General features: G+C 42.4%; 8 protein-coding genes and 1 pseudogene across 31 annotated transcripts; 3 read left to right on the top strand and 6 right to left on the bottom strand.

Annotated features, from left to right (window-relative positions):
• Positions 1–14,064: 14,064 nt before the first annotated feature.
• trpv4 (transient receptor potential cation channel, subfamily V, member 4) lies at positions 14,065–35,794 on the bottom strand. Its single transcript, XM_020489548.2, has 16 exons — positions 35,704–35,794; positions 33,645–34,105; positions 31,614–31,798; positions 29,352–29,504; positions 27,938–28,078; positions 18,856–19,154; positions 18,487–18,666; positions 18,106–18,264; positions 17,834–17,926; positions 17,259–17,332; positions 16,638–16,803; positions 16,463–16,529; positions 16,045–16,355; positions 15,636–15,763; positions 15,406–15,536; positions 14,065–15,267 (listed from the first exon to the last, which is right to left on the bottom strand). The coding sequence occupies exons 1-16, from the start codon at positions 35,710–35,712 to the stop codon at positions 15,149–15,151; spliced, it is 2,676 nt and encodes an 891-aa protein (XP_020345137.1). The 5' UTR covers positions 35,713–35,794; the 3' UTR covers positions 14,065–15,148.
• A 5,560-nt stretch (positions 35,795–41,354) lies between these two features.
• gltpa (glycolipid transfer protein a) lies at positions 41,355–49,750 on the bottom strand. The gene is made up of 5 exons (XM_020489549.2): positions 49,511–49,750; positions 44,797–44,855; positions 44,562–44,695; positions 44,019–44,169; positions 41,355–43,730 (listed from the first exon to the last, which is right to left on the bottom strand). Exons 1-5 carry the CDS (start codon positions 49,611–49,613, stop codon positions 43,548–43,550), a joined length of 630 nt encoding a protein of 209 aa, XP_020345138.1. The 5' UTR covers positions 49,614–49,750; the 3' UTR covers positions 41,355–43,547.
• Positions 49,751–51,253: 1,503 nt separating this feature from the next.
• On the top strand, positions 51,254–57,459 carry LOC109895667 (trichoplein keratin filament-binding protein-like). The gene is made up of 6 exons (XM_020489552.2): positions 51,254–51,389; positions 55,939–56,091; positions 56,198–56,273; positions 56,397–56,555; positions 56,631–56,717; positions 57,116–57,459. The coding sequence occupies exons 4-6, from the start codon at positions 56,397–56,399 to the stop codon at positions 57,146–57,148; spliced, it is 279 nt and encodes a 92-aa protein (XP_020345141.1). The 5' UTR covers positions 51,254–51,389; positions 55,939–56,091; positions 56,198–56,273; the 3' UTR covers positions 57,149–57,459.
• LOC109895666 (ARF GTPase-activating protein GIT2) lies at positions 57,425–91,050 on the bottom strand. 15 transcript variants are annotated; one of them, XM_031830365.1, is made up of 21 exons: positions 90,687–91,050; positions 71,385–71,518; positions 71,153–71,259; positions 70,650–70,755; positions 70,458–70,544; positions 69,983–70,113; positions 69,738–69,832; positions 69,306–69,351; positions 68,509–68,514; positions 68,358–68,409; positions 68,149–68,221; positions 67,818–67,915; positions 67,519–67,630; positions 67,271–67,401; positions 66,985–67,134; positions 64,711–64,983; positions 60,927–61,009; positions 60,607–60,792; positions 60,103–60,228; positions 59,091–59,154; positions 57,425–58,923 (listed from the first exon to the last, which is right to left on the bottom strand). In XM_031830365.1, the coding sequence occupies exons 1-21, from the start codon at positions 90,736–90,738 to the stop codon at positions 58,711–58,713; spliced, it is 2,325 nt and encodes a 774-aa protein (XP_031686225.1). In that variant the 5' UTR covers positions 90,739–91,050; the 3' UTR covers positions 57,425–58,710. The 15 variants fall into 15 exon arrangements, 14 of the variants coding, with proteins under 14 accessions (XP_031686225.1, XP_031686227.1, XP_031686234.1 ...); XM_031830367.1 differs by having other exon boundaries at positions 60,607–60,789; XR_004210823.1 differs by having other exon boundaries at positions 58,909–58,923; positions 59,844–60,228.
• A 7,487-nt stretch (positions 91,051–98,537) lies between these two features.
• On the top strand, positions 98,538–108,850 carry LOC109895668 (ankyrin repeat domain-containing protein 13A-like). 6 transcript variants are annotated; one of them, XM_020489554.2, is made up of 15 exons: positions 98,538–99,016; positions 100,423–100,558; positions 101,087–101,211; positions 101,328–101,373; positions 101,465–101,608; positions 101,749–101,938; positions 102,059–102,125; positions 102,347–102,428; positions 102,721–102,782; positions 103,067–103,197; positions 103,636–103,793; positions 104,112–104,276; positions 104,509–104,678; positions 104,952–105,016; positions 105,132–108,850. In XM_020489554.2, the coding sequence occupies exons 1-15, from the start codon at positions 98,918–98,920 to the stop codon at positions 105,334–105,336; spliced, it is 1,845 nt and encodes a 614-aa protein (XP_020345143.1). In that variant the 5' UTR covers positions 98,538–98,917; the 3' UTR covers positions 105,337–108,850. The 6 variants fall into 6 exon arrangements, 5 of the variants coding, with proteins under 5 accessions (XP_020345143.1, XP_020345142.1, XP_031686223.1 ...); XM_020489553.2 differs by having other exon boundaries at positions 98,660–99,016; positions 104,952–105,025; XM_031830363.1 differs by lacking the exon at positions 98,538–99,016 and adding an exon at positions 99,023–100,133.
• A 19,370-nt stretch (positions 108,851–128,220) lies between these two features.
• slc6a4b (solute carrier family 6 member 4b) lies at positions 128,221–144,871 on the bottom strand. The gene is made up of 13 exons (XM_020488713.2): positions 144,620–144,871; positions 141,430–141,564; positions 140,868–141,087; positions 140,354–140,492; positions 139,893–140,027; positions 135,055–135,158; positions 133,878–134,005; positions 133,570–133,682; positions 133,289–133,420; positions 132,942–133,041; positions 132,610–132,710; positions 130,610–130,777; positions 128,221–130,401 (listed from the first exon to the last, which is right to left on the bottom strand). Exons 1-13 carry the CDS (start codon positions 144,840–144,842, stop codon positions 130,318–130,320), a joined length of 1,782 nt encoding a protein of 593 aa, XP_020344302.1. The 5' UTR covers positions 144,843–144,871; the 3' UTR covers positions 128,221–130,317.
• Positions 144,872–159,792: 14,921 nt separating this feature from the next.
• On the top strand, positions 159,793–242,970 carry sgsm1a (small G protein signaling modulator 1a). Of its 2 annotated transcripts, XM_020489556.2 has the most exons (26): positions 159,796–159,901; positions 160,013–160,056; positions 196,297–196,372; positions 203,374–203,536; positions 203,911–204,063; positions 204,181–204,248; positions 204,398–204,543; positions 206,421–206,558; positions 206,929–207,053; positions 208,747–208,814; positions 209,076–209,239; positions 215,747–215,876; positions 216,031–216,195; positions 218,885–219,011; positions 219,209–219,273; positions 219,477–219,622; positions 220,928–221,056; positions 221,140–221,331; positions 221,620–221,691; positions 231,223–232,749; positions 232,877–233,001; positions 233,166–233,248; positions 233,920–234,029; positions 235,673–235,769; positions 236,329–236,496; positions 238,880–242,970. In XM_020489556.2, exons 1-26 carry the CDS (start codon positions 159,868–159,870, stop codon positions 238,966–238,968), a joined length of 4,404 nt encoding a protein of 1,467 aa, XP_020345145.2. In that variant the 5' UTR covers positions 159,796–159,867; the 3' UTR covers positions 238,969–242,970. The 2 variants fall into 2 exon arrangements, with proteins under 2 accessions (XP_031686221.1, XP_020345145.2); XM_031830361.1 differs by lacking the exon at positions 216,031–216,195 and having other exon boundaries at positions 159,793–159,901; positions 238,880–239,725.
• On the bottom strand, positions 242,812–249,387 carry LOC109895063 (kinesin-like protein KIF27; annotated as a pseudogene).
• A 12,877-nt stretch (positions 249,388–262,264) lies between these two features.
• On the bottom strand, positions 262,265–279,533 carry LOC109895671 (heterogeneous nuclear ribonucleoprotein K-like). Of its 4 annotated transcripts, none has more exons than XM_020489558.2 (17): positions 279,426–279,533; positions 277,740–277,811; positions 277,474–277,627; positions 273,604–273,701; positions 273,330–273,386; positions 272,274–272,317; positions 270,889–270,961; positions 270,600–270,713; positions 270,233–270,361; positions 269,796–270,124; positions 269,576–269,629; positions 268,275–268,320; positions 267,243–267,258; positions 264,877–264,909; positions 264,671–264,738; positions 264,290–264,459; positions 262,265–263,674 (listed from the first exon to the last, which is right to left on the bottom strand). In XM_020489558.2, the coding sequence occupies exons 3-17, from the start codon at positions 277,532–277,534 to the stop codon at positions 263,644–263,646; spliced, it is 1,323 nt and encodes a 440-aa protein (XP_020345147.1). In that variant the 5' UTR covers positions 277,535–277,627; positions 277,740–277,811; positions 279,426–279,533; the 3' UTR covers positions 262,265–263,643. The 4 variants fall into 4 exon arrangements, with proteins under 4 accessions (XP_020345147.1, XP_020345148.1, XP_031686219.1 ...); XM_020489559.2 differs by having other exon boundaries at positions 277,740–277,808; XM_031830359.1 differs by having other exon boundaries at positions 268,275–268,317; positions 277,740–277,808.
• Between the last annotated feature and the right edge of the window lie 2,140 nt (positions 279,534–281,673).

Genomic DNA, 281,673 nt, shown 5'->3' with positions numbered 1-281,673 from the left:
TCTTCCTGAGGAGGTGTGTACAGGTGACCTAAGAATCTTATGGATGTTGCACATGATCTATACTGGGGGGGATTGAATTGCCCACAGATTTGGAGCAGAGTGCTTACAATGACTCCTCGTTGGCACAGGTGACACAGTTGACAGACGGACGTGTGAATACCATTGTGTTTGAATGTAAAGTACTGGTGATGTACTGTAGCGTCGTTATCTTTTTATTTTTATTAATACAACATCAGTAAAATAATCGAAACAGTTCATTTATAGCACAGATTCAAGATCAAAGAAGTGTAATCAGTGGGATGCCCCTGTCCCTGAGGAAAAGCTTAGAATCCCTTCTCTGTCAACAAAGTCCAGCTGGGTACAATTTCAGGTGCCTGTGATGTTGCATTTTCCTCAATGTTATAACTGTATGTAAGGGAGACTGGTGGCAATTTGAACACCTTGAATGGATCAAAACAGACACAAGCTAGAGTGATGAACCACCCACAGTGCATGCCCATTTAGGTTATCTTCCTGCTTGAAACGTTACAACCAAATATCTCACTATTTGTTTTTTGGGGGTGAAAGTAGTTTCCACCAGCTATATTTTTCCTAAACTTCCCTGAGCATTAATATCCAGCAATTCAAACGAGCAAAATTTTCATCACAATATGTTGGCTAAACATTGACATAAATGACGTGTCGCTACTGTTATCTCTTGCTGGGCACATGAGGTTCTGTCATGGCTGCTGGGTTGGGGACAATTGTAACACAGTGTTAAAATGACCCTGAGCCAAGCAGTTAAACGAGGAAAACCATTGATTTTAACTTTAATATTGTATGAATTATAACATAATATCTGTAACTAGCCTTGGGGACCTGTAGAGTGCCAAAGAAGTTGTGAACAGATATGATCTGGGCACCTCCATCACCATTGGGCTCCTGAGTGGCGCCAGTGGTCTAAGGCACTGCATCTCAGTGCTAGAAGCATCACTACAGACCCTGGTTCGATTCCAGGCTGTATCACAACTGGCTGGGATTGGGAGTCCCATAGGGCGGAGCACAATTGGCCCAGGGTCGTCTGGTTAAGGGTTTGGCCGTCATTGTAAATAAGAATTTGTTCTTATTAACTGATCAGACTATTCAGATGTTTTGAGAGGAAGCAAATGCCCATGCAAAAACATGAGTGTTACTGTAATTGCCGTAATTGCTGGACTATTAAGCGCACACTGAATTATAAAAAAATATGTATTTTGTACATAAATAAGCCGCACGTCTATAAACCGCAGGTGCCTACCGGTACATTGAAACAAATTAACTTTACACAGCCTTTAAACGAAACACGGCTTGTAACAAAAATAAATAGGCTTTAACGAAACACGGTTTGTAACAAAAATTAAAACAGTAGCCTACCAAGAAAGTCATTGATCACTATCTTCCTCCTCCTGTGCACTGAAACCACTGAAGTCATCTCCTTCGGTGTCGGAGTTGAATAGCCTCAGAATTGCTTCATCCGATGTTGGATCGTTTTCATTGTCGCTCTCGTCACTTTCATCCGGAGGCAAATACCCCGCTGAGCTCATGCTGCACCTTCAACACCCAGCAGTCCAGCCTTTCGAAACCCGTTGATGATAGTGGATTTTTTGACAATGCTCCACGCTGTCAGGACCCACTGGCAGACTTGACCATAAGATGCTCTTCGCCTGCGGCCCGTTTTAGTGAAGGATTTCTCCCCACTTGTCATCCAAGCCTCCCACTGAACAAGGAGCGCCACCTTAAATGCACGATTTACACTGATGTCGAGTGGCTGCAAATACTTTGGGCCATCTGCTTTTCTTCCCTCTGAAAGCTTTTGTTGTCTTTCTGCACTGAGTCAGTTCCTCACGCTGCTGTTTCCAACGTCTTATCATCGACTCATTAAGGCCAAGCTCCCATGCAGCAGCTCTATTTCCTTTTCCAACAGCCAGATTTATCGCCTTCAACTTGAAAGCTGCATCATATGCATTTCTCCGTGTCTTTGCCATGATGAGGGTGACAAAATTACTACCGTAATCAGAATGATGGGAAGTTTGAGCGCGCTCGATTTACGTCACATTATGTTCGGTGCTCAGTTTTTTGGCGGCATGAATCTTGTGAAAGCGGGAAAAATCCATAAATTAGCCGGGTCATTGTATAAACCGCGAGGTTCAAAGTGTGGGAATAAAGTAGCGGCTTATAGTCCGGAAATTACGGTATTTATTATGTACATATAAATGTTTAATTCAGAATCATTACATTTGTCTATGATAAAATGATCATTCATAAACATGAATGTTTTTAGGTGATACATTTGACCCCAGCCACTTTTACAATAGCAGGGGAGAAGTACAACGTCCTGACTTTTCGGATTAACATCAATATTTGGGCCGACATAAATTATATGAGTGATTAGGAGACATATGCAAGTTAATTATATATAAAAAATGACTGGCCTAGTTCAATACAATACAAAAACTGTTACAATTGCCCCCAGTCTCTCCTATTACAACACTAATTCTAGAAGGACCCCCAAATCTCTCATTTATTTCATGGGGTGTCAATATGGCTGTGTCCAATCTAAAAGTCTGGGGATTCTTTTGGTTTGTTTTAGTTTCTATTCATTGTTTGTTTGGCACACAGAATGTTCCTGTAGACAAACAGGACTGATTCTACAATGATCTCCAATGCGCCAATGCTGCCAAACGTATGAGGGTGCCGCAACCTTGAGAAAATAATATATATGGAAATAGGAAATCTATAAAGCATCTCTCTTATTGTTCTCCCTGCAGTGTTTGTATTTATGATTTTGCCTCCTCAGGATGAAAAATGTGTAAAGAATACCTTTTTCGTTTTTTTGTTCGTTTTTTGGAAACAGTAATAATATTTATTGATCTTGGATTTCAAACGGATGGTTCGGAATTCAAAAAAGTGAAAAAGCTGTAACATTTTTTAGCCTTGGGATTTTCTACGTTGGAGTGTGCCTACAGCCAAGCACACCTGTGATTGCTTACCCCCCTATATCCCAGCCCACCTCTACAATCTCCCCATAATCGCCCCGACGTCCCCCCTCACCTCCCCTTCCCACCCCACCTCTACCACATCCAATCTTTTGTGACTGCCGCTGTATGCCCTCTCCCTCACCCCTAATTCCAACCCCCTCCAGCCCCCTTCCTCCAGCCCAGGTACCATAGTGGATCATCTAATGTAACTGCTTTTTTTGGGGGTCAATCTCAGGACTGAAATGTCTTTATTATGATGTAGATGGTTCATTTATTCTCTCTGTTCTGTAATATTGTTTGACATGAAGTTAAATAAAGTGGGTGATGACTTCTATGTCCATGACTGGTCGTTTTCCCCCTTTGTTATGATATAATAATCTGATTTCGCTGCAATCAACTAATTTGAATGAGTTGCAATCTCTCCTTATCTGTCCTCTCGCTCTCTTTTTTTCTCTCTCTCTCGCACTCTCTCTCTCTCTCTCTCTCCTTGCTTAACCTATTGTGTAAAGGACTTTCCCATCAGGTCCTAACTGATTACGGTAACCAAGGTAAGTTCATTAGTGGGAGGCCGAAGCTCCGTGAACGACACTATGAGCACATACTGTAGTGCCATATGCTGCCCTCTGCAATCCGCTTTGGTCTTTTCATCTGTTGGTGTGCAACTACATCTGAGGGACAGAATGTTGCTCTGTTTACAGGCAGGCAGCCTTTGGGTGACTTTGGTACTCGCTACTGCTTCTCTTTCTGTTATGTCCATGGTTGACCTTTACTGTTGCATAATTAACCTTGGCGCCCCACATGAGGAGAAAAGCCTTGCAGTGCTTTAAGCTGAAAAGGGGGAAGCGAGAAAGTAGTAGTATTATATAATAGTACTGCAGCGATGGAAAAAGGTACCCAATTGTCATACTTGCGTAAAAGTAAAGATACCATAATATAAAATATTTGAAACCAAGTAAAAGTGAATGTCGCCCTGTAGAATCCTACTTGAGTGAAAGTCAAAGTATTTGGTTTTAAATATACTTAAGTATCAAAAGTAAATGTAATTGCTAAAATATACTTAAGTGTCAAAAGTAGAAGTAAAAGTATAAATCATTTCAAATTCCTTGTATTAAGCAAACCATGTGGCACCATTTTCTTATTTTTTAAAGAAGAAAATGCCATGCTAATGCAGTCTTTTGGTCTCTAGAGAACTCCATGGCCAGGACATGTGTTTGGTTACAGTGGGTTTCAATTATAAATCTATCCTAATATGACTTGGATTTAAAGGATAAGTCCCTAGACTGGTACAAGAAATATGGCGGAGGGAATCTCACCCAATGATGGGCAGCTCAGTGGCTGGTGATGGCCGATGCGCTGATTGTGCTCGTGCCAAAAGTCGACATCTATCTCTCTTGTTTTACTTTGTAAAACAATATGCACTCAATAGGCCTATTTGGATGTTGAGCAAATATTTTGGTCATCTACAGCAGAGAGATTAGTCGTCTCTTCTCAGCAGGAGCCATTTGCTTTCCAACCTGCGTTTTCCCGATTGTATTTGCAACACTCCTTGATAAATCTTTTTTATATTTTTTTATATCCCCCTATAATGCTACACACAATCCACAGCTAGACAATTTTTTAAAGAAGCTATTGATCCTTTGTGGCTAAAGTGTAGGCCTACTCATGGAGTAGTAAGTAGGCTATTCTGAATTATTACATTTCTTCTGAACAAACAGCAGTAATTCTATAACTTCTGGGAAATATATTTCAGTTCATCAGGTGTGCTGCAGCACCTCTGGCACGATCATTCTACAAGCAGACCGAATATTGATGATGATGTAAATCAAGTGTTATCAAGTGTTAATCAAATGTTATTCTGATGTGGTCGTACTGTCAATATTTAAACGAGGTAGCTTGTTACACACACTCGACAGTAACCAATACAGGGCGGGTGCAATCTCTGTACAGGGCGGACTGGGAAAAGGCACAACCGGGCACATGTGAGCTATGTAGGCTACAGGGCAGACTGGGAAAAGGCACAACCGGGCACATGTGAGCTATGTAGGCTACAGGGCAGACCAACAAATGGGGTAGGGGTAACGTAGCAGGGGTAAAAGAAACACATGAAACTAGACCCCCCCCCCCTACATACTGATCCAATAAACACAGCAAGTGGGATAGGGCAAAGAGGCAGCTGCTTGAGCACAGGTAGACCCTTATCTGTGCACGAGCAGGAGAGCAGCGCATTACACTTGACTTTATAGATGATGTACGCTTGAGCTGACGTGCAATGCTTACCGTGAAATACGATATCCGCAAATGTGGGGGAAAACGCCTTTAAAAGGCACATTGCGTTGTCAGCTGTCCAGTGCGCTGCTCTATAACACACCTTGGATTGAATCGCGGCCTCAAAATACAAGCACTCCGTTTAAATGTTTAATGACACTGTCACCTTTAACCCTAGAAAGTTGAGCTGTGGTTGTTGTTTTTTTCCATTCCATCCTCCCCACCACCACTACACTCCACTCCACCCACCTAAACCCTCTGATAAGCTCCCAGGCTGATGAGGCAGCCGCCTTCACCAGAGCCTGTGGATATGGGAGACTCACTGCACACTGATTTCATGCACAATGATTTCATGCACGCTCACTCACACAGTAAAGAGGGGATCTGTAAAGCAGAAATGCTTCTCTTATTAGCTAAACTCATCCGCCAGCACGCCACATTGAGTCCCTGGCAATTTCACAAGAAATCAGGAGGACAGGTGCCCATAGAATGGGCCTCCAGTGGGTTGCTGTAGCTCTGCTGCCACCATAACATCAACCTGCTATTTAGGCTGGGTTTACACAGGCAACCCAATTCTGATAGTTTTTCACTAATTGGTCTTTTGAACAATCAGATCAGCTCTGAAAAATATCTGATGTGATTGCACAAAAGGTCAATTCATGGAAAAAATATTAGAATTGGGCTGGCTGTGTAAACGCAGCCATAGACACTCAATTCTAGTTCAGGGCCCGGTTTCTCAAAAGCATCTTTAAGGCTAAGTTCATTGTTAAAATAGTGGAGCAGGTTCAGAGCTTCAAGTTCCTTGGTGTCCACATCACTAATTCCTTATATTAAGCTAATCAGACAGCACAATTTTCTAGTTTTTTATTTATTTACAGATAGCCAGGGGCACACCCCAACACTCAGGGGGACAGATGCCCTTCGCATGGGCCTTCAGTGGGTTGCTCAACTATTTTAACAACTTAGCCTTAAGATACTTTCGAGAAACCGGGCCCTGAACTAGAATTGAGTGTCTATGCCTGCGTTTACACAGGCAGACATAATTGACAAACTAAGCATTTGTGTTTAGTGAGTCCGTGAGATCAGAGGAAGTGGGGATGACAAGGGATGTTCTCTTGATAAGTGTGTGAATTGGACCATTTTCCTATCCTGCTAAGCATTCAAAATGTAACTAGTACTTTTGGGTGTCAGGGAAAATGTACGGAGTAAAAAGTACATTACTTTATTTTGGAATGTAGTCAAGTAAAGGTTTTCCAAAATATAAATAGTACAGATACCCCAAAAAACTACTTATGTAGTACTTTAAAGTATTCTTACTTAAGTACTTTACACCACTGGTAGTGAGCTGTTAGTAGCCCATATGCCTTTTAGTAGCCCATAGCCCATGTGCTGTCCCCAGTCCACCTGGCCATGCTGCTGTTCCAGTTTCAACTGACCTGAGCCCTAGGACCATGCCCCAGGACTACCTCACATGATGACTCCTTGCTGTCCCCAGTCCACCTGGCCATGCTGCTGCTCCAGTTTCAACTTCCACCGGACTGTGCTGCTGCTCCAGTTTCAAGTGTTCTGCCTTATTATTATTCGACCATGCTGGTCATTTATGAACATTTGAACATCTTGGCCATGTTCTGTTATAATCTCCACCTGGCACAGCCAGAAGAGGACTGGCCACCCCACATAGCCTGGTTCCTCTCTAGGTTTCTTCCTAGGTATTGGCCTTTCTAGGGAGTTTTTCCTAGCCACCGTGCTTCTACACCTGCATTGCTTGCTGTTTGGGGTTTTAGGCTGGGTTTCTGTACAGCACTTTGAGATATCAGCTGATGTACGAAGGGCTATATAAATAAATTTGATTTGATTTGATTAGTAGCCCAGGTCCCTTTTAGTAGCCCATAGCCCATGTGCTGTTAGTAGCCCATAGCCCATGTGCTGTTAGTAGCCCAGGTCCCTTTTAGTAGCCCATAGCCCATGTGCTGTTAGTAGCCCATAGCCCATGTGCAGTTAGTAGCCCATATGCCTTTTAGTAGCCCATAGCCCATGTGCTGTTAGTAGCCCATATGCCTTTTAGTATCCCATAGCCCATGTGCTGTTAGTACTCCATATGCCTTTTAGTAGCCCGTAGCCCATGTGCTGTTAGTAGCCCATATGCCTTTTAGTAGCCCATAGCCCATGTGCTGTTAGTAGCCCAGGTCCCTTTCCCCCTCATAACTTAGCTTACTGCTCTGACTTGGTGGTGCACATATAGCCTGTTTTAGAGAAATGTCATCATCAAATATTGTCAGAGCTTTCATTGTCTGCTTATATGCCCCCTGTGCTTATTGTACGGTTCTGACTTGGTGTACAGGGAGAATACTGTAAGAATGACCAATGTTCTGAATTCTGTTGCTGTACATTTCAAACGTGCTGAACAAATAGTTATACTGACTATGTCCGTCTTAGTTCGCTCATTAATGTCTCAATTGAAATTACGGATTGCCTCTTATCCGCTCATCGTTCCCTTATGCCATAGTTTGTACATCTCAATTGTCAGTAGAAACCATATTTGTTTAAGCAAGTCAGCCATATCAGCTATGTTTTTTTTAAAAGGCGGCAAATGAGGCTGAATTAACTATTTCGAGCACCACCAGGTGGTAAGGATTCACTCCATGGCGCTGAAAAGAAAGCTCTGCTGTTGGGACAGCTTTATGTAGGTCCTAACAGTTTGTGGGCACCATTTGTCGTAGTTATAGTGCAATTAATTTATTGTTTAGTATTGTGTAGTGGCTTTGCTGGCATGCATCTAAAACATTGTTATTTTTTTTCCCCCACCAAGATGTATATGCTGAAATCGCCACTGTTATTGGGTAAGCACAATACGCCTCCTCAATAGCCTATTTGCAGCCATAGGTTGTAACATGTCTCTTGTAGCTCATCCGTTGTCAGTATTGCAGGATATTTATAATGTTAAAGTAAGATTTGAATGGAGAAAGCTAATCCGAGAGCAGCGCTGCTTTTCTTCCGATCCTATGAGCATCGACACACGGTCTAATGACGCACTTTAGGGAACAACGTGCTTTAGGGAACGCTCTCTCTATGTGCTTGTTAGGGATATAATGCCGGGCATACACTACACGATTTTGCCACGAATCCGCCATGTTTTTGCCGTCCCAGATTACTTTTCATGTTCGGGATGAAATCCTATGAACTCGGTCTAGGATCAGTAGCCTATGTCGGGACTCACACCATATTATATTTGCGTCCTACCATGACAGAAACCAAAAAAATAATGTCATATTATCATTACTATTTCGTATTAAGTCTATATTCTGGGCCTGCATCTCTTTTTTGACCTTTCTACACATACTGTGCATTCTGAAGGTATTCAGACCCCTTGACTTTTCCCACATTTTGTTACATTACAGTCATATTACCAAAAAAATCCTCATCAATCTACACACAATACAATATAAAAATTGCAAGTTCTGTTGGGTTGGATGGGGAGCGTTGCTGCACAGCTATTTTCAGGTATCTCCAGAGGTGTTCGATCGGGTTCTAGTCCGGGCTATGGCTATGCCACTCAAGGACATTCAGAGACTAGTCCTGAAGCCACTCCTGCATTGTCTTGGCTGTTGGAAGGTGAACCTTCACCCCAGTCTGAGGTCCTGAGCACTCTGGAGCAGGTTTTCATCAGGGATCTCTCTGTACTTTGCCTCGATCCTGACTAATGCAGGGAAACTTAAATCAGTTTTACCTCATTTCTATCAGCATGTGCAACCAGAGGGGAACAAATAGACCACCTTTACTCCACACACTAAATTAACATGGTCCAAGCAAACCAAGACAGTGGTGAAGAGGGCACGACAAAACGTATTCCCCCTCAGGAGACTGAAAAGATATGGCATGGGTCCTCAGATCCTCAAAAGGTTTTACAGCTGCACCATCTTGAGCATCCTGGTTGCATCACTGCCGGGTATAGCAACCGATCGGCCTCTGACCGCAAGGCACTATACAGAGGGTAGTGCGTATGGTCCAGTACATCACCGGGGCCAAGCTTCCTGCCATCTCTGAACTCTATACAAGGCGGTGTCAGAGGAAGGCCCTAAAAAAGTGTCAGACTCCAGCCACCCTAGTCATAGACTGTTCTCTCTGCTACCGCACGGCAAGCAGTACCGGAACACCAAGTCTAGATCCAAGAGGCTTCTAAACAGTTTCTACCCCCAAGCCTCCTGAACATCTAATCAAATGGCTACCCATACTATTTACATTGCCCCCCTTCTATGCTGCTGCTAATCTCTGTAATATCTATGCATAGTCACATTAATAACTCTACCTACATGTACTTATTACCTCAATTACCTCGACACCGGTACCCCCTGTATTTAGCCTCGCTATTGTTATTTTACTGCTGTTCTTTAATTATTTGTTACTTTTGTCTCTTACTTTTTTAGGTATTTTCTTAAAACTGCATTGTTGGTTAAGGGCTTGTAAGTAAGCATTTCACTGTAAGATCCTGTTGTATTCCGCGCATGTGACAAATACAATTTGACTAGTTTCCCAGTCCCTGCCACTGAAAAACATCCCCACCACCATGCTTCACTGTGCCAGGTTTCCTCCAAGCGTGACATTTGGCATTCAGGCCAAAATGTTCAATCTTGGTTTCATCAGACCAGAGAATCTTCTTGCTCATGGTCTGAGAGTCTTTAGGTGCCTTTTGGCAAACTCCAAGCGGGCTGTCATGTGCCTTTTGCTGAGGAGTGGCTTCTGTCTGGCCACTCTACCATAAAGCCCTGATTGGTGGAGTTCTGCAGAAATGCTTGTCCTTCTGGATCTCCACAGAGGAATTCTAGAGCTCTGTCAGAGTGACCATCGGGTTCTTGGTCACCTCCCTGACCAAGGCCCTTCTCCCCCGATTGCTCAGTTTGGCCAAGCAGCCAGCTCTAGGAAGAGTCTTGGTGGTTCCAAACTTCCATTTAAGAATGATTGAGGCCACTGTGTTCTTGGGGACGTTCAATGCTGCAGAAATGTTTTTGCTACCCTTCGCCAGATCTGTGCCTCGACACAATCCTGTCTCGGAGCTCTACGGACAATTCCGCCAACCTCATGGCTTGGTGTTTGCTCTGACATGCACTGTCAACTGTGGGACCTTGTATCGACAGGTGTGTGACTTTCCAAATCATGTCCAATCAATTGAATTTACCACAGGTGGACTTCAATCAAGTTGTAGAAACATCTCAAGGGTGATCAATGGAAATAGGATGCACGTGAGCTCAATTTCTAGTCTCATAGGAAAGGGTCTGAATACTATTGTAAATAAGATATTTTTGATTTAAAACATTTTTAAATTTGCAAAAATGTCAAAAAACCTGTTTTCGCTATGTCCTTATTGGGTATTGTGTGTAGATTGCAAAAAAAAGTGATTCAATCCATTTTAGAATAAGTCTGTAACATAACAAAATATGGAAAAAGTTACAAGGTACTGTAATAATGTGCACACTAATTAAGCAGGTCACTGTTTTCCTGTCCTCATTTTTTTCCTATGACAACCAAGAAATGCTGGGCAGGAGCAACTAGGGAATAATTTGTAATATGAGCACCGAACATCCTGGGATTGAGGATGGACGGAATGAAAGCTTTGGGACAAGGAAATCAGGAAATGTGAGCACGTCCAAGTAGTTAAGATTTTACAAGTCATGTAGTGTATGCCCAGCACTAAAAAGTTGTCACATAGATAACAATGCATCTTATATGATCATCGTAATGCTTAAATTACATTTCAACTGGAAAACGAGGCCCTGGTCCCTATTCCCAACTCCCCCAATGGCTATATTCATTCAGAAATGTCCCACCCGGGTGAGGTATTTCACAGGTGCATATGAAAAGCTTTTTAGGGAATTACTTCAAAGGAAAGCCTAATTACGTTTGGCAGAATAAAATGTCTGAGGGGCAATGAGTGATTCTGAGATAAACATGTGTCAGCATGGCTCTTATTCTCCTTTCTGTACTCTATAATCTATCTTCCCACTGGGCAAAAACTGTTTGAATCAAAGTTGTTTCCACTAAATCAATGTGCAAAACTGATTGGATTTGCAAAAAGTCTTAAAGAAAATTGTATTTTTTTTCACCAAACCTTTAACCTAAATCCTATGACAAAGTGGAAATGTTGGTTGATTTCACACTGAATTCACTTTATTTGACAACTCAACCAAACGTAAATCAAAACTAGACATTTAACTGACGTCTGTGCCCAGTGGGCTTCAATGGTTTCTGGACTCTACCATCTATCATCTTTTAATGGTTATGAGGAATGTGGTAAATATGTTAGTTGTGGTTCCTTCCATTGATGAAAGACTTACAGTTCCCGTCACCGCCACATTCTGATCCATGATGATCAGTATCTGTGGATATGTTGTTTTAAAGCTGAGTTGGTTCATGCGTTTAAAGTACAGCCAGAATGTCGATATCTTTCATTTACCATTGAGTGTCTTTAATTTTTTATTTTTTTTTGTGAAAGTGTGGAAATATCTGACTCATATTCAATATTGTAAAAGTAATCAACAACCTTAGCAATCGGCTGTGCCAACCTGGTCTAAGAGGGTTTTGTATTATTCTGTACGTAAATCCGCACACTCCCTTTTGTATAATACGTTACATTTTGTATGGTATGTATTAATTAATAATGATATGTTACGAATTATAATTCTCGGGGATCCTGAGTTTCGCAGCGGTCTAAAGCACTGCATCTCAGTGCTAGAGGTGCCACTACAGACCTGGGTTTGATCCTGGGCTGTGTCACAACCGGCCATGATTGGGAGTCCCATAGGGCGGCGCACAACTTCTTAACTGACTTGCCTAGTTAAATAACATTTCATTTTATGAATTTGCAAAACATACAATATGTTACAAATTTTCAAAATGTATGATATGTCAAGAATTCTGTCCAGGCTAGGGGTTAAGGTTAGGGTTAAGTTTAGGAGTTAGGTTAAAGGGTTCAGGTTAGCTTTAGGGGAAGGGTTAGCTAAAAGGATTACGGTTAGGCTTAGAGGAACGGTTAGCTAACATGCTAAGTAGTTGCAAAGTAGCTCAAAAGTAGTAAGTAGTTGAAAAGTTGCTATTTTGCTAAAATGCTAATGTTGCCCGTGAAGAGAATCAAACTTGCTAGATGTTCATGTTATATGTTCACCCATCCACCCCAACCAACCACCCTACTTTCGTTTTTTTTTTACCCTTTAGTAACCATCTGCCTTACGTAACCATATCAAACAAAACATATTATACTAATTTGAGTGTCCCGGATTTACGTACAGAATAATACGAGATGCTCGAGACCAGGGTGACTGGGCAGGACACTTGATCCAAGTTGGATGCTGCCTATATCATAATGTAGACACACTGCAATTAAAGGAAAGCAGCAGTGAGTGAGAAAAGTAAGCATGAGTGGATTGAGCAAGACTGAAGTCCAAATATCATCAGACTCATCCGGCTCCACATCTAATGGCCTAATTGGCTGGGTGACAATATTTGGACAAGGTGTGCTGCCAAAGCTGCAGCTCAGGCTACCCATTTCTAATATATTTTCCCACCACTAATTGGTCTTTTGACCAATCACATCAGGTCTTTTCACATTAGATCTTAATTCAGATTGGTCATAAAAACTAATTAGTGGGGAAAAAAAGATTGAAATTGGGCTGCATGTGTAAACACAGCCTAAGAGGCTGCAGAGAGGAGGGCGGGCCAAGTTGTCAGGTGCTCACACTACTTCGATAAACCTGAAGGATTAGTGGCGTAGTTAAAGTTAGGGCAGAGAAGATTAGCCTTTCCTCTGTGATGTGGCAAGAGATTCCCGGTGTGCTTCAGTAAGGCTGGGAATGTAGGGAGGGAGGGGAGGAAGGTGGGGGAAGTGATGGGAAGGTGAGAGGTGAAACTCTGGGCCGTATTCACAAAGTGCTATAGTGTCAGATTTCCCTTTTAGACCATAATGAATACAATTATATATCAGCACTCTGAAACTCTTTGTGAATACAGGCCCGGGCATCATGGTTGGAGGGTCGTGCAGCACTTATTGCCTACAACGTATCTGAAACACATGACTGCAGGGGAAGACAAAGGAGTAGGTTTGCTGGATGAAGGGGAACATCTTGGAGGTGCTTTCGGAGGTAGTGGGGCTTTGACTGATGTATGAGAATGTGTTTAGATTTTGTAATTGGTCAGGATCGTAATTCCTTAGGGAAACACCGTAGCAAAACATTTCCAATGGAAAAAGAGGATTTCTTATTGGACAAGTTCAGGTCAGGTGGTCTTTTTTCTTCCTTTTGGTGCCTAATGAATACAACATTGGTGCTTTTGCGACGTGAGGGCACTGACTATATCATTGAGGAATTTAGACCTCTGCTTCCATCTGCTGGCCAACATAAGGATTGCAGTAGATTGCAGCTTCAGAACATAAATAAATAATTGACCGTAGCCCAGAGTGGGGGAAAATTGGTTACATTTGGTAAAAATTAGCATTTTATTTTTGATTGGACATAAAAGACTGTAAAAACACCAGGAAATCAGCTTCAAGTGATTTTAATTTTGGAAAACTGTTCCCAAGTATTCCCACGGATAATAGATCTTATACAAATGTAAGCAAGGCTTGAAATGATTATTTTAGTCAAATAATATATATGTTTGGGTAGTCTACAAATGATTTGTAATTATGTTCCGGCCACCCACTCAATAAAATAATCATCCCGCGGGTGAATCTATTTGATGATCCCTGCTGTAGCCTATACAATATAATAGTATATAATGTGATTTTTTTTCTCAGAAAAGGCAAAAAGACCAGGAGTTAACGTTGTCGCAAAATTTATTAGGAATTGTATCAAATAAAATAAAAACATTTTGAAACACATAGGAAGCTAATGTCCATTATGAATCAAAAGGCCTCAACAAAACATGATGGAAAAACAGCTTACATCTTCAAAACCATTCTCTGGGTGATTTTTGGATCAGTAGCAAATGTTTCAGTTTTAATTGAAGGCCTATTTTCATGTTGGTATAACACCCGAAGCTTTAAAAAAATCCACATAAATAATGTTAGGGAGAATATATCTTCCTCTCAACAAATCAATTCAGTGTTTGTTTGTTATGATCAAAGCAATCCTATCCAAGCATGAATAATAAAATTAGGACCCCGTGCGTCCGACTATCAACAGGACTAAACTGATGGAATTGAAAAACGGTGGGCCATATAAAGCTAGCTTTAGTTTTTTGTCATTTAGTACATAGCTACATACATACAGTACATATTGTGCTTGAACATCCCATCCCAAAATGGTTTGTTTGAACTTTAATCAGTTCCTCTCAGTTCTTTTTCCAGATGCTAAAAACAACAAGGATACGCGTAAGAATATAATAAATATTTTGGCCTTCTTGAACTCCCTGAGCAAGTTTTCCTAAATACAGAGGTACAATATGCATTCATCAGCAGTCTCCCAATAGATCACATCGACATACGTCTCATCTATGATCGACTCTTGAAAACACACATTTAGATATGTTGAAAGTTTAAGCCGGGGCATTCTGTCAGGTAACAGCATCCCGAGGGTCCTTCCTCCCGGGTTAAAACCACCAAGGTAGAGGATACTTATAATCAGGAGGTATGACCACCATTCACAACTAGTTGAATAAAAAAGCATTTGATAAACAAATGGATGGTTTCCTTTGACGATACACTACATTCCTATATTTTCTAAATCCTTTCTATTGTCTGATAATACTTTGTACAGATCTTTGGTTCTAATCTCATGCCGACAGAGTTTTGTGCAAAGTGGCAAACTTTGTGGCCCAACTCTTCTTTGTCAGTCTGAGTACCTCCGATCTGCAGGGTGCTCTTAAGGACCCGGGCTCCTGGAGGCCCCCAGAGCTGGGCTCTAACCCTCTGCACAGGGTCTGTGTCTGGGGGTCAGTGGCTCCATCTCCAGTACTAGGTCTCGTGGTCGTGGCCCTTTATTCTGCTCCACAACCCGTGGCACCACCGTGGACCAGCGATCTACATGGGTTGGGGAAAGAAAGTAAAATGTTGGCTGATGTAATTTGGCTTGCCCTTATAACGCGGTGTATTTGCCTTGGTGAACTGTACGTATGCATCAGTGCATTTTGTTTAGAGAACGCAGTCAAAGAGTCTCACCTCTCCTCAGGCCACGGACGGTTTGATGCACTGTACCAGGGCATTGCTGGGTCTCTGTTATGTTCTTGCCCGGGTCTTCGTTGATTATGGCCAGGTTCTGATTCCAGTGGCACCAGTTGACCTCATCCACCCTGAAATGACCACAGAAGATGTTTGACTTTGACTTACCAATCAGACACGTTTCTCTGACGCAGAGAGGGGTGAGAGTTCAGTGAAATTAGCATGTGTACCTGAAGCACCAGCGGCGGTCAGGGGTACCGTCCCAGTTCTTCCCCACTGTCACCATCTCCCCGGACCGGAAGGACTTCCGCAGACACACAGGGAAGGAGCGCTCGATGTCCAGGATTGTCGTAGCCCACTGTTGTTGAAGCATATCGTCAACCAACATGCAGTAATGTTTTTCATACCATACTAATGTGACCGTGAACTAGAGGATGCACTGTGCATAAGGCCATCACCAGGGGTTCCCAGGGTCATATTTACTAGGTACCAAACGTAAGAAAAATGACTGAAACAGGAGGGACTTCCAATAATAAATGTTTCTTTTTGTTTTCCGTGACATTTTCTGCGTTGTGCTTTAATGAGTAGTGTTTACTGCATAGGGAACCTAGCTGTCCATCAGCTGTTCTCCTCACTCACCTGCAGCTTCCAGATCTTCTTGCTCTCCTTGGACACCTGGCTCACTGTCTCTCCCATCAGAGCGATCAACATGTTGAGCAGCAGCACGAAGGTGAGGATGATGTAGGTGACCAGCAGGATGAGGAAGACAGCTGGGTACTGGGCGCTGCTGACCATGTCCAGATCACCCATTCCGATGGTCAGCTTGAACAGGTCCAGCAGGAAGTTGCTGAAGGTGTCCGTGTCCCGGCACTGGGGGTAGGTGGGGCAGCCGCCTTCCTCCAGACACACCTCGTCAGGCCCGGGGCACACTGCCAGGAGGGACACCAGAGCTGGGGGGTGACATGGGAAACAGGAGGAGATGATAAGGTAGCTTTCTCCTCTGTTTCAACTGGCCGACAGACTGCTGAGAAGAAGTGTGCAGTAGGGGACACTGTACCTGACGAGTATCCAATCATGAAGAGCACGTAGACCAGCAGAAACCGGAACAGGTCTTTGAAGAGAATCTGAGAGCCAAGGAAGAAGGATAAATTGTGATCAGGTGTCTAGTGTCCAATTAGTCCATTTGGATTTCAAATTCAATGTGATGGATGAAAGAGTGAAGGAGTCGATACCTTCTGTATCATGATGCTGTAGGTGCCGGTGAGCTTCAGGCCTCTAGTGAAGTATAAAGTGTTCATCCAGCCCAGGACCAGCGCAAACACCATCACAGACACATAGGCCTCGATACCCGACAGGTAGAGGGCTGCAGTCACTATCACCAGCAAAGAGTAGATGAAGCTAGAGATACAGGAGACTTGTCCAGTAAGAAACCCGTTTTCATTTTCCGATTCAAAATGTTTGGCAACAGTGTACCCTAATGGCCCTTGTGTTCAGATTCCAGGAAACGGCAATAATCCTTATCCTTTCCTACGTGTTAGACACAGAGAACCTTCCCAGGACACAGGAAGGCCATTTGGGATTTACCGGACACCATGTTGGCTCTCGCAGATGCAGCACTAATGATGCAAACAAAACACCCTTCGGAGCGGCGCTCAACATTCTCCGCTCTTTGTTGGGATCGTGAGTTTAATGAAAGAAGATGTAAACTAGAAAGCGTGCCAGGAAATGGGGGGCTTTAATGTGGAATTAAACCGAAGACTCAATTAAGAGAGGATGATAAATTAGCCTTCGGGTACAAGTCAGAGGGTGTTACAAAGGAGCTGAAGGTTAAGGAGGGGGAGCTGGAGTCTTACTAGAGCAGTTGAAAGGAGCCGTCGACAAATAGGGAGTTCACCCCGGGGCATTTCTTCAGGAAGAGGTCCTTAATCTACAAAGAGGGGGGGGGGGGGGGGGGGGGGGAGAGAGAGAGAGAGAGAGAGAGAGAGAGAGAGAGAGAGAGAGAGAGAGAGAGAGAGAGAGAGAGAGAGAGAGAGAGAGAGAGAGAGAGAGAGAGAGAGAGAGAGAGAGAGAGAGAGAGAGAGAGAGAGAGAGAGAGAGAGAGAGAGAGAGAGAGAGAGAGAGAGAGAGAGAGAGAGAGAGAGAGAGAGAGAGAGAGAGAGAGAGAGAGAGAGAGAGAGAGAGAGAGAGAGAGAGAGAGAGAGAGAGAGAGAGAGAGAGAGAGAGAGAGAGAGAGAGAGAGAGAGAGAGAGAGATATCAATTTACAGGGGAGGTCGAAGATCTCTTATAGTGAAAGTGTGTGTTTGTGTACACATCTTGAGGCCTCTTCAAAAACAAGTTGTTAATTGTAGAGTAAACATTCAAAGCTGTAACTCTGATTGGATGGTTCAACCGGAGAGAAGGTGTAGCGGCTGCAGGCTGCAGACTTACGTTGGTGAGAAAGAAGAAGACTCCGGAGCCCAAGGTGATAACCTCCCCTCCCAGACGCAGATAGTCTGTGGAGGTGGTGTAAGGGTACGGAGGCTGGGCAGGGACAAACAGAGTTAAAGCTTTGCTGATCATGGCACCCATACTGTTTGCACAATACACATAATAATAATAATAATAATAATGCACCTTGGCAAACACTTTCATCCAAACCGACATTGAATAAGTGCATATATTTGTTGCATTTGTATTTGAGTTGTTGGTCATGTACGTACCGTTCCCTGGGATGGGCGGTAGTAGGCCACCAGTGTGAAGATTATCATGGTCACCAGGTAGGAGACAACGCTGATGTAAAAGGTGACGGCAGCAAACTTCTGCCACTTGGCCCTCAACAGCTCGTTGATGGGCTCCACAGCCAGCATCTCATGGCGATTCTACGGAGAGTGCAGGAAAACTCACAATAATGATAGGAAGAGCATATGGTGTGAAAGAGAAATCATACTCCATCTTTCCTACCAAAGGAAAAAATCCACACTTGGCCTCTGTCTGCCCCGTCCCACCTCACAATCTCAGCCACACAACAAAAGACACTGTAGACTTGCGTTCGCTCCCAGAGCTTTAGAGTCAAGGCTTTATCGAAGCAGGCTTTCACGCACCTCGATGCGGCTGTTGTAGACCAGGATCTCCAGCACGGACACCTCCTCTCCACAGGTGTCCAGCGAGGAGAGGTCGTACAGGGAGGAGTACACGGGGCCGTACGCCCAGTCCTTGAACTTCCGTGAGAGGTGACGCGCTTCCTCGTCCTTGATCTCCCTGCGAATGATGTGCTGGAAAACCTGGGAGAAATAATAACAACAAAAGCTGAACTTTAGTGTCTGTTTTACAATGCATGCGATTGTATCTTCTGTCAATAATACGATTCATAATCCAACAAGGCACCACACGGTAGCATTTCCATGGGTTATACAAACTATCCCGTTAAGAGTATGATTCCTCATACACGTGACATACGAGTTCGTTCTCACCCCAATTTTTCCCAACTTCGCTGCCATCATAAGGGGTGACATGCCGTCGTTGTTGAGAATGTCCTCCAGGCTGCATTCTGGGTAGAGTTTGGCACACTTGGTCAGCAGCAGGTCGTACATCTTGGTGAGGAAACGGGTGTTGTCCCGGGTGTTGTCGGCGATGTGCACCAGGCCGTGTAGCACTGTGTTGCCGCGCGAGTCCTGCCGTCGAAGGTCAGCCTTCTTATGGGCGTTCTCGGTCAAGTAGTGCACCATGTTCGGCTGGTTGGTGCACGCTGCCAGCGACAGAGGCAGCTCGCCTGGCCAAAGAGATACAGTCAGATACACACAGCAACAAGCACATCAATCAAGGGGATCCCCTTTTTACAACGGAAGCAATAGAAAAAGACCCAAAAGTGCAAACCCTGCCCAACTGGCATTCAGGCAGTCTCTTTCCACTCTGGGAAGTGATGTAAATTCATATGGAACAGCAAACCACTTTCAACATGTCTTTGAAGGCTCTTTGCCTGGCTACCCAGACTCCTTACTCAGGCCAAACGCAGACAAAAATATGTAGCGAACAACAGAGCTGGCGGAAGAATTTAGTGTGAGTCATCAGGCTAAGCCTACCTATAAGTGGATCAAAAATTGGATTTAGAAACCTTGCAACGAAAAGGGCACAATTAGTACTACTTGTCTGAGGGAGGGGCCTGTGCATTGAAACCAGTGTGCCAAAAGCAACTACTGAAAACGAGCCGTTGCCACGGGTAACAGATTAGCCTGTCACCTCGCATGGGAAATGCTCTTCTTCATGGATTTGCACGGGTGCTTGCGGAGTGTTGGAGTAAGCGCTAAATCACATTAGCCGTCGCCTCTCTGCCAGGTTTCCTGGTTCCCTTAGCGCAAAGCTCCATAGTGAATGACTTGCACTGTGCCACAGACACGCCAGGAGTTTGGAATGATTTGGGAATGATAGTCGCACTTAGTGCCACTGGATATAATCCCTCGTGTGATGGAACATAACGCATTAATACAATAACAATGGCAGTAGTGAGTTTCTTGGGGGAAATAATTGCCTACTCAAATCTCCTGTCTTTTGCATGTATCTCCTTTATATCCCTTTCACATTCCTGAGCAGAGCTGTAGGTTTCTGCATTGGCCTGGTAAAGCATTCACCATAGTTGCAAACACAGTGCCAGAAAAGACCATGTCAAAATGAAATATCAGTCAGCACAGTCTAGTTCGGGTCAACAGGAAAGTGTGAAAAGGGTATTAGTTTGTTGAACTTGAGGCTGGAAGGGCTGTTGAGGTGAATGGGATGTAGGCTCGTCTACTCCGGAGGATCTTCATTTGTGCCAGTTTGCTACAACAGGAAAATAATCATGCAACAACAGAAAATGTGGATTGTTATGTGGATTATAATTAATGGCAATTTTTGTACGGGTTGATACATTTTTCGTAAAGGGAAAATCAAGTCAGAAATTTCAAAGTGGACATTTTTAAACGTCAAATACACTACAAGTTCTCCTGCAACAGAGTGATCAATTAAGATCCTACACCTGTAGTGGGATGTTGGGTTCAGGGATGAGAGTTGCAGGGATACTCTCCAATTAGCAGAGGGCAATATGGAGTGGCACGGTTCATTTGGAGGCTCTCTGTCAATGGACCAGCAACCTCGGCGAGGTCAGCAAAACAGAGGCAGCCCGCCCATTTGAATGGAAGTATGTATGTTGGGCTTTTTTCTGTAGCAAGACACAGACACCTTTCATTAAACTGTTTGGAAATACTTGTTGAACTTGTGACATAATTATTTTATTTTATTTTTTGGAGAAGCCTACTACTAATAATGACATTTCTGATGATGTGACTTCAGACTAGTTTTGGGTGGTTATACGAGTTTATCATTAGCCTGAGGAACTGTTCTGACTGTGTTTTCCCAAACCTGCCATGTACAAAGGGAAGGGTGGGCTCTAATGTCACTTAATTTTACCATCAGTGGTGTAAGGAACTTAAGTAAAAAATACTATAAAGTACTACTTAAGTCATTTTTGGGGGCATCTGTACATTACTATTTGTTTTATACATTTGCATGTACTTTTACTTTTGATACTTAAGTATATTTTAGCAATTACATTTACTTTTGATACTTAAGTATATTTAGAACCAAATACTTTTAGACTTTTACTCAAGTAGTATTTTAAATGGGTGACTAACTTTTACTTGACTAACTTTCAATTAAAAAAGGTATCTATACTTTTATTCAAGTATCACAATTGGGTCATTTTCCCACTGCTGCTTACCATGGCAACTGAGAGTATTTTCCAAAAGATGCTTAACACTACCTTAGTAGTGTAATAGTACTCCAAGTTATCCAACTGCGCAGCGATGCAGTCTCTGTAGCCCAAACCTCTGGGCATGTCAAATAAAAGGCACACTGAGGTAGCTAGAAAACCACTTTTCAAGTGCACTGCTTTTAGACACACTGACATGACCTCACAGTGTCGGGAACCCAGGCGCCTGTCATGGAAAACTACAGACGTGTCATTAAAAAACCAAGAGGAATAGAATATGACTTTAACAGTATCGAAATACTGCCAAAATTCAATAATACAATGCTAGGGCATGAATGTTACTATAAATCGAACATGTATGAAGTCTCATCATGTGCTTAACTCTTAAAATGTAACTACATGTAATCTAAAATGTAAACTACGTGATCCCGAAAGTAATTATTTATCATGAGAGGACCATAAACTGTCACGTTCGGACCTTTATTTCCTTTGTTTTGTCACTATTTAGTATGGTCAGGGCGTGAGTTGGGGTGGGCAGTCTATGTTTGTTTTTCTATGATTTGGGTATTTCTATGTTTCGGCCTAGTATGGTTCTCAATCAGAGGCAGGTGTCATTAGTTAGGTAGCCTGGGTTTCACTGTGTGTTTGTGGGTGATTGTTCCTGTCTGTGTTTGCACCAGATAGGGCTGTTTTGGGTTTTCATGTTTCTTGTTTTGTTAGTTTATTCATGTATAGTGTCTTTATTAAAGAACCATGAATAGAAACCACGCTGCATTTTGGTCCGCCTCTCCTTCAACTCAAGAAAACCGTTACATAAACAATAACTAGCAACACTGCATACTCCAAGAAAGGCTCAAATCTCACCTTTCTGGTTATAAAAAGTTAGAAATTGCTGAGGTGTAGTCACTTTTGAGGACACAAGCTCAAGTAAACAGTGCAAATATGAAAACATGAAATATTTCATATGACGTATTTTCTATTCAACAAAACTGTTTGAATAAGGCTTGAAATTATTTGATGCTTTCTAAATATAGTATCATCAAATTATAAAATCACTAACTATAAGATTTCACCTTATAACTGTAAAATACACTACCGGTCAAAAGTTTTAGAACACCTACTCATTCAAGGCTTTTCTTCATTTTTACTATTTTCTAAATTGTAGAATAATAGTGAAGACATTAAACTATGAAATAACATATATCGAATCATGTAGTAACCAAAAAAGTGTTAAACAAATCTAAATATATTTTATATATGAGATTCTGCAAATAGCCACCCTTTACAACCATTGAATCTATGTTTTGACCATGACAGTTTACAATCGAAGGTAACAGCAAGTAATATAGTCTCCTCAACTTGTTCAACAGCCACACCAATCATTATGTAACAAATACAATGCTCTTAGTTTTAGAGATGTTCATGACCAGTTTATTACAAGCCATCCATTCCAAAACTGACGACAACTCCTTGTTAAGGGTTTCAGTGACTTCATTAGCTGTGGTTGCTAACACGTATGTGGTTGAATCATCAGCATACATGGACACACTGGATTGTTTAATGCCAGTGGCATGTCATTGGTAAAAAAATAGAAAAAGTAGAGGGCCTAGAGAGCTTCCAGGTGGTGCACCACACCCTACATGTTTGACATTAGACAAGCTCCCATTAAAGAAACCCTCTGAGTTATCTTAGACAGATTGCTCTGAATCCACGATATGGCAGAGGTTGAAAAGCAATGAAATATTCACTACCGTTCAAAAGGTTGGGGTCATTTACAAATGTCCTTGTTTTTGAAAGCACATTTTGTCTGTTAAAATATAATCAAATTGATCAGAAATACAGTGTAGACATTGCTAATGTTGTAAATGACTACTGTAGCTGGAAACAGCTGATTTTTTAGGGAATATCTAGGCGTACCCATTATCAGCAACCATCACTCCTGTGTTCCAATGGCACGTTGTGTTAGCTAATCCAAGTTTAGCATTTTAAAAGGCTAATTGATCATTAGAAAACCCTTTTGCGATTATGTTAGCACAGCTGAAAACTGTTGTACTGATTAAAGAAGCAATAAAAAACTGGCCTTCTTTAGACTAGTTGAGTATCTGAGCATCAGCATTTGTGGGTTCAATTACATGCTCAAAATGGCCAGAAACAAAGACCTTTCTTCTGAAACTCGTCAGGTCAGGCTATTCTTGTTCTGAGTAATGAAGGCTATTCTAGGCGAGAAATTGCCAAGAAACTGAAGATCTCATACAAAGCTGTGTACTACTCCCTTCACAGAACAGCGCAAACTGGCTCTAACCAGAACAGAAATGGGAGTGGGAGGCCCCGGTGCACAACTAAGCAAGAGGACAAGTACATTACAGTGTCTAGTTTGAGAAACAGACGACTCACAAGTCCTCAACTGGCAGCTTCATTAAGTAATACCCGCAAAACACCAGTCTCAATGTCAACAGTGAAGAGGCGACTCCGGGATGCTGGACTTCTAGGCAGAGTCGCAAAGAAAAACGCATATCTCAGATTGGCCCAAAAAAAAGAAAAGATTAAGACGGGCAAAAGAACACAGACACTGGATAGAAGGCCAGCATCCCGTAGTCGCCTCTTCACTGTTGACATTGAGACTGGTGTTTTGCGGGTACCATTTAATGAAGGTGCCAGTCAGTTTGAAGCTGCCAGTCAGTTAAGAGGTGCATGTTTATCATCAATTAGAAAAATACATTTCATAAATTCCTCAAGTGCAGCGTCTGGATGCTCCTTGTTAATCAAATCCGACCAACAAATATTTTTTACATTAGTCACAGCAAAAGAAATTGCAAGATCTCTTATACACTATTCTTGGCCCTTCTTTTGGAACCTTGGTTCTCCAAGATATAGCCACTATATTGTGATCACTGCATCCAATGGGTACGGATACAGCTTTAGTTCAGAGTTGTACAGTATTAGTAAAAATGTGATCAAAACCTGAATGATCTTGTTCCTGTATTGTTAGTAAACACACTGGTAGGTTGATTAATAACCGGAACCAGATTACAGGCATTGTTACAGTGAGAAACTTCCTCGAGCGGAGAGCTTGATGAAAACCAGTCAATATTCAGGTCCCCAAGAAAGTAGACCTCTCTGTTAACATCATAAACCTTATCTAGAATTTCATGCATATTATTTAGATATGGACTGTTAGCACTTGTTGGCCAATAGCAACACCCCAAAATAATAAGCTTTAGATGACTGTAAAATAGATATACGTTCCCCTCAAGTTCTTGGCTTTTTCCAGAACCGCTACCTTGTCCTTGAACCTCAGGATGTCACACTCTGATCTGTTTCACCTGTCTTGTGCTTGTCTCCACCCCTCTACAGGTGTCTCCCATTTTTCCCATTATCCCCTGTGCTTTTATACCTGCGTTTCTGATTGTCTGTTGCCAGTTCGTCTTGTCCCACCAGCATGTTGCCGTGTTTCCTGTGCTCTAGTTTTTGTTTTTCCTACTCTTCCCCTGACCTTTCTGCCTGTCCTGACCCTGATCCTGCCTGCCGTCCTTTCCCTGTTTGACTCTGATTTGGAATACGACTCTTTGCCTGTGTCATGATGTTGGTACCATTAATGCGATGACGATTATTTTATCAAATGAATGAACTATGTTTAATTATTACGATGATTACATTCATCTTGTAACAATTAACTCACACGCAATCTTGAGGCACCACGGAAAAAGTTTGTTTAATGAGTTACCGTTTTCCAGAAGTAACTCAAGAATATCAGAGTATATCGTTATCATCTTAGCCATCCATTAATTATTATTACCTCATATCAGTCTCATTCTGAACGTCGCATAATCCGTTAAATCTGCACGAACCCTAGTCTAAATGATGACTCAGCGATACACAAATTGGCCTAATTATTTACTTACTAACTAAATAATCACACAGAATTACATAAACACACACACAGGATCGATTATACGTTGATTACTAACAATGCAATGAAAGGTCCCTGGTAGACTAACCCGATATAACGGCTTGGAAAGAGCGGGAGAAGGAGAGACAAAGGAATTCAACTATCGTACATACAGTTGAATAATACGCTCATCATAAATATGGATATTTAGCACCTAAACAACCGCTCATTTGGATTTAGAAACGCAATGTACATATTTATGCTTGTCTGTCTTTGTTGTCTCTCTCTGTTGAAATCACCCAATCAGTATGTGACGAATAGTTTGAAAGAAAATCTCTGGTTGTCCACCAGAGGTCACCATTCCCTTAGTAGTAGCTTTCTTTGCTGGAAGTGTTCGTTAGACTGGATACAACACGTTCTGATAAGGAAATGTTATTTTCTCATCTTTGGTTGAGTTACCTAGACTACATTACATGCAGAGCTGCATGTCTAGTCTTCGTCTTCGTTGAGTTACCCTTTTCTGGTCTGGTAGAGTCTAACCATTTTACCATCGAACCATAGCTCTACACTTTCTGGTCTAGTAGTTTTAAACCATTTGTGACGTCTGGCTTACCGTCCGTACAGTTGTACAACTGAAATGTGTCTTCTGCATTTAACCCAACCCCTCTGAATCAGGGAGGTGTGGCGGGCTGCCATAATCGACATCCATGTCTTCATTGCCCAGGGAACAGTGCCTTGCTCAGGCAGTTCGACAGATTTTTACCTTGTCAGCTTGGGGATTTGTTGCCCTACGCTCTAACCACTAGGCTACCTGCCACCCCTGGTCTGTATTTAAATTGAAACCATTTCCATGTGTAGCCACCACTCCACGTTTTCTGGTCTTATGTCAGTTTCATTAGGAGTCGTTTTATAAGCACTCTGGAATAAGGGGCGTTCCATCCTTTTGGCATAATGTCTGTGCTCACGTGGGCGTGGTTACTAACTGGGTAAAACTTTACATGAAAAACAATTATCTAATTTAGAAGGATAAAATCACATTTCATCTTCTCACAAATAGTTTCATATTTAATCATGAGTTTTACAACATTTAGACTACAACAACTCTGTACATTATGAAAGCTCTTAAAGTTACAATGTTTCTGTTACAACATCTTTAATGATACCACAAAATCACAAATGATACGACATCATCATTGTTTTTCATCCCCACCGACCATTTCCCACATTCTTTATGTTAGGAATATTGTTTCATTATCCCCTTTTGGATATTGAAGTTCTTTGGGCAAGAATCTCTTTATACCACTCAGACATTCCATTCATTGATACTGAGAGGCAGAGAGTTAGAAACCATTTACGACTGGTCGTTAAGTCATAAAACCGACCCCCCTCCTTCCTCTCTGGTGGGAGAGAAAGAGAGAGGGGGGGCTCTCTTTGATCCTCACCCAGGAGTGAAAGTCATGATACCATCCTTGACCTACCGATTGCCTGCCATCCTGTACCTGCCGGACTCGGATTTGGACTACCACCCTTTGCCTGCCTTGACTTACCTTTTGCCTGCCCCTTGTACTATAATAAACTCTGAGACTTGTACTATCCACCTTGACAACTATCAGCCTGGGCCTGTTACCTGGGCCGGTGTTGGGTTCTCCAGTCCTGTGGGCGCGTTCTAACTCAATCTTCATGTGGTCCGTCTTCAGTTTCTCCGAGATAATTTTCCTCACTATGTCCTCAAACTCCGTCCAGATCTCATGTGGAGATTCTGCAATTCCATCTACAACAACGTTGTTCCATTTTGATTGTCCCTCGAGATAATCTGATTTCTCTGGCATTGTTATCATGGATTCACATATAGAACGGATGTCCTCTCTCAATGATTTATAGATTTTTGCCATCTTGCCGTTTTCCTGTTTAAACTCATCTAGCTGACCCTGTGAGAACTGCAAACTGTTCTTCAGGTCCTGGACTTCTCTGCTCCATTATTCTATTAGTTGACTGCACCAGTATTTGAACACAATACTTGAAGCTATTTTCTTCTTGTTGTTGTTGTTGTAACAACTGCTTGTAGAACTCTTTTTGTTTGTTTAAAAGATCCTTCACCTGTGATCGAGAGACAACACTGTCCTCAACGGTACTCCCACCAGATTTGGTCTTTGTCATGGTAGCAACGTAGGCTATGCTGTTACTCCCTGCAATTCCAGGCAGGGCAGGTCACAGGGAAGATGGAAACAGCAACAAAATAGGGATCTAGACAACCACAAGACCAGGATAATCCACAGTCCCAGCCACAAGGGAAAACCACGTTGTGGGCTGCGTTCAAGTTCTCAAGGAAACCCCTCTAGCTTGATCGGCAGCTAACAGTGGCAGCTAGGTTAACTGCTACGCCAAGCAGCTCATCATCAGACCCTTGGTCGTCAGGATCCATGGACAGATAGCAGCGGTCCCAGCAACTGACGCCAATCGCGTCGCGGGATCCAAAATCAAAAAGGTACAGTAGCTAGCTAATAACCAAGCTTTTCCAATCAAACACTCTTTCAGCCACTGGCTTTGACGTGGGTTTCAGCCAGGAGTTGGCCAGTTGAAAGAGAGAATGAAATGGTAGGTGAGACATCCCAGCTTCAAATTGTTTTTGATTTCACATCCCAAGTCACACAGGCACAAAAAACATACTACTGTGTTCGTGGGATGATTTATATGCAAAGATGTTAGTCGGAAGCGGTACCAGCACCTCGCAGGTCCCCTAAACAGGGGACTTTAAATCTAAGAGGTTTTAAACTATACTCCTACACTTAATGTACTGCCACTTTAAGCCCCTGCTGACTGAAGACTTAACAATATTGAAAATATTGAATCTCGAATCTGAAGCTTGCGGTTTCTGTAGACAGAAGAATGGATCAGATCTGATCCTAACGTTATGGTGTCTTACCAAAGTAGAAGTAGCCCCCCTCGTCCCTGGGTTGGAAGAAGCGTCCGCGGGCCTGGGCGTGAACATCTGCCCCTTTCTCCACCAGAAGCTCCACGTACTGCTTACAGCGCCGCTCAATGGCGATGTGGAGCGCAGTCTGGCCTGTCAAACCACATAACAGTCAGTCAACATATTGGGTAAAGGGACAAGTGGTTAAATTGGGATTCTTAGATCATTCATATATTCTCTATTCCAGCCTTGCCTGAGAGGGACTGAACTCTACAGTCGATTTATTACATTGTTTGGAGTCTCACTGCCACCTTCAGCAGTGCGGAAAGGTGCATTGACTAGAGGTCTCGGACAAAGAGGCAAAAATGACTGGGTCGAAGGTCAACCACTTTCCTCTCCTATCCACATTTCAACAATGGTATTGTTGAAACTAAGGCGATACCACATTCACTAAGTCCCTGTATCTCATCAATAAATGTGTTTTTTTTCATGCTCAACAAAGGTGGCTTGGTTCTGCTGCAGTGTCAAATCTGTGAACAGTCATGGCACACAGGCACACAGACATAAACACATTCCTTCTGGCTTGTATGTTCATTAAAGGGGACCTGTACCAACAGTAAGTAGACCATATGGCTGCCATGGGCTCCTCAGCAATCACCATCTGTCTACTACTTCATTACTGTGTGGAGGTGGACTATGGTTGTGTCTGAAATGGCATCATATTCCCTATATAGTGCACTACCTTTGACCAGAGCCCTATGGAAAAAAAGTGCACTGCATAGGGAGTCATTTCAGACACACGGAATGTGAGATATCCTGGCAAAAGTGTGAAATCCCATTCTAACTGCAAATCTTGAAGTGGCTGAAATAGTGTGTGATGAGTGAAGTGTTTTTTAAACAAGGAGTTCATTGTGCTTAGACCTAAGACAGTGGATGGAAGAAATAGGTGTGCTGCACTGCGGTTTCCAAGCTCTAAAGGCAAATCTTGTAGGTGTAACAGCCACATCATCCAGCCTTCCTCTGGAAATAGAAGCCCCATAGAGCAGCCCTGTGTTGGCCCGGAGACTAGGATGTGTGGTCTCTTTGTGCAGAAGGGGCAGTGGAGGACTTGTTGTAGGTAAGTGCGTCTCTATTAAGCCTGCCTTCGTGGAAGTAGTACTGGGCTACGTGTGCATAGTTGGCACAACATTTCAGGTAGGTACTTTTATCTGTGATAATATCAAATTATTGACACAGTCCAAGTTTGAAACAATCTACTTCAATCCTAGTCAAATGACTGGTTAATACAGGGTTGTGTTCATTCAGGCACACAATTAATCATTATAAAGATTCACAGCAGAAACCAAAAGTGAGCATTTCAGTCAATGTGATACCTATTGAACAGGACCCTGGTGTTTTTAGGGGCTAAAATGTGAAGAGAGTTTACCTCTGTAGTAGACGTCTCTGAAGGGCGTGTTGATGAACTCATGGAGGTTGACTGTCTGCTCTGCGATGTCCATCAGCATAGGAATGGTGTCATTCTGACCACTGTACAGGTTCAGAAGGGCTTTGGGCAGACATGTCTTGCCTGTAGAAGGTTCTGGGAGAAAATAAAACCAAATTGATGAGGGGAGGGGTACTCAGAAACGACATGTATATGTATAGTTCTGGACATAAAAAAAATACTTTTAAAATATCCTTTGAGGCAGCAAGGTACATTGTTCATGTGACAAACGGTCTTGTAGCCACGGCGACACCAAGTGCCAAGTTCATAAGCAATCACCAAATAAACAATGTAATGAAATGCATTTCTGAAATATACCCTGCACCTCTCTGATTCAGAGGGGTGGGGTTAAACTGACTAGGTATCCCCCTTTCCCTAGACGGAGCAGGACCCTCCAAAATGAAGCAAATGCTTTTTCACTGTGCTGCAGTACAGGTGAACTTTATGATACACAGAACTGTGCTTAGAGAGGAACTTCCAACAAATCACCTGAAACACAGTTGCCAGCTGAGAGAAGAGAAAGAGGATAGGGACACAGAAAACATTTCTATGTTGGTTGAAAAAGTAAAAACGGGTGATAAATCGTTAGTGATCAAATAAGAAAGGAAAGGGAAGCAAGCAAGACATTTCACTAAACACGAAAATGCCTCAAAACCCGGAGAAACAACAGCCAAACTAAATGTGGTGGTCAAGTAAGTTGTCTATTTCTATTGTTTACTTTTAGTCTGAGTTTTACATGTAGTCTGTCAAGCCACTTGAGTCATTTTCTTCCCAGAAGGAGACAGTTTGCTGTGATTTCTCTCTGCTCTCTGTTATAAAGCACACACACACATACACACACAAACACACACACACTGGCAACAGGATGCTGTCCTTGGACCCACCTTTGACAGGACAAAATCTCTGACATCACAGTAGCTTCCTTCTCATTACTCTATGGCAGGGGTGTCAGTCATTCAATGGAGGGCCTAGTGTTTGCAGGTTTTGTGGTTTTCAATTAAGGCCTAGACAACCAGTTAAGAGGAGTTCTTTACTAATTAGTGACCTTAATTCATCAATCAAGTACAAGAAAGGAGTGAAATGAAATGAGTTTTGTGGAATGAGTTTGACACGTGCTCTATGGAGCCAAGAACAACGGGGAAGAGAGGACGGTGGAAAACTGAGAAGTCAGAAACAGATAACCAAGTCACAGGACATGCCAAAGAGTTGAATCCCTAAGGGCAGAAAAAGGTCTGTTTAGACATCGATACCTATTATCAATACATAAAGTCATGACAAAACTCCAGGATGGCACAATAACTGAAGGTGTTAGTAACAGGGCTAAGTGGACTAAAAAGTAAGGCTTCTCCTTTAGTAAGGCAACTGTAACAGATGTGAGATGTTTTGTTGTTTCATGACACCCAATTGGTAGTTACAGTCTTGTCCCATCGCTGCAACTTCCGTACGGACTCGGGAGGTGGCGAAGGTCGAGAGCCATGCGTCCTCCGAAAAACACAACCCTGCCAAGCCGCACTGCTTCTTGACACAGTGCTGGCTTAGCCCTGAAGCCAGCCGCACCAATGTGTTGGAGGAAACACTGTACAACTGGCGACCGAAGTCAGCGTGCATGCACCCAACCCACCACAAGGACTCGCTAGAGTGCGATGGAGGACATTCTGGCCAGCCAAACCCTCCCCTAACAACGCTGGGCCAATTGTGGGCCACTTCATAGGTCTCCCAGTCGCGGCTGGCTGCGACACAGCCTGGGATGGAACCCGGGTCTGTAGTGACGCCTCAAGCACTGCGATGCAGTGCCTTAAGACCTCTGTGCCACTCGGGAGGCCAGATTGTCGCATTTTTTAGATAAAGTTCTGATGCTATCTTAGTCGTACCCCTTAAGCCCCACCCCCTGGGGCGGCAGGTAGCCTAGTGGTTAGAGCGTTGGGCCAGTAACCGAAAGGTTGCTAGATCGAATCCCCGAGCTGACAAGGTAAAAATCTGTTGTTCTGCCCCTGAACAAGGCAGTTAACCCACTGTTCCTAGGCCGTCAATGTAAATAAAAGTTTGTTCTTAACTGAATTGCCTGGTTAAATACAATCTAATTCAACAAACACACACTTTCTCTCTTTTCCTCCGACCTTTCTGCGTTTGGCTGTGAAAGCTGAGACAAGAGATATTTGGCACCACAGGGCTCCACCCACCACACCACCAATGGGGTCGTCTCACCTTTGAACTCCTCGTCGGTGAGCCTCTTTTCGTGACCCTGTAGGTACTCCAGCAGGCCGGAGAGGGCCTCTGGGTCGGCCCGTGACACGCCATCGAAGAGCAGCACGCGGTTAAACACCTTCAACACCTTGGGTGGGTCCAAGCCCGGAGGGTCCAGACTTTCATTGCAGGACGTCTCAGTCTTACTATGTAGGGACCATTGACATACATATACTCACATACACTGAGTGTACATTAGGAACACCTGTCTTTCCATGACATAGACTAACCAGGTGAATACAGATGAAAGCTATGATGTCAATTGTTAAATCCACTTCAATCCGTATAGATAAAGGGGAGGAGACAGGTTAAAGAAGGATTTTTAAGCCTTGAGACAATTGAGACGTGGATCTCAGTTTCACTGAGTGTACAAAACAGTAGGCACATCTTTCTAATATTGAGTTGCTCTGCCTTTTGCCCTCAGAATTCGTTGGGCATGGACTCTACAGTACAAGGTGTTGAAAGCGTTCCACAGGGATGCTAGCCCACGTTGACAGTTGTGTCAAGTTGGCTGGACGTCCTTTGGGCGGTGGACCATTCTTGATAGAGTCCATGCCCCGACGAATTGAAGCTGTTCTGAGGGCAAAAGGAGGAGCGCCTCAGTATTAGGAAGGTGTTACTAATGTTTTGTACACTCAGTGTATAACACATACTCTAAGTGTTTATAGACATCATTGGTAGGGACACAGAAATCCCTCAGTGTTACATTACTGATCCGAAATGAAAGATGGCGGCTGTTTACTGGACGATTTTTTAAATGGTGATCTCTGGCGTCTATAGGCCTACAGGTGGTGGGACTAAACAGTGGGGGGCAAGAATGGCAGATGGGCCACCACTTTATTTAAAGCCAACAGTAAAATAATGCTTTATCACTTGTTATAAGCATATATGAGCCTTTTAAATATCTTATTATGAGGCTTATATGCTTTGTCTCTCTAGCAAATGTTCAATACACTCAAAATGGCTGGTATTTAGTCAGGATCATAATGTGATGATAAAAGTATATTATATGGGGGTCATATATGCTTATGACAAGTCTAACAATGCATTATAACTCCATCACAATTCATCATACCTGTGGACTATATAAAGCGTTACCAGTGGTTGTAGCCTAGAAAAAAAGTTGAAAGTTAAACCATATAAAGTGAACCGTTGTCCAAATTCTACTACTGAACTACTCAATAAATAGACCTCACTGTGAAACAGGTAGCCAGGAACAAGCTCTAGCCTAAATATTACCTCAACGGCTGCGAGGAGGGAAACAACAACACACTCTCTGTTAGATGCCTGAATGTCCCTCTGACTAGCCCTTCTGTTTACGAAGTTCCACATGAGAGGGACACACCTCTGTGACTAAACAGTGGCAGCTGAAGGAGTTTCTATATTTTTGCAATGAGCCATTTTTTCCAAGCCAAGCCTTTGATTAATAACAAAAACTGCAATGTATTGTAAAATAGAATATTAATACAACTCTCAGCTCAGAAACCAAGCCAATTTGTTCAACATTTTTAGGGGAAATCTCTTATATGGTAGAAATATATAGCCACAAAGGCAGTTTTTGTGTATCTATAAACCAGACCATCTCTTACAGGAATTTGTCCTTTATATTATATGGTGAGGCGTTAAACATGTCGAACAACCTTCGGTTCCAAGTACAAACCCTATGGTGTGGTCTGTGTAACAGAGATAGTTAGGTGAATCACAATTGTGTGATAAACAACCTTGCCTGACACCGGAAGACTTGCGTTCACTCTCCAAGCCGATGCCTAGGCTTTAAGCTCAGGGGGTTAACACAGTCTTGTGGCATGCAGGAGAAACCGAGTTCGAACCCAGTCGGTCACATTTACACCCCAGAAGTGATCGACTATGCTGCTTCTAACTCCACACGTTGTTCAACAATCTATGCCTCTGCATGCCTCTGCTCCTAGACTCCTGAAAGCCACCATAACGAATGAGTCACGTGTCTACTTCAAAACAGAGGGCCCTCCTCACCCTCGCGGGAGCTTCTTCCTGCGTGGCTTCTTGTTGTTGGTGTGCCTGTAGGTACCATAGTCAAAGAGAGAGTCCATGGGGGCTTTCTTGGGGCCGGGCGCCACGGGTGACTCGTAGATGGTCGACTCCAGCATGTCCATGGGGTTGGAGATGCCCTTCTTAAAGGCACCGTGGAACTTCATGCGGAGGTTTTGTCGGCCGTCCCCTGGCTGTAGCTGGCCTGGCCGGTCGACGTCCGGAGCCGGGTCCTGAGGTGACTGGGAGCCCTCCTCACTCTCAAACAGGTCGGCCAGTGCCGACAGATCAGGACAGGTACCATCGGCATCAGGCTGTCCCTCGCCACTTCCTCCTCCCTCCCCTGAGCCCGAGGACAGGGCAGCCTTGTTCGCAGCCGGGGGAGGCGTGTCCGTCTCTGTCATGGCGATGCGGCACCTTCTCAGTAGAGTGGCAGGGGAGCGGTTCTAAAAAACACCATAGCAAAATACACAGGTTATAACTCCATCTGGGTCATAGGTCAAAGGCACGGGAGAGAAACTTAGTAGTCCAATCATAAACCTTGTATTTGGTCTCACTCAACTGTGAATGACCTGGGTCGTGTTCATTTGGGCACACAAGCAGAAAATATTTTTGTCACAGAAAACGAATAAAAAGGTTCCTGTTTCAGTCTGTTTTCTGTGCTTAGTGAACAGGACCCTGAAAAAGTATCACTGATTGCACGACAAACAGTTATTTGAATAGAATGAGCCTTTGGGTGATTGGACTGTGTATTTCAAGAAACAGAAAATGTATGTCTAAAAGTGATTCTCCTGTATGTAGCCTTGATCCTGAAGTAGCCAGGGCTGAAATGGTACCCTATTTCCTTTCTAGTGCACTACGGGGGTAATACCCTATGGGCCCTGGTCAAATGTAGTGCACTGCAACCCAGATGTGTGTGGGCAGAGCTCTGGCATCCTGCTCATCTTGTGGGCCACGTTGATGGCACAGAATGTCCACCAGTCAGCCATTTGCAGCCGCTGGCAGCCTGGGAACGTCATCTGTAAATATTGAGCAATGCATTGCCTGACCATTACTGGCCCAAGATCAGTGCATGGTAGTGGTGCCCAGATTTTTCCATTTGGGGTCGGAGAACAGAGTGGGATGCCTCTGAATTTCCAACCAGTTTACTGACCAGACGGAGAACACAACAGAGGATGACTTCAAATACACTTTTCCCATGACTGAGTATTTTCTCTTCTTTCCAACAGACACTGGGAGACGAATTCACCTTTCAGCAGGACAATAACCTAAAAGGCCAAATCTACACTGGATTTGCTTACCGAGACCACAATATTTCTGAGTGGCCTAGTTTTGACTTAAATCATCTTGAAAATGTATGGCAAGACATGAAAATGTATTTTTTACATTTTTAGCAATGCTCAACAACCAACTTGACAGAGCTTGAAGAATTTAAATAAGAATAATGGGCAAATATTGTATAATCTAGGTGTGCAAATATCTCAAGAGACGTACCCAAAAAGACTCCCAGCTGTAATCGCTGCCAAAGGTGATTCTACCATGTATTGTCTCAGGGGGTTGAATACTTATCTCATCAAGATATATTAGTGTTGGTCGTTGCCGATCTACACAAGATGTTAAAAAACAAAATCTGGAAAAAGTAAAGCGGTGTGAATACTTCCTGAAGTCACTGTACACAAGTAACCCATTACTACATTATAGTAACGCTATGTAATATGTGTCTCCCTTTCTTTTGCCGATGCTAAACTGACTAAAACAGAGAGGGAACTACCTGGTTCAAGTAAGGGGAAAAAAACAATGTTGTGCTGCAAAACATGTATCTAATGGCCACGGCCCAGAAGCCTTTTCAAATGGGGAAACATGCAACCACCACCTGACAAATTCTGAATGGCTACACTGCTAAATTGTGCATTTCCTACTTGGGGATGACAGAAACAGAAAGCTGGTAAAGACCTATGACCCCTGCGAATGGAAAGGGCAAATCCCACGTGTGTTCTCCTGGGGTCCTGGGTTCTATTCAGATGGTCCCTTAATCCCTCCGTACCTCATTCATCCCTTATGTCACGCTGAGGTGCTTAGTTCTTCTTCAGGGGAAACTGGAAGTGACGCTGGAGCATGGGGGGGGGGGGGGGGTCCTGTTTAAGCAAAAAACAAAAAGTGTGGTATTTATTAACAGCATTAATACAGACTGGTTGACTGGCAGGAGAGCTTGATAAACTGATGAAAGAGAAGGGTGTCAGAGTAAGTAGAGGTTAGTCCACAGTCACTCCATGGGAAGCTCCATTTGTCACTATGGGCAAAATGTGTGTTCTGGTTGATCTTTTGGTTACTAAACATACACTACATGACCAAAGGTATGTGGACACCTGCTCGTCGAACATCTCATTCCAAAATCATGGGCATTAATTTGGAGTTGGTCCGCCCTTATTACAGCCTCCGCTGCTATTACAGCCTCCATTCTTCTGGGAAGGCTTTCCATTCGGTGATGCTGCGGGGACATGCTTCCATTCAGCCACAAGAGCATTAGTGAGGTTGGGCACTGATGTTGGAGCGATTAGGCCTGGCTTGCAGTCGGCGTTCCAATTCATCCCAAAGGTGTTCGATGGGGTTGAGATCAGGGCTTTGTGCAGGCCAGTCAAGTTCTTCCACACCGATCTCGACAAACCATTTCTGTATGGACCTCGCTTTGTGCACGAGGGCATTGTGATGTTGAAACAGGAAAGGGCCTTCCCTAAACTGTTGTCACAATGTTGGAAGCACAGAATCGCCTAGAATGCCGTTGTATGCTGTAGCGTTAAGATTTCCCTTCACAGGAACTAAGGGTCCTAGCCCGAACCATGAAAAACAGCTCCAGACCATTAATCCTCCTCCACCAAAGGTAAAGTTATCCTGGCATCCACCAAATGCAGACTGTCAGACTGTCAGATGGTGAAGTGTGATTTATCACTCCAGAGAATGCATTTCCACTGCTCCAGAGTCCAATGGAAACCCATTTCATGAAACTCCAGAAGACCAGTTCTTGTGCTGACGTTGCTTCCAGAGGCAGTTTGGAACTCGGTAGTGAGTGTTGCAACCGAGGACAAACTATTTTTATGCTATGTGCTTCAGCACTCGGTGATCCTGTTCTGTGAGCTTGTGTGGCCTACCACTTTGCGGCTGAGCCGTTGTTTTGCTCCTAGACGTTTCCACTTCACAATAACAGCACTCACAGTTGACCGGGGAAGCTCTAGCAGGACAAACATTTTACGAACTGACTTGTTGGAAAGGTGGTATCCTATGACCATGCCATGTTGAAAGTCACTGAGCTCTGGGTATGGGCATTCTACTGCCAATGTTTGTCTATGGAGATTGCATGGCGGTGTGCTTGATTTTATACACCTGTCAGCAAAGGGTGTGGCTGAAATAGCCGAATCCACTAATTTGAAGGGGTGTCCACATACTTTTGTATATATAGTGTTGCTTTGTACAAAACAAGCTGTATCCTGTTGGGGAATCATTGGAAACCCAAGTTAAGGTCTCCTGTCAGAATCAACCATACAGTTGCGGGCTGTGTCTGGCCTTTACTATGACAAATCCAGTAACATCTTTTTGTTTCAGAGATACATATGCATGCACTTGCACACACAGACGAGCACACACGCGCACACACAGACAGAGAGACAGCAATGCTGTGTTATCATTCTGGATTGCCCAGGATGTAGTCACCTTGTCTAGGCATTCCTTTAACAGTAAGTTATACAGTGCATCCTTGGTATCAACTACAAACATCATAAACTGTAGCATGTCCTTGGCTGTAGAATGTTCTCACTCTCTCTGACAGCACATGGGGTTGACATGTAAACTTCCTCCAAGAGCAGCAACACAAATAGAGAGACTGCAATCCAGTCAGGGAAAAGAGAGTGCCTCTAGTACACTCCAACAAATAGGATTATCAGACTTTACTGTGGAGGGTGAAAAGATGAAAGGATGAAGAGCGGCTTTCTTTGATAAACTCTCCAAACAGAGGGGTGACAAATTAATAAGTCATCCACCAGGCGTGTTTGAGACTACTCTGTTGAGTTCAAACAAAGAATGAGTCCAGAACCAGGAGCTAATACTATTGTGTGTTCACACCAGTGGAAGCTGGCTTCAATTTAATGGTTCAATGCAGCCGTTTTTATCTCAATATCAAAGCATTTCTGGGTAACAATGAAGTACCCTTAAGGTGATCGTTTTGAATTCAAATGGTTAAAAAAATAACAAAAATGGCTTCTTAGCAGCTTCTTCAAGCAAGAATTATGCTAGGACCGTCTGGGAGGGGTCTGAGTGGGGATGGGAAAACTAAAAGTGTGCTGTTATTGGCAAAGAAGTTTAACTCTCTTCTTATTGGTCTATTAACTAATTTACCGCATGGTGGTGTCACCATGGAAGGCTAAGACTCCATCCAACGAAAACAGGCTGAACCTTCAGGCAGTCTTTTCAAACAGCTCTTACACTAAAAGGGGATCATTATAAATTGCACATATTCATATTATTATTCCAACCTCATAGTATGGAAATGTATATAAAATATAGGCAAATCAAGTTTTTGACTGCACTGGGCCTTTAAATCAGAGGACAGGCTCATTAATGCAATGGAACTGTGTCAAATACAAAATGTGTACCGTTCCATTAATTCAATTCCAGCCACTACTATGAGCTGTCCTCCCTTCATCAGTCTCTACACACTCCTCCTCCAACATATTGGTAGTAGTAATGATTTATAATGACATGTCAGCTGGGTCAGACTGAGGATAACTATCCCCTTAGAGACACAGTGTGACTTCCTTAATCCTCCTCGTGGATTTAGTGGATATGATCCAGACCACTGGGGAATGTCTGGGTGCAAATATGGTCGTGGGAAAATGGGGGTTAGCAAAAAAAAAGTTCCACTATTGTTTCAACCACAGCCCCCAACTCTACAATAGGTTTCACATTCATGTGGATGCATGCCTGACAGCAGAGGATATGTTCATAACCCCAATGTCTTAAAGCTACAATATGTTACTTTTGGGGCAATCTGAGCAAATTCACATGGAAATGTGAGTTGCAGATCTTTCGTTCCCATTGAAAGCAAGTCTAAGAAGCGGTAGATCTGTTCTATGTGTGCAATTTCTATGCTTCCCATTCTGAAGTTTCGTTTTTGTGTCTTTTACTTTCGGTTTTGAACAGCAGCTTTAAACAGCTGAATATACAAAGATGTTTGGTTATGGAAATATATTTCACAGCGGGTTAGATGGTACAATGATTCTCTACACAATGACTGAAATTAGGCAAACTATTAGAATTTTAGCAACTAGGAAATGGCGGAGCGATTTCGGCATTTAATTGTATATTTTGGCCTTTTTACCCAAATCTGAATAGAAAAATTAAAATAAAAAGCAATTAAAGATGCACTATGCAGAAATTGCTCTGCCATTTCCTGGTTGTAAAAATTCTAATAATTCGCCAAATTTCAGTTTGTGACAAAACAAACAGTCATTGTGAAGAGAATCATTGTAGGCCTACCATCTAAACCACTATGACATATTTTTTCCATAACCAGAAATATTGTATATTCAGCTGTTTGAAGATGGTGTACAAATCCGATTTTAAAAGACACAAAAACTTCAGAACGGAAATAGCACACATAGAATGGGCACAATATGGTATATACCTTCATAAAGTGTTCTTCAAATGCAGTTCTAAAAATATGAAATACATAGTTCAACACAAAATACTCTGTTGAAAATAGGAACCCTTAATGGGGTAAAACGTGTTCGTGCTTACCTTGTCCTGTAATCAATAGACCTTTTGTGCAGCGCAGTTTTTCTTTCTTAACGATAGGAAAAGTTCTGAAAAGTTTGTGGACAAAACATTTGGATCGACTTCCTCCCGATTTTAGTACCTTAGTTAATTCTTTCTTCAACTATTTTGAAGAAATTAGTGATCTGATTTCGGGTGTAGCCTAGTCCAGTCATTATTCAGCTCTCCAGGCAGTGTTCCCAGTTAAATTTACACACTGTTACAGCGGCATACCTCAAGCCTTTGCTTTCCATGTTCACGCATCCAACTCACCGCCCACCTAAACAAGGGGCGCTTTATTAAAAGTGTTTGTGTGGGGACTAACGGTAGAGTGACTACTCTTAACGTCAGTCCCACAGGAGGGCTTTTTTGTTTGTAAAACTACAAAAATCTTTGTAGTGGAGTTTTTCCTAATTCCATTAATTGTCTATAATCACGCCGTCTAAATAAGATAGGATAGTGTAATAACTCAGTCTGAAAACCACCAGAAAGTAACCCTGTTTATTTTACCCATAAATGTATCTAACTGAACAAAAATATAAACGCAACATACAACAACTTCAAAGATTTCACTGAGTTACAGTCAATGTAATAAATCCATTTGCCAGCAGCATACTTCCCTGCATCCCACTTCCAGCTTGCTTTTGAAGCTAAACAGGGTTGGTCTCTGGATTGGAGACCAGAAACTGCTGGAGTGGTGTTGGAGGGCCAGTAGGAGGCACCCTTTCCTCTGGTCGAAAGAAAATATTGCAATGCCCTGTGTAGGGTGCTGTCTTTCGGATGGGATGTTAAACGGGTGTCCTGACTATCTGTGGTCTCTAAAGATCCCATGGCACTTTTTGTAAGAGTATGGGTGTTAACCCCGGTGTCCTGGCTAAAGTCAGAATCTGGCCCTCATACCATCATGGTCACCTAATCATCCCCAGTTTACAATTGGCTCATTCATCCCACCTCCTCTCCCTTGTAACTATTCCCCAGGTTGTTGCTTAAATGAGAACGTGTTCTCTGTCCTTACGTGGTAAGATAAGGGTTAAATAAATAGAAAATAGGACCTTATCTATTGATTTCACATGACAGCACAAGGGTGCAGCAATGGGAAGCCCACCCACTTGGAAGCCATGCCCACCCACTGGGGAGCCAGTCCCGGCCAATCAGAATATTTTTGCCCACAAAAGGGCTTTATTACAGACATAAATACTCCTCAACACCCCCCCCCCCCCCCCATTCCTACAGTCAGCATGCCAATTGCATGCTCCCTCAAAACATCGGCGGCATTTTGTCTCCAACACAAGGTGCACCTGTGTAATGATCATGTTGTTCAATCATATTTTTGATATGCCACACCTGTCAGGTGGATGGATTATCTTGGCAAAGGAGAAATGCTCCCTAACAGGGATGTAAACAAACTTGTGCACAACATTTGATAGAAATAAGCTTTTTGTGCATATGGAAAATTTCTGGGATCTTTTATTTCAGCTCATGAAAGCTGATGTTGCGCTTATAATATACTTTAAACCTAGGCTGCTGTAACTGAAGTGTGTGGCCATGCACCATTGAATTTCACAAAATTTCACACAAGGTGCACCTGTGTAATGATCATGTTGTTCAATCATATTTTTGATATGCCACACCTGTCAGGTGGATGGATTATCTTGGCAAAGGAGAAATGCTCCCTAACAGGGATGTAAACAAACTTGTGCACAACATTTGATAGAAAGCTTTTTGTGCATATGGAAAATTTCTGGGATCTTTTATTTCAGCTCATGAAAGCTCATGTTGCGCTTATAATATACTTTAAACCTAGGCTGCTGTAACTGAAGTGTGTGGCCATGCACCATTGAATTTCACAAAATACGCACACACATTCAGTCATAACAATTGCACGATTCAATATGAAATTACAATTGGTCATGGTTTATTGTGAAAATTAGTTTACAATATCAGTTGAAAATAATAAATGATCTTGCAGCATTAATGCACTGCAATTAAATGCTTTTCATCACACAAATGTTTTCAGAGATAAATACATTTTCATAGCCAGAAAAGGAAAAACAGTTCAAATAAGCAATCCATTTTCAGTGTATTTAATGGTTAATTGAAACTTGCTATAATTCCACAAGGTCTTATGACATTGTTTGATGTCCAGGCAACCACACTAATTCCTATTGCATAGGGCATGGAAAGGGAAACATCTCACCGAAACATTCTTCATTTTATAAGATTACAGAAGTTTCTTCAGCAATGACAGAGTATGTCAATGTACAAACAAACTTACACAAAGATTATCTTGAGGCACATGAGATGGTATTAGGAAGAAATTCAGAATTGAAACCGAGGCATCCCAAGCTAAGCTACATGACATGGCGCATGATGGAGCAAGACAAATTGTCTACAAGTGTTGTGTTCATTATAAACACACAGTAATAAAACATTTTGGAACCGTAATGGAAAACATGCATTTCTTCCGTTTGGTGCGTAATGAACATGACCCAACTCAAGAGGCAGCCATTCAGTAAACTTGCACTGTTGGATGAAGACAAAGACAGTGAGTTCACCATCTCCTCTGTGTCACTAGCAGAAGGCACAGTTAGGTTAACAATATTAGAGGGCAATAGTCTATGGCTTGAATCACCCACTCCAATTACAAAGCACTTCAAATAAACCTGGTTTACTATTCATATTGAACACGGCATCATGATTTTATTTCACAATTAAATCACATTTATTAAAACAGCCTAAAATTAAATGTTCCCATGGATTGATTTCAATGTCACTCGTCAAGTAATGGTTATACAATATTTCCTTTCTAACAAAATGGCTTTATTTTTACACAACACTTTAAAAGTCTCACTTATTTGAATCTTAAACTTATAAAACAAATCATCACTTTGACTTGACAGTGTTTACTTTAGCAGGTTTATTGACTATGAAAACCAGAGATTTAGTTGAGTTCAAAGATATGATTATATAAGACACTAATCAATAACACAATATATTTAATAACACACAATTCCATTGATGTACCAATGGAATCAGCTCTTAGGATGGAGAATTAACACAAAAAAAATGTATATTTGCTGTCCTAGTGATACAGAGTTGCATTATCAAAGTCAGAAAATCCTAACATGTAAACAAATAAGAAATAGATGACATTTTCAAGTAGATAGAATCAATAAATCACATACCAGCAGAGTTAAAAGGTTCATTAATATAAAATACAAATATTTGTATATAATTATTCAAATATCATGAGAAAATACATAATTATGAATTAAATATATTTTTGGTTTTGATATTCATTTACCACAATCCTCTAAACATTCTCAAAGTGCATAGGTTACTCATGTGATTGCAAACAATTCCCAAATAGCAATTAATAATACAATCATTTCCTCCATCTCTACGGTTAGTAGTTTTAAAAGAGTACTACGGAACTGCCCGCTATGCGGTTGTGTATAATAAAATGAAACGTACCTACACAAAGTAATAATACCCAAGTAACTTGTGTAAGATTAATTTATAATCACGGTAATAAAACATTAAAAATGTATTTCAGTGAAAATAAACTACAGTTGACTGAAACGTTTATCCATAAACTATACTTTCGACAGTCCAGATGCATCTGCAGTTTTGGTCTATGAAACTGGGTCATGTTCATTGGGGCAAGAAATGGCAAATGGTTTAAAACGGTTTGCAGTGGAAAACAAATATGATCATTTCTTATTGGACAAGTCCAGGTAGTTCCTCCCCATTTCAGTACGTTTTCTTTCATTTTGTGCCTAGTGAACCTGATAACGATCAAACACAAATCGCCACGTAAAGACTCGGGTCATATTGAAAGCTATTCCCTGTAAGAAAGCTTGAGGCTTTGAAAATAAGCCACAAAACAGTTGACAGAGAAATTAAGAGCAGCAAGCAAATGCACTCAAAGGAGATCTTAGAAAGAGCACAGACTGGATGTGTGACACAACACCGGATCTAACACACACAGACACCCACACACACAAACCTGTAGGAAAGCATAGCAACTCTCACTGCTTGTAATTGTCCAAATGGGAGGGGCAGATCATTGGTTAGCTTGCGTGGTCACACGGTGTACTCTAGCTCGGCATTCATCTTGGTGTACATCTCATAGATGGCATCATTAGCAGCAGTAAAGTTGACGAGAAACTGTCGGATTTTGTCCAGGCAGTCCTCTTCCTTGACCTTCCGCCCCTTGGACAGTGCCTTCAGGAAATCTGCCTTGTAGGGAGCTGCGAACACGGCTGCCTTCAGTGGAAGACATTCAAGTAAAGTCAGTTCAAAATGCAGACTCGTCAGAACAATAAACTAAGGTTGTCTTTTATATCTCAGTGAAGGTCACTTTAATAATGGCCACTACTAGCACAACTACCTACCAATCGATTTATTTAAAAAAATCTATTTATATAGATAAATAAATAAAATGTAAATAAATAAACAAACTATCAGCTACACTTGCACAGTTTAAAATGGCAATGGAGAAGCTGCGTAATCAAGCAGTAATCCAAAGCAATCATGCTATGGTGAGACGCTTACCTTGAAGAGCTTCTGCACCAGCCAGCCATGGTACTTCTTCAGGGCCAACTCATAAGCTTTGGTGCAATTTACACGGATGAGGTCGGGGTTGTTTTCATCCTTCTCCCCATCCACCAGACTCTGTAGCAGGACCTGGATGAATCGGAGTCCCCTGGTCAATGAAGAACAAGGAAACAAACAAATCACATAATCAGACAGACTATACAAAAACGTGGACCAACATACAGTACATTTAAGTAGACAGACTCAAGGGGAACAGAAATGTCAGGGAGAGCGCTTTATAATAAAGCAATTAGGTACATCCCTTTATTATTATGAGCAGATATGAGGCTTTATAATGTCTTATAATAAGGATGATATAAATATCCCTCAATTGAAGTTTACTGAATCAAAACGGCTGGCACTTATTAGAATCATTATGAGATGACGCAGAGATTGTACGCTCATGACAAGTCTTATAATGCATTATATCTGCATCATAATGCATTACAGCTGTAGGCATTAAGAACCGACTCAAGATCCAAAAGTAAAAGGTTGTCTGACCTCTTTAGCCACATAAGTGCCAGGGTGGCTCCCACTTTGGGCCAGTCTGCTCCATGCAGCTCCTTCTCTGCCTCCAGGATTTTTTGGAGGGTCTTGAACCTGCTAGGGTTGCTGTCAAAAACTGCTTTGATTGTCTAAACAGGGATAGTACAGTAATATAGTTTGTTTCCATATGGATCTAAGGTTACCAGTTTGAACTTTGACCGTAATTAAAATGTTGCTGTAGGCTACTTACCGTGATGTTCCCTACAATGTCTGCTTTAATTGGAGCAAAAACAGTAGAGCCAAGGCAGTCTGTCGAGAGATGTAAAAATACCATGTTTGCCCATACTGGAGAAATAACATCCTCCACAATTCACACGTCAGCTTTGTCTACATTCCCAAGAGCTAGGATAAGAACTAGGATAATACAGGAGAGAGGGATACAATTAGCATTACTGCAAAACTATTTTGCTGAAACTTCTTTGTAACTATGAGTAAGACATGAATCCATTTTTTTGGTCAAAAAGGCATCCATGGACATCCCACACCAATCCCAACAACAGGCTGCAGTATCTCCATGTCTGATGAGTAGTATGGAGCTGCGGCTCAAAGTATTGTTTCTTCATCCTATGTAATGTATTCAGTGATGGTCCCCCCCCCCCCCTACTGTTCAGAGAAATTAGTTATTGAAGTTGTTAGGTTCATGTCCCATCCTGCATCCTGATATTACCAGGTTCTGACAACTGCAAGTAACATCATGGAGTTAAACAATCAAATTTTTGGGCCTCCCGAGTGGCGCAGCAGTCTAAGGCGTTACTACAGACCCGGGTTCATTCCTGGGCTGTGGTACAACCGGCCGTGTCCGGGTGTCCCATAGGACGGCGCACAATTGGCCCAGCGTCGTCCGGGTTAGCGGAGGGTTTGGACTGTGGAGGAGGGCTTTACTTGGCTCATCGCGCTCTAGCGACTCCTTGTGGCAGGCCGGGTGTCTGCAGGCTGACCCTGGTCACCAGTTGAACAGTGTTTCCTCTGACACATTGGTGCTACTGGCTTCCGGGTTAAGCTGACGGTGTTAACCTCTCTGGGAAATGTGGGACGGTAGCGTCCCACCTCGCCAACAGCCCGTGAAAGTGCAGGGCGCCAAATTCAAAACAACAAAAATCTCATAATTAAAATTCCTCAAGCATACAAGTGCATATTTATATCCAAAAATCTCATTTTACATTGGCGTGTTATGTTCAGTAGTTCCAAAACATATGGTGATTTGCAGAGAGCCACATCAATTTACAGAAATACTCATAATAAACATTGATAAGAGATACAACTGTTATACATGGAACTTTAGATAAACTTCTCCTTAATGCAACCGCTGTGTCAGATTTTTTAAAAACTTTACGGAAAAAGCATACCATGCACTAATCTGAGTACAGCGCTTAGAGCCCAAACAAGCCATAAAGATATCTGCCATGTTGTGGAGTCAACATTAGTCAGAAATAACATTATAAATATTCACTTACCTTTGATGATCTTCATCAGAATGCACTCCCAGGAATCCCAGTTCCACAATAAATGTTTGATTTGTTCGATAAAGTTCATCAATTATGTTCAAACACCTCCTTTTGTTAGCGCGTTTGGTAAACAAATCCAAACTCATGACGCGCGTGCAAGTCCAGCGGAAAGGTCGGACAAAAAGTCAAAAAGTTACGTTACAGTCCGTAGAAACATGTCAAATGATGTATAGAATCAATCTTTAGGATGTTTTGGTCATAAATCTTCAGTAATGTTCCAACCGGAGAATTCCTTTGTCTGTAGAAAAGCAATGGAACGAGAGGTAACTCTAACATGAACGCGAGTCACGAGCCCATGGCACTCTGCCAGACACCTGGCTCAATCCCCTCTCATTCAGCCCCCCTTCACAGTAGAAGCCTGAAACAAGGTTCTAAAGACTGTTGACATCTAGTGGAAGCCTTAGGAAGTGCAAAATGACCCTACAGACACTGTATATTGGAATGACAATGAGTTGAAAAACTACAAACCTCAGATTTCCCACTTCCTGGTTGAAAATTCTCAGGTTTTCGTCTGCCATATGAGTAATGTTATACTCACAGACATCATTCAAACAGTTTTAGAAACTTCAGTGTTTTCTATCCAAATATACTAATTATATGCATCTTCTAGCTATTATGGCTGAGTAGCAGGCAGTTTACTCTGGGCACCTTATTCATCCAAGCTACTCAATACTGCCCCCCAGTCACCAAGAAGTTAAGGAGCGCGGTTGGTGAGTCATACTTCAGAGGATGCATGACTCCGCCTTCACCTCTCCTGAGCCCGTTGGGGAGTTGCAGCAATGAGACAAGATCAAAAATTGGGGAGAAAAAGGTGGGTGAAAATACAACAAAAAAATTATACAATTTAGGACACTTAAACATGGTGTGAAAATGCTAATATAGGTACAATTTATTTGCATTGGAATTGTGCCACAATTGCTTAGCAGTTGATACAGTGACCAACAAAACCAAAGCACGGGTGGCTGTCATACCTTGTCAATAGATTGAAGAAAACGAATGTAATTTGGGTGAACTATCCCTTTAACATTGAAGGGGGGGGGGGGGGGGGGGGGGGGCTTCAAACTTGGTAATATCAAGATGTTAGGCTCATGTTCCATCCTACAACTTCAATAACATTTCTCTGAAATATGGAAAATAAACTACCAAATTCACTGGGAATACATTACATAGGATGAAGGAACAAAGAATACCCTGAGGGGCAGCTCCATACTATATACTTGTTTTTGGGGTGGGATTGGTGTGGGGTGTGTGAGGGGTCCGTGGGTAGCTTTTGACCACTCCTCTGGATTCCTCGTGTCAAATTTTTTTACATTTAAGTTTGGTCCAATTGAGATGTTTGTTACTATATTTGAATATTATATGAATCCTATACATTAAAATTGTCAATTTGGATGCAATCATTTAGATCAAATTATATTTCAACAAAATGATCTTCTGTTTCTAATAACGTACATCATTTCAGAACAATCTGAGATGGTGGGTGTGCTTTTTGAGGTGGAACGAGAGCGAGAGAGAAAGAGAGACAGGACTACCTGTAGCCTCAATGGCTCACGTCCCTTGAAGATTAACAAAGCAGCCTAATAAACCCCTACGCGCTGTCAAATACTTTTGAGAGGCATACGTTGGAAAAACAAAGCCTTTTCATTAGAACTAGAAAAACACAGGGTTGAGACAAACAGAGAACAGGATTCTGAGCTGCATCCTGATCATGTACTTGAATGCTTTTGATACAAAACGGTAGGTCGACAGCAAACTCTTATTGAACTTGAAAATCAACAAAATGCTAAATAATTCACTCTGCTCAGAGCACCTGACAGATTTCTGAAAGCACCAGAGAGACTCATAAAACTTTAAGTAGGTCCTAGTATCGTGCCAAATCCAAATGGGTCTAATCCAATGCATCCCATCATTGGCCCTAGGCCTATCTATGCAACCGGAAAAGGAAATATATCCTCACATCATCGGTCTCTTTGAACCTTGGCGAGACCTTGAACAGGACCAACATTGGACCAACATTGACATAACTACATAAAAGGGGGCCTGGCTGTTCATTTGGGGTAGCCCAGTGGAAGACTTACATTCCGACAACACACGGCTTAAAGTGGAGTACAACTGACAACCGTTAGTTCCAGAAGGCTACCCATTGTGCAAGTGGTACAGGTATCTTCTCTAGTTACAGAGAAGCCCCACCTTTGTCCTTATCATTTAGAGAGACATGAATCCATCGATCCTGAATGTTATTCATTCATGACTACCACCAAAGATACCCATCTCTCATTTTCCACCCCATACAAACAAAACCCTTTTTCTCTCTCTCTCTCTCAAATTGCTTCCACATAATGCTTTTGTGCGGTTGCTTTGGGAGGTCCAGGCTACGTGATGAAAGCAGAGGTCATCAATTGTATTGTCGATGAATCCTAACACCAGGTGTAAACATACAACTGAGTTAAAGGTTGGTGGAAAAACAAAGAGAAGATCCTATCCTAGGCATATCCTCCAAAGAGATTTGAAATTCCAACATAGTCACAAATCAATGTAGCAGTTATGTATAATTGAGTTGTGACACAAAATTCATTACAGCATTTAAAAAAAAAGAAAGAACACGAAATAAACCATACAAACACTTATCCAGTTTCTTGAGTTGATCAAATGGAAAGTTGCCTAAGAAATTATTAGGTCAGTTGGATCACTGACAACGAAATTGAAAGATGTTAATATCAACACCAGACTTCGGTGTTTTCAGAGGTTTCACCTGCCGAATTCAATAGCGTATCTTTGGCATACAGGATGAAGCCACACAATGATGCCCGATGGGCTACACAGTCAGTGAATGGCCAAGGGGAACTCAACACCGTGCTAATCAATTTTAACAACTTCAAATCGAGGCCAGTGAATTAAATTATTAATGCAAAAGGTTTGTTGACTGCTTGATAAAGAGACATACGATCCCAAAAAAAGATTGTCCCTTATGGCATTTAATTGCTTGGGATTGACAGAGGTGTTTTGACAGATTGCTTCTCACATTCTGAAATCCCAAAAGCAAACTATCCAACAGGCAAATCAGACTATGAAGTTAATTTAAGTCCGTTTTCTACACATATGAATACTTCTCCTCACTCCTGGCATTGTCAGGTCAATCAAATGTTGATAACTCTACCCTTGCAGGCATACAACATATTCAGAGAAAAGCAATTTGCCTATGACAAGCTGATGGCTAGCCACAAGAGTATGATCATAAGATTGTCTTTATCCATAATGGGCTGTATTAAATAGTGTGGCTTAACGGACAATATGTTGTTTGTTGCAACAAAATAGCGAGCAATTTCGGTGGTAGTCTATGCACATACTGTGGCTAGAATTCATGTAGCAAGCTCAAATCATAGTTTGCAAGCTACTTACCAAAGAATGGCGGAAGATACGACACCGACTCCAAGAATGATCTAGTTTCCACTTGTTTATCGGCTGGAAGCTGTTTAAATTGGTGCTCCATAAGAAGAGCCATCGTGAACACTACACACAATATCTCTGACAATAACCGCGACCAGTGAAGTGATTTGTAAAACCCGGAACTGCCACCGAAGTGAGTTTGTGAGCCTCTCCAACAGTGCACGCCCCTTTCTGGTCTGAAAGCTGCCTGGAAAGAGCAGAAGCTGACTCAGAATGCTCATTTAAATAGATGGGAAGCAGTGCATCGATCAAGTGAAACATGAGGGTTAAAACCCTACATGGAATTTTGCATAGGTTTCTATCTGACAGCAGAACGGTCTCAACATGTAGGACATTGTGTAATAGTAGCCTATGCAACTTGTAAAAGCTGCCTTTTTAAATGCTGAATTGGTCAGGGAGCTGGGTACTTTTTAGTGAGGGACATCATTATACGGTCAAGTGGATTATATCCCGTGGTGTAATCATTAGCCAAACAGTTGCAACTAAAACAAGAGTTTCTATTGGACACATTCATATAGTTTCCTCTCAGTTTCGTTCCGTTTAAGAAACGTTTTGCATCAGAATCGGCGAAATGAATATGCCCCTGTTGTTTGCTGCTTTGGTGTCAGTAGATGGATGATGCTCACTCATGTGGTCATTGAAAAGGACTTGTGAAAGTGATGTAGGTATTCCTGCAACTGTCTAGTGATCAACAATACAATTAGAATAAAATGAGCATACTATATTCAAATTTAACTAATTGTGCACTGCTAGACATTTCGCAGAGAAATTAAGATAAAACCTTGTAATTCTGGTCTAATTCCTTGATATAGCAGATACAGATGACAAAGGCCTAGAATGATCTGTTCTCCATTAAATATTTAGCTATATATAAATAATTAATCAGACAATTATGTCTCCACTTTAGGCCTACTCCTAGTGTGCTTCTTTATGCAATGTGGAATCACAACTAGGTGACAGTGGGCCAAGAACGGATTTGCATACAATTACTGCAGGAAATGTACTCCCGCAAATTCTGAGGGTTACCTCTACCCAGGTCACTGCGACTGTCAGTCCAACACATTACCTGCTATGCAAAGACCTCTTGACAAGGTGTTGTACTAATAGGTGTATACACATAACCCCTGTCTTCAGAAAGCTCGTCCCGTCCCACATTTCACTCTAACAAGTCCCTTGATCTTGCTCCTACGTTGGGATATGCTGTCGAAGACTACCCATGTACGTTTCTCACACTGAGCGCTTAGAAGACATCGATGTCTGTTGGGTCATCCCTCTTCTAACACCAATGTAGCGAAGTCAGAGGGCACATTGAACCACATACATAATAGAACTGTCACCCAACTGTTAGCCGTTACGGAGAGATCTGAACACTCATGGTGAGGTCGCTAGGTGTTTGGTTAGAGTCGCTACAGTAGCATACAGTATGTTGCACTGGCCAATATGAAGGCATGCGCTGTTCCTTTCGCTGATTGTCCCAGTCAGGGAAACCACCTACCCATCACCAATCAATCAATCAGCAAATTCACTAGTTTCAGTTGCTGGCAAAATTCAATACTACCAGCTGGTCTAATGATAAAACGCTGAATTAAAATCATGGATTTGGGTTGAAGTGCTGCGTGTATACTTGGCATACATTAATCAATTGCCAATCATTTACAACGCTATTCTCGTTGCGCTGTTTGACCCTTGTGATGCGCCATAGTGTAACTAGGAAGATAATTGGTTACTAAGTGAAACGGGAAGAGAAAGAAATGCAAGGATGTTCACCAGTTGTCCAACATAGCTAGCTAATTTATATGAAAATAATTTTTGGGAGAAGGAACGTAGACCGGTAAGCAATGTTATTCAACAGTATCTCTGTAAATACAAATGCGAATTTTACGCTAGCTAACGTTTGCTACGACTTGATAATGTTTTGCTGGTGTCATGATACGTCATGATATTTTGAATCTACGTTAGCTAAATTAGCAAACCTAAAGCGTTAATAACCTAGCCAGTAACGGCTTTGTCCATTGCGATTGTCTTTAACAGCAGCAGTTTCTAAATAGCTAACTGAATAGGTGAGTTTTTCAATCTGGATCAATGGCTCTAGGCAGGTAGCCTAGTGTTTAGAGCATTGGACTAGTAACCGAAAGGTTGCAAGATCGAATCCCGGAGCTGACAATGTAAAACCCGTCGTTCTGCCCCTGAACAAGGTAGTTAACCCACTGTTCCTAGGCCGTCATTGAAAATAAGAATTTGATCTTAAATGACTTGCCTAGTTAAATAAAGAATATATATATATATATATATATATATACACACACACACAGTTGAAGTTTGCATACACCATAGAGACTTTTATCTCCCTCACCAACTTCAAACATCTGCTATCTGAGCAGCTAACCGATCGCTGCAGCTGTACATAGTCTATTGGTAAATAGCCCACCCATTTTCACCTACCTCATCCCCATACTGTTTCTATTTATTTACTTTTCTGCTCTTTTGCACACCAATATCTCTACCTGTACATGTCCATCTGATCATTTATCACTCCAGTGTTAATCTGCAAAATTGTAATTATTCGCCTACCTCCTCATGCCTTTTGCACACAATGTATATAGACTCCCCTCTTTTTTCTACTGTGTTATTGACTTGTTAATTGTTTACTCCATGTGTAACTCTGTGTTGTCTGTTCACACTGCTATGCTTTATCTTGGCCAGGTCGCAGTTGCAAATGAGAACTTGTTCTCAACTAGCCTACCTGGTTAAATAAAGGTGAAATAAAAATAAAATAAATAAATAGCCAAATACATTAACTCAGTTTTTCACAATTCCTGACATTTAATCCTAGTAGAAATTCCCTGTCTTATTTTAAGAATGTGAAATGTTAGAATAATAGAAGGAATGATTTATTTAAACATTTCTTTCTTTCATCACATTCCCAGTGGGTCAGAAGTTTACATACACTCAATTAGTATTTGGTAATATTGCCTTTAAATTGTTTAACTTGGGTGAAAGATTTTGGGTAGCCTTCCACAAGCCTCCCACAATTAGTTGGGTGAATTTTGGCCCATTCCTTCTGACAAAGTTGGTGTAACTGAGTCAGGTTTGTAGGCCTTCTTTCAGGCCTTCTTGCTCGCACATGCTTTTTCAGTTCTACCCACAAATTTTCTATAGGATTGAGGTCAGGGCTTTGTGATGGCCACTCCAATACCTTGACTTTGATGTCCTTAATCCATTTTGCCATAACTTTTGGAAGTATGCTTGGGGTCATTGTCCGTTTGGAAGACCCATTTGCAACCAAGCTTTAACTTCCTGACTGATGTCTTGAGATTTTGCTTCAATATATCCGCATAATTGTCCTCCCTCATGATGCCATCTATTTTGTGAAGTGCACCAGTCCCTCCTGCAGCAAAGCACCCCCACAACATGATGCTGCCACCCCTGTGCTTCACGGTTGGGATGGTGTTCTTCGGCTTGCAAGCATCACCCTTTTTCCTCCAACCATAACGATGGTCATTATGGCCAAACATTTTTTGTTTGTTTCATCAGACCAGATGACATTTCTCCAAAAAGTACAATCTTTGTCCCCATTTTGGTAGTTTGGCTTTTTTATGGTGGTTTTGGAGCAGTGGCTTCTTCCTTGCTGAGCAGCCTTTCAGGTAAATGTCGATACAGGACTCATTTTTACTGTGGATATAGATACTTTTGTACCTGTTTCCTCCAGCATCTTAACAAGGTCATTTGCTGTTCTGGGATTGATTTGCACTTTTCGCACCAAAGTACATTCATCTCTAGGAGACAAAATACATCTCCTTCCTGAGCGGTATGATGGCTGCGTGGTCCCATGGTGTTTATTCCTGCGTACTATTGATTGTACAGATGAACGTGGTACCCTCAGGCGTTTGGAAATTGCTCCCAAGGATGAACCAGACTTGTGGACGTCTACAATAGTTTTTTCTTAGGTCTTGACTGATATCTTTTGATTTTCCCATGATGTCAAGCAAAGAGGTAGGCCTTGAAATACATCCACAGGTACACCTCCAATTGACTCAAATGATGTCAATTAGCCTATCAGAAGCTTCTAAAGCCATCATCATTTTCTGGAATTTTCCAAGCTGTTTAAAGTCAACAAAGTCACTAAGTCAACTTAGTGAATGTACACTTCTGACCCACTGGAATTGTGATACAGTGGATAAGTGAAATAATGTCTGTAAACAATTGTTGGAAAAATTACTTGCGTCATGCACAAAGTAGATGTCCTAACCAAATATATATATATATATATATATATTACTGCTCAAAAAAATAAAGGGAACACTTAAACAACTGTCCACTTAGGAAGCAACACTGATTGACAATAAATTTCACATGCTGTTGTGCAAATGGAATAGACAACAGGTGGAAATGATAGGCAATTAGCAAGACACCCCCAATAAAGGAGTGGTTCTGCAGGTGGTGACCACAGACCCCTTCTTAGTTCCTATGCTTCCTGGCTGATGTTTTGGTCACTTTTGAATGCTGGCGGTGCTTTCACTCTAGTGGTAGCATGAGACTGAGTCTACAACCCACACAAGTGGCTCAGGTAGTGCAGCTCATCCAGGATGGCACATCAATGCGAGCTGTGGCAAGAAGGTTTGCTGTGTCTGTCAGCGTAGTCTCCAGAGCATGGAGGCGCTACCAGGAGACAGGCCAGTACATCAGGAGACGTGGAGAAGGCCGTAGGAGGGCAACAACCCAGCAGCAGGACCGCTACCTCCGCCTTTGTGCAAGGAGGAGCAGGAGGAGCACTGCCAGAGCCCTGCAAAAGGACCTCCAGCAGGCCACAAATGTGCATGTGTCTGCTCAAACGGTCAGAAACAGACTCCATGAGGGTGGTATGAGGGCCCGACGTCCACAGGTGGGGGTTGTGCTTACAGCCCAACACCGTGCAGGACGTTTGGCATTTGCCAGAGAACACCAAGATTGGCAAATTAGCCACTGGCGCCCTGTGCTCTTCACAGATGAAAGCAGGTTCACACTGAGCACATGTGACAGAGTCTGGAGACACCGTGGAGAATGTTCTGCTGCCTGCAACATCCTCCAGCATGACCGGTTTGGCGGTGGGTCAGTCATGGTGTGGGGTGGCATTTCTTTGGGGGGCCGTACAGCCCTCTATGTGCTCGCCAGAGGTAGCCTGACTGCCATTAGGTACCGAGATGAGATCCTCAGACCCCTTGTGAGACCATATGCTGGTGCGGTTGGCCCTGGGTTCCTCCTAATGCAAGACTATGCTAGACCTCATGTGGCTGGAGTGTGTCAGCAGTTCCTGCAAGAGGAAGGCATTGATGCTATGGACTGGCCCGCCCGTTCCCCAGACCTGAATCCAAGTGAGCACATCTGGGACATCATGTCTCGCTCCATCCACCAATGCCACGTTGCACCACAGACTGTCCAGGAGTTGGCAGATGCTTTAGTCCAGGTCTGGGAGGAGATCCCTCAGGAGACCATCCGCCACCTCATCAGGAGCATGCCCAGGCATTGTAGGGAGGTCATACAGGCATGTGGAGGCCACACACTACTGAGCCTCATTTTGACTTGTTTTAAGGACATTACATCAAAGTTGGATCAGCCTGTAGTGTGGTTTTCCACTTTAATTTTGAGTGTGACTCCAAGTCCAGACCTCCATGGGTTGATACATTTGATTTCCATTGATCAGTTTTGTGATTTTGTTGTCAGCACATTCAACTATGTAAAGAAAAGTATTTAATAGGAATATTTCATTCATTCAGATCTAGGATGTGTTATTTTAGTGTTCCCTTTATTCTTTTGAGCAGCGTGTGTGTGTGTGTATATATATATATTTTTACCTACCACAGTTGAAGTTGGAAGTTTACATACACCTTAGCCAAATACATTTAAACTCAGTTAAGAAGCGAAGGAGTCCACACTTTGGCAGCTATTTATTAAATAACTAACAAAGTATAACACTACAAAGGAAACTAACCTGTGATGTGTGAAAGTAGGCATGTGAGGGGTGTAATGGAGATATTACCTATATCTGTGTAAGTGTTGAAGGGTGCTCCTAATCCTTAAACAATCAACCAGATCACAAAACAAAATAGTGCTTATGGAGAGAGCCAGGACTGGGCACCAGGAACTTTTATATCCTCGATGAGCCCAAACTCATGTGCAACTTGTCACCTTAACGACCCAATCAGCTCCACCTGTCCCCAATCTGCGAAGAAGACGAGTCAAGTTACACAAGCCTCATTTGGGGCTATCGCACTGTCCAACTAAGAGAGCCCAGGAGGAGCTTGCATGTCCCCCTTTTTTTTAACTGCATGTGAATTGACACAATGGGATCATCCCCTTTCACCAAAGTGACCTCTGCTTGAAATGTCTGTGTTGTCCACCAGGAGGCGGACTGCCAGACCTGTTGTAGTAGGAGCAAGGGGGAGGGCGGAGGGCAGTGGCGGAGTGCGGTGGCGGACGCCGCCTGGAAGAAGCATATCATCGAGGGATAGCTGCAATTGGAGAGGTGGTGGGAGGCTGTTTGCTGTCCTGTACAGGTTAGTAGTATCACCACTTATGACTCCCACTGCCAGTCTAGGTCTTACTTGGGGGTGGAGATCTGCATTTGTGTTGCAAAGTTAATTGAATGTCTTGTCCTGTCAGGGAGAAGTCCCAGCGTGTTTGGGAGAAGTGGGAGGCAGAGTAGGAGAGGAGAGCCAGGGAGAGGCTCATTCAGGAGGTGAGTGGACTTGAGGGGAGGGCATGTGCAACACACCAAGGAGTGCCAAGCTTGTGTCTTTGTAGTGACAGCAGACGAGAGAATCCCAGCTCTCTCCCTTTGCTCCCTGAATGGCTCTTGCAGATGGAGCTCAAGATGCAGGAGAACCGTCAGGCTCAGGATGAGTCTCTGAGGAGGCGGGGGGGGGGGCTGATCCAGGAGCTGGCGAGGCAGACCAGACGCCGAGAGGGTGGAGGAAGAGGGCCAAAGGACGGCGAACAGGAACAGCCTGTGTTGACTGGGGTCAGTTGTTGGCCTGGGTTAGATTGAGTGGAGGGAGGCCCAATGATGTGGCTCATTGTTCTCTCTCCCCTGCAGGTGAAGGAGAGGGATGCCCAAAGGCTGCAGGAGGATGAGCAGAGGCTGGAGACTCATAGGATGGCCCAGCAGAGCTACCAGGACAAGGTACTGATCCAGGGTCCAGTTCATTAGGGCAAGCAAAGCCAACATTTTTACCTGGTAGCTAAACAGATGACAATCAATTTGGCAAATATACACACCCCTCCATATGTATTTGGAGATAAAAATGGCTAATTTCTAAATAGTAAATCAGATATGCATGAAAATACCTTAAAATAAAATGTGACATTCTGTACTGTTGTCTTATGACACATTTGATCTTAAATCCAAAATGCTGGAGTATAGAGCCACATCTAGCATCACTGTCCAAATGCATACAGAGTGGGATGTAAGCCTATTGCAGTTGATTTGCATTGCTATTTCTTACCATTTTTTTTGTTAATTGCTAAAGCAATTGATTAGTTTTGTCCCCTGTATATACTCTTGCCTTCCTCCACTCATAGATTTGTAGCAGACCTCGATCAGCCTGGACGTGAGGCCAAAAGACACTCCACAATCATGTTTTTATACAAATAATTATTCTTAATGGGTTTAAAATGTGTCAAGTATTCCTACACCATGCTTATATCAGCTGCTGCATGTGGTGGTTGTAAAGTGTTACGTATTTAGCAAACTGGTTTAAGGGTGTTGTAATCTTGGTGTGGGTTTTTGTTTGTAGGTTTTTCCATTAACTAAAATCATATTTTCCTTTCTTTGCACATCAATAGTCCATAAGTTGTACAGTACGTGGCCAAATACAACATGGCACAAGGTTACAATTATAAATTACGTTTATTTAAAAAAATAAGGCTATGATTACTGCACAACTGACACCTGTTTGAAGTCCATTCAGAACAAGAGTCAAGCACAGAGGGACATTTCCTTGATTACATTTCAAGTACAACACAGCTCTGAACCATCTGCTGACGGCAACCATGCACTTGCAGAATTGTAGTGGAGATATCTACAATCCTATCCAATTAGTTGCACATGTCAAAGCTAGCAGCATTACAGAACGGAGCACAAAAACACATGGAAGAGGGCAAATGATTATTTGCACTGCAAATCTATCCACTGTCACAGCACTAACACTGTTCTAGCACAAGACTGTGTCTAGCATCTTAGCTTATAAAACATTCACTAGAACTCAATACAAGTACAACATATTGCTGGTGAAGAGCATAATTTGCCCCCCTGAACAAGTGTTGAAATGCAATAATAGGCATAGATGGTTCTAGTAGATGCATTTTGAAATTAAAGCAATTACACTTGGATGGGGGAGACATGGACATTGCAGGGATACAAAAATGTGCACAGATGAGTGATGGTTCATCAGATCCAAATCGCCCAACATTCCTCCCTACGCTTGCTGGAATTGTATTAAATGGTACATTAGAATGCCATAGTTATTTATGTAGCTCCAAGGTGTGTAAAGTTTATACACTTATGGCTTATTCATAGCTTTCACAACATCCTTAACCATGTGGAATACTATGCTGGATGGCATTAAATCTGCTTACAGGATGCATTTGGCCTGGGGGCCGCCAGTTTGAGACCCCTGGTTCCGACAAGGAGCATCAAAGTGGATGAAAGGCCTTTCTAAGGAGGGTATAGGTGTTGGGGAGATAAAAAAAAATACCAAAAACATGGCTTCATTGGTGTGAGAAATACTGTGTCTGGAAGTATGTAGAACCACAAAACTAAGAAGTGCGGTTAGGAAACTGCATATTAGCGACAAAGGGTCTCCTGGGAACGCCCAATCATCTTGTCAGTATTTGGCTGTACTGTAGATTCCCGTTGTAGCTCACGACAAAAACAGCTTCTCCCTTCCAGTTAGTAGAGCTACGGATGATTTCCCATAGCTGCTCAGTCTTTTTGTCCCAATATTTATACTCTCATTTTGTACATTTTGTAAATAAATAAATTACATGCAAATATCAACACTGATTTAAAAAACGACCACAGTAAAACAATGCTTTTTTTCTAACCAGAAGTTAAAGGATGAACAATACATTAACAAAATGGAGACGTTACAGGGGATCTAAAAGCCCTGTCATGGTCAGTTGCTGTTCTCCTTGGTGGTGATGGTGACAAGCTGCTTGGCAGCTTTGGCAATGTCATAGGCACACTGGATAACCTGCTGGGTGACCAGCTGCATGTCGGGCCCTGGGCCTTCCTCGGGGGGTGCTGCCTTCCGACACTCACCCTGGAGCCGGAAGGAGCTAGACGTCAACAGGCGCAGGGGGCCTCTCACCATCTCCGAATGGGGTCTCTGGAAAGCACAAGGTAAGGTGAGATGAGGTTAAACACATCATGCGACTATGAGCTGGGTTGTGTTCATTAGGCATCAAACAGAAGAGAAAGTTACTTTACGTTGCAAAACATTTTTTTATATCTTTGCATGTGAGTGATGGAACCATGGAGCATTTGTAAGCTTACCTTGGGAAAGAGAGCAGCCATCTCGGTTACGGCCACATATATTCTTTCGGAGCTGGGTATAAAGCTGTAAAAGGCATCAGGAGAGTGGTTAATAAGACAGCCTCTTAACAGAATTATTTCATGGAGGAAATCCAAAACTTGGGATTAAAAAGTTACCTTTTTGCGATCCCAAAACAACACTATTCAAAACAAGTCACAAGTAAAGTTTTTAGTCTGGGTGAGGAGGGGAGGCAAAACACAACAACACTGGCAGAGCTACATGCTGGAAAACAAACCCGCAGTCCCAGGTTAGTGCTTGGTTAATCTATTTTACTATTCCAAATATTGCATTCTGACATAGTCAGACAGCAGCTACCATAATTAATGTAGCCTGGATGCCAATCTGTTTCTGCACTATGGAGTAGGCAAGAGAGCAGAGGTAGTGGCAACCAAGCTACTGTATAATTCACGGTTAAACGATGGGAGTGAGGGATTAGAGCTGATCATGTGATAAACTATCAGCTACACCAAAACAAGAAAAAAAAAGATTTTTTAATTGCTCATTTGGATATTAGACAACAGGGCACAATTCCTTAACCTAAACGCATACATAAATTATCTAGAATTGATAAGACTGCTTGCCTAAACGCATACATAAATTATCTTGAATTGATAAGACTGCTTGTAAATCATTATGCACTTGGTGATGGACTACTATGGATGCAACTAGCCCCAGCTCTACTCTAAAACACACGGAATACCACACGTGGGTACCTTGAATATCAAAAGCCCTTTGATGGGTTGTCTTGAGTTTAGTTGAGGTAGTGGTGTTTGCACCGATGTTTTGCAAAGGAAGAAATTAAGAGAGTAGGTGAGTGAGAGTTCATTAAGATCAGTCTTTCACTCTGCCTAGCAGACGACAACACCATAGCAAAGGAGGAAATCATCGGAATTGGGCAACAGAGCAGGGGCAGGAGAGAGAGAGAGAAAAGCCACTGTGCCTGGGAGGCAGGGACAGAGGCTAGTAGAGTACCGGGAGGCAGGATCGGGGGAGCACAGGCTGAGGGGCTGCACGGGAGAGGGGGCCTTCTCAGCCCAGGGCACCAGGGTGCTGAAACAGCCCAGACTGTGCCTGAGCCGGCGCACACCCTCACAAGGTCTGCTTACAGGAATGGGAAAGGCACGGGGAGACACCCTCACCCCGAAAGAACGAAATGCCAGCACGAGGAGGGGAGAACACAGAAAGTGAAAGGAAGATTATATATATATTTTAAACTGAACCGAGAAGAATGCAGAACTTTAATAAACAGTAACAGTGGGGGAACTCGAGAAGAATCTAGAAAGTGGAAGTACTTTGAATACAAAAAAGGGAAAAGGCGACACTGCAATAATGAATTTGGTTAAGCAAAAGGGGGGGTAGCTATCTAGAACTTTTCAGGAAACACAGAAAAAGCCTTGTTTTATCTCCATAGAACTAACTATCTCTGTTAAATTCGGCTTAATTGTTTGAGCTTGTGGCCTGTCACTTCTTCCTCACCTGTCGTGCTTGTTCTCCTGCGCGGCACGGAGCAGCTCCTGGATGTTCTTGGTGATCTGCTCCGTCTTACGGATGACATCCTCAGTGCTGGGGAGCGCTGGGTCCGGTTCTGCCCCCAGGTCATCCATCTCAGGGATGGAGCTGCCCTCCCCCAGCCAGACACTGCTCCTCAGCCTCCCACGTCTACTAGGGGGTAGACAGGATCATCCAGGATGTTACTACAATCTCTACACCCTACATCCAGCCCTAACTGTCCACCTGATGTGCAACACAGAAAGCAGTGGCAACTTCAAAGTGACAGTGTGTGTGTGTGTTCCTACCCAGAGTCCTTCATCTCATAGTCATTGGTTGTGTTGTCATAGTCACTGTCTGGCATGCTGCTCTGCTTGTCCAGCTTGGAGGCCTAACATGAGGGAGAGAAAACGAGAGTAACAAAAAATGTGTCACAGTGACAAATGCCAATGATAATGCAAGCAGAAAGAGGATTTAGAATTATGTAATGTATCATACTCACAACATACAAAATAGTTTCTAGCAGTGTAGCACAAACCATAGCATTATATTCTAGGCCTAAAAAGTAGCTGACAGAAATTTGACTTTGAAACAGTTTTACTAACAACTTACATCGTTGTATGGCAGTGGCAAATTAAACGAACTAAAACCATGGGAAAGCAACATGGAGAACGACAATGCATTAAACAAGTCAACAAACAAAAGCATGTAAGCACAACAAATCATTGTAAAGCCTTTTAAATTTCATTGCCAGGGTTAGTAAAAAGAGGTTAACCGGGGGTTCAAAACATGTTTGTTGTTTACCCTCACACAATTGGAAAAAATTGCAAGTTCAATGTCTATAAGCTATTGTGACAGAAACCACACTGGACAAATGGAATGGCTGATTGATTGATTGGTACCATGCCAAGTGGAGATGCTAGGCTGGTTCAATGTCTAAAAACCTTTGAACTCCTGCGTGTAAAAGATGGAGACTTATAGACGATATTAATTAAACCATGGCGATGAATCAAGGGCCAAAGGCATAGTCCAGGAAAAGCTTCAAACACTGCCGCGCTGGCTGCACCCCCTTTTTAAAAGGCATATGCCAAGACAGATGAGGTCAGGGATGTTTGAGGAGAGAGAAATCACTGGATAGCGATCACACAGAAAGAAACAACCGCTACGGAATTACATCAGAACCATGATCCATTCCAGATCTCTGATCCAAGACTTTAATTAAGAGTCATAATAACTTTCATGACATGGAATCAAGGTTCCGATGAATTCGGGTCAAAATTCAAGAGGGGGAAAAAAGCACTGTGACAATTGTGTGGCACAAATTGAACGTAAGTCATTGGCTAAGACGATGCTGATGGAGATACTGCTTAACAAAACATGTATTTGTCCATCTAAAGTTGGCTGTACTCAATACGCAATACTGTGTGGTGCTCCACCCAGCCTGTAAGCGTTTGTGCTGCGTCACGAGACTGGTGGACAATATCGCTTGAGCTGTACTCTAATATCAGATAGGAAGCTTTGGGTGCACAGCACTGACCCCGCACTGTCACATCTGCGCAGATCCCGCCGTCTTTCTGCACAGAAGAGAAACTATGTAGAGGAGGTGCGTTTGAAGAAAGGAGCAGAGACAAACACCAAGAGGGACACAGGCCACATACCGTACAGTTACATACCCTTTCCAGCCTAGCCCAAAAGACCCGCTCAAACAACATCCTCTTCCTGTCTGCAGGGCAAGATGCCAAGACCCACACAAACACACTACAGCAAACTGCCAAAAATGGGATTAGCTCATACAGGTGTTTTGTTGATTTCTCTCCCACTGGGCTTGCAGTTCTGCACATGTCAGTCAAAGGCCCAGTCCAGAAACAACCTCTAGCCCCTACCCCCTAGACACTTGTGGAGATTTGATAGGTTTGAGCAATATGGCGATAGCTCCACCTTACCCTCTGATAGGTTCGGTGGAATTGTTTTCATATTGCTTTAAATCTACTAAATCCTCTCAGATCTTCGAACAAGATCTCAGCAAGTGTCTAGTGGGTAGGGGCTGTTTGCTTCTGGAAAGGTCCACAGTCTCAGTGAGGAACAGACTCTTGGATAACCGGAGAGTTTGGGTGTTACTAGAAGGGAGGGAGGGAGTGCGTGCTAGATGAAGCTCACTGGGCGACAGCCGTGTGCTGATTAGAGATGGAGAAAAGAGGTCATCATTTTTTTTTAAATATAGCAAAATGTTGGCTCTGGAGGTGGAAGGAGCCCAAGGCTTTTTTGGGGGGTTAAAATTAACAGCATGAGGAATGTAAGAAAGAAAAATCTCAATAGGCTGAGCGCTTAACCTGGCAGCTGGTCTCAAAGAGGGTTGGCAAACCTTCACATTGAGATGGGTGTGTGATCTTGACACATAGTGCTGCTACATTGTAAACCTTCTAGCTGATTGTAACAGGCGCGAGGATGAGGACAGTGATGGTGATGAAGGGAAGGCAGCCCATGGGGTGGTGGTTTGGCTCATGCAGCAGGACAGGTAGGGAGGGAGGACAGGGGCTCCCCCCAGTAGATTTGCTGCTTCCCGAGAGGCACGGACCAAGCGAGGAGGTACTTAACCCGTAGAGCAATTTTGTCCCGAGACCAGGACAGGGTGGATGGGAAGGAGGGGAGGGATGAAGAGGTCACAAAAGCACCCCTTCCTGTCTAGAAAGGGGTTCAAATTATGTTTGTTTTTTAACTAGTTAGTGCTCTCAGGAACAAAGTCTTGTTTAAACCACATCATGCACTAAAATAAAAATAATTATTCAAGAAAACAAAACCATAGTAAGAATGAAGAACACCATAAATTGTGATTATGACAAGGAATTACACTTAAATAACTGCATTTTCAATTCCTTGCTGGATCTGAGCATACTGTACCTCAAATCCCATACCTTGAACATTATAAAACATCTAGACAATGAACATGTTTTATTATTTGATATCGCAGAGTACACGTTTGTTTCCTGGACATTGAAAGGGGCAATCCGGGATTCGAACAGCAACAAAGCGTCACCCGCCACCGGTTTTGGTGAACAGCTGAGGGAATGGGGCTGGAGAAATGCAAACCCTCAAATTCACAGAGCTTCAGATGAAAGGACAGACCATCCATGAGATTGCAGGGTAAAGCTAACTTTTCTTTTTTAAGCTATAGACTATTGTTTACAATGACATTGTTAACAAACAATGGCGTGAAACAATCTTGCACTTTGAGTTCTGACGGTGTAGAACAAATAGATGCGCCAATCCCGAATTGCTCCTCTTAAATACTGTACCAGAACTAAGAGATTCGTGACAATTAGAAAAACACTAAATTCCCATACATGTTTAATTAAAAGAGAAATGACAATGCACCTGATTAGAACCACAAATGATCTTGTTAGTCGGAGACAGAATCAAATAAACACTGAACAAATTTTGAATGGGATGTTTAATTCTTATTTGAAGTTACATGAAAACCTTCAAAATATTTCAGATTCAACCTTGAAATAAACAAAAATGGGATCATGACATCTTTCCTACTGTCTACCTGAGAAAATGTCTGAACAGAGTACCTTCGAATGCACCCAGACTTTTCTTTGAGGAAATCGCTGATCTAAACACAGCAACATTGGTGAAAGCAATAAGAGTGGAAATGTTCGCACACGTCCTTCCACTTAAAGATCAGTGGTTATCTCAAGGAAGAGAGAGGAAGGATGCGTGTTAAAAGGAATTAAAAACAGGGCCCAGGTAAACATTGTGGAAACCAACAGCCCTGAGAAGAATCCTATGAGCCTGCAGCCATTTAGAGCAGACACCGAGTTGAGAATGGCTATGTGTGACCTGTGCGCTTGGCATTGTATTGGCTGATTATCACCATCAGGTTCCAAATAACAGCTACAGGCAAACACTACCGGTACACCAAAGAACAACAGATTTGAGTAAAAGTAGAAAGGAAAGGGAACAATCTGAGAGAAAAAAAGGACTGCAGAAACAGACACAATGAGATAAAAAGGAGGAGGAAGAGGAGAAGATGCCTAAAAGATGGAAATGGGAGAGGAAATAGCAAAGGCTGGATGCGTGATTTTTACTTACATGAGGTGGGAAGACGGGTTGCAGGGTGGGGGCACCCTCCTCTAGGTAGGGGGTGTCCCCCTTAGGGAGGTAGGGCTTCAGACCTGAGCCAGTCTCATAAATAGACATGGACATGGGCCGGCTGGCCCGCGCCGACTGCCGGCGCTTCATGGCCGAGGTACTGGAGGAAGAAGGGTCAGTGTACTCTGACCCGCTGCTGATGGGGACCTGATAGATATGGGTGGTTGGGCCCTGCCGCCTGAGAGACGTGTTCTCGCTTTGCAGAGAATGCAGCTGGAAGAGACGAGTCAGCAAATAACACTAAGAGGACGCTTTTCTTATCAGCGAGCAGGGTGACTTGTTTCGGTCTAGCTTCAACGCATGCTTTATTCTCCACAGGGCGAAATCCTAACTTTCACCTAAGTTGAATTTCACTTGGTCATGAATTGACGTCAATAGGAGACGAAGTGAAAACGTAACTCAAGCGGATGTTAGGATTTGTCCCCATTTCCCTACCTCTAAATGTTCAGGTGTTGGGAACGGTCAGCATCCATCTGTACGAAGCGAAGGTCAACACTCATGTCTTTATAACGTCTTTATAAACAGTCTTGTTAAGCATTTCCCCGTTTGTGTTACTCATGCTAGGCATCCGAAAACTCCACTCAAAAAGCAAGGGGTAAGAGCAAGTAGAAAGTGTTGCAGGCAAGCCAAACAGTTCAGATAGATTAGACAGAGACAGGAGCTATCTGCCAGAGACCGGAGCTATCTGAACTAGATAGGACAGACGGGATAGATATCTAGGACAGATGGAAAGCCCTCAATGGCGCCCTCTAGCCAACCCTGTGGTCCTTGCTATTTATTCAAAGAGGGCAACAGGGAAGTTCTCTGACGGCTAAGACAATCGAATGTTTCATCAGTTCAGTAAATGCCAGCCCACACAGCCAAATCACATACTGTACACATCCACCACTGAGGAATGCCAGTTTGACTCCTGCTGTCTGTTCCATAGAATATTACTGAGAGAATTTAAAAAAATGCACGACCCAGGATAAAGAAGGGGTTCAAATGCACGATCCGGAGCCTACATGTCTGCAACAACAGCTGTTCAGCCCACGACAAGAGCATCTCACCACCTTGTAGAGTCATACCCTATATTTTTATGGTTACTCAATAGTTCTCGTAAAAGGCCGTTTGTCACCATTTATGCCTTTTAGGTTGAACAAAGGCTGTTGATTGGGGCAACGACAGTTTGGTCTATTGCCAAATCAAGTGATGGGCCTGCTGTCGGGCTGAAACACACACTCCGGATTGTGACTTTAAAATCATGAAGGATTTTGTATGATAAATCATAGGGGTCATATGGATAAGGAAGACTCCAATTTTAGAGTCAAACGATAGTGTAACACCGACTGTGGAGGAGAACTCTGAAAGTGACAGTACTCCTGGGCATTTAAGATCATTATGAATGGACACAGGGGCCCTGATCCTAGATCAGCACTCCTACTCTGAGACGCTTCAGAAATACAGCGTTGGTAGGAAACAATCAGATGTAAAGAGTCCTACTAAAACCACAGCAGAGGACCATTGGAATGTTTTTGAATGGCAAAGGCAAATGCTGCACCTGTGTAACAACAAGAGCTGTGTTATCCAACACCTTTGAGAGGAGTATTCTGATGAGCGAACATTAAGGTTAAGAAGAACATCCCGTATAATTGATGAGCTTGCTGAAATCACAATGCAGGGTCACACAGATAGAACACAAAATAACAACAATGCTATGCTTACTATGTTAAGTCACCAGAGAAACGACTAGAGGAGGGAAATTCACAGTGCGAGTGATGTCATGCTGTTTACTTGAGCATGCCTGTTAGTCGTACCATAAGAAAGAACACCACTTTTAGTGTATGATACACTGTATCCAGGGGGAGGGAGACAGTTTCCCACAATAGAGTGGAGCAAGAATACATCTCTTTAATACAAGTAAAAAAATAAAAATGCTAAGAATTTGTCAAGCTATAGAAGCCATTGTCTGAACATGGACTGGCCCAAATAGTGGAGCTAGATGGAGAGCAGTCTTGCCTTGCAGGAGAACCTTCCCAGCATCCTGGTGGTTACCGGTTAGCATCCTCACTCAAACCAGTGTGTGAAGGGAGGTTACCGTGAGGGGAGGGACCAGAGCTCGGCTGACCAACCGCTGTGCCCCCCTCAGTCCAGCCCTCTGTCTCATTGGTCGAGTGGCAGACGGACCGAACGGTGTTAGTGATCTGATTGGTGGATCTCTGCAGTGGGCGGTACCTTTTTCTGCATCAGCCGCAGCTCGTCGCTCAGGTTGCTGTTGACCTTCATCAGCTGCTGGATCTTGGCCTCCGAGGCCGACAGGGCGTTCTTCACCTCCAGGAACTCCTGCACCGTGACAGGCCCGTCTGACAGGTCTGAGTCCAGACTCTGTAGGGGGAAAAGTCAGAGAGGTTGGGCTTTAGGACTTGTCTGAGTCCAGACTCTGGGTGCTCATTTTCAGAATAAGTAAGTACTACTTGAAGCCCTTTACTTGGTTTGCATGCCAAGAGATCACATTAGTTACCTTGGTCCGGTCCTTGCCCGAGGGTGGCTCCTTATCCGTGTCCTCGTCAGAGGCCACGCTGTCGTAGTCCGGTTGGTCGTTGTCCAGACCCTCGCCACCACTCCGGCTTTTTAGGATAAGTTCAACTTTTTCTGTAACCACAAAGCAAGTGACCCCTTTCTCATTTCATAGAAAGACATGCAATTTTAATTATGACCATAAGCCATGTGTGTCTGAGATAGTAGGTTCATCATCTTCCAGTACTTTACCTTTGGGACTTATCATAGAGTTCCCCAGCTGTCGACGTTTCGAGTCACTTAATATGTCGATGACAAGAGTTGCAAATTCATGTGCGTTAAATCTCGCAAGCTTTTGCCGTCCCTGGAGAAAAAATAAAAAAGCCTAGCAAAATGCATCCTCTCCTACTGCATCTGTTGAAACTTCACTGAGGGAACCGAGAATCCGTCATATTTAAAGGGAGAGAGAAAACCAGCAAGGGGGAATGTATTTAACTAAAGCAATCAGTATCAAAGTGTTAACTAGGGAAGGAGTTGTGCAGCAAGCTTGCCTGGTTTCGTGTTGATGAGTACTCTGGGTTCACAGGAAGGAAAGGCACCACTGTGGTCTCTGTCACCAGGGTGCTGTGGTTCTGTGTCGCCAGCCATACTGTGCAGAACATAGGAGTGTTGCATCAGGGCCATATTCATTAGGAAACGCAAACGGAAAACAAAAATGTGTATTTCTTATTGAATAAGTCTAGGTAGCCCCTCCCTGTTTCCGTCCGTTTGGTGCCAAATGAACACCACCCAGATGTTTGACTGGACATGGTGGACTGAAGGCTTAAAAAACATGCACCGACCGTTACGCCACTACTGCGCATCACCGTCTGTCCGTCTTACCAGCATCGGTCTCCCTTCGGTCCACTTCGTCAAACACGTCCATCGCCAGCTCCTCAAATAAATGATTACTGAGCTGAAATGAAATGTGCGATTTGTGGAGAAAAAAAAATCAGCCCAGAACTAGTTGTATGAATATGTTTTGATCACATATGTCTCTAGATTGTAATATCATACATCTAATCCATTCGAATCTTAAAGTGAACACTTACAGACTGGAGTTTCTTCTTTGCTGCCTTTGCCAGTTCTGATAAATCTAAACTGCTATACATTGGGGGGGGGGGGGGGGGGGAGATAAATCTGCTTAGCCTCATGTTGAATGGGAGGGGAAATGGTCAAACCTCATTATAATATAATACTTACATGTTCCTTATCCATCAAGACAGCAATAAAAAAAAGACAACATGTTTTGTTTGAGTTCAAATATCAGAACTATGCTAAAATAAGTTAATAATATGCTATAATAAGACCAGCCCAACTGTAGCAATTTAGCTCAGATACGTATTATTATGGTGCAATAACAATACTGGGTACAGTCACACTATTCAGATTAATAAATAGTTTGACTAAAACGTTTACATGCTTTGCAAGAAGAACAATTTCCCTAATAATCCGGTTTACATGGACACATCTGAAACCAGACTACCTGAAGGGACAAATGCCAAAAATTGTCAATCAAAATAAATGTTCTACCACAGCGACCATGTTATTTTTTGGAAGCCATTTTGATTGAGTTCGGCCTACTGCCATAATCTAATTATTAGTGTGCATGTAAACGTACACAATGATTTAAGGGGAAGATTATGCTCTTGACAACATGTAACAATTGCTTCAGCCTGTTTCATCTCATGCCTGTTACAAAAAGCTACAAAATATGTCCTGGCAGGCTCTAGAGTTGGATTGCACTGTCAAACAGCTCACGTTTTCTTTGCCCTCCCCCAAAAAACACATTTAAAACTTCACCCACTTTACTTTTCCTAGAAAGAGCCCCCCCAAAGTGTTATTTCATTAGTCTGGTCCCAGAATGGTTTAAGCCGGCTCGCCAACTCCTACGGTCATTGTCATTTGGCAATGACAACGACGAAAGGGTTCGGCTATACAGCACAAAGTCTGGGACCAGGCTACTATTTTATACATTGAGCCACACAATGCTTCCTTACCTGTCAGCCATCTGTGGCACGATGAAGTGTTGGCCATTTTTATGATCTGAAAGCAAGCACAGATGGGTTGTGGCGATAATAAACCTCATGGGAGACACTGTATGCGATCAGTTGAGTAACCCCTGAAACTAGGCTGCAAGCGTTGCGTGTCTTGCCTGCTATACCAGAACCGTAGAGGCAAACATCTAAAACGCATGCCACTTCTGTGTGTGCTTCAGAGAGGCATATCTCTGCCCTAGACGTGAAGCGGAAAAAAATGACATTTTTAGCGACCAACGCTTTGCTTCACTGACGTGCTGCTTCTGTGGCTGGTGTAGCATTTCTCACTGATTACTGTGGGTTTGTTTCAGCTGTGGCTGATGGACGCTAGGATAAGCTGACACGCAACACTTGCAGTCTAATTTTAGGAGGTGAAACCCTCTTCTCACTTACTAGGCTTTCTCCCACAGAGATAGAATGCCAGTCTGTCAGTAAGTTCATACTGGATCTCTACCAGCCTATCAGCCAGGTCATGGTAGCCAGCTTGCCTGAGAAAGAGACACACAATAGAAATCAGTTATGCCTCTTTTCTTGCCCATAAAGCCTGCCTGGTCACACAGCTACTAAGACATGAAAAAAAAAGACATTGATAAAAATAAGTTTACATCCTAAATGTTAAACTATGAATGTTGCAGTACCTTGCATAGTTGATGGGGGTCTTGGCGTTGGAGTCGGGGGCGCCGGGGTCAGCCCCGTAGATGGTCAGCAGCTCTGCCTGAGACACCTGCCCTGCCTTGGCAGCCACATGCAGCGGCGTATTCCCTTTTTCCTGGAGAGAAGGTAAGACACCACCCATACGGGAACAATTAAAACTGGGGGGGAAAGTTTACTAAAATACATAGATAGGGTATAAGAAAGGGTCAAAGGTCGGTTCACACTGCTTGCGGACATTTAACTGGTTGTAGCGCAAGGTTGCAATTAATCCAATGAAAAGGTTTCCTTTTTGGCATAGTTTATTTTCCACAAGCAGTGTGAACGGTCCTTCCCTCTTTCCGTTAAGTTGCTCTCGTACCTGTGTGGCAAAGCAGTAGTTATGGAAGTAACACTGTTGTATTAACATGTTGTTAAGGATCTGTTTAGAAGCTGGATTGGGGGAGAAATGAGATCTCTTACTGGGTCAAAGAAATTGGCCTGGGCTCCAAGAGAGAGTAACCTCAGACACGTCTCCAAGTTACCAGTGCGGACGCTGGAGTGAAGTTGCTAAAATCAACATAAAATCAACATTTATTAGTAAAATATTGCTCATTCAAGCTTGATACACCTTCATCAGGGAGTTGTGTGGGCACAGAGTTGCAGATGTCTCACCTTGCTTAAGTCCTTGGCTGTGAAGCTGTCATCATCTCGACAAGGCATCCGGTGGACAAAAGCCAGCATTTGGTATTTGGCCTTTATGAACTCTGTCTTGTTTGGGCTTCGGGAATAACATAAAACAGAGGGGGGTAAACAGAACAGCAGAGCATTATAGGAAGATTTCAATTGAAGCACTTCCAATTTCAAGCAACAATCACTTTCAGGTTCAGGTGAATTGACCCGATCGATCATAAGTTTCTCCAGGAGGTTTCTCCAGCATTGTGTGTTCCTGCTGAAACCCATACACTTTTCATGCTATCATGCTGAACCAAACCAGTACTTTGGCGGATGTGTATCCAGGCCAGTGTAGTTCAGCCAGTTAATTTCTCATTTGGGTCTCGAGCTGAAAAAGCTTAAGAACCAATGTACTAGTGAAACTGGGCCAATTGCCTCTCCTTCACTAGTGATCAAACTGCACTCCTGGCTCACTCGGCAGCCATCAAAAATACATGACTCACTGCACTTTGTCCTGAGGGTTGGCCTTGCGTTTACCACTCATCATCGGGTCCAGTAGACAGTGCTCCCATATCGAATTTGCACCGTTGTTGTATAAAGTCTGAACCATCTGATTAAAAGACAAAGAGATATTATCCATTAAATGAAATATACAGACCCCCTATTCTATCACAAAAGCAGAAAAGGGGATACCTTTGACCAAGGTAAAGAATAGTGTGTGTGTGGAGATCTTACTTGTAGCTGTGTAGGAGCCCATGGTGTGTGAGTCAGGTGACGCACTTGGGAGCTGTGTCTGCCCAGACTCCGATGAACACCACAGCACTCGTCGCAGATCAGCACGCCCCTGTTCACAGAGGCCCAGCGAGGCTCTAAGCATAAAGGAAACAAATACGTGTACTAAATACACACAAAGACAATCATCTGAATATTTCATCACCTCAATTGCAAAGCCTTATTCAGCTTTAGTTCATTCATTTGTAATGCCACGTAGTAAATATACTGCAAAGGACACGTGGGAATAAATACACTGACACAGTGCTTGTAACCTATTCTTAAAAACCTATTGCTTAATAGTCACTCATTTTAATAACTGGGCAATTGCACAGTAACAGAATTGCAAAAATCGAAAAATATATTTCACAAAAAAAAACATTGATTTCAAAGTTTAACTCTATGCACAAGGAGTACTTTTAACCATTTACACTGAACATTTAACAGAAACACATTGACTGGAACAACTGTGCAGATGGTCGTGGCTGAATCAGAATTAGTTAGGTGACGTAGATAAATAATATGTTACATCTTATTTTTGTCATTAGAATGTCTTCTTTTGGACTATACTGTTGGCAGTTGCAGTTATCCCTTCTCAGCTAGGGCTCAGTCACTTGGGGCCCAGAGAGGGGAGAGGTCAGGCTTGTCTTCATATGTCAATGTATCTGTTAAACCATGTGATGCTATGAAAAATATCAGAAGGGGAGGAGGACAGAATGGAGGCTTGTCTTCTTATGGGAATGTGCCTGTAACTATTGTATGTCCCCTCTGAGGTTGCCCTTATCTTGACTGAGTATATGACCTAGAGGCTCACTACTCTCCTTGAGTTTATCCAGGAGGGGGGTACTTGAGATGTGAGTATCTAGAATTGACAATTCATATATGCCATTGGATGAGGTAATGTTTTGGTAATAGGAAGTACCAAGAACGAGAAGTAGAACAAAGAGAGCAAACTGAACGATAATTTATAGCTAATGCTATGGGATGCTCCTCTTTCAAGAGTCACAGGGCTATGGTGAAGCTCATATATTATAAAGTCCATCTTTAATTATATAACTCTGACTTGTGTGTGGTTTGCTCTCTCAATGTTTAGTAATACAGGAAATTACCACGACAAGATGCAAAGTTTGGTAACAGAATATCTGTATAATTTTTTTTATTTTTATGTGTAAACAACAAACTCAAATATCTTCTCTGAATTAAGATTCAAATATGTCTGCAGAAAGAATGGGGTGTCAGCTATGACTTGACATGCTTGACTTTGAAAAAGTTTTACACCAGGGGGTAACGGAATTGCAGTAACGGAATTTCATTATGGGTCCCTTATCTGTAAGACACAGATATGAAAACGTTCAGGTTTCAAAACAAGTATAGGCTATTTGTATGCTGTACGATTCTGATTAATAAGATACATAACTAATATACTGTAACGACCCTGGGTTTATATGCGCGGAAATCGACTCTGCCGTTCGAGCATGCTTTTGCGGGAAACAGTTTATAGCGCGCCGGACCTCGGGCTCGAATGTCGAGGGTTCGAGACCTGATCCCTGCTGTTTCATTACACTGGTGTCTGTACACACACACCAATTTAATGACACAAAATTATGAAAACTACCTATAGACGGATAAGCATGACCTGTCAAATGCATTTCCATCGACTGGTATTTCCATCAATGAATAAGTTAAAAAGCATTATTTCACAATGTACTTGGGATTTCTTTTTCTCCCAGACAGTTGGGCCAGTGCCTATTTATTTAAATCGGCTTTTCTATATATCCCTTTTAAAAAAATGTATTTTATAAATCGGACAAAAGCCGGCTATTACCGGCTAATGGAAACCCTGAGTAGAGTAGAGTTCAGTGCAGTATACTAGATTTCAGTACATTAGTGTACTCAACTCTAATGTGCTTTACTGTGTACTGTACTTAACTCTACAGTACTCTACTTTAAATTTACTGTTCTCTACTGTGCTATCCAAACTTGTGAACCGAACCGCAGTTTGCAGACCACTATGATTTCCCACCCACCCCCCCCCCCCCATTTTCAAACAGTCCATTTATATTTTCCAACTGACCTGTAGCTGCTGCTTATTCCGTTTGCTCGAAAATGGATAAATGGTTTTAAAAAAGTAAGGCCCGCGTCCTGCTACTACCAGCAGTACTACACCTGCACCTGTCGATGACACAAGTTGTTCTGCTTCCACGAGCACATCCAATGCTAGCATCAGTAATTCTATTCTACATGTATTGTTAGCCCAGCTAGCATGGACATTGACAGTTGTGAATCTGATGCAGCCGAAGAGCTACTGCCCCCTTACCCGGGAAAGCACTGAACCACAGACAGGGACATTGGATCATCGAAGAGGCGCAAATATGATGGGAACACATTGATTTGGGGTTCACTTATATTGGGAGTAGTGCCTTTCCTCAGGCACAGTGTGTTATATGTGCAAAAGTACTCTCAACTTGATGAAGCCTTCACTATTGCGCATACATTTAGAAACAAAACATGCCAATTTGAAAAATAAGCCACGGCAGTTTGAGTGAGAATTAAGATGACTTTTGAGTAGTTAGACATGTATAAAAGCAACAAATACCATTAATAAGAAGGGTCTCTAGAAGCTCTTATATGATGATTTACCGAGTGGCTAGGACAGGCAAGCCCCATACTATTATGGAGGACTTAATTATTCCTGCTGCTGAGGATATGCCTGGGACAATGCTGGGGGAAAAGGCAAAAAAAAACTATACAGACTAGAGGTCGACCGGTTAATCGGATTGGCCGATTGATTAGGGCCGATTTCAAGTTTTCCTAACAATCAGTAAATCGGTATTTTTGGACACCGTTTATGGCCGATTACATTGCACTCCATGAGACTGCATGGCAGGCTGACTACCTGTTACGCGAGTGCAGCAAGGAGCCAAGGTAAGTTTCTAGCTAGCATTAAACTTATCTTATAAAAACAATCAATCTTAACATAATCACTAGTTAACTACACATGGTTGATGATATTACTAGTTTATCTAGCCTGTCCTGCATTGCATATAATCGATGCATCGAATCACAGCCTACTTCGCCAAACGGGTGATTTAACAAGTGCATTCGCGAAAAAAGCACTGTCGTTGCACCAATGTGTACCTAACCATACACTTAAAATCAGTACACAAGTATATATTTTTAAACCTGCATATTTACCGTAGTTAAGATTGCCTGCTAACATGAATTGCTTTTAACTAGGGAAATTGTGTCACTTCTCTTGTGTTCCGTGCAAGCTGAGTCAGTGTATATGCAGCAGTTTGGGACACCTGGCTCGTTGCGAACTGTGTGAAGACCATTTCTTCCTGACAAAGACCGTAATGAATTTGCCAGAATTTTACATAATTATGACATAACATTGACGGTTGTGCAATGTAACAGCAATATTTAGACTTAGGGATGCCACTCGTTAGATAATACGGAACCGTTCCGTATTTCACTGAAAGAATAAACGTTTTGTTTTCAAAATGATAGTTTCCGGATTAGACCATATCAATGACCTAATGCTCGTATTTCTGTGTGTTATTATATTATAATTAAGTCCATGATTTGATATTTGATAGAGCAGCCAGACTGAGCAGTGGTAGGCAGCAGCATGCTCATAAGCATTCATTCAAACAGCACTTTACTGCGTTTGCCATCAGCTCTTCGCTGTGCTTCAAGTATTGCGCTGTTTAGGACTTCAAGCCTCTCAACACCCGAGATTAGGCTGGCAATACTATAGTGCTGATAAGAACATCCAATAGTCAAAGGTATATGAAATACAAATGGTCAGAGAGAAATAGTCCTACAATCCCTATAATAACTACAACCTAAAACCTCTTACCTGGGAATATTGAAGACTCATGTTAAAAGGAACCACCAGCTTTCATATGTTCTCATGTTCTGAGCAAGGAACTTAAACGTTAGCTTTTTTACATGGCACATATTGCACTTTTACTTTCTTCTCCAACACTTTGTTATTGCATTATTTAAACCAAATTCAACATGTTTCATGATTTGAGACTAAATAGATGATGTATTATATTAAGTTAAAATAAAGGTGTTCATTCAGTATTGTTGTAATCGTCATTATTACAAATATATATTTTTTTTAATCGGTTGACCTCTAATACAGACAATGCCTTCATCAAACAACACTGTTTCACGACACATCAGTGACATGGCAGGAGAAGTTTTGAAACAATTACTCCTTCGCATACAAGCTAGTGAACTCTGTGCGTTACAGCTGGATGAGTCAGACGTGGCGGGCCTGGCACAGCTCCTGGTATATGTCAGTTACATTTATGGTGGTCAATTAAGGAAGACATCCTCTTCTGGAAACCAGGACAACAGGAGAGGATATTTTTTAAGTACTGGACAGCTTTGTGACATCAAATGGACTTGGTGGTCAAGATGTGTTGGTGTCTGTACTGATGGCACAAAAGCCATGACATGAAGACATTGTATAGTGGTAACGAGCATACAAGCAGTTGCTCCCGACACCACTTGGGTACACTGCTGCAGCATCCACCGAGAGGCTCTTGCTGCCAAGGGAAAGCCTGACAGCTTGAAAGACGTTTTGGAAACTACAGCGAAAATGGTTAACTTTGTTAAAGCAAGGTCTTTGAACTCGTGTATTTTCTGCATTATGCAATGATATGAGCAGTGACCATGTAACACTTTTGCAACATACAGAAGTGCACTGGTTATCAAGGAGCAAAGTATTGACATGGTTTTTTAAATTGAGAGACGAGCTTAAAGTTCTTTACTGACCATCATTTTCACTTGTCTGACCGCTTGCATGATGACAAGTTTCTAACACCACTGGTCTATCTGGGTGAAGTTTTTTCTCACCTGAATGATCTGAATCTAGGATTACAGGGACTCTCCGCAGCTATATTCAATGTGTGGACCAGAATTGAGGCTATGATTAAGAATTTGGAGCTCTTCACCATATCTGCATTAACAAGGACAACACACAGGTCTTTCCATCATTGTATGAATTTTGTGTGCAAATGAACTCAAGCTTACAGACAATGTCAAATGTCATAAAGAGCAGCACCTGAGTGAGTTTGGTACGCAATTACGCAGGTACTTTCCCAAAACGGATGACACAAACAACTGGATTCGTTATCCTTTTCATGCCCTGCCTCCAGTCCACTTACCGATATCTGAACAAGAGAGTCTCATCGACATTACGACAAGCAGTTCTGTGAAAATGTCATTTAAATCAGAAGCTACTGCCAGATTTCTGGATTGGGCTGCGCTCAGAGTATCCTGCCTTGGCAAATCGCGCTGTTAAGACAGTGATGCCCTTTGCAACCACGTACCTATGTGAGAGTGGATTCTCGGCCCTCACTAGCATGTAAACTAAATACAGGCACAGACTGTGTGTGGAAAATGATTTAAGATGGAGACTCTCTCCAATACAACCCAACATTGCAGAGTTATGTGCATCCTTTCAAGCACACCCTTCTCATTAACCTGTGGTGAGTTATTCACAATTTTCAATGAAAAAAATAAATGTAAGATGGTTAAATAAAAAGAGCAAAATTATTGATTATTATTTGTTCCCTGGTCCTATAAGAGCTCTTTGTCACTTCCCACGAGCCTGGTTGTGACAAAAACTCACACTAATTTTTATGTTTAATAAATGTATCGTATAGTGTGTGTGTGTGTGTGTGTGTGTGTAGCAGGCTAACAATGATGGCAAAAAACAACATTTGAGATTGCGCTGACCCTGGTGCTAGAGGGGGTACGCAGCTGGAGGTTGAATGTTTGAAGGGATACAGGACTATAAAAAGTTTGGGAACCACTGCCTTAGACCTATCAATTAGTTAGTGTTTATCTTTACTTGTTACTTCTGTGAACTTTCATTATTCTCCCTCACGAGGGAGAGAAATTAGAAAATATCTTAGATGTGGGTTTTGGTAACAGAATTTCATGTTTCTTAAAACTAACAGAAGGCAGAAACATTTCTCCAAAAACAAATTCTTGATATTAATTGGCAGGGGTCTATTTACATCAACATTGTGTTTTGCTGTATTTGGAAAACTTTTAAAGACTTGGTAGTTGTTTACCAAGACTCCTTTTCCATCTATTTGACCAGAAATCTAAGCATTTGCTTACTCCAAATTTTTAGGATGGAAAATGGTTCTGAACTCATGGATACCATTTGCATGTCTCTGCGTGAAGTTTGAAAGAAGTTGCTAATCAGCGCTAGCGCCATTGCTAACTTGCGCTAGCACAATGACTGGAAGTCTATGGGTACCAGACACCAATAGACTTCCAGTCATTGTGCTAACGCTCAATAGCATTGGCTTACAAAACGACCTCTAATTTCATACTGGACACAAACATAGAAATGGTCTCCACAAGTTCCTCTGACTCTAGGGAAGTACAATTAGGGCCCCAGGGCCCCAAGTGTCCTTTTAAGTCCAGAGAAGTTTCTGAAATCCATCTTCAAGCTAACACTTAAGGCGTCCACATGCTTCCCAGCCGAAACAGTTTGGAAGTTTGTGCATATAGCATGACAACATTTTGTGGCGTTCTCATTTTTTTTTTTTTACTTCAGTAAGGGTTTTTCCCGGGGTTGTTCAGGCACAAAACATTTTTTGAGGCAAGCCGGAGTCGGTATCCGAAGTCTACACCCCTTTGTCAGTGATTGGTCAGCAGTAAGGATTCTTCAGTAAAGTCTTTGTCATTCAACGAGAGACGACTCGTTTTCATGCACGTTTTTTAATTGAGAAATACTGCACCAATCAAACATCTTAGATGTAAAATTGCATGACTAAGATCTCCTCAGCAAAAACGTTATAATTTGTGACAGATTTCTTGAATTATCTTAGATTATTTCTGACTATTTTGAGGAAGTGGATAATGTCTATGGCATCTCAAAATGAACAAACAGTGCAATTGACACGTAAAAATATATATATATAGTTTTTCAACAAAAGGTATTTTAAGAAAGTATCCAAGCACACTTGTTTGGTTCGCCTAGCCGCCATCGGCTAGCTGAACTGAAGCATGCTGATGTCTTTAAACAATCACAGTTTATCTTGGTTTCTTACACCTTCCTTATGACTGGGTTTTTCCACTGCTCCTCACATTCATTATTCAAATCTCTGGCATGCCACCTTTGGCCTCTAGGCCACTTCACGTCTCACTCAGCTGCGAACTCACTTTGGCCCCAGCCTCTCCATTCTTGTGGCATCCCAGTTAGGCTACATTGACGGGACAGCCGGTCCAGACACACCTTTGGAACCTATACGGTCGAACTGGTCCTGTTTAGATGCCTTTGTTGATTAAGGAAACCCTATTTAGGCTCATGTAACCTGGAGACAACCTCGGGGCACACTATTCTGATAGCCTATAAGAGTGAGGTATCTAGTCTGGTCAGTTAACTTATTGTGAGTTTTTTTCATAGCTGGCATATGCAGTGCATTCGGAAAGTATTACGACCCCTTGAATTTGTCCACATTTTGTTACATTACAGCCTTATTCTAAAATGCTTTTTTTTTTCAATTGTCATCAATCTACACACAATACCCCATAATGACAAAGAAAAGTTATATTTTTTATGCATTTGCACAAGATATATATATTTACTTAAGTATTCAGAGCCTTTGCTCAGGACTTTGTTGAAGCACCTTTGGCAATTACAGCCTCGTGTCGTCTTGGGTATGACGCTACAAGCTTGGCACACCTGTATTTGGGGAGTGTCTCCCATTCTTCTCTGCAGATCCTCTCATGCTCTGTCAGGTTGGATGGTGAGTGTCGCTGCACAGCTATTTTCAGGTCTCTCCAGAGTTGTTAGATCGGGTTCAAGCCCGGGCTCTGGCTGGGCCACTCAAGGATATTCAGAGACTTGCCCCAAAGCCAATCCCGCATTGTCTTGGCTGTGTGCTTAAGCTCATTGTCCTGTTGGAAGGTGAACCTTCACCCCAGTCTGAGGTCCTGAGCAGGTTTTCATCAAGGATCTCTATACTTTGCCCCGTTTATCTTTCTCTCAATCCTGACTAGTCTCCCAGTCCCTGTCGCTGAAAAACATCCCCACAGCATGATGCTGCCACCACCATGCTTCACCATAGATATGGTGCCAGGTTTCCTCCAGATGTGACGCTTGGCATTTAGTCCAGAGATCAATCTTGGTTTCATCAGACCAGAGAATCTTGTTTCTCATGGTCTGAGTCCTTTAGGTGCCTTTTGGCAAACTCCAAGCAGGCTGTCATGTGCCTTTTACTGAGGAATAGCTTCCATAACATAAAGGCCTAATTGGTGGTGTGCTGCAGAGATGGTTATCCTTCTTGAAGGTTCTCCCATCTCTACAGAGAAACTCTTGAGCTCTGTCAAAGTGACCATCGGGTCCTTGGTCAGCTCTAGGAAGAGTCTTGGTTGTTCCAAACTTCTCCCATTTAAGAATTATGTAAGCCACTGTGTTCTTGGGGACCTTCAATGCTGCAGAAATGTTTTGGTACCCTTCCCCAGATTTGTGTCTCGACACAATCCTGTCTTAGAGTGCTTCGATCCCATGGCTTGGTTTTTTGCTCTGACATGCACTGTCAACTGTGGGACCTTATATAGACAGGTGTGTGCCTTTCCAAACCAAGTCCAATCAATTGAATTTACCACAGGTAGATACATCAAGTATGATCAATGGAAACCAGATACACCTGAGCTCAATTTTGAGTCTCATAGCAAAGGGTCTGAATACTTATGTAAATAAGGCATCTGTTTTTAATTTTGTATAAATGAGCAAAAACATTTTTTAACTGTTTTCGCTTTGTCATTATTGGGTAGTGTGTAGATTGATAAGGAAAAACATTTATTGAATTCATTTTAGAATAAGGGTGTAACATAACAAAATGTGGAAAGGGGGAAGAGGTCTGAATACTATCCAAATGCACTGTAATTACAATGCTAGTAATAAGAAATAGCAAATAGCTCCCATATACACACAGTGTCCAGTTTATTAGGTATACCATCCCGTTCACAAAAATGGTTTGCTCCTACAGACAGTGAGTCACGTGGCAGTGGTTTGCTATATAAAGCAGCCATACAGGCATCCAGTTACTGTTCAATTGGCCGTTAGAATGGGCAAAAAGAGGCTGGTGGCAGTGGTGTAACTGTGTGTGGAATGTTTTCCTGGCACACGTTAAGTCCCTTTATACAACGTTTCCATGCCCCAGAGAATTCAGGCTGTTCTGGAGGCTAAGGGGGGTCTAACCCAGTACTAGATGGGTTGACCTAATAAACTGGCCATCGAGTGTAATTGGCCTATAGCGGTAGATAGATATCTATCTATAACCCTAAACTGTGCAACCCCCAGTTCACTACATTTAGGTAGTGACGTCATGCAGAATGCAAAGGAGAAGTTAAACCACACACTTCCATATATGGACAGTGTAAAAGAGACTGCACCAACATCTCGTCCTCTTATGTTTTGTAGCTGAGAGAGCAAAAAGAGACATTTCCTCTTTCACCTACTTCCGTACAACCAGCCACAAAATATATGCACTTCACAGGCATGTGCACTCCACTAACCAATACATGGGGATGGTAGTATCATTCTAGACTCATGATGTAATGCAGGGGTCTGAGTGGATATAATGACAAAAGGACTGTGCAAGAGACATTCAGCGTAGATCACACAGAGCTTCAAAGAGGATCGCTAACTGCAGAGAGAAATGAAACTTGTTTGAACTTGTGCATACCGTGCTGCTGGTAAAGTAACAGCAAACACACAGAGAGAGGGAGGGATAGGCCTTCTGAGACAGACACAGTCTCTACAAAATAAAATAAAAAGTCTGTATTAAAAGGCTTGCCATTAGATTTCTCTGACTTCCTACTTGAAGCAACAGTCATTCCCCTAATTTAATTTCTTTGAAGGTGTGGCGCAAAGGCATCCAAAACATGTTAATCTATTCTAATCTTTATTTGTCAATTGAAACCAATAGAAGGCAAGCTTCCTTTGAGGTAGGGGGGCAACAGAAGTAGCATGAGGACTGCCTCAACACCCCAGGCATGCATTCTCCTCATGTGACCCCATAAGCCCAAGGAGAGAAGTGATCAACAGATCTGCATCTCCATTTAGAGAACTCTCTGTATTCTCTACAACTGAGCCCTAGAGTCAAAACTAAATAGGGTAGACTGTGGTTTCCCTTCTACACCAGTTTATAAAAATACTGAACAAAAATATGAACGCAACATGTAAAGTGTTGGTCCCATGTTTCTTGAGCTGAAATAACAGATCCCAGAAATGTTCCTTACGCACAAAATGCGTATATCCACCTGACAGGTGTGGCATATCAAGAAGCTGCTTAAACGGCATTATCAATAAACGGCCACTCTAAAATGTGCAGTTTTGTCAAACACAACAATGCCACAGATGTCTCAAGTTGAGGGCTGACTGCAGGAATGTCCACCAGAGATGTTGCCGGAGAATTTAATGTTAATTTCTCTACCATAAGCCGCCTCTAAGATCGTTTTAGAGAATTTGGCAGTATGTACAACCGACCTCATAACCGCAGACCACGTGTAACCACACCAGCCCAGGAGTCTGGATCGCTGCATCCGGCTTCTTCGCCTGCAGGATCGTATGAGACCAGCCACCCGGACAGCCAAGGAAGGTGTGGGTTTGCACAACCAAATCATTTCTGCACAAACAAACTATCTGGGTGCTCATCATACTCTCCAAGGTCTTAAGCTGACTGCAGCTTGGCATTGTAACCGACTCCAGTGGGGAAATTCTCACCTTTGATGGCCACTGGCATGCTGGAGAAGTGTGCTCTTCACAAATGAATTCCGGTTTCAGATGTACCGGGCAGATGGCAGACAACGTGTATAGTGTTGTGTGGGCGAGGGGTTTGCTGATGTCAACGTTGTGAACAGAGTGCCCCATGACTGCGGTGGGGTTATGGTATGGGCAGGCATAAGCTATGGACAATGAACACAATTGCATTTTATCAATGGCAATTTGAATGAACACATATAACGTGACGAGTTTCTGAGTCCCATTATCGTACCATTCATCCGCCGCCATCACCTCATGTTTCAGCATGATAATCTACAGCCCCATGTCACAAAAATCGGTACACAATTCTTGGAAGCTGAAAATGTCCCAGTTCATCCATGGCCTGCATATTCTCCAGATATGTCACCCATTGAGCATGCTCTGGATTTATGTGTACGACAGCCGGTTCCTGTTCCCGCCAATATCCAGCAACTTCGCACAGCCATTGAAGAGGAGTGAGACAAGATTCCACAAGACACAATCAACAACTTGATGAAGTCTATGCGAAGGGGATGTGTCGTGCTGCATGAGGCAAATGGTGGTCACACCAGACACTGACTGGTTTACTGATCCACAACCATACTTTTTTTTTTAAAAAGGTATCAGTGACTAACAGACGCATTTCTGTATCCCAGTCATGTGAAATCCATAGATTAGGGCCTAATAAATGTATTTCAATTGACTGTTTTCTTTACATGAACTGTAACTCAGTAAAATCATTGAAATTGTTGCACGTTGTGTTTATATTTTTGTTCAGTGTATGTTTTGAGATTAGACGTTCACCTTCCTTCCCTGGGTGACTTGCTCTTTCACTTCCTTATGGTTCAATATAGACATGTAGAACCTTCAGTCAAGAATTTTGGCGCGTACTGCAATGAATATCTAAATATAATATTGGTGGCAGTGTGTTAGCTTAAAATATTGTTTATGTGGCATTCTATTGAGCTGAATGTTGCTAGCTCAAGTTACACTGACCAATTTATAGGCTATTGACATAATAGCAATCATAACATCTAAAATGACTGAGTTTCACTGACAAACTTACCAACATATACTGTTGGTTGGCTGCCAGATTGACCGATAAACTAACAAACAAAATAGCAACTCATAAACAGACAAGCAAAAATTGCAAATGAGTGGCAGTGGGGTTGTCACATCTCCCTGGCGACAGCTGAAGTGTGTGTTTAGGGGAGGGGAGAAGAGGGGGACATGGGCTGTGGACCAGGCTCTGACACCTGGTCCACCGTTATTTTTTTATTTAACTAGGCAAGTCAGTTAAGAACAAAATCTTATTTTTGTGATACAGCCCTGGATCAAACCAGGGTGTGTACTGACGCCTTAGACCACTGCGCCACTTGGGAGCCGGAGTTCTGTTTGTCTCTTCGTCTTCCTATCCAGTGAGAGATGGGTGTTATCAAGCCTAGTCAACAACTGGTAAAAGACTCACAGAGGGGCAGTCCAGGCCAACTGGTATTGGGAGGGACCTTGACAAATTCTTGTGATGGTCAGAGAATTGGATATTCGGGGCGGCAGGGTAGCCTAGTGGCTAGAGCGTTGGACTAGTAATCGAAAGGTTTCATGTTCAATAAACGGAAACACTGAAACACTGATGACTTTGATATAATTTAAAAGCTTACCAAAAGGGTATGCAAAATGGGTCAACTTCGAGCATTTTTATCTCCTTCATGGTTTTGCCATTCAGGTCCAAAAAGTAACTTTCTGAGCACTTTGGAGTTGTGGCTAAACAAAGACATGGATATTATACATCTAGCTGTTTTTTCCTATACATAGTCAAGACTGAACGGCAGCTTCGGGTAAGGTTAAGGGGAGGTGTGTGTGTGTCTCTTTGTTAACAACAGCTGGTGCGCAATCTCTAATGTTAAGGAAGACTAAAGGTTTTGCTTGCCTGTGTTAGAATACCTCGTGATAAGCTGCAAACCATACTATTTATTAAGAGAGTTTATCTATATTTTTCATAGTCGTCCATTTACCACCTCAAACTAATGCTGCCACTAAGACCACATCAACGAGTTAAGCAAACAAGAAAATGCACATCCAGAGGCGGCGCTCCTAGTGGCCGGTGATTTTAATGCAAGGAAACTGAACTCCATCTTACCTCATTTTTACCAGCATGTCACCTGTGCAACTAGAGTTGAAATAACTCTAGATCATCTTTACTTTACACACAGAAATGCATACAAATCTCTCCCTCTACCTCCATTTGGCAAAGCTGACCATAACGCTATCCTCCTGATTCCTGCTTACAAGAAAAACTCAAAATAGGAAGTACCAGTGACGTGCTCAATACGTAAGTGGTACGATGAAGAGGATGCTAAGCTACTGGACTGTTTTGCAAGCGCAGACAGGAGTATGTTCCGGGATTCATCCGATAACATTGAAGAATTTACCACATCAGTCACCGGCGTCATTATTAAAATGCATCAATGACGTCATCCCCACAGTGACCATACGTACATATCCCAACCAGAAGCCATGGATAACAGGCACCATCCTCACGGAGCTAAAGGTTAGAGCTTCCGCTTTCAAGGAGCGGGACACTAATCCGGACGCGTATCAGAAATCCCGCTATGACTAAGGTCAAATCCTACCACACCGCCTCTGACGTGCGTCAGATGTGGCAGGGATGGCAAACTATCATAGATTATAAAGGGAAACCAAGCAGAGAGCTGCCCAATGACGCATGCTTACCAGACAATCTAAATTTCTTCTATGCTCATTTCGAGGCAAGCAACACAACCATGTATGAGAGCACCAGCTGTTCCAGACAACAGTGCGATCTCACTCTCCATAGCTGATGTGAGTAAGACCTTTAAACTAGGGCGGAATTCCGGTATTGATGCACGGATTGGTTTGGGTTTTAAATTGGCCTTATATAACGGTATTTGAATTTTTGGTTTGTTAAATGTGAGATGCCATATGTAACATCCATTTTTACAGTTTACTCCACTACTTGAGTCATCTCTCTCCACGCCGCTTTCCACACAGACCTAGCCCCGAACCCTGCCCTTCCTCGACCATGAGACACTTGTGTTCAGTCTGCATGGTCAACGCAGCACATGCAACAATGTTGATGACAACGATGCTGTTTTCACTTTGCTTCTTAATATAAATCCACTAGCATTCTAAAATTACACTATTAGTTTTTTTCTACATCTGCAAACAGCTAGTTTGTCTTTTCTTAGCAAGTTGGGCCTAAATCGTGTCAGCAGCTAATGCTAATTAGCTAGCTAGCTAATAAATGTACTGAGTCAGAGAAAACATAACTAGCTATACAGCCTGATAACACCAGTGATACTGCAGACTAGAGGTCGACCGATTATGATTTTTCAACACAGATACCGATTATTGGAGGACCAAAAAAGCCGATACCGATTAATCAGGCGATTTTAAAAATATTTTTTTATGTATTTATAATAATGACAATTACAACAATACTGAATGAACACTTATTTTAACTTAATATAATACATCAATAAAATACATTTAGCCTCAAGTAAATAATGAAACATGTTCAATTTGGTTTAAATAATGCAAAAACAAAGTGTTGGAGAAGAAAGTAAAAGTGCAATATGTGCTATGTAAGAAAGCTACTGTTTCAGTTCCTTGCTCAGAACATGAGAACATATGAAAGCTGGTGGTTCCTTTTAACATGAGTCTTCAATATTCCCAGGTAAGAAGTTTTAGGTTGTAGTTATAGGAACTATAGGACTATTCCCATTTATACCATTTGTATTTAATTAACCGTTGACTATTGGATGTTCTTATAGTCACTTTAGTATTGCCAGTGTAACAGTATAGCTTCCGTCCCTCTCCTCGCTCCTCCCTGGGCTCGAACCAGCAACACAACGACAACAGCCACCACATCGAAGCTGCGTTACCCATGCAGAGCAAGGGAAACAACCACCCCAAGGCTCAGAGCGCGCGCTAACTAGCCAGCCATTTCACTTCGGTTACACCAGCCACATCTCGGGAGTTGATAGGCTTGAAGTCATAAACAGCGCAATGCTTGACGCACAACGAAGAGCTGCTGGCAAAACACACGAGGGTGCTGTTTGAATGAATGTTCATGCGCCTGCTTCTGCCTACCACCGCTCAGTCAGATACTTAGATACTTGTATGCTCAGTCAGATTATATGCAACGCAGGACACGCTAGATAATATCTAGTAATATCATTAACCATGTGTAGTTAACTAGTGATTATGATTGATTGTTTTTTATAAGATAAGCTAGCTAGCAACTTACCTTGGCTTACTGCATTTGCGTAACATGCAGTCTCCTTGTGGAGTGCAACGAGAGAGAGGCAGGTCGTTATTGTGTTGGACTCGTTAACTGTAAGGTTGCAAGATTGGATCCCCCAAGCTGACAAGGTGAAAATCTGTTGTTCTGCCCCTGAACGAGGCAGTTAACCCACCGTTTCTAGGCCGTCATTGAAAATAAGAATGTGTTCTTAACTGACTTTCCAAGTTAAATAAAGATTCAATAAAGGTGTAAAAAAAATAAAAAAAATCGGCGCCCAAAAATACCAATTTCCGATTGTTATGAACTTATGAACTTGAAATCAGCCCTAATTAATCGGCCATTCCGATTAATAGGTCGACACCTACACTGCAGACCTAAATCAACATGCTGTTTGTGCAACAGTATCTTCAAAATCAAAGAGGAATATGCAAAGCATGAATATGTTAGCCACATGAAGTAGCTAAGACAAAAAAATTGAATGTAGCCAAAGATTATAGTGCCCCCTAGGAAACATTCCTACCCTGTCACAATAACTCCTCCCTGGCAGTTCCATTCATTGTCATGTCAAACAACACTAAGTGCCCACTATTACATTCTAACTATTTCCATGATTTCTACAGTCCATCCAAGAGTTTGGCTCTTAAATCACTTTTTTTTTTTTAAGTCCTAAATTGTTTTCCCATATCGTGCATGGCAGTGTGGAAATGATCTCAAATGAGCGCAGGAAATGCAGAAATTGATAAATTATTTTTGGTTGATGTTGAATTGAACAGTATAAAACAATCAGAATGTAGAAAGACCCATCGAAATCACAGAATGTATGTGTTGCCACCCTAGGGTCACGTACTACTCATAGAAAATTGTTAACTTTTATTATTCAAAAACATAAATACAGTCATACCATCATTTTATTTTTAAATACCGGGATAGGATATTTTGGCCATGTCGCCCAGCCCTACTTTAAAACAGGTTAAGATTGCCAGATTACTAGGATGCGTACTCAGAGCAAGCACTGACCAGCTGGCAAGACCCTTCACTGACATTTTCAACCTCTCCCTGACCCCGTCTGTAACACCTACATGTTTCAAGCAGACCACCATCGTCCCTGTGTCCAAAAACACCAAGGTAACCTTCTAAATGACTATCACTCCATAGCACTCACATCTGTAGCCATGTAATGCTTTGAAAGGCTGGTCATTGCTCACAACAACACTATCAAAGACCCACTCTAATTCGCATACCGGCCCAACAGATAAAAATTATGCAATCTCTATTGCGCGCCACATTGCCCACTTCCACCTGGACAAGAGGAACACCTACGTGAGAATGCTGTTCATTGACTATAGCTCCGCATTCAAAACCATAATGCCCTCCAAGCTCATCACTAAGCTCAGGACCCTGGGACAGAATACCTCCTCTGCAACTGGATCCTGAACTTCCTGACGGGCCGCCCCCAGGTGGTGAGGGTAGGCAACAACACATTCGCCAACGCTGATCCTCAACACGGGGGCCCCTCAGGGGTGCGTGCTCAGTCCCCTCCTGTACTACCTGTTCACTCATGACTGCATGACCAGGCACGACTCCAACACCATCATTAAGTTTGCAGATGACACAACAGTGTATAGGGAGGAGGTCAGTGACCTGGTAGCATGGTGCCAAGACAACAACCTCTCACTCAACATCAGAAAGACAGGAGCTGATCGTGGACTACAGGAAATGGAGGGCCGGGCACACCCCAATCCACATTGAAGGGGCTGTAGTGGAGCAGATCAAGAGCTTCAAGTTCCTCGGTGTCCACATCACTAAGAAATTATCATGGTCCACACACACTTCCCCTCTAAAGGCTGAAAAGATTTGGCCACAAGGCGCTACAGAGAGTAGTGCGTACAGCCCAGTACATCACTCGGGCTGAGCTCCCTACCATCCAGGACCTCTATTTTTATTTAACTAGGCAAGATAGTTAAGAACAAATTCTTATTTACAATAATGGCCTACCCTGGCCAAACCCTAACCCGAATGACACTGGGCCAATTGTGCGCCGCCCTATGGGACTCCCAATCATGGCCGGTTGTGATACAGCCTGGAATCGAACCAGGGTCTGTAGTGATGCCTCTTGCACTGATATGCAGTGCTTTAGACCGCTGCGTCACTCAGGAGCTCTCTACCAGGTGGTGTCAGAAGAAGGCTCTAAGAATTGTCAAAGACTCCAGCTACCCAAGTCATAGACTGTTCTCTATACTACTGCATGGCAAGCGGTACCATTCTACCAAGTCTGGAACCAACAAGACCCTGAACAGCTTCTACCCCCAAGCCATAAGACTGTTAAATGGTTAACCAGACTATTTATATTTATCCTTTTTTTTTATCAAAATTGGTGCTGTCAAAAAGTGAATGAATTGAAGTGTGGGGAATTCCATTGGGAACAGGTTGGTATGGGCTAGCCTACTTCAAATTGACCCTAGGCTAATGTATACAGCTTAAACTTTTCCCCAGGTTCAATTGAGAGAGAACCAGCTATAAGACAAGAGTACATACAGCTAGGCCTACTTATTGTCACAATAATTAGGATAGGCCTATTTCCCAATAAGGATATCCAATATTCTAACCAAGCAGTGTTCCTCTTTTAACTAAGAACATCAACCACTGACAAATTACATCTAACCTCTATGTTTAAAAATAAAAAAATAGACAAATATTTTACAAAAAGGAAACGTGCAGATGCTTGTTCAATAGGCTTAAACTGATTTAAAACTCCCTATGATAGAAGAACCTACTGAGAGCCGTGGAAGAAAAGTACAAAAATAGGTGAGGCACATTTTATTCTAAGTCAAATACAATAGCCACAATTCTCACTGCATCCTCAGCATCCAGTCAATTCACTCAACATCCTGTTTTTCTTCCTGTGCTCATTGGACATCATGCCATTCCTGTACAAAATAGTCTAAACATTATGCAAAACAACCCTCATAACACTTACACAGCGAAGCAGGACGTGACATGATTTCTACACATTTTGGATGAGCTCTAAATTGTTTGGAAATGTTCATTATTCTATCAGATAAACAATGTATGGTATTTGTAGTGGATTTTGTTTACTAATCACTGATTAAGAGCCTCTTAGTGGAGTGACAACATCAAATTGGACAGCACACCATCATCATTCTTAAATCGCAGGTTGACAGTTGGTTCATTTCCCCAAAATGAACAGCAGTGTGAGGTTATAACTAGGGGACCCATCCAAAGTTCAGATGTGGAAGCAGTGTGTACCCGGTCAGCTGTTCTCCTACTCTTGTCAAAACTCATACCAGAAGGCAATTGAAAGGAAGCAACTCTAGGTAGTAGAATCTAAAACCATGACCACGGGGCAAATTCTTCTCCCCTCTGTCATGACTCTTCAGAAGCATGCAGCCAGACAGACACAGGAAGACAACCAACAACACTAAAGCGCCAACATTCAGGTGTGCAAAAGGGCAAACACACTGAACTACACCACATTGTAACCATCTTCTGATATTTTATAGCAGAAAGAGACTTGATTGTTGTCTGTGTCCCATGTCATACACATTTTACCTTGGCAGATGAGAAAGGAGATTTGCATGCCATAACTTAAACTGAGACTAAGAGACAATGGCCTGTCTGAAACTGAACATATTACTTCACTTGCCAACCCGATTAAATACATTGTGGCAGCCCTTTGACAGGAAATCGTATTTGAAATGGTTATTCCTGCAAAATCAACACTACATTGGAATAACCGCACCATGATCACATCACGCAAAGACTTGCATGACTCACGCAAGGACTCAGGAGATAGCTTGATTGTTTATTTTAAAACCAATGACCCAGCAGTAATTACATTTTACACTGTAGTTGATAATGTTGGCTTCATAGAGAGAAGACACCGCTTGTAAAACTGTCATAACTAGCTAGTTTAGTTAACCTAATCGCATGCTTACGTTTGAGCTCAGTGCTAGCTTCAAAAACCAACACATCAACTATTTTACTGATCAACGCTGGGTAGCTAGAAGCTAGCCAAACCATACAAATATATATATCAGCTATTACTTGCTAGCTAGCAAGTACGCAAACAAGTAATAGCTGATAGATAGATCTATTAGCCATGTTAATATAAGTATTCTGCCTGAATGATGTATGGCTTGGCTAGCTACCCACCTTTGATCAGTAAGTGACTTACCTGGGACACTGCAATCCGCGCAAACCTCACTATTCCTTAATCGTTTAGACATCCTTTGCAGAGGAAAAAAAAGGCCTTCCAAAAAAAAGTCAAGGGAATTGATGTGCTTCTTTTCTCATTTGATAACCGGGAAGAATTTATCTAAGCGAATTACATATGACCAGTTGTTTAAAAAAAAAAACAGTTGATTGGCGAGGAGCAAAATAGCTTCCTCTTCAATCTTAGTTTCTTGCCCCAACCAAGCTACCGCTAGCTAGCTTGCGCACAACAAACAGCTGCGATTGTCAGGAAGGAAACTCTTGCCGCAAGTGGTCTGTAGCCGGATTTTCACTAGTTACTCCAGCCACAGTCAAACCTCGTCTATTTCTCAAATATATCCTCTAAAACTCTGAAAAAAACATATATATATATATATATATATATATATACACACACACACTGCTAACCTTATACCCAACCCTAACCTCGATTGAAGACCCAAAAGCAAATGTTGTTTTCATGAATTTTTACGATATAGCCAATTTTGTTGGCTGTGGTAACTAGTTAAAACTATGTAGCCGAGTGGTTACGAATTATCCGTGGACAGCAGTAACACTACATAAAACATACTTTGTAGATTGTGGTCAATCGGCAGTCGCCCAATGTTAAACGACTAGTCAACTACTGACATTCGTTTAATTTAAAATAAATAGATGTAAACCGGTAGAGTGTGCCAAAGATTTGCGCAAACTAGTACCAGTTCACTCAGGCAGTTAACCATTGACAAAAATGGTCAATTCCGGGCTACTTAACTCGGGGTGTCCATATACACCAATGTAATAGCAACTGGGTCTAGTCTACTTAGTTCATTGACTTGCATCGAACCAGGAGAAGAAAAACAGCGAGTGGGGTGTCTCGCTTCCTCTTCCCTCTCTGCCAGTACTAGCTGTGGTACAAGTAGTCGGAAGAGGAAGCGAGACATCTTACTCCCTCATTTGTTTCAGTGGAAGCCAATGAACTAAATAGACCAGTCCCAGCTGCTATCACATTGGTGTCTTTGGGAGAGCCACCCCTTAAGTACCCTTTAAGTATGGTAAACGGCCGGAGTAAACTATTTTCATTTATCCACCATCTTTGCTATTAGCTAGTTGTTCAGTGGTCATGGCTAGAAGGCTTCCAACTTTTGTCAAATTCATTTCAGATTTGAGGTTATGTAGCAGGTTAGGATAATTAGGTTAAGGTTAGGAGAAAAAAAAACATATTTCTCAGAAATGTGCACAAATTTGTTTACATCCCTTGCCAAGATAATCCATCCACTGGACAGGTGTGGCATATCAATAAACTGATTACAGCATGATCATTACACACATGCACCTTTGGTTGGGGACAGTAAAAAATATATATTTAAAAAAATCTAAAATGTGCAGTTTTGTCACAGAACACAATGCCACACATCTCAACAAGTTCAGGGAGCATGCAATTGGCATTCTGACTTCAGGAATGTCCATCTGAGCTGTTGCCAGAGAATTGAATGTTAATTTCTCTACCATAAGCCAACATTGTTTTAGAGAATATGGCAGTACATCCAACTGGCTTTACAACCGAAGACCACTTGTAACCACACCAGCCAAGGAAATACACATCCAGTTTCTTCACCTCCTGGATAGTCTGAGACCAGCCACCCAGACAGTGATGAAAGTATTTGTCTGTAGTAAGCTGTGCTCTGGACACCATATGTGAACTGATTGCCCCCCCATCTATCTTCAGAGCTCGTGCTGCTAGGCAACCTAAACTGGAACATGCTTAACACCCCAGCCATCCTACAATCTAAGCTTGATGCCCTCAATCTCACACAAATTATCAATGAACCTACCAGGTACCTCCCCAAAGCCTTAAACACGGGCACCCTCATAGATATCATCCTAAACAACTTGCCCTCTAAATACACCTCTGCTGTCTTCAACCAAGATCTCAGCGATCACTGCCTCATTGCCTGCATCCGTAATGGGTCAGCGGTCAAACGACCTCCACTCATCACTGTCAAACGCTCCCTGAAACACTTCAGCGAGCAGGCCTTTCTAATCGACCTGGCCGGGGTATCCTGGAAGGATATTGATCTCATCCCGTCAGTAGAGGATGCCTGGATATTTTTTTAAATGCCTTCCTAACCATCTTAAATAAGCATGCCCCATTCAAGAAATGTTGAACCAGGAACAGATATAGCCCTTGGTTCTCCCCAGACCTGACTGCCCTTAACCAACACAAAAACATCCTATGGCGTTCTGCATAAGCATCGAACAGCCCCCGTGATATGCAGCTGTTCAGGGAAGCTAGAAACCATTATACACAGGCAGTTAGAAAAGCCAAGCCTTTTTCAAGCAGAAATTTGCTTCCTGCAACACTAACTCAAAAAAGTTCTGGGACACTGTAAAGTCCATGGAGAATAAGAACACCTCCTCCCGGCTGCCCACTGCACTGTAGATAGGAAACACTGTCACCACTGATAAATCCACCATAATTGAGAATGTCAATAAGCATTTTTCTACGGCTGGCCATGCTTTCCACCTGGCTACTCCTACCCCGGTCAACAGCACTGCACCCCCCACCGCAACTCGCCCAAGCCTTCCCCATTTCTCCTTCTCCCAAATCCAGTCAGCTGATGTTCTGAAAGAGCTGCAAAATCTGGACCCCTACAAATCAGCCGGGCTAGACAATCTGGACCCTTTCTTTCTAAAATTATCTGCCGAAATTGTTGCCACCCCTATTACTAGCCTGTTCAACCTCTCTTTCGTGTCATCTGAGATTCCCAAAGATTGGAAAGCAGCTGCGGTCATCGCCCTCTTCAAAGGGGGGGACACTCTTGACCCAAACTGCTACAGACCTATATCTATCCTACCCTGCCTTTCTAAGGTCTTCGAAAGCCAAGTCAACAAACAGATTACCGACCATTTCGAATCTCACCATACCTTCTCTGCTATGCAATCTGGTTTCAGAGCTGGTCATGCGTGCACCTCAGCCACACTCAATGTCCTAAACGATATCTTAACCGCCATCGATAAGAAACATTACTGTGCAGCCGTATTCATTGATCTGGCCAAGGCTTTCGACTCTGTCAATCACCACATCCTCATCGGCAGACTCGACAGCCTTGGTTTCTCAAATGATTGCCTAGCCTGGTTCACCAACTACTTCTCTGATAGAGTTCAGTGTGTCAAATCAGAGGGTCTGCTGTCCGGACCTCTGGCAGTCTCTATGGGGGTGCCACAGGGTTCAATTCTTGGACCGACTCTCTTCTCTATATACATCAATGATGTCGCTCTTGCTGCTGGTGAGTCTCTGATCCACCTCTACGCAGACGACACCATTCTGTATACTTCTGGCCCTACTTTGGACACTGTGTTAACAACCCTCCAGGCAAGCTTCAATGCCATACAACTCTCCTTCCGTGGCCTCCAATTGCTCTTAAATACAAGTAAAACTAAATGCATGCTCTTCAACCGATCGCTACCTGCACCTGCCCGCCTGTCCAACATCACTACTCTGGACGGCTCTGACTTAGAATACGTGGACAACTACAAATACTTAGGTGTCTGGTTAGACTGTAAACTCTCCTTCCAGACTCATATCAAACATCTCCAATCCAAAGTTAAATCTAGAATTGGCTTCCTATTTCGCAACAAAGCATCCTTCACTCATGCTGCCAAACATACCCTTGTAAAACTGACCATCCTACCAATCCTCGACTTCGGCGATGTCATTTACAAAATAGCCTCCAATACCCTACTCAACAAATTGGATGCAGTCTATCACAGTGCAATCCGTTTTGTCACCAAAGCCCCATATACTACCCACCATTGCGACCTGTACGCTCTTGTTGGCTGGCCCTCGCTTCATACTCATTGCCAAACCCACTGGCTCCATGTCATCTACAAGACCCTGCTAGGTAAAGTACCACCTTATCTCAGCTCGCTGGTCACCATAGCATCTCCCACCTGTAGCACACGCTCCAGCAGGTATATCTCTCTAGTCACCCCCAAAACCAATTATTTATTTGGCCTCCTCTCCTTCCAGTTCTCTGCTGCCAATGACTGGAACGAACTACAAAAATCTCTGAAACTGGAAACACTTATCTCCCTCTCTGTCACGCTCTGGTCGAAGTATTTTGTGTTTTTCTTCATGTATTGGGTCAGGCCAGGGTGTGGCATGGGGTTTTTGTATTATGGTGTGTTTTGTCTTGGGGTTTTGGTGTATATGTATTGGGATTGTAGCTAGTGGGGTTATCTAGCAAAGTCTATGGCTGTCTGGAGTGGTTCTCAATCAGAGGCAGGTGTTTATCGTTGTCTCTGATTGGGAACCATATTTAGGCAGCCATATTCTTTGAGTTTGTCGTGGGTGATTGTCCTATGTGTCGTTGTTCCTGTCGCAGTGTTAGTTTACACAAGTATAGGCTGTTTTCGTTAAGTTCTTTGTTTTGTAGTGTTTGTTATTGATTCGTGTTTTTCGTTCGTTCATTAAACATGGATCGCAATCTACACGTTGCATTTTGGTCCGATTCTCCTTCACACCTAGAAAACCGTAACAGAATCACCCACCACCAACGGACCAAGCAGCGTGTCAACAGGCAGGAGCAGCCCAAAGAGGAGATGCGCTATAAGGATTTCTGGACATGGGAGGAAATCCTAAATAGAGAAGGACCCTGGGCTCAGCCTGGAGAATATCGCCGCCCCAAAGAAGAACTGGAGGCGGTGAAAGCGGAGCGGCGCCGGTATGAGGCAGCACGGCGACTCGGAAGGAAGCCTGAGAATCAGCCCCAAAAATGTATTGGGGGGGGGGGGCTCAGGGAGAGTGTGGCAGAGTCAGGAGTCAGACCTGAGCCAACTCTCCCTGTTTATCGTGAGGAGCCAAGGAGGAGACCAGAGCCGGTGTTGGAGGTGAGCGAAGCAGAGACTGTGAAGGAGTTAATGGGGAAATTGGAGGAGAGAGAAATGAGGGAGTTGGTGCTTTTTGCATGGAATTCGCCCGACGGAACGTGTCGGGGGTTTGATGGCACCTGGGTTAGCGCTCCATACTCGTCCTGAGGTGCGTGTTAGTCGGCTAGTGAAGTTGGTGCCAGCCTCACGCACCAGGCCTCCTGTGCACATCCCTAGCCTTGCACGTCCTGTGCCAGCACTGCTCTCAAGATCTCCAGTACGCCTTCACGGTTTAGCCCATCCTGTGCCACCTCCACACTCCAGCCCTCCGGTAGCAGCTCCCCGCACCAGGCTTCCTGTGCGTGTTCTCGGTTCAGTACCACCAGTACCAGCACCACGCATCAGGCCTACAGTGTGCCTCGCCTCTCCAGCGCTGCCGGAGCCTTTCTCCTCTCCTGCGCTGCCGGAGTCTCCCGTCTGTTCAGTGCAGCCAGAGCCTTTCTCCTCTACAGCGCTGCTGGAGTCTCCCGCCTGTTCAGCGCAGCCAGAGCTGCCAGCCTGCATGGAGCAGCCAGAGCTGCCAGCCTGCATGGAGCAGCCAGAGCTGCCAGCCTGCATGGAGCAGCCAGAGCTGCCAGCCTGCATGGAGCAGCCAGAGCTGCCAGCCTGCATGGAGCAGCCAGAGCTGCCAGCCTGCATGGAGCAGCCAGAGCTGCCAGCCTGCATGGAGCAGCCAGAGCTGCCAGCCTGCATGAAGCAGCCCGAGCTGCCAGTCTGCACGGAGCTGCCAGTCTGCACGGAGCTGCCAGTCTGCAAGGAGCTGCCAGATCTGCCAGTCAGCCAGACTCTTCCAGATCCGCCAGTCAGCCAGACTCTTCCAGATCCGCCAGTCAGCCAGACTCTTCCAGATCCGCCAGTCAGCCAGACTCTTCCAGATCCGCCAGTCAGCCAGACTCTTCCAGATCCGCCAGACTCTTCCAGATCTGCCAGTCAGCCAGACTCTTCCAGATCTGCCAGTCAGCCAGACTCTTCCAGATCTGCCAGTCAGCCAGACTCTTCCAGATCCGCCAGTCAGCCAGACTCTTCCAGATCCGCCAGACTCTTCCAGATCCGCCAGTCAGCCAGATCCGCCAGTCAGCCAGACTCTTTCAGATCCGCCAGTCAGCCAGACTCTTCCAGATCTGCCAGTCAACCAGACTCTTCCAGATCCGCCGGGATCTGCCAGATCGGCCGGGATCTGCCAGTCGGCCAGGATCCGCCAGATCTGCCAGTCAGCCAGGATCTGCTGAAACCACCAGCCAGCCAGGATCTGGTAGATCTACCTACCTGCCTGAGCATCCTCTCACTCCCGAGCTTCCTCTCACTCCCGAGCTTCCCCTCAGTCCCGATCTGCTCCTCAGTCCAGTGGGGTTCTGGGTGAGGACTACTAGGCCATGGTCGGCGGCGAGGTTGGACTATCCAGGGACGCGAGGAGAGGGGACTAAGACATTGACTGAGTGGGTTCCACGTCCCGCGCCGGAGCCGCCACCATGGACAGACGCCCACCCGGACCCTCCCTATTGTTTTGAGGTGCGTTCGGGAGTCCGCACATTGGGGGGGGGGGGTTTAAGTATTTTGTGTTTTTCTTCATGTATTGGGTCAGGCCAGGGTGTGGCATGGGGTTTTTGTATTATGGTGTGTTTTGTCTTGTGGTTTTGGTGTATATGTATTGGGATTGTAGCTAGTGGGGTTATCTAGCAAAGTCTATGGCTGTCTGGAGTGGTTCTCAAGCAGAGGCAGGTGTTTATCATTGTCTCTGATTGGGAACCATATTTAGGCAGCCATATTCTTTGAGTTTGTCGTGGGTGATTGTCCTATGTGTCGTTGTTCCTGTCTCAGTGTTAGTTTACACAAGTATAGGCTGTTTCGGTTTTTGTTAAGTTCTTTGTTTTGTAGTGTTTGTTATTGATTCGTGTTTTTCGTTCATTAAACATGGATCGCAATCTACACGCTGCATTTTGGTCCGACTCTCCTTCACACCTAGAAAACCGTAACACTCACTAGCTTTAAGCACCAACTGTCAGAGCAGCTCACAGATTACTGCACCTGTACATAGCCCACCTATAATTTAGCCCAAACAACTACCTCTTTCCCTACTGTATTTATTTTGCTCCTTTGCACCCCATTATTTTTATTTCTACTTTGCACATTCTTCCACTGCAAATCTACCATTCCAGTGTTTTACTTGCTATATTGTATTTACTTTGCCACCATGGCCTTTTGCCTTTACCTCCCTTATCTCACCTCATTTGCTCACATCGTATATAGACTTGTTTATACTCTATTATTGACTGTATGTTTGTTTTACTCCATGTGTAACTCTGTGTCGTTGTATCTGTCGAACTGCTTTGCTTTATCTTGGCCAGGTCGCAATTGTAAATGAGAACTTGTTCTCAACTTGCCTACCTGGTTAAATAAAGGTGAAATAAATCAAATAAAAAGTAAAGACCTTTTCTGTGGTGAAAAACTCCTTCTGATTGGCTGGGCCTGGCTCCCGAGTGGGTGAGCCTTTGCCTTCACAGACCAACCGATGGCTGCGCCCATGCTAAATCATGTAGATCCATAGATTAGGGCCTTATTTATTTAAATTGACTGATTTCCTTATTAACCGTAACAGTAGAATAGTTGAAATTGTTGCGTTCAGTATAAAAAAGCAAAAATAAAACACTTTTGACGTCCATTTGACAAAAGCTGGATCCCTTCTAGCCATGACCTTCGTAAGTGCTTGTTGTGGTTAAGGGATGTGACGTCGATGGTAAACAGGATCACATTCATTGTTGTAATTGATTTGCAGTTTAATTGCGCAAATATGCACTACTTGAAGTAGCTTTCTATATTTACAATACTATTATATGTACGTAAAAGTATTTGTATTTGGCACAAATTAGTAAAGCCCCGCTTTCCCCGGCCATAGTGTAACATGGTCACGTGCTTGCTTGAGAAAATATATTTTCGCGAGGATTATTTTTAGCAAATATTGAACTTAAAAACGTGTCTTTATTTAATAAATATATACATGTAATAATATGTATTCATAAATATAGTCCTATATTAGTCTTTATCCTCAAATAGTTTATCTCACACCCCTACCACAAGTCTCAACGTGACACTTCCTTGTTTTTCGAAAAGTTTTATTTGGTAGTAGTTGGCTATCTATGGCTAGCACAATTTGACATGGATCCTGTTGGAATATGAGATGAGGTGCATTGATTAACATTTCTTAAACGTTAAGGTGTAGCTTAGGTTGTCCATGGCTGTAAATATAGGCTAGATACATTGAGAAGTGTAAACTAGCAGGGGAAGATGTTATCCGCGGCCAACGAAGATTTCAGGGTGAAGTTTCCACTACATTCCTTAGTCTGGGAAAATGATTACAGGAAATTGGAAAACGACTCAACAAAGGTAGGTAGCTATGTCAAAATATGGACAATGAGCTAGCTATATGTACTTTTCTGTTTCGCTGCCTTTAGCTAACTAACTACAGATTTATTTGCTTCAAAGTGTCTGAAGCTAGCTAGCACGTTACTAACTTGGCTACCTTGATAGCTAACGTTAGCTACTTGGCCTGACATGGATAACCATATACTTTGATTGGCGTAATTTCTAGGCTATGTATGCTCTGCCAGTTTAAGGGTTCATGGAATGCCATGTTGCATTATTGATCATATTAACTACAGTACACATTTCATTCAGCATAGCTAGCCGCCTTGTTTACATTACTACTGGCTACTTTTGTCTGGCACAGGCTGGCCACTGATTCTTGAAACGCCTTAAGAGTTTAGAAACGGTATTTTCCTACTATAATAACCTAGCTGAGAATTGATGTGGATAATTATCAGCAAATCATAACCCAAAGATATGGTTGCTTTTCTCCATTCTAAATGTTTTTTGTGGTCAGTTGAGTATTTGTTATTAACAGGAAATGAGGGAGTTCTTTTAACCTGAGCCGCGGTGAACCGGTTTATGGCCCGTGAAGTGCAAAAGTGGTGAGGGAGGAGCGCCCTTCACAAATTAACAGTAATCTGAGCTGCTCGGTCAATGCAGCATTTAGCCTCTTTCAACTTCACCTGTTCTCTCCATTTCAACTTCACCTGTTGTCTTCTGATTTTGCCACTATGTCTGAGGTAATCTGATACAAAATATCCACAGGGAAGCATTATCAATCAGACCTTCAGTATGCTGGTCAGTATATTGATTTGTGTTTTTATTTTCAATAATGACACAATTCGCACAAACACTTGCACAATATGGCTGAGCCAAACCGAACCACAGGGTGCATGTTGTCCCGCACAATCAGCTGGCAAATTTTACGCATCCAGATTGAGGAAATGTGCTTCGGATGATAAGTTTGGTTACATTTGGCTATTGTTTACATATTGTGCAATGCGTCAGGAGATTGAAAATACAAGCGGCAGAACCTACCGGTGCTGCAAAAAGTTGGGTAAACAACACTTTCCTGTGTATACCCTATCTCCACCTCCTAACTTCAAAAGGACCAACAGCATGTACAACCGGTAAAGTAAGTGTAAATATAATTGTATTCAACATTCTGGCTTGTAGGGAACTGTTTGTAAGCAGATTTCTTTCAGACTGAATATCCATGAGGAAATCTAATTAAATCACTTTTCAGCCGGTGCAAACTCCTCGCACCTGGGTAACCCGTGCCAGATGATCGAATCTCCTCAGTGTAGCTATAACTCCCAGTGTGTATGATGTCGATCTCATGGAGATCTCGAGAGATTCTCTTTAGGTAGCTAGGCTATTTGTTTTTGAAGCCATTGCAATGCTTGTTTGTTTGTTTCTCTCAGAACGACGTAGAGGCTGTGGATCCCAGGGGAAGGACACCGCTCCACCTGGCTGTGTCGCTGGGCCACCTGGAGTCGGTGAGAGTGCTTCTGAGAAATGGTGCTGAAGTTACCAAAGAGAATGCCAAGAATTGGACAGGTTAGGCCGGCTTTCCTCCATGACATACTGCAATCCAGACCTCTGTGCTTTGCCTTGATTAGCCCTATAAATAGTATGCCAAATTCATATTTATAATAAACATTTACGTTTGGATATTGTCTTTTTTATTTGTAATGAATAAAATAAACATATCCAAATGTAAATGTTTATTAATACCATTACTTTGGCAAACTATTTATATGGCTATGGCTTCATCTGACACGCCTTGGTATAGGTCTATTTGTTGGTTGTTAAATTGTGTGATCAAAGTCACTTCCACAAATTGACCTTGGGGGTTTCCGTAACAATTTCACACATTATGTACGCTTGAATCAGTAGGTGTCTATTCCAGTCGTAGTGGGACACTATTTCTTTCTACTGCTTCACACAATACCTCTTGTTACTACACACACAGCTTACTGGCTGATGCTGGCCATAACAAATGTTTACAAAAGTAAGAATTGTTATCACAGAAGTATGTTATATGTTAAAAATATCTTCTTGTCGTAAGCATGTGTTTTTGTGTAGTGCTGCAGGAGGCAGTCAGCACCGGCGACCCAGAGATGGTTCAGCTAGTGCTCCAGCGGCGAGACTACCTCAAAGCCTCTACAGCTCTGGGAGGAGTGCCTGAGCTTCTGAGCAAGATCCGTGAGGTGTTTTCTCTCTCTCTGTTTGCTCCCCTCTCTGAAATGTTTTTCACTCATCACACTCGTCACAAAAAACTAAGAACTGCAAACTCAAGCCTCTTTTCAATCCCCCCCCCCCCCAGTCCCAAGATTTCTACATGGAAATGAAATGGGAGTTCACAAGTTGGAGTAAGTTCTACTTGAAAATCCCCCTTTACAATTGGCCGTGTGTGGATGTTTGCAACGTTGTAGTTTACATTGCTTTCCCATCCTTTCCCAGTCCCTCTCGTTTCCCGGGTTTGTCCCAGTGACGTGTGTCGGATCTGGAAGAGTGGGGCCAGCCTGCGCGTGGACGCCACTCTGCTAGGCTTCGAGAACATGACCTGGATCAGAGGTCGTCGGAGCTACATTTTCAGGGGAGATGGTGAGTCCCTTTTTCCCTGAGTGAGGCTTACACACAACTGTGTCCTCCTAACCTGTGTTTTAGCAGGCCGTCTCATCTTTTATCTCGCCTTTTGCTCTGTTGGCTTCTGTTTCATAGTGTGTGTTTGTGCTCATTGGCAGATGTCTGCACAGAGTTGATGGAGGTGAACCATGACGAACAGGTGGTGGACACGGAACGCTTTGACATCTCCAGGGAGATAGAAGATGTAACGCTGGACTCCATGCAACCTGCAGAACAGGAAGTGGCCAAGCGGCTGACCACGCCCATTGTCAATACCTTTCTAGACACCAGGGACATTGCTTTTGAGAGGCGAGACCCAAACCGTACTTTATCGTGTTTCTCTATTGTGTAGTATAACGTGTCTGTTGAAGGATGTGCACATTAGTATAGGGATTTATAGTAACATGACATTTAAATTGTTTTTCACAGAAATAAATCTGGGATTTGGGGTTGGAGGAGTGACAAAACGGAAGTTGTTAATGGTTTCGAGGCGAAGGTTTGTGCATTTATTAAAGCATTCTTGTTTAATTATTTTGTTGTTTGTCTAGGTTTGCTGACCTTACGCAAGTCCCTTTCTTTATTTTGACCAGATCTACAGTAGATTGCCAGCTTCTTTTTTTTTTTTTTTTTAAATAGTTAGTTATTTTTCTTTTAGTACCAGTAAACGGAAGAATAGTATGCGGTATACTGCACGAGTTGTTTTTCTTTTCATTGCAGGTTTTCACTGTGAACAATGTAAACGTGGTGATCCGGACGAGGACAGAGCATCTCACCGATGAGGAGAAGGCTAGAATAAAAAGTATACACTCTGTGATCCCTCAAGGAGGTGGTAGAGGGACATACCAGTTAGTCTGTATCTGAAATGGTTCCCCGTTCCCTGCGCAGTGCACTACTTCTGGCCTAAGAGACATGGTCCTTATCTCAATGTTTAATAAGCAGAGTTTCAGTTGCAGTGTAATGCTAGGAGACTCGTGCACAGCTATAATAACCCAGAGAGACCTGTCTCGGTTTAGAAGGGGACTTGTTGGAGACCAGTGCTCTGTCAGACACAATAATACTTTGTGTGGATTGTCTCTTTTTTTGGCTTCTAGGTGAGAGGAATGTTCTGGAGTCTCTTCTGGGTACAGTGGAGCAGCAGATAAGTGCTCAAGGGGTAAGAGATCAGCAGACCTGAATTTGATGTTATTGCGGATTATCCCATCAAATTTCAGTATTACCTACATAGACAGACTCTTACTTCCCTATTTGGTTTAAAATGGCTTCAATTAAAATGCTTCGTCTTGGTTCATATTGACTTCAATAAGAACGGTGAACTTGGCTTATAACGGCTTCAATAAGAATGCTTCGTCTTGGTTCATATTGACTTCAATAAGAACGGTGAACTTGGTTTATAACGGCTTCAATAAGAATGCTCTACTCTGGTCATATTGTGGATAGGACCTCACTCTGGAGTACGCGACAGCCAACAACCCCACCGCCATCACACCAGAGGAGTACTTTGACCCTGCGTTTGACCTTGAAGACCGAGACATTGGCCGGCCCATTGAACTTACCATCCGAACCCAGAAGTAAGAAAATGATGTTGCAAAACCCAAGAGAGAGCGAGACTTTGTGATCAGTATTCATGTCATCAGAAGTCTTGATTGTTTTTCTAACAGGTTCCCTCTCAGTTCATATGAAGGTATTGGTGTTTGGGTTTTAGCGTAGGGGTGATTGTAGTGGGATGGGACTACTTTGCAGTGAGCATAATCTACAAATCGCCATATCTAAAAAATCACTTCTCATGATGGGATCAAGATTAGCGATTCTGCGCTTCCTCAAACTGATCCCTCAAACACGATGAGTGTTTTCTGGTTCGTATTCATTAGGCACCAAACAGAAGAAAATGGGGCTGAAAACAGGAGGGACTGCCGTAACTTGTCCAATAAGAAATTCTTATTTTCATTTTCCGTTGCAAAATGTTTTTCTACTGTGTACAATAATGAATTCAACCCTGATGTGTTCAGGTTCAAGGGTACATTGTGGATGAGCGAGGAACACCCCCTCTCCCTGGTGGAGCAGGTCACCCCCATCATCGATCTCATGGCCCGGACCAGCACCCACTTCGCCCGGCTGCGGGATTTTGTCACCCTCAAGTTCCCTCCAGGGTTCCCTGTAAAAATAGGTACAATCACACCTCTGGAACAGCGTGACGAAATGAGAATGGCACAAGCATTTTGTGTAAACAATCAGCTCATTCAAGCACAACTGTAGCAAGGTTCAGTCCACCCTGTCCATATAACCTTATTCCTTGTGAACTAAAAGGCAAAACGGACCCCAAATCAGCCCTCCTACTATGAGACACTTCATACATACAGGGCCTGATTGAGGAAAACCTTGTATGTGTATGTGCAGTTATCACAATGAAAAGCCCACCATTGGGGCGTTTGCTTATAGATAATGGGATCTGTGGAGTGACCCGTCTTTGTTTCCTCTCACACAGAGATTCCCCTATTCCATGTGCTCAACGCCCGCATTTCATTTGACAGTGTCAACAAATGCAGTACAGCCGAACCCTTGGAGACACCCCCCTCCGCTGCCACACCTGAGGAGGAGGAGGAGGAGGTGGAGGAGGTGAGGGAGGATGGAGGCTGCGGCGAAGCTGCAGGTAGGCAAAGCATTCCCATGCCACTGACTAGGGTGTCTCCGGCATTCGTCCCCATGGGGTCTGAACAAAACAAATCGCACATTTAGTCATTTCTCAAATGTATTTCTTCAGTTGCATCTAACAGATGAACAACCAGTATTAATGTTTCTATCCATATCGCTTTTGATCAAAATGTCAATATTAACAGCCACCACTAGTAACATCATTCTGTATGACTGTTCCCTCCACCCAGTTCCCCCTCTATTCCAGGTGTGCCCGTCTGTGTTTGAGGTGCCCTCACACTACCGCCACCGAGGAGGGGGTGGCAGCCGCCACACGCCGGTGTCAAATCATGACGAGGAGCTACTGCAGTATGCCATCCACCAGAGTCTGCTGGAGTCCGGTGGGGGAGCCCCGGGACAGGTCCTAGATCACACACACACCCCTCCTACTCATCTGTTTGACTCCCTATCTGGTCCTCTTGCGCTCACGGCCGCCTTAGTGTTCGACCAGTGGTCGGTCTGTTCAGGAAGCTGCAATGTTGTAAAACCTCCAGATAGAATGGATTGCGTGGAAACTATAGTATTGTCTGACATAAGGAATAGGGAACTCTGTCCATTACATTTATGCAAGTTTTATCTGCGATGTGCCAGGATTTTCACCTCGCTAACTCCACCTTTTTGTTTTGTCCTCTAGGAAGTGACCTGGGAGGATGCCAATGGTGACCTCACAGACCCCATAATCAGTAGCCAGAGTGACGGGTACACCAAGTATTCATGCATATCATTATCTACACTTTTCACTTTTGTCCAAAGTGACTTCCAGTTAGCACATACAGTATATTCAGACTACATCCATATCCCTCTGTTGTTCCAGAAGCATCCCAGGGGGGGTGCTGGTGGACTTGGGAGACACCACGTCGAGTCAGGCGAGCTCGGGCACCTCTGCCTCCAGCCCCGACACGGACCTCCGCATGGCCATGGAGCTGTCGGCCCGGGCCCAGGCCGAGGAGGAGAGGAGGAGGAAGGAGGAAGAGGAGGAGCTGGAGAGGATATTGCAGCTCTCGCTCACAGAGAAGTAAAAAAAGGAAAATAGGAGGGAAAGAATAATAATTAAGGCCACGCCTTGCCATAACTGCATTAACTTTTCGTTGATCAAGAAGCGGCCACCACCACACCCCCAATCCAGCCCCACCCCACCCTCCTTCACTACAATCTGCCATGACACCGGAAAAACATCCATGTAACATATGTCAAATAAAACCATCTGTATTTAATACTTTAATACCTATTTTTGGTTTAAAAAAAAAAAAACGAACAGATGTATTGCTAGATTTGTATTTCTATATAACACTTAGGCTCTGTCTTAAAAGTATAGAAGCTGTCAAATCCTTGATTCCTCCCGTCCTTTTAAAACAGAGCCAAAGCCACTCCGCTCTCCCGAAGAGGTATCCAGGTATTTTTTGATATTATTTGGGGAAGGATTTCCATTGGAGTATAAGGGTTCCAACAAGTGATTGTGTTTGTTGGGTGTTGTGAAGATCAGGTTAAACTTGGGACCGGTAGCTGCTTTTAGTTGTGACTCTGGAAGGTTGTTGTTTTTAGAGCCCTGGGTCAATTTCATTAGGCACCAAATGGACGGGAGCAGAATGAAACCGGGAGGGGCTACCTGCACATTTTCAGTTTCCTGTTGCAAAAAGTTTTTAAAACATGTTTTATTTTTTTATTAAGATGACCCTGGAAATGGCATTCCAGTCACACAGCCATTCGAAAGATTGAATATCTCAGGGTTCCATTGTTCTACAGTCCCTCTGAAACTAGTGAAAGTGCAGTATGTTAGTTTATTGTAGACACATCGAACATGGTTTTCTGGTCATCAAAATGGATTTTTTTTTCTTTGAAAACTTTACTTTACTCTACTTTGAACAGAATGTCATCAAACAAAATGACTTGCTGGTGCTTCCAACCCTTTTTCTTCTCGTGCTGCAAGAATTCATGTTTTGTATTCGTGTTGTCGTTGACACAATGTTAAAATGAAAGTGAACTACATGATCATTCAAACAGGTTTTGACTTGCCCCAGAAACCAGGTTTTATTCAATTGGGCTAAGGGCTTGTTATGCAAGAGGGTTTGATCTTGTTGGCCATGGTCACTGGGCACCATCAAGCATCAGAACCTCAACAAAGCATTAGCAGAAGCCGCTGTGCCTACCTGTGGATGTCAAAGGAGCATACACACGGTTCAGTGGTGCTCGCAAACAAACAAGGTCGAAAACATTGATTATCGTAGGCATTGTCTAACACTTTCCTTTCTTAAATGTCAAAGAATCTGTCCATTAGACTTCAAACTCAACAGGGTTCTAAGGACTCCTGTTAGGGCTGTCTTTTAAAAAACAAATGGATCTTGAAACTACAGAGACCTGTGAAATGAGTGACGTGTCAGATCTGCTCCATGTAGCATCATTTTGTACTGAAGGAAGCGATCCCCTCTAACGTTCCCAATCCCAAATGGAGCTTACCTACAGTGCCTTTGGAAAGTATTCACACCCCTTGACTTTTTCCACATTTTTAGTTACAGCCTTATTCTAAAATGGATTCAATTGTTTTTTTTCTCCCTCATCAATCTACACACAATAACACAATGACAAAGCAAAAACAGTTATTTATAAATAAAGTATTCAGACCCTTTACTCAGTACTTTGTTGAAGCACCTTTGGCAGCGATTACAGCCTCGTGTCTTTTTGGGTATGACGCTACAAGCTTGGCACACCTGTATTTGGGAAGTTTCTCCCATTCTTCTCTGCAGATCCTCTCAAGATTTGTCAGGTTGAATGGGGAGCATTGTTGCACAGCTATTTTCAGGTCTCTCCAGAGATGTTCAATTGGGCTCTGGCTGGGCCACTCAAGGACATTGAGACTTGCCCCAAAACCACTCCTGTGTTGTCTTGGCTATGCTTAGGGTTGTTGTCCTGTTGGAAGGTGAACCTTCGCCCCAGTCTGAAGTCCTGAGCACTCTGGAGCAGGTTTCCATCAAGGATTTCTCTGTGCTTTGTTTCGTTCATCTTTGCCTCGATCCTGACGAGTCTCCCAGTCCCTGCAGCTGAAAAACATCCCCACCGCATGATGCTGTTACCACCATGCTTCACCGTAGGTATGGTTCCACGTTTCCTCCAGACGTGATGCTTGGCATTCAGGCCAAAGAGTTCAATCTTGGTTTCATCAGATCAGAGAATCTTGTTGCTCATGGTCTGAGAGTCTTTAGGTGCCATTTAGCAAACAACAAGCAGACTGTCATGTGCCTTTTATTGAGGAGTGACTGATTGGTGGAGTGCTGCAGAGATGGTTATCCCATCTCCACAGAGGAACTCTAGAGCTCTGTCAGAGTGACCACCGGGTTCTTGGTCGCCTCCCTGACCAAGGCCCTTCTCCCCCGATTGCTCACCTTGGCCGGGTGGCCTGCTCTAGGGAGAGTCTTGGTGGTTCAATTTAAGAATGATGGAGGCCACTGTGTTCTTGGTGACCTTCAATGCTGCCAACATTTTTTGGTTCCCTTCCCAGATCTGTGCCTCGACACAATACTGTCTCGGAGCTCTGCGGACAAATTCCTCGACCTCGTGGTTTGGTTTTTGCTCTGACATGCACTGTCAACTGTGAGAGCTTATATAGACAGGTGTGTGCCTTTCCAAATAATGTCTAATCAGTTGAATTTACCATGGGTGGACTCCAATCAAGTTGTAGAAACATCTCAAGGATGATCAATGGAAACAAGATGCACCTGAGCTCAATTTCGAGTCTCATACCAAAGGGTCTGAATACTTATGTAAATAAGGTATTTCTAAAACCCTGTTCACTTTGTCATTATAGAGTATTGTGTGTAGATTGCTGAGGATTTTTTTTTGTATTTATCAATTTTATAATAAGGCTGTAACGTAATAACATTTGGAAAAAGTCAAGGAGTCTGAATACTTTCCAAAGGCACTGTATGCTCTTGTGCAGACCTGAGAAGATTTGATAGGTGTACTCGATATGGTAATAAATTGAACTTGCCCTCTGATGGGCTAGGGATTTTTTTTTTAAATCGTACTGCCAATTATATCTCCACAAGTGCATAGTAGGGTCTTGATTCCGCTTGGGCCACAGACATGATTTGGTCGGGAGGATCAGTGTTCAACTGCTACTCAGGCCAGACCTACTAAAGACAGCAGAGAATATTTGAAATGTCTCATCTTTAAAGCTGTGATCAAGGGGCTTAAAAAAAAGTTTCCCGTCCATTGGTGTTGCTGGACATAAAATGAATTAACCAATGTAGTTAATTACACTGATAACCAACAGCACTTTGGACATGTTACTGATGTGTCTTTTCGTCTGTTTTCTGGGGACTAGAGCTCAAAACGGCTAATGATCAAGTTGCCAAACAGCAGAACATTCTCGAAAGTTCCTGAGTTCACTTTGATTAGATTTCTGGGGAACAGTCTTCGTACTGCTTAATTTGCTAGCAGGTACGCTTATTTTTTCTAACAGAATTCAAGAAAGCATTTGTTAACTGTGATGTTGGTTTCAAATTGTTTTCTTTCTTAAATAAATGCACTTTATTTCAATTTTGGTGAACTATGGCTTATTCTTTTACAAGTAGCCTGCTTCTTGCTAAGAATAACAGCAGATGGCGCAAAACCATTCTTTTTTTCTGATCATAAAAACATAATCCTTAATTCGTTTTTCAGACACAAATCTGCCCTGATCATTGACCGTTGAATGACCCCTGAATTGCTGTAAATTTCAGATTTGACCGTTTTACAGGACTGGATTAATTTTTCACAGCAATGCCCTTTGCATTGTTTCATCAATAATCATTGGTATATATGGTTAGATTATCACATAGGTCTATGAATGGATGGTATGTTTTGTTAGGCTAAATATAGTCACCGCCTTCATTCAAATCCTGACATCTGCTCTGTGCGTACCACACTGACCAATTAGAGCATCTGAACTGTTTACCGTAATCCAATTGGACGCTATAAGAATATTATGGTGGATATACACGGGCACCATATTGTGTAAGAGGAATCAACTCTGAAAATGGAATCGAAAATTCTATTAGCCCTCTCCATGAACTGAGAGCGATTATTCATAATCAAACAGCTGTCATCTTCCCAAATCTCACATTTAAAAAAACAAAATTAGACACAAAATGAGCAACAGGGAAATGGTTTTGGTGTCTTCAACTATTTCTATTCATTATTGATTTTATTACAATTTGTCATTTTAGTGGAGGGATCTGGTTTGAGGTAGATTTTCATTGTAGATGCTTGTAGTAATGCTGACCTTTTCTAAACTTGACAGCATGTGAGCGAGTACCAAATTGTGAATCTCTTTGAAAGTGACAGCTACATCATGGTGTCATATGTTTTAAGCACCATGCAACCAGTCTCACTTCAATGTCTCCTGTAATACTTAAAAAGGGAAAAACAGGCAACAACAAAATATATAGGCATTTGAACACTAAGAAGGTGATTACACACTGATGTAGCTTCCAAATGGTGAAAAGGTACTGTGGAAAATTGCATTGTTTACCTTTTTGGCAGCTATGGGAAGTCTCTTTTTTTTTTCAATTATCCATTTAAGTGTATTTTCTAGCCAACTGTTACCTGATAAAGGTATGCGTGCTAACTTGTCTAACAATGACGATCAATGAGAAGCGGTCCCATTTTTGTAAGATACCTTAATGCTCTGTCACAGCTTGGTGTTTGGGGTTCTTTTTCACATGCGTTAATTCTTTAACTCTCAAGCCACCAGATGGCCCATCTCTAATATGCTTCTCTACTGTTCCAAATGATCTTTTTATCTCCCTATTGGGAAATTTGTTGTGCAGTCGGGGTTCAAAACTTTTTTTAAATCAAATACATTTAAAACGGTGACAACCATCGATAGACGCATAACATGAAACAATGAGATGGATAAAAAGGAGTAATAATTGTGCAAAAGTGCAGCAATAGAGAGACATTTCATGTGCAGATTCAGAAAGTTAATGGCCTGTTGCGATAAATTAGTTATTGTATCTGTTGCTATTGAGTTTGGGAAGTCTATGATGACCTGAGGGGAGGAGTGCAAAATGGTTAAGGAGGGAGTGACCAAGACAGTCTGATACCGTTAGTTATCTTCACCACTTGCTTTCTGAACGTCACTGAGCTGTGCCTGTTGCCTCCCGTTGACCTTGCTGGCCACCTTAACCACCCCGTACAACCTGTTTCTGTTGCAAACATTAAGATTGCCAAACCACGCCACCTTTGAGAACGTCAATACGTATTCAATAAAACTCCTGTAAAACAGTGTCATCATAGTCTTGCTGACGATAAGAGTTAATATTTCAATTTAAATAAAAAAGCCACTGGTGTACTTTTTTTTTTTACAGATGGCATCGGTGTTCTCCTCAAACGTCAACTTGTTGTCCAGCACTGTTCCCAGGTACTTGTAGGTACTGAAAAGCTCAATGTCGTGTCCCATGACCACAGTGGCAGCCTTCTAAAGTCAATGGTCATATCTTTAGTTTGGGAGACATTCAGTTGGAGGATGTGTAGCCGATGTGAAATGGCTAGCTAGTTAGCAGTGGTGCGCGCTAGTGGCGTTTCAATCGGTGACGTCACTTGCTCTGAGACCTTGAAGTAGTGGTTCCCCTTGCTCTGCAAGGGCCGCGGCTTTTGTGGAGCGATGGGTAACGATGCTTCGAGGGTGACTGTTGACGTGTGCAGAGCGTCCCTGGTTTGCGCCCAGGTCGGGGCGTGGGGACGGACGTAAAGTCTATACTGCTACAGAAGCAATTCTCACACCATGACACAAAGTCATCTACCACAGGCCCATACTCAGACTCTCCATCCTGTAGTAGACTGACGATGACAGAGTCATCAGCAAACTTGATGATGTGCCTGTTTTCATATTCGCTACGACAGTCATTAGTGTATAGTATGTATAGGAGAGGAGAGAAGACACAACCTTACCAACCGGTGGAGGAGCAGAGCTGCTTTGACATGACGCCATTTAATCACACTTGTTGGGACTAGTCGGTAAGGAAGTCCACTATCCAGCCAACAAGGCTCACATCCAGCTTGATGTGGGAGGAGCTTCTCTGCTAGTATGTGAGGTTGGATAGTATTGAAGGGAAATGAGAAGTCCATGAACGGAAGCCTCAAGTGGGGGTTTTCAGCCCTCCAGGTGCTTGTAGAGGTGGTTGAGTGGGGTCCTCCATCCCTCGCTTGGCCCTGTAAACAAACTGCAGGGGGTTCAGGGAATACTCAACCTGACGCAGTACATCCTTCTTGATTAACTTCTCAAAATGATTTAATCTCCAAGGATGTCAGTGCCACTAAAGTCATTTAGCACCTTGGGGAATGAGCTTTTTGCCACAGGAACAACAGTAGCATGCTTCCAGAGTTTGGGCACCTTTTGCAGCTCGAGTGAAAATGTGATGAAACATTCCACTGAGTTGTTTGGCACCTGGCTTTGGTACCTGTCCACCAATGTTGTCTGGTCCTGCGCTCTTTTTAACTTTGGTCTGTCTGAATAGGCTGGTGACACTGGATGCTAAATTCCATTTTGGGAGTAGCAATTGTCCTCATACGCATCTCAGTGATTCCTCCACTAAAGTTCTGATTGTCAAATCTGAGATAAAACCATTTAGCTCATCAGCCAGTCCTTTGTTTGAGTTAACCATCTACGTGTGTCATCTTGTTTCCCTTGTCTTGTAGCCCAACCACAGTTCTCATTCCGTCCCAGGCAGCCCTCAGATTGAGGATGAACTCAGTAGCAACAATCTTCTCATATTTCAGTCTAGATTCCCTTTTAGCAGTCACATAGCCCTCATAGAAAGCGATATTTATTTTACACAATAAGTCCTTCAAGGGATAAATAGTCAAACTTTTGCTAGGATTGCTGTATTTTCACAGGAGACGTAACTGCACACCATCTATATTGGCCCAATAGAGACTCAAGAGTCTGGGATTAAAACGGTTTAACCCAGAATATGCTAAATACAATTATAAAGATGACCTAATGTAGAGGAATAAAGTTCAAAAAACGTTTAGATTTCTAAATGTATAGCCCTGGGAAGGTTAGTATTTGACTCTAACCCAATCCCCATCTGGTGGTTTGAATAGAGAGCCAACAATGGGGGCATGTGTTGATCCCTCCCTCGGGCTTTCGGCACATGCCCAAATTGCTTGGGACATGATCAGAACTCCTACTCTGAGAAGCTTTATGAATATGGGCCTGGGTCCCGTTTTCCACCACTTTAACATGAAAGAAGGGACCAGATCCAACAGAGCACTCTGTTTCCATGACTTTGGACTAAGGGGATGAGTTCACTCAACCACCTTAACCCGTTTTTTAATGAATGTAAGAACGAATGTAAATCTGATGCTCATTGATGAGTGGTGCACATGTGAAAAGAGGCTTTGTTGAGTGGCATGCCCCCAGAAATTACTGTTTGTCTGTTGCCCTCTCATTCACATTTACACTGATGCTTCAGTCCATGTCTCAAACCTGAATTCAAATGATGTTTTTTTGATATATTTTTAAGTAACTCGCTTTGGACTCAATAATGCCTAACTCTTTATTATAACTTTAATGAATAAACATGAATAGACTATTTCAAAACTATGAATAAGTAACTTTAATAATCTGTTGAGATCTGTTGAGATTAAGCAGTTAATAAGCATTTAAAATATGTAAACCATTTAGAATGGATTATTCATGAGTTATATTATACTGAACAAAAATATTAACGCAGCATGTAAAGTGTTGGTCCCATGTTTCATGACCTGAAATAAAATATCCCAGAAAGGTTCCATATGCACAAAAAGCTTATTTCTCTCACATTTTGTGCACAAATTTGTTTAAATCCCTGTTAGTGAGCATTTCTCATTTGCCAAGATAATCCATCCACCAGATAGGTGCGGCATATCAAGAAAGTGATTAAACTGCATGATCATTACACAGGTGCACCTTCTGCTCTAAAATGTGCAGTTCTGTCACTCAACACAATGTCACATATGTCAAAAGTTTTAATGTAGCATGCAATAGACATGCTGACTGCAGGAATGTCCACCAGAGCTGTTGCCAGAGGATGGAATGTTAATTTTTCTACCATCAGCCGTCTCCAACGTTGTTTAAAATAATTTGGCAGTATGTCCAACAGGCCTCACAACCGCAGGCCACTTATAACCATGCCAGCCCAGGACCTCCACATCTGGCTTCTTCACCTGTGGGATCGTATGAGACCAGCCACCTGGACAGCTGATGAAATTGTGGGTTTGAACAACCAAAGAATTTCTGCACACACTGTTAGAAACCGTCTCAGGGAAGATCATTCGCGTGCTCGTTGTCCTCACCAGGGTCTTGACCTGACTGCAGTTCTGTGTTGTAACCAACTTCAGTGGGGAAATGCTCACCTTCAATGGCCACTGGGACGCTGGAGAAATGTGCTCTTCATAGATGAATCCCAGTTTCAACTGTACTGGGCAGATGGCAAACAGCGTGTATGGTGTTGTGTGGGCGTGAAACAACTGACGCCGGAGACAAGAAGCAGGTAAGGAGAGTTTACATTTAATTAGGAGCAGACAAAGAGCAAAACAGAAACAGCGTCAGCCCACGGATACACAATGACAAATGATAATCAATGCAGCAGTGGGGAACAGAGCTGGGGAACTGACAAATATTGGGGAGGTAATAAACAGGTGATTGAGTACAGGTGAGTCCAATAATCGCTGATGCGCGTGACGGGGGGGAAGGTAGGTGTGCGTAATGATGGTCAGGAGTGTGCAATGCTGGGGAGCCTGGCGCCCTCGAGGGCCAGGGGGGGAAGAGCGGGAGCAGGCGTGACAGTGCCCCCCCCCCCCCCCCCCTCCTTCTAGGGGCGCCACCCGGCGTCCCACCAGGACAAGCCTGGTGCTGGACATGCCTGCAGGGCGTGAGAGTCTGGCAAGCCGGCTGAGGCATAGGAGCCTGACGATCCGGCTGAGGCATGAAGGCCTGTCGATCCCGCTGAGGCGGTGGAACCCGATGATCCAGCGAAGTCGTAGCAGCCTGACGAGCCGGCTGTGCGTAAAAACCTGACGATCCGGCTGAGGCTTGGCGTGGGATGGGCGCCTTCCGAGCCAACCGGGGCACAAAACCTCTCAAGCCAGCTAGGGCATGTCAGCCCGACAGGCAGGCTTAGGCACCCCCGGTTCAATCAGTGTTGTGCCCCGGACCCTGATGTCACCACCATCCGGAATGTCAGCACTCCCAGATGCTTCGTATTATGTCTGCTGCATTCTGTAATGATCGACACCAGAAATGAGAAACAGGTACTGGGAGTTGACATCTAATTAGCGACAGACAAAGAGCAAGACAGAAACAGCGTCAGCCCACGGATACACAATGACAAACGACAATCAATGCAGCAGTGGGGAACAGAGATGGGGAACTGACAAATATAGGGGAGGTAATAAACAGGTGATTGAGTCCAGGTGAGTCCAATAATCGGGGAAGGCAGGTGTGCGTAATGAGGATGGTAGGAGTGCGCAATGCTGGGGAGCCTAGCGCCCTCAAGCACCAGTGTGGAAGAGCGGGAGCAGGCGTGACAGTGCGAGTGATTTGCTGATCTCAACATTGTGAACAGAGTGCCACATGGTGGCGGTGGGGTTATGGTATGGGCAGGCATAAGCTACGGACAACGAGCAATTGCATTTTATCGATGGCAATTGGAATGCACTAAGATACCGTGACGAGATCCTGAGGTCCATTGTCGTGCCATTCATCTGCCATTATCACCTCATGTTTCAGCATGATGATGCACTGCCCGATGTCGCAAGGATCTGTACACAATTCCTGGAAGTTGAAATTGTCCCAGTTCTTCCATGACCTGCATATTCACCAGACATGTCACCCATTGAGCATGTTTGGGATGCTTTGGATCAAAGTGTACGACAGCGTGTTCCAGTTCCCGCCAATATCCAGCAACTTCGCTCAGCCATTGTAGAGGAGTGGTACAACTTTCCCCAGGCCACAATCAACAGCCTGCTGAAGGGGATGTGTCGCGCTGCATGAGGCAAATGGTGGTTATACCAGATACTGACCGGTTTTCTGATCCACGCCCCTACCTTTTTTTTTAAGGTATCTGTCACTATCAGATGCATATCTGTATTTCCAGCCATGTGAAATGAATAGATTAGGGCCTAATGAATGTATTTCAATTGATTGATTACCTTATATGAACTGTAACTCAGTCAAATCTTTAAAATTGTTGCATGTTGAGTTTATATTTTTGTTTAGTGTATATAATGTGTTACCCAATCTTTTGGGTCATTTACACACAGCATGTCTGGAGAAATGGGAGTCTTTAAGTAAAGGAAGCTAATGTCCATGTCACTCAACACCCACACAAAGTATTTCATTCACTTAATGAATTTTTCCAAAATAAAAACCAAAATAAAAAATTACTTATGCTTGTTTCCCCTTTAACAGCATATCCTACAGTGTCTTCAGAAAGTATTCATACCCCTTGACTTATTACACATTTGTTGTGTTACATCCTGAATTCAAAATGGATTCAATATTTTTTTCTCTCACCCATCTACACACAATACCCCATAATGACAAACTGAAAATATGTTTTTCGAAATGTTAGCTAATTTGTTGAAAATGAAATACAGAAATATCTAATTTACTTAAGTATTCACACCACTTTGCTATGACACTACAAATTGAGCTCAGGAGCATCCAATTTCCTTTGATCATCCTTAAGATGTCAATACAACTTGATTGGAGTCCACCTGTGGCCAATTCTATTGTTTGGACATTTGTATTTGTGTTTATTATGGATCCCCATTAGCTGCTGCCTCTTCCTGGGGTCCAGCAAAATTAAGTCAGTTATACAATCTCACATGAGAGGGGGGGCTGGGCCGGTTATATGACATCTCACGCCAATCGTAAATTTTATGCAGCAAAGAACCCTCTCCTGCTCTTCAGTACCAACCAAAGGAACGCCTTTGTCCTCTAGATAACTTTTGCCACGAAAACTATAATGTCCAAAAAAGTGAATATTGGAACAATATTTCTAAGATAGGAATGTTAAGAATGGTTAGTGGGGATCTAAAGAATAATCATGTCATATTGCTTTTCATTGTGTGATGTTATTTAAAAAAACTTAACCCCTTTGGCTGTTAAGTTTCCATCCATTATGATGTTAATACAATATGCATAATGATGAGCCTATTTTTGTTAAGCTACGAATGTGATTTTAGTTTTCTAACGAGATCATAGTATTCATGTCCCTTGCACATTGACTAAGCCACACCCAAATGAGGTCAGAAGAGCATGTCAGGGCCTCCCAGGTGGTGCAGTGGTCTAGGGCCCTGCATCGCAGAGCTAGCTGTGCCACAGAGACTCTGGGTCTCTCGAAACTTTGAACTGAGACCAGCAGACGTGAAGCCGTAGCCACACGTTGAAATGGTTGGAAACTCTGAAACTAAACACGGAGTGAAGAAAAAATCACTAGACCAAACATTGAGTTGTGCATGTAAAGGGATCTTGAACTTTGACTAAAGACACAAGATGGGAAGGAAGAAAATCCCATCTCAGACAATCACAGAGTATCTTTTCTATTTGAACACTCCACTACAAGACCAAAACTAAGAAGAAGGAAATTGTGACCTATGGTGGACAACCAGAGCCTTACAACCATCAAGCCAATCCCCATGAAAGATCGATGGTTTTTAACAGAGAGACGACAGATAAAGACATCTACACGTAAATACATTGCATTTCTTACCAAAACGGGCAGCGGCTCGTGTGCAAGGTAAATGGTTGCTGTGAGCGTAGTTACCAAATGTACGAAAAATCTCTCTATTTTCCCCACCCCCTTTTCCATCTTTGTGTAATAAGCTGTAATATCTTGTCAGTCCACTAGGGACTTTCGTCTCATGTACAGTTGAAGTTGGAAGTTTACATACACCTTAGTCAAATACATTTCAACTCAGTTTTTCACAATTCCTGACATTTTATCCTAGCAAAAATTCCCTGTCTTAGGTCAGTTAGGATCACCACTTTATTTTAAGAATGTGAAATGTCAGAATAATAGTAGAAAGAGTGATTTATTTGAGCTTTTATTTCTTTCATCACATTCCCAGTGGGTCAGAAGTTTACATACACTCAATTAGTATTTAGTAGCATTGCCATTAAATTGTTTAACTTGGGTCAAACTTTTCGAGAAGCATTCCACAAGCTTCCCACAATAAGTTGGGTGAATTTTGGCCGATTCCTCCTGACAGAGCTGGTGTAACTGAGTCAGATTTGTAGGCCTCATTGCTCGCACACGCCTTTTCAGTTCTTCCCACAAATGTTCTATGGGATTGAGGTCAGGGCTTTGTGATGGCCACTCCAATACCTTGACTTTGTTGTCCTTAAAGCCATTTTGCCACAACTTTGGAAGTATACTTGTGGTCATTGTCTATTTGGAAGACCCATTTGTGAACTAGCTTTAACTTCCTGACTGATGTCTTGAGATGTTGCTTCAATATATCCACATAATTGTCCTGCCTCATGATGCCATCTATTTTGCGAAGTGCACCAGTCCGTCCTGCACCCCCACAACATGATGCTGCCACGCCCGTGCTTCACGGTTGGTATGGTGTTCTTCGGCTTGCAAGCCTCCCCCTTTTCCCTCCAAACATAATGATGGTCATTATGGCCAAACAGTTCTATTTTTGTTTCGTCAGACCGTATTCTGGCTATTTTATGGCGGTTTTGGAGAAGTGGCTTCTTCCTTGCTGAGTGGCCTTTCAGGTTATTTCGATATAGGACTTGTTTTACTGTGGATATAGATACTTTTGTACCTGTTTCCTCCAGCATCTTCACAAGGTCCTTTGCTGTTGTTCTGGGATTGATTTGCACTTTTCGCACCAAAGTACGTTCATCACTAGGAGACAGAACGCGTCTCCTTCCTAAGTGGTGTGACGGCTGCGTGGTCCCATGGTGTTTATACTTGTGTACTATTGTGTGTACAGATGAACGTGGCACCTTCAGGCATTTGGAAATTGCTCCCAAGGATGAACCAGACTTGTGGAGGTCTACCATTTTCTTCTGAGGTCTTGGCTGATTTCTTTTGATTTTCCCATGATGTCAAGCAAAGAGGCACTGAGTTTGAAGGTAGGCCTTGAAATACATCCACAGGTACACCTCCAATTGACTCAAATGATGTCAATCAGCCTATCAGAATCTTCTAAAGCCATGACATAATTTTCTGGAATTTTCCAAGCTGTTAATTAAAAGGATTGGTGTCTCGCTAGCGGGACAACTTCCGGTGAAACTGGAGGGCGCACAATTCAAATAAATAATAATAATAAATATAATAAATAATAATAATAATAATATTATGGAAAAATTATTTGAAAATTTGAAATCTACCCCTAAACTTTGTTTCAACAAGTGAAAATATGTTTCTATTTACTCCTCAGATACCCTAAAATGTAATAAAACTATAATATTTATTTTGGAAAGAAGTATGTTCAATAGGAAACCTATTTTAGCAGGTGTGTAATGTCTTCATGGTGCGCACAAGCACGAATTTCCAAGACTGTGACATCTACTAAAACTGATATTTCTTATTCCTTTTTGAAGTTACAAGCCTGGAACCTTGCATATAGACTGCTGAAACCCTGTGGAAGCCGTATGAATTGCATCCAGGGAGCTAATGTTCAATATGACCTTTCTCTTGCATTTCTAAGAGGATGGTCTCTCCCAAAAAATAATTTCGGTTGGTTTGTCTTTGGATTTTCTCCTACCATATCTACTGTGTTATATTCTCCTACATTATTTTAACATTTCAACAAACGTCAAAGTGTTTTCTTTCCAATGGTACCAATTATATGCATATCCTGGCTTCAGGGCCTGAGCTACAGGCAGTTTACTTTGGGCACGTCATTCAGGCAGGAAGTGGAGAAAAAAGGGGCCTAGCACTAAGGCACAGTCAACTTAGTGTATGTAAACTTCTGACCCACTGGAATTGTGATACAGTGAATTATAAGGGAAATAATATGTCTGTAAACAATTGTTGGAAATATTACTCATGCACAAAGTAGATGTCCTAACCGATTTGCCAAAACTATAGTTTGTTAACAAGAAATTAGTGGAGTTGTTGAAAAAACGAGTTTTAATGAGTCCAACCTAAGTGTATGTAAACTTCCGACTTCAACTGTGTGTATGTGTATTCTGTGTTATTATTTATTTATTTACTAAATAAAAAATTCAATAAATTTTGTGTAGAACTGAATAATCCGAAATGGCTGGAGTTCTTGCAGATTCAAGATGTCTGCGACATTCAGAATGAGACTGATATGAGGTAATGATTAATAAGTGACTGTTGTTGATTTATCTTATATATCATCTTTAGTTTCAGTCGGGAGATGGTAACTCGATAAACAACTTATTCCGTGGTGCCACAAATCCCTAATGAGTTAATTGTTACATGATTAATTTAATTGAGTAGCAATTAAACATAAGTGAGTTGTTTCGATAAATAATTGTCATCACATTAATGTCACATCACGACATATAAGTGTGTGCCCTCAGGCCTCTACTCTAATACCACATGTCTATTACACAAAATCTATGTGTACATGTGTGTATAGTGCATATGTTATTGTGTGTTTGTATCCATGTGTCTATGTTTGTGTTGCTTCACAGTCCCCACTGTTCCATAAGGTGTATTTTTTCAGTTTTTTTTAATCAAATTTAATCGAATTAAATCTAACTGCTGGCATGGGTTACTTGATGTGGAATAGAGTTCCGTGTAGTGATTGCTCTATGTAGTACTGTGCACCTCCCATAGTCTGTTCTGGACTTGGGGACTGTGAAGAGACCTCTGGTGGCATGTCTTGTGCGTTATGCATGGGTGTCTGAGCTGTGTGCCAGTAGTTCAAACAGACAGCTCAGTGCATTCAACATGTCAACACCTCTCACAAATACAAGTAGTGATGAAGTCAATCTCTCCTCCACTTTGAGCCAGGAGAGATTGACATGCATATTATTAATGTTAGCTCTCTGTGTACATGAGGAGACAGTTTAGTCTCCTCATCTTGCTCAATTTCCACACTATTCATTACAATATTTATTTGAGGTTTAGGGGTCCCGTGAGGTCCCCCTGCTCAAGAAAGCACATATATATATATATGCCCGTCTGAAGTTTGCCAATGAACATCTGAATGATTCAGAGGACAACTGGGTGAAAGTGTTGTGGTCAGATGAGACCAAAATGGAGCTCTTTGGCATCAACTCAACTCACCGTGTTTGGAAGAGGAGGAATGCTGCCTATAACACCAAGAACATCATCCCCACCGTCAAACATGGAGGTGGAAACACTGCTTTGGGGATATTTTTCTGCTAAGGGGACAGGACAACTTCACCGCATGAAAGGGACGATGGACAGGGCCTAGCCAGTCTCCAGACCTTAATCCCATAGAAAATCTGTGGAGGTAGCTGAAGGTTCGAGTTGCCAAACGTCAGCCTCAAAACCTTAATGACTTGAAGAAGATCTGCAAAGAGGAGTGGGACAAAATCCCTCCTGAGATGTGTGCAAACCTGGTGGCCAACTACAAGAAACGTCTGACCTCTGATTGCCAACAAGGGTTTTGCCACCAAGTACTAAGTCATGTTTTGCAGAGGGATCAAATACTTATTTCCCTCATTAAAATGCAAATCAATTTATAACATTTTTGACATGCGTTTTTCTGGATTTTTTGTTGTTGTTATTCTGTCTCTCACTGTTCAAATCAACCTACCATTAACATTATAGACTGATAATTTCTTTGTCAGTGGGCAACAGTACAAAATCAGCAGGGGATCAAATACTTTTTTCCCTCAGTATCTGGGGAAGGGAATAAACAATGTTGTGTTGCAAGTTTCTGAGAGCACAGTGGTCTCCATCATTGGGAAATTGAAAGAATATGGAACTACCCAGACTCTGCCTAGAGCTGTCTATCCGACTAAACTGAGCAACTGGGCAAGAAGGACCTTTGCCTGCCCTCGACCTGCCCTGGCCTGTCCCCTCATAAATAGTATGAGAACTATACAATCTGCCTCCTGTGTCTGCATCTGGGTCATCTCCTGAGTTGTCATAGTCCGGGAGGTGACCAAGAACCCAATTGCTCTCTACAGTAATTCAACAATCTTGGCTTTATGGGAGAGTGGCCAGACAAAAGCCACTCTTGAGAAAAAAAGCACATGACATCACGCCTGGAGTTTGCAAAAAGGCATGTGAAAGACGGAGATCAAAAAGCAAAAGATTCTGTGGTCTGATGAGTCAAAAATGTAAGTCTGGCCTGAATGCAAAGTGCTATATCTGGAAAAAAAACAGGCACAGCTCATCACCCGTCTAACACCATCCCTACCGTGAAGCATGGTGCTGGCAGCATCATGCTATGGGGATGTTTTGTCAAAGACCCCAGCCACCCCAGTCATAGACTGTTCTCTCTACTACCGCATGGCAAGCGGTACCGGAGTGCCAAGTCTAGGACAAAAAGGCTTCTCAACAGTTTTTACCCCCAAGCCATAAGACTTCTGAACAGGTAACCAATGGTTACCCGGACTATTTGCATTGTGTGCCCCCCCCCAACCGCTCTTTTACTCTGCTGCTACTCTCTGTTTATCTTATATGTATAGTCACTTTAACTATACATTCATGTACATACTACCTCAATTGCCCGACCATCCAGTGCTCCGGCACATTGGCTAACCGGGCTATCTGCATTGTGTCCCACCTCCCGCCAACCCCTCTTTTACACTACTGCTACTCCCTGTTCATCATATATGCATAGTCACTTTAACCATACCTACATGTACATACTACCTCATTAAGCCTTACTAACAGGTGTCTGTAGCCCTGCTACTCTTATTTTCAAATGTATTTTTACTGTTGTTTTATTTCTTTACTTACCTAAACACACACACACACACACACACACACACACACACACACACACACACACACACACACACACACACACACACACACACACACACACACACACACATACCTGTTTTTCCACACTATTGGTTAGAGCCTGTTAGTAAGCATTTCACTGTAAGGTCTACATCTGTTATATTCGGCGCATGTGACAAATCAACTTTGATTTGATTTTCCAGAGGCAGGGACTAGGAGATAGGTAAGGATAGAGGGAACAATGAATGAAGCCAAATACAGGCAAATCCTTGATGAGAACCTGCATCAGAATACCAAACGACAGACTCGGGGTGTAGATTTACATTCCAACAGGACAATGACCCCAAGCATACCTCTAAAGCAATGCTGCAATGGCTTCAGAATAACAATGTGAAAGTCCTTGAGTAGCCCAGGCAAAACTCAGACTTGAATCTTATTGGAAATCTGTGGATAGACTTCTTGTTTGCTGTTCAATGCCGCTCCCCATCTAATTTAACAGAGTTCAACAGAAAATCTGCACGGAAGAATGGAAGAAAATCCCTAATCCAGATGTGCATATCTGATACAGACATGATGACTCACAGCTGTAATCGCCGCCAAAGGTGCTTCTACAAAGCATTGACTCCGGGATGTGAATACTTATGTCAATGAGATTTCTGTATTTATTTTCCACTAAATTGGCAAACATGTCTTCAAACATGTTTTCACTTTGTGATCATGGGGTATTCTGTGTAGATGGGTGCAGGGGGAAAAAAACGGAATCCATTTTGAATTCAGGCTGTAACGATAAAATGTGGAATAAGTCGAGGGGTATGAATGCTTTCTGAAGGTGCAACTAATCATCCAAATATCTCAGGGTAACTAAGCAAATATCTTCAAGTAAATACAACAATGTCATGAAATAAAAGATGAATGACATGAACAATTATTTAACAGCAGCAGGCATATTACGTCACATAGGAAAACACATCAAATCATGTCTACGTAACATTGCAAAAATCTGAAACTTTCTGGACAAAAATGATGCAGAAAAATGTATCCATGCTTTTGTTACTTCTAGGTTAGACTACTGCAATGCTCTACTTTCCGGCTACCTGGATAAAGCACTAAATAAACTTCAGTTAGTGCTAAATATGGCTGCTAGAATCCTGACTTGAACCAAAAGGTTTTATCATATTACTCCAGTGCTAGCCTCCCTACACTGGCTTCATGTCAAGGCAAGGGCTGATTTCAAGGTTTTACTGCTAACCTACAAAGCATTACATGGGCTTGCTCCTACCTATCTCTCTGATTTGGTCCTACCGTACATACCTACACGTACGCTACGGACACAAGACGCAGGCCTCCTAATTGTCCCTAGAATTTCTAAGCAAACAGCTGGAGGCAGGGCTTTCTCCTATAGAGCTCCATTTTTATGGAATGGTCTGCCTACCCATGTGAGAGATGCAGACTAGGTCTCAACCTTTAAGTCTTTACTGAAGACTCATCTCTTCAGTGGGTCATATGATTGAGTGTAGTCTGGCCCAGGAGTGTGAAGGTGAACGGAAAGGCTCTGGAGCAACGAACCGCCCTTGCTGTCTCTGCCTGGCCGGTTCCCCTCTTTCCACTGGGATTCTCTGCCTCTAACCCTATTACAGGGGCTGAGTCACTGGCTTACTGGTGCTCTTTCATGCTGTCCCTAGGAGGGGTGCGTCACTTGAGTGGGTTGAGTCACTGATGTGGTCTTCCTGTCTGGGTTGGCACCCCCCTCCCCCCCTTGGGTTGTGCCGTGGCGGAGATCTTTGTGGGCTATACTCGGCCTTGTCTCAGGATGGTAAGTTGGTGGTTGAAGATATCACTCTAGTGGTGTGGGGGCTGTGCTTTGGCAAAGTGGGTGGGGTTATATCCTTCCTGTTTGGCCCTGTCCGGGGGTATCATCGGATGGGGCCACAGTGACTCCTGATCCCTCCTGTCTCAGCCTCCAGTATTTATGCTGCAGTAGTTTATGTGTCGGGGGGCTGTGTGAATTTAAGTATGCTCTCTCTAATTTTCTCTTTCTTTCTCTCTCTCGGAGGACCTGAGCCCTAGGACCATGCCTCAGGACTACCTGGCATGATGACTCCTTGCTGTCCCCAGTCCACCTGGACGTGCTGCTGCTCCTGTTTCAACTGTTCTGCCTGTGATTATTATTATTAGACCATGCTGGTCATTTATGAACATTTGAACATCCTGGCCATGTTCTGTTATAATCTCCACCCGGCACAGCCAGAAGAGGACTGGCCACCCCACATAGCCTGGTTCCTCTCTAGGTTTCTTCCTAGGTTTTGGCCTTTCTAGGGAGTTTTTCCTAGCCACCGTGCTTCTACACCTGCATTGTTTGCTGTTTGGGGTTTTAGGCTGGGTTTCTGTACAGCACTTTGAGATATCAGCTGATGTACAAAGGGCTATATAAATGGATTTGATTTGATTTGATATCAAATAATATGGTCTAACCGAGACACACAATCCAGTGGTATTAGTCTAAGCAAAACAAAAAAATTCAAATTAATAAAATGATGGACCCTGTCCCTTATGTCTTATATTTCCGTTTATCACATCACATGCTGACTAGACCGGGCATGCGTGTGCGTCCTCGTGCGCATGTCGATTTTATCCATCCACACCAGACGCGATCAGGACACACGGGTTGAAATATGACCAAGTTCTATTTTAGCGCCTGAATACGCTTGTTGACTCACGTGAGCAGTTTGGATAAATTGATTGAATGACATGTACGTGTCAACAGCTTTCGCAACACTCAGTCACGCAATGCGGGCGGTGTGGTCAGCATGTCAGGCAGATACAGTAAGCTATGCGTATGGATTTTCGATTGTTGACTCCCTTGGTTGTTGACTCCCCTGGATCCAGGAGGTACCTTAGCATGACATCGCTGCACTGCTTCACCAGTGATGCAATGGTTTATATACACACACTGCCATGACAATCGTCACCACCAGGGAATTTGTGTGACCGGACCTTCTCAAATAGTGCTTGAGTACCCCTGGGCAACAGTAACCCACATAAAAACCTTACCCAAATGTTGATTCTGTAGGATCACATATGCCCTGAAACAAAAGTCCTACAGGAATCATGCAGGACTTCAACCATTTGTGAATGAATTGTTCAGGTATCCTGCAGGGATCCCAAAGGCTTGATAAAATCCTGCAGGAAAAGTCCCTGATGCTCCTGCAAGAGTATGACTTGTCCTGCATAAATGTTGAAAGTCCTGCACAAACATGACAATTCATGCAGGAATCCCGCAGGACCGAACCCTGCAGGATTTTGATATTCTTGCAGGATATGGCAATTCCTGTAGGACTAAGTAAATTCTAGGTCGACTCCTGCAGGACTGAACCCTGTAGGATTTTGATATTCCTGCAGGATATGACCATTTCTGCAGGACCAAGTGCATTCCTGCAGGAATCATGTAGGAACAAAACCTGCAGGATATGGCAATTTCAAGTTAACTATAGGATTTGAGATACAGTATGTTGTGATAACAGAGAAAATATACTTTTGAAATATAGTGCAATATCAGACATTTCAACTCAACAAATTATTAATGTAATAAATGACAATGTCCACATGCTATAAATATAGTGTGTTATTTTTATTTGATAGATACCAACACAATTGATAATGGTTTCAGTAGGCCCACACACATCATATTTGGGTTCCCAAGTGGCGCAGCAGTCTAAGGCTCATCTCAGTGCTAGAGGTGTCACTACAAACCCTGTTTTGATTCCAGGCTGTATCACAACCGGCCGTGACTAGGAGACCCATAGGGCGGGGCGCACAATTGGCCCAGCGTCTTCCGGGTTAGGGTTTGGCCAGGGTAGGCCGTCATTGTAAATAAGAATTTGTTCTAAACTGACTTGCCTAGTTAAATAAAGGTTAAATTAAAAATAAAAATATCATGCTGCCAGTTTAAGAAACACCTTCATTCATACATACTCTAAATAAATAAATATACAATTGTGGGGGATTGCCAAAATGGAGGCACGGTGGCTTCAAAACACAGTATTTCAGTTGCGTAGCCCATCTATCACTCAGTATCATCTAGTCTAGTGATTCTACTCAGTTTCTTATTTAATTAGGCCTAGAGTGTGACTTGCGGTTAAGATATTTTTTGCTTCATTGTGATTTTACATTAGATACTGAATAGGAAATTGTGTACAGTAGAGTTATCATATCGGATAGAATAGCAGTAAAGAAAATGCAAGTTATTTGTACTATACTGTATAACTTTGCAAGACTAGCCTATTCTGTGTTTCTCTTTGAGTATGTTGGTTTCTTTTCTCTTATATTATGAATTCTATAGCCTACTAAACATCTGTTAAAGAAAGAAAACAATTCAGTTATCATAGATCATGTAAGTGTGGGCTTCCATCATTACATTCCCAACATTGATTAATGTCAACGAACCAATGGGGTGAGGTCATAAAGGTCAAGATGCTTGGGTTGCAGACTCTAACCTAATAATGCGAATGACTGATGTATTTGGATTTGACCACTTCATCTGTTGCAACAAGCAAAGCAGATGTACCATTACAAACACTCTTTTCTGCTCTTAATGATGAGCCCCAGAAGTGTAATGTGTTCTGGAGAGTGTCTCTACCACATAGGGCTGGAAATGAAATTGAAGGCTTCCTGGACCCATAAGTCATCCACTGCAACAAGGAACCTGTCGGAAACAGTAAAGAAGCACTCCGGAACTAGACTTCTCCACCATGCTGCGTGATTTTGTGGCAGGGGTAAGATATTGTTCAGAGACAAACGAGTGGCTGAGTTGATGTTATATTTTGCAAGGACCTGGGAGATTGTGGCAATTATACATTATGCTCTCTCTCTCTCACTCCCTCACTCTCTCTCTCTCTCTCTGTGTTGTTCACTGTTGCTTTCGAGGTTTGACCAATGATGAGAAGGCATGCACTCAGGCTCTGGACTAGATGATCCATTTGCAAGCAATCACTCTGTTTTTGTTTTTAATGTTGTTATTTTTCTATATTTGGAACATGAACTTAGATCCGAGGTTAACATGGTATCTCTTTTCTTCCCTAAAAACCAGATGGTCCATCTACTCTGTACTTGCGCTTCATATTGATTGACAGCCTTGAAATGAAACTTGATAGATTACATATTGGGTAGCCTAGAGGTTGGAGAGGCTGGTTGCTAGTTCAGATCTCAAGAGTGATTTCCCTGATCTTAAAATGACAAGAGACAAAGTATGCTCCTTGTGTGTCTGATTTTAGTCTGACATTGTGTCAAGCTGTGTAGATCCTCTGGTTACAGTGTGGCCCTTACATTTCTCTGGTGTTTCTTCATCGCACAGTGAAGTTTGCCGAGCTGTTCATTTCTGATGGTAAAAGAGCAGCCATTGAGCCAGCGCTCCTTTCATGTGTCTCCTCTGCAGTTCTGTTTGAGAGACAACTCTACCGCAATGGCCCACACAAAGGAGCTTTGATGTGTGTCACTCAGCTTCCCTCTGTAGAAATACCCAAATGAGCAATTGTCTAATCCCATTGATATTCTCTTCTTCTCATACCAGAGGTCCTTGACGTGATCAAGCCTTGCTTAGCAGGGTTGTGTGTGGGGGACTATGGGTTGTGTGTGTGTGTGTGTGTGTGGGGGGGGGGGGTTCTGTTTAATAAAACATTTCATTAAAACCATTTGAAGCGGTTCTATTACCTTGCATTTTGATCGTTTCTGGATATTGCAAATCAGGCTGTTAATTAGAATCTCGCATTGAGGTCTACAGCGACAGCTACCACAATGACATGAGAGGGGCAGCTATCAGTAATGGACATCCCTGCTTCGGGCACACGTTTGGCTCTGCACGTTTCTTTACATTTACTGTTTCAGTCAAGTTGAACAGCAGCAAGCAATCAATTCAGTGGCAAATATGGTTAGTTGAAATGTGGCACGTTAAGATGTTTTTTTTTGTTCTAAAAATGAATAGTTAGCTCAAGAAGGACAAAGACATAAGGGTGTAATACACACGTTTATATATTCAGTATCTTTTTAAACTTCTCATTACATGTATACGAGAAAGTTGCCGTCACATCCTACAAATACAGGGACCTGCTTCCTTTTTTGTTACTTAGAAAGGTAAGACTGAAATCACAAAACATTCCCAATATTATATAGCTTATTTAAAACGACTCGTCAAATTATTCTCTGGAGGTAAGTGAAACAAAAGTTGAGAGTAAATGGAAACGTGTTACAATCCCTGATAGGCTTTGATTAGGGATTGAGTAACAGTTCAAAGAGTCTTATCACATCGAGAAAATAAAACCTTGTTTTTTGTTTGTCTGGAGAGGCATAATAACAATACAGAGTTTATAATGCTTTGACGTAGCTACAATATTTAGGCAGATTTAAGGCAGAATACACCCCTGGAAGTTGTTTATCCCAACAACAAACACTTAGGAGAAAATAAGTTAGCAGTTTATTTTGTAGTCCCATTGTAATTGGAATATACCAAGAAACTGCTAAAAATGGGAACCAACCAATAATGTATATAAACCCTGGATTGCTGACGCTATGTATTGGCCATTGAGAGGCTTTGAAGCCACCGGTCGGCCATATTGGTACTCCACAGTAGGAGCAGTCCTCCATAGGAATGAATGGAATTCTACAGTATTTCAATTAAATGTTTATCTGACAAAATTACATGAATTTATGTATTTTTTGTTGTAGTGGGGACAGTAACTAAAAATGATACTTTCGGGGAAATGTATGATTTTTTTTAAACGTTATGTTTAGCTCACATAATATAATTTAAAAGAATGCATTAAGGTGGGTAATAGAATAAATGTTGCAAAAACGAATGTAGACATTAGGAAATGCATTTCCATAGCTTTTAGAATATTATTTTCTCAACGGTGGTGGAGTGCCAAGATGGAGGCACATTGGCTTCAACACAGCGCCCACAATTAGACATCTAGTGTATATCTAAATAATTGGTACCAACTGGTTCAAAAACAATTGGTAAACACCCAGGATACCAATTACGTAACAATAATTATGTAATTACCATTTTACCTTCATTTCCAAGAAAATGACAGGTAAATAGCGGACTATGAAATAAAGCATAACCTAAAAGGAAAGACTTTTAGCAGCGTATTTGGTCTCATCCGCTAACTGCATTCTTTGAGGTAAATCCTTTTAACTTGCATGTTGGTGAGGAACTATTGTCAGTTAAAATCTGTTTAAAAAAAAACACCCTTTAAGACATCAACCATTCGTCAGCCACACAGTGTAAATTGTTACTTATCACACAGAACAAATGACATGATCTGCTATACTTTGTATGAAGCCCAGTTATTAATAAAGGGGTTTCTGGTTATTGATCTTATCTTCAACACACAAGATACTTTTCTTTAAAAATCTCCACTGCATGTAAAGTTTTGGGATTGTAATGAGACAATTTCCAAAGCTGATTGTCACTGTGGTTTCTTAAAAGGGTACATCATAAAAATAAAACATGCAAGGGTAATTTAATGTGACTGGGTCATGTTTTTTAACTGTTAATAATGTAGCAGAAAGAAGTAAGGGTGGCAGGTAACCTAGTGGTGAGAGCATTGGGCCACTAACCGAAAGGTTGCTGGATCAAATCCCAGAGCTGAGAAAAAAATAAATCTGTTGTTCTGCCCCTGAACATGGCAGTTAACCCACTGTTCCCTGGTAGGCTGTCATTGTAAATAAGAATTTGTTCTTAACTGACTTGCCAGGTTAAATAAATAAACAAGTAATTGGTGAGAAGTGCCTTACAGCCTTATCTTAATAGCTGTAGAAGTCTGTCTTGTGATCAGACCTACATTTTTCTGTCCAAAATAAACTGTATACTGACAGTATTTGAAGGACGCATTCACACTGAATATTAATTCATATGAAATGTTTTCTCTTTACATTAAAGTCCCCTCTTGCAGACAATTTGTGTTTATTGTACTTACTGAGCAAAAAAATAAATTGTTGAACAATCCGTGATTGATCTGTATCTGCTGAGTTGGTTCTCATTCAGGAGCCTATTGGTAGAACGTTATGTGCCTGGCTGGGTTCTTGGCAACGTAGGTGCTTCTATGGAACAGGACTCATGTTGAGGGAGTCTGTGTGGATCTCTGGCATGATGGTCCTCTCAGGTCTCAGACACACGGCTAGGCGCTGGGAACAAAAACAGATAGAGACCAGGGATGGAGTAACAAGAGATAACAACACGTGTGTGTGATTAATTCAACCATTTGCCATACACTCATCACATATTGAAATATATTAACTATGTGCTTCTTTTTTAGGACAATAAGTCACACTGACCACACACTACACATCCATTTCTTGTCAATAGTCAACACAGTACATGAGTCCATCAGACCTGTTTCAGTGATCCGGGGGTCCACACCAGCTTGTAGACCATATAGATAGGGATCCACATGAAGGAGGAGGCCCCGATGACGTAGCCCACCGTGATGCTCCAGTCTGGGTACTTGTAGTCAAAGAGTTGGAGGGGGGGTGGCTTAAGCAGGGAGCTCACTATTATATACTGTGAAAGGAGAGAGACAAGTCTCAAAGGTCATGCTCCTATTTTTCTCAATTAGATTTAGCATATGTGACAATGACATTTAGACGTCTGTGTGCCTCAACAACAACGACAAAAGCAGAAAAGCCATTTCAATACATAAAAAGGTATATCTTTATTTTCACGAGATTATCACAGACCGACGAGGGAGATGAGAGCAGAAACTATTTAGCCCGTACAATAAAAGGAGGGATAATAAAGAAGTTAGCTTGGGGGGAAAATGTCAGCTCTTTCAGCAGCGGGAGGCTAAGAGAGATTAAAGGAGACGTATGCAAAGGGGAGGCAGGGATATTACGTTATGCAGGTGAATAAAGTTGACATTTAGGATTGTGGAATATGAACAGGAGGAGGAAAAAAAGGATGAGACATTGAGGCTGGAGGGAGCTGGGTGTCCTTTACTTCCAGACTGAAGAATTGAAGGTGGAGGAGGGTTCTATGCTGGGGGGAAAAAAGGATGAGACAATGAGGCTGGAGGGAGCTGGGTGTCCTTTACTTCCAGACTGAAGAATTGAAGGTGGAGGAGGGTTCTATGCTGGGGGGGAAAAAAGGATGAGACAATGAGGCTGGAGGGAGCTGGGTGTCCTTTACTTGCAGACTGAAGAATTGAAGGCGGAGGAGGGTTCTATGCTGGGGGGGAAAAAAGGATGAGACAATGAGGCTGGAGGGAGCTGGGTGTCCTTTACTTGCAGACTGAAGAATTGAAGGCGGAGGAGGGTTCTATGCTGAGGGGGAAAAAAGGATGAGACATTGAGGCTGGAGGGAGCTGGGTGTCCTTTACTTCCAGACTGAAGAATTGAAGGCGGAGGAGGGTTCTATGCTGAGGGGGGAAAAAAGGATGAGACAATGAGGCTGGAGGGAGCTGGGTGTCCTTTACTTGCAGACTGAAGAATTGAAGGCGGAGGAGGGTTCTATGCTGGGGGGAAAAAATGGTTGGAAAACACTTCACTTAAAGTCTGCACGTCTAATGCATTACGGTGTTGTTATTATAATACATTGTAATACTTGTCATGAACCTTCACGACCCTCTTACAATGTCTTATAATCATATCACAATGAGCCTGATTAAATAACAGCCATTTTGAGTCAGTTGAAATATTGAAACTTAGAGACAAGTGGCATTTTACAAACTGTATATTAAGCCACTATAAAGGATGATACATGCTTATTACCAGGTACAAAGCATTATACCTGCAGGCTTTAAGCAAAATATTACCATACAATCTCTAGCAAAGTCCCAATGAAATGTTAGCACATCTGATCCTACACTGAACATCCACCCATGTCATTTAACCTGCCGTTACCAGAAAGGGCCAATGAGGAGGATTAGAAGTTTGAGATATACGAGAGGTTTACAAAAAACTGTGGCAACTATCATTACACACACCTGCTCCCCATCGTTATGCACACCTGGACTTCATCATTACCTTGGTTACGTACCCTTTGTTTAGCCCTCAAGTAGCCCCAGTCTTCAGGCACTATTGGTTCTGTTCGCGTTCTGTACGGTTCTCCTGTTTTGTTTATCTGCTTACTCTCATTACTAAACTCACCTTCCGCACCTGCTTCCTGACTCCTAGCGTATACGTTACAGAAACTCCGTGACAGGGTGCTGTAGGCCAATCAGATTGAGTCACCTGATTTGCGTCAGATTTGTGAACTAGTGGATGACGAACACTGTTAAATCAGTTTTAATTGTCCAGAATGAGGGTATGATAACAAAGCTTACTGTTAGGTGGATTCGACAATATATTCCGTCATTTCAAATCTTATTGGTTGGTTTCCCCTCCGGCTCTGCTTACCGCTAGAAATGCAGGACTGATGGCCACCCAGCACACCTTCCAGAATAATCCAGGAGAATAGCCTAACATGGATTTAATGTCATTGCTGAATCTCGTGATACCTGGAAGCAATACAAATTGAAAAGAGAGCATTCAACAACACTATGATAAGAACTATTAAAACAGTTTCTTGTCATGTGAAACCCGAAAAAAAGTATTTTTGTCAATATAATTTAGGAGTCTGTAGGATGCATACTACAAGAAAAAATAAATGATGATTTCTGTCTCATGCAAGACTACTGGGAGTATAGGAAGCGTGAGATGTAGCATCACCATTAAATCACCATTCTTACCATAGAACCAGGAAACGGCGATGGCCTCAAGAAAACCAACTGCAATGATGGAGGAACCCACCCCAAACTCCTCCAGCAGTTTCACCACATAGGCCCCGCCCTGAGAGAAACACATGCCTGTCACTTATGTGGTGAAAGGTTCCTTCTGGACAGGTTGATCAAACTAATATAGATTGTTAATTTAGCGTTTGTTTCTATTCAAACTTAATTATTTGATTAATCCTGTGCCATCTTATTATGACTACTGTTGCATCAGGAGCTTCCAGATCCCTCATGTGCCCTTTTTTGTTTACTGTTGAAAAGTTTGTGTCTTCAAAGTGCTACATTCTTATTTACATGTTACCTACATTGGTAAGGGTGCTGAGGGAGCCCAAAAAGCACACAACAACCAAGCCCAGTACAAACAGCTCCCGTCTGTTCGCCAGGTAACCAGGGTATTCATCCATCACAGCAGTAATGATAGCCTCCAGTCCTCCAAACTGAGACAGAGACGAGAGAGGGCCATGTCAATGAGTGTGATTACATATGACCTAAGGACATCACTTAGTTCAGAGATAATCTGATACATCCAAGTTATAGGCAAGTCTCCTTCTTTTGATGAGACACTTCAACCCAAGTTCAGTCATACCGTGCTGTCGAGCCCAAGCGTGATCATCATCACGAAGAAGATGATGGCGAAGAATGTTGACCCTGTCATGTTGGCTATGGCCTCTGGATAGGTGATGAAGAGTAGGCTTGGACCTGGGGATGAGGTGTTCGGGGGTAAATCCCATTTTGATAACAATCTAAAGGCTACAATTTCCTACTGTTGCACTAGATATAGAAATACATTCCTGTTGAACATGTTCAGGCAGTTACTTAATAAAACAGACAAATACACTTAAAACAGGTATTCGGGAAAAAAAACATTTATCTAGAAGAGTTTTGGCCACTGACCCTTGTCTCTGGCTACATCCTCCACATTCACATTTCTCTTCTCTGCCATGTACCCCAGCACAGTGAAGATCACAAAACCAGACATGAAGCTGGTCAGGCAGTTCACCAGGCTGGTCACTATGGCGTCACTACGGCATCACAACATAGAGACAAACACGGTGCCTGTCTGATCATCTCAAGTATTGTAATTCATTCGTATATATCTTTCTCTGGTTTGGTTGGGAACAGTGGTTACATCTGGATTTTGTAAATGGAGCAACTGTCCCCAACATGGATCACCTTTGTAAGACATTTTCGTTGACCGAGCTCACTTGCTAGCAAGCAAACACAAACAGTGAGTGGACCATTGAGATATACAGTCATCTAAATGCCATTTCTATTTATATGTCGTGGGCATTCACTTTGTTTAATTAGGATAACCCTGTCAGCAAGAGTAAGTCCATTCAGTGCCACTGTTTCCTCACGTGTGTCACTGATACTGTACCAATGACATTAACCACGCACGTGACAGCCGTCTCACAGGGAGCACACAATTCAATTTCTTCAGGAGAGCCCCCGTGATCCTTTCATCTCCCACCACGCTGGATTCACCACTCCCTTCTCATAATTGTAATTACATTGTCTTAAAGAGTTGCTGTTGGACATCCGTTTGAGCTCATCTATTCAACACATCCTAAATAAATCCCCTTGATTGGCCGGCGTTTCCTCCTCCTCGACGACACAGGGCTGATGCGAGTAAAAGTGAGGGCCATAGTTATGGGTTGCCAGAGACGCATGTTTTTATCACCGGATATCAATGCCTGACGGTATTTTTTGAGAGTGATTGGAAGCGCTACCGTAGAGATCCACTGGTGTAGGGGACATTCAGGAGGAGCAGCCTCCTCTTCCATCCTGGACACACGTACCTCCTCTGAGTTATTCTAGTTTGAACTTTTTACTTGTTTGGAAGTGATCGATATGGTTGACAGGTTAAAAAAAAAAAATTATCCTTCTTTAACCTGTCTCGTCCCCTTCCAGTACAATGATCGAAGGGGATTTAACAGGTGACATCAAAAAGGGATTACAGCGTTCACCCGGATTCACCTGATCAGTCTATGCCATGGAAAGTGTATGTCATGTTTTGTACACTCAGTGTAAATTTATTATTATTTAAGGGAGTTTTAGTATCAGCTCTTACCGATAACAGTTGTTTGTGAACGGGTTGTAGCTGGAGAGGGCAAGGAGCACCCCAAAGCCTGGCCCCAAGGAGAAGAAGATCTGAGCCGCAGCGTCTACCCACACCTACAAAAATACATGGATATGAATTACACACAAATGACCGAACCTGAGGGATTTACCTGCAATCTCAGAATATCAGATTCAGTGCTTTGACTTGTACAGCATCCCTGTATATCTCAACAGTTTAAAGACCTGTGTCAAGCTACTGAAGCCTAACTGTTCCTGTCTGTCACCCAGCCAGTGTGTCTGTCTAGCTTTCACAATCCTCTGCTATTGCGGAGCTTTAGATGTAATGCTAATTCATTTCTTATGTTCAAATATCTCTGTTGGACTGCTGATTCCCTCCAAGCATCCAAATCCTATCATATCATATCTGTGCACAGTGTTTCTTGTTTGATACAAATGCATATAATAAGTGACAGGTAACACTTGAAATTAAAGTCTGCACATGTAATAATGTATTACTAGTTAGCGTGCTTGCTGAAGGCAAGACCACTCTAGATTTCTTACATACTCATAACTTTTTTTCCACTCACTCTAGCACTTAAACCACATAAGTTATTAACACTAAACAACTTTAGAATTTGCAGACAGACCATCTTCAGGTTGCTTGAGAAAATATTTTTTATACTATTTATAGTTTTTGTACTACAACCATATTTGCATAAAACTCAATGTAAGTCATTGCCGTAAACTTGAATTTAAACAACTTTAAAAAACTGACATCCCTTTATTTCAGTTTTTAAGCTATCAACACCAAACCAACGTTGGGATGTTCCGACTGACCCTACTTAGATTGTTTGCATTCAGATTTTTTATACTATGTATACTTTTTTAACTATAACAATTTCATGTACATACTACCTAAATTGGCCCGACCAACCAGTGCTCCCGCACATTGGCTAACCGGGCTATCTGCATTGTGTCCCACCACCCGACAGCCCCTCTTGTTACGCTTCTGCTACTCTCTGTTCATCATATATGCATAGTCACTTTAACCATACCTACATGTACATACTACCTCAATCAGCCTTACTAACCGGTGTCTGTAGCCCTGCTACTCTTATTTTCAAATGTATTTTTACTGTTGTTTTATTTCTTTACTTACCTAAACACACACACACACACACACACACACATACCTTCTCTTTTTTTCCCGCACCATTGGTTAGAGCCTGTAAGTAAGCATTTCACTGTAAGGTCTATTGGGCGCACGTGACAAATCAACTTTGATTTCAAGTGGGCAATGTTTACATTAGCCTCAATGGCTACCATGAGAGGTAGATTTTCACAGTGCCACTGCTTTCTAACAATTCAATCTAGAAGCTCCAAACCAACTTTAGCATGACGTAAACACTTCATAGATTCAAGCATTCTTTCATTCTTCCATAACTTAATCAGTTTACATTTCCTTAAATGTGCATATTAGAGCAAACACCGCAACTCTGTAACCGTATAAACAAGTGGTTTCCAAAAATGTTTGGTTACTGTACCACCAAACTGAATTCTGGGGAACATTTGTCTGTGGTACTTCTCTTGAACCGTTTAAGCTATCAATTCCAAACCAATGCTGAAATGTGCAGACTGACTCAAAATATTTTGCTTGCATACAGGTTTGTGATACTATTTATACTTTTTGAACTATAACCATTTAAAATGTGCATAAATGAACATGAGTTTAAACGACAACCATTGGAATACAGAGGTACCTAGACATTCAAAATGGTCCTGCTCCTTGGCCTAAAAAGCTACAGCACCAACTTTAACATTCAGGCTCTCCTGAATTCAAATTCTCTTAAACATGTATACATTATAATCATATGAGTTAGCACAAATTAGCATACCACTTAATGGATTCAATGACAACCATAAGAGCATTGTGGTAGACATTATACACGCTACTGTTCTTAAATCATTTCAGCTGCAAACATTAAAACAACTTTAACATTTTCAAACGTTATAAATGATAACAATTTAAATGAGCCAACATTTGCATAAAATAACCCACCAGCAGTAATAGTAACTCTTGAACCGTTCAAGCTAGAGACACCAAACCAACTTTTACAGGTTCAGACTATCCTGTCCTATCAACCATAAGTATTTCAAGACAAGCTAGCAAGCACACACATTTTCTTTGGGAAATGTACCTTTCTAGCTATTTCCATGTGCCTTTATAATGTCTACACACATTTGGCTCTTTTGTCAGGATAATAAGACATTATAAAGGGGTCATTCATGCTGATGTCAAATTTTGCAATGCATTGCACATCATAATGCATTATCCGTGCAGCGTAAGCACAAATTATAGGGTGTTCATTGAATAGCCAAAATGGTCATATTTTCCAATGGATTACTGTGACCTGTCGTGTCCAATGATATTTCTGCTAAATGATAGCCTCATACGAATCCTATTTCACAGCTGTACTGAGAGAGATCTGAAGAGAAGCACGCACTTGTAAAGGGAGAAGGAGGACGAAAGAGAGAGAGAGAGTGCATGTGTGCGTGCGTGAGAGAGAATGGGTGGGGTGGGGGGGTGGGGGGGGCTTTGTTAATGGAAAAAAATCTAAACCAACTACGCATCTCATTATCACGTGGCTTATTTATGCATCTCATCTCATCCATATTCCCTTGAACCAAAGCGCTCACTCATACTGAGCCAACAACACAGCACTGTACCGTCAAAGAGTAGAACGCAAGAAAGCAAAGTTAAAGGACACTATGGTAGAGGAACTTTCCACAGGCTGGCAGAAAGTGTATGTTTACAGTTTTCAGGGATTCAGTTTTTTCAACCTAACTTCCGTTTCCCCTGAAAAACAGATGTGGGGACTCCACTCAGGCATCTTTTAACACCTTCTATGTTATGGTAGAGGTAGACTCAGACTGTTCCTCAATATACTGGTTGCAATGACATCAGGCTGACATATTTTTTGGTGTCATGGTCATGTAGTTTGAACAGCTTTATAGCCACCAGAAAAAATACCTCCCCATAACCAGAACACCAGTGTACAGATGCATTATTCAACCTCGGACAACATTTTCTCAGGAAGACCAATTCCCCATTCAACCACTGGTGAAATCCCTTCACAACGATCTGTGTTTCTAATACACAATTAAATGAAACACATAATACCCCTTGCTAATCAGTAAACTCTTAGGTATGTCGTGGTGGACTGTCATTGCAATTGCTTCACAGTAACCTGGTAAAATGATGTTTATAGTGTGGCTAGCCGCTAAATGGCTCTGAATTCACTGCCAGCATGCAGTCTGACAGTGAGAGCTATATCCACTTTTGGAGATAACTCTTGCTCTGAAATCATATCCTGATGTCGGCAAAATATGTATTCATAACATTGCTAACTTAGCTAGTTAACATACATTCTGAGAAAACAAGCAAGAGACACGCCTTGTGCCCAAATTGATGACATTAGTCAGGCAGTGAGAGTCGAGTGGAGACAAACGGATTCAGTTCAGTCAGTCGTCCTGTTGAGCCCTTCCCAGCTTCCCAAACTTCAGAGAGAATTTGAAACTTCTCTGCCAAAGTTGGGACTTGGAAGTGTTCAGAATCATTCCATTTTTATCGGAGTAATAGTATTTTTTTTATTTTGCACAAAAATCTAACATTAGATGTTAATGCCGTAGTTGTAAATTTTCGGTGAAAATCACTACAATAAATGTGATTTAGCTGTCACACTGGCCTGATACAGGCTACACTATCTAGCACAGGGCGGGGCAACTCCAATCCTCCAGGGCCTGATTGGTGTCACACTTCTTCTCCATCTCTAGCAAACACAGCTGATTAATCAAATTGCACTCTAAACTGAAGATCATGATTAGGTGATTATTGGAGTCAGCTCTTGTAGGCTGCTGTTCCACTCTGAATAAAATGATGTTGGATGAAACAAATTGGAGACAGTGACCAATACTACAAGTTATTTCTCGAAATAAACACAACTTTCTTTTACAAGTTTTAACTAGCGCCATACTGCCGTTGTTGCCAGCTAGCCAGCATAAACTAGCTGGGAAGGGCTCATCAGGATAACTGACTGAACCGAATCCATTCGTCTCCACACTCAACTCTCAGCGGCGTGTCCGTATACAGTAACCTCCCAGAAGTTATATTAAGTGGCTAGCTAGTGTTTGCAATGTTTGGTGGTCAATGAGATAGAGTTAGCTAACCAGCTGAGCAAGCAAACAATGTAACAAAAGTATAATTTCGCATTCTAAAAATACTCCAACAGGCTCTGCATTTCAGGAATCACAGTAGCAAGTACTTCTGGTGCACTGTTAAATTATTTAGCCATTTAAACATTAATTTTTTTGAAGAAAACTCCATATCTCTCACTGGCTTTCATGCCATTTAATCGTGAGCTTGTCTGAGGTGTCGGATTTGACAGTCGTTATCCACTGCGATTGGTTGTGGAAAATTATGGGGCGGGGCTTAGCGAAAGGTCAAATTGAAATAACAGATGCCACATCCTCTTCATCACCAGGGACATTACATTATTTTGTATAGGATTGACTGTGTTGGATCACTGCTGTGCACTGCCTTTCTTTCACCAATTTTGACACAGGAGAGTGCAAAATGCTATGCTGTGACACACGCAGAAAAAAATGACTGCATCTGTACATACAAATAACAACATTATAAACAAATTGTCATTTGAAGCGGTACCAAAAAAATCTGACAACACTGCGAAATTCCTCACCCTATTTTAGTGTTTCCCACTCCAAACAGATGATCATATGGAATTGATGTGATAATGGACAAGTGTTCTGTGTTTCTTCTCTATAACTCACACTGGTCTCGAAGAGTTTCTCCCATTTTGGCTTTAGGTAGAAGACCACTCCCTTCCATGCACCTGGTAGGGTGGCACCACGGATCAACAGGATGAAGAGCACCACATAGGGCAAGGTGGCCGTCACCCACACTACCTGGCACGGGGAGGGCAAAGCAGCAGAGAGAGAGAGAGAGAGAGAGAGAGAGAGAGAGAGAGAGAGAGATGAGAAGGGAAGATAAATGGAGATTATAGACAAGTAAATCACACTGGACGTTGCATTGTAATGACCCTAGTACTTGATAAGCCCATTGTGAATATCACCAACTGAAACATTTCTCTGTGGCTAGTGCGTTAGCCTTGGGGTCGGTTGACCCGGAACGGTACAAACCACAGCCGTTTTTCCACAATGTACAACAATGATCCGGAAATGATCCCCACACACTGATGCGGTTTCCTGGAAGAGTGGCTGAGACATGCTACCTTCCCTGATGTCTTCACTCCCTTCCAGAGACTGAAGTAAACGATAGTGAAGATGAGAAAGAGGCAGAGCATCAGCTGCCAGCGAACACCCCCCACGTTACGCAGCCCATCGGACTTGTGGATCTCCAGAACATTCCTCCTGTATAGGAAAAATACATTAGTACTGTGTTTGCATTTTACTTACCTTTACCCGTAGGCTTACCTACATTGCTAAAACTAATGGTGCCTTGTGGCTCGATATAGATCGATTTTCAGGGCTATATATGAAGCGAGCCATTAAACTCTTTCTGTTTTGATAGAGCACCATTTCTTGTTGTCTATCAGCTTTACATAATCACAGCATGTTTCAGCACTTGTGAGCAAGTGTTTAATTGAAACATTTAAATGAGAATACAATGAAAATGTCTTTTGAAACATTTGAATGAGATGAAACGATGATGTCAAACAATTGACGTGGCTATTCAAGGTCACGGTAACGTATTCCCTGTGCTGTCCGCCACTTACATGGACTTACGTGTAAAATTCCTCAGCAGGTGACCTGGAGTAGTTGTTCCAGGTCACATTGTCTTTCAGGAAGTAGTTGGTGCAGTTTTCAGTGTTCCAGGCGTTGTCACAGTTAGTCCAGGGCAGGACGCTGGCGAAGGACGAGTAGAAGTAGAAAAGTGCCCAGGCGATGATGGTGTTGTAGTAGAAGGAGACGTACAGCGCGATGACACAGATCGCATACCCAATGCCTGAAACCATGGACAGATGGATCAGTGAGATGAGAGATTAGAGACCTGTGCCTCTATGCAACATGATGCCATTTTGAAATGACCAATTACCATGTAGTTATAGGCCTATAGTGTAAGTTTCATATACTGAGGACTGTACAGTACTTTACCTTTCAATTGACCCACTTTCCAAATGATTCCATAGTTACCTTGTTCTTATCAATAAACTGTTGAATTGTCAACAGCAAGTGCCACGTGTACGTGAGAAAAAGATGTGTAGTCTGCAAGTAATGTAAAGAAGTGCACTGGTGTGGGGTCAGTGAGATGTGAGGTGGGTTGTTTTGTAAATGATGCTCGTCCTACCTTTGAAGATGGGGCATATGTGTTTCCATATGGATATGGCGCCAGTTCTGTGGAACTGTCCCAGGGCCAGTTCCATGTAAAATAGTGGCACACCTCCAAAGATGGCCATGACAATGTAGGGGATGAGGAAAGCCCCTGTCCAGAGATGTAAAGAGGGAAAATCACAGGTCGGACTCATGACTATATGGAGATCACATTGTGTTGATGAAGATGCAGGCCTAACCTCGTCCCCAGGCTATTGCCACTGTACAAGTGTCAGACGTGCAAGATGTGAGATGTATTAGGAAGGACAGTCACGTGACAAATTGTTACTTTTACTACTTAGTAGTTTAATATGTACGGAAATCTGGTAACACGTTACTTATAGAATCCATTTCATGCATTATGATGAAGTTGTAATGCATTGTAAGACATGCAGTAATAATGCATGTAAGACTTTTAAGTCATGTGTGACCCATTTATAATGTATTGTAACCATTTCATAATGATCTGGACTAAATAACAGCCAGTTTAAGACAGTTGAAATGCTATGCATAGAGAGACAGAACATATTATTTATAAGCCTTGCTATAACACATTAAAAGGCTCATACAGTATTATCAACTCATAATAAACATTTTTATTTGGCCTTACTGCTATTAACCCATACACGGAACAACAGATGGTCCCCACAAAAACATTTGAAAGGAAGTGTCTGTCCTATATCTGAGAGATATAAGAAAGGTCTGGAAAGATCTTAATCTGGAAAGATTAAACCCCTTATGTTTGGCTCGAAACAGCCTACATATATACTTCAATTCATTTTTTCAACTGGTACCGGGGAACCTTCAGATGAGTCTTGTGAGGCCTGTGGGCGTCCTAGGGCAAAAATAAAAGGAGAACAACATCGCGTCCCTGAGAGTCTCATCTTTCCATACTGGGGTTAAAGTGTTTGGCCAAACCGTTCGGACGCTACAGACGATTTTGTGAGAAGACTGATTTTCGGGATGTCTCATGGTCTGATCTGCCACCTTTCACTGCAGATGCGGAAGTGCGACATCGGCGGATTATCTCTCCTTAAACTGACAGATTTTCATGGGGACACGGACATCCCTTTAAGGGGGTTTTAAACAGGTTATAAAACATTATACCTGGATGCTTTAAGTTAAGTGTTTATCTTTAACGAAGCAATCAGCAGTTGAAACGATAACAAAGTGTAGTCCCAGCCTCTGTTTTGGCAAAAAGCTGTGGGATAGAAGTGGAGACATCTAACCACTCTAAAATGTATAAACACAGCTATGGATGCAAGGACTGACCATTCATGATATCAAAATTATAGTTTTAACCACGTTTTGAGGATAAATAGTGTTTATTTACATTTACATTGGAGTAACACATGCTTATATTTTGGGTTATGATGGGGTAAAACTGGGGCATTTATAAGTTATTCTTCAAGAATTAATGGGTACATAACATGAATATATAAGTACAAAAATGAATGTAGCAACTGCAGATTGTCCCTTTAAATAAACTTTGACTACTTTTTGCCCAAATGTATGTGTATTTATGTATTCAATGTTTTGGCGACATTATTGACATTAATTACATTCATATCATCCAAAGTTTTGAAAAGTCTTTGCTTCTTCATCAGATCATCTGTCAAATGATTGGTACACTCGTAGAAAAAAAGATGCTATCTAGAACCTAAAGGGGTTCTTCGGCTGCCCCTATAGGAGAACCCTTTCAAGAATCATATTTGGTTAACAAATATTTTTTCAGAACAGAAGTTACATGCAAATGGATACATGGTCTTGCCTACTTTTAGACAGTGGTGGAAAAAGTACCCAATTGTCATATTTGAGTAGAAGTAAAGATACCTTAATAGAAAATGACTCAAGTAAAAGTGAAAGCCATCCAGTAAAATACTACTTGTGTAAAGTCTGAAAGTATTTGGTTTTAAATATACTTAAGTATCAAAAGTACATGTAATTGCCCAAATATACTTAAGTATCGAAAGTAAAAGTAAATGTATAAATCATTTAAAATTCCTTATATTAAGCAAACCAGAAGGCACCATTTTCTTGTTTTTTTTTTAAATGTACTGATAGCCAGAGGCACACTGCAAAATTCAAACATCATTTACAAAGGAAGCATGTGTGTTTAGTGAGTCCGCCAGATCAGAGGCAGTAGGGATGACCAGGGATGTTCTTTTGATAAGTGTGTGAATTGGACCATTTTCCTGTCCTGCTAAGCACTCAAAATGTAATGACTACTTTTGGGTGTCAAGGAAAATATATGGAGGAAAAGTATATTATTTTCTTCAGGAATGTAGTGAAGTAAAAGTAAACGTAGTCAAAAATATCATTAGTAAAGTATAGTACAGATACTCAAAAAACGACTTAAGTAGTACTTTAAAATATTTTTAGTTACGTAATCTACACAACTGCTTTTAGAGAAGCAGTTGTGCCACTGTAAGGTGCATAAAATTACCGTAACAAGTGAAATATTCCCTCTAGTCATACCGCAAACGGTAGCCTTCTACACGTGAGGTGCAAACACAACGGTAATTAAAGATGTAATACAAACAACAACAAAAACAAGTTTTCATGCAACCAAATATAATATTGAGAAACTTTTTAATTCGTTTATAGCCTATAATCTCGATAGGCTAGACATCTTCCACTTTCCATTTCCCATAATACTGATCAGATTAGAGGCAGGCCTATGTTTTGTAGCCTCATTCAGTACCGCGTCTGACATCGTTCGTTTGGGACATTTAAACGAGTCCATTATAGAACGCTGTCTTTTCGAACTCATCTTGGCGGATGAACTTTCCTAATAGTCTAGGTTATAAACAGGAAAACCTATGCTATACATAGTACAATACTTTATTTAATTTTATGCTTAACTAAAATGTTTTACTTCAGTGTGTTTCAGTGAGTTAATTGTAGTGGGTTGCAGGCTCTCGAGCATGTGAAGCTAATTTCAGCACCATGGACAGCAGGAGGTATAGCCTTCCCAATTGCGCGCATGAGAGACACTATCGTTATCGAATCCTTAATCCAAACATATGCTATATAAAGAATAATACAAAAAAAATGATATTCAGCCATATCTAATATTAAGAAAGATAAGACCACATAAATGTAAGTAAGGTCATAAATTAGCCAAATAATATAGAAAGCAAATAATTAAGGAATTGAACTCTTACCGCCTCCATTTTGGTAACAAATGTATGGAAATCTCCAAACGTTTCCTAAGTCTACCGCGAAGCCAATGACTGATAAAAGAAAATCCATCTTTTTGCTCCATTTGTCTCTTGAGTTCGTCTGTGTGATCACAGGTACCGGCGCTGGGTTGTTGTTGTAACCGGTGTTTGAGGGGCCCTGTGCGCTCAGGCTTCCCGTTGGGGTCGCTGTGTCTTGGCGGGTCATGGTTGGCGGACTATCAAACGCCAGTCTGCCGTCTGAGCAGGTAAGTTTGGAAAAAAAACTGACAAGCTTCAGAGGCACAGAAGATTCTCATATTATGGGCGATGACAGGTCAGAGTGGGAGGTGTAGGAGGGACTGCACATTGCCTACTTGATAGAGTTGTCAATCACTAGGCTCATGGAGTAGAACTCCCTATGCACACATTAATATCAACAAAATGAGCTCCACTCCAACCTTGACGAGTTTTTGGTTCCCTAAATTTGGCTACAATTGTAGAAGCCCTGGCCTCTATTCACGCACATTTTAGAAACTATGATTTAACAACACCAGCCTACAGCCTTTTCAAGAGATCTACTATTTGGTCTACTATTTGATAAGCGGCTTGGTTGAATTTATGTATTGTTTAGGTTCCCTAAAGCCCAATATCATTATTAGGCTACTGTATGTGTCTTGATGTATCTTGTCAGAATACATTTTTGAATTCATTTGAGAATTCATTTGAGTATTTAGTATTAAAGAAGGCTGTGGATCTACATGGTAACTTGCGATGGAGGGGAGGAGGAATCAAGCTACTCAAATTCACTCTATGCAAATGTTATAATCCACCACATCTTTAAAGAGGTCCTGGCTTTATGCAAAGTCCCATGTCAAAAGATTGCTAAAAGACAGCTAAAGAAAGGTGTGTGTGTGTTGGGGTGTGTGTGTGTTGGGGTGTGTGTGTGTGTGTGTGTGTGTGTGTGTGTGTGTGTGTGTGTGTGTGTGTGTATGTGTGTGTGTGTGTGTGTGTGTGTGTGTGTGTGTGTGTGTGTGTGTGTGTGTGTGTGTGTGTGTGTGTGTGTGTGTGTGTGTGTGTGTGTGTGTGTGTGTGTATGTGTGCACGCGCGCATGTTGGTGTGAATGAAATACACGTGAACCTTGACCATTTTGAACTCTTTAAGTACACAAAGTCTCGAGGCGTCTTGGCTCCCTGAGTCCAGGGTAATGCTTTTGGTGAGGAGACAACAGCACAGACCAGAAGCTCTGTGGCTGAACTGAACTCGTTAGGGAAACCTAATTAAATGACCTTGTAATTGAATCCACCACTTTTAGCACTGTCCGATTTCAAAAGTCCTACAGAGTCATAACCAAATACACAGACTGTCATAATCTTGCAGGTCAATGAGTGGAGAGTGCACCAAATGAAGTTAGTTTGGAAAATGGATATGACAATGTGATTGGACGAGCAACATTCAACACCATCATGAACTTGTCACTTACAGCCAAATGGTAGTTCCTGCTGCCTGGCCTGTCTAAAGTGTCCTCCTCGAAAGTGCAGAGTCATACAGTAGGCTACTGATTCTATACTCTTGTTTTATACTGTTAAGACAAATCATTGAATTGAAAATGTTAGTAAATCGTTTTAGAGGGGAATACACAATAATAATCCCAAGGCTCCATGATATTTGCAGTAGGCTTACTGTGAGTGTCAAAAGAGTTGGTCCCCTTTGCTTCTATAACAGCCTCCACTCTTCTGGGAAGTCTTTTCACTAGATGTTGGAACATTGCTGCGGAGACTTGCTTCCATTCAACAAAAGAGCATTATTAAGGTTGGGTACTGATGTTGGGCGATTAGGCCTGGCTCGCAGTCGGCGTTCCAATTCATCCCGAAGGTGTTCGATGGGGTTGAGGTCAGGGCTCTGTGCAGGCCAGTCAAGTTCTTCAACACCGACTTCAACAAAACCATTTATGAATGGACCTCACTTTGTGCACGGGGGCATGGTCATGCTCAAACAGAAAAGGGCGTTCGCCAAACTGTTGCCTCAAAGTTGGAAGCACAGAATAATCTAGAATGTCTTTGTATGCTGTAGCATTAACGCTTCGAACACACCGACGTCCATCAGACTGCCAGATGGGGAAGCGTGATTCGTCACTCCAGAGGACAAGTTTCCACTGCTCCAGAGTCCAATGGAGGCAAGCTTTACAGCACCCGACGCTTCAGCTCTCGGCAGTCCTGTTCTGTGAGCTTGTGAGGACTACCACTTCGCGGCTGAGCCATTGTTGCTCCTAGACGTTTCCACTTCACAATAACAGCACGTACAGTTGACCGGGGCAGCTCTAGCAGGGCAAAATTTGACAAACTGATTTGTTGGAAAGGTGGAATCCTATGATGGTGCCATGTTGAAAGCCAGAGCTCTTCAGTAAGGCCATTCTACTGCCAATGTTTGTCTATGGAGATTGCATGTGTGCTCAATTTTATACACCTGTCAGCAACAGATGTGGCTGAAATAGCCAAATCCACTCATTTGAAAGGGTGTCCACAAACATTTGTATATATAGTGAATCTCATGATGAGGACCTTTTCAGCAGCTCCTGTAGCTCAAACCTTATATTGCAAACATCAACCCACTGCTAAAGTTGTGACAGGAGACTGAGGATAGGGTGAACAGCCAGTCAGGGAGAAACGCCATGTCTGCTCAGGCAAAGACTAGGGAGCCCTGAAGGCCAAACCACCACAGCCACAAATCCTTCACTATATGGCACTGGCAATCTTCTACATACAAGCCTGTCAATCTGCGTTGGCACAAAAGGGCAAAAGAACATCGGACTGACAGGGCCTTCCTGCACATGCCCTGGTGTCCATTAGAGACTGTCGACTCTGATCACACACGGACGTGTGCAAGATGGCGGCCTTGCACTCGTATCTCAGGGGAGCTGTCACTGACATCTCCACGCCCACAGTCCGAGCGATATGGATATGCACCGTTGTTGTTTTTTTCTCCTCATTTTTTTGCACGTGTTGTTACTGGTCTTGTTCTTCTTTTGTGTCCCCGTCCTCATTTTTTTCTCCTATGCACCAGAAGCGCTGATTTCTTTTTGGAACATTCTCCTGTGAACACATCCGTTCTGACTCAGAAGAATACCCTTGTGTCTTGTCTTGAAATTTCCAGCCATCTACTGGTGCTATAGTCCACCTCGGTTTATAGTGGATTACAGGCAGGTGATGGCGTCATTTGGCAAAGTCATTCCTATGAGTTTAAAGGGAATTAGGCACCAAACACAAGAAAATGGACATTGCAAAACATTTTATTTTGTGTGTGTGTGCCTGAATTGTGTGCCTGAATGAATACAACAACCCTGTTGTGCTTTTTGTATTGCGCTGGCGTGAGCGCTGTGATGATGTGAATATCGATGGGCCTGCCATCCATGAGTAAGTGGATAGGAACTGGGTACACAGTGTAGTCAGGCAGAAGTCCTGGCATGGAATTAAGCTCACTACATTATCTAAAATAACAGTAATGAGTGAGTCATCCCAGGAAGGGAATCCCAGTGTTAAAAGTACAATGCAGAGTTTGTGCTGTCGGTCGACAATGATCATTCACAATAACAACATGATAATAACTCTCATTATCATAACATTCATCAGAAATCAGTGGAAAAAGAGCACTGTCCAAATCCTTTTTAAACATCACATAGGGACGGGGACGGGGACGGCACCGAGGCTGAGAAGAGCTATTAACAATAAAAATAATATTACTAGGCTACAAAGAGGTATTAAATGGCACCGCCAGCATATCTACTTTGACAGAAGGCCTTCAACGACAATTTGATTTGTGAAATGAGAATGTAGGAGTATTGCTATTCCACACTCTCAGTTTCCTAGTTATCTAATAAAGACATCCATAGGAGATGGCAAAGAGTGTCAGGCTCTCCAGAGACGAGGGTTACAAAATCTCAGACAGTATCACTTTTCCTCTGGTTTATTTCAGCTGACCACTTTATGACCCTCTTCAAAACTAGTATGTGAACATGTCTACATGTCATGATGTCAAGCATGTGTCTGATCGGTGGTGTTTTGACAGGCATCAAGAAAGTAAAAACCCCAAGCTTCAGTGGGAGCGTGGGGGGAATCAAACATCCTGAGAGGGCGGAAGGGCAATGAGGGAGAATGATGGTCAAGGCCCACAGCATAGGAATAAGAGGCCTGTGTCTGGCCCTGCTAAGCAATGTCCACTTCCTCCTCTGTCATCCTGCATTACCTGTCTGCCCTTTCACCACCTGATCTAGCTGACAGGTTGGCCCCCCAGGGCCCCCCATCTGCAGCCAGGGGCCAGAGGGAACCCAAGCTGCTCACATTCCAATGGGCTGCACCAACGAGGGTTTGGTCAAGTCCACACCCAGCACATCTACTGTATTACCGGTCCTCATCCTTAGACAATCCCAAACATAGAGTTTCACTTACCATGATGTCAGTAAATTATATATGAGGTCACCAAACGGAAGAAACTGCTGTAAAGTAGTGGTGGCACCTAAAATGATGCATAAGGAAACAATTGAGATGACTTTAGAATGACTTTTACATTCATTACAGTACATGCACTCAGGATTTGCATCCATTTTGGTCTAGAAAAAAAGCTTACTTTGGCACCTGAAGAAATCATTTCTAATGACACTATCACCATCTAATGGACAATGTGAACCTTGCAAGTTGTTTCTTAAAAATTTTATTAAAACGTCTCAGGATTTCACTACTCAAAATGTTCCAAATTACATAAACTAGCTAATTGTTTTAGAAAACAACATACTTCCCATAGTGCAAAGACAATGCTGTAAGCCTACAAAAGCAGCTGATCTTAAGTAAATGCAGAATCATTCATGTTTTTATGATTTCTGATAGCATTTCAGTGGGGGTATTAAATGGCCCGAGGCTGAGAAGAGGAATTATAATAAAAAGTAATATTATAGTCTAGGAAGAGGCATTAAATGGCACCGCCAGCGTAGCTACTTTGACAAGAGCCCTTCAATGACTATTCGATTTGTGAAATGAGAATGTAGGAGTATTGCTATTCCACACTCTCAGTTTCACAGTTATCTAATAAAGACATCCATAGGAGATGGCAAAGAGTGTCAGGCTCTCCAGAGACGAGGGTTACAAAATCTCAGACAGTATCACTTTTCCTCTGGTTTATTTCAGCTGACCACTTTATGACCCTCTTCAAAACTAGTATGTGAACATGTCTACATGTCATGATGTCAAGCATGTGTCTGATCGTTGGTGTTTTGACAGGCATCAGAGAGTAAGGAAGGGCAATGAGAGAAAATGATGGTCAAGGCCCACAATGTAGGAGTAGGAGGCTGGTGTCTGACCCTGCTAAGCAATGTCCACTTCCTCCTCTGTCATCCTGCATTACCTGTCTGCCCTTTCACCACCTGATCTAGCTGACAGGTTGGCCCCCCAGGGCCACCCATCTGCAGCCAGGGGCCAGAGGGAACCCAAGCTGCTCACATTCCAATGGGCTGCACCAACGAGGGTTTGGTCAAGTCCACACCCAGCACATCTACTGTACTACGGGTCCTCATCCTTAGACAATCCCAAACATAGAGTTTCACTCACCATGATGTCAGTAAATTATATATGAGGTCACCAAATGGAAGAAAATGTTGTAAAATGTTGGTGGCACCTAAAATGATGCAGAAGGAAATAATTGTGATGACTTTATAATGACTTTTGCATTAATTACAGTACATGCCCTCAGGATTTGCATCCATTTTGGTCTAGAAAAAAGCTCCCTTTGGCATCTGAATAAATAATTTGAAATGGAACTATCACCATCTAATGGACAATGTGAACCCTGCAAGTCTCAGGATTTCACCAATCAAAAGTTTCCAATTTTGTTTTTAGAAAAAACACATTTGTGCCCTTTGTGTACAGACAATGCTGTAGCCTACAAAAGCAGTTGATCTTAAGTAAATGCAGAATGAATCATGTTTTAGGAATCAATCTATGTACTGTAGGCTTATCTGCAGCAAAACATCACAAACAAACGTCAACACGCTTCGGCATGGTGTCAGCCTTCATCAGAGCGTGAAATGATTGTTTTTCATTTCAATGTGTTAGATTTACAGTACATTTACATAGTCATTTAACAGACGCTTCATCCAGAGTGATTTACAGTTAGAACATTCATCTTATGATGACTAGGTGAGACAACCACATATCACAGTTGTAGTTGGTATGTTTTTTACTCAATAAAGAAGTTATCAGCAAGTTAGTTCTAGTAGGAAAAGACAAGGGCAATTATCAATTGTTTTGACTGAGATGTCTTCTTTAACATATTCTTTGATGAGGTATGCTTTCAGATGTTTTCTGAAGATGGGAAAGGACTCCGCTGTCCAGGCATCAGGGGGTAGCAAGTTCCAACATTGGGGTGCCAGGACCGAGAAGAGCTTTGACTGGGCTGAGCGGGAGCTAACCTCCAGTGTGGGTGGGATGGCCAAGAGACCAGAGGCGGTAGAATGGAGTGCTCGGGTTGGGGTGTATGGTTTGAGCATAGCCTGACGATAGGCAGGGTCAGTTCGCCTTGCTGCTCCCTAGGCAAGCACCATGGTCTTGTAGTGGATGTGAGCTTCGACTGGAAGCCAGTGGAGTGTGCTGATGATCAGGGTGACATGGGAGAACTTGGGAAGGTTGAGCATCAGTCACCCTGCGACATTCAGGACAGGTTGCAGGAGTTTGATGCCACAAGTTGGGAGCCAAAAGAAATGTGCAGTAGTCCAGATGGGAGGTGACAGGTGCATGGATGAGGACCTGTGCCGCTTCCTGTGTGAGGAAAGGTCGTACTCTACGGATGTTGTAGAGCAGGTATTCCCAAACTGGGTTACGCGTAATGCCATCGGGGGTACAACAAATACAAATGTGATTCACATTTTTAAAAAAGGTATTTAATTTTGAAATTTTTTTAATTCACATTTTCAAACAGCCCATTTAGATTTTCCAATGGGGCTATACACATGAGTTTTGTATCTCGCCTGAGTATCCTCGTTTCACTGCCATTTTTTAAAAACCTACTAGTGTTAAAATAACAACACAATGTCAAATATAGGTAGCCTAGTCAAATAATTAACCATTACTCTCTTGCAGGAATTCCACTAACTGGCAGTATGTAGCCAAACATAGCTGCTTCTCATTCCGTTTGCCCGAAAATTGATTAATGGTTTAAACTGGTTTCTACTGGTAGTACTGCTACTACCAGAAGTACTGCACCTGTCGACGACACAAGTTGTTCTGCTTCCACGAGCACATCCAATGCTAGCGTCAGTAATTCTACATTTGTTGTTACCCCAGATAGCATGGACGCTGACAGTTGTGAATCTGATGCAACCGAAGAGCTACTGCCCCCTTACCCAGGAAAGCACCAAACAACAGACATGGACGTTGGACCACCGAAGAGGAGCAAATATGATGAGAACTACATTGATTAGGGGTTCACTTATATTGTGAGTAGTGCCTTTCTTCAGGCACAGTGTGTTATATGTGCAAAGGTACTCACAACTTGATGAAATCCTTCACTCTTGCGCAGACATTTAGAAACAAAACATGCCAATTTTAAAAATAAGGCACAGAAGTTTTTTGAGGGAGAATTAAGATGACTTTCTAGTAGTTAGACATGTATAAAAGCAACAGATATCATTAATAATAAGTGGCTAGAAGCGTCTTATATGGTGAGCTACCGAGTGGCTAGGACAGGCAAGCCCCATACTATTGTGGAGGGCTTAATTCTTCCTGCTGCCGCGGATATGGCTGGGACAATGCTGAGGGAAAAGGCCCAAAAAACTATACAGACAATCGCCTTCATCAAACAAAACGTTTCATGACGCATCAGTGACATGGCAAGAGATGTTTTGAAACGATTACTGCTTCGCATACAAGCCAGTGAATTCTATGTATTACAGCTGGATGAGTCAACAGACGTGGCGGGCCTGGCACAGCTCCTGGTATATGCCCGTTATGTTTATGGGGGATCAATTAAGGCAGAAATCCTCTTCTGCAAACCACGACAACAGGAGAGGATATTTTTTAAGTACTGGACAGCTTTGTGACATCAAATGGACTTTGGTGGTCAAGATGTGTTGGTATCTGTACTGATTGTGCAAAAGCCATGACAGGAAGACATAGCAGAGTGGTAAGTAGTTGCGGGTGCAAGAAGTTGCTCCCAAGCTACTTGGGTACACTACTTCAGCATCCACCGAGGGGCTCTTGCTGCCAAGGGGAAGACTGACAGCTTGAAAGACATTTTGGACACTACAGTGAAAATGTTTGTTAAAGCAAGGCCCCTGAACTCTTGTGTATTTCCTGCATTATGCAATTATTACCAGTTGATGTTATTCTTTAACAACACAGACCCCAAAACAAATCAGGAGGAGGAAAATAGGTTTATTCAAATAGGACAAATCATGCTTGGAAGTAGATGGTCATTCTCCCCGGTCCTCAGGGATGCTCTCTGGTGATTCTCTCCTGTGGTTCTCTCCACAGAACAAAGGGACAGCATGTAGTTTTATAACCCAGGCTTAGCCTGTGGTTGACCAACTATAATTCCTTGCAATAAAACCAGGCCAATGGCCAAATAACAAGTATCCTATTTCACACTCAATATATAGACAAATTCCTCCCATGTCTCTGCATTAATCCCCTATTACAGAAAAACACGATTTCCATTGATCGTTAGTACTCTGTTGACTCTCGTCCTCTTGACCTCTCATACTCTGCATTGTGCATTTATCTTCAACTTATTCTTACACTCTCCCCTAGACCAATTAAAAGATAAATATACTTCAGAAAACATGAAAAAACATGAAAAAATAGAAATGATAAAAAAACAATAGCAGTATTCACAATAAAACACCTTGCATTTCTGTAAAACACAAATGGCATATTCCACTTGCTGTTGCAATAAGAAACAGATTTAACAGGTGTAATGATGATGTCCCTAACGATTCCTACCACATCCTGTATTAGGAGGGAAAAAAATTCAATTGTCCTATTGGCAAGGTAATCATTCAAAAGTCCTTCAAAAGTGACCAGCTCTTCCACACTGGTATCAGTCCCACATAGATAACTATGAGAAAAGATGTTCCGACAGCCCGCCGGTAGTGAGGAATTCACTTCACCGGTGATCTTGTATAGTTTCAGGTAGTGTCCTTGAATCGAAGGGTATTGTTTCAGCTTCAGACTGTAGATTCTCATAACCTGTAATGAAGGAAACAAAAAAGTGAAAGTAACATGTCCTGTTTTCAAGAGAAATTGATATTTCACATAGATTTCCCTAAGAAACCATGTCCCGATTTCCTGGAAAAAGTTGGACATTTCACCTCGACATCCCTAATATGATGACTGCGGAGCACAACATAGAAGCATAGAAGTTCTCATCATCTTATTATGCTTCTTCACCCAAGATTGACCCCCAATTGCTAATCAATCAGTTCTTTATTCTCCAGGATCCACTTTGTCATCAACATGGACAACCTTGCAATGAGTGACATGTATCCATCATGATTTTCCCTGGACTTTTACTGCTGACCTCGTTTTGAGCAAAACCTTCCCATTTTAACCCCAATGTGTCTGTTAAATATTTATTTTTTTCACCATCCCCCACTGTCCTGGTACTACATCATGTCCCCCCTCGGGAGTTAATCCCCACGCCTCTTTCACTTGTCTTTCTGCTTCCTCTACTGCAATAGAGAGTTGTATGCAATAGTTAAGGTTTGTGTCACTCATAAAGTGAACATCTGCTTTTCTCAAATCTTAACGTACCTGGTAGTGACATGGGTCGACCTGTGACGACCTCAAACGGATTCAACCCTGTGTTTTTGTTATGTGTTGCCCGTATACTACATAATACCGTAGTCAGTGCATCTGGCCATGCCATCCCTCCTTGATGCAGCTTTGAAACTCTCTCTTTCAAAACTTGATTTATGCATTCTACCTGTCCACTCGATTGAGTAGTTGCCGGTCTATGTTCAGAAGACAAGCTACCTGCTGACACACTTTCCCTGTGAAATGAGTGCCTTGGTTGGAATCTAATTGTTCCCGGAAGGGAATGATTTCTCGAATCAGAATTTTAGCTGTGTGTTGTGATATTCCTTTCTTAGTAGGGTAGGCTTCAACCAATCGTGAGAAACGATCAACAACGACCAGCACATCTTTGTGTCCTTTACATTTGGGCAGCGTGATGTGATCACACCTGAAGACGTCTGAAGGGTCCTGGTGGGGCAGGCACTCGCCGTGTCTGAACTTCCACTGGTCCCTTGGTGTTGTTTTCCATGCAAATGTTGCAATTCGCAACATTTGCAGCCCCACTTATGTGTTCACAGCCCCACTTATGTGTTCACCTTATTTGTTGGATATGTAACAACTATTTACCTACAAAGTGAGATATTTATGTCCTGCTAATGCTGAGTTGTATGGTGTCCACTCTAGCACACTGCAGCCAGTCTGGGTATTGAGGACATTGAAGTTGATGATAACCTAAAAGATGGCTTTCCAGTGACAGGATGTAGGGTGGTTGTAACTGGGGTAGAGAGGAGTAGAACAACGCCTCAGTGTCTCATCTTCCTGGCATCTGGGAAACTAAGTAAAACACCATCCTGTGTAGATAACCAAGGTGGCTTATGGGAAGGTTAGAAATGACTGACTAAGCAATCTTGTTATCAGCTATATATGAACTGTGCATTGTCTGTATGATTCAGACTCTCAGCCTAACAGTCAGCCAAGACTGGTGGGCTGATGGTCTCATTATTGCAATAATTAAACAATATTAAATAAAGATTATTGTTTGAAGAAATGACCCAAGTCTCTGTCAGTACTGAATTTCCACGACAGTTTTCATCAAACTCTGCTGCTGAGCCGGAGAGAGCTTCTTAAATTTCTGCATCAGCATTGTGTCATTGGGGCTGTTGTCAGGATTCCATTTTCCCATAGGCGGACCCTGCTACTCCTGGCCACTTCTCATAAAATCACATTTTTTCGCCCCGACATTCTCGTTGCCAGTGACCAGAAATCCTGCAATAATGACATACACCAGGTTTCTCTTCTACTGAACTAATAATGTTGTTGGTTTCACTCGGAACCTGCACAAATCTGATATCAGCAGGTTTATTACGTTGATTGACGTCTCTGTCCAGTCGTGACAGTCTGTCGATGATGTCGCCATAGTTTTGTCTCTCTCAGTCATTAGTTGTGGAAACAAAAGTTTTTTGCAAACCATCATGCATGGATAGCATCAGCTGATGAGTATTTGCCCCATTTTTGGAGGACTTGAGTGTATCTTCATCTTCCATGTCAGGTAACCCACTGTGTCTAACCACCTCTGCTCTAAACCTTTCTTCAAATTCAACAAACGCTTCATTCGGATTTTGAATACATTTGGTTATCTCTCCCCAATTGGTGGTTTCTTTGGTCAGACCCTTAAGGAAAACATGTATGGCTCTCCATCCATTGGCCACATCTTGCTCTTCACCATCCACAGCTCTTTAAACCTTTTCTTCAAGTACACCATGTTCACGGTTGTTCCAAACAAAGTAACTGTAACCCATCATAAGGATGTAGATTGTAGAGATTCTTGTAACGATTCAAATGGTCCAACGTTTTAATACCCACTTCTCGGGGATGTTTCAAGGTTTTCAACCATTCATCCAACTGTTTTGGAGATGCTGATTTACGTGTGATTACTGTCACCGGTGGGTTTGTCTTTGCCACCTTTAACAGCCAGTGTTCTGATTGGCCCAAGACATCGTTCATCACCGCTGTCAGTATCTGTTGACTCAAAGCCAGGCAGTGCTGACCAGATGCTTGAAACCCGATCATCCTTGCGCAACTCAGCCTGAGGGTGGATTGAAGGAACAAAGGGTCCTCCACATGTTGGAGCCAAGTCTGGTTTTACGACCCTTGCATGTAATTGTATGATTTTTTTTGTGTGCAAATGAACTCAAGCTTACGGACAATGTCAAATGTGATAAAGCGAAGCACCTGAGTGAGTTGGGTGTGAATCTCTTCTTTCAAGAGCTTTCAAACTTTATTATTCTCTCTGCAATATCCTGTCATGATTCTCCTCAAATATTTTCGCATCCCCTTTTCTTACTTCGGATAATACAGTTAAAGACCACCGTGTCTTCGTCAAGGAATTAGACGTTCTCTGTATTTTTCAGGCAGATTCCATGCCAGACAGACAGATTCCATGTTCCATCTTTGTCAACAATGACGGAATATGTATTTATTATCTCTTGCCTACACTTCTCTACTGTGAAATGGTTCTTCACATCACCAGAGAGTGAATTTGAAATATTTGTCATGCTCACATCCGGAGGAGCTGTTCCGCCCTTTTCCAGATTGGTATTCTCACTTAACAATGGCATTATATTAACTTCAAACGTTGTATAGTATATATCTCTATGTTTGGATATTTATCTAACCTCAAAATATATCCTCTTATTTGAGGACTCAAACCTCTTCTAGAACACAAATTGTTTCTGTAGGGCCTGGCTACCCATAAAACCTGTGTTCACTTCAAAAAGCTTGTTGAAGGCTTACATTAACCACACGTGTAAAAAACATTGCTTCTCAACTAGCAACTCACTTCTATGCAACAAGAAGGTTTCACAACAAGAAAGGACTCTAACCTTTTAATAGGGGACTTGAACCCCTATAATAGAGAACAAACAAAACAAAGGACTCTAACCTTATACATCACTGGATTTAACAAAACCTGGTGCTAGAGGGGGTATGCAGTTGGAGTTTGAATGTTTGAAGGGGTACGGGACTATAAAAGGTTTAGGAACCACTGTTGTGGAGCATGAACCTGCAAGAGCAAGTCACTGCTTTTATGTTTGCAGAGAACGACAGGTGGTTTTCCTGGGTCACGCCAAGGCTCTTTGCACTCTGGGAAGGGGACATTATGGAGTTGAGGAATAGCAGCTCCTTCTTGTCAACGTTGAGCTTGAGGTGGTGGGCCGACATCCAAGCTGAGATGTCTGCCAGGCATGCAGAGATCCGTGTTGCCACCTGGGTGTCAGAAGGGGGGAGGAGAAAAAAGGTTGAGTGTCATCCGCATAGCAATCTTAGGAAAGACCATGTGAGGATATAATGGAGTGAGGTGACTTGGTGTAGAGAAAAAGGAGAGCAGTCTCGGTTGAATGACTCATCTTGAAGCCAGACTGGTTAGGGTCACAAAGATCGCTCTGAGAGAGAACAAGAGAGTTGGTCAGAGACAGCACGCTCAAGTGTTTTATAAAGAAAGAAGGGGTACCGGTGTGTAGTCTTTGACGTCAGAGTCAAGTGATGGTTTCTTGAGGAGCAGCTGGCCATCTTGAAAGTCAGAGGGGACGCAGCCAGTCGTCAGGGTTGAGTTGATGAGGGAAGTGTGAAATGCGAGTAGGTCTCTAGATATTGTCTGGAGAATGGAGGAGGGGATGGGGTAGAGGGGGGCAGGTTGTCGGGTGGCCGGACATCGCTAGTCACAGGATTTAATCTAGAGAGAGACGGGAGAAAAAGGTCAAGGCGTAGGGTAGTTCTGTGTGAGTGGGACCAGTGGACTCGATAGGCTGAGTAAATGAGGTGAGGATGTCGTCAACCTTTTTTTCAAAGTGGTTAACAAAGTTGTGCGCAGAGAAGGATGAAGGAGGGGGAGGAGGATTAAGACGGCGATAGATGACAACAATGTTAAGCTTGAGTGAACAAGTGACAGTGACAGCATGGAATTCAAATTAGGACAGGTGAGTGAGGGAGACAAGAGACCATCTTCACTTAGGAGAAATAGTAGACCTGTGCCACACAGATTTTTATATCTTTATTTAACTAGGCAAGTCAGTTAAGAACACATTCTTATTTTCATTGATGGCCTAGGAACAGTGGGTTAACTGCCTTGCTCAGGGGCAGAACAACAGATCTGTACCTTGTCAGCTTGGGGATTTGATCTAGCAACCTTTCGGTTGGTAGCTCACCACTCCAACCACTAGGCTACCCTGCCACCCCAGATGCTCTTGGACAATGAGAGAACATGTAGCCAGATGAACAGAGAGCAGCTGGAGTAGCAGTGTTCTCTGGGGTAATCCATGTCTCCATCAGGGGTGCTAGATATGGTAGGCTACATAGCCCTACTAGCCAAGTACTCTACTAGCCAAGTACTCTACCACCCTCAGAATTACGGTTCAACATTTCACCACAAGATGGAGTAATAATAAAAGGAGAGGCTATTGACCCTGTGTCTAAAACAAATAGAAGTGGAAACTCCTTATTATACAAACACATCAAGCGACATCATTTTGGTTCACCAATGAACCAATACTATCCCTGTGACATATTTCATTAATTCTAATCCATTTTAAAGGATGTTGTGTCCCCACTCTGCAACCTGAAGGCATATGGGATATATGTGGACTTGGATATTCCCACTAGACAGACTAGACTTGAGGTTTGTTGGCTCTCCCAGATTCTATTCACACCACTATATTTGTCCACAGCTTTTTGAACGATTCCTGACCATCAGAGTTATTCAAGCTTAGAATACACAAAATGGTTCTTATGATTTGTATTGCTTTTTATAGTGCCCCAGGAAAATGGTGGATTATTTTCCAGTGAGCCCAGATCAATGTCTATAAAAAGCAATATAGATTTATCCAACAGTATATGATGCCATGTACCCCCAGAGATGGAAGCTGTAAGACCAGGACACCAGATCTACTGATGAGCTCAATTCGCTCTGCTAATATGTTTCAGGGGGTTGCTTAGCAAAATATCTTATTGGTGAGGGAAAGCTTCCGTGTGTTTGTAACCAAATTTGCTGCAGGACAGGGCTCAGTTATTAGAATGATTAATTATTATGGAAATTAATGGTTCATGATATGCTCCTGACTTTACAGAAGAAGGCCATGTGAAGAATATGGTACCTGTTTGGACAAATTCAGGCTATTCAGTATTTAATAGGTTACATTATGCCTAAATGGCACTGTCTCTTTGATGAGTTAGACAATCCAAAAAATAAAATGTAAAAAATCTCGGCAAACGTATAAAATAGTAACTTTATTCTTCACAGGTATCAGTTTTATTTTGTGTTTCTGGGAAGAGTCTGTGGACCCGAGCAGGAAGAATCGAATTTAGTGATTGCTGTAGCTTTAAGAGGTGTGAGTAAAGCCTCAAGCAGTGCTCTCCGGTTCGATATAGCCACATAGAGCTGATGGTCTCTGTGTGAAGGAGCTACGCAAAGGGGACCCGATTCCATGCCAACAACAACAACAGCAGCAGCAATGGCAGGTAAGAGAAAACACGACCGTTTAAAACAACCAAATTATGTGTATATCATGTGCTGAAGATGTAGACGTATGGTAAAATAAATGACATGACACCTTTTCTGATATGTTTTAGAAGCAGAGATGCGTCAGAGGCTACTGTGCACCGTCAAGAAGGAGGTGGGTGTTACCTGACAGCATGCAACAATGATCGAATCAGAAAAACGAACTATTTGGTTATGAGTTAACTTTTGACATTGCTAAAATAGGCCCGCTCTGACTAGATTGGCTATGTTTTTTGTTGTTGTTTTTTTCAGTTATTTACTTTTACAGTAACTATTCACATTTTCGTTTTGTGAGTACAGATTAGCCTACATAGTTTAATAGCTGGTAAAATAGCACTACATCCACTCATGTGTATTTGCTATCCATCATTGCAAATAAGATTAACATTGGGACAAGGTGTAATATCTATTTCAAAGTTGACCATATTCTTAGAAAGAATGAAGTGCTTAATTAGGGGTTTAGGGTAGGCTATATAGTATAAATAATATTTTTTATAGGGTCCAGTCATGGAACTCTAGCCTAAAGGGTCCAGTCATGGAAGTCTAGCCTATAGGGTCCAGTCATGGAACTCTAGCCTATAGGGTCCAGTCATGGAAGTCTATCCTATAGGGTCCAGTCATGGAACTCTAGCCTATAGGGTCCAGTCATGGAACTCTAGGCTATAGGGTCCAGTCATGGAACTCTAGCCTATAGGGTCCAGTCATGGAACTCTAGCCTATAGGGTCCATTTATTATTTGAGCCTTCATCAACAGATTGGCCCAAACTCATATGAGTTTTTGTAAAACATAAGGGAAATTGGCTGTTGTTAAACCCATTTATTGTTAATGTTTAACATCAAGTAGAATGCGTTATAATGCAGTCATTCAAGACTCTTAAGCCACGTTCTAATGTCATAGTGACATCTAATTATGTTACTAACTAAATAAGCTATAGGTATGTTCAATCAATCCATTGAAGAGTTGTTGCATAGAAATCCATGTCATCTTAAAGGTATAGTGCATTTTTTGTGTGTGGAAGCTATAGTTTATTTTTTGACATCCCAAACACGGCTCTTTACCCATGGTTTTGAATGCAATGCTAACTGACACAATCTGTGTTTACTAGTATTACTACCTTCTTCAAAAATGTTTCGACAAGATATTCTGGAAATAAAAAAATGGAGGAAACAGCAACACCCTAGAGAAGTCTAAAATAAGCTAAAACTGCAACAACAACAAAAAAATGATTATCACTTCAATAATAAGGGTTTCTCCTACAGTATTTATATTCTCATCATCGGCATCTTCTTCATCAAATCATTTCAATCTTTCCCAGATGTCTTTAGGTCAGATTGTTAAGCACCACATACTTGGTGTAGTAGGCCGATAATGGATCAGAGAAACAGGTTTACTTTCCTCTCCTGTCTTCAGGGGTTCTTTGAGATGTGATTAGTCGGTTTTGTCTATTTATCAGAGGACTCACTCTATCTTTATTGGTGTCATAAAAGGCAGAGACCCGTGTGTCACGCAAACAAAGATATCAAATCAAGTCTGTGTCTGAATGAAGGAGAGATTTCAACTCCTGTCGCTTACTCCTGATCTTCATAAAGGCCTGTCACCAGCCTTATCAGTAGAGCACATACCCACCTGGTGATTAAAAACCTGCCTGTCTTGAGAGGCTCTACTGACATTCGCTTCCCCCAAGATCCCACATTCGTTTCAGCTCCTCAGTGCTCCGCGCTTAAACTGCAGTGGAGCAGAGTGATACAGTGATACAATATGATTATTATTAATATGAAAAAGCACAGACGCCTCTGACCTTGACCTTTGACCTTGAGCACCCTGCAGAGGAGGTTGCTGAAAGCAAATGGAACTTGAATAACTAAAAGTGAGCTGTTTTTTTTGTTTTCCATTTCAATTCAAATAGTAGCTATAGAAGACAGGCAGTGGCCAGCTGTTGAGCATCATGAACGTTCAGCTACTAGGCTACATGCATCAGAAGAAAGAATGGAATAGAAAGTAGTCTGTATCTAGATTTGTTCTTCAAGTCAAGTGTAGTGCGATGTCTGTAATCTGCCTTTGAGTCACAGCCTTAACTAGCTAGCTACATTGGTAACACTATATATTAAGGTCCCTTAATGAATTATTTATAAACAGTAATGTAAAGAGTTTACTTAACCATTTATTAATCATTATTCCTACATTTGTAAATGTCTCTAAGTAATCTCTAAATAGTCTCTAGGCTAGCTGATACTAATGCGGCCCATTAGATTCCATGAAAATGTGACACCTAGTGTCACGACTTCCGCCAAAGTCGGTCTCTCTCCTTGTCCGGGCGGTGTTCGGCGGTCGACGTCACCGACCTTCTAGCCATCACTGATCCATTTTTAATTTTCCATTGGTTTTGTCTTGTCTTCCTTCACACCTGGTTTCATCAATTACATGTTAATTACATTCAATTACATGTTGTGTATTTAACCCTCTGTTTGCCCTCATGTCCTTGTCAGGGATTGTTTTGTTTGTATGTGTTGTGCTATTTAGTGTTGGGTTTTGTACCCACTTTGTTATTTTGTACATTTTGGTTGTTTCGGAGTTTTGTCAGCATTTGTTAAACAACTCCGTTTATACCAAGTTCGTTCTCCTGCGCCTGACTTCCCTGCCACCAACACACACCCCTTACACCTAGCTTTGGGGTGAGTTGCTGCCGGATGCTTTAGCATTAGCTAGCCTAGCATGCTGACGAAAAAGGCAGCTTGTTAAAATTGTCTTTATATAACTTCTAAGAATATTTTTGACTTTAAAATGTATTTTACACCTTGTCCCAATGTTCATCCTATTTGCAATGATGGATAGCAAATACACATAAGTGGATGTAGTGCTATTTTACCAGCTATTAAAGTATGTAGGCTAATCTGTACTCACAAAATGAAAATGTGAATAATGCTGAAAAAGGCAGTTCAATTAAAATAGTGTTTATAAATGCGTAAATGAGATCGCTTATTGACATTTTACAAATGTAGGAACAATTATCAACAAATGGGAAGTAACCTCTTATATCGATGGTTCATTAAGAGACCTTAATAAAAAGTGTTACCACTACATCGGCTAACCTTTTTACAAGTAGAAAGCTGCCAAACTAAGGATATCACCCACAAATGAGATCTATGTGCAGCACCAGTCAGGATCCGATCGTGAACGTTCGCCTGGACATGATTTGTTGTACTCTACGCTCTGTTTGTATTAGTTCGTTCTTTCTCACCTGTGTTAGCTTGGATACGGCTTGTCTAATGACGTGGCAGTGAATGCTTGAATGTTCTCCCTCTCCAACTGGCTACGTGCCACTTTGTACAATGTATACCTGGGTCTAGGCCAGAACATTATGCTTGTGGGGTTCAGTGAAGGAAGCATGTGAATAGCCTATACCGGACGTATCTGGGGCTCTCGCTCTCTTTCCCTCGCTCTCCCTCCCCCTCTCCTACACACACACACCTGTGTTTACATAAGGTGAGAGGAGGAGTAGGGCACAGTGGGCAACAGCTCTCACCTTTCATTTGCTTTTCTGTATCAGACACCTTTTTTTGCCTGGCTTCTTACTTAGGATAAGGTTTCAGCAAGGTCGTAACCAATATATCGCATAATTATGATGCCCAGTCTCAGGGAAACCTCTCGCTGTGTCTCCAGGCTAATAGATATTTTTCATGGTCTCAAATCACACATGAATGGAAGACATTGTAGACAATCATATTATTACCTGGGTGCACAGAGACACATCACAAATAACAGGAAAGGAAAGCCTCTGTTGTCATGGATGAGGTGGTAATGAATGTGTTATCAAGCTTTGTGAATAAATGGTGGTTATTACCATTCTTGGCAACTGAATTACATACTACAAATTATAATTATAAAGGAGTAACATTTTGAAACGTACCCAACAATGCATCCGTTTGTGATTATGAAATGCTGTGTTTAAACTGTCCATATTTAGCAAAGGAGACTGAAAATAGCAAGGGAAATCGTTGAGGCCTTACAAGGTTCTTTGTTTGCTTCCAGTAGTAGGGAACTGACTTCAATACATTTTGCAATAGGGTGTTTTGAATATTGAACTACCTTTTTTAACCAAGGCATTTCAATGTGAATTCATCTTGCCTCAAGTCTGTCACTTCTCAGTATTTGATTTTGGTGTACGAGTCATTCACTCTAATAATGCACAGTAGGAACTGTGAACAGATGATTTTACCCAACAGCTTGGCTTACATAATTGCGCTAGTTGTTTTTCACTGTAACAGCCCATGGGGATGGGGAAAGGTGTATGGGCCTTGGTCTGTCTTCCCTCTTTTTCTGATTGTGGCATCTTCCGATGATAGCGTGCTGAGATATCCAGGGGAGTGTGTCCGGATGGGTAGGAGGGAGCACAGCAGATAATACACACAAGGGCGGTGAGAGATGAGCACGGACACACGACACAACCTCAGAGAAGTAACAACGATCTGACAACAAGAAACACTGGTTACAGAACATATAAAGGGAAGATAAGTGATTCCAGCTGGCACAGACAATCAGGCCGAGATTGGGAACCACGCCCACACAAACACGAGAGAGAGAGAGAGAGAGAGAGAGAGAGAGAGAGAGAGAGAGAGAGAGAGAGAGAGAGAGAGAGAGAGAGAGAGAGAGAGAGAGAGAGAGAGAGAGAGAGAGAGAGAGAGAGAGAGAGAGAGAGAGAGAGAGAGAGAGAGAGAGAGAGAGAGAGAGAGAGAGAGAGAGAGAGAGAGAGAGAGAGAGAGAGAGAGAGAGAGAGAGAGAGAGATGAGAGAGAGAGAGAGAGAGAGAGAGAGGCAGTGGATTCATGAACCGTGACAATACCCCCCCCCCCCCCCCTAGGAACGCCTCTTGGCTAGAGTCCAAAATACGATTGACAGAAAAGGTGGGTTCCCCATCAACAAGTCGTGGCGGCGGGGGAACCGGGACCGGCGGGTTAATGCGTGCCTGAAACACAGGGTTTATTTTAGACACATGAAAGTTAGGATGAATTCTCCTATACGCCGGAGGAAGCTTGAGCCGGACCGCCACCGGACTAATGATCCTGGTGACTTTGAACGGGCCGATAAATTTGGGGGCAAGCTTGTTCGAAACGGATCGGAGTGGAATGTTCTTAGTAGAAAGCCACACTCTTTGGCCAACGACGTATACCGGAGGCTTCGACCGGTGGCGATCGGCCTTAGCCTTGGTGCGCGCCCCCACCCGGAGAAGAGTCTCACGGGCTCTGCTCCATGCGTGACGGCACCTCTGGATGAAAGCGTGAGCGGAGGGAACAGTGACCTCGGACTCCGTACTGGGAAAGATAGGTGGCTGGTAACCTAAACTACACTCAAACGGAGAGAGACCCGTGGCTGCCACTGGCAACGAATTGTGAGCGTACTCAACCATAGAGAGTTGTTGACTCCAGGAAGAGGGATTCTTAGAAACCAAACATCGCAACACTCTCTCCAAATCTTGGTTGGCCCTCTCCGTTTGACCGTTGCTCTGGGGATGAAACCCTGAAGACAGGCTGACACTCGCTCCCAGTAACCTACAAAACTCTTGCCAAAACTTGGACACAAATTGGGGCCCCCTGTCAGAAACTACGTCCATCGGCAGGCCATGTAAGCGAAAGACGTGATCCACGACAGTTACCGCTGTCTCCTTGGCAGATGGTAATTTAGGCAAGGGAATAAAATGAGCCGCCTTCGAGAACCGGTCCACCACGGTCAAAACAACCGTCTTGCCCTGGGAGGGCGGTAACAAAATCTAGCGCGATGTGGGACCAGGGTCTCGAAGGGACCGACAGCGGTTGGAGTAACCCATCTGGGGGTCGATTAGAAGTCTTCCCAGTGGCACAAACCGAGCAAGCCAAGACAAAACTGTGAATGTCACGAGCCATCAGTGGCCACCAAAAGCGTTGCTTAACCCAAAAGCTAGTGCGGCTGACTCCTGGATGACACGCTACGTTGGAGCAATGCCCCCACCGAATAACATCGGACCGACACCCCTCCGGCACAAACAACCGATTAGGCGGGCAACCGGGCGGAGGCGTTACCCCTTCTAAGGCCGTTTTGACCCTCGATTCAACCTCCCATGTGAGTGTGGAGACCACTAGGGTCCCGGGTAGGATGCACTCGGGAGTGGATGGGCGTTCGGAATGGTCAAAAATGCGAGAAAGGAATCGGGTTTGACATTCTTGGAACCCGGGCGATACGAGAGAGAGAAGTCAAAACGTCCGAAAAAGAGTGCCCACCGCGCCTGCCTGGAGTTGAGTCGCTTGGCGGTTCTGATATATTCTAAATTTTTGTGATCGGTCCAAACTATAAAAGGTACCCCCGAACCCTCTAACCAATGGCGCCACTCCTCCAGTGCTAACTTCACTGCCAACAACTCTCTGTTGCCAATGTCGTAGTTGCGTTCCGCAGGTGATAACCGATGGGAAAGGAACGCGCAAGGGTGCATCTTGTCGTCAGAAGAGGAACGTTGGGAAAGTACCGCACCTACCCCCACCTCTGAAGCGTCCACCTCCACCACGAACTGACGCGAGGGATCGGGAGCTATGAGGATGGGAGCCGAAACAAAGCGGCTCTTGAGTTTGGCGAATGCAGCCTCGGCTGTATCGGACCCCCTGAACGTCACTCTGGGGGAGGTTAAGGCGGTAAGAGGAGCGACTATCTGGCTAAAGTTGCGAACGAAACGCCGGTAGAAATTGGCGAATCCCAGAAACCTCTGTAGGGCCTTACGGGAATCTGGGCTTGGCCAATCCACCACAGCCTTAACCTTGTCAGGATCCATGCGAATACCTTCAGTCGAGACGATGTAACCTAGGAATGGAACGGATTGTGCATGAAAAATGCATTTCTCCGCCTTGACAAAAAGTCCATTCTCCAACAACCTCTGAAGCACTCGTCTGACGTGCTGAACGTGTTCCTGGAGAGAAGAAGAAAAAATCTGTATGTCATCCAGGTAAACATATATGAACTGATCAATCATATCTCTCAGCACGTCATTGACGAGTGCCTGGAAAACCGCCGGGGAGTTGGATAGCCCAAAAGGCATGACCAAATATTTGAAGTGCCCTCTGGGGGTGTTAAACGCGGTCTTCCATTCGTCCCCCCCCCCTTATGCGAACCAAATGATATGCATTCCGTAAATCCAACTTAGTGAACACGGATGCTCCCTGTAACCTTTCAAAGGCTGAGGACATCAACGGTAAGGGATAGGTATTCTTCACTGTGATGTTATTCAACCCACGGTAATCAATGCAAGGACGCAGAGAACCGTCCTTCTTCCCCACAAAGAAGAACCCCGCCCCCGCTGGAGAAGAGGAAGGACGAATGAATCCAGATGCCAGAGAATCAGAGATGTATCTCTCCATAGCCTCCCTCTCAGGAACAGAGAGTGAATATAACTTGCCTTTAGGCGGAGACTCACCTGGCAATAATTCTATTGCACAGTCATAGGGACGATGCGGAGGAAGAGAAGCAGCACGGGACTTACTGAACACCTCCTTCAGGTCGAGGTATTCAACGGGCACGTTAGACAAATCCACTGCCTCCTCTAGAAACACAGAATCAGACACAGACGAACAAGCAGACACCAAACAGGACTCAAGGCACTTGTTACTCCACATGGATATAGAGTTATGACCCCAGTCAACTCTGGGGTTGTGTTGGGTGAGCCAAGGGTGGCCGAGAACTAATGGTGCAAGGGGTGAGTCCATGAGTAGAAATGATAGTGTCTCAGTGTGATTGCCAGAAGTGATGAGTGTGATAGGTTCAGTGGTGTGAGAAATGTTGGGGAGTTCTTGACCATTGAGAGCGTTGACGGATATCTTGTGCGAGAGTGAGGTGATAGGAATCTGGAGTTTGTGAGCGAGCTTGAAGTCCATGAAATTACCCTCTGCTCCTGAGTCCAGTAAGGCTTGGGTGTCGTGCGTGTGGGTGGCCCATCTTAGTCTTACCGGGAGGAGAGTAGATGATGAGGTCTTCTCTGTGGTGACACCACCCGATAGTAGCCTCATGCTTACTACCGGGCCTGATCTTTTACCGGGCAGGAGTGGATAAAGTGGCCCGCTCTACCACAGTAGAGACAGAGTCCTTGGGATCTGGGGAGGCGAGCTCTCCCCAGCTGCATGGGTTCGTGAGCGGAGGCTGAACTGGCCGTGTTCCCGCCGCTGGCATGCCAGCCCTCCGTGTCGTTATACGGTCTGTTAGGGCATGCTCGGCGGCCAATACGACTCAGACGAGCGTCGACCCTCAAGGCTAGTTCCACTAGTCCATTTAAATTCCTGGGAAGGTCCAGAACATAAATCTCCTTCTGGATCCGGTCCTCCAGCCCATGCAGGAACATGTCCCACTGCGCCTCCTCGTTCCACTGACACTCTGCGGCCAGAGTGCGGAATTGGATGGAGTATTCCGATACTGAACGGTCTCCTTGGCGAAGGTCAGCGAGTAGTCTGGCCGCCTCCCTACCCGCCACGGCCCGATCGAAGACCCTTCTCATCTCCTCGGAGAGTGTCTGGAAAGAGGTGCAGCATGGGTCCTGGTTCGCCCACACCGCCGTTCCCCAAAGAGCCGCTTTGCCTGATAGCAGTGTGAGTACGAATGCTACCTTAGACTGTTCACGGTTGAAGGTCCGTGGCTGCAACGAGAATTGCATGGACCATTTCATAAGAAAAGCTCTGCAATAGTCAGGATCACCTGAATAACCCTCTGGTGTCGGTAGCCGTGGCTCTAGCTGGGAATCCGGCTCTGGCGGGGCGGGTTGAACTGCCGGTGTAGGTGGCGCAGCGAGACCCCTCAGATGTTGTAATTGTTGGGTCAGCTGGGATACCTGCGTCGCAAGGGCTTGTACTGCCCGACCTGTGCTGGAGATGTTCTCCTCTTGTTGATCCATTCTCGTGATACTGCGGGAAATGAATTCGGTCAGACTCGTTGAACTCGCTGCATCCATGGTCTGGTCAGATCGTTCTGTGACAATACAGAGGCGGATGCAAGATGCAAGCAACGATGGTTTAATGAATACAGTTTACAGCAGCAACAGGACAGACAGACTGTACTCAGACGGAATCTGACCCAGGGACTAGGGCGCATCTTCCGATGATAGCGTGCTGAGAAATCCAGGGGAGTGTGTCCGGATGGGTAGGAGGGAGCACAGCAGATAATCCACACAAGGGCGGTGAGAGATGAGCACGGACACACGACACAACCTCAGAGAAGTAACAACGATCTGACAACAAGAAACACTGGTTACAGAACATATAAAGGGAAGATAAGTGATTCCAGCTGGCACAGACAATCAGGCCGAGATTGGGAACCACGCCCACACAAACACGAGAGAGAGAGAGAGAGAGAGAGAGAGAGAGAGAGAGAGAGAGAGAGAGAGAGAGAGAGAGAGAGAGAGAGAGAGAGAGAGAGAGAGAGAGAGAGAGAGAGAGAGAGAGAGAGAGAGAGAGAGAGGAGAGAGAGAGAGAGAGAGAGAGAGAGAGAGAGAGAGAGAGAGAGAGAGAGAGAGAGAGAGAGAGAGAGAGAGAGAGAGAGAGAGAGAGAGAGAGGCAGTGGATTCATGAACCGTGACAGCAGAGATGAAGAGTAATACTTGAAAGAGAATGACACCAGCACTTGCTGTTGCAGAACACGACAGTAAAGATTCATAATGTGCATGGAAGTGATCTTGTTCTGTGGGCAATTAACAAGTTACCTATTAGCTGTCAAAAGTATTACTGCTCATAGAGGGCACCAAATATATTTAGCCTAAACAAGAGAAATGGAAGAGAAGTGTACTCTAGCGTCAAAAGTGCAAATAAGTTTAAAAGTTTTTGGGAACTAGATTAATATACACAGTTTCAAGGGGCCAACATATTTATTGTTATAGAATTATGAAATTAAACACAGTCAGTATTACATTCTGATCAGATCAGACAGGACACGTGTGTGTCGCAAAATACAGTGTCGCAAAATACATTTAGAAATCCATGTGATTCAATTATTGCACCCACACTGCTCGCGTGCGCCAAAGAGCGTCTGCGTTGCCAAGGGCTAAAATAGAAGTCCTTTCTATTTCTGACACAGATCGCGCTGCAAGTCCTGCCTCTCCCATCTCCTCATTGGTTTATAGAAGCAGATACCCACATGCCATCTCCTCACTGGTTATACCCACGTGGGTGATTGAAAGACGAAGTGTTTTGCCGGTTGTCGTGGTAATACTATGAAAGTGTAGATGCCAATCACCATATAAGTTCAAATATGAAAAAGCCTGGAAGCAGGAGAGATGACTAGAAACGATTCGGTTGGCCGTTTTATGTGTGGATTAATTGTCAGAGTAGAGGACCTTGTGCATTTCAGGTAAAATAACAACTCAATGTTTATATCCCAGGACAAATTAGCTAGCAACAGCAAGCTAGCTAAATAGGACAAATTACAAAATACACTGACTCTGTTTGCACGGAACGCAAGAGAAGTGACTAGTTAAAATAAATTCATGTTAGCAGGCAATCTTAACTAAATATGCAGGTTTAAAAATATATACTTGTGTATTGATTTTAAGACAGGCGTTGATGTTTATGGTTTGGTACACATTGGTGCAACGACAGTGCTTTTTTCGCGAATGCGCTTGTTAAATCAAATCAAATCAAATGTATTTATATAGCCCTTCGTACATCAGCTGATATCTCAAAGTGCTGTACAGAAACCCAGCCTAAAACCCCAAACAGCAAGCAATGCAGGTGTAGAAGCACGGTGGCTAAATCATCACCTGTTTGGCGAAGTAGGCTGTGAGTCGAAATTAACAGGCACCGCATCAATTGTATGCAACGCAGGACAAGCTAGATAAACTAGTAATATCATCAACCATGTGTAATTAACTAGTGATTATGTTAAGATTGATTGTTTTTTACCTGCTAGCTAGCAACTTACCTTGGCTTCTTGCTGCACTTGCGTAACAGGTAGTCAGCCTGCCACGCAGTCTCCTTGTGGAGTGCAATGTAATCGGCCACAATCGGTGTCCAAAAATGCCGATCACCGATTGTTATGAAAACATGAAATCGGCCCTAATCAATCGGCCATTCCGATTAATTGGTCGACCTTTAGTCAGTATCCCTCCACCTAACTGGTTCCTATGCTGATGAAGGGAAATGCGAACCAATGTTCATGCATAATACCAGTCATCTGTTTTTCTCATTGATTAATTGGCTTGTTGACGTTCTCTGTCACTGGTGCCTCAGTCCCCACCAGCTACAGTATCTCTCAGATAGCTGGTGGGGACTGAGGCAACAGAATGACACGTGCCGTCGCCATAGAAACCTGCAGGTCGTCTGCTAATACAGCTCACCAGTTAGATTCTATGATGACTGAATAAGATCCAGATTCTGACTGATGATGGGATAGAACCAGTAATGCCTGAGAGAAGTGATGTTACCCCAGTTTGCACATTTACTTTAGCTGCCAACCAACCAATCAATGCACATTTGCTGTGCCCCATTGTATTTCAGTGGTTTGATTTTGTTTTGCGGTAAAGATTCACATTAACACATCCATGTATTACACATCTATAAGCATTTCATCAATGAACAAGACATTATAGCTACATACATACAGCATTATTAAAGCTTAATGAATGTATTTCATAGCATGTTGGTATCCATAAATAATAGATGATTAATAGAGGAAGCAAATTCTGCTTGATAACGTGATGTTATAAAGAAATATGTTTTACACTGAACGAAAATATAAACGTAACATGTACAGTGTAGGTGTTGTTCACATGTTTCATGAGCTGAAGTAAAATATCCCAGAAATGGTCCATATGCATAAAAAGCTTATTTCTCTCAAATGCCAAGATAATCCATCCACCTGACAGGTGTAGCATATCAAAATGCAGATTAAACTGCATGATCATTACACAGGTGCACCTTGTACTGGGGACAATAAAAAGGCCACTCTAAAATGTGCTGTTTTGTCACACAACACAATGCCACAGATGTTTCAAGTTTTGAGGGAGCGTGCGATTGGCGTGCTGAATGCAGGAATGTCCACCAGAGCTTTTGCCAAATAACTGAATATTAATTTCTCTACCATAAACCGCTTCCAACCCCATTAGAGAATGTGGCAGTATGTCCAACCTGCCTCCCAACCGCAGACCACGTGTATTGCGTCATGTTTGTGAGCGGATGTCAATGTTGTGAACAGAGTGCCCCATGGTGGCGGTGGGTTTATGGAATGGGTAAGCATAATTTATGGACAACGAACACAATTGTATTTCATCGATGGCAATTTTAATAAACAGAGATACCTTGACGAGATCCTGAGGCCCATTGTGAGGCCCAACAGATGCATGTCGTTATTCCCAGTCATATGAAATCCATAGATTAGGGCCTAATGAATATATTTCAAATGACTGATTTCCTGTGTAAACTGTAACTCTGTAAAATCTTTGAAATTGTTGCATGTTGAGTTTATATTTTTGCTCAGTATACTGTACATTACAACGTAGGTCTAGATTTGATATTTAATGTCCAGTTAGAGCTGACATTTGTGAGTGCCTCCCTGCTGGGAGGAAGAGTTTCCGAGGCTGTGAACCTTTTGTAGTAAGAAACAAGTGGGGGAAACAAGAGTAAGCCTTCATTTAAATACATCACAACATGTATTCCCATTGGTGAGAAGAGAGCAAGGTAATTATTGCCCAGGTATGCCCATAGGTTGTTTAGCATGCGTGATAAAGTTGCATTATTCAGCTGCTGTTCATTGGCCATAGAGTAATACGTGACTGACATTCTACACGTGGCTAAGGACTTGAGCATGTCAACATCAGATATTACTATATACCGGTATTGATGCACGGACTGGTTTGGGTTTTTGCTTTACCTTCTATAATGGTATTTTAATGTTTGGTTTGTTAAATGTGGTATGCCGTGTGTAACGTCCATTTTTAATGTTTACTCCGCCACTTCAAATCAAATCAAATCAAATGTATTTATATAGCCCTTCGTACATCAGCTGATATCTCAAAGTGCTGTACAGAAACCCAGCCTAAAACCCCAAACAGCAAGCAATGCAGGTGTAGAAGCACGGTGGCTAGGAAAAACTCCCTAGAAAGGCCAATACCTAGGAAGAAACCTAGAGAGGAACCAGGCTATGTGGGGTGGCCAGTCCTCTTCTGGCTGTGCCGGGTGGAGATTATAACAGAACATGGCCAAGATGTTCAAATGTTCATAAATGACCAGCATGGTCGAATAATAATAAGGCAGAACAGTTGAAACTGGAGCAGCAGCACAGTCATGGAGGGAGTCATCTCCCTCCATGCTTTCCACACAGACCTAGCCCCGCCCCCTGTCACTCAAGGAGCGCATTTGTTGTTGCTCGACCATGAGACACTTGAGTTCAGTCTGCGTGGTTAATGCAGCACATGCAACAATGTTGATGACAACGATGCTGTGTTAGCCGCTAATGCTGATCGCTAGCTAGCTAGCCTAATAACAGTGGTGTAGACCTAAATCAGCATGTTGTTTGTGCAACAGTTCTAAATCAAAGAGGAATAGGTAAAGCATGAATATGTGCCCTACATGAAGGGGCTAAGAGAACGCATTTAATGTAGCCAAAGATAGGGCTCCCTAGGAAACACTGACCAAGACTTTGGTTCCTATTACACAATAACTCCTCCGTGGCATTTTAATTAATTGTCATGACAAACAACACTTTATTCAAAGTGCCCAATATTATCATCTAACTAGTTAAATAAAGGTTACATAAAAAAAAAAATATGAATTAGAATATTCACTAATTTCCCATGATTCTATCAGTTCACCTCATTGTTTTGATCGAAGTTGTAATTGCAACATGTAGTTACAAATAATAACCCTGTTTTTTTTTGCCCTTATCATACAGCCTTATGTGTCCGTGTGGAAATGATCTCAAATGAGTGCAGAAGTTCATGCAAATGCTGAAAGTTATTTTTGGTTGAAGTTTAATTGAACAGTATAAAACAATCAGAATGGAGAGGGACCATTGAAATCACATAGAATGTGATTTCCCTAGGGTCACACACTACTCATAGAAAATGTGTAACTTTTGTTATTCAAAAACATAAAATACCATCAAAACAATTTCAAATGTGATATTAAATTGTGGCCCTACCTGTGCACATGGAGAGGAAACCTTTATTTAACTAGGCAAGTCAGTTAAGAAAAAATAATTATTTTCAATGACGGCCTAGGAACAGTGGGTTAACTGCCTGTTCAGGGGGAGAACGACAGATTTGTACCTTGTCAGCTCGGGGGTTTGAGCTTGCAACCTGCCGGTTACTAGTCCAACGCTCTAACCACTAGGCTACGCCGCAAAGAAGATCCATGCAAAGAATGAGTGCCAGAATTGAACATCTGCTGATGTGTTTAGATGAAATGCAGGTCTGCTTGTACATAGAACCTAACCAAATGCTATGTAGATGCAAGTAGAACCTAACCATGTATGTGGTAATGTGATTTGAATAGATAGATGAATTATAATGACGCATGGCCTGCTGAGCAACAGAATCTTAGTTTCAAATGCTGCATCTACTTCTACGTAGAAACCGACTGAATGCTACGTCTGCTCGTACCTAGAATCCAACCACACATGCTGTAATGCGAGGAGGTAGGGACACATGTCAATGCAGGCCTGTAGAGTGCCCAACATTGTTCAATTTGAGAATGTGTAATAATGATTAACCACCTTTTCATTTACTATTACAATAATCACAAACGTTTGTAATTGGATACTCAACTGTGGCTACGGAATGAGAATTATATGAACGAAGCAATAATGAATGACCAACAACTCTATATGCATGACTAATTATTATTCACATGAAATGACAAACTATCCAATAACTATAATTTGAGGTATCGTGGAGCCATTATGAAGTTGATTAATTGAGCCTAACAAATGAAAGGTAGGCAGAGGACAACCAATCAACCTACAGTAGTTGTTGGAGAGTGAGGGTACATAGTCTACACCAGGTATCATTTTTCTTGAGTGTACGGTCAGGGGTCCGGAACAGAATTACAAATCATTTATAGACTGCCGAAACATATAAACTCAGCAGAAAAAGAAACGTCCCTTTTTCAGGACCCTGTCTTTCAAAGATCATTCATAAAAAATGCAATAAAGTGGTGACTGTGGGACCAGCTGGGTAGGATGTGATTAAGGTTCTTAGTGCGTATTTAATAAAAACACATAGGAGAGTGATGAGCCCTACGTGCAGCCAATTTATCCAGCTATACTAATTGTGATGTAAAAATAACTTTACGACGCTGAAGAAGTTAATAATAATGCAACGTTGAAGAGAATAGCTATGAATTAGCGGGATCATGATGTTAGCTCACCCTTCTGAAAATGAAAGTACTAGAGCTCGTAATACTTCCAAATACGATTTCAAAAAATCATCAACTAAATAGTCTTGGAAATCCAAATGAGTTGAATGAGTACTCAAGTAATCTTGAAGCTTGGAGCACTGGCCCCAGATATGGAAGGAAGTACGCCTTGTGCTGCAACTACTTTAGCGATTAACTACGAGACTGTGCTTCAAAGACGAGAGACATGATGTTCAGCAGTAACTTGTTTAGTGACGAGAGCTTGTGATAGAAGTTGGCCGCCAGGCCCAATTTGCGTACATAAATTATCAGTGGCATGACCGTGTGACAAACAATAAGCTATGATCACACTAGTTACTTTGACATTGTATGGTGTAGACTGATAGCCGACCTGTCTATGCATGGTGTTTGGAAGATTCCCAAAGATTGGAAAGCAATCTTTTGCTGGTCACCATAGCAGCACCAACCCGTAGCACGCGCTCCAGCAGGTATATCTCACTGGTCACCCCCAAAGCCAATTCCTCCTTTGGCCGCCTCTCCTTCCAGTTCTCTCCTGCAAATGACAAGAACGAACTACAAAAATGACTGAAACTGGAGACACTTATCTCCCTCACTAGCTCTAAGCATCAGCTGTCAGCGCAGCTCACAGATCACTGCACATAGCCCATCTGTCAATAGCCCAAACTACTACCTCATTCCCTACTGTATTTATTTATCTTGCTCCTTTGCACCCCAGTATTTCTACTTTGCATATTATTCTACTGCACATCTACCATTCCAGTGTTTAATTGCTATATTGTATTTACTTCGCCACCATGTACTATTTATTGTCTTACCTCCCTTATCTCACCTCATTTGCTCACATTGTATATAGACTTGTTTTTCTACTGTATTATTGACTGTATGTTTGTTTACTCCATGTGTAACTCTGTGTTGTTGTGTGTCGAACTGCTTTGCTTTATCTTGGCCAGGTCACAGTTGTAAATGAGAACTTGTTCTCAACTTGCCTACCTGGTCAAATAAAGGTGAAATAAATTAAATTAAAAATAAAACCGTGAAGGGAGATCTGTGATTGCTACCAGTAGTTGTGGTATGACTGCCATGGCGGGCGAAATCGGAGGCTTAAGCTTGCAGGGAGATGCATTCCCCCAATTCAGTACAGGAAAGATGAAGCCTGGTCCTTTGAAAGCTGAAGCACCACATGTAATGATAAAAAAAATATTAGACCCAACAAGCATGAAATCGAGCAGGTAACAAACTGCAGCTCACAGACAGAATCGTTAATTAATATATTCCAGTCAATGACAGCCCTGCCACTTGGTTTGCTACTGGGAGGGCTGAAACTAGGTTCAAGGAACGACATAACAAATCGAAGTTAAGTTTGCTGATACTGATGAACGATTACTGCTTTTTGAGGTCGGTTCGGTTTTGGTTTGATTATAAAGAAATTGTGAAGTTTTTTTATTTTGGCTTTGATCATTTTTTAAAAACATTTAAATTAGCTGTGCATTATGTGGGTCGAATGCTGTAAAACCACAGAATAAAATAATTAATTAAAGTCCCGTGATGGTATTGACTGCCCATTACTGCCTATCACTTCTTCACATTACTTTAATAAAATATTTCATTTGTTTTTATTTGATGACTATTATTTAATTCCAAGTCATCATCTCTGTAGAACTGCTGCCTATCCTGTTTGACAAAATAACGATTTTAGTAGTTCTTCAAAGTAATTAAGGCACACTTTTATGACTGCTGAACACCAACTATCAATCACTTAGAGCATGTACATGTATTTTCAGTTAGAGATTCCTTGTGAAGCAACTACTCTCCCACTTGATCGCGCATCTTCTGTCTCTTCTCTCCCAGATCGGACAAGTAGGAACGCACTGGATTATGGTCATTGTAGTTGATGACCATGTTTTCTGCCCTAAACAATGTCAAATATTGGCCTGTTGGAAACTACAACTCTACTACTTCGCACAGTTCATGCTTGATCTCTTGAGAAACTGTGCATTGAGCTCACATAAATAAACCGGTAAATTATAGTGGTTTAAAAATGACCGAAATGTTAGTTAATTGGTAAATTGCTCAGATAAACACTTTGTTGACAACAATGAATAGTGATGAGAAAATAAGCAGTAGGTGTTACGGGTTTCTTCTGGTGAAAGAGAGGACCAAAATGCAGCATGGTTATCTTTATACATCTTTAATAAAATATGAAAAATACGAACAATTTACAAAAGCAATAAACGTAACGTGAAAACCGACAACAGTCCTAACTGGTGCAAAACACAGAGACAGGAACAATCACCCACGAAATACCCAAAGAATACGGCTGCCTAAATATGGTTCCCAATCAGAGACAACGATAAACACCTGCCTCTGATTGAGAACCACTCTAGGCAACCATAGACTTACCTACTATACTACACACAACCCCATCAATCTACAAAAACCCCTAGACAAGACACACATAATCACCCATGTCACACCCTGGCCTAACCAAAATAATAAAGAGAACATTAAATATTCCCCACTGAAATGTTTTAGGTTAAAATAACAGCGATATTGCAAAACACCACTGTGAAGTCGGCTACATTAAGACCTATGCATTTAGGCCAACATTACAATGTAAAATCTGGACGATAATGCCTACAGTCCTTTAGGATAGGCTAGATGTTGCCACAAATGGCTATACAATACCGATCCATGATTGCAGGCCATAGTGTCAGCGCTATAGGCTACAGTCAAAGACTGCATAACGATTTTTTGACAGAGGGTCCAGGATTTTGTTTTGCCTGATTTAGATAGGTTTCTGCCAATAGTTTCCGACATGTTTGACAGTGGGGATGGTGTGTTCAGGGTGATGAGCTGTGTTGCTTTTACGCCAAACATAACGTTTTGCATTGTTGCCAAAAAGTTCAATTTTGGTTTCATCTGACCAGCGCACCTTCTTCCACATGTCCACAACGACCAGGATCGTGGTGTAACCCTGTGAAGGTGGAAGATTTGTCAAAAAATCCAGGTGCGACCACGACCGTTGAGGAACGGGTAGAGGTTGTAGCTTATGTCTGGGCAGGTGTCTAGGAGCCTTGCACTGGGCGCACACCGAGCAGGAGGAAACATAAATCCTCACGTCCTTAGCTAAAGTGGGCCACCAGTACCTCCCATCAAGACAGCGCATCGTCCAACCTATCCCAGGATGACCAGAGGAGGGTGACGTGTGAGCCCAATAGATCAATCGGTCGCGGACAGCAGACGGAACGTACAAACGACCAGCTGGACACTCAGGGGGAGAGGGCTCTGCACGTGACGCCCGCTCAATGTCCGCGTCCAGCTCCCACACTACTGGCGCCACCAAACACGAAGCTGGGACTTTTAATCCTAGTAAAAATTCCCTGTCTTAGGTCAGTTAGGATCACCACTTTTTTTTAAGAATGTGAAATGTCAGAATAATAGTAGAGAGAATGATTTATTTCAGATTATATTTCTTTCACATTCCCAGTGGGTCAGAAGTTTATATACACTCAATTAGTATTTGGTACCATTGCCTTTAAATTGTTTAACTTGGGTCAAACATTTTGGGTAGCCTTCCACAAGCCTCCCACAATAAGTTGGGTGAATTTTGGCCGATTCCTCCTGACAGAGCTGGTGTAACTGAGTCAGGTTTGTAGGCCTCCTTGCTCACACACGCCTTTTCAGTTCTGCCCACACATTTTCTATAGGATTAAGGTCAGGGCTTTGTGATGGCCACTCCAATACCTTGACTTTGTTGTCCTTGAGACATTTTGCCACAACTTTGGAAGTATGGTTGGGTCATTGATGGTATGGTATGGTATGGGAGAGTCAAAATGGAGTGTAAATGGAGTCTTTAAATAAATGTCCACAGAACATGCTCCATAACACTAAAAAGTACAGACATGAAAAAACATGGGTACGAAGACCCGTCGGGCACCAACACAACAAATAAACAACACTGACAATAAAACAATCTCTGACAAAGACATGAGGGGAAACAGAGGGTTAAATACACAACAGGTAATGAATGGGATTGAAAACAGGTGTGTGGGAAGACAAGACAAAATGAAAATGAAAAATGGTGCAATGATGGCTAGAAGACCGGTGACATCGAACGCCGAGCACTGCCCGAACAAGGAGAGGCAACGACTTCGGTAGAAGTCACACTACGAAAAGCTACCAAGCTATTTGCAGTTGCAAATCGTAGTCTGGCTTTTTTATGACGGTTTTGGAGCAGTGGCTTCTTCCTTGCTGAGCGCCCTTTCAGATTATGTCGATATAGGACTCGTTTTTACTGTGGATATAGATACTTTTGTACCTGTTTCCTCCAGCATCTTCACAAGGTCCTTTGCTGTTGTTCTGGGATTGATTTGCACTTTTCGCACCAAAGTACGTTCATCTCTAGGAGACAGAACGCGTCTCCTTCCGAAGTGGTATGATGGCTGCGTGGTCCCATGGTGTTTATACTTGTGTACTATTGTGTGTACAGATTAACGTGGCAACTTAGGCATTTGGGAATTGCTCCCAAGGATGAACCAGACTTGTGGAGGTCTACCATTTTCTTCTGAGGTCTTGGCTGATTTCTTTTGATTTTCCCATGATGTCAAGCAAAGAGGCACTGAGTTTGAAGGTAGGCCTTGAAATACATCCACAGGTACACCTCCAATTGACTCAAATGATGTCAATTAGCCTATCAGAATCTTCTAAAGCCATGACATAATTTTCTGGAATTTTCCAAGCTGTCGATATAGGACTCGTTTTACTGTGGATATAGATACTTTTGTACCTGTTTCCTCCAGCATCTTCACAAGGTCCTTTGTTGTTGTTCTGGGATTGATTTGCACTTTTCGCACCAAAGTACGTTCATCTCTAGGAGACAGAATGCATCTCCTTTCTGAGCGTTATGATGGCTGCGTGGTTCCATGGTGTTTATAATTGCGTGCTATTGTTTGTACAGATGAACGTGGTACCTTCAGGCATTTGGAGATTGCTCCTAAGTATGAACCAGACTTGTGGAGGTCTACAAAATCATTTCTGAGGACTTGGCTGATTTTCTCATGATGTCAAGCAAAGAGGCACTGAGTTTGAAGGTAGTCCTTGAAATACATCCACAGGTACACCTCCAATTGACTCAAATTATGTCAATTAGCCTATCAGAAGCTTCTAAAGCCATGACATAATTTTCTAGAATTTTCCAAGCTGTTTAAAGGCACAATCAACTTGGTGTATGTAAACTTCTGACCCACTGGAATTGTGATACAGTGAATTATAAGTGAAATAATCTGTCTGTAATTGTTGGGAAATTTACTTGTGTCATTAACAAAGTAGATGTCCTAAACGACTTGCAAAACTATAGTTTGTTAAGAAGAAATTTGTGGAGTGGTTGAAAAACTAGTTTTAATGACCCCAACTTAAGTTTATGTAAACTTCCGACTTCAACTGTATATGCACTTCAATTTATCGAATCAGTTATTGTATTCTTTGTATAGCACCTCACAATCATCACACATAACATAGCTGCAGTAGCGGATTTATGTATAGGCGACATGGGCAGCCGTCCCGGGCGGCATCTAGCCGGGGGTGGCATTGGGTGCCCACACCAAAAAAATCAGGAATGGTGACATTTGCACGTCACGTCAATGATATCATGTCACCGTGTGGGACTGTGGGTCACGTAACCTTGTCGGTGTGGGCGCCCTGATTCTAGTTTGTGAGCTAGGCAGGCTACTGCCTGGGAAGGTCTCCCACTCAGAAGTACGAGATGGAGAGGGGGGAGGGGTTATGTTGACCTCGGGTCTCCCTACTGGAAGTCTGAGGTAGGGGGAGCAGGGGAATCTATCAAATAGCGCACCTCTAACTTTGTACAGTACTAATGCAATAAGTAAAATCAGTCACACTACGAAAAGCTACCAAATAAACCACAATTCATTCATAATGGTTTGTGCGAAATAGTTAAGAATAATATAAAACCCATCTGCACACCACCAAGGTGAAATGGTTTAGTCTTAACTCTTGGTTGACAGAGTTGTGGGATGGGTAATGTATTGATGCTCGAGTGCCAAATCAACACACATTTGTTTCTATTTCTCTTTGTTACTTATTTTTTTGTGCATATTTTTTATATTTATATAGTTTTAAATGTTATGATTATTAATTTGTCCAAATGTAAAAAAAATATATATATTATTATATATATAATATTTAGTTGCAGAATATGTTTTTTTTTTTGGGCGGGGGGCACTGAAGGAGGGTTTCCCCAGGGAGCCATATTAGGTGACTTTTACTTGAGTCATTTTATATTAAGTTATCTTTACTTTTACTCGAGTATTACAGTTGGGTACTTTTTCCACCACTGGTGAAAAGAGAGCACGGTAGCTATTACCCAGGTATGCCCATAGGTTGTTTAGCAAGAGTGGTAAAGTTGCATTAGTCAGCTCTGCTCATTGGCCATAGGGTAATAGGTGACTGACATTCTGCACATGGCTATTTGATAGTAAAGGAAGAGGAGTGACATGACGTTGATGAGCGCATCAACATCAAATATAAATTCCCATAGAGAGGAAACGATGTGAATATGGGATGACTTCAAAGCAGCACACCATTCAGACCGCCTTACTGATTGAACCTACATTATCACCTACATATCTCTTATCCACAGCAACATACAATCAGGTCATACCACTTAAGTAGGCAAAACAACCATAAACAGTGCATTCGGAAAGTATTCAGACCCCTTGATTTCCCCCACATTTTCTTACGTTAATGTCCTCATTAATCGAAACACAATAATACCCCATAATTACAAAGCGAAACAGGTTTGTATTTGTTTGTGCAAATTTTGTTTTGAAATTCCTTATGTACATAAGTATTCAGACCCTTCGCTATGAGACTCGAAATTGAGCTCAGGTGCATCCTGTTTCCATTGATCATCCTTGATGTTTCTACAACTTGGAGTCCACCTGTGGTATATTCAATTATATTGGAGTCGGCGTTGCCTTAAGGCATGAGGGTATACCACACCAGCTGTTTGAGCAGCTGCCCCTGGGCCCTGAGGACACACAGCCTCTCCTATAAAGAAAAGGTCACGGGGCAAACCAAAGGCGACAAACTAGGGGTCAGAAGTGGTGCTGTTATTGATGTAGGTAAGCCATTGAGAACACATAGTCATTTGCAAAAATCAATATTCAATATTCAGGCCTTCATCTCAGTGGGAATGTGGGTTGTGGGGGAATTTTAAAACAGCCAGCATGTACTGCTTGTAAAACAACAAGGAGATGCACTTCAAAGCTTTCTGCAAAAATCAAGTATTTTCATCAACTTAACCTTAAATTTAAAAACAGTGAATGAGTAAATTCATTGTATTGTCTCATGTTCAGTATTGACCAGAGGCCTGATGTTTGAGCTGCTCTGATTAACTGTGCGGCCTCCTGAGCCTCTCTCTCTCTCACAGCAGGGTGGGCCCCTAATGAGCAAGGTGTGTGTGTGTGTGTGTGTGTGTGTGTGTGTGTGTGTGTGTGTGTGTGTGTGTGTGTGTGTGTGTGTGTGTGTGTGTGTGTGTGAGATCAGACTTTGGGATTGCTATTGTTATCGTGATGGCAGCATGAGTCATGTTTGTGGCTGATTTTTAACATTGCTGCCGACGCTGACAAGGTTGTGAACTCAGACGGCCAAAGGCAGGGCTTTTGAAATTGGTGTATAGCATTTCTATTTTAATGCTTTCAGGGGGCCAAAATTGAATATGCGCTGTATTTACACATTAGTATCATCAGTTGTATCCAAGCCTTAGTTAGCATACTTTAATTACCATGGTTCAAGTCAAATATCATATGAGTCACCAGTGTTTTTCCCTTCTCAGTAAACTATGTAAATGGACTTTGGGTCCTAGAAAAAAATCCTACATAAATCTAATGTATTTTTATTAGCATTTTTATAATGAGGAAGGATGAGTATTTCTGAGTGCATCTTGTCGTAGTAATTTCCTGTATTACTAAACACTGAGAGAGCAAACCACACACAAGTCAGAGTTATATTATAAAGTCCATCTTTAATTATATATGAGCTTCACCATAGCCCTATGACTCTCAGATCAACTCAGTGTCTATAAATTAATTCTCTGAGAGTGCTTACAAAATAATTCTCAGCATCATTTATAGCCAAGACACACCCCTCTCAACTCACATGACGAATAACATATCTTAGGAACATTACAAAGGAAGACTTTTAATTGAGAGAGGAGTATCCCATAGCCAGACAGCATTAGCTATAAATTACTGTTCAGTTTGGTCTCTTTAGACGAGATTCTAATCTCGTTCTTGGTACCACTTAGGACCAAAACATTACCGCATCCAATGGCATATATCAATTGTCAATTCTAGATACCCCCATCTCAAATACAATCCCTCCTGGACAAGCTCACGGAGACAGTGAGCCTCTTAGGTCATATACTAGGTCAAGATAAGGGCAACCTCAGAGGGGACATACAATAGTTTCAGACACATTCCCATAAGAAGACAAGCCTCCATTCTGTCCTCCTCCCCTTCTGATATTCTTCATAGCATCACATGGTTTAACAGATACATTGACATATGAAGACAAGCCTGACCTCTCCACTCTCTGGGCCCCAAGTGACTGAGCCCTAGCTGAGAAGGGATAACTGCAACTGCCAACAGTATAGTCCAAAAGAAGACATTCTAATGTCAAAAATAAGATAAAACATATTATTTATCTATGTTACCTAACTAATTCTGATTCAGCCACGACATTCGCCCCTCAAGGGACATTGTCCCTTCTGGAGAATCAGAACAGTAATTACATACTCAATATTTAAAAGAAAAGAAAAAAGAAAATCCCTTCAATGTCAAATAGCTTAGCTTTTTCCCTTCTGAAACTAAGTTTACAACCTTTATTCTACAAGACAAACTTGCACAGGTTTAATCACACAGAATAATCAATTGTTGAGAAAAATAAAAATAAAAACATAACATAGAAATACTCCCTAAGTTACATGAGAACCAGTGTCTAAACACAGACGTCATCACAACATATAGGACAGGCATCCCTCTAAGTCCTTATGCTCAGAGATGTGGTCAGGAATAGAGAATAGGTCAGGGAAATCATTCATATTCCAAATCATAATTAAAAAATCAAATATTTATCCAACCAAAATTTAGAATGACATTGCTCAGTGATTCAAATTGGTCTTATCACTCTTAGTAAAAAACTCACTTCAACACACATCAATATTAGCAGAATTTACATTCATATTAACATTCAGTATGATTATCCCATAATTCTACTATTAACTTTTTTAATCATGATTATAATACAGATCAGTATCTCAATGCATTCTTAATCTAAATTACTATAATTTTACGTGGTGTAGACCTCTATAATCAACCTGATACCTCAAAAGTCTAAAACAATTGTATTGGCACAGTTGACCAACCCCCTTTCTCAGGCACTGATTCTTCTGGTGTCCTTTTCCTTCTTCTTCAGATAGCTTTACAGTTCAAAGTGGATGGCCCATGATAATGTCCCAATTTCAATGTTTCATCTTTACCACTCATTATTATGTCTTGTCCATTCGTCAACCATGATACCAGCAACATAAGAAAAGTTTAGAACAGATTTCTCTTCATCCTCACTCCACGTGGACTCCTCTCACACTCCTGAGAGAAACATGAAAGAAAAGCAGTTGATAGCTTAGATTGGATACTGTACACCAATTTCTGGATTGGTTCCTTTCTCCCGGTAGAAGTGGTTCAGACAGGGCCTTATTCAACGCCTCAATAGCCTATATTATATGTAGCCTTAGAAATACAGTTTATTCAGGAAATATTCAGACCCCTTGACTTTTTCCACATTTTGTTACGTTACAGCCTTATTCTAAAATATATTAAATTACACACAATACCCCATAAAGACAAAGTGAAAACAGGTTTTTAGAAATGTTTTCAAATTTAAAAAAAAAACAGACCCTTTGTTATGAGACTCGAAATTGAGCCTCCCGAGTAGCGCAGCGGTCTAAGGCACTGCAGTGCTTGAAGCTTCCCTACAAATCCGTGTTCGACTCCGGGCTGTGTCACAACCGGCCGCGACCGGGAGACCCATGAGGCGACTCACAACTGGCCCAGCATCGTCTGGGTTAGGAGAGGGTTTGGCCTGCTGGGATGTCCTTCTCCCATCGCGCTCTAGCGACTCATGTGGCAGTCCGGGTGCATGCACGCTGACACTGGCTTCTGGGTTATGCGCCCAGTGTGTCACGAAGCAGTGCGGCTTGGCAGTGTCGTGTTTCATAAGGACGCATGGCTCTCGACCTTCGCCACTACCGAGTCCATACCGGAGTTGCAGCGATGGGACAAGACTGTAACTACCAATTTGATATATCATAAAATTGGGGAGAAAAAAGGGAAAAAATATAATTGAGATGGTTTGGGATGAGTTGGACCGCAGAGTGAAGGAAAGGCAGTGAACAAGTGCTTAGCATGTATGGGAACTCCTTCAAGACTGTTGGAAATGCTTTCCAGGTTGTCATTGTAAATAAGAATTTGTTTTTAACTGACTTGCCTAGTTAAATAAAAGTTTTATCAAATAAAAATTCCAGTGGAAGCTGGTTGAGAGAATGCCAGTGTGTGAGTGTGCAAAGCTGTCGTCGAGGCAAAGGGTGGCTACTTTGGCGAATCTCAAATATAAAATATATTGATTTGTTTAAGACTTTTTTGATTACTACATGATTCCATATGTGTTCTTTCATAGTGTTGATGTCTTCACTCTTATTCTACAATGTAGAAAATAGTAAAAACCCATGAATGAGTAGGTGTGTCCAAACTTTTGACTGGTACTGTGTATATATAAAAATATCTACATAATTTATATATTTACAAAAAAATATGGGGGATTGGAAATGATGCAGACAATTGCATTGATGAAAGCCAGTCTATCTACAATATTAAATCTGATCTACCCCTTGTTCACCCATGGCTGCGAGGCCACCTATGCCTCCAACTCAATCATCAAGTTTGCAGACGAAACAACAGTAGTAGGCCTGATTACCAACAATGACGAGACAGCCTACAGGAAGGATGTGAAGGCCCTGGTGGAGTGGTGCCAAGAATATAACCTCTCCCTCAATGTCAACAAAAACGAAGGAGCTGATCAAGGACTTCAGGAGACATCAGATGGAGCACGCCCCCATCCACATTGATGATAGAGAAGGTGAAAAGCTTCATGTTCCTCGGCGTACACATCACTGATAATCTGAAATTGTCCACCCACACAGAGTGTGGAAGAGAAGCCAGTCTCAGGAGGACTGAGACTGGCTTCAGGAGGGTGAAAAAATTTGGCTTGGTTCCTAAGACCCTCACAAACCTTTACAGATGCACCATTGAGAACATCCTGTCGAGGATGGTGCGGTCGGTCCAACGCATCACACTGCCTGCCCTCCAAGACACCTACAGCACACTGCCTGCCCTCCAAGACACCTACAGCACCCGATGTCACAAGAAGGACAAAAAGATAATCAAGGACATCAACCCCCTGAACCATGGCCTTGATTGGAGTCCACCTGTGGTAAATTCAATTGATTTGGACATGATTTGGAAATGCACACAGCTGTCTCTATAAGGTCCCACAGTAGACCAGTGCATTACAGAGCAAAAACCAAGCCATGAGGTCGGAGGAAATGTCCGTAGAGCTCCGAGACAGGATTGTGTCGAGGCAGAGATCTGGGGAAGGGTACCAAAACATTTCTGCAGCATTGAAGGTCCCCAAGAACACAGTGTCCTTCATCATTCTTAAATGGAAGAGGTTTGGAATGACCAAAGCTCTTACTGGAGCTGACTGCCCGGCCAAACTGAGCAATCGGGGGAGAAGGGCCTTGGTCAGGGAGGTGACCAAGAACCCGATGGTCACTCTGACAGAGTTCCAGAGTTCCTCTGTGGAGATGGGAGAACCTTCCAGAAGGACAACCATCTCTGCAGCACTCTACCTTTATGGTAGAGACGGAGGCCAGACGGAGGCCACTCCTCAGTAACAGGCACATGATAGCCCGCTTGTAGTTTGCCAAAGGTGCCTAAAGGACTCTCAGACATTGAGAAACAAGATTCTTTGGTCTGATGAAAGAAAGGTTGAACTCTTTGGCCTGAATTTTAAGTGTCACATCTGGAGGAAACCAGGCACCACTCATCATCTGGCCAATACCATCCCTACGGTGAAGCATGGTGGTGGCAGCATCATGCTGTGAGGATGTTTTTCAGTGGCAGGGAGCTTGTCCAACCTGACAGATCTTGAGAGGATCTGCAGAGAATAATGGGAGAAACTCTCCAAATACAGGGCTACCGAGCTTAGTGTCATACCCAAGAAAACTCGAGTCTATAATCGCTGCCAAAGGTGATTCAAGAAGGTATTGAGTAAAGGGTCTGAATACTTATGTAAATGTTATATTTCCGTTTTTTAATTTGTAATACATTTACAAATGTCTAAAAACTGGTTTTTGCTTTGTCATTATGGGGTATTGTGTGTAGATTGCTGAGAGTTTAATAAAAAATCTAAACTATTTTTAGAATAAGTCTGTAACGTAACAAAATGTGGAAGAAGTGAAAGGGTCTGAATGTTTCCCAAATGCGCACTGTATGTTGATGATTCAACCCTTTGCACGTCTGCAACCACAGCTAGTGAAATCTCTGCAACCCTAAACAATGAGTTGTAGTCAGTTTTAGAATGGGTGGCAAGTAATAAACTGGTCCTTAAGATCTCTAAAACTAAGAACATCGTATTTGGTACAAATCATTACCTTAGTTCTAGACCTCAGCTGAATCTGATAATGAATGGTGTGGCTGTTGAGCAAGAGAAGACTAAATTACTTGGTGTTACCTTAGATTGTAACTGTCATTGTAAAAAAATATTGATTCAATGGGTTGCAAAGATGGTGAGAGGTCTGTCTGTCATTAAGAGATGCTCTGCTTTTTTGACACCACACTCCACAAAGCAAGTCCTGCAGGCTCAAGTTTGATCTTATCTTGATTATTGTCCAGTCATATGGTCAAGTGCTGCGAAGAAGGATCTTGTTAAGCTGCAGCTGGCCATGAACAGAGTGGTGCGTTTTGCTCTCCATTGTAATCAGAGGGCTAATATCAATACTATGCATGCCAGTCTGTCTTTGCTAAGAGTTGAAGAGAGACTGAGTGCATCACCTCTTCTTTTTATAAGAAACATTAATGTGTTGGAGATTCTAAATTTGCGTAGTAAATGTACTCACAGCGCTGACACACACGCTTGGGGTAATTTCACAGTCCCCAAGTCCAGAACAAGCATTTTGTGACACTCGCAATAACATCTGCTAAATGTGTATGCGACCAATAGATTTGGATTTGAACACATTCAAGGAAAACATATAGTATTATCCAGAGCCATGACTGCATGGAACTCCCTTCCATCTCATATATGCGCAAGTGAACAGCAAGCCTGGTTTCACAAAACAAATAAGACAACACCTCACGGTAAAACGCTTCTCTCCCATGTAAACCTACTTTTTGTGTGTATGTACCATTGGAAAATAATTTTGGTTCCAACCAACCAATCATTTCATTCTGAACTGAACCATCATTTTTTAAAATTCTGTTTCATTTTTAAACTTTGAATCCTAGAGTTTTTTTTAACCATAATCTCATTAAATGACTTCACCAATTATTGTGGATAGAGCAGGCAAACTAATTGTTTACATACATGATGGACAGACAAGTGTAGCCTATGGCGCAAGATGCGACTGAAATGTTGCAAGTGGGGAGAGAGCGAGAGAGAGTTGAGAAGGAGGCTTGAAGAGCTGGGCATCTTGTTATGGCATGCATTATCTGAGTTAGGTCCACATAATTATACCTAGAGGATTGGCTTCTATGAAGGCACTTTGAATGTCCTTTTTGAGCTAGCTAGCTAACAAGCTTGAGCCAGGTAGCTAAAACAAGCTTGTGTGCAGAGCTGCACCAGAATTGAAAAAAAAAAAGTTTAACATTTTAGTAGTTAATAAATCTAACGTGAAACATGATAAGTAGGATAATATGGTATAGTATCCTTAACTGTGCCTGACCACCTTGATTCAGTGTTATGTAGCAAAATTTGAAATGGTGTTTTTGACATTGGATAAAAGCAGACACAGAGCTACAAAATGTTATATCATACACTGCATTTGATGAACAATGGGAAAGTAATTCTGCTTTGAAAGTTGATGAACTTGTAATCCCACTTTTGAGAAAGTGGCCATTGAATGTTTTGGTACATCTACTGGAGAGAGCTTTGTCTACACCTATTCAGCACTGTTCACGCCCTCTAAAGCCAGACGCACCCATCTCTTTAAGGATTCACATGTGAGGTCATGTGCTAAACAGTGAGTAGTGTAGTAAAGATTAAGACTAAAAGTGGTAAAAGTTGTAGCCTACAATAAGAAAAAATTCCAGGTAAACAGAAAGTGTCCAGATAACAAATATTGTATAAATATTAGATGATTCTTACCCAGACACACTTGTTCTATGGATGGTCTTAAACTGCAGTCGTTTATGTCTTGGATGATATAAATATGACTGGGCATTCAAACATATCTGTATCCATTCATTATCATCAATAGCATCTCCTGAGTCTTCCTCACATTTTTGTTTTACTTGTTGTGTGTCATCAGGAAAAGCCTCTATCAACCCTTGATACAGTTTGGAAATCAACTTTAGAGGTTTGTCAGACTGCCTTAAAATAGTTTGAAGCTTCTTGCTTGTCCAGTGTTTGCTGCACATAGAAAATAGTGTTGTATCTGCAAAAATTCCCCTCAGCTCCATCACCAGACTGGTCTTCCCTGGCTGCCTGACCCTGATGAGACCCCTGTCACCATCTGATCCTGCTCAGATGAGACATGACAAAGAATTACATTGGTGTACATTTATACGTTATATTATCCATGAATATAATCAATGGTTCAACAATCTAAATAACCATTTATCCCAGACTGTAGCCTACCCATCAACTCAAGATGGAACTTTGTATCCATTCACTGATTATAATATACTGCAAAATGTACCTGAGCTCTGTAGAGTGGTCTTCCCTGGCTGTCTGACCCTGCTAAGACATGATGAGCATAGTGTTGCGTACTGACTGTGCACTATGAAAGTGACGCCTGTAGAGCTGTTTATACCGTGTCTGTGTGAAAAGTAGGGAGTTGGCTGTGAGGAAACTGACAGATTGATAATGTTACATTGCTATACTGACTCAGAAAAACGTCAGAATATCGGTCTTCAATCATTTGGCTGCTGGTTTCATCGTTTGATTCAGGTCTAGTGTAATTGAGTCAAAAATAATAGCTAAAGTCAGTGAGCTAGCTAGCTAGCTAACTTTAGCTAACATGTCAGTTACATTAGTAGCTCAGCACTGGGAGTAAATATGTATTTTTCTGTCAAACAGCAGTTACCTTGCTAGCTACATCAGTCAACTAAAGAGTAGCCCGTTTCATCTCTGCTTGCTTTTACAACTCTGAGAACAAGTGCAACACAGACAGCAGCTGTCTCTGTTCATCTCTCCTATGCTGGTCCTATACGCCAGCCTTTCCGAAGCATTGACTTCATACAGCAGGCTGATACCGGAAAACGGCCTACCTGACCTCCCTGAGGCGTCTGCATGGTCCTAAAGCATACCGGAGCCACGTTTTGTATCACAGCGCAATTAGAAAACTATTTCAGTATGTGGGGAGGTCATGTCACCCCTGTCCCCAGGTGAAAATAGACAACCAATGGCAAGTCGTTGATGCCTATGATTATGCCTGTATCATCCCAGTTGACAAAAGAGGTACCAAACTGTTGGACCTTGACACCCACTACTGTTCAATAGACATAGGCTTCTACTACTTAATCTCCACCACTTATCTGCGTTTCCTCATCCTGATGGGGTCCTTTACCTACCATCTCCTGAGATGGAAGGTGGTCTATGCCTACCACCTCTTCCTGGCTTATCTCCACGATACAAAGAGGAGGAAGACACATGCGCCTCATTGAGGTCAGTACGATGCCATTGTCTCCTACAATGCCCACGATGAGCCTTGGGTCCTGGGGGAGCTTCTGCCAAAGCTGGACAGAGATCAGGGGTGGAGGTTGTCTGCACCACCGGTTCTTCGAGCCAGGCAAACGCATCCTAGACATCGCAGACGCCATCTCCGGGAGCCGCAAGACCATCGGCGTGATCAGTCGTCGCTACCTGGAGAGTGAATGGTACTCTCGGGAGATGCAGATGGCCAGCTTCAGTCTGTTTGATGAGCAGAAGCATGTGTTGATCCTGGTGTTTCTGGATTAGTTCCCGAACCAGCAGCTATCGCCCTTCCATCGCATGATGAGGCTGGTGAAAAGACTCACCTACTTGAGCTGGCCCAGAGCTTGGGACCAAACTGGGATCTTCTGGGAGAAACTCCGGGTGGCTTTGGAGACCAGGGACTGCTCTGCTGAGGAGAAACCCATCCTCTCCGGGGTAGAGAGGGCATGATAGTGACATTCTAAATGTAAAGCCAATTGACCTGAAGCTGGACAAAAAAACATGTATAATAAGTTAAATAAAAGTCTAAGTGTATAAACTGCAATATTATTTCCGACAAAGGGATTAACTAATGTGTATATGTACTATAATGTACTATAATATGTACTATAATGTACTATAATCAGAAACTGAGTTGGGCAAATGTTATGCAATTTCGTGATGAGATGTACAGATAATTAATTTGTCCTGTATTATAACAGCAAAATAATCCTGCAGCAACAGGATTTGAACGTTTAGTCCGTAATGTTGCTTTATCGGTGGTTAAACTATTAGCTTGCCAATGTAACTGTTATGAAAGTTGTATTGTCAATTTGTTTTGTTATTTAAATGCAACTTTAAACGTGTACATGACACTGTATCGTTTTGACAATATCGCAATATTATTTTTGCAATTGTTGGCTGTACCTGCAACAAAACTACATTATTTCTCCTTCATAGCTTGTTCTCCATCTTCTATGTTTTCATCTCTTATTTCCATGACTGATCAAAACTCATTTTCACATGGCTCCCTTGTCCCTCTGCAGCAGACATGGTAAACAATATGTTTGGACCATGGAACCGCAATAAAATCTCAATGTTGCTATTGCAATACATATACAAGTGTGAGAATCGCTCGTGTTAATGCGTTAGTGTGGGTTTTCAGTGAATTTATGTAAATCACTAAGCTCATCTGCATTTCCTGCAGTGCAGGAAAATTCTCAGCAATGAAAGAGTGATTATATTCAGATCCTACATCTGTAGAATATGATGTTTTCACTTCCCTAATTTTCTCTTCACCTCCCTACCCTAATTTTTCTGTTTTGTCTCATTTAGTTAATTATGCAAACTCTAGAGATCGGCAGCCTAGTGGTTGGAGCGTTGGGCCTGTAACCAAAATGTTGCTGGATCGAATCCCCGAGCTGACACGGTAAAAATCTGTCATTCTGCCCCTGAGCAAGTCAGTTAACCCACTGTTCCCCGGGCGCCGAAGACGTGGATGTCAATTAAGGCAACCTCCCCGCACCTCTCTGATCAAATCAAAGTTTATTTGTCTCGTGCGCCGAATACAACAGGTGTAGACTTTACAGTGAAATGCTTACTTACAGGCTCTAACCAACAGTGAAAAAAGGAAACAATAGGTAAGTAAAGAAATAAAAACAACAGTATATAAGACATGGAAAAATAACGGTAGCGAGGCTATGTACAGTAGCGAGGCTATAACAGTAGCAAGGCTATATACAGGCACCGGTTAGTCAGGCTGATTGAGGTAGTATGTACATGTAGACATGGTTAAAGTGACTATGCATATATGATGAACAGAGAGCAGCAGTAGCGTAAAAGAGGGGTTGGAGGGTGGCGGGTGGCGGGACACAATGCAGATAGCCCAGTTATCCAATGTGTGGGGGCACTGGTTGGTCGGGCCAATTGAGGTAGTATGTACATGAATGTATAGTTAAAGTGACTATGCATATATGATAAACAGAGAGTAGCAGCAGCGTAAAAGAGGGGTTGGGGGGTCACACAATGCAAATAGTCCAGGTAGCCATTTGATTACCTGTTCAGGAGTCTTATGGCTTGTGGGTAAAAACGGTTGAGAGTCCTTTTTGTCCTAGACTTGGCACTTCGGTACCGCTTGCCATGCAGTAGTAGAGAGAACAGTCTATGACTGGGGTCTTTGACAATTTTTAGGACATTCCTCTGACACCGCCTGGTGTAGAGGTCCTGGATGGCAGGCAGCTTATCCCCAGTGATGTACTGGGCCATATGCACTACCCTCTGTAATGCCTTGCGGTCGGAGTCCGAGGAATTGCCGTACCAGGCAGTGATGTAACCAGTCAGGATGCTCTCGATGTTGCAGGTGTAGAACCTTTTGAGGATCTCAGGACCCATGCCAAATATGTTTAGTTTCCTGAGGGGAATAGGCTTTGTCGTGCCCTCTTCACGACTGTCTTGGTGTCAAATGCGGAAGATTGCATTCAGTTGCACAACTGACTAGGTATCCCCTTTCCCTTACTAGGTATCTATACAGTTATCTATACAGCAAAATAGTATTTAGTCAGCCACCAATTGTGCAAGTTCTCCCAATTAAAAAGATGAGAGAGGCCTATAATTTTCATCATACACTTCAACTATGACAGACAAAATTTATTTGCAAATTATGGTGCAAAATAAGAATTTGGTCACCTACAAACAAGCAAGATTTCTGGCTCTCACAGACCTGTAACTTCTTCTTTAAGAGGATCCTCTGTCCTCCACTCGTTACCTGTATTAATGGCACCTGTTTGAAGTTGTTATCAGAATAAAAGACACCTGTCCACAACCTCAAACAGTCACACTCCAAACTCCACTATGGCCACGACCAAAGAGCTGTCAAAGGACACCAGAAACAAAATTGTAGACCTGCACCAGGCTGGGAAGTCTGAATCTGCAATAGGTAAGTAGCTTGGTTTGAAGAAATCAACTCTGGGAGCAATTATTAGGAAATGGAAGACATACAAGACCACTGATAATCTCCCTCGATCTGGGGCTCCACGCAAGATCTCACCCCGTTGGGTCAAAATGATCACAAGAACGGTGAGCAAAAATCCCAGAACCACACGGGGGGGACCTAGTGAATGACCTGCAGAGAGCTGGGACCAAAGTAACAAAGCCTACCATCAGTAACACACTACGCCGTCCTGCAGTGCCAGACGTGTCCCCCTGCTTAAGCCAGTACATGTCCAGGCCCGTCTGAAGTTTGCTAGAGAGCATTTGGATGATCCAGAAGAAGATTGGGAGAATGTCATATGGTCAGATGAAACCAAAATATAACTTTTTGGTAAAAACCTCAACTCGTCGTGTTTGGAGGACAAAGAATGCTGAGTTGCATCCAAAGAACACCATACCTACTGTGAAGCATGGGGGTGGAAACATCATGCTTTGGGGCTGTTTTTCTGCAAAGGGACCAGGACGACTGATCCGTGTAAAGGAAAGAATGAATGGGGCCATGTATCATGAGATTTTGAGTGAAAACCTCCTTCCATCAGCAAGGGCATTGAAGATGAAACGGGGCTGGGTCTTTCAGCATGACAATGATACCAAACACACCGCTCAGGCAACGAAGGAGAGGCTTCGTAAGAAGCATTTCAAGGTCCTGTAGTGGCCTAGCCAGTCTCCAGATCTCAACCCCATAGAAAATCTTTGGAGGGAGTTGAAAGTCTGTGTTGCCCAGCAACAGCCCCAAAACATCACTGCTCTAGAGGAGATCTGCATGGAGGAATGGGCCAAAATACCAGCAACAGTGTGTGAAAACCTTGTGAAGACTTATAGAAAACGTTTGACCTCTGTCATTGCCAACAAAAGGGTATTTAACAAAGTATTGAGATCAACTTTTGTTATTGATCAAATACTTATTTTCCACCATAATTTGCTAATAAATTCATAAAAAATCCTACAATGTGATTTTCTGGATTTTTTTTCAAATTTTGTCTGTCATAGTTGAAGTGTACCTATGAATAATACTTCCACATCTGTTTAACCATACTAGATTTACAATCAGAGATACACAATCAAGTCATTTCTGCTTCTGCTTCAATGGAACATTGTGAACTTTTAATCCGCCCTCCGTAGTGATATTCAAAGCTCCTCTGTCTGCACAGCTGTGCGTGTGTGTCTGTGTCTTTGTGTTCTCTAGGCAGGCACCACCTCTCTTTGTGCAGGGTAATATCTCCTCAGAGGAAAGACTCATTACAACAGGAAATTAGTGCTATCTGGGCTTCTCTCTATGCAGGCTGATTTCCCAGATGTAGAGCAGTGGCAGTGCTAGGAGATGTCCCCGTATTCACCAGGGTCAGAGTTATCAGTCATCTGGGGTGCAGGTCTGATGTTGTCCCTGCGAGGACAGCCTGTGTCCAGGTCAGCAAGGGGGAAACCACGGTTTCGATAAAACCAAACCCTTCAAATGAGTCGTACTCTGACCCCCCCTCCCGCTTTTTTCCCCCGAAGCTGTGTCTGCACGAGTGAGGTTTCTGCTATATCTGACGTCACTGACTCAATTGCAGGTGTCGTATGGTGCCAGCCTCAACGATACATGAAAAGCCGGCTACACTGTGCTCTCACGCTCTCTCTTTCTCCATTTACATCTCAAGAGATTTGATTACAAAGCCAGGCTGTGAGGTGGGCCCCAGAGGTGTGAGTATAGTAGCCCACTCACCTAACCACCCAACCTCAACCCTCTTCAGCCCTATCCATCTGAGATCAGCTTGATGCAAGCTGGGTGACTCATTCATCTAACTTGGCGTGTACTCTTGGCACGCACTCATCTCATTCTCTCTCACTCTCTCCTTTCCTCCCACCCCTCCGATCTCTTACCAATGTTGAAAAAATGCAGTAGAAATTGACTGGTAAATCCTTTCCTCGTTTCCGTAGACTAGTGGTTTTATCGAGAATGTCTGAGTGTCTCCCTCTGTCATTCACAGGTGAAGCAGATCATGGAGGAGGCTGTCACAAGGAAGTTTGTACATGAAGACAGCAGCCACATTGTCTCGTTTTGTGGTGAGTTTCGACTATTGGGACATATTTGTTCATTAATCACCTAAAAATATAATCTTTGGTCATTGTGCCAATCAGAAGGAACAGGTCTCCTGTCGGACATGAGTCAGTCAGCTTCCATTGGCCAGGTGTTTTTTCAGACGTACACTGAATGGACAAAACATTAAGAACACCTGCACTTTCCATTACATAGACTGACCAGGTGAAACCAGGTGAAGGTATGATCCCTTATTGATGTCACTTGTTAAATCCACTTCAATCATTGTAGATGAAGGGGAGGAGACAGATTAAAGAAGGATTTTTATGCCTTGAGACAATTGAGACATGGATTGTGTATGTTTACCATTCAGAGGGGGAATGGAAAAGACAAAATATTTAAGTGCCTTTGAATAGGGTATGGTAGTACGTGCGAGGCGCACCGGTTTGTGTCAAGAACTGCAACTCTGCTGGGTTTTTCACACTCATCAATTTCCCGTGTGCATCAAGAATGGTAAACCACCCAAAGGACATCCAGCCAACTTGACACAACTGTAGGAAGAATTGGAGTCAACACGGGCCAGTATCCCTGTGAAACGCTTTCAACACCTTGTAGAGTTCATGCCCTGACGAATTGAGACTGTTCTGAGGGCAAAAGGGGGGGGGGGTGCAACTGAATTTTAGGAATGTGTTCCTAATGTTATATACACTCTTATTATATTTGGTATAAGAATAATATTGGTTTCCCATTTTCTGGTACCTTAAAATATGTCTATAGAACCTGACATCGCAAAGAAAATCTGTCAGAATCACGTCATTGCAACTATTGCTGGGAAGCCTCTTATGTAACACAGGCAGGGAACAAGGTCGTAGAGCCCTGTGAAGAGTTTAGGTGATTTAACACTTTAGTTAAAAAAAAGGCTTGTTGTAAGCATAAGGATAGGTGATAATGACAATCTGTTGCACTGCATTGGGGTGTGAAAGAATCATCTCACAGTCACTGACGTGGGGGAGGGTGGGTGACATGTTAGTCATCAAGCCTCACTGACATCCTACCGAGGTTCGCAGGCTATTTTATCAACTGATAAAAGTGGCAAAGGAAAATACCAAATCTGCATATCACGTCAACCTGTGGGTGGAACGTTTGAGCGGCTGCTAGCTGACAACTGTGAGATCCATCTCTAAGGAATGGCTCTCCCTTCCCACAGCAACAGTAGAGTAGCTTGCCTTTTAACAGACCTGGAAGTAAGAGCTTTCCCTCGAGCTCATACACCGTGGTGGGTGTTAGCTCCCCCTTGCATCCCCCCCCATGGGCTCTCTGTGATGTTGTGGCTCTTTTACTCCCACATATTCTACTCTGCTCACGTTGTACACCAAGCTGTCACAATAGAGATGTGTCTGTGCAGAGATCACAGGATGGACCGGCAGGGCGAGGGGTGGAGGAGAGGACTTGCTTGGGCAGGTCACCAGGGAGTAATTAGCCTCTATCATCATGGTCACATTTTACAAGTCGCTAAGGCAGGAGAAATTGTCAAGCGTTAGCCGTTTGACACGTCTCTTCTTCCTTTTCTCCTCACCAAAAGAGCTATTATTCGTTTCACTGCTGTGACCGAGATGGTCAACAGTCATCCAATTGTTAATTAAGCTTAGTATTAAAGGTGTGGTCATGGACGTAGCCTGAGTCCGATCTGTTTCTGCTCTTTTGCCAACTCCATAAGGCACCCAGGATTTTGGCACATTGAAGAATTCATCTAAGCCAATATGGAGGTTGGCCATATTTAGAATGTGTTCATGTCATTGTGCTGAAATCGCCTGTGAGTGTAGCACTAGATGAGCCGGTCCGGGTCAGTAGCAACACACACGGAGTCCCCTAATGTGTTCTGTTGCCACAGACACATGCTGATTAGGGGTCATTACTTCAGTAGCTGTGATGACCTTTTTAATAAGAGTGCCTGTGTAGAGAGAGGACCGGGTCCAGCCACTCATTTCCTGTGACTGCTTCAACCACAGGGTATGTTTGACGTGGTGAATATTGCTTTGGTTGCATCGTCCCCGGGTTATGTTGAGCCAAAGTATCACAAAGCCAAGTAGGTTTCACCCTCTGGAATATTGTTTTCAGTATTTGAAATTGTTTTGTAATAGCTGGAAAGACAAGGGGCATCCTATTGAGACCTCTTGAGTTTTATTACAAATGGCGCTTCTCTCTCCCCTGTAATAATAAGGAAAAGACAACAGAGATAATGAGAAAGGAAGAGAGAGAGAGTAGATACTGTATCAGTGAGTGTATGCAGAAAACTGCTCCAACATTACAATTACAAAGCTACTGAACAACTGGAAAATATGATAACTCTGATTAAATGGTTTCATTTATTATTTGCAGATCTGTGTAAACTTTAGTTGTTGCTATTTCTATACATGATAAGTTTAGTTATTCAGTGCAATAATGGACATGGTATGGTAATGATTTTCATATGAGCTATGTTATGAGGATACTGTAGAGCCGGTGGGCTAAGTTGGTATAAAAAAAAATGCATCGCAGGCTGACATTTTTTAGGAAGTCATGGTCAGGTTTTATTTATCTCAATATCAAATCGTTTTTGGTACCTTACTGTGATTGCTTTCAATTAAAATGATCAAAACAAATATACCAACATTGCTTCGTAGCAAAGAGCAGTTTCTCAAGCAAGAATTTTGGTAGGACTGTCTGGGAGTGGTCTGGTGGAGAAGGGAAAATGGAAACTAGCAGTTATTGGCAGAGGGGTTTGGAACTCTCTTACTTATTGGCCTATTAGGGCTGTCCCCGACCCCAAAAAATCTTGGTTGACAGAGTCATCTGTTCTTTTGACCAATCGATTGGTTAAAATGTTAAAAGTGAATTATTCCATATATAGATGTTTGAATAAAATCAACTATATGTAGGCTGCTTTGTCTGATGCTTTAAGCACTGCAATTATAAAATAAAGACACACAAAATACCCTAAAGAGGGAGCCAGAGATAAATATAGCCTTACCAGAAGAAAAACAACCTGTCTCTCCTCCTCCTTCCGTTGCTACTGGCCTTAGCAGATTCTGCCATTATGCTCCTGAAGTTGCTGGTAATAGGCTACACCACCAGTCGGCAACCTTTTGCATTTGGAGTGCCATGTTATCGTACATTTCTACACATCTGCGTGCCACTTATGATTTTCAAATGCACATTTCCTTGGAACAGTTTCATTGAATTTATAGTAATGTTGAAATATCTCAATCAATGTCATGTGGTTAATCAAAATGATATCTAAATGAAAATGATACAAATGTAAAAGTATTGCCATTGCCAATATGTAATATGTCAAAATAAAAAATAAAAAGCCTATGTAAAGCCAACAAATTAAAACATTGCAGGTAGAAAATATCCTGATAAAAATAAATATCCTATAAATCACATTGGCTACGCATGGCCTGTCTGCAAGGAACTTGAAATATTGTATCAACTATTAAATTGGATCTGGCCTGAAGCTCACACTAGCAAACTTGGAACATTTGATAAAAATCTCTGGGCCCTGGAGTTTCCTGGAGACAGTGATCTCTGGACAGACACAGCTTTAGGCTAATTGCACAAGGGATTTTTTCCATTTTTAATTTAACTAGGCAAGTCAGTTAAGAGCAAATTCTTATTTACAATGATGGCCTACTCCAGCAGTGCTGGGCCAATTGTGCACTGCCCTATGGGACTCCCAATCACAGCCAGATGTGATATAGCCTGGATTCGAACCAGGTACTATAGTGGCAGCTCTTGCACTGACATACAGTGCCTTAGACCGCTGCGCCACTCGGGAGCCCCATAAGAAGTAATAATAAGGGATAAGAAGTAATCAGGTGGGCCCTTTTTATGACATGTCCACTGGATCAAAGCCTGACATTTTTTCCCCTTTCATGCTGAGTGGTTATCGAAAGAGAGAGCTGGAAAGATTTTTCAAATAGGCTATGTTGTGGAGCTAGTGTCATTCTCTATAGATGTGAAAACAGACTTTGTTTACTTGCTTTTTGAGGTGAAGAAAAAATTACTTTGAGAAGCTCCACGGTGATGGTGAGTTAAGTCAATCAGAAATAGTATCAGATCCCCAAATGGGCACATTTATAGGCCTACATTTGCACGGAGGCCAGGTAGCCTAGGCCTAGTTCTATGCGTAATCCGGTGCATGTCCGTACTCAAGATGGACAGGAGCGCTCCAAACAACAGACAATGAAATATGAAAATAATGAAATAAACCCAAACTTTTTCCTCACAAGTGTAGCCTAGGTTGTGCGCTCTGCAAACAACGTGCCCACTTCTGCAATGACAACGGTAAGACTAATAATAATACAATTGAATTCATTAACAGAAATGTCTGTAACCCAAGCAAACGTTGTAGATGAGAACTTAAAATGATGGTGCACTAGTAAAGTACTAGTGATACTAATCCTCCGCAATGGACAGGTGTCTCGTGTACCATCGTTTTGCTTTTAGATATTTGCCACTGCTCGACAAAAAAAAACTTGATCGACCAAACAAGTGGACTAAATGGGGTCAACCCTATGGTCTACTCACTAATCTACCGCATGACGATGTCACCATGGACTAAAAGGGCATTATCATAGTTTTTCATAATATTATTCCAACCTCATAGTGTGGAAATGATATATAAAACATAGGGAAATCACGTTTTTGACTGCACTTGTCCTTTAACATGTATTTTTGCAGTCCTAAAAAAGACGCATTTATCCTGTTGTAATCTAGTTAGAGAGAGAGAGAGAGCCCTCCACTGCTCTCTCAGTCCCAGTGCTGAAGCTCTCCATCAGCAGGGGTTTCCATGACGACCATGGCCTTCCCCATGTGAGCAGAACAACAGGATTAGTCCTGAGAGAGAGCTCAAATGTCAACACCGCTCAAGGCATGCCACATAGGCCTTATAGGAAGATGTGTGTCTCTGTACTGTATGGATGTGTGTGTCTGTGCACTTGTATTTGCTGCAAAGCTCACGTTTATGGATAATCTGACAAAAATGATTGGCTTCTTTGAGCCACTCATAAGAGCCTCAAGCAGCAAAGCTTTGTCTGAAGTGTCTATCATGTGGCTGAGTCATAATTACACAGAAGTTACCCACTAGGCACGAACTGGTTGAATCAACACTGTTTCAACGTAATTTGTCATCCTATTGTGAAGTGGAATCTACATGGAAAATGTGGATTTAAAAAAACAAACTTGTAACCAAAATTCTACATAGACAAACCTTGTTGAAAATATGCTGAATTTGTACCTTTAAAACAACATCAGATCTTCAATGGTTAAATCCACTATCAGAAAAAATAAATAATTGGGCAGCACTTCCTACTGGAGCATTGACCTATCTACAGCAAACATTTGGTCTCCCATCCAGAGTTTTAACCACACCCAGTTTAGCTATGCCACCTGTCACTGACTATTACCAATGTGCTATCGTGAGAATGATTGTTGAGAGATCTCCACTGAAAAACGAAATAGATTCACTGTTGCTATTGAAGTCAAATGTGACAATAGTTTATCAGCCATAACATCAATGACGCTATTTAGGCCTGTATAGCATTTGTAAAGTCATCAACAGTTATTGTTTTGAATTCAACAAAAAAATTGACAATACAATTTGGCCAAGGCAATGTTCCCTAGCGCAGTAGCCCGAGACTGCCGAGCAGCTCCCCTGGACTGCCGGTGCAGAAATATCAGCCCACAGAGAGATTGAACTTTCTAGAGCAGTGGTCACCAACCGGTCGATCGTGATCCAAGGCGTTCCTAGTTGACTGCCTAACATTTCTGTTAAAAACCCAACGATAAAGCCCTGTGTTCCTATTATTATGTTTTTATTCGTCTCGGGCTGTTGGGCAGGTAGGCGAACTGTTGCGATTTTGAACCATTTCATGTGTCTGAAGGTACAAGCTCTGCCTTCCCGGCGGGCCCAGAGAGCAAATCAAGTGCACTATAGGCCTACCGCTAGCCAATCGGATGGCTCAGATGGCCGTGTACGCAGTAAGGTAGCGGGTATAAAAGAAAGCTACAGCAAAGTTGATAGTGTGTGATCTCAAAACGTTTAAAACCATGACTAGAGAGAGGCTGTCAACGAATACAACAAAGAAATGCTGTTTAAGATCTTACTCAGCACTGTCAACACTTTGTATTCAACACTTTTATAAGCCATAAAATGCGCTTTCTTCCTATTTCTTTGAAAAGCAAGTCAGGTAAAGAATTTTTTTTGTCTTAAAGGGGCAGTTCTGTATTTTGAGACTTGCTTGAATAAGCTAAGTAGCGAATAGGCAGAGGGTAGCATTATTTGTCTGATTCTCTGTAATAATGGCATGGGAATAATAATGCATTTTATTTTGTCTGAAGGACAAGTGGATAAACAGGTTAATGTTTTCTCAAAAGTCTCATGGATTGTAGGCCTACATTGAACAACACACATTGGCTGCTACTGTAGGCTGAATGATAGAACAGCTATTTCCATGTTAAAATGTTATGGGATGCGATTTTCTTCATTGATTTTGATGGTAGGCCACTCGGGTAGGCCTACATTATGATCAAATAGCTACAGTAGCCTACTTGGCCACTGTTAAAACTGTAACTTAAAGTGGCTACAGCCTCAGTGTTCACAGTAAACGCACGCTGGAAGAAGCACAGAATTTTCAAAACGATCAAGTTTGCGCTCAGCAGACCTGAAATTTTCTCAGAGCTAAAAAATAAAATACAATGAGTGGGAATATTTGCCCTAGGGTTTCAACCTCTGATTTCAAATGTAATGATATTTAGTGATATTCATCATGATGAATACTTTCAGTGAACTCTCCTGTGGTGTTTCCCATCAATCTTTAGAAGTGACTATTATTTGTGTGTGTGTGTGTGGATATGGTGTGTGTGTGTGTGTGTGTGTGGATATGGTGTGTGTGTGTGGATATGGTGTGTGTGGTGTGTGTGTGTGTGTGTGTGGTGTGTGTGTGTGGATATGGTGTGTGTGGTGTGTGTGTGTGTGTGTACACAGCTGCGGTGGAGGCTTGCGTTCTACATGGGCTTAAGCGGCGAGCGGCGGGATTCCTGCGTAGCAATAAAATAGCAGCGCTCTTCATGAAGGTGGGGAAGAGCTTCACCCCGGCAGAGGAGCTGTGCAGGAAGGCTCAGGAGCTGGAACAGATCATCGAGAGCAAGTGAGAGCAAACACACACACACACACCATATCCACACACACACACACCATATCCACACACCATATCCACACACACACAAACACACACACACACACACACCATATCCACACACCATATCCACACACACCATATCCACACACACACAAACACACACACACACACACCATATCCACACACACACACCACCGGATCCCTGTACAGACAGACTGTAGCACTCAAAATCAAAGAGCTGTTACTGTATAGTACTTCTAACAAGTCCTTGTCACGATTTCTGTCATACGGCATTTACTCACACATATTTATAGTTTACTGATGCAACAAAGATGTAACATACTGTAATACAAAGGAAACTGCTGGGTTCCTCCTTCCCTCAGGCGGAACCAAAGCATGCCCAACCAGGACAGCGTACGGAGACTGCCCAGGCTGTCGAGCCTCAGCCCGCAGGTGGTCAGAAACCTGTGGATCCGCACGGCCCTCTTCGAGAAGGTGCTGGACAAGATCGTGCTCTACCTCGTGGAGAACAGCAGGTGAGTCATTTTGGGGGAGGGGGGTGGGGGGATGGAAATGGCATGGTCACCTGCAAGGAGGAGGAAATTAAAATGCAGAAATTCATGGCTCACCTCCATCACATCTTTATGTTCCAGTAAATTCTACGAAAAAGAGGCCATTCTGATGGATCCGGTGGACGGACCCATTCTGGCCTCTTTGTTAGGTAACATTGTTAAGCTTTTACTCACATGCATCTCATCTCAGACATTATATCAGTGTAGGGAAGGGGATTCTACTCACACAGGACACCAATTGATGTAAGGGATTCTCCTCACGCGCATCTTTTCATGCCATTGTTCTGTACTCTGGCAGTGGGGCCCTGTGCCTTGGAGTACACGAAGATGAAAACAGCGGACCACTTCTGGACAGACCCCTCAGCAGACGAGCTGGTCCAGAGACACCGCATCCACAGTGGTCACTGCAGACAGGAATCCCCCACCAAGAGGCCTGCCCTTTGTGTAAGGTTCCTGGGAAGAGTAGGGGTCTGAATCTCATCCAACAAGTCTACCAAACTCCCCCAAATAGGATTGTCCATGAGCACATTATCCCATATACGTCGCTTTATTGATTATTTCACAACTTTGTTTGGCTGACACTGCACATAATTAGCTCAGTTATCAGTGACCAATCCTGTCATTGAAGCCAACCTCAGCTTCTCTCTTTCAGTAGAAGAAAGACCTGCTGTTGTCAATGCATTAAGGAGCACAGTGCGTCCCGTGAGAAAGGACAAGAGTGTATTTTCATATTGTCAATGACCCCTGCAACTAGAAACATCTCGCCACGTATCCCACTCCCATACCACGTTGACAATGGAGAGTTGCTTATTGCAGCATTGTATCCTTTTTTACCCCAGAGGCAAATGTAATGGGCGTTGTCAACACAAACAAAGTGGCGAGATGGTTTCCCATTTAGTTTTTCTTCAAGCAAGCAAATGCAAGTGTAGCAACCTGACTCAAACACAGGGCTTAAAAGGGTTCTTACAGAGCTGAATAAGTTGAATCATCGCTAATTCATTTCCAGTGGATCATTTTTGTGGTGAATAGTAACAAACAAACTAAATGTGCTAAATGAACAATATTTTTTACATTTAACTAGGCAAGTCAGTTAAGAACAAATTCTCATTTACAATGACAGCCTAGAAACAGTGGGTTAAGCTGCCTTGTTCAGGGGCAGAATGACAGATTTGACCTTGTCAACTCGGGGATTCGATCGAGCAACCTTTCGGTTACTGGCCCAACGCTCTAATCACTAGGCTACCTGCCGCCCCAATATGGCACAATACATACATTTCGTACCATTGATGTGTAGGGTGTCCAATCAAAAATGCATATTTTAACCAATGGATAAAATTATATATTAATTGTGTAGATAATTCTCTGAGAAAATGAATGGTCCAAACCTCATGTCTCTATCATATCCCATTCAAAAGGTATCTGAGTTTTTACCCGTGTAGGATGATCAAAATTAGGGTGACTAAGATAGAGGCCAGAGGAAAAAAGTTTTAAAACATCTGTGAAATAGCATCCGTCAGAAAGGCTGGATGCTGTGCAAGAATTAAGGCTACCTGTGAGTCTCACCATTGAACTCGTCATATTACTTCTCAAATCCAGAGGACATAAAACAATGTAGAGTTAAGTTAGATATCGATTTCGAGATATTAAATGCAGCATTTTCATGTTTTACTATACGCTGTTCATATTAAAGGGATACTTTGGGATTTTGGCAATGAGGCAGATGAACTCGTGGACATCATATTTATGTCTGTATGCAGTTTGAAGGAAGTTGCTAACTAGCGTTAGTGCAATGCGCTAATGCTAGTTAGCGTAGGCTCGCAAAACTACCTCCAACTTCCTTAATACTGGCCATAAAAATGGTATTCATGAGTTCAACTGACTCTGGGGAAGTAGATAAATGGCCTCCTTGCCTTAATTCTAAAGTATCGAATTAATGTGAAGTTCCTGTTCCTTTTCACAAAAACAAGCGTATCTCTGTGAAATGTCGGCGGAGCACTGAGCGTACCAAAAGGTGTTTTATTTCCAAAGCCTTTTACACTTAATTCATGCTAATTGTGCTATTTGTGACCCACGGAAACAACTTGGAAGATGACGACAAAATGAAAAATTCTAAAAAGTTTCACTGCAACCCTCTGTCAACAGACATCGGTGCTTATTAGCGGATGTATTAGATTGCGAATATATAAGGAAGTGAAATGTCATCACCAAATCACGTTTTCACCTACAAACTAATTTGCCAATATAGGGAAGCTGGATGGTTGGATGGATGAATGGATGGAGTGGAATGGGGGTAAAAACATACACATTGTCTGCGTTTCCAGATCCAGAAGAGACATTCAAGTAGCAGCATTGATGAGCGGCCTTCCCCCTCGCCCTCAGCCCGGGACTATGTGGAGTCACTACACCAAAACAACAGAGCCACCCTGCTGTTTGGAAAGAACAACGTGCTGGTGCAGCCGGTAAACATTTCATCCTTCTCCCATCTCTAGGAGTGTTCTACGTACTGTACAAATAAGAAATGAGCATCTCTAGATATGCTCAGAGCCATATAAAGTATGTAGAGAGATTGGTCATATTGTCGTTGCTTTGGAAGATGATCTTTCAGTGCCCGGACTCCTCCATATTTATGATAGCTTTCATAACCTCTCAAATATTCAGTGAAAGCGAATACACCCGTTGTTAACACCACAAAACAGTAGACCCATTTGGAGACACATTTCTAATGCCAATCTGTAACAAAAAGTGTTTAACTGTGAAAGTGTCAAACATTTCTTCATAGTTCACTATAGAAAACAGATCGTCAAACTAATATCCTTCTTGCTGTTACAGAGGGATGACATGGAGGCTATCCCAGGATACCTTTCTCTCCACCAGACCGCCGACATCATGACGCTGAAGTGGACGCCCAATCAGCTGATGAACGGCTCTGTGGGAGACCTGGACTATGAGCACAGGTGTGGAGAGCAATTCACTAACGATCATGTCTCTTATTTATGTACGTCAAGATGGCACAACAGAGCGATGACATGCACCACCTGTGTGTTGTAGTTATTGTCTACAATTGGTGCAGCAGCTCAGTGTCACTAAATCATGCAGCGTGTCTGTCTGAGTGAGACTCAGGAGGGCTCTCTGTCCTGGGGTCAACTCTGGAGAGGGGGATATAATGAGGGTTGCTTTCAGGGGCAGCAGGGGAACGGTTTTGATGGGGAAATGTTCATGCATATTTCAAATCAACCAGTCTTATTATTTTAGTGACTGTGGTTCTTAGGCCGTAATGTTTGTGGCTATATTAACCTTTTCACACGTGAGTTCCAAAATCTCTTAATGGTCGCCCCCAAGGCGCAAGTTTTTTTTTTATGCGGGTGATGTCAGAATGCACTCACTGTTCCAAAATGTGATTGTTATGCCACATGACAGTTAACCCACGCTGCCCTCAAACCAAGGCCCGCTGCCTGCCAATTATCTATAGGCGATGTTTCAACTTGTCAATTATATTTTAACAAGTTTTATTTTCTAACAACAATTTGAATTGATGTGTGTTCCGCCTCCTCATTAATTCACATAGACGTAGCCCATTTCGCTGTTGTGGACAATTTACGTTTGAGGCATTACTGAACTCTTTTGACGAGAGCACAAGCACAAACTTTTTCCTCCCTGGCACATTTTCCATCTGGCGCGCCCGCATTGCCTTCACTACTAATAATATGTGTGGATATGTGTGTGTTCCTATCAAAGTTAAGTGCCTTATTACGTTATCTTTATAGTTTATGTATATCGTGTTGTCGTTTCTACTGTAGCACACTGTATGTATGGAGTATAATGTATTTACTGTTTTATTCACGTTTTCAAGTACTGGTGACAAATCATGCATTCCGATTCTTGCATAGATTGTAATGGACACATGATGTCTGTAAAATACTTTTTGGAAGGTTGTACTGATTATGATGAGCTTATGCTAAGCTAATTTCCAGCTATGTGTAGCTCCATATTTGTTGACATGCAATGTATTCTGGTTGTCACGTTAACTTCTGTCAGACCAAAGATGTTATAACAAAACGAAGTGAAAGGATGGTTCACTCGTCTTTCAAGTAAAGTGAATGACGGAAGTGAATGATGGTAGACGACACCCCCCCCCCTTCAACATGCATACTGTAAACAGACCCAACTCATCTTGTAACCTCTTTTTTTTTTGTTACTAACATGGCGGTGTGCACAAACGACGCATCGTCGGATAACTTTCGATTTTGAATCAATTATTTAGATCACTGGTGAGGTCACCCGTGATGTGATGAATTGTAAATAGTTATTGCTATTAGCTAATTCATATAATGTAGCCTACATTTTCCAGTTTGGATGAGAATTGTGTGGTACTGTTGCTACTGCTATGAATGTCTGAACATTGCATCCAAAAATAAACCGCTCACAATGAGGACATAACATAATACCCCTCACTCCATTTACTTATGCAAAATACTGAACCCCAACTTAAATCGTCTCTACATTCAGTAACACCGATCATATTCAGAGTTCTACAGACACCAAGAGTAATACAATACACATATCCCATTGGCCAACTTTGTTGTTCAGCTCATTGTTGCTAGGTGAGTGATGTCTCAATAACCCCAGCTTTGATTCCATCTCTTTCAGTGTGTACTGGGATTACGCTATGACCATCCGCCTGGAGGAAATTGTTTATTTGCACTGTCATCAGCAGGGTAGGTTCATCAGCAGAGGCTAGTGGAGGTAAACATTCAGAGGACAGGCTCATTGTAATGTCTGGAATGTAATTGGCGTGTCTTTTATGGAGCTAGTCTGCTAGCTACTGATATCAACAGCTAGTTCTGGTTTGTTTATAAAGTTGTTCATATCCTTACAATGGATAATCCATTTGCACATTTTCTTCATAATGATTTTCCCATAAAAACTGCAATAATAGGTTTAAAAGGTCCATAAAAGGTATAATATTGTCTCTGCAGTGGACAGCGGGGGCACGGTGGTGCTGGTGAGCCAGGACGGCATCCAGAGACCCCCGCTGCGCTTCCCTAGAGGGGGGCATCTGCTCCAGTTCCTCTCCTGCCTGGAGAATGGCCTCTTGCCCCATGGCCAGCTGGATCCTCCGCTCTGGTCCCAGAGAGGAAAGGTCAGCCCTGGATGTCTACTCACAAGAGACTATCTGAGGGGTGACACGTGGGGGGGATGCGCTGTTTAGTCATCCAACAGTTCAATACAACCATGTGAATGGGGGGTCCCTGACAGAGCTAAATATTATTTAATTGAATTATTCGGGGGGGGGGAAATATTGGGTTATTTTGGAACATGCACATCAATGACATGTATATGCACTGTATATACACTTGACTGATAGGGGGGCACACTATTGAAGCCACCGTGACTCCATCTTTGCACTCTTCCACTATTATAAAATATATTTTTAAGCTATAGAAATGCATTTCTTAATGTCTACATTAGTTTTTACAACATTTACTCTATTACAGACACACTAATGCATTCTTTTACATTATATTATGTGAACTAAACATATAAATGTAAATATATATTTTTCAAAAATCCTTAATGTTACTTTCCTCACTAAAACAAAAAAATACATAAATACATGTAATTTTGTCAGATAAACATTGAATTGAAATACTGTAGAATTCCATTCATTCCTATGGAGGACTGCTCCTACTGGGGAGTACTAATATGGCTGAATGCTCCTACTGGGGAGTACCAATATGGCTGAATGCTCCTACTGGGGAGTACTAATATGGCTGAATGCTCCTACTGGGGAGTACTAATATGGCTGAATGCTCCTACTGGGGAGTACCAATATGGCTGAATGCTCCTACTGGGGAGTACTAATATGGCTGAATGCTCCTACTGGGGAGTGCCAATATGGCTGAATACGGAGTGCCAATATGGCTGAATGCTCCTACTGGGGAGTGCCAATATGGCTGAATACGGAGTACCAATATGGCTGAATACGGAGTACCAATATGGCTGAATGCTCCTACTGGGGAGTACTAATATGGCTGAATGCTCCTACTGGGGAGTACTAATATGGCTGAATGCTCCTACTGGGGAGTGCCAATATGGCTGAATACGGAGTGCCAATATGGCTGAATGCTCCTACTGGGGAGTGCCAATATGGCTGAATACGGAGTACCAATATGGCTGAATGCTCCTACTGGGGAGTGCCAATATGGCTGAATGCTCCTACTGGGGAGTACCAATATGGCTGAATGCTCCTACTGGGGAGTACCAATATGGCTGAATGCTCCTACTGGGGAGTGCCAATATGGCTGAATGCTCCTACTGGGGAGTACCAATATGGCTGAATGCTCCTACTGGGGAGTACCAATATGGCTGAATGCTCCTACTGGGGAGTACCAATATGGCTGACCGGTGGCTTCAAAGCCTCTCAATGGCCAATACATAGCGTCAGCAATCCAGGGTTAAAACACCCCTTGCATAGATGTCACATTTTTGCTGCCTTAAAATTAAATGTAAAAAGGGATCAAATTTGATGTTTTTCCATCAGATCTACACAACCTGATCCACATGTTCAAAGTGAAAGAAAAAGTATAAAAATGTATAGAAGTACAGAAAAAGGTTTTCCTCTAGCTTTTCCCTGTGCGTATTTATTTTGATCCTGACAAACTCCTGATGTCCCTACCAGTGAGAAGCGTACCTACAGTGGGGAGATACACTGCCGATTGTGCAGGTTTTCCTACTTACAAAGCATGTAGAGGTCTGTAATTTTTATCATAGGTACACTTCAACTGTGAGTGACGGAATCTAAAACAAAAATCCGGAAAATCACATTGTATGATTTCTAAGTAATTCATTTGCATTTTATTGCATGACATAAGTATTTGATCACCTACCAACCAGTAAGAATTCCGGCTCTCATAGACCTGTTCGTTTTTCTTTAAGAAGCCCCCCTGTTCTCCACTCATTACCTGTATTAACTGCACCTGTTTGAACTCGTTACCTGTATAAAAGACACCTGTCCACACACTCAATCAAACAGACTCCAACCTCTCCACAATGGCCAAGACCAGAGAGCCGTGTAAGGACATCAGTGATAAAATTGTAGACCTGCACAATGGAAGAAGTTCAAGATGACGGTCAATCACCCTCGGTCTGGGGCTCCATGCAAGATCTCACCTCGTGGCATCAATGATCATGAGGAAGGTGAGTGATCAGCCCAGAACTACACAGCAGGACCTGGTCAATGACCTGAAGAGAGCTGGGACCACAGTCTCAAAGAAAACCATTAGTAACACACTATGCCGTCATGGATTAAAATCCTGCAGCGCACGCAAGGTCCCAGCGCATGTCCAGGCCTGTCTGAAGTTTGCCAATGACCATCTGAATGATCCAGAGGAGGAATGGGAGAAGGTCATGTGGTCTGATGAGACAAAAATAGAGCTTTTTGGTCTAAACTCACCGTGTTTGGAGGAAGAAGAAGGATGAGTACAACCCCAAGAACACCATCCCAACCGCGAAGCATGGAGGTGGAAACATCATTCTTTGGGGATGCTTTTCGGCAAAGGGGACAGGACGACTGCACCGTATTGAGGGGAGGGTAGATGGGGCCATGTATCGCGAGATCTTGGCCAACAACCTCCTTCCCTCAGTAAGAGCATTGAAGATGGGTCGTGGCTGGGTCTTCCAGCATGACAACGACCCGAAACACACAGCCAGGGCAACTAAGGAGTGGCTCCGTAAGAAGCATCTCAAGGTCCTGGAGTGGCCTAGCCAGTCTCCAGACCTGAACCCAATAGAAAATCTTTGGAGGGAGCTGAAAGTCCGTATTGCCCAGCGACAGCCCCGAAACCTGAAGGATCTGGAGAAGGTCTGTATGGAGGAGTGGGCCAAAATCCCTGCTGCAGTGTGTGCAAACCTGGTCAAGAACTACAGGAAACGTATGATCTCTGTAATTGCAAACAAAGGTTTCTGTACCAAATATTAAGTTCTGCTTTTCTGATGTATCAAATACTTATGTCATGCAATAAAATGCAAATTAATTACTTGTTCTCCCCACTGTATAACAAGATGCTACCACTACAATACTTAAAAATAAACACTGTGATGTGTTTTATTGGATTTGTCCTTAACCTGCAGCTTTTATTTTAAGCCAAAAGGTTCATTTATTTGCCATGATGTCTTCCAGTATTACTTAAGGGCCCTTTTGCAAACATAATGGATGACTTGAAATATATATATTTAGCACAGGCTTCCTTCTTTTCACTTTGTAAAAAAATCCAGTAATGTGAAGTGAATGCAATGTTGTTGATCCCTTTTATATTTTCAAGTATTGTGGGGGCAGCATCATGTTTTGGGTATGCTTGTCACCAGCAGGGGCTGGGGAGTTTGTCAGGATCAAAATAATGTGAAAGGAGCAAAGCCCAGGTTTAAAGCTAGATAAAAACTTGCCCCAGTCTCCTGAATACACAACCCTGGGATATAATTACATTTTTCAGCAGGACAATTCCCCCCTCAAATTATGCCAAAGAAACCAGAATGGATTTCCAAGAGGTGTTGAGTGTTCCTGAGGGGTCCAGTCTCAGTCCTGACCTTTTATCTTCTTGAAAATCCAAGACAAATTTTGAATATTGCTGTCCATTAATGATTCCCAACCGAATTTACCGATATTGAGCCATTTTTACAAAAACAGTGCATCTGGAAAGTATTCAGACCCGTTGACTTCCACATGTTACGTTACAGCCTTATTCTAAAATTGATTAAATAGTTTTTTTCACCCCTCAATCTACACACAATACCCCATAATGACAAAGCAGCCTTCAGACCCTTTACTCAGTGCTTTGTTGAAACAACTTTGGCAGCGATTACAGCCTTGAGTCTTCTTGGGTATGACGCTACAAGCTTGGCACACCTGTATTTGCGTAGTTTCTACCATTCTTCTCTGCAGATCCTCTCCAACTCTGTCAGGTTGGATGGGGAGCGTCACTGCAAAGCTATTTTCAGATCTCTCCAGAGATGTTCGATCGGGTTCAAGTCTGGGCTCTGGCTGTGCCACTCAAGGACATTCAGAGACTTGTCCCGAAACCATTACTGCTTTTTCTAGGCTGTGTGCTTAGGATCATTGTCCTTTTGGAAGGTGAACCTTCGCCCCAGTCCAAGGTCCTGAGCACTCTGGAGCAGGTTTTCATCAAGGATCTCTCTGTACTTTGCTGCGTTCAACTTTCCCTCGATCCTGACTAGTCTCCCAGTCCCTGCTGCTGAAAAACATTGCCACAGCATGATGCTGCCACCACCATGCTTTACTGTAGGGATGGTGCCAGGTTTCCTCCAGATGTGACACTTGGCATTCAGGCCAAAGAGTTCAATCTTGGTTTCATCAGACCAGAGAATCTTGTTTCTAATAGTCAGAGTCCTTTAAGTGCCTTTTGGCAAACTCCAAGTGGGCTGTCATGTGCCTTTTACTTAGGAGTGGCTTCCATCTGGCCACTCTACCATAAAGGACTGATTTGGTGGGGTTCTGCAGAGATAGTTGCCCCTCTGGAAGGTTCTCCCATCTCCACAGAGGAACTCTCTGGAGCTCTGTCAGAGTGACAATTAGCTTCTTGGTCACCTCCCTGACCAAGGCCCTTCTCCCCCGATTGCTCAGTTTGGTCGGGCGGCCAGCTTTAGGAAGAGTCTTGGTGGTTCCAAATGTTTCCATTTAAGAATGCTGCAGACAATCCTGTCTCAGAGCTCTACGGACAATTCCTTCGACCTCATGGCTTGGTTTTTGCTCTGACTTGCACTGTCAACTGTGGGACCTTATATAGACGTGTGTGTCTTTTGAAATCATGTCCAATCAATGGAATCAAGTTGTAGAAACATCTCAAGGATGATCAATGGAAACTGGATGCACCTGAGCTCAATTTTGAGTCTCATAGGAAAAGGTCTGAATACTTTTATTTTTAATAAATTTGCAAACATTTCTAGAAGTATTGTGTGTAGATTGAGGAGTAAAACAAAATATTTCATCCATTTTAGAATAAGGCTATAACGTAACAAAGTGTGGAAAAAGGGGTCTAAATACTTTCCCAATGCACTGTACACGACATGACCAAAGGTATGTGGACACCTGCTTGTTGAACGTCTCAGTCCAAAATCATGGACATTAATATGGAGTTGGTCCCCTTTTTTGCTGCCATAGCAGCCTCCACTGTTCTGGGAAGTCTTTCCACTAGATGTTGGAACATTGCTGCAGGGACTTGCTTCCATTCAGCCACAAGCATTAGTGAGGCCGGGCACTGATGTTGGGTGATTAGGCCTGGCTCGCAGTCGGCGTTCCAATTCATCTCAAAGGTGTTTGATTGGGCTGAGGTTAGGGCTCTGTGCAGTCCAGTCAAGCTTTTCCACACCGATCTTGACAAACCAATTCTGTACGGACCTCGCTTTGTGCACGGGGGCATTGTCATGCTGAAACAGGAAAGGGCCTTCCCCAAACTGTTGGCACACAGTTGGAAGCACAGAATCGTATAGAATGTCATTGTATCCCGTAGCGTTAAGATTTCCCTTCACTGGAACTAAGGGACTTAGCCCAAACCATGAAAAACAGCTCCAGACCATCATTCCTCCTCCACCAAACTTTACAGATGGCACTATGCATTGGAACAGGTTCTCCTGGCATTCGCCGAATCGATTGCCAGACGATGAAGTGTGATTCATCACTCCAGAGAACTCGTTTCCACTGCTCCAGAGTCCAATGGCGGCGAGCTTCATACCACTCCAGCCGTCACTTGGCATTGTGCATGGTGATCTTAGGTTTGTTTGCTGCTGATCGGCCATGGAAACCCATTTCATTGAGTTCCTGAACAGTTGTGATGCTGCCGTTCTGTGAGCTTGTGTGGCCTACCACTTTGCGGCTGAGCCGTTATCACTCCTAGATGTTTCCACTTCACAATAACAGCACTTACAGTTGACCGGGGCAGCTCTAGCAGGGAAGACATTTCAAGAACTGACTTTTTGGAAAGGTGCATCCTATGACATTGCCACATTGAAAGTCATTGAGCTCCTAAAAATAAAAAAGTAATTGAGCTCTTCAAGTAAGGGCATTCTACTGCCAATGTTTATTTATGTAGATTCCGATGGCAGTGTGCTAACGGGTGTGGCTGAAATTGCCTCTTCACTCACATACTTTTGTATATATAGAGTATGTTTCCTTAAGTGTTGTACAGAGTAGAATATTATTCAAATTGAATTGCAGCTGCTTCCACCAAGTATTAACTCCTGGTGTGATTTTTTAAAACATTTAGAAAGTGTTCTATACTTTTTCTTTTACTTTGAAAATGTGGGGCAGGTTGTGTAAATCTGTAGGGGGAAAGAATCTAATTGAATGCCTTTTTTTGACAATTGGGAAAGGAGTTTGTAGACTTTCACTAGGCACTGTATGAGTTAGACTGTAAAGACATGTCTACTGAGCAAAATAAATGATAAAAACTAACCACACATGGCTGCTTTAAGACAGACCTTATTAAATATGGCTTGTATAGGCAGTCCTCCTGTTTGGTGAACGTGTGGATGTTTTAAGAAATCTAGGTACAGATTTAGCTACAGTTTACCACCTTCTAACAATGTTTTTCTTGGCATTTATTGTATGTACTATTCACCTCATTTCTGATTACAGGGGAAGGTGTTCCCTAAACTGAGAAACAAGTGTTCACAGGGCTCCTCGGACTCAGTGTCCGATAAGGAGGAGGATGAGGCCACAGACTATGTCTTCCGCATCCTGTTCCCCAACAGCCAATCAGAGTTTGGTAAGTGACTTTGACCCCTCCTCCAGAGCAATGGTAATATCCTGGTTTTCATTTGCTCCATGACACCTATTATTCGACTGTTAACTTCAGGTGGCCCCTGAGTGAGGTTTTTTGTTTATTTTTGTTATCCAACTGTCCTCATTGTCCGTTCCAGTGACTATAACACACCCTCCCCGTGTTTCCCCGGGGGCTCCTCTCCTGTCCCGCTCCTTCTCCCTCCATCTGAGAGGAAAGCCCCCGACCAAAGGGATCTTGGTGGTTCCAAAGCGCTCCTGCAGCTATCCCAGAGATCACTCCTCAACCACCACAGGGAACAGCTGTAATGTTGCCACACCTCAGCTCCTCCATCTGTCTGTCTGTCCACTTCCTTTGCTTCAATCACCGCCTCACACTCTGTCTCCTCCCTGCAAACCTTACAAATGAGTCCCCTAATCATGCACTCTCTGTCCCCTTTCCTTAACCTCAGTCCCTCTTGGACAACAGGTGGCTGACCACGGGTCTTCCAATCGAAAAATCTAAACGTTATGTCGAGGTGCATAGTGGTTTAGAGTAGTAGCAAAATAATACATGTTGAAATTGACATGTTAAAGGCTGAATCCTAAGTTCAGATGCACACCCAACTCAGAAATGCATGCCTTGACGTCTATGAAAAATTTGCGTGAAGAACTTTAGTATGTGCGGGCTAACAGAATAAAGAAAGCCCAATAAGAATGTCGTCATTACGATGCCAACAGACAGTTGTACACCCTCCACAGTTTGACATGTTTTGATTCCCCAAATGTCCTTGGTGATTTGCTTGATTTGTTCTCCAATACCACCTAACCTCTATGGCAGCTATTAACCTATCCTCTAATCTAATGAAGGATCATGTCCAGTATCATACCCAATCTGTCTAATTCAGCTGTGCTCGTGTCTTGAGAATCATCTCCAGAGGTGTCTAAATCATGATGGTGCAATGTGACTGTGTCTGAGAGTTTGAGGCTGTGCAGTTACAGTATAGGTCAGAGTTTGACCAGGGTCAAATAAATGTATCTGCCAAAATAAAGGAAACACCAACATAAAGTGTCTTATTAGGGCATTGGGCCACCATGTGCTGCCACAACAGCATCAATGCGCTTGGCATAGATTCTACAAGTGTTTGGAACTCTTTTGGAGGGATGCGACCCTATTCATCCATGAGAAATTCAATGATTTGGTGTTTTGTTGATAGATAACGCTGTCTCAGGCGGCGCTTCAGAATATCCCAGAAGTGTTCAATTGGGTTGCAATCTGGTGACTGAGAGACACTCACACACCCTTTAAACCTCACATACCCTTTATGCTCCTTTGAGACCCCTCTTTTAAAGTCACTAACCACGTTTCTATCCACAGTTTTTATGCAAGTTAAGATATACTTTTTTTAAAACAAAATCCCAACAGGATGTTTCGGTGCAAATTTATAAATGCAACAGATTTTTTTTTTTGACATGGTGGGATCTTTTTGTGTCTGTAAAATGTACAGTTGGAAGTTTACATACACCTTAGCCAAATACATTTAATCTCAGTTTCACAATTCCTGACCTTTAATCCTAGTAAAAATGCCCTATTTTAGGTCAGTTAGGATCACCACTTTATTTTAAGAATGTGAAATGTCAGAATAATAGTAGAGAGAATGATTTAGTTCAGCTTTTATTTCTTTCATCACATTCAGAGTGGGTCAGAACTTTACATACACTCAAATAGTATTTGGTAGCATTGCCTTAAAGAATTTAAACTTGGGTCAATCGTTTCAGGTAGCCTTCCACAAACTTCCCACAATAAGTTGGGGGAATTTTGGCCCATTCCTCCTGACAGAGCTGGTGTAACTGAGTCAGGTTTGTAGGCCTCTTTGCTCGCACACGCTTTTTCAGTTCTGCACACAAATGTTCTATGGATTGAGGTCAGGGCTTTGTGATGGCCACTCCAATAACTTGACTTTGTTGTCCTCAAGCCATAATTTTGGAAGTATGCTTGGGGTCATTGTCCATTTGGAAGACCCATTTGCGACCAAGCTTTAACTTCCTGACTGATGCCTTGAGGTTGAAAAACAAGTTTTAATGACTCCAACCTAAGTGTATGTAAACTTCCATCTTCAACTGTATTATGCGAGAAACTGCGATGGAAAGGCTTTTATGCACAAATATTGATATAATAACCATCATATGAAAGTGAACTTGGAGTCACGCGATGATATCTAGTATGGTCGTCCCACTACGACTCAATAAACCATGCAGTTTATTAGGCTACAGATGATACAAATGATGATGAACTTCACAGGTTGGTGAAAGAGCAAGGTGATGAGTTTGATGCTCCTTTCTAGTAAATATCGAGAGTCTTATTCTGGTGACATGATGATTTATGTTTGTCTGCCGTTTTGACCACTAAAAATATGAATAATCTCATCATGTAGACTAGCCAACTCACACAGCCTACCTGCACTGTATCTGTGAGCTGTTGGCTAGAGCGTACGTGTCAAGACCAGAGTGGTCACATTTGCTATTTAACGCAACAGTTTGTGACAAAACTGGCGTTAGAGTTGAAAATGCAATGGAAACACATTGAACTTTGGATTTTTATTCGGTACGTGAAAACTTAGTGCACACAAAATGTACCTTTTTTTGCTTATGTCATCACGCACTGATTTTTAACCGCAACAAAGTCAGTTTGGTGAAAACACAACACTGGTGGGAAGCATGATGGAATGTTATAATTGCTTAATTAACTCAGGAACCACACCTGTGTGGAAGCACCTGCGTTCATTACATTTCCTTTATTTTGGCAGTTTCCTGTACATATAAGTCATATACTCACAAATACTTGAGCTTTGCTTGATATAGTTTGCCCAGTACAATGGCAACACCAAGCTAAATCAGGTACACCTCAAATACTTTCAAGTATTTGATTTATGTACTTGACGTGGGGCTGATATGTTTCAAACCTTATACTGTGCGCTAACCATGATGCTTTGTGTGTGTTGTTCTGTGATGCAGTGGCTCCAGAGCTGATGGACCAGGGGGCCAACATCTGGCAGCCCATCCCCAGGAAGTCCTCCTACTCATCCTGTACCCAGGGCAGCTTCTCAGATGGAGGACCCCCCAACGGTTGCAACCATGAAAGGTCAGAGACGGACACACACTGGTGGTTACCCAGACATCATCCCTGGCATTTACAGATTCCACTGACCTAAACTAGTATTTGAACCCGGGTCTGTGGAGCTCGTATCCTTCTCAGGTCAGTAGGATCGGTAAAGGCTGAAGATCGAAGAGAAGGCATTATGGAGGACACTTTGATTTATATGCTGTTTCCCTCTACAGAGCCCCTTTGAAGCTGCTGTGTGACCAAATGAAGTATCAGATAATCTCCCGGGCGTTCTATGGCTGTACGTGATTGTGAACACAACTCTTCTATCTTTTCTACCCCTAGATGATTTGCAATGCGTTGCAATGTATTTTAATTTCAAACAGTTCATCAATTAGCCTAGCGTCCAACTAATAATTAGGTGTCGGATGTTTGAACGCCTTATTAAATACTTTATCTCAGAAAGGAGGATAATTTGAAAGCGCTTATGTTTTTATATTTCAGGGCTAGCTTATTGTCGTCAACTGTCCACTGTACGTACACACCTCTCGGCCCTGGTCAACCACACTATCGTGGCACCCGATGTGCCCTGCGATGCCTTCACGGGCCTCACCGCTGAGGTGTGGCAGAGGTTCCTTCAGGACTGCACTGTAAGTATCACCATCACATTATTAGCAACGTTGCTAACATCATCAGAGATACACACTGTACAGTACCAACCAGCCCAAACCCCCTGGCGACGAGATGCAAACGCACATTCACACACACTCATCTATATTCACCCATTAATCATCAAATCACTCACCACATTCTTACTCACACAACCAAACATCTGCATGGGTGGCTTGCCATTAAGATCAACAGCAGACATTTGCATGAGTGGGATTCAGTTGACTAATCAACCAATGAGAGGGATTCAGTTGACTAATCAACCAATGAGAGGGATTCAGTTGACTAATCAACCAATGGGTGGGATTCAGTTGACTAATCAACCAATGGGTGGGATTCAGTTGACTAATCAACCAATGAGAGAGATTCAGTTGACTAATCAACCAATGAGAGAGATTCAGTTAACTAATCAACCAATGAGAGAGATTCAGTTGACTAATCAACCAATGAGAGAGATTCAGTTGACTAATCAACCAATGGGTGGGATTAATTTGACTAATCAACCAATGGGTGGGATTCAGTTGACTAATCAACCAATGGGAGGGTTTCAGGTGGCTAATAATCTATCTGGTTCATCCATGTGTGTCCAATCCTGTGTTTGTACAGTCCTACTGTCTGTATTCAATCTGGGCATTTAGCTAAAAGGGCTAGATTATGGGCTCCCGCGGTCTAAGGCACTGCATCTCAGTGCTTGAGGCGTCACTACAGACACCCTGGTTCGATTCCAGGCTGTATCACAACCGGCCGTGATTGGGAGTCCCATAGGGCGGCACACAATTGGCCCAGCGTCGTCCGGGTTTGGCCAGGGTAGGCTGTCATTGTAAGTAAGAATTTGTTCTTAACCGATTTGCCTAGTTAAATATTGTTTTATTATGTGTTATACATTATTCAACAGTGAATTAGGACCCCACTGACATCCAGTGTACACAACCATTCTGCAGAATAATTGATCTACTCTAGATAAGCCACTGGCCTGCTTTTTTTTGTTTTGTAGACAATGTGTTCATATTGTTTTATGTCAGTGTACAGTATATGTAAACGTTAGTCTATTCATGTGTGGGTACGTCGTTGTGTGTACTGTACAGTATATTCCGACCTGGGCTCACCTGGCACAATAGAACCAATGGAATAGTCCTAAAAGTGAAACCCACACTCTATACAGGCTCGATCAAACTCACAAAACTAGTAACTTAAAGAAAACGACAACTACTGGTATTTGAACCCAAGTCTGTACAGAGGCCTTTCTATATCTCATTGACTGAGGTCTGTCCCTCTCTGCTCTCCAGGCCTATAACGAGCAGGAGCTGCTGCGCCTGGTGTACTTCGGCGGTGTTGATCCTTCGCTGCGTAAGGAGGTGTGGCCCTTCCTCCTGGGCCACTACCAGTTTGGCATGTCTGAGTCTGACAGGAAAGAGGTTGGTGTCACACTTGCCATTTAGATGTCACCACGAAAACCCCTTGACCTCCAACCCCTGGCCCTTGCCCTGTGACACTGCAGGTGGATGAGCAGGTGCGGGCGTGCTACGAGCAGACCATGAGCGAGTGGCTGGGCTGCGAGGCCATCGTGCGGCAGCGGGAGAAGGAGCAGCATGCAGCGGCGCTGGCTAAGTGCTTGTCTGTCTCGGCCAGCGTGGATAATCCCAACCCTGTCCAGAGGATGCTGCACCATGACTCCAGCATCAGCAATGAGGTGGCGCGGGCACGCCTGTCCACACGCACACATAGCCTTGCAGCACACAGGATACCCAGTGGTCCAATATGTTGTTTTGACCAAGATGTTAGATCTCCAACGCCTCAAAGTACAAAGCATATAGTGAAGTGTTCACTTGGGTCACAATAATACACGGCCTTTATGAGAGTTACGTATCATTGCATACAGGCCTACAGAATCACTTGTCCACATTAGAATGTTGTGTTGTGCCAGGTTTTTATTGACCTGTTTTCTCCCCTGTTGGTTCTCTGGTACTAACCATGCCAGTCCTCCCGGAGCTGCAGCTCAGACAGACAGAGCCTGGCTCGCCTGCAGAGTGACTCCAGCAGCAGCACCCAGGTACCGCTCATGCACTCTGAGAGTCCTATTAAATACTGTAGATGAAATGTTACATTGATTTTGTACGTCATTCTATCCCCCTCTATGCTCACATAATTGAAAGTAGCTATTATTCATAATAATTAACCATCCGAATAATAACACACACAGGGCTGAATACACACTTGCCTGTATAGAGGTGATTCTACAAAAGTTTAGCAAATTACAGTCCCATTCCCGCAAAAACTATTTAAAAAACGCTTAAGTCTCCAAACTTAGAACATATCATGATGTAAATAAATGTCCTAATTCAATCCAAGGCAATAAAACATATTGTACAAAGTAATATAGTACACAATATAGGAAAAAGTAATTGTTTATATTGAGCGGTGGCTGTCCCGAACCCTGACTCCTGAACTTCATAGAAAATAAAGCAATTAATGATTTGAGTTGTATTGTTACATTGAAATACACTGATCTAATAAGTAGTTTGGTTTCTTTTTAAACAGCTTTCTCAGAAAGGCTGTCCCAACTTTTGATGTCACTACTGAAACACACATGTTAGAAGACCTTAGAATAAATGTGCCTTAAGTCACACCACTGCAGATGTCACCAGGTGACGAGACTGTACCCCACATGGTGAGTAGTCTGTCCTGCAAACCTTTAGGAGAAAATCAGTGAGCAAGTTGGTAAATCTTCATGTATTTTTTTACAGTGTCACTAATGTATCAACAAGTATAAGGAGTACGCCTTTGTGACTAAAATATATGTTTGCTGGGATGTACATCCGTCCAAATGGAAGATGGCTAACTATGGGGATTCTTTTAAATACAAAATAAGTCAAAATTGTACAAACTGAAATGGTCACAACTGAGACAATTGACACCATTAGAGATATATTTGTATCTGTGGCAGTATGGCGTTTGTGACAGCATGGGCAGCGCCATTGAGGATAAATCCCTTCTAAAGTTGCATGTGACGTGATCTACCAACTGAGCTACAGAAGACCACCATGTGGGTAGGGGACAAGTGTACACTTCAGGAAAAAGTGTAGAGTATTGAAATGTATAGCCAGCAGGGGGGCTCCCAAATCTATTTGGCCAAAACATAATGTCTATAATGTGCTCTACTGTACTATACTGTATCCTACTGTACTCAAATTTACTCTATTTGAGTTTCTTACAATTGAAGAAAGGGCCTATGGACTCTTGATTTAGTGGTTTTGGTCTTGAGACATAACAAAAATCTCACTGGGTCTGGATCTTGGGACCAATGTCCTGGTATAAATATTGGTATTGGCCTGGATATTACCTTAGTCTTTGGTTTACAAACCATAGGCAACCCAATTTGAAGAAGGCAATGCTCTCGGATGATTGGCTGATCACTCTCAACCCAGCAATCCTCACCCATTGGACTCAAGTAAAAATTGAAACATCTAACAACATCATTAATTGGATGTATAAGTAATTCAATCAATGAACACGTTTCAGATTCATACAGTCAGAGAACAATAGAGATTATATTTCTATAAATTCAGTTAAAAAAATCGAGTTAAATTGTATGCAAATAGGATTTATAAAATGTACAGTATCAGTCAAAAGTTTGGACACACCTAATCATTCAAAGGTTTTTCTTTAATTTTACTATTTTCTACATTGTAGAATAATAGTGAAGACATCAAAACTATGAAATAGTGTCACAGTCCCCGGTTCGATTCCAGGCTATATCACATCCAGCCGTGATTGGGAGTGTCACGGATCCCTCCGGAACATTCATTACGCACACCTATCCCCTATTCCCACTGATTAGTACTTGTATAAGTGTGCCCTTTGATTTCCATCCGTTGGTGCGTGTGAGTACCTGTGCTGTGTGGTTTGGACTTTTGTGCCCTTGTGGATTGCGCAGATGATTACGGGTCTCGTCCCGTGTGTTAATCATTGTGCACGTGTTATTTATTCGAGGTACTCCTCGCTCTTTTGTTTTGGGTTTCTACCTTGTGTTTTGTTACGTGTTTGTTTGGTCTTTGTCCCTGTGCCTTTACACGGGACGCCGTAATTTGGGCTTAATATAAAACCCTATTATGCGTTCCTGCACCTGTCTCCAGAATCTCTTCATACCAACGTGACAGGGTGTCTCATAGGGCGGTGCACAATTGGCCTAGCATCGTCTGGGTTTGGCCGAGGTAGGCTGTAATTGTAAATAAGAATTTGTTCTTAACTGGCTTGCCTAGTTACATAAATATTGGAATAAACACTCTTGGCATTCTCTCAACCAGCTTCATGAGGAATGCATTTCCAACAGTCTTGAAGGAGTTCCCACATATGCTGATCACTTGTTGGCTGCTTTTCCTTTACACTGAGAACCAATGAGAACCAACTCATGCCAAACCATCTCACTTGGGTTGAGGTTGGGTGATTGTGGAGGCCAGGTCATCTGATGCAGCCCTCCATCACTCTCCTCGGTCAAATAGCCCTTACACAGCCTGGAGATGTGTGTTTTGGGTCAAAGGATAGTCCCACTAAGCGCAAATGGGATGGCATATTGCTGCAGAATGCTGTGGTAGCCATGCTGGTTAAGTGTGCCTTGAATTATATATAAATCACTAACAGTGTCACCAGCAAAGCACCGCACACAATCACACCTCCTCTTACATTCTTCAAGGTGGGAACCACACATGCGGAGATCAACCGTTCACCTACTCACAGAGACACGGAGGTTGGAACCAAAAATGTAAAATTTGGACCAAAGGACAGATTTCCACCAGTCTAATGTCCATTGCTCGTGTTTCTTGGACCAAGCAAATCTCATCTTTTTGGTGTCCTCTAGTAGTGGTTTCTTTGAAGCAATTTGGCCTGATTCACCCAGTCTCCACTAAATAGTTGATGTTGAGATGTCTGTTACTTGAACTCTGTGAAGCATTTATTTGGGCTGCAATCTGAGTTGCAGTTAACTCTAACTTATCTCTGCAGCAGAGGTAACTCTGGGTCTTCCTTTCCTGTGGCGTTCCTCGTGAGAGCCAGTTTCAACATAACGCTTGATGGTTTTTGTGACTGCACTTGAAGAAACTTTAAAGGTTCTTGACATTTTCCAGATTGACTGACGTTCATGTCTTCAAGTAGTGATGGACTGTTGTTTCTCTTTGCTTATTTGAGCTGTTCTCGCCTTAATAGCTATTTGGTATTTCACCAAATAGGGATATCTTCTGTATACAACCCCTTGTCACAGCACAACTGATTGGCTCAAACACATTAAGAAGGAAATCAATTCTACAAATGAACTTTTAACAAGGCACACCTTTTAATTGAAATACATTCCAGGTGACTACCTCATGAAGCTGGTTGAGAGAATGCCAAGAGTGTGCAAAGCTGTCAAGGCAAAGGGTGACTACTTTGAAGAATCACAAATATAAAATACATTTTGATTCGTTTTACACTATTTTGGTTACTACATTCCATATGTTATTTCATAGTTTTGATGTCTTCACTATTATTCTACAATGTAGAAAATAGCAAAAAATAAAGAAAAACCCTTGAATGAGTAGGTGTCCAAACTTTTGACTGCTACTGTATCTGTAATAGAAGGTTAATAAAATTACTACTGTGCATGGTTCTCCCTTCATTGCAACTTTCTCACTATGTTTTGGTAGTGACAAATTTAGTGGGGTGATAAGGAATACAGGTAAATACTGTATATACTGTATGTTGGAATAGTTTTTCTTCCAACCCCCAATTTGCACCACTTCTGTCGCATGACTCATACACTAAAGCTGCTTAGTCCCACAATACTGAAAATTGTAGAACGCAATCACTATTTTCATGGAAATATGTTGTATTATGGCTTCAAGATAAGCATCTTAGAGCATCTCCAAAGGCTAGACATTGTTCCGACACACAATTTGTTGCTTTTTTTATACATTTAATCTTTCAATTTTGATCTTATTTTTGTTTTATACAACTATAATATTCCTAATGTTGCAAACCTATGTAAAAAAGAAAATGACGGGGAAGGGTAAAAATCCTCGGATTCCAGTGTTGGTAGAAACCAATGTCAACGCTGTATCAAGTAAAGAGGGAAAGTTAAAGGAGCATGGACATGTTTTAAAGAAAAAAGGGGAGTAAGGAGAAGCTATGGATGCAGAGTTTTCTCTTTATGATATGACAAGGGCGTTGGAGGGATGCGGACGGACTGCTCCTTGAGAAGACAGGGTGTGTTATGTGATGTTTAACATGCACCGGACAGTGCGTTGGAAGCAGTGTTAGGCTTGTATAAGAAGGTGCTGAGGGCTGGGGTGATACCTGCTGGGTGGAAACGTGTGGTGGTCCAGAATTGTCAATGTGGTTTGAAGTGGACAATGGTACTTCTCAGGGACGTGTGGTTAGTCCGGTGTTGTTCACCCTGATGATAGATTATATATTTAAAAAGGTGGGACAGGGACTGAGTGTGGCCTTGTATGCTGATAATGGGGCTGGATGGGAGAGAGGTAGGAATGTGGAATATGTGATGAGGAAGAACCTGTGGGAGTTGTGGAAGATCGGTCTCTAACATGGTGGTTTAGGACGTCTGTGGCCAAGACCTGCTTTATGGTGTTTGTATAGGAGGAAGGTTAAAGATGTTAGGCTGCAAATATACAGTGCCTTGCGAAAGTATTCGGCCCCCTTGAACTTTGCGACCTTTTGCCACATTTCAGGCTTCAAACATAAAGATATAAAACTGTATTTTTGTGAAGAATCAACAACAAGTGGGACACAATCATGAAGTGGAACGACATTTTATTGGATATTTCAAACATTTTTAACAAATCAAAAACTGAAAAATTGGGCGTGCAAAATTATTTAGCCCCTTTACTTTCAGTGCAGCAAACTCTCTCCAGAAGTTCAGTGAGGATCTCTGAATGATCCAATGTTGACCTAAATGACTAATGATGATAAATACAATCCACCTGTGTGTAATCAAGTCTCCGTATAAATGCACCTGCACTGTGATAGTCTCAGAGGTCCGTTAAAAGCGCAGAGAGCATCATGAAGAACAAGGAACACACCAGGCAGGTCCGAGATACTGTTGTGAAGAAGTTTAAAGCCGGATTTGGATACAAAAAGATTTCCCAAGCTTTAAACATCCCAAGGAGCACTGTGCAAGCGATAATATTGAAATGGAAGGAGTATCAGACCACTGCAAATCTACCAAGACCTGGCCGTCCCTCTAAACTTTCAGCTCATACAAGGAGAAGACTGATCAGAGATGCAGCCAAGAGGCCCATGATCACTCTGGATGAACTGCAGAGATCTACAGCTGAGGTGGGAGACTCTGTCCATAGGACAACAATCAGTCGTATATTGTACAAATCTGGCCTTTATGGAAGAGTGGCAAGAAGAAAGCCATTTCTTAAAGATATCCATAAAAAGTGTAGTTTAAAGTTTGCCACAAGCCACCTGGGAGACACACCAAACATGTGGAAGAAGGTGCTCTGGTCAGATGAAACCAAAATTGAACTTTTTGGCAACAATGCAAAACGTTCTGTTTGGCATAAAAGCAACACAGCCCATCACCCTGAACACACCATCCCCACTGTCAAACGTGGTGGCAGCATCATGGTTTGGGCCTGCTTTTCTTCAGCAGGGACAGGGAAGATGGTTAAAATTGATGGGAAGATGGATGGAGCCAAATACAGGACCATTCTGGAAGAAAACCTGATGGAGTCTGCAAAAGACCTGAGACTGGGACGGAGATTTGTCTTCCAACAAGACAATGATCCAAAACATAAAGCAAAATCTATAATGGAATGGTTCAAAAATAAACATATCCAGGTGTTAGAATGGCCAAGTCAAAGTCCAGACCTGAATCCAATCGAGAATCTGTGGAAAGAACTGAAAACTGCTGTTCACAAATGCTCTCCATCCAACCTCACTGAGCTCGAGCTGTTTTGCAAGGAGGAATGGGAAATTAATTTCAGTCTCTCGATGTGCAAAACTGATAGACATACCCCAAGCGACTTAATCGCAGCAAAAGGTGGCGCTACAAAGTATTAACTTAAGGGGGCTGAATAATTTTGCACGCCCAATTTCTCAGTTTTTGATTTGTTAAAAAAGTTTGAAATATCCAATAAATGTCGTTCCACTTCATGATTGTGTCCCACTTATTGTTGATTCTTCACAAAAAAATACAGTTTTATATCTTTATGTTTGAAGCCTGAAATGTGGCAAAAGGTCGCAAAGTTCAAGGGGGCCGAATACTTTCGCAAGGCACTGTACGTTCAGGATATAGATCGGGTGTCTGAGTTGCAGTATTTTGAGTATGTGGTTTGATGAGAGGCTTATGTGGAAGAGACATGTTGAGTATATTGAAAATAGGGAATGAAGGTGTTGAACCTCATGAGGGCAGTGGCAGAATGTGATTGGGGGTCGGATAGACAAACACTGTTGATCAGGCTTTGATCAGGTCATCTTTGGATTATGGGTGCTTTGTATATGGATCGGCAGCCAAAACGGTACTACAGCGCTTGGATAGGATACAGTCAAGGGCCCTGAGAGTGTTTGTTGGTGCCTTCAGGATGACACCACTTCTTGAGACATTGCAGGTGGATAATGGGGAACTGGCACTGACGATAAAGCGGGACAAACTTGCATTAGGAGTTCAGAAGGAGTTGCAAAGGAGTTCAGAAAGATATCCTGCGGTCATGGCAAATGGGGAATGTTGGGATCGAGGAGTGGGTAAGCAGAGGCGTACGGGTGGACAATTGGGCAGAAAGTGGTAGAATATGGACCAGGGGAGAGTGAGAAAGGGCCGGCAATTGCATTGGGGAACGTTCCTCCGTGGTTGTTTCCGAAACCTAGTGTAGCTGTGGATATGATTGAGGGAAGATGAGGACATGAGACGGGGTGTGGAGATGTACACATATATACACACTACCGTTCAAAAGTTTGGGGTCACTTAGAAATCTCCTTGTTTTTGTCCATTTAAAATAACATCAAATTGATCAGAAATACAGTGACATTGTTAATGGTGTAAATGACTATTGTAGCTGGAAACTGCTTTTTTTTAATGGAATATCTATGGAGGCGTACAGAGGCCCATTATCAGCAACCATCACTCCTGTGTTCCAATGGCATGTTGTGTTAGCTAATCCAAGTTGATCATTTTAAAAGGCTAATTGATCATTAGAAAACCCTTTTGCAATTATGTTAGCAAGGCTGAAAGCTGTTATGCTGATTAAAGAAGCAATAAAACTGGCCTTCTTTAGACTAGTTGAGTATCTGGAGCATCAGCATTTGTGGGTTCAATTACAGGCTCAAAATGTCCAGAAACAAAGAACTTTCTTCTGTATCTCGTCAGTTTATTCTTGTTCTGAGAAATGAAGGCTATTCCATGTGAGAAATTGACAAGAAACTGAAGATCTCGAACAACACTGTGTACTAATCCCTTCACAGAACAGCGCAAACTGACTCTAACCAGAATAGAAAGAGTGGGAGGCTCAGGTGCACAACTGAGCAAGAGGACAAGTACATTAGCGTGTCTAGTTTGAGAAACAGACACCTCACAAGTCCTCAACTAGCAGCTTCATTAAATAGTATCTGCAAAACACGTGTGTGTGTGTGTGTGTGTGTGTGTATGTACAGTTGAAGTTGCATACTGTACATCTTAGCCAAATACATTTAAACTCCAGATTAAATGTCAGGAATTGTGAAAAACGATAAAAAATTCTTCAGAAGGTCCTTTGCTGTTGTTCTGGGATTGATTTGCAAGTTTCGCACCAAAGTACATTCATCTCTAGGAGACAGAACACGTCTCCTTCCTGAGCGGTATGACGGTTGCGTGGTCCCATGGTGTTTATACTTGCGTACTATTGTTTGTAAAGATAAACGTGGTACCTTCAGGAGTTTGGAAATTGCTTCCAAGGATGAACCAGACTTGTGGAGGTCTACGATTTTTTTTCTGAGGTCTTGGCTGATTTCTTTTGATTTTTCCCATGATGTCAAGCAAAGAAGCACTGAGTTTGAAGATAGGCATTGAAATACATCCACAGGTACACCTCAAATTGACTGAAATAATGTCAATTAGCCTATCAGAAGCTTCTAAAGCCATGACATAATTTTCTGCAATTTTCCAAGCTGTTTAAAGGCACAGTCAACCTAGTGTATGTAAACTTCTGACCCACTGGAATTGTGATACAGTGAAATAATCTGTCTGTAAGCAATTGTTGGAAAAACTACTTGTGTCATGCACAAAGTAGATGTCCTAACCGACTTGCCAAAACTATAGTTTGTTATCAAGAAATGTGTGGAGTGGTTGAAAAACGAGTTTTAATGACTCCAACCGAAGTGTATGTACACTTCCGACTTCAACTGTATGTATGTATGTATGTATGTATGTATATTTTAGAAAATCATTTTTTATTTGTTTTTAGGGATATATATATATATATATATACACACACACACACACAGATGGTTCAAAGGATCCAGTCAGTGGTAGGGAGGGGGGAAGAGTGTGTATCCCAGATTTCAATGTTAGAGTATGTAAGTGGTTAACTGATTATGTGTAGGTGGCCGAGTTGATGGCCATGATTCTAGGTTTGAGATGGGTGGAGGAGGTGAAGCCATTCAGAGTGGTGATCTGCTCTGATTCAGCTGCAGTGTTGAGTAGTGTGAAGACGGGCAGGTCGGATAGGGGAGAGTTGTGTATGGAAATTATGGAGCTGTTAATGGGATTGGAGAGGATGGGAGTGGTGGTAAGCTTTTGTTGGGTTCCTCCCCAAGTGGGTGTGGAGGGTAATGAGAAGACTGATGTGGTGGCTAAGAGTGCGGTGAGGAGAGAGGGTAGATATTCAGGTCCCGTTGGGCCGTAGGGAAGTTAAGTACTTGATCCAGGCAAAAGGGCCTGATCTTTGGCAAAGCGAGTGGGATGCTAATAGTGAGAGGAGGCAATTTTATTGCATGCACCAGTCAGCTAAGGAAGAGGTGGGGAGTATGGGATGTAGTGCTGAATAGACTACAGTTTGGGCACACGGGTTTGAATGCCATTTTGCGAATGATTGGGTGACATGAAACAGGTCTGTGTGATGAGTGTTTTAATGGAGGAAACGGTAGACCATGTGTTGATATTTTGTGAACTGTATGACGTAGATAGGGAGAGGTTGTGTGAAAGGGTTAGAGAGGCTGGACGGGTTGGGGTTTAGGTGATGTAGTGGGGGGAGGAAAGGGGAGGGAAATGTTGTCTAGGGCTCTATTTCACTTAGAGAAACTTGAATGAGGTAGGCCGTGACTGGCCTCACACCCCAGTACAGTAGGTGGCGGTGTATGCACCTTAAAAGTTGGATGCGATCCACCAACCCAATCTCAAAGAAGAAGAAGAAAAGTTTGGGAAACGCTGCTCTAGTCTATTACAGTTATATTTATATTGTTATATTATGTGTAAAGGTATCTTTTGCTTTTTTGAACCAGTATTCCTCAACCCCACATTATCTCGCCTGCTCAAAACCACACTCTCTCGCCTGCTAGTTCTTCAGTTCACATCCTCCCTTCCCTTAGCCTGCTTCCCTCTGGCTTGTTCTTTTAGGTGTTTGAGTCTGTGGAGGAGGTGGATCAGATTGAGACCGAGCCCAAGTGCAAAGAGGCCAAGCAGGTGCCCAAGATCCCCAATGGAGGAGCCCTGCCCAACGGGACCAGCTCCCCAGACTCGGGTCACCCCTCCTCTCGCAACTTCTCAGTCACCTCGGGCCTGTCAGACCGCTCTCTGAGCACAGAGGACAGCACTGCGCCTGACACCACCCCTAAAAACATCACCAGCACTCCTCCACAGTTGGCCCCAGCCCCACAGAGCCCAGTCAAAGCCCATGAGGAAGAGTTGGAGGCAGATAGCCCGAGAGCCCAACCCCCAGCCCTGCAGGAGGAGAAGGACCTCCAGGCCAAGGACCCACCAGAGAAGGAGGAAAAAGAGAGTGCGACCGAAGTGACCCAGGAGATTGAGGGCAACGAGACAGAAGGGCCAGATATAGAAATAGACAAAAATACAGTGACAGTAGAGCCAGTAGAAACAGAAATGCCAGAAGTAGAAATTGACAAGACAGAGGTGCTAGAGATTGAAATTGACAAAAACACAGAGACAAGGGAGGACAAGGCAGCAGACCTAGGTGCGTTAGAGAGCCAGAAAATGGAGGAAGAAAATACTTCCGTGACTGGACCTCCCGAGAAAGAAGAGGTAAGGATCAATGAAAAGGGGGACATTGAGTTACCGAAAGCAGAAGTGGATGCTGTAGAAGAAACGGTGAAGTCCAAAACAGATGAGTTCAAAACAACGGAGGCTAAAGAGCCTGAGACAGAAGTGGTGAAAATGTTGGATGGAGAGCCAACCATGCGAGCAGACACAGAGGAGTTGCAGTCACTGGAAGCAGAGACATTGAAAACTCAAGAGTCAAGAGAAACAGAGGACGAAGGATCAGAACCAGAGTCTGTAGATCCAGAAGAGAATGAAACATCCCAAACAAACCATAGAGAGCCAAAAGAGGAGAAGGCATTGACATCAACGATGACTGCAGAAGCAATGGAGGACAAGACATCAGAATTCGAGGTTGAGCGAACTTCAGAGGCTGGAGAAACAAAGAGTGCTGAAACATCAGAAGTAAAGGAAGCTGAAGGAAAGACTATGGAAAAAAAAGAAACTGAGAAAGAAGTAGAAGCCAATGAGACTTTAAAATTTGAAGAGGTAACCGAAACAAAGGGGGTTAAGACAATGTCACGCGAAGAAGTTGCAGAGGAAAATGTGGAGGACATTACAAAATCTAAGGAAGTGGGAAAAAGAGCCATTGAGATGGCCACCGTCTCCATTGCCCCACTGTGGGACCGGATTGGTCCGTGCGACAGTTCCGGGGTCGGGGTCGCTCTCTCTGAGGGCTCAGTCCCCCATCTGGAGCTCCAACTGGAGGAGGAGGAGCAGTGCAAAACCAGCCCAGAGGGCACAGAGTCCAACTTGTCCGAGGAGCCTGAGATGGAGAGCATCTTCCCACAATTTGACTCCCTGACCGTGGGCAGAGAGCTGACAAACGAGGACATTTCTCCAGTGTCATCCATCGGAACCACCTATTCTGTAGGCACCTGCCATTTTATTTTCATAATAATCTAGATTTATTTAGCTTTTTGATTTTACAGTTACGAGTAAGTTATGCTTAAACATTTTGTGTGTGTGGGGGGGGGGGGTTGCGCCTTTGTTGTAGCAAGAGCTTTTGGACATGTACACGATGAACCTGCACCGCATTGAGAAGGATGTCCAGAGGTGTGACAGAAACTACTGGTACTTTACCCCTGCCAACCTGGAGAAACTGCGCAACATCATGTGCAGGTAAAATAAAAACCATGTCTTTCATGATTCTCTAGTGCTCTTTTGCAGAAAGGTTTGGAAATAATCTATAAGTCATTATGTTATGTGTGGAGCTCAATGTCAAATGGGAAAATGGGAAGAATGAATGAGTTACACACGCACGTGATGTCGACTTCTCTTCTCAGCTATATCTGGCAGCACCTGGAGATTGGCTATGTGCAGGGCATGTGTGACCTGCTGGCTCCCCTCCTTGTCATTCTGGATGATGGTGAGTTCACGCTGTTGAGGCAAGGCTGTGACTGTGTGTGTTCCTCCCTCACTTTCCTCCTTGGTATTTTGCGATGGAAGAAAAGTGTCAACCTTCATGATTATTTTGCCTTCCGAAATTTGATTTGAGGAGTCCTTTTTTTTTTTTTTTTACTCGCACACATACAGATGTACGATCTTAATTTGATCACTCTTTTGTTGCTGAAAATTGCAGGAAGTGCAGATGAGCTTCGTGATTTACATAATTTCACTGAAAACCCACACTAACGCACAGTTATATTATATAACTGTCTAAACATTCAAATCCTGTTTCGACAGGATTCTTTTTCTGTGGCAATAGGTCAAATTAAGATTCTACATAAGCTTAGTCAAACGACAGTCAATGAGACTCATCATAGACTATCTCTATATCATACGCCAGTATTGGAATGTGAAGAAAGAGTACAATGAATATAATCTTATGAAACAGAGGAAAGGGATACTGTTGTGCTTCAGGGAGGACAACAGGAATGGCGATGGAAGTGGACCGCTCAACATTTCTCTGTCTTTCCTCAATCTCTCTCCCGGTCTTTCCTCATCTCTCCCTGTGTCTTTTTTCTCTCTCTCTCTCACTCTCTCTCACTCTCACTCACTCTCACTCACTCTCACTCACTCTCACTCACTCTCACTCAGAGGCCATGGCCTTCAGCTGTTTCACTGAGCTCATGAAGCGGATGAATCAGAACTTCCCCCATGGCGGTGGCATGGACACTCAATTTGCCAACATGCGCTCTCTCATCCAGGTGAGGCCACAGAGACACTTTGTAACTTCTATATATACACTAATGTATGTATTCAGACCCTTGACTTTTTCCACATTTTGTTACATTACAGCCTTATTCTAAAATGAAGTGAAAAAACAATTGAATTCATCAATCTACACACAATAGTCCATAATGACAAAGCAAAATCAGGTTTTTAGAAATGTTTGCAATTTTTTTTGTAAATTAATACAAAAATAAACTGAAATATCACATTTACATAAGTATTCAGACCCTTTACTCCGTACTTTTTGAAGTACCTTTGGCAGCGATTACAGCAGAGTTTTTTGGGGGGTATAACACTACAAGCTTGGCACACCTATATTTGGGGAGTTTCTCCCATTCTTCTCTGCAGATCCTCTCAAGTTCTGTCAGGTTGGATGGGGAGCATCTCGGCAGAGCTATTGTCAGATGTCTCCAGAGATGTTTTATTGGGTTCAAGTTTGGGCTCTGGCTGGGCCACGCAAGGACATTCAGAGACTTTTCCCGAAGCCACTCCTGCGCTGTCTTGGCTATGTGCTTAGGGTCATTGTCCTGTTGGAAGGTGAACCTTCGCCCCAGTCTGAGGTCCTGAGCGCTCTGGAGCATGTTTTCATCAAGGATCTCGCTGTACTTGGCTCTGTTCATCTTTCCCTCGATCCTGACTAGTCTCCCAGTCCCTGCCACTGAAAAACATCCCCGCAGCATGATGCTGCCACCACCATGCTTCACTGTAGGGATGGTGCCAGGTTTCCTCCAGACATAATGCTTGGCATTCAGGCCAAAGAGTTTAATCTTGATTTCATCAGACCAGAAAATCTTGTTTCTAGTGGTCTGAGAGTCCTTTAGGTGCCTTTTGGCAAACTTCAAGCGGGCTGTCATGTCTTTTACTGAGGAGTGGCTTCCATCTGGTCACTTTACCATAAAGGCCTGATTGGTGGAGTGCTGCAGAGATGGTTGTACTTCTAGAAGGTTCTCCCATTTCCACAGAGGAACTCTGGAGCTCTGCCAGAGTGACCATCGGGTTCTTGGTCACCTCCCTGAGCAAGTCCCTTCTCCCCGATTGCTCAGTTTGGCCAGATGGCCAGTTCTAGGAAGAGTCTTGGTGGTTCCTAACTTCTTCCAATTAAGAATGATGGAGGACACTGTGTTCTTGGGGACCTTCAATGCTGAATACATTTTTTGGTACCTTTCCCCAGATCTGTGCCTCGAAACAATCCTGTCTCGGAGCTCTACGGACAGTTCCTTAAACCTCATGACTTGTTTTTTGCTCTGACATGCACTGTCAACCGTGAGACCTTAAAGAGCCAGGTGTGTGCCTTTCCAAATCATGTCCAATCAATTAAATTGACCACAGAAACATCTCAAGGATGATCAATGGAAACAGGATGCACCAACCTAGGAGGGACCAGCTCCATATTAATTCCAATTATACTTTTAGTCAAGTATTGTATATTTTGGCATGTATCCAGTTTTCATGAATAGTAGGATACAGTGAATATAACACATCCAACTTTGTTCTCCACTAACCTCCCCCTCCTCTCTTCCCGACCCTTTTCCTCTACTCCCCCCAACCCATCCCTCTTCTTCAACTGTCTGTTTGCCCTCTCCCCTACTCCTTCCTCTCTCCTCTTACCCCTCTGTAGATCCTGGATTCTGAGCTCTTTGAGCTCATGCACCAAAATGGCGACTACACCCACTTCTACTTCTGCTACCGATGGTTCCTTCTAGACTTAAAGCGTGGTAATAATTACATCCTGCTATTAGGGGATTTTATACCATAGAAAATGCCAATTAAACTGAGTGTTTTCATACCGTTAACCAAATGTCAAACAGCAAAGAAGAAGGCTAACAAGACCTAGTTCTAATGAGCCGTTTCCACATCAAAGATATGGCAAGATCACTCAGGAAAAACAGGCCCACCTGGGTAACTAGGGGGCCCTGCCTTGGTTGGGTAACTGATTCAGGGTCGGTCCTAGCCTTTTGGGGGCCCTAAGCGAGAATTGGTTGGGGGGCCCACCCACCTGGCAAAATATTTTAGTCCCCCCCCCAGAGAGAGTTAATCTTCTGCAATTGTACACATTTTGCCATGTGGCGGAGAGTCATTTTCTTTTCAGTTTTAAAGCCAATTACCTGAAATCCGACACATTTTGCCATGACTTATGCCATGTTATTGATATCTGAGTGAGAGTGACGAACAAGATCAATGGGGGCCACCCGGAGCCTATGATTTGTTAATCCGGCTCTGCCATACCCCAACCACACCTGACTTCTCCATCCACTGTACCTTTTTCTTTCTCAGAGCTGGTGTATGACGATGTGTTTGCGGTGTGGGAAACCATCTGGGCAGCAAAGTACGCCTCCTCTGGCCACTTTGTCCTCTTCATCGCTCTGGCACTGGTGGAGGTCTACCGGGACATCATTCTGGAGAACAACATGGACTTCACCGACATCATTAAGTTTTTCAACGGTACACCGTCTTAACAATGAAATCAACATTCATTCAATTGTTTGTGGAGCATTGGAAGTCTGGAGTCTTTCTTCACACAGTTGCACTAGTTTAAAAGTTACCCTTCCCCGCGACGCAGGTGGTTTTTAAGAAAATTAAACTTAAAATTGAGCCTGCTCCCACAGTGCTACAGTGTGACGCTAGCAAAAGAGAAACTAAAACGTTTCAACCAGCATATCGAGAGCTTAGGACAGTGGAATCAGTGGAATCAACACTACGTGTTGTGGTTACTCGACTGTCGAAGTTGATTTCCGTTAACTGTATGAGTGAAAAAGACATGGGTGAGGCCTCATCATTCTTCCCAGAATGCTTTGTTGCAGGCAGATAAGTAACTTACCTTTTTCTAAACTAATCCAATCTGTAAATGGTTGGATTTATTGCACCTGTTACTAAAATGGTTGTTCCAGTTTAGATGGTTTAGGTAATCTTGTTTATCAAGTCCTTCACCATTGCAGTCATTCTGAATGATAAAATATTAATAGTGTTGAATATCCTCGCTCTGGCTGGATTCCATTAGGAATTACTAATCACTTCACTAACCATCTTATTGTGACTTGCAGGTCAGATGTGGCACTATATTCAGACCACAATGTTGGGGATAACCAACATAACCAACTAAAGGCCTTATAAAATGTATAATATATGGTCATAGAGGGTTTACTTTGAATTTAAACTCACTCACTTAGGCAATCACTTGGTTAAGGCTTCAGGACTAGTTATTGAATGCAACAACCATGGCTCTGTCACTAACAACATAGTCATGGGTGGGTATCTCTCACATTCACTTGAAAGGCATGCTGGGAGATATGCAACAAAAAAAATCCTTTACTTAACTAGGCAAGTCAATGACGGCCTAGGAACAGTGGGTTAACTGCCTTGTTCAGGGGCAGAACGATAGATTTTTACCTTGTCAGCTCGGGGATTCGATCTTGCAACCTTTTGGTTACAAGTCCCACTCCTCTTTCTATTCTGGTTAGGGCCAGTTTGCGTTGTTCTGTGACTGGAGTAGTACACAGCTCTGTACGAGATCTCCAGTTTCTTGGCAGTTTTTCGCATGGAATAGCCTTCATTTCTCAGAACAAGAATAGCCTGACGAGTTTCAGAAGAAAGTTCTTTGTTTCTGGCCATTTTGAGCCTGTAATCGAACCCACAAATGCTGATACTCAACTAGTCTAAAGAAGGCCAGTTTTATTGCTTCTTTAATCAGAACAGTTTTCAGCTGTGTTAACATAATTGCAAAAGGGTTTTCTAATGATCAATTAGCCTTTTAAAATGATCAACTTAGCTAACCTAACACAACATGCCATTGGAACACGCCTATGTTGATATTCCATAAAATATCTGCCTTTTCCAGCTACAATAGTAATTTACAACATTAACAATGTCTACACTGTATTTCTGATCAATTTGATGTTATTTTAATTGCAAAAAATGTGCTTTTCTTTCAAAAACAAGGACATTTCTAAGTGACGCCAAACTTTTGAACAGTATAATTTTAACATATTTATTGTAGCATATAAATGAATAGGCTACTTTATGGGAAACAGAGGCAAATGTACAGTATCAGTTTCATTGAGGACTTTTCCCTATAAAATGAACCACGCAAAAGGGAGTTCCAAAATTTCCATTTCAAATTTCAATTCGGCAGCCCCCGAGACCCAAGAACTGAGCATGCATAAAACACTTAGCTTGATACCGTTTTCTTTAAGCAAAGTCAACATTAGAATGCAGTTTAAACCACCTCAGAGCAAATGTATGTAATTCGCTACAAGTGCGCTCAAAGACGTTTCCCACTGCTGCTTTGTCTCCACTAAGTGTGTGTGTGCTGCTCCCTCACCTCTCGCTCACACGACTCAGACAAGTTTCCCATCAAAGTGGAAACTTGTGGCCCAACATAACAATCCGGTCACAACAGACAATGCAAGTAATATTGTGAATGCTGAACATTGTGAATGGCATTATATTTACCCGCTGTACCCAAACCCAAAATTGTATGTGTACAGTACTACAGTATACCTTTTTTTAAATCGTAAACTGTCTACCACCTTGCAGCAGCTAATATGAAACACTCGAATAGGGCAAAAGCTGTAGATTACAGATTCATGTTTGATGTGGAGCGTTCCACTGCTTTAATTTCCTAGAGAAATCTAAAAGTGCTTATTTTGTTTGTAATTTCCCACTTTGTCAATAGCTGAAAGGCAAATAATAATGTTGAATGAGTACCTGTGCTGAGTAAGTTAATGGTTCAATGAATAACACACACAAAATAAATATGGTATTATAGCCTTGTGCATCAATGTTGGAAATGGTCCAGCGGGAATGAAATCTTCTCATCTCCTTTCAGAAATGGCTGAGCATCACAACAGCAAGCAGATCCTGACACTGGCCCGGGAACTGGTGTGCAAGGTGCAGACTCTCATTGAGAACAAGTGATCTCCAGGAGTCATCCACTTCTCTTCCCCAACAGTCTTTCTCAAACATAGAGATAGAGGACTCATATTTGTATCTGTTCTATTATAGCGTCTGTGACAGCATGGGCAGTGGCGTTGAGGCTATCTCCATTTGAAAGTAGTCAATTTTCTTCTTTACGATTGGCTGATCCCTCCTGATGACACGGTGCTGCCCATGCTAAAACAGTGTTTTGGCTAATAGAGACCTCTATCATTCTCTATGGTCAGTTTGAACAGCTGCAACCGAACAGAGAGATCAGGGTCCAGTTCATTAGGCACCAAATGGAATAAAAGAGACGTAGGGAGGCACTACTTAGACTAGTCCTATAAGAAACTGTCAATTTCATTTTCAGTCACAAAATGTTTTCAATTGCGTGCCTTGATGAACATGACTGAGATGTGCTCCACTGTTCACTGCCTTCTCCTTATCTATGTAATACCAGCCGGTACTCTGTCATTTCAGGTCATGTCATGGAACACAAAGGGAAGGGTCACTTTTACCTCCAGTTATATTGTCGGGGAAACGGTTTGATTTATTTTTAATTGTTAACTGTGACATATACTTAGTCATCATAGGATGTATGTGGTATGCCTTGTAGACACTGGCCTGTCTTGATTGAAGTGGGGTTAGAATTAGAGGTCGACCGATTATTCGGAATGGCCGATATCAAGTTTTCATAACAATCGGAAATCTATTTTTGGGCCCGATTTAAAAAAATATATATATATTTTTTTTTAAATTGTTTTATACCTTTATTTAACTAGGCAAGTCAGTCAAGAACACATTTTTATTTTCAATGACGGCCTAGGATTTTCACCTAGTCAGCTCGGGGGATCCAATCTTGCAACAATACAGTTAACTAGTCCAACGCAATAACGACCTGCCTCTCTCTCGTTGCACTCCACAAGGAGACTGCCTGTTATGCGAATGCAGTAAGCCAAGGTAAGTTGCTAGATAGCATTAAACTTAGCTTATAAAACAACAATCATAATCACTAGTTAACTACACATGGTTGATGATATTACTAGATATTATCTAGCGTGTCCTGCGTTGCATACAATCTGACTGAGCATACAAGTATCTAAGTATCTGACTGAGCGGTGGAAGGCAGAAGCAGGCGCGTAAACATTCATTCAAACAGCACTTTCGTGCGTTTTGCCAGCAGCTCTTTGTTGTGCGTCAAGCATTGCGCTGTTTATGACTTCAAGCCAATCAACTCCCGAGATGAGGCTGGTGTAACCGAAGTGAAATGGCTAGCTAGTTAGCGCGCGCTAATAGCGTTTCAAACGTTACTCACTCTGAGCCTTCTAGTAGTTGTTCCCCTTGCTCTACATGGGTAAAGCTGCTTCGAGGGTGGCTGTTGTCATTGTGTTGCTGGTTCGAGCCCAGGGAAGAGCGAGGAGAGGGACGGAAGCTATACTGTTACACTGGCAATACTAAAGTGCCTATAAAAACATCCAATAGTCAAAGGTTAATGAAATACAAATGGTATAGAGGGAAATAGTCCTATAATTCCTATAATAACTACAACTTAAAACTTCTTACCTGGGAATATTGAAGACTCATGTTAAAAGGAACCACCAGCTTTCATATGTTCTCATGTTATTGCACTTTTACTTTCTTCTCCAACACTGTTTTTGCATTATTTAAACCAAATTGAACATGTTTCATTATTTACTTGAGGCTAAATGTATTTTATTGATGTATTATATTAAGTTAAAATAAGTGTTCATTCAGTATTGTTGTAATTGTCATTATTATAAATACAATTTTATTTTATAAAAAAAAAAATCTAATCGGTCAATTCATCAGTATCGTTTTTTTTGGTCCTCCAATAATCGGTATCGGCGTTGAAAAATCATAATCGGTCGACCTCTAGTTAGAATATACATACACAAGGCTGGTTTCACAGACCCAGTTCAAATGAATATAGAAAAAAAATTATGCCATAGTTACTCAAGAACTGAATATCGGTTAACCATTTTATTTCATTAAAAAAAAAAAAAGATTAACAATTAGTCCTGGAATATTTTAAGATGTGATAGTTACCATGAATCATTATTAAAGTGCAATTCAGTACAGGAGTAGGATTAACCTGGTTGAGGGAAATGTCCATAATGTTGGAGTTTAAACTTATATTTACAGCCGTAGTTTACCTACGTAAATTAGTTAACAGGTAAGGTCCCTGCTAGATGTGCCAAAGGACAGCATTAGGGAGAAAATTAAATCAGCTTCAATTTTCTACTGTGTTGAATAAGTAGACTACCTCGCAAGTAACCTTGTTCCAAGTAAGTTGTTACTGCATGTAGGTAGGTGTTATATCACAATATATTAGAGAATTTCTTTAAACTGAAATGAAGGAAAATAATTAATTGGGTTGCTTAAAGCTGCAATCAGCAGTAGAAACAATAACAAAGCAAATTCCCCACCCCTGTTTTGGTAAAAATCTGATGGATGGGGTTTGAGAAATGTAACCACTCTCAAATTCATAGACAGAGCTATGGATGCAAGGACCGATCCTTCCATGATACATTTATTTCACTAGAAAAGTCAGTTAAGAACAAATTCTTATTTACAATGACGGCCTACCCAGGTCAAACCTGGATGACGCCGGGCCAATTGTGCGCCGCCCTATAGGACTCCCGATCACGGCCGGTTCACCCTTTAAAGGATAGAATGGTAACTTCTTACGGGGAGACAAAAGTCAGACAGTTAAAATAGGATTTTCCTCTTCCTTCCATCTTTGATTAAATCACTGGTTTCTACATTATTTGTTAAACTCCCAAATCAGCCAGGTCCTAACAGACACCTGCCACTTGTCTGTATCACCTGTAAACCTGTGTGTATGGGCACGACGTGTGGCACTGCACACTGGTAGGAGTCATGAATCAGTTGGAACCATGTTAGTAATGGGCAGTTTTGATTTTCTCATTCTGCCTTTTGTCTATTCTATATTATGTCTCTGTATACTGTTGTGTATGAATTGTACTTTAATGAGAACCAGACAAAGGTCATTTTAAACCTTCAACCTTCAAAACATATATTTATGATACATATATGATCGTACATGTGACTTCTAGTTGTCTGAGCAGAAATGAGTCCCAAAAAAACAGTTGATTATTTAACATTGGTCTTATTTCTTTTTAAATGATTGCTATACTCCAGTGAGCCACTCTATATTCTGTCAGTTGTGTTGCTTTCTCAGAACCTCGTCTTGTCTTCTGGCATTTCATGTTCCACTGTTCTTTTAGTCCACTTAATGTTTTTTGTTTTTCTTTTGGAGAAGTGGTTGGCTGCATTTGCAGAGAGAGTGGAAATAGGATTCCAAAAATAATTATGTATTCAGTTTTGCTTTAAAAGTTGGAACATAATGGTGAATATCCTATTAGATAGAGCACAATAGCTGGGCTGTGACAATTGCCAATCATGGTTGCCAATTTAAGGTTGGGGGATGCTTAGTTCCCAGGCCAGCAAGATCAAGACGGATATGGATATGAATTTGGCCTTAGAAATTCATCTAAAACGGGTGAATCTAGGAAACAGATGAAGGATTAGGGTGTTTTACTATATCTTGAAGTAGCTAGTAAAGATTTTTGTGGGGGAGAACATGTGTGCGCTTTCATTCCCTTAAACTAATGCTAATTGTAAATGAATATGTTTCGTGAACCACCATTCCTGTTTTCCATTGCCTAGGTAGAACATCATTTCAGTTCTACCAGTGTTGTTTCATGAATGTGTTGACACCTGTTGCATTGAGTATTGATGGTTCTCTGTGAAGGCGAACTGCAGTATGTCACACCAGAATAAGAAAACCAAACAATTGTATTATCTTGTAACATCTATTTATTAGTTAACATATTTATTTATTTATTCATGAAGTTTCTGCTTTTGTATGTAAAGGTCATATACTTGTTACTTTGTGGTCAGTAAAAGAAAATACACTGCTCAAAAAAATAAAGGGAACACTTAAACAACACAATGTAACTCCAAGTCAATCACACTTCTGTGAAATCAAACTGTCCACTTAGGAAGCAACACTGATTGACAGATTTCACATGCTGTTGTGCAAATGGAAAGGACAACAGGTGGAAATTATAGGCAATTAGCAAGACACCCCCAATAAAGGGGTGGTTCCGCAGGTGATAACCACAGACCTTCTCAGTTCCTATGCTTCCTGGCTGATGTTTTGGTCACTTTTGAATGCTCACACAGAATAGAATAGGTCGACTTTTGTACTCTGGGGGATAGTAGACTGATATAGGCTAGTGTTATTGCTGTTCGTTTGGGCTTATCTTGTTGGCTGATAAAGTAAATATGGTCAGTTTTTTCAAATCCTCATTAGAGTCGCATCATGCAGCCTTACAATGTATTAAAAATCAAAACATATCGTTTGTAGAACTAAAGTTACATTAACAACTCTAAATTAAGCATATAGGAAGACCTATTCCTTTGTTAACCGCTTCACACAGAATAGCCGAATGTGCGCACTCCCTCAAATCCTTGAGAAAATATTGGTATTTTATTGAGCTTTGCTCAATTGTATTCTTCATACTATAAAACATTATCAAATAATGCCACGGAATTCTAAACAAATCTTGTCTGCTAAATGAACAAGTGTAGCCCACAGCCAATTTGGCATAGCCACATCAGAACAACTCAGAGTATACTGTACTATTATTTTCTTCTGAAATACACTACAGTTTCTTCATATCATGCTTCTTTAGACCTGTCTAAAATAAACAATACATTTATTGTGAAAGTGTAGGCTATATTACATGGATGTATTAGACTTTTTAAAATGGCTTGTAGGCTATGTGTGGAAGCCAGGAGATGCTAAATGTGTTTGTTAATTAACGGTCAATTACCGGAGACTGACAGTTATTTGCTTGACAATCACCAGCTGACAATTTTGTGACCGCCACAGCCCCACACAAACACACACCACACACACACCTTCCTCGTACAACCATGGCCTTAGCTGATCACGGGAACACTGAGGTCTCCTCGCTGACTTCCCAGAAGCCCCAGTGTCCAGCGAGGGTCTAAAGGATCCCATCCTGAAGGTCAGGAGGTCACCACAGAGACGATCTATCAACAGCTGCTGTTCCACCAGCTGCTCCTTCTGCACGCCCAACCAACGGAAAAAACATCAGTCATCACCCACTGTAGAAATGCCCCATTCAATCATTGTATCTCAATATCCTCTCTCTCTCTACCTTAATTTGTCTGTGCTCCCTCTCCTCCTGTAAGGACTGGAGGTGTGTCTGTTTCTCCTGTAGCAGTGTCTGCACCTGCCTCTACACCTGCTCCAGCTCAGATTCCCTCAGGTCAAACACCTGCTTGTCTATAGCCAGAGTATCCTGATGGAAGAAGGGAGAGTGGGAGAGAGACTGAGTAAAATAGAGTTGGGGGGGGGGAGGGAGAAAAAGAGAGACAAATACAATTTATACCTATGTTTAGAATATAATTTGTAAACAGATTATATTGAGCAAACAAAGCTGAGAAACAGAGCCCACTATACACACTACCTGGCAGTTCTTGAGCTCACGTCTGAGCTGGAGGATGGTGATCTGTTGAGACTCATCCCCTGCACCCCCCACAGGTTGTTGATAGCCAGTGTGGCCGGAGTGGCTAAGCTCCCTGTGTCTCTCCAGCCATTCCTGCAAACGCTGCTGCAGAGCAGGACTCCGGGTGGAGTTCTGGAGCTCCTCCAATAGGAAGGCAGCGTCCTGTGCAAGGCAACGGTACTGGGACTCCTCCACTAGAGCCGCCCCCCTGTCATCACACTCCTCCTGAGTGGCCTGTTTGGTGCTGTCACTCAAAGCAATCCCTCTCCTTGTCTTATCCTTCTCTCTCAGTGCCTCTCTCAGAGTCTGGACCTCCTGCTCCAGCTCCCCCACACGAGCCTCTCCAGGCTGCCAGCCCGAACACGCCCTGGCAGGACACAACCCAGGCTGGTTCTTCACGTAGCATGGCCGTGAGGCAAACTGAAGCACACTCAGCGTCTCTGCGAAACTGTGGTGGGAAGGGCTGACGCAGGCCACTATCAGTGTGTGGGCAGAGCCGCCCAGTGAGTCCCTGAGGATGAGCGGAGGGAGCCACAACATGGTTGTGGCGGCGATTGGAGAGTGCGGGTTGGAGAGTGCGAGGATGACGTTGCCCAGCACCAGCAGGCCTGTGTTCCTGGTGCGTGCAGCCCGCTCTGACCCAGACAGATTCACCAGGTGGAGTTTAGAGGAGCGGAGGGAGCCATTGTCGTGGTCATCCTGCGTCAGCTGTAGGGTAACGATAGCATGAGAGCGGCTGGAGCGCTCGTTCATCTGAGTGGGGCCAGTGTGCCCCAGGGCATTGCCAGCCTCCAGGACGCTCAGCAACTCCTCAGCGGAGGTATTCACAGTTTCTCTTTCCACAACTACCACTGAAACAAACCCACACACTACAGTCAGATTCCATACAGCATATACAGTGCAAAGATCTGGAAATCAGCATTTGTCCTACCACTTTTAAAAGGGGGAGATCCAACTCTTTTAAATAATTATAGGCCAATCTCAAAGCTGTCACCCCTGGTAAAAATACTTGAAACCCTTGTGAGTGAACAGCTAAGAGTTTTTATTTACTAACTATTTTATCAATGTACCAATCGGGCTTCAGGAAGAAGCATAGCACAATTACAGCAGCCATGAAGGTGTTAAATGATATCACTGAAGCCCTTGACAAAAAAACAGCAGTGTCTCACTTTTTATTGATCTCTCTAAGGCTTTTGATACAGTTGATCATGCTATACTAAGGCAGAGATTGTCGAGTGTAGGTTTTTCGGAGCATGCAGTTGCATGGTTTGCTAACTATCTGTCTAATAGAACTCAGTGCACTCAATTTGATGGGCTTATGTCTGTTAAATTGTCTGTCTTTAATGGTGTGCCCCAAGGCTCTGTCCTTGGTCCTCTCTTATTCACTATTTATATAAATGATTTAGACAAAAATGTCCAACATCCGCAACTTCATTTTTATGTTGATGATACTGTTATTTACTGTTGTGCCTCGTCTCTGACAAAAGCTTTCCAGAACTTGCAAACTGCTTTTTATACTGTTCAACATACCTTGTGTCAATTGAAGCTTATCCTCAATACTGACAAAACTAAACTAATGGTGTTTTCTAAAGCAAGAAATAGACCTCTGAACCTTTCACCTATTACTACCTGTCAGGGCAAGGAGATTGAGGTTGTAACCAAATATAAATATCTTGGAATTTTAATTGATGACAGCCTCTCTTTTAAATTGCATATTCAACAACTTACAACAAAATTGTAGCTGAAATTGGGATTTTATTTTAGGAATAAGGCCTGTTTTTCTTTTGAAGCCAGAAGGAGGCTAGTATCAGCTACATTTATGCCTTTACTAGACTATGGGGATATTTTATATATGAATGCTTCCGCTCAGTGTTTGAGATCAATTGACACCCTTTACCATGGCACTTTGAGATTTATTTTAAACTGCAAAACCCTTACGCACCACTGCACTTTGTATACCAGGGTTGGCTGGCCTTCTCTAGCCACTCGTAGGCTCAGTCACTGGTATACTTTTATTTACAAAGCCATTTTGGGTTTACTACCTTTTTATTTGGGCATTTTTATTGTTCAGAAATGTGGTGGGTACTCTCTTCGTTCGCTGGACTTTATCCTGCTAACTGTTCCAAATGTCCAAACTGAATTTGGTTAAAAGGCTTTTATGTACTCTGCGCCATCGTCTTGGAAAGCCTTACAAAATACTTTTAAACTGGAAGAACTCGCCCCGATTAGTATTTTTAAATCACTGATGAATGATCTTGAGACTGATTCCCTGACCTGTCAATGTTTTTAATTTGCTGTTTTTGTTTTGTTTTGTTATACTCTTGTGAATTCTGTTTTTTTTACTAGATTATTTGTAGTTTTTCCATGTTGTTTGTCTGTAATTTTTGTAATGACTTGGTGCTGCCGATCTTGGCCAGGACGCTCTTGAAAAAATAGATTTTAAATCTCAAATGAGCCCTTCCTGGTTAAATAAAAATACATTTCAAAAATTCGGAAAGTATTCAGACCCCTTGACTTTTTCCCCCGTTTTGTTACATTACAGCCTTATTCTAAAAATGATTCAATTGTTTTTTCCCCTTATCAATCTACACACAATATCCCATAATGACAAAGCATATTAGAAATGTCATATTTCTGTTTGTTTTTTTACACATTTGCCGAAATTTCTAAAAACCCTGTTTTTGCTTTGTCATTCATTATGGGGTATTGTTTGTAGATTGATGAGGGGAAAAAATGTTTTAATCAATTTTAGAATAAGGCTGTAAAGTAACTAAATGTGGAAAAGTCAAGTGGTCTGAATACTTTCCGAATGCATTGTACTTCCATAAATTTTTTCAACTGGTACCGGGGGGACCTTCAGACGAGTCCTGTGAGCATCCTAGAGCAAAACATGTGTGTGAGAGTCTCACCTTTGTGCAGAGGGGTCATATTAGTGTGTAGCCCTAACAGTACGGACACCACAGAAAGAAGATGTCAGATTGGTTGTACCGACTTCAGGCGAGTCTCCTGAGACTTGTGGAGGGCGTAGAGAAAACCGGAGAACATCCTTGTGTTCTTGAGAGTCTCATCTTTCCATAGTTTTGTAGGCCAAACCGTTCGGATGATACAGATGATTTTATGAGAAGACCGATTTTCGGGATGTCTTATGGTCTGACAAACCACGGTCTAGCTCTGTCACCTTTCACCAGAGATGCGGAAGTACGACATAGGCATATGCAGTGGATTGAGACACATCCCATGCAAACTGACAGATTTTTATGGGGCATCGGACATCGGCCTTAGGGGGTTAAACACACACTTGACACGTCACACACACCCTAGCAGAGCGAGGGGTGTTACCAGTGTTACCCCTGTCATCCTCTCTCACATGCAGCTCCTTGTTGCCAGTCTGGACCTCCAGCAGGTCCCTGAGCTCCTCCTGGTACAGTTCCATGTAGGACACCCTAACGTCTACCGCAGCCCTCCTCTCCCCCAAGAGCACAAACAGATCTGCTGCAACTCGACCAATGATCCCACTCTCCTCCTCCGGCAAAGATGCTAACAAGGGTACAAGTACAGAGAGAGAGCAACTTCCTTGGTGAAAACACAAAAGCAGAGTTGTCTGATGATAATATAATAGTGTAATTGTATAATCATAAGATTCTCTGCATTTGCCTCAAATGACAGTTCAGGGTAGAATCATAGTAGATAGATTATTCAAGGATTCATGTCAGAACATCATCATCCCTCAATGCACTTGGCGTCTGCATGATGTCAAAGACTACAATTGGGCTCACACTTTTAAAGGCCCAGTGACGTCAAAACTAGATTTACCTACGTTTTATATATATTTCCACACTATGATGTTGGAATAATACTTTGAAATTGTGAAAATAATGACAATGTCCTTTTAGTGTAAGAGCTGTTTGAAAAGCGCCTGAAATCTCAGCCTGTTTTTGGTGGGATGGAGTTAGCCTTCCATGGTGACATCAACCACATTTTCAGGTTTCCCCTCCCACCCAGACCCCTCCCTGACAGTCTAGCTCTTGAAGCGAATTGATTTTGTCCATTTTAATTAAAAACAATCACAGTAAGGTACTTAATTGTTACTCAGAAAGTACTTGATATTGAGATAAAAGCGGCTGCATTGGACCAATAACTTACCTACATGTCCCCCACCAAGGGTGTATGTCTTTCCAGATCCGGTTTGTCCATAGGCGAACACTGTAGCATTGTAGCACTCTAGCCGTCAACTAGAGATGCCACCAGAGGTTTGACACAGGACTTGTAAACCTAACCGTGCAGTCCGTCCAAAGGCGTGGTCGGTCGCTACCCAGCATCACCTGGACGGTGTCGGGCACCACACACAGCTGGTGGTTGTGGAGCACATTTTTGGGAAACAACGGCCTGACCCGAACCGCAACCCGCACACACACCTCTCCCATTACCAAACCCGTCACTGGTAACGTCTGATACTAAATGAGTCACCCTGTCTACCTCTCGGGAGTTTCACACAAGACACCCACTTTGTTTTTTCGATAAAGGCATGTTGAAAGAAATAAGTCTAACGTTACTTGTACAGTAACTTGTTCAATTCAGAAACCACGACTTTTTCGCACTTTGGACTGTGAAACTAAAAAGCTGTCATATCTGGCGTTGTTGATTTGAAAGAACAAAGTTCAACTTCAACTTTTTAACCTGAACAAATAACTGTTCGAGCTGACCGTTGATTGCTGGGTTCGCTACAGTACCTAGCTAACGTTTAGTTTTCCACTATCTTCCCGTCCATCTCCATTGTTGTTACTTGTAGTCTGACTACTTTTGTTGTCTATCTCTAGTTGCCATGGATTTCACCGATAAATCAAGGAAAGCTCGTGCTTTTCTATCCAAGGAAAGAGACTCGCTGTAAGACATAATCTGATGCTACAGCGCTGCCCTACGGCGTGGTTGTGCTACTGCAGGCAAATTCTAAGTTATCAAATACACAATTCAGACACCGGTATTACCGGTAAAAAAAAAAAAAATACAAGGCAACCCCCTTCCAAACAGCTCTTATTTTAATAGTTTCTTGCAGGTATACCCCTTTTATACATATCAGTGGGTAACTGGAAAATTGGGAGGTGTTGTTAAACCATGGGGTCTGTTTGCAAATTAGGAAGGTATTAAAGGTCCAGTGCAGTCAAAAACGTGATTTTTCCCCCCTGTGTTTTTTATATATTTCCACACTATGAGGTTGTAATAATACTGTGAAATTGTGAAAACTATAATAATGCCTTTTTAGTGTGGGAGCTGTTTTAAAAGACCACCTGAAATTTCAGCCTGTTTTGTCCTGCCTGGTGACATCCCCAAGCAATAAATTAGTTAATAGACCAAATAAGAAAATGTTCCAAACCTCTCTGCCAATAACAGCTCATTTTCGGTTTCCCCCTTGCCACTCAGACCTCTGCCAGACAGATATAAAAATTGCTCTTGCTAAGAAGCAATTTTTTTTCTTATTTAAAAAAAAAAAAAAAACTTATTTAACTAGGCAAGTCAGTTAAGAACAAATTCTTATTTTCAATGACGGCCTAGGAACAGTGGGTTAAATGCCTGTTCAGGGGCAGAACGACAGAGTTGTACCTTGTCAGCTCGGGGGTTTGAACTTGCAACCTTCCGGTTACTAGTCCAACGCTCTAACCACTAGGCTACCCTGCCGCACGCCCGACGATTTTGTTTGAAAACAATCACAGTACGGCGTTACCCAGAAATGATTTGATATGGAGATAAACAACGAAACGAGTCACAGACTCGATACCTGTATTTTAGTTGCAGGGTCTGTGAAAATGCAGGAATCATGACTAGGTCTTTCGTACCCATTTCAGACAGAAGATGTGGTATATTACATGTAAAAAATACAAGGCAATGTTTACAGTGCTTTCAGAAACTATTCATACCCCTTGTCTTATTTCACATTTTGTTGCGTGACAAACTGAATTCAAAATTGATAAAATATTTTTTTAAATCTCACCCATTTACACACAAAACCCCATAATGACTAGGTGAAAAAAATGTTTTTTTGTGTGTGTGTGTGTGCAAATGTATTGAAAATTAAATACAGAAATATCTAATTTGCATAAGTATGCTATTTACATCCCTGAGTCAATCAATACTTTGTAGAAGCACCTTTGGCAGCAATTCCAGCTGTGAGTCTTTCTAGGTAAGTCTCTAAGAGCTTTGCACAACTGGATTTTGCAACATTTTTTTAAAACCTTTATTTAACTAGGCAAGCCAGTTAACAAATTATTTGACGGCCTACCCCGGCCAAATCTAGACGGCGCTGGGCCAATTGTGTGCCGCCCTATGGGACTCCCAATCACAGCCGGATGTGATACAGCCTGGAATCAAACCAGGGACTGTAATGACGCCTCTTGCACTGAGATGCAGTGCCTTAGACCACTGCTGCGCCACTCGGGAGCCCAGTCTTTGTTAGACAATCATTTTCAGGTCTTGTGATTTAAGTCAAAACTGTGTCCTGCTTTAAATGAAGTGCAGCTTATAAAGCCTTCATAAACTCTACATGTGTTACAAATCATCTGCAACCGCATGTCATGCTTTATAAAAGGTTAATAAATGTGCATAACTGTGTGCCATAACCACCAATGTCAAATGTGAAAAAAAACACTATGTCAAATAGAAAAGGAAAGGAAAGGGAAAAGGGGGATAGCTAGTCAGTTGTACAACTGAATGATTTCAACTGAAATAAGACATAAACCTGTGCTTTGTAAAGGGTGACATAAGCACCCCTTAATAAAGGCCTTGTAAATCCTATTAAATTGAGGCTTCACAAAGCATTTATAACCCTGTCATGCATCTTGGTACTCCCGGGATCTACCAAACGTAAAAATGTATTCATGCATGACTGTAAGTCACTTTGGTTGAAAGTGTCTGCTAAATTGTATATATATATTATATTACTCTAAATGGATGGCCCAATGTAGGATGGCCAACCTCTTTTCCTCTTGGGTGCATAGTCAATATTTGACCTGACCTCAACCTTGCCCAAAAATGCTGTGCTGCGGGATGACACACACTAAAAACGTTAGTTGGGCCTTTTATATTCGGTACATTTTTTTGTCTACTTCAGTTTTTTCTCTTCAAAATTCAGTTTTCTCTTTTGTTTTTCCATTATTCGGATTTCCCCCATTTGTTCTATTTTCCCCAGTTTTTTCACACTTTTTTGTTGTTGTAGGAAAACAACTACATTTAGATTTTCTGCTGTTTTTTAATCACAAAAATTGTCAGTTTCTCTGTGTGGGCCTGTGTCAGAGATAAAGAGTTGATATGGTAGCTTTGGCCATCTCGCTCTTCAACCAGACTCCACAGGTGCACCTTGATCCTCCCACACACCAGATAGCGCAGACACAAATCCCCACATTTCTACTGTCGTCTGAGCTGAGCAACTCACCTGAGAGAAGGTACATGCACACATAACAGGGGAAAAATACTTACCGTTTCTTAATATCTCTGTCAGGGTGTCTGAGTAGTGAAGTGCCCCCAGGTGGACTAGGGCCTGTTGTACGCTGTAGTCAGTCAGCAGCAGTCTCCCCTAGCCTCCATGAGAACCAGAAAATCAGCCACAAGAATCTGAGCTCCCCACAAAGACAGTTGCCACCCCTATTTCAACGTAATTTCCCGTCCTAGAGAGAACATACACGTTTGGGTTCTGTTGTGAGGGGTTACACGGACCGTGATGGAGTAAAGACATGTTGAAGTTGACCTCTGAGTCTGGTTGATTTAATTCAATATAATATCTCAACTTAGCACGAGTTGTAAGCATAAGATTGAACAGGTTCCTGCCTCCAATTGACGAAGGCTACTTATACAAATTCACAAATTGAGTGTGGGAATGTCCATGTGAAGTTGATAAACATCAACAAATAGGGCACTGACAGCTGTAAGTGTAGCTGTCTAGCATGCTAACATTATCTAGCTAGCATGCTAACCTTATCTACCTCGCATGCTAACCTTATCTAGCTAGCATGCTAACCTTATCTACCTAGCATGCTAACCTTATCTAGCTAGCTAATCTTATCTGTTGCTTGTTTTTTTTAACTACACCATATTCAAAAGATTAGCCAGCTGACTCTCTGGCTGTTTCTGGAGCTGGATTTGTCATAAGCATTCATTTAGGGAAAACTTCACAACAGATGGAAATCACTGGCCTGTCTTTGACCTTGTCATCTATTGTTATCTCCAAAGTTTTGGCATCTTCAATAAATTGCGGCTGCGAATCCACCATAGAAATAGTTAGAAGGAATAAGTTTGACGCTCCGGTAATATGGATAACAATTGAAAGATGGCTGATATGAGTTTTTCTACATTGTCTTGGACACGGTGCAACCTTCGATAGGTAGGCTGCTGGCAAAGCCAAGTTAGCCCATGCTTATGGGGAAGTTAAATGATAGGCTACAAGGACTTTTATCTTTATCATGCATGCCGCAAATCACATGTAACTAACTACAAATTCCTCAAATTTTATTTTGCAGGTTCCTTTTCATTATCTGGTTTCTAGCTAATGTTACACCAATCAAAGAAGTGGAACGTGTAGTGAAGCAACACTTTAGTGGTCAATGCTATCATATCACACAATTATGCCATTTTTAAGATGGTCAGATTTATATAATTTTTCTCCAGACTAGCTTGAAAATAAGTGAAAATTGACAAATTATCCAATTGGATTATGATAATTTTCTGGGAAGCAAAACAAGTGGATGTGCAAAAACACACTTAATTTTTTCCATGGCTCAGGCGGATGGACACAAGGCTGTTTGGCTCATCTCAGTCATGAAGTGGAATAACTTTGCAGCTGTTTCTGAATAATTAACAATGCCATGTTGGTGGGTGTGTTGAGGAAATTACCACTAAGGACCCTAAAGCCAGCGAAGCGATTACAAACAGCACTTCACACTACAAGTTAGTCAGAAGCTCTGAGGAGGTATTTCCCCCTCAGGATATTTATACTATCACTTTTTCAAAAAAGTGCATCCTTTCTCAGCAAAGCGTTTGCTCACAGAGAATGGCTGCCCAGGAGAAGAACACCTGGCAACGAAACCTTATCTAGCAGTCTGGGTGTTCAGCAAATGTTCCAATCCTACTGAGCCGATCTATTGAGAGCAAACCTCAGGCACCCTGTCTGTCTATTGTAGGCGCATTTCTAAGTATGCAACAGGTCAAACATGTATGATAAGTGTAAGACACTAAGCAGAAAGAGACAGTAAAATTCCACTACAGATGGTAACATTCAAATAAAACCCAGCCCTGAAACCATAGCCATAGGAAAGCAGTTTGGGGTTGGGGGTGCTTAGAATGTTTGGCAAAACTTGTTTGACTTGTTTTTTAAATTATGATTTTTCAGGGGGTGCTGCAGCACCCTCAGCATCCCTACTTCCTGAGGTTATGCCTGAAACAAAACTTAGGCTGAAAATAATTTGTATGTCATGTCTTAGGAAAAGACACCGCATTCACATGGATTTGCAAGAAGTGGGCAGTTAAGAACTGTGGGCAGTTCAGAATTGGTACTTCAAGCCCAAATATATCATACTTTGACTAAAACAATGACTTGTTGACCTAAATCCTTGTGTAACATGGCTAAGCTCTATAGTCTTTCAGCTATAAAAGATGGATTTCCAGTAGTGTGGGTGTTTAACCAAATGTAGGATGTCTATATGCCACTGTATTATCAATAAGGTAATGTATGTATAGCATAGTATACTGTATTGTGTGTAGTTGAAAAGCGGTTTAACACCTGCTTCCACAGGGCACCATTTCCACATTACTCCAACTGCATTTGAGGCCAATTTGTGCTTCAAATAGCCACTCTCCACACATACGTTATGTTGGAGAGTTTGTGTTGTGTGCAGTAGCTGTGCGTGGGTAAAAGTCACTGAGGATGCCCAGCCAGGGGAAAAAAAGCCATATTACAACCTATGTTGTGTTAATTGCATTGTTTTCTCTATAACCTGTTAGTTCATATAGTAACAATGTACGCTGACAGTCGGGAAGCAATTTCAGGGAGTGAATACATTTCATAAATAAATGAACAAAACAAGAAACACAAACAGCGTACCGACATGACAAGAACAGATACAGGAACAATGGCGACTGGGGAAGAAACCAAAGGGAGTGACATATAAAGGCCAGGTAATCAAGGAGGTGATGGAGTCCAGGTGTGTCATTATGCGCCTAATGCTGGTGACAGGTGTGCGCCCTAAACGAGCAGCCTGGTGACCTAGAGGCCGGAGAGGGAGCACATGTGACACGTCCCTTGTCACAGTGATGTATAGGCCTAAGGATGAGAAAATAAGAAGACACAATGCTAGAATAAATTATTTGTTTAATCACAAATCCGGAGATGAACATCTAGTTCAAATAGTTACATGACCTACTACAGCACGGTCAAGCAAGTTAATGTTTCAGAGATTTTCGGACTGCTAAACAACTATAGATTTAGAACCACAAGTCGCAATGAAAACAGGAGCTGCCTCCACTATTCCAACACCATTTAAACTTCAATATTTCAACATCATCAAATCACCTATGCTTAGTCTAATACAGTGACAACTAAGATACAGTGACAGCAGGTATTCCTCACATGTCCTGAGGGATGCTGCTCTGTGATGGGCAGCTATAATACTATTACGGTCCATATATGAGTTATCAAATGAAGTTGTTGTCAAGTACAGTTTTATTGACATTTATAGACATTAAAAGGTTAAAAGGTTCAAGGACAATTTACAGTGCCTTCAGAATGTATTATTTGTACCCCTTGACTTATTCCACGTTTTTTTCTCACGCATCTAAACACAATAACCCATAATGACCGTGAAAAGACGTTGAAAGAAATTGTAGCATTTTTTTTTATTTACATGCATACCAGTCAAAAATGTGTACACACCTAACTTTTGAACACACCTAATATTTTATATTTGAAGAATGTCAAATATAAAATATTTTGATTTGTTAAAATATTTTGATTTGTTTAACACTTTTTTGGTTACTACATGATTCCACATGTGTTATTTCATAGTATTGATGTCTTCGCTATTATTGTGATGAAGCATACAGTTGAAGTCGTAAGTTTACATACACTTAGATTGAAGTCAATAAAACTTGTTTTTCAACCACTCCACAAAAACTATAGTTTTGGCAAGTATGGTTAGGACATCTACTTTGTGCATGACACAAGTCATTTTCCCAATAATTGTTTACAAACAGATTATTTCACTTATAATTCACTGTATCACAAATCCAGTGGGTCAGAAGTTTACATACACTAAGTTGACTGTGCCTCTAAACAGCTTGGGAAATTCCATAAAATTATGTCATGGCTCAGGAAGGAGACGTGTTCTGTCTCCTAGAGATGAACGTACTTTGGTGCGAAAAGTGCAAATCAATCCCAGAACAACAGCAAAGGACCTTGTGAAGATGCTGGAGAAAACAGGTACAAAAGTATCTATTTCCACAGTAAAACGAGTCCTATAATGACATAACATAAGGCCGCTCAGCAAGGAAGAAGCCACTGCTCCAAAACCGCCATCAAAAAGCCAGACTATGGTTTGCAACTGCACATGGGGACAAAGATTGTACTTTTTGGAGAAATGTCCTCCGGTCTGACGAAACAAAAATAGAACTGTTTGACCATAATGACCATCGTTATGTATGGAGGAAAAAGGGGGAGGCTTGCAAGCTGAAGAACACTATCCCAACCGTGAAGCACGGGGGTGGCAGCATCATGTTATGGGGGTGCTTTGCTGCAGGAGGGACTGGTGCACTTCACAAAATAGATGGCATCATGAGGCAGGACAATTATGTGGATATATTGAAACAACATCTCAAGACATCAGTCAGGAAGTTAAAGCTTGGTTGCAAATAGTTCTTCAAAATGGACAATGAGCCCAAGCATACTTCCAAAGTTGTGACAAAATGGCTCAAGGACAACAAAGTCAAGGTATTGGAGTGGCCATCATAAAGTCCTGACCTCAATCCTATAGAAAATGTGTGGGCAGAACTGAAAAGGCGTGTGCAGACAAGGAGGCCTACAAACCTGACTCAGTTACACCAGCTCTGTCAGGAGGAATGGGCCAAAATTCACCCAAATTATTGTGGGAAGATTGTGGAAGGCTTCCTGAAACGTTTGACCCAAGTTAAACAATTTAATGGCAATGCTACCAAATACTAATTGAGTGTATGTAAACTTCTGGGAATGTGATGAAATAAATAAAAGCTGAAATAAATCATTCGCTCTACCATTATTCTGATATTTCATATTCTTAAAATAAAGTGGTGATCCTAACTGACCTAAGACAGGGATTTTTTTACTAGGATTAAATGTCAGGAATTGTGAAAAACTGAGTTTAAATGGATTTGTCTAAGGTGTATGTAAACCTCCGATTTCAACTGTATATCTGATGAAGGGTATTAAACAATTGTGTTGAAAGTTTCCAAGGGCACAGTGGTCTCCATTATTGGGAAATTGAAAAATGATAGAACTTCCCAGACTCTGCCTAGAGCTGGCCGTCCGACCAAAATCAGTAACTGGAGAGGGACCTTGGTCAGGGAGGTGACAAGAACGCATTGACCACTCTAACAGAACTACAGAGTTCCTTGGCTGAGATGGGATAACCTGCCAGAAGGACAACAGGCTCTACAGCACTTAACCAATTTGGGCTTTATGGGAGAATGACCAGACAGAAGCCACTCCTGAGAAAAAGGCACATGACAGCATGCCTAGAGTTTGCAAAAGGGTACATAAATGACTCTGAGAGCATAAGGCAAGAGATTCATAGATTCTGTGATCTGATGAAACAAAAATGTATCTCTTTGGCCTGAATGCAAAGCACTATGTCTGGAGAACATCATCCCTACTGTGAAGCATGGTGATCGCAGCATCATGCTATGGAGATGCTTTTCAGCGGCATGGACTGGGAGACTGGTACGGATAGAGGGAACAATGAACAGAGACAAATACAGGCAAATCCTTGATGAGAACCTGTTTGAATGCAAACGACCTTAGACTGGGGTGAAGATTTCAACAGGACAATGACCCCAAGCTTACAGCCAAATTAATGCAGGAATGGCTTCAGAACTATAATGTGAAAATCCTTGAGTGGCCCAGCCAAAGCCCAGACTTGAATTCCATTGAAAATCTGTGGAAAGACTTGAAGATTGTTGTTGACCGCCACTCCCCATCTAACTAACAGAGCTTGAGAAAATCTGCAAGGAAGATTGTGTGTAAATCCCCAAATCCAGATGGCAAAGCTGATACAGACATACCCAAGACGACTCAAAGCTGTAATCGCCATCAAAGATGCTTCTACAAAGTATTGACTCAGGGGTGTGAATACTTAAGTAAATTAGATATTTCTACATTTCATTTGAAATAAATTTGCAAACATTTCTAAAAACATGTTTTAAGTTTGTCATTATGGGGTATTGTGTGTAGAATAGGGTTGGGCGGTATCATACTGTCATTCTCTCATCCCGGATTTACAGTATTACCGGCATGCTAACAAATTTAGCACAAGTAATAGCGAATTCTTATGGAGGCTATTAGCTAATTATGACAATGAGTGCAAACAAAAATATACAAATTGCAAAGACGGCAATCTAGCAGTACAGGTAGGAGCTACCGAATGTCATTTTTGGTGAGTTTGGACATATCACAAATGAATGTGAACGAGAGACTGTGAAAATGTCTTGACGCATGCTTGTCTGAAGGAGGAACAGTACTGGCTCTGGAGCAGCATGTGTACACACTGTGTCTGTGTTGAGTCTGGAGTCGCTAGGGCAATGGGCCTGCCCACTCTGCTCAGAGAAGAGGGGGGGAGGAGCAGAATGACAGAGAAGGGAGAGGAGAAAAAACGCATGGAAATCAAGATAATAGTGGCAGCTGTACAGATAACTCTCATCCAAAACGCTTCTCAAACACATCAGAAAGCTAACACAATATGCTGTCCCCGTCGCCTTATTAATTCAGACACTTACTTAGACAACTAGCGAGTTAAATTTAGGGGTCGCGGTAATGCAGAATGATGCGTTTTCACACAGAATAAAATAATAAAATGCTTAACAAATATCTTGCTGCGTTTTTGTAAAGGCAGATCAAAAATGTTTGGCATCAGACAAATTTTGTGCTTCAGTTGCGGTTTCTCCACTCAGATGAGAATTCACAAATGGGCATTCTATCAGCAGACAACGCTCTGACTGATGTGTAGCTACTTTTCTCCTGTACTTTTCTCGGTGTAGCCTACTTTTCTGTTAAAATGCCAGATTAAAATGCAAGATTAACTTGATGCAAAACATTAGTAGCTGATTCTATGGTAAACAGGAATAAAATATACAGTGCTTTTTCATTGTAAGCTCCTTTGCTTGTGTGGCTGTCAGCCAAATAACATTTTAGTTCTGTTGTCATCTGATGAAGCTATTTTCTGCCAAATGTGTTGCACTAATGTATTTTCTTGAAGTAAAACTATAGTTGCACGTCCCTGATCACAAAAATGGTTGACTTTCAGTAGGACTCACCTGCTCCTGCTTTCTCACTTTATTTACAAACAAACATGTGACTGGCTCAACTGTTCTGGGGAACTACGGTAAGCTTCATAATGTAAAATAATGTGACAGGTGAAATGAATGTGATCTGCTTCATCTTCCAACGTATTGCACAAGTTGACTGCAGGTATTTACTTAAAAAGTAGCAACAAATATTCACATTTATTGAAACAATTCAAATAAATAGTTTCAACGGTATTGATGGTATTAAGTCTTTTGGGTATGACGCTAGAAGCTTGGCACAACTGTATTTGGGGAGTTTCTCCCATTCTTCTCTGCAGATGCTCTCAAGCTCTGTCAGGTTGGATGGGGAGCGTTGCTGCACTGCTATTTTCAGGTCTCTCGATCGGATTCAAGTCCGGGCTCAGCCTGGGCCACTCAAGGACATTCAGAGACTTGTCTCGAAGCCACCCCCGCGTTGTCTTGGCTGCGTGCTTAGGGTCGAAAAACACGTGTCAGACAAATGTTTCACATGCGTTCCAGGAAGTCTCTCAATGTTGCATCTCTGGGTTTTGAAACTGACTTTTCAGTATCAAAGGATATGCCGTTTCAGGTTGTTGCTACTCATCCAAAATGAATCACTCGGTTATCTTATCAGTAAGTGTAACAAGCTAAATGGAGCTATTACGTTTGGATTCCCATGCCATATTGCACCCTAGATCCGTTATACAGCAGAGAGGAACATTGTTTGGACATTGAACCCTTTGTTGCTTGGCCATGACTCTGAAACAGTGAAATTAGCATGAACATAAAGTTGAAAGTCTGTCAAAACACTAGATGAGTATGGTGATCATGAGAATTTTGTTCCAGGACATCTACTCAATTTCTTTGTGTGTAAGTATACATGTATACATATATATACACACACACACACACTAGGTTGTGTACTACACATAACCAGTGGCATAAACTTACATTTCATAATTTTCAACCGTGATCTTGCAGAGTTACTTCACCTCAAGAATTGAATTTGGTGAAATGTTCAGCACACGCATACTCATGCTGGCCCTCGTTCAGGCAAATGAGAAATGAGTGCACTCAGCCTATCTGGAAGGCCAAAGTTGGTTACTTTAAGGAGCAGTTTTCTCTCTGTGGGTCTAACCCCAAGAAGTTCTGGAAAACAGTTAAAGAGAATAAACCCTCCTCCTCACAACTGCCCATGTCCCTTAATGTTGATGATGTGGTTGTTACTGACAAGAAGCACATGGCTGAGCTCTTTAATCAACACTTCATTAAGTCAGGATTCCTATTTGACTCAGCCATGCATCCTTGCCCATCCAACATTTCCTCATCTCCCACCCCTTTTAATGCGACTAGCCACAAAGCTTCTCCCTCTTTTCCCCCTGCCCCGCTACAAAGTTTCTCCCTGCAGGCAGTCACTGAGTCCGAGGTGCTAAAGGAGCTCCTGAAACTTGACCCAGATGAGGATTTAGATCCTTTCTTTTTTAAGTTTGCTGTCCCCATCATTGCCAAGACTATCTCTGACCTCTTTAACCCGTCTCTCCTTTCTGGGGAGGTTCCCATTGCTTGGAAGGCAGCCACGGTTCTTCCTTTATTTAAAAGGGGGAGATCAAGCTGATCCTAACTGTTATAGGCCTATTTCTATTTTGCCCTGTTTATCAAAAGTGTTGGAAAAACGTGTCAATAATCAACTGACTGGCTTTCTTGATGTCTATAGTATTCTCTCTGGTATGCAATCTGGTTTCCGCCCCCATTCTTGGGGGCTGGTTCAGGAGTATTGGTGTCTCTGAGGGGTCTTTGGCCTGGTTAGCTAACTACCTCAAAGAGTGCAGTGTATAAAGTGCCCCAAGGCTCAATCCTAGGCCCCACGCTGTTCTCAATTTACATCAACAACATAGCTCAGGCAGTAGGAAGCTCTCTCATCCATTTATATGCAGATGATAGTCTTATACTCAGCTGGCCCCTCCCTGGATTTTGTGTTAAATGCTCTACAACAAGCTTTCTCAACCCTTAACCTTGTTCTAAACACCTCCAAAACAAAGGTCATGTGGTTTGGTAAGAAGAATGCCCCTCTTCTCACAGGTGTTATTACTACCTCTGAGGGTTTAGAGCTTGAGGTAGTCACCTCATAAAAGTACTTGGGAGTATGGCTAGACGGTACACTGTCCTTTCAGCACATATCAAAGCTGCAGGCTAAAGTTAAATCTAGACTTGGTTTCCTCTATCGTAATCGCTCCTCTTTCACCCCAGCTGCCCAAATAACCCTGATTCAGATGACCATCCTACCCATGCTAGATCACGGAGACATAATTCATAGATCAGCAGGTAAGGGTGCTCTTGAGCGGCTAGATGTTCTTAACCATTTGGCCATCAGATTTGCCACCAATGCTCCTTATAGGACACATCACTGCACTCTATACTCCTCTGTAAACTGGTCATCTCTGTATTCCTGTTGCAACACCCACTGGTTGATTCTTATTTATAAAACCCTCTTAGGCCTCACTCCCCCCTATCGGAGAGATCTACTGCAGCCCTCATTCTCCACATACAAACACCCGTTCTGCCAGTCATTCTGTTAAAGTTCCCCAAAGCACACACATCCCTAAGTCGCTCCTCTTTTCAGTTCGCTGCAGCTAGCGACTGGAACGAGCTGTAACAAACACTCAAACTGGAGTTTTATCTCAGTCTCTTCATTGAAAGACTCAATCCTGGACACTCTTACTGACAGTTGTGGCTGCTTTGCGTGATGTATTGTTGTCTCTACCTTCTTGCCATTTGTGCTGTTGTCTGTGCCCAATAATGTTTGTACCATGTTTTGGGTTGCTAGCATGCTGTGTTGCTGCCTTGCTATGTTGTTGTCTTAGGTCTATCTTGATGTACTATTGTGTTGTCTTTCGTCCTGATGTGCCTTTTGTCATATATATATATGCATATTCTTTTAATCTCAGCCCTGTCCCTGCAGGAGGCCTGTCTTTTGGTAGGCCGTCATTGTAAATAAGAAAGTGTTCTTAACCTACTTTCCTAGTTATATAAAATAAAAAGACAGCCATTTTCTCTATAGCAGGGCATGGGCCAGGCTGAAGTATTTCTTTGACCTATGGGGTCACAGGAATGTCAGAGGGACATTGGCTACATCAAGAACATTACTAAGCAGGATCTCCATAAGACTTAGCCAAGCATCTGCAGACGTTTCAATCTTTATTAAAAAAAAACTTTTAAAAAAGGATTCTAGAAGAAGAGCCCAACCCCCTAGGAGATACAAACACCAGACATTGCTTGTAACCATATTATCATGTCCCATGCCACAAATAAGGACTGTTCAGCATGGCTAATAAAGCAGGCTTTATGGCATGACTATATCGCCAAGACAAAAAAAAAACTGTCCTACAAAAGTGTACAGGCAGGAAATGTGATGAATAATAAGAATACTTGTGTATAATCCCCATGTCACCCAGATACATCCTGAAACATTTCATTAAAATTAAAAACATGACAAATGACAATTTTCAACATTTATTTTTTTAAATCATAAAATGTTCCTTAAAAAAAAAAAAGGCGTACATTATGCATGTTGCACGGAGTGGTGGTAAGGGGTGTGTGTGAGTGGTGGAAAGGGGTGTGTGTGAGGTGGTGGTAAGGGGTGTGTGTGAGGTGGTGGTAAGGGGTGTGTGTGAGTGGTGGAAAGGGGTGTGTGTGAGTGGTGGAAAGGGGTGTGTGTGAGTGGTGGAAAGGGGTGTGTGTGAGTGGTGGTAAGGGGTGTGTGTGAGTGGTGGCAAGGGGTGTGTGTGAGTGGTGGTAAGGGGTGTGTGTGAGTGGTGGTAAGGGGTGTGTGTGAGTGGTGGAAAGGGGTGTGTGTGAGTGGTGGAAAGGGGTGTGTGTGAGTGGTGGAAAGCGGTGTGTGTGAGTGGTGGTAAGGGGTGTGTGTGAGTGGTGGTAAGGGGTGTGTGTGAGGTGGTGGTAAGGGGTGTGTGTGAGTGGTGGTAAGGGGTGTGTGTGAGGTGGTGGTAAGGGGTGTGTGTGAGTGGTGGTAAGGGGTGTGTGTGAGTGGTGGTAAGGGGTGTGTGTGAGTAACTCCAATACCGACAGAAAGAAAACACACAAATGGGACAGTCGTACTCTACTGACAAACACACCAATAGAAATCAACCCATCCAAAAATAAAGATAATGTTCACTTGTCTGTCAGGAGACTCCAAATATCTTGACAAATGTTTTATTTTATACAAATACAAGAGATGGAGTAGAGAACTACACAAAAAAATGCAGAACGTCTACATTTAACATAGGAATGTTGGACCTTAAAATAAAAAAAATTAACAAAATGCCCACAAACCCGGGACAATAAGATGAGGATGTGAGGGATTTGCTTCAATCTGAGTCTCCTTGTTTAGAGGAACTGACAAGAGTACTGCTTCACACTGAAAGAGTGAAAAAGAAAATTCACAGGAGTCAATAAAGATATAGAGGGATTGGGGGTGGGAGAGGTGGTTGAGGGTGGGAGAGGGGGTTGGGAGAGTCTGAGATGGGGAGAGAGCACGTGATGCGGGCCTAGTCGGAGGCGAGGGTTAGTCCTGGTGTCCGAGCAGGTGCAGTGCGCTGGGGGAGGAGGAAGGGAGACAAGGTTAGTCACCATGGCTACGAGGCAGCGTTAGCATTTCAGCATCTGCGCAATGAGACACGCTGACGGTTGCCGGGGAGACAGAAGAGGAGGAGCCTGTGCCGTTTGGCAGACTGTGATTTGTTGTCGATTCATCTAACTAAAAACAACAAAATCACTAGTCTTCCACACAGCAACAGGCAGGGAAGAAGTCCACTCCCTGCTTCACACCGAAAAGGCTCTTAGGTCATAAAACCAAACATTTCACCGATCATATTCTTAAAAAATATGACATGTTGAATGATTAACACAAACAAATATTGACCTACAGTTTTGTATCAATATAAGAATACTTGTACAATTATTTTGTACAAATTGTGTACAGGTTTTAATAGACATTTCACAAGAGGAAGCTGAAACTACTTTCACATTGCACGGGAGGAGAGAGGTTAGTCAACATCAGCAGAGACAAATACAATAAGAGATTAAAAGGAGGCAGAAAAGTATATATCTACACATATATATTTTGAGATCAAAATATGGCTATAAAAACAGGAAGGTATAGAAAAGGCAGACATGAAACTCTATTCACTCAGAGGGCGTCCAGAACTTGCCTATTCTGCAATAGGTACTGAGCGTTTTGGATCTGGTCCTGGGTGCCGCTGATGGTGATGATGCGATCCTCAGAACCCTCCAGTGGCTCGTCGATCTTAATGGAGGCGCCAGACTCATGCCGGATCTGCTTGATCCTCTGACCTCCCTTACCGATGATGGAGCCGGCCAGCTGTAGAAAACACCAGGGTCAATTGAATGTCGTGCACAATAGTGTGAAAATACAGGAAAAGTATGTTCTGTGTGTGCGTGTGAATGTTGCATAAGGGTTTCATAGGCCATGGAGGGCGAGACAGGCCGAGCCATTGCTGTGTGAGAACATAGTGTGTCGGTGTGTGTGTGAGAGGTAAATGGGGAGTCCCCCCTCTTCTGGTTATACACACATCTTTAGGGATCGTCACTTGTGTGGTGATGACTGGCCCTCCCATATCATTGTAGGAACCGCGTCCACCTAACACACATGGCGCATACAGTGACATACACACAAGGAGAGATCAGAGAAACAGCTTGAGGAAGTGTTTAGGCTCTAACAACACCATAACCTAACATATTGAATACCAAGCTGTGGGAAGTGCTTCTACAGACTCACCAGACTGATAGGAGTCCCAAGAAGAGTTGTTATCTGTTTGAAAGGCGAGAGAGAAAATAGATCTACAGTTAGGGAAAGTAAAAAAAAAAAAGAAAATATGCTAAAATGTACACATCCACTGCAGACTGGCACCATAAACAAACACGTATTTACCAACCTGATACAGAGCAGGCCAACACGTTTCAAAGAGGATCTTCCAATAAACAGTCGAAATGACAAAACAAAGATAGTCGACAAGTACACTGGTGCAAAACAATACACTCAAGGCTGTTGAGTATTATATCCTATGCTGCCTTGATTGTGTAACTGTCAGTCATACAGGGTTCCCTTGTAAAAGAGACTACCCTGCCCAAATAAAAACAAAAATAAAATGTCTAGCTTGGTACAGTAGACCAGCTGAAATCAGGTTCCATAACATACACTGGAGAACCACTGGCCCTCTACGTTCTAGTAGTTTTTTTTTGGTATCTGTACTTAACTATTTTTTTGACAACTTTTACTCCATAACATTACTAAAGAAAATGTACTTTTTACTCCATACATTTTCCGACATCTAAAAGTACTCCTTATATTTTGAATGCTTAGGATTCAAATTCACACACTTAAAAAGATAACATCCCTGGTCATCCCTACTGCCTCTGATTTGGCAGATTAACTAAATACAAATGCTTTGTTTTTAAATTATGTCTGAGTGTTGTGAGTGTGCCCCTGGCTATCTGTAATTTAAAAAAAGAAAATGGTGCCATCTGGTTTGCTTAATATAAGAAATTATTTATACTTAAGTGTATTTAAAATACCTTTAGACTTTTACTCAAGTAGAATTTAACTGAGTGACTCACTTTTATTTGAGTCATTTTCTATTAACATATCTTTGCTTTTACTCAAATATGACAATTGGGTACTTTTCCCACCACCTTTTCCAACCTACCCTTCTCTATCAAAGATCCTTGAACGTGTGGTCTCAATACAGCTACAGAACTACCTTTAACCAACAATCTCCATGAACCCTTCCAGTCCGGGTTGCATGTACAGCACAGCACAGCACAGAGACAGCCCCGGTAAAAGTTACACATTACTTCTTGATGACAGCTGATGGAGACACTAGCATCTTTTTATTCTTTTGGACATCACAGCAGCCTTTGTCACAGAGAATCATGCGATTATCAGCAGACTTATGAACTAGCTTGGATTCTCTGGCACATCACTCCTGTGGTTTAGCTCCTGACTTACAAACAAGAATTTGTGATCCAACCCTGCCACAGTCACTCAAGGGGTTCCACAGGGCTCTGCTATGGGGCCACTCCTGTTCTCTATACACACCCACGCTGCCACTTGGTATACTTATACGGAGATTTGGACTAAACTTGAATTTTTACACTGATGACACAAATATGTGAGGACAAGTCAGACTAACAATCAAACTAACAGACTGTCTAGATGCAATCAAGAGATGGATGCAGTTGAACTTCCAAAAGCAAAACAGAGCTTGTGTTTATTTGCTCTAAGAGTACACAGAGCAAAATGAGCACATTCTCCCTTCCTCTGGCTGATGACTCCATCACAGCTTCCCCCACTGCCAGAAACCTGTGTGTAATTTTTGACTCTAGCCTCTTATTTGAAGCACACATTCGCAACATAAAGTGTAATTTTGCCACCTTGTATCAGGTCTTTCTTGTTCACTGTGGATGCTGAGAAGTGTGTGCATGCCCGGCACTACTGACAGTAAGGCTCCTGTCAACTAAAGATGATCCAGAACGCAGCTGCCAGGATGCGCTCACAAACTACAAAAGAAAAAACTCACTTCGCCCTGTTTTACTCAGCCTCCATTGGCTTCCTGTTCAATACAGGATCACATTTAAGATTCTGCTGCTCACCTTAAAAGGCCCTCAATGGTGATGTATATGCCAACTTCTAAATGCATATGCCAAATTCTAAAGAACTATTCCCCAGCACACCGCTACGATAACCAGACTCAAACTGCCTGGACACAAACCTGTGCAGTACGGGTGATAAGGCCTTCTCACATGTGGCTCCTGAGGTCTGGAACGCTCTACCTGCATGTCAAAGAGGCAGCTTCCATTTCCTTGTTTAAAACACATTTAAAGACCTACCTTTTCAAGCTAGCTTTTAATCTTTGATCGCTTAATCTGTTCACAGTCTATTTTTTATTAGCAGGTAATGGTTTATTGTATTGAAATTATCCTACTTTTTGATGTTTTGTTGTTGAATTTGGTTTGGTTAGTTTTCTACCTAATACGCATTGCGAATGGGATATGCGCTTTACAAATGAAATACTATTGTGCCACGGGGACAGCGTGACAAACTGAACTCGGACAGATCCACATAGGGAGAACGGAACAACTCACCATATCCACCCCCACCCTGGAGAAAAAGAAAAGAGAGGGAGAGCAGGGTTAAACACACATTCCCTTGTGATTTGTTGTATACACTCATGGATGCAAGCAACCCTGGCCTTGCATGATCAGGATTAGGGCAGGGACCTCGAGATATAGTATTACCTCGATACTTAGGTGCAGATACATTATGTATTGATTCTCACAATTCTATATGTAGTGCGATTCGATACTGCGATTTGATGTCCAAACATATTGCTCACTGTAAGTCTGGTGCAGAGAGACTGGAGGATTAGAAAATACATTTTTGATTAGCCATGGGAAAAAAGTGCTATTGGCTCACTATTTAAAAAGAAGACGGAGAACATGCTATAGAATAAAAAAAAATGTGCAGAGTTTAGCAACATGGTAGCGTAAAATAAAACAACGACACTTGGAGTCAAAGTATCAATATAATATTGTCCAAAATAATATTGTGATATGTAACTATCGATCCCTCCGATCAAGTCAGGGTTGAGGAGGACAGTTCGTACAAAAGCCCCTATTTGATTCTGGAGACCCCTGCCCCCTTCTCCGCTTGCATCCATCCGCCACTCACTCCACAGCTTTCACCTGCTATTCAGCGGCTCAGTCACCAGGGCAACAAGCGATTCAAAAATCAGTTGCCGAGCAACCGGAGGCAGTATCCTGCCAGCTCTCAAAGATAACCTACCAGTCTGTCAACAAAGCATTATTATTAACACCTAGCAACCCCCCCCAACCACGATTACATAGATGGTAGTGGTCATGGTGGTATGGGTAATTATTACTGAAGTTATCCTGTGTTTATGGTTTGGTCATATGGTAAAGTAATGTTTATTACATGTTAGTGGTAAATGTGTTGTTGGGTTTTATAGTGGGGTTAGCTGTGGCCATGGCGATGAGGTTATTATCAGGCAATCACAATCATTGTCTAGGAAAGACCAACAATTGTTTCAGCATTTGATGCTTCAGCCAATAGATACCAAGACGACAGCGACATGCATTTAGTTAAGGGTCACTAACCATGTTATCACCATAGCGATCTCCTGGTCTCCCTCTTCGGTCACTGCTAAGAGAAAGACAGAAAATGAAAGTCTGACTTGAGAAAAATATTGACAAGGCAGAGGGCTTTTCAGCAGCTCTCTGATCCAAGTCAAACCACACACATTCACAGACCCATGAACACAAAAGTGAGCGGTGTTGACAGACTAATGGCAGGGCTGAAACACTGACGAAGCCAGTAATCAGAGGAACAGACTCAGGTTAGACTGACTGACCACAGCACCGACTGAGGACGTTTACATGCAAAGTAGTAATTCAATATTAACCAGATTATGGCAGTAGGCAGATTATGTAGTAGTCATGTAAAAACCTTACTCGTCTTATCTTAATTTGCGTAAAGTCAAAATCGAAGTAAGTATAAGCCGATTAAAACCTGGTTTTCTGAGCAATCTTTCAAATGATTAGGAAATGTGAAGACCTTAAAATTGGCGTTCCAGCAGTGCATTTGTTCTGCGCATGTACCAGCCAAGAGAGCTGTGAACTACTTTTAAGACGCGTACATTCAATTGTTCCGAACTCACTTCAGGGGGTCTTCAGAGCGAGTGAAGTGAGTTCGGAACAACAATGTACGCGTCTTAAAAGTAGTTCACATTGAAACGTTATATAAACTCCGAAAATATGCATCACAAAAAACAACATGGTAAAATGTTTATTTTGATTACCGATTTTCTGCATTTTTCAGTGGCATCAAGTACCCTGATTTCAGATGTGTTCATGTAAACAGTATTATTACAGAAATCCTTCTGGCAAAGTATAGTACCAGTCAAGAGTTTAGACACAGCCTACTCATTCCAGGGTTTCTCTTCATTTTTTAAAACCATTTTTTACATTGTCGAATAATAGTGAAGACATCAAAACTATGAAATAACACGTATTGAATCATGTAGTAACCAAAACATATGAAAATATATTTTATATTTGCTAAGAGTGTGCAAAGCCTTCATCAAGGCAAAGGGTGACTACTTTGAAGAATCTCAAATATAAAATATATTTTGATTTGTTTAACACTTTTTTGGTTACTACATGATTCCATATGTGTTATTTCATAGTTTTGATGATTTCACTATTATTCTATAATATAGTAAAAAAAAATAAAAAATATGAAATGAGTAGGCGTGTCCAAACTTTTGACTGGTACTGTATGTAACGTTTTAATCAAACTTTTATATTAATCTGAATATCCACAATAATGGCATTTTGTTGCATGTAACCGTACTCACTGACTCCAGACCAGTGTCCTACAAGGCTGGAAAAGGACTTACTTGGGTCTGGCATCTGCACTGCCCCGATAGGAGTCATAGGAGTACTGGTCATCTCTGCAAACAACGTGGAAATGGAACACACACGAGCCCACACACACTATGAATGAAAGACCATATGTCCCTGCACTTTTGAGCGCAAACTGATGTAGACAAAGCAAAATGGATAGAAAGAGGTGTAGGGAAAAAGAAATGGAGATGAGCGATGGTGAAGCTCTCTTACCCTCCTCCTCTGTGTGGTGGGGCCAGGTTGCGTTCACGACTCTCACCCCTCCCCCCTCTCACTGGGTGGGGAGGCGGGGGTCCACGACGGGGGCTCATCTCCTCGTAGTCCCTGCGGGCGGGGGGCACGGGCCCCCCTCGACCCCCTCGTCCAGAGGGCCCTCGGTCAAAACCTCCACCACCTCGTCCCCCTCGCATGTGGAAGCCCCCCATGGGGCGCCGGCTGCCGCCACCCCCGCGCTCCTCAAACATCAGGGTGAAGCCGCCATAGTCGTATGTCTCGTCGTAGAAGTTGGGGTCGTAGGGCTGGGCGCGCCCTTTAATGGGAGCCTGACGGGGATAGGATCATAAATCATTTCTACAGTCGGCTGGCTGTGGTATTTACAGCTCAGTCAAATGGTTCGACAACAGAACCAACAGTTTGATAAGAGCACCAACCTCAGCGATGAGCTCCAGCATGATCTTGATGCACTCAACGACGCGCTCAGACTTGCCGCCGACCAGAACCACGCGGTCCGTGGACTGGGGACAGCATTCCTGGAACAGCTTGATGCTGGTCTGGGTGTTCTACAACAGTCAGAGTCAACACAGGTCAAATTAGACAAAGTAAGGCCTTAGGACTGAGAAGAACCCACAGAAAGACTGAATCAGGGTCACCTTCAATAAGCTCTAAACGAGAGTAAAACATTTGCATTCTTATTGGACAAGTTCAGGTAGTTAGGCCCATCAAGTATTTAAAAAATGTACTGGACATGAACCAGGTGAGGAGAAAAGAGTGGGAGTAGTTCAGAGCGCATAACTATACCTCTCGTAACTCTTTGATCTTGGCTCCCTTCACACCAATGATGCTACCTGCCAGGCTCTGGTGGATCAGTAGCCTCAGCTCACAGTCAAAGTCCATCCCATTGTACTGTTGGTACTAGGGGAAGGGGGGGTATAACTTTAGCATTTTATATCTATATCCCAATGGAAATGGTATGTTTTGTTGTATCTGCACACTCAATATCTAGTAGTACCACACAGGACTATAACTGAAAAATATAGGCAGCCATAATGCTGGTCTCATTCTCCCTCATCTCCAACCGCAGGCTCACCTCCTCCAGAGTAGGGATGATCTTGAGCAGGATCTCTCCCACGGTCTCGATTTCAGCACTGATGCTCAGAATGCTTTAGAGCCACCAATCACAGCGCAGGATATTCCCAGGGGGACCAATCAAATGGTGACCAGGTGTTAGAGAGGAAAGAAACAGTATTTCAAAACCAAGGTTGACTCTCCCTCAGCAGAACTTCAACCATAACATCTGACAATAAATGAAGACCCCCCCTTTCATCCGGTCCCAGCCGTGGGGGTTAACCGGGTAGCTGTTGTGGTACAGTCCCATAGAAATTGAATTACTAGAATGGACATTCCCATTCAAGTCAATGTTCTGTGATGATTGGACCAGCGGCCATATGTAGTAATTCTGGTTCTAAGTGCAAACCCCATTCAAATTACAACAGAGGAATAAGAGGACAGAATACCCCATTATCAATTTATATCTATAACATATCAGCAGGTATCCATAAATACACAAATAAAGAAAATTAACCCTCCCAGTGTGTCTGACAAAGGAGACCACCATTTTTTTGTTAAACAGGTAAAAGGAACCCAAAGAAAGCAGGTGTGTTTTAGTGACCACTGGAAGTGGGGGGGTAAGGAAGGAAAGGTTGGGGGGCGGTGGCGGTTTGCACCGATGGTGCCTGCTGCCAGAGCACTAATGCAATTGTATTGTAACACAACATGGGGGAGAAAAAAACACAAAAAAAGAACAAAAGGTAAATAAAAACATGACAGTAGTATGCTATGCTAATCAAAATAATCAAACAAGGAACAGTTTAAAATAAACTTAAAGATGGGTGAGAGATGGCAGGGTAACAGTGCGTTATGCTCCCACCAATGGACAGGAGGATGTTGAGGGAAGGCAAGGAGGAGCGACATGGGTCACAGGGATGAGGTGACAAATAAGTTAACTTTCAACAGTTCCAACTACGGCAAAGGTAATATGGAGAGTAAAGGGAAAAAGACATACAACACTTGAACCCTAGCAGCTCTGCCTGGAATAACAGTCTTACGTAATTATAGTGGTCCAACCCCCCCCCCCCCCCCCACCCCCTAAAAAAGATCTGTGGTACAAGGAAGAGGAAGATGGTAGGAGGGGAATGTGAGAAGCTAAAACAGACCAGTACACCAACTCTGAGAGGGGAAGGAGGGAGGTGAGGAACGTTGAAGGGAGAGATACTGTCATTGAAATAAAATAGAATGTTGAAATACCGTCACTAGAACAAAGGCAGGTTTAAAGTATTTGTTGAAACCCTCACTGAAAACAGAGGCTTATAATGCTGTCACTGAACAAAAGTTGACATGTTTGTCACAGGAACAGAGGCAGGTTTGTTTATTTTCTGAAGTCAGGCAGTGAGAGGGAGGAGCTTAGGGACATACCGCTCAGGCCCACTGCTGTCTGGGACTGACACACTGGCATTGAACTGCAAGGGCCGTGGGCGTGGCATGGGCAGGGGCCAGGGCCATTCGAGCACACAGATGTCAATGAAGTAAGGCGCCCATTTAGGGAGGGGCACGATTATGGGCAGGGCCAGCCAGGGTGTCAGGTGGGCGGGCGCAGGAGGGGCGATCCAGAACATGGGCAACAGAGGAAGTGGGCAAAAATAAACAAAAATAAAAAACAGGAGAGGGAAGAGGGAGGGGGAAGAGGAATACATTTTAATACAGGCTAATATTCTTCATTTTGATATTCTCTCAGAATGTTTTTTTTTTTTTTTTAAAGAACAGAAGGAGATAGAAGAGGAGACAAAGGTATTCAGGTAGAGAGAAATAGTTTGGGGGTAGAATGGAGTCAGAAAAGGAGAGGGAGATGTAGACAGGGAGATGAGAAAGAGAGATAGCGGTAGAGGAGAGAGGGAGAAGAGTGGAGAATGATGGAAGGTGGAGAAAGAGAGAGGGGTAATGACATGAAATTAGTTGAGAATTGGCCAGGCTGTTTATATACAAGACATTTCCTATAGGTTGAATTGGGTGTCGGGTGCTATAACAGCTCCACCCTAAAATACACTGGGCCCACTCAAGCATTAATGACAGTCTTAGCGGTGCTGATGGCTGGTAGTAATATCACTATTCATTACGCAAACAAAAATACATTTCAGCTAAAAAGGCCATGGGTTTCGTATCGATTAGGCGAGGCGGGGGGGCATTTTGATAAAAGACATTACACTTTCGAATGATGACACCACAACAGGTGTAGAGCAGGTCTCAATACACAACATATCCCACCATTAACAGTTACCCAAAAACCTCACAGCTTTACTTCCCCCAACCATAGTTAACAAGACCCATTTTCTTAAGCCCAACCTACCAATTTAGATTGTATGCAAAAGTTGAGACAAACTAGTCAAACCAGACACTCCCAAAGTACAACCATGGAAGGGGGGGGGGGGGGTACTGTAAATTCCCAGACAAAAAGAGTGGTGTAAATGTACTCACGTCTGTGCGCAGGGATTTGATGTTTTTACCACCCTTCCCAATCACTGCTCCTGCATTCTGAACCGGAGAAAAAAAAAGTCAGGTGATACCCAACTTATTGTGATATAACAAAGTTTTTTAAAAATCCTCCATAGATCTTGTCAAAAAAAAAGGTTAAATAGATAACTGGGTAGGGGAAAAAAGATAGGCTACATAGGAGGCTAAATCACTGAAGAGATTGTGGCTGTTGAAGGTAGGCAGGGGATTGTGAATGAGGAAGAGAAAGAGGACTGACTTTGCTCTGCAGGAGTATGCGGAGCTCCACCATGTCGTCTGTGTTCCTGGAGCGCTTAAAGGACTGCTCTTCCTCTGCGTCCTCTGTGGGACGCTTACCTGAGAATGAAAAACAGAGTCTAATCTTTCTCTCACACACACACCAGGGCCCCAGAATGTGACCTTTTAGTCGTATTTTTCAACCTTTTGACTTCGCAAGTTACATTTTTTGGGGTCACATGGGAACGAGCTGGTCATTCCAATCAAAAGTTTAAAAAGTCCTATTTTTTCGGGCAGCTAAAACCACGATTTGGTCAAACAGTAAAGTGCATTATCCTCATGATTCCCTTCATGCAAGTTTCGAAGTAACTTTTCACTGGACCCTACTGCTGTGATGAGTAGAGGTCGACCGATTAATCGGAATGGCAGATTAATTTGGGCCGATTTCAAGTTTTCATAACAATCGCAAATCTGTATTTTTGGCCGCCGATTTTTTTTACCTTTATTTAACGAGGCAAGTCAGTTAAGATCACATTCTTATTTTCAATGATGGCCTAGGAACGGTGGGTTAACTGCCTCGTTCAGGGGCAGAACGACAGATTTTCACCTAGTCAGCTCGGGGGATCCAATCTTGCAACCTTACAGTTAACTAGTCCAACGCAATAACGACCTGCCTCTCTCTCGTTGCACTCCACAAGGAGACTGCCTGTTACGCGAATGCAGTAAGCCAAGGTAAGTTGCTAGCTACCATTAAACTTCTTATAAAAAACAATCAATCATAATCACTAGTTAACTACACATAGTTGATGATATTACTAGATATTATCTAGCGTGGCCTGCGTTGCATAAAATCTGACTGACCATACAAGTATCTAAGTATCTGACTGAGCGGTGGTAGGCAGAAGCAGGCGCGTAAACATTCATTCAAACAGCACTTTCGTGAGTTTTGCCAGCAGCTCTTTGTTGTGCGTCAAGCATTGCACTGTTTATGACTTCAAGCCAATCAACTCCAGAGATGAGGCTGGTGTAACCGAAGTGAAATGGCTAGCTAGTTAGCGCACGCTAATAGCGTTTAAAACGTCACTCGCTCTGAGCCTTCTAGTAGTTGTTCCCCTTGCTCTGCATGGGTAACGCTGCTTCAATGGTGGCTGTTGTCGTTGTGTTGCTGGTTTGAACCCAGGAAGGAGCGAGGAGAGGGACGGAAGCTATACTGTTACACTGGCAATACTAAAGTGCCTATAAGAACATCCAATAGTCAAAGGTTAATGAAATACAAATGGTATAGAGGGAAATAGTCCTATAATTCCTATAATAACTAAAACCTAAAACTTCTTACCTGGGAATATTGAAGACTCATGTTAAAAGGAACCACCAGCTTTCATATGTTCTCATGTTCTGAGCAAGGAACTGAAACGGTAGCTTTCTTACATAGCACATATTGCACTTGTACTTTCTTCTCCAACACTTTGTTTTTGCACTATTTAAACCAAATTGAACATGTTTCATTATTTACTTGAGGCTAAATTGATTTTATTGATGTATTATATTAAGTTAAAATAAGTGTTCATTCAGTATTGTTGTAATTGTCATTATTGCAAATAAATGTAAAAGAAATAATAATAATTTTAAAAAACAACTCGGCCGATTAATCGGTATTGGCTTTTCTGGTCCTCCAATAATCGGTATCGGCGTTGAAAAATCATAATCGGTCGACCTCTAGTGATGAGTGAGCCAATCTCTCTTCCTTTTCCTTGATGTGCGCTCCCCACACACACAAAACAAAAAGAGGGTTCTGATTGTATAACATTTCAAAATCCAATTGCAGGTAAAACACAGCTGTAGAAGCAACTACTGTTGAAACCGTTGACGAGAGGATGACCAGCTTTATGTGGGTATAATATCTATTTCTCAATATTTTATATTGAGCTCAATAGTAGCCAGCAGATTCCAACCCAACCATTATGCTTGTTTTACACTGAGCGCACGGAGGTTGGAATGCAATCATGGTTAGATTAAGACACCGCAGAGCCCGCGCGAGATATGTGTCAGAAACATACCTCAACCCAGGGATGAGATGTGCCGCTGTATTTCACCTACATCCAAACTGATACCTTGAGAAGATTGAAATACTCGTTTTTCCAGAAAACATCCCTTTTTGTTCTCATGCTAGCTAGCAGTAGCCACCGCCGGCATTTTGGAATGGCAGTGTCAGCCAATCAGCTCCTTTGTTGTTCAGCACAACATGCCATTCCATAATGGCTGCTGTGGCTACTGTTTACCAAGCATGAGGACATTAAATGTACTGTTAGATTAATACATGACTACTAGCAGTAGGCATTATATTTGGTGTTAATGATCTATACTGAACAAAAATATATTTGTAACATGGAACAATTTCTAAGATTTTACTGAGTAGAATTCACAGAAGAAAATCAGTCAATTGAAATTAATTCCTTAGGCCTTAATCTATGGATATCACGACTGGGCAGGGGCGCAGCCATGGGTGGTCCTAGGAGGGCATAGGCCCACCCACTAGAGAGCCAGGCCCAGACAATCAGAATGTGTTTTTTTTTTGCCACAAAAGGGCTTTATTACAAACAGAAATGCACCTCAGCACCCCCCCTTTCCCTCTTCAGACGATCCACAGGTGAAGACGCCAGATGTCGTGGTCCTAGGCTGGCGTGGTTACACTTGGTCTGCAGTTGCATGTACTGCCATATTCTCTAAAACGGCGTTGGAGGTGGCTTATGGTAGAGAAATTAACATTTAATTCTCTGGCAACAGTTCTGTTGGACATTCATGCAGTCAACATGCCAATTGCGCGCTCCCTCAAAACTTTGGACATCTGTGGCATTGTTTTATGTGACAAACCTGCCAATTATAGAGTGGCCTATTGTCCCAGCACAAGGTGCACCTGTGTAATGACCATGCTATTTAAATCGGCTTCTTGATATGCCACATCTGTCAGGTGGATGGTTTATCTTGGCAAAGGAGAAATGCTCACTTAAAGGGATGTAAACACATCTGTGCACACAATGAGTTAAATAAGCGTTTTGAGCGTATGGAACATTTATGGGATTTTTATTTCAGCTCATGAGAAATTGGACCAACACTTTACATGTTGTGTTTATATTTTAGTTCAGTATTGCCAATGTGTTTTGAGTTCACTTCCTCATGTGGTGAATTAGCCCAAAATAAATTTGTGGACATAAACACACACAAATTCACCTGTATTAAACAACAAACTACAGACAATTCTGGAGCCCTATTTTAACAGTAAAATATTACAATACCCTACTGTCAACCCACAATTCATGACAATCAATGGATTAGATACCACATCAAAATATATTCAATAATGCATTCCTACCTGGACATGTTAAATATACAACTTATTTCTTGAATAGCCTACCAGCTCTATAGTCTAGTACACTGTCTAAAGCACTGTGAATGACTTGAAGGTGATTATGACTATGTTGTTCTATTGCAAAAAAAAAACCTATGGTGCAACCAAATCATAGGCTGGTGCAACCAACTGAAAAAGTTAGTGTCACCGGGGGAAAATGTTAGTCTGGAGCCCTGCACACACTGACTGGTTCTCTGGATCTGCATTCAGTTGATGTAGAAATGATATACATGTAATACTTATAGCCCACTCATTGTCCTTACATATTAAAACTGCTCTGCACTTTCTTTTGGCACATATCTGGCAGCCTCAATTTAGGAATCGAAATGTTTATATTTTCGACCAGACATTGATTATTAGTAAGTCTTAAACACAGGAGGGCATAAACCTTGCACCACGCCGCTTAAAATATAACTACACGGTTCTTATTCATTTTCTAGATCAGTTACAATTATTTAATTAATACACAAAAGGATTACAACTCACCGTTTGTCTCTGTGTTGCTGAATGAGGTCTCTTTTTCTTGTTGCTCAATTTCTGTCTCCATTGTCGGCTAACACCGGGCTGGGTAGGGCAGGCACCTCGGTCCTGGGAGCAGGTAACAGCGGGGAGAGAGGAGCGGGCACCTCTGTCTGACTGGCTGTGGATGGACATGGTCGAGGGAAAGAGATGAGATCAGGGTTTGGGGTTTTCAGAACTGACGAAACAAAGTACGACAGAGGAGAGAGACTAGACTGGTGACCAACACTTACCACTATTTATGGTGAGAAGATGGGCGTGTTATGGGCGGAACGAAACAAAGTCTCAGAGCTGCTGCAAACCTACTGAAAAAAGGCAACGGTTGATTAGCGGCATAAAAAAAACGTACCCAAGACTAATTGTATAACACACCGCTACGATTATAAAATTGTAATAAATGGTGCATAAACATTTGGCAATGAATAACAACACTCATAAAATTAAAAGGTGTGATGTGGAACAGCATTGATTCAAATTAATCTATTATATTGAACTGGCCATATTCATTACAATTTTTTTTTTACAGAAGCAAACAGAGCAAAATTAGAATTTCTATTGGACATATTTAGGTAGGTTCCCTCCCTGTCTCGTTTAACAAACATTTTGCAGTAGAATTGGCTTAATGAATATGCCCCTGGCCTTTAATACAATTCTGAAGGCGACCAGAAGACACACGTACTGAATTGATGAGAAATAATGCACATTTAATTTATTATTCTAAAGAAAGTCAATGCATGAGTGAAGTTACAAAACAGATTTATTTGATAATACGAACTGGCACAATGATATCGGAGTCGGGACAAAATGACAATGCAACGAGGGCTCATCTCAGAATCACCTCGCGCCGATAATTATCTTGATCGTAATTAAACAAATAGCTAGCTACAATCATATATTTGCTCATGTGGCATTATTTTTGGATTAATGGTGCGAGCTAGCCTACAGCGTTGATCCAATGATCGTCTAGGATTGATGTGCATTTTCGTTAATACACTCGTGTCCCCCGTGGACCGGCTCGTACACAAAACATCCTCCATTCAAGCTGCAAGGCATCACATCTCTCCTTACCATTTTTAATATCGAGCCGCCGGGAAAAAAATATGTGTAGTCTTACTGTAATCAAATACGTTTCGTTTAGGACGTTGCACACCACGTCAGGCCAAGGGTGTACCACATCCTAAATTGTCAGAAAATGGTGGTGGAAAATCTAGTTTTATTAAGACTACACATTCCACCCCGGCGGCTCTCCTAGTTGAGGGAAATTATGCCTTTCCAAACTGAATGGAGGATGCTTTGTCAACGGGATGGTCCACCGGGGACAAGAGCATAGACAGGGAATGCACATCAGTCCTAGACGACAGTGCCGTGGCGAATTATGGCGCCCACTATCGGCTGCCTAGGCCATATGTGCGCATACGGTTTGAGAAAACAACGTTAGCTAGCCATTAGTTATCTTGTGTATACGAGAAAAACATAGCTCGCTAGCATATTGGGAAGCTACTTAGTTCATTCAGCTGGTGCAAGTATTTAGTAAAGGTGGCTAGCTAGTTAAGGTAACTAGCTAATGTTAACGTTACCTAACGACGTTAGTGGTTGGACTGCTACAGTAATATGTAGCTAGTGTAGTTAACGTTAGTTAGGGACAAGAAACACAATCGTATTTTAGGATAAAGCTTTGAAAGCCATATCTAATTACACTTGATACATTTCTAAATTTAGCTGTGTAAGCTATGCTAGCTAGCCTGCTACACTGGATCGCTAACTACAATAATTAACCAGCTACTTTAGTTGTCTTAGTTGGAAAATGGTATAGCTAGATACGCGAATGCTTTCAAATGTGTTTGCTTATACCATCGCATCAACATGTAATGACGGACTTATTCGTTGCAGAGATACATCGAAATGTGTGTAAAACAGACCTGCGCTACACCGTGTATCGTTGCTACTCCTTTTCGACCCTTCGCTGAGGAAGAACGCAAGAACAAAAAATGGCTAAGAAATCATGTGTATCTGAAGAAAGAGGTAGCTGCTTCGATTGGTGGAAAGAGACATTGAATTGTAAATAAATAGCAATCATTGGATAACTCATCTGTCACTCACATAATGGAGGCGGGTCTGAAGATATAGTTCCCACCAATCTTCCGTACCGAAATAGTTTGGTTGACTTGCAGCAGTCCTTTACTTTCAGTCTTGATCATAATGTAAATACTTACTAGTTGTGTTCATATAGGGTTGTAGCTAGCTAATGCTATTATCGTTCTTACATGTAGATATATCACATATTTAGTGTGTTTCGCGCGAAGTCCAAAAATTATTATGGGAACCTTAGCAACACAAACATTTTGACTCTCCATGCCTCCAACTTTTGGCGCCTTGGCGATTTGCCAAAAAGCAGCTGCACTTGTACTTTGGGGCAGATAGCTACAATTATACAGAACTAACCCAAACCATTGTAACGTAAATGAAGGTTTATGACTATCACTCAATGAGTACGGTTACATGCACACAATATAATATTTCGATTAAAAAGTATGCATGCTTTGCAAGAAGAACAATGTCCCTAATAATACTGGTATATGGACACAAATGAATTCAGCCTACTACCTGATGGCACTGATAAATGCAGAAAATTGCCAATCAAAATAAACGTTCTACGACAGCAACCGTGTTATCTTTGGGAACCATATTAGATTCTGAGTTCAGACTTTTAAAGTTTGCATGTGAAAAGTACTTCTAAGCAATGGCGTGTATTCATGGATGCCAAGGGAAGCCAGTCTTACACCAAAAATGACACACAAAAAACATAAAATAATGTATATTTAATCTCTGTGTTTTCGGAATTTTCCTTCAATTCACAAGAGGCTGAATGTATCTCACTGGAGACAGCATCCGAGCGAAACAGTGCCTTACGGTCTCTGTATGTCATGTGTAAGGCCATTTATCTGATTCTATCTGGTCATGAAGAGTATGACATTGTTGCCGCCCATAGCATTGAATGCAAGGGAAGTCAGCAAGCATTTGGCCTCACTTGATAAAAAAAAGTAGAAAACAATAGCCAATCAGCATTGAGCTAAACTGAGCGAGCTCAACTGGGAATGGTCCTGGAGCACCAAAAAAAAGTGTTGTCCTCTGATGGCTAGCTAGCCAGTTAAAATGGTCCTTTTCCCAACTTAGCCATAGATGGGGATAGGGGTTTGGACTTGTGGTTTTACTTAATTCTCTGTACTGGCCAATGATTGTAATGGCGATTCTGATCCCACCATAAATTTGTACAGTACATTGTGCCCCTGGACTGAGAGGATGAAAGGTTAATATGTAGCTAGATGTAGAAGGCTAACGTTAACTAGCTAACGTTGGCCATCAAAGAAGTTAGGCTAGCGAGCAAGCATTTTAGCCAGGTAGCCTAGGACAACAACAAAAAATAAAGCTTGTACTGTATGAGTCATAGACCGTTTCGTCAACATGAAAGATGGGAGTATGGGATTGGCATTTCTCTATAAGTTTTTTTTTCTACTTGCACACACACACACACAAACACACAAATCAGAATGGTGGACAGCATAGGTGATTTGATGATGTTGATGTTGAAAAGGTGCTGGAATAGTGGAGGCAGCTCCTGTTTTCTTTGTGACTTGCGGTAAATCTCCATGGTTCTAAATCAATAGTTGTTTAGTAGTCCAAAAATATCGGAAACATTAACTTGCTTGGGGTGGGTATAATTTGTGGAACGTTCTAACAACAATCTGTTCCAAAAACTTTAAAGTACAAGGTTGTCAACAAACGCATACAAAGTAACATGATCAATTCACCTAACGTTAGCTAAATAGCTGCCAAATAGGCAACAACTCACCACAAAGCTTATTCTTAATGTTTGTCAATAGGCTACCAGAGTGAGGACAGACATTTTTCGGAATAAACACGCTGAGTGAAAAACTTAATGAATTAGCCCACGCCCTACCCGGTATCGTATTCTGCCGCTATACAACTTTGTATGCATTATTTGTTGGCAACCTTGTTATTTACAACGTTTTTGGAACAGATTCCTGTTGATTCGTTCCACAAATTATACCCGGGTTAGGGTATGCTGCCATGCTGCTCTATTCTCTGTCAACTGTAATTAGCCTATTTCCCTCTTTGTGGCACTTGACCAAATGATTGGGCAGAAGT

Source organism: Oncorhynchus kisutch, linkage group LG8, assembly GCF_002021735.2.
Source record: "Oncorhynchus kisutch isolate 150728-3 linkage group LG8, Okis_V2, whole genome shotgun sequence".
Lineage (NCBI taxonomy): Eukaryota > Metazoa > Chordata > Actinopteri > Salmoniformes > Salmonidae > Oncorhynchus > Oncorhynchus kisutch.
This window is presented reverse-complemented; position numbering and strand designations above follow the sequence as displayed.

Coding starts and splice junctions, on each gene's coding strand:
- LOC109895667 (XM_020489552.2), top strand. CDS start 56,397: ATGGAGCTCAAGATGCAGGAGAACCGTCAGGCTCAGGATGAGTCTCTG. Junction 56,556..56,630: donor AACAGCCTGTGTTGACTGGG/GTCAGTTGTTGG, acceptor TCTCCCCTGCAG/GTGAAGGAGAGGGATGCCCA. Junction 56,718..57,115: donor AGCAGAGCTACCAGGACAAG/GTACTGATCCAG, acceptor CTCCACTCATAG/ATTTGTAGCAGACCTCGATC.
- sgsm1a (XM_020489556.2), top strand. CDS start 159,868: ATGCCAACAACAACAACAGCAGCAGCAATGGCAG. Junction 204,249..204,397: donor CATTCTGGCCTCTTTGTTAG/GTAACATTGTTA, acceptor GTACTCTGGCAG/TGGGGCCCTGTGCCTTGGAG. Junction 209,240..215,746: donor TCTGGTCCCAGAGAGGAAAG/GTCAGCCCTGGA, acceptor TTCTGATTACAG/GGGAAGGTGTTCCCTAAACT.
- gltpa (XM_020489549.2), bottom strand. CDS start 49,613: ATGGCTCTTCTTATGGAGCACCAATTTAAACAGCTTCCAGCCGATAAA. Junction 44,856..49,510: donor GTATCTTCCGCCATTCTTTG/GTAAGTAGCTTG, acceptor ATCTCTCGACAG/ACTGCCTTGGCTCTACTGTT. Junction 43,731..44,018: donor TGGTGCAGAAGCTCTTCAAG/GTAAGCGTCTCA, acceptor CTTCCACTGAAG/GCAGCCGTGTTCGCAGCTCC.
- LOC109895668 (XM_031830362.1), top strand. CDS start 99,954: ATGATAAGTTTGGTTACATTTGGCTATTGTTTACATATTGTGCAATGC. Junction 101,374..101,464: donor ATGGGAGTTCACAAGTTGGA/GTAAGTTCTACT, acceptor ATCCTTTCCCAG/TCCCTCTCGTTTCCCGGGTT. Junction 104,679..104,951: donor GTGGGGGAGCCCCGGGACAG/GTCCTAGATCAC, acceptor TTTGTCCTCTAG/GAAGTGACCTGGGAGGATGC.
- LOC109895666 (XM_031830365.1), bottom strand. CDS start 90,738: ATGTCTAAACGATTAAGGAATAGTGAGGTTTGCGCGGATTGCAGTGTC. Junction 69,833..69,982: donor ACCCCCATCAACTATGCAAG/GTACTGCAACAT, acceptor TCTCTTTCTCAG/GCAAGCTGGCTACCATGACC. Junction 60,793..60,926: donor TATGAGATGAAGGACTCTGG/GTAGGAACACAC, acceptor TCTACCCCCTAG/TAGACGTGGGAGGCTGAGGA.
- trpv4 (XM_020489548.2), bottom strand. Junction 29,505..31,613: donor CACCGACGAGGAGTTCAAAG/GTGAGACGACCC, acceptor ATTTTCTCCCAG/AACCTTCTACAGGCAAGACA. Junction 17,333..17,833: donor TCTTCTTCTTTCTCACCAAC/GTAAGTCTGCAG, acceptor CCCTCTTTGTAG/ATTAAGGACCTCTTCCTGAA.
- slc6a4b (XM_020488713.2), bottom strand. CDS start 144,842: ATGACCCGCCAAGACACAGCGACCCCAACGGGAAGCCTGAGCGCACAG. Junction 133,042..133,288: donor CCCTCAGCACCCTTACCAAT/GTAGGTAACATG, acceptor TGTTTCTCTCAG/GGCGGGGCCTATGTGGTGAA. Junction 130,402..130,609: donor CCCCCGGATCACTGAAACAG/GTCTGATGGACT, acceptor TTTTGTTCCCAG/CGCCTAGCCGTGTGTCTGAG.
- LOC109895671 (XM_020489558.2), bottom strand. CDS start 277,534: ATGGAGACAGAAATTGAGCAACAAGAAAAAGAGACCTCATTCAGCAAC. Junction 273,702..277,473: donor CAGCAACACAGAGACAAACG/GTGAGTTGTAAT, acceptor TTTCATTCTCAG/GTAAGCGTCCCACAGAGGAC. Junction 269,630..269,795: donor CCACCACACAGAGGAGGAGG/GTAAGAGAGCTT, acceptor CGTTGTTTGCAG/AGATGACCAGTACTCCTATG.